Source organism: Silurus meridionalis, chromosome 7 (assembly GCF_014805685.1).
Source record: "Silurus meridionalis isolate SWU-2019-XX chromosome 7, ASM1480568v1, whole genome shotgun sequence".
Lineage (NCBI taxonomy): Eukaryota > Metazoa > Chordata > Actinopteri > Siluriformes > Siluridae > Silurus > Silurus meridionalis.
Window position 1 is genome coordinate 17,567,616 of NC_060890.1, and position 266,826 is coordinate 17,834,441.

A 266,826-nucleotide genomic window follows, 5' to 3' on the forward strand; every position below is an offset into this window, starting at 1 on the left:
GCACTATAGTAGTACCGTAATTTCCGGACTATTAAGCGCACCCACATATAAGCCGTACCCACTGGATTTGACAAAGATTTTTACCTGTCTATAAGGTGTCTACACTTAAACTAATGAACTTTACACAGACTTTAACGAAAGAGAGTGTCTGTTACACGGTGTAACAAGTAAAATATGTTGTGGCTCCTCCAAAGAGCAGAGCGGTATTTTGGGAATAGCATGCCGCCGCATTTTCCCGGTATTACTGCATGTGTGCAAGACCAAAGAATATGTCCTTATTATTTTCTGATGCTCATTTCTTAGTTTCTTTGACTAAACCGTAACGCTGTTGCCAAGAAAAATGAAGAAGCACGAGTTTTGGAAACCTGTCTGTGCTTATATGATTTCTGTTGCAACTGGAGTTAGTGAGCTCTCCCTTCACCCAGACTAAACACGTTACAACGGCTTGTATCTAAACAGTAGCCTACCAAGCCTACCACAACAATTTCTCTGGAGAGTTTTTCTTTTGGCATCGTCGTGCGTTTAAAAATCACCCGATGCCGTGCAGCTCAGAACACAGGTGAGGTGCGTTTTTTGTTTCCGTTCGGAAATTTCATTGGTCTAATGTTATGTCGCTCAGTTTTTTGGCTTGAAGTTTGTGAAACCGGGAAAAAACCCAGGAAAAAATCCATAAATTAGCGGCTTCGTTGTTTAAGCCGCGCGGTTCAAAACGTGGGAAAAAAGTAACGGCTTATAGTCCAAAAAATACGGTATTTACTTAGTTTGCCCATTTATTGTAGATTCTATTGCCTCTGTGAAACTTCAAAAAATAAGGATGATGGGACTTTACAAAACAGTTAATTTTAAGCTCTGCATCCATTCAGGTTATAATTTCTGCCTGTTTATTTTTATTTAAAAATACAAATTGCTCTATTTTGAGCTTGCCTGCTTGTGTTTGGATCCTTGTCTGGACCTCGGCTATGATTTCTGCCATGTCCTGCCTTCTTCTACTTCAAGTGACACAGTGTTTTAAGAGTAAATACATCTTTGCCAGATAACGAATTAATGATGGTCTGGATAAATAACTCTAAATTTGCCAACCCACTGGAGGGGAATGTTATAGTTTTAATCTTATTTCAAAACAAAGGTTTTCAAATATATCTCTAACACTTGTTTAACAAGACTCTTCTAATTAAAGTAAATAACTCTTATCTTGACCTAGAAAGATCTACTGTGGCTATGCTATTTAGCTGATTCAGAAAATACAGGGATTTTTTTCCAAAATAGTATCACTTTCCCTGAACCTTAATGCAGTTAAATATTATTCACCTAAGGGGGATATTTATTGCTGTCTTTATCTTTGTTCAGGTAGTTGCTCAAGCAGCATTCACTCTTTTTGTGTATTATTTGTTCTTGTCGTTGTTTTATGCACAGGGAATAACAAAACATGTCTGGATTCTTCCACAGCAGTAAATCCCAGGTTGAATTCATGTTAAGCTGTTACTCACTCTTTAAACTGACTCTGATGGACTTTTCTGTCAGTGTTTTATAGCTCCACTCGTTGCTGTCAAAGCTTAATTACCCCCACCCTCCCACCCCTGCATCTCTAACGGGGATTTAAATCATTTCTGCAGACGGCCAGGAGAACAGGATGTGTGTTCCTGGAAGCACATTCTGTTTTTTTACAGCCGTTCTAGGAGAGCACACAGATTGATCAGAGGGGGGTATTCATCCAAAGTTCAAAGTTTGGAATACTGCTCCATGTCCTGTGATGGACATAAAATCAGAGAATCTAGAGAATACAAACAGACTTATCATTAATATTCAAGTGGGCATGCTGTATGTGCTTGAATGCGGATGCAGTGGTTCGACCGCATATTTGGCTGCATGCTAGAATGTCTTGATGTCTGAGAAAGCAAAAATTTGCCAAATTACAAAGAAATTACACTCAGAGTTCTGGTTTTAATAGTTAAAATGAGGATTGGCTCAGCTTGTGGCTGAGCACATTGTGCCTCCTTTACTCGGCATTAAGGAATCGTATTCTGGGAATGTCCTGAGGGTCCTTTGTGAAGAAGCATGATGAATGAAAATGAATCTTTCATGAGATTCGGTGCAGTTGACTGAACCATATATTTTGTTGTGATTTTCAATAACAAAGGAGCAAAATGACATTTTCTTGCCTCAGAGTGAAATTGCACAGCTATTTATATTGTGATTAAAATAGGTGTATGGATTATTTTTCTTTCACCAGCATGGTGTAAAGATCAAAGGTCTTATATTAAAGCGCAGGCCAAGAAAAAAAAAATTGCATTGGAGGATCAAAATATCATTAACCTTTCAGACCCATCGCTGTCTTTTAAGAGGTCTGTGTTCCTTCTGCTCACAGACTTACAAAGCAGTATCACAAAGACAAATAGAAAAGGGGGGAAATGAGATGTAATTTGTAAAATGTGTCATAAGATGAATTTTTTACCAACACGATGCATAATGCACACTGCGAGTCCAGAGACTATAACACATGAGTCTCCTTCTATCTTCTTTTTCAGTGCAGGAAACAAAATCCAGTAATGTTCTTCCTAAGAAGTTTGATGTAATAAGCTACACTGTCCACACCTTTAAGTCAGATGCAGACTCACTTGTCTGCTTGAAAGGGATCAAACAAAAACAAAACAAGAACCAAAAAAAGTATGAACTGTTTTGTTTGATGCCTCCTTCAACAGCCACTGCTGAACATGAAGGCAATTTAATCTGTGTTTTCTGTTAATGTGTCCTCTTTATAATACATCATTCAGTTAATTCAGAGAGCCACTGAGGCACGTAAAAGCCATTTCCACATTAATCCCGCATTGGAAAAAGCCCTGAGCTGATAAGAGCTGACCTGCAGGCTGTAAATCCCCTTTTTGCTCTTGCAACCCTTCATGTTTGGGCTAATTGCACTGTATTATCACCTCCCTGCTTTTGGCCAACCGGCCAAACACCCTGACTTAGAATGTTTTCCCGCTTCTTTCAGAATAAGAAGAGAAGTGTGAGAGTTTATTTTGGGGTTTTTTATGTTGCTGGTGGGATTGCTCTTTGCTGACTCTTAAAAATGCTCTGCTTTGTGGTGGTGGTGGTAGAAAATTGCTGCTGCCACTCTACACTTAACTGGTGCTGGCAACCAATTGTATTCTCAGGGCTGGTGATAAATCCATCAGTCCTGCTTTTGCATGAATTTTCCACTCTGCAAAAGCATTTTGCCACACAATGTCTGTTAAATGTTTCATTTTTATATCACTTTGTTGTTAATACTTGGACTGTTCAGAAGGTTTCACTTCATTTCTGATATCAGCAAGTCCAGTGCTTGTAATTTACTTTCCAAAGTAATAAGTCATTCAAAGAGTTTTCACTTGTATGGTAGATGCTCTATATGTCCTTAGGCTAAAAGTAAACAACTCTGGCATTATAGTGTTTATTTCTTTCTGGTCTCTCTGTAACACGACACACTTTTATTTGTCTTTTTAAAGTAAAGAAAGAGTACAAAGTCATTTTTTTGTGAACATTTCTTTATAGTTGTTCTCAGCTAAGTGCTAACAGAAACTACCTCATAATCACAACAGTAAGTATAAATGGTTACAAAGGCATTTGTCATTAATAAATGTAATAATTGTTAGCTCAGTGTGGTAGAATAAAAGACTCTTGAAATACTGTTCAGGAAAAGAATTCATTCTAAGGTCCAAAGACCTGAATTTAGTATGGCATTATATATTATAAACTTTCTTTCGGCTTCTCCCGTTAGGGGTCGCCACAGCGGATCATCCGCATGTTTGATTTGGCACATGTTTTTACGCTGGATGCCCTTCCTAATGCAACCCTCCCCATTTATCCGTGCTTGGGACCGGCACTAAGAGTGGCTGGGGTTGGTTCCCTGACCAGGGATCGAACCCAGGCCGCAGCAGTGAGAGCGCCGCATCCTAACCACTAGACCACCAGGGAATGGCATGATATAATAAATATAAATATGACATATTTCTAAATTGTCTGCACATTATAAATATATTCTATAATGAAATCCACATATACTCCTAAATAAACGCATATAGATATATATCATGAATGTGAATAAAAATAAATATATTAGCATTTATAAGGTTCCCAGCACTATTTAATAGGGATGCACCGAATATTTGGCCATCGAAAATGACTTTGATCACCAAAAAAACATCGCCGAAAGACTTTGATCACCAAAAAAACACGGCCAAAACAGTTTGTTGTGATGACGCAGACCGAAACCGCGTCCTGCACGTGCTTTTCTAAAACAACATGTCTGCGGTGTGGACGTATTTTAGTATATCTGAGAAAGACCCACGGATAGCGATTTGCAAAACATGTAATGCCGAAATTTCGTCTGCAAAGACTTTCTCCACGTCGGGTTTAATTTATCACCTGAAATCCAAACATTCCGATCGCTATGCTGAATATGAGAGGAACGCGGCACAGAAAAGCAAAACCCCTCCGAGCATGCGCACTCCGTTTTTAAAAGGCAGGAAGTTTCCCAGTGATAGTGTTGAATTGTATCTTTAAGCAGTTGCACTTGTTCTGAATGCACTTTGTTTTTATGAAAGAACATATTTAATTGTACAACCTTTCAGCAGGCCAGAGGGCTATTATTATTATTTAATGTACACAAGTGCATTTAAGTTAAACATTTAAGTTTGAATTTTAATTTATTTTATCCTGTGCATTGTTGCAATGTGCTATAAATAAATATTTTCATAATTTGTAATTGATTTATTCTTTGATATTGAACTTTAATATTAATTTATGCAATTGAAATGCCTTGATTTTAGTAAGGTTAGTACACAGTCATAGACATAAATGCAATGGTAATAATAATTGGCATAATTTCTTTCGGTGTTTCGGTTTTCGGTTTTCAGCCTTGCTTTCCTCTTTTTCGGTTTCGGCCCAGAATTTTCATTTCGGTGCATCCCTACTATTTAACCTTTAGCGTTTACCTGGAAGAAGCGACTATAGTAAAGAAGCCATTTTGTCTCATCAGGACCGATGAGCATTTCCTCATCCTGGCCAGAAGTGGCAGCAGCAAACCTTGCTCTGCGCGTTATTCCTTTGAGACTCGTTGCTAAATGCTCTGTGATGTCTTTCAGTGTCTGTTTACACCGATGCTATTAGTAAACGGTAGAGAGATGGAGTGACACCGATCACAGTGGTAGAAAAAAAAGAAAAAAAAGTAAGGATATCATCAGGGTTCGGGAAAGTGCCGAGGACATGATACAATTTCTCTGCTCCCTCTGACTCTGTGCAAGATTAATTACCACTGAGCATCATGTGCTCTCCGAGTCAAACCAGGCAATTAGAAACCTCCCAGTCTAATGATAGCTGTCCAGGCGAATACTCAGAGAATTATGCTCGCATTCTCCAGATCGCATTATGACTAGAAGGGTGAAAGCTTTTGGGGTGGTGCATGTTTGTGTGTTACTGCTCGTCTGATATATACGTTTTGTTTGTTTTTGGTTTTGTTTTTTGTTTTTTTTTGGGGGTTGGGGGGCATTGTGCCTGTCCTACACAAGGAGATCATTAGGCATCTTTTCAAAGCTGACCAATGTTATTGGGACAAGGGGCAGGAAGTACATCAAAGTGCAACCAGATATTCAAGTAATATATTGTTTGAGTTCATTATACAATAAAGTGGTTAGGTAGCCTGATAGAAATTCTTGATTAAAAGCAGACTTTTTTGGGGGTTTCATGACTATATGTTAAAGTAGCAGTAGATGACTGCCTCAGGACACAAGCACAGCCAGCTGGCATTGCTCAAATATAAATCCATGGTGACATGCAGTCCAAGCAATACCTAGCCTAGTGGTACAACTTTGCTTTTTTGTCTCTATGTGCGAATAAAAAAAGCTTGCATTAACGCAGCAATGATTATGAAACTTTCTTTAATTTCGGATAGGGTTGCAAACCACTATCTATCTATCTATCTATCTATCTATCTATCTATCTATCTATCTATCTATCTATCTATCTATCTATCTATCTCTCTCTCTCTCTCTCTCTCTCTCTCTCTCTCTCTCTCTCTCTCTCTCTCTCTCTCTCTCCTCCTAAGACCTGAGCTTTGGTTTGGCTTGCATTTTAGATTTCTTCCAGTTATTTGGGGTTAGGAAGAACCAATAATTATAATAACCATATATTTTCTTTGAACATGAAGCTCTTTGTGCACAATGTCCACGTATGTGGACACCCAGGTCGTAGGAGGTTAAATATATATATATATATATATATATATATATATATATATATATATATATATATATATATATATATATATTTTTTTTTTTTTTTTTTTTTGAGGATGTACCCCAATCATCTGTTCCATGACACTTAGAATTTAGAATACTTCACGTAATCATCAGTGACGGCTTGAGCAGGGCGTGTGACATATTGACGAGTAAATCTTGTAAAAAAACTTAACACCTTTAACTGAGCCACCCGTCTCCCTTACATCACACTTCTCGTTAAATCATTTGTCTAATTTACAGCATGATTAACTTTGCCCCAAACATTAACATTTTAGTAGAAAACAAAATATTCAATGGGTCATTGGAAGTAGCATGTGGCACAGGAGCACTAGGAAGAGCTGCTGCCTCAAGTACATGGTCGTTTAGGCTTGAAATCTGGTGCTTGCCTGTGTTGAGTTTCACATTGTTTTCCAGGTACTTTTGTTTCATCCCATTGTCTAAAATATATGCTGATTGATACATTCTCTAAATTGCCCCTAGCTTTAGATGAAAGTATAAATATTTGTATGTGTTTGAAAGAGAGAGAGAGAGAGAGAGAGAGAGAGAGAGAGAGAGAGAGAGAGAGAAAGAGGCAAACCCAGACTAGTATCCCAGTCCTATGAACAAAGGCAATGAATACTATTATGTTATGTCTAAATGTGTGTGTAAATAAACCTGCAAAAGCATCATTATATTGTATAAGCTGTTCAGCAATAAGGCCTAGCATGAATCAAATAATGTAGACATATTCTCTATATGCTATATTAGATTATAAGTAGATATGTCATATCTGAGCAGGTGAATCATTAAAATTATTATTATTTGCTTCACTATTCTTCACTCAGCACTGGTTATGGAAGGCATGCCAATATATTTTGTGACTTCTTTTCCTAAATCTATACTTTATATATATATATATATATATATATATATATATATATATATATATATATATATATATATATATATATATATATATATAAAGCTATACACTTTAAAATGGTTTTTAAAGTTATAGCTTTAAAGTACAAATCAAGAACTAATCCTAGTGACATGTGGCATGCCCCTAGCCACTCCTCCCTCTGTACTGGCTATTGCCAACCACCAGCACCTGTTCTGCTCACCTGCTCCACATATCCCAGTTACTTCACTATATATAGTCCGTGTTGTCACACTTTGTAAAGTCTTTTGAAGTTCACGTGCAGTCTGATCATTGCCTATTTCCATTTCGCCTTTCTTCTTCTGACCTTGTTTATCTGACAAAAAACTTCAGTGTTTTCTGATATTCTTACTATGGCCTGTAGGCTCCTTTAAGCATTAGACTTGTTCTAGAAGATTAAAACCGCCATACAAGTTAATTGCATGCCCGGTCATTACATCAAGCTCCAAAACTGCACTCATAAAAACATGGAAGCCATGACCTGCATGGTCCTGTTTTAATGCTGTTTTTTCAGGATACTTGAATTATGCAAGCTGTGATCCATGCCACTGTTGACTCATGATACAAGAGAGATATAAATTTTGTATATAGTTGTTCGCAGGAATACAACCCTGTGCCTGATACATGCTCTCAGTGCATATCTGGTTTGTGTCATTCATTTAAAGTAGCCATTCATGAAAGAATTCAGCGACAAAAGGAACACTGTGCTAAGAGGTCATGCAAACCTTTCTCAAAATTGATGTCTTTATATCGCAGCGTTCTTTGAAACATTCAGAATTATACTGGTCTAATAGAAAAGTGACAAAATTGGAGGCATGTATTCTGTTCTGCTCTGTGTTCATAGCTCTGATTTACCTGACTCAATAAAAAAACCATTTATTTCTAAAGTGCTGAACTCCACCATGAATTCAATCGTTTTGTCCATTCTATCTAAAACAATTTGAAGGGCTTTATTGGAAAACTTTAAGTAAGAATTCTCTGAGTCTCTTTAGAGGTCTTTAGGTCAGGGACACGTTGTGAATTTTAGCCTGAATTTTCTGGCTTTGCGGAAGAATAGTTAGTTGTTGAGGAAGAAAAAAGTAGGGAAGGATAGGAAGACTGCGACTCTGTGCTGCCTGAAGATAGCAAAACTGTTTGAGAGCTCACAGCCATGGTCAGTAATCAAAGTGCTCTCATCAAAGACAAATAGAAAGGGGAGAGTGAAATAAGAAAACCACAAAGAAAAAAAAGCAAATCTGCTGGACACAGAACAAATAATCCCATTGTACGCTTAGCTAGCTCACCATAGGATTACTTTGTGATTTTCTTCTTTCTGTTTTCATTTAATCTCATTTTTTTTATTAATATAAATAAATAAACATTAGATATCAGTGCTTGTGTAGAGATCACATAATTTTGCCAGTGGGGAAGGATTTTTGCACACCTTGGTAAGCCTAAATCAAAAACCATCTTATTAAATCTGGTATGCTTTGGTGAAGTGTTAGGTGTAGATCTGGAAGAACAACTCTTGTGTTAAAAAAAAGTGATTTTTATCTGAGGGAACATTTGGAAGCTGATTTTGCTTGGTTATGAATGCTTTATTACCACATTCAACTGCCCTCGTTCTTGGCTTGGCTGAACATTTTGTCTATTCGTGCTCTACTATTTACCATTTCACAAATTTCCTACCATTTCAGCAAGTTCATGGTTGCTTGCATGCACTAAATGTTTTAAAAAATTCACATTAAGGGGGAGAAATGGGATCCCCATGCTAACACAGAGTATCCTGAAAAAACTCCAGAATACTGTTTGATATCTTCCTATGCTGTTTTTGATACTGACCCACATGATGCACTAAACCCTGAGGCTCTTGTACAAAATTGTTTTGTTGGACATTTGGTATGGACCACTATTACCAGAACTCAGATGGTTAGTTAGTTCTTCATGCCTCACTATGTGCAGCAAGGCCATTCACTGGGTACAGCATTAAGCAAATTTCTGCTTTAATGACCTGAATTTATTCTTGTGACTCCAGGGCAGAGATAGTGGATGAGTGTAATGCTATTTTAAGGACAATTGAGTTCCACCAATACAACTACTTCCCCATGGTCCCTGACACAGGCCCTATTGGTTCCAGGCTAGTGGCAGGCCCATCTGTCTACCCTGAGATCAGCCAGGTCACACAGCCAGATTTTATTCCTCAAACATGGAAGTTGGACACTTTTCAAGTGCATGGATAGAAGGGGGTTTGGGCTGAGTCAGGAACTTGGGGTATTGAGAGACTAACAATCCCTGAGAGCCTGCCCCTAAAAAGTAATTCTGTGGGCTTCAGTTTTGTATTCATTTGCTATATGTTATCAGGATATGGACATTTGTATTTAAATAATATTGTAAAGGAAAGATTTTAGGTCTATGGGCATCAAATGGTTAATAGCTCCAGTATTTTCTTATGTAAGGGACATACATCTTGATGTTTGATTATTTTCCCAAATCACTTCAGAGTATCCAAAGATCTCAATCTTTGTGATTGTCCAAAAAAGATGCCATAATAGATTACCACAAATGACGGAGTTGATTTTGCTCAGTTGGTTCGGCCTCATTTTTAAACACTTGAGAGAGTATCTATAATGTTAGTCTAGCATGTCCTAGTGTGAGTATTCACATTTATCCTCCTGGAACTGGCAAACAATTAATCAGATAATGTGTGTGGTTGCTGATGATGTATCTTTGTTTATAGGGACATACCCAATAACTAATCAAAAGTGGCAGTGTTTATACCAATGCATTGTTTTGGTTTTATGTCATCTTAAAGCGTTTTCATTTGGGCCATTACTAGAGAACCCTCATCTGACTGTTAATGTCTTGCAGGTGGAAAAAAAAATGATGGATACCTCCTCAACAGGAAATACTACATAATTTCCTACTTAGTCTTTGAGGATTGCAGCTTACAGTGATATTTTTATGCTTCTCCAAGACATAAGTACTTTGGGTGCACAGGGTGCCCTGTGAAGTAATGATACACTGATTAAGGTTAGCAGCTTTGTATTGGAGTGGCTATATTTGAGTTCCATAGTGAGTGGTTAATACAGAAACAAATCACTTTAGTATTCACACATCAGGCAGGTTTGCTAAGAGGATAGCATTTTTAAGATTTCTGCTGTTGAACATGTAATAGGATGTGCTGAATTTATATATTTTTTTATTATATATATATAGCCAATAAAAAAAATTCTTTGATTTTTCTGGTATCAGTTTCTGGTATCACTTCACTTTATTTCATTTTTTACTTTCACTCATAACATTTATTACACAAATATCTGTACTTTCTACTTCCTACATTTTAAAACCAGGCTCATTACTTTAGTTTTAATCTATTTAGTGACATGATCAATATATTTTCTTATCATTGTGTGCTGTTTTCAACCCATCGATTTATTTCCTGTCATTGCGTGGCTTTTCCAATCTCACACTGGTGTATCATTTCCTGGCTCTCATGCACTACAGATGTAGGCTAGTTTATGAAGCTAATAATGAGTTAGTCAAAAGGCAGCTAGAAGTACGGGGTTGACATGTATGAGACAGAGGGAGTCAGCGATGTAAACATTTCCGATCACCTGATCATCATCATCTTTGCTCTGCTTGTGTTCTATATGGTGGTTGTTTAGCCTGGATACATTTATTTGGTAACAAAATTGAAATTTTATTTATAATAAATAATAAATAATAAATTTATATATTTCATTAATATATAAATATGATGTGAGGTCCAGTTACCAGCGTGAAACAACAGTTGAAGGCTACTTTTTACTTAAATACATGTAAGATCCCATATTCTTTACTTTAACTTGAGTGAAAAATTGTGTGGTCAGTACTTTAACTTTTACCAGAGTCTTTCTTTTACATTTACATCTACATTTGTGGCATTTAGCAGACGCCCTTATCCAGAGCGACGTACAACAACAGAGTGACGTACTTTCAAAACATGAGTGTCTGTACTTCTGCTTGAGTGAAGGATGTGTGTACTTTTGCCATCTCATTCACTTCACTTTTTAATTTTAGTCCATATTTTTCATCCCCTATTTTCTATTTTTTTTTTTTACATTTTAGCCTCATGGGTAATTGCATATGTTTAGTGATCTGAAGGCTAATGAAAAACCCTGCAGAAAAATTGGGCAACTGTCAATCCACACCTACAGTATGCATGTTGAAGCATTTTCACTTTTATTTTGATGTAAAATCTAAACCTAAAATAACCAATTGATTGTGGGCCATACATTTCATTTAAGTTTATTAATTTCATTTCATTTTCATTTGAATCAGGCTTATTAAAAAATGTTTGTGCATTATCACTTTTCTTACTTTGCTTGTGTTGTTTATTTATTTATTTGTTTGTTTGTTTTGTTTGTTTGTTTGTTTTTAAATGAGATTTCTATGCTGTAGGCTTTTGGTTACTCCCAGCTGAAAGTGACCTCTAATAAAGATCTGGATATTTTGCATGCAACCCAGAAACAGTCAAGGTGAAGAAAGTGCAGTCTCTTAGGACTGTGGATTTGTGTAAGGATGAACATTGTTAGAAGGTGGTCGGCTGATGAAAGTAATGTATCCATATCCATTATGCTTTATATATCTAAAATAAAAATTTAAAAAACTATATATATATATATATATATATATATATATATATATATATATATATATATATATATATATATATATATTAGAGATGCACCGAATATTAGGCCACCGAAAATTTTCGGCCGAAAATGTCCCAAAAGTGCATTTTCGGTTTTCGGCCGAAAGACTTTGATCACCGAAAAAACACGGCGAAACAGAAACAGTTTGTTGTGGTGACGCAAACAGAAACCGCTGCCTGCACGTGCTTGTCTGAAACAACATGTCTGCGGTGTGGATGTATTTCAGTATATCTGAGAAAGACCCACGGATAGCGATTTGCAAAACATGTAATGCCGAAATTTCAAAAGGGGGTACGTCTGCAAAGACTTTCTCCACGTCGGGTTTAATTTATCACCTGAAATCCAAACATTCTGATCGCTATGCTGAATATGAGAGGAACACGGCACAGAAAAGCAAAACCCCTCCGAGCACGTGCACTCCGTCTGTGGCGGACGTTTTTGAAAATGCAGGAAGTTTCCCAGTGATAGTGTTGTATTGTTGTATCTTTAAGCAGTTGCACTTGTTCTGAATGGACTTTGTTTTTATGAAAGAACATATTTAATTGTACAACCTTTCAGCAGGCCAGAGGGCCTGTACATTATTATTTAATGTACACATGAGTGCATTTAAGTTAAACATTAAAGTTTTAATTTTAATTTATTTTTTAATTTATTTATTATTGTAATGTGCTATAAATAAATATTTTCATAATTTGTAATTGATTTATTGTTTGAAACTTTAATATTAATTTATGCAATTGAAATGCCTTGATTTTAGTAAGGTTAGTACACAGTCATAGCCATAAATGCAATGGTAATAATAATTGAGAAGAAAGAATTGTTTCGGTTTTCGGTTTTCGGCCTTGCTTTCCTCTTTTTCGGTTTTCGGTTTCAAGCTTTAATTTATGGCTAAATAAAAGGCTGTGTAAGTTAGACTATGTGTATGCAAACACATTATTTGAATTGATTGGGTAATGAGTTGTAATTAATATAAATATTATGTGCAGTCTCTTTTTGAAAGTTTTTTAGAGCCTGGTATTCTATGAAAAAGACAAAAGATGACATGAGCAGGAGAGTTTATTTTCATACTATATATATATATATATATATATATATATATATATATATATATATATATATATATATATATATATATATATATATATATAAAATTTAATTTAATTTGTAGGGCACATCCTGTGTAAAAGTTGGTGGACCTAAAAACGGTCTTCCCATAAACTCATGCAAGAAATGGAATGAAATTGAATGGAAATAGCACTGTATAAAAGCTTTATAGATTTACAAAGCTTTATAGCTTTATACATTCTAATAATCTCTCCAGCTAACTTTTCTACTTTTTCTGGAATGCAACAAACCTTAAAATTAAAGTAATAGCTTTTATAACTTGGGAACGACATTGCTGTCTTGATTGATAGGTATCTGGCTTGCTCAGTCACATTAGCTTGCCAGAAAGGACTACAGGGAGTGCGGTTGAGGTCAGTGATAAACTCGAAGGATGTTTCTGAGAAACACGAAATTAAAAGTCCTTTATAATAAAGATGAACCTATTATAAATGGCATGCACAAATCTTTTCCATGAACTTGATTTGCCTTTTCTCCCAAATTACTTATGCATGTTTATTCAAGCGCCTATGGCCAAACATTGACTAGCTTCCTGTTTTCCGCATAAATACAACTTATGTAAAAGAAAGAAAAGAAGAAAAGCCACTTGGAAAGAAGGCTATTGAAGTTGCATTTGCTAAAAGACATTCCCTCATCTTGAAAATTAATTCTATATGCCAGTAGCATGTTTTTATTCATTTTTATCCATTCATCAGTGTTAAAACGAACTGCACCGGTATACACAGAGAAAAAATAAATTGACGGCTATTCGGATAATAGGCAGCATGCACGATCAAATAGGGTTCTTTATTTACTGTTTACATATTTATAAACAATTAAACCTGCTAGACGGCACTGCAACATGGGAATACATCTAATTTATCTGTGCTTACTGATGTATAAATTCACTGCCATCTGAACGGCTTCATTAAAATGTCAAAGATGTTATGTGCTGACTTGGAAGAGGCAGCCATGGATATAAAATTTATTTACCAATGCTATGATTTGCAATGCTGTTCATCTTTTAATCAAACAGCTTTCATATTTTCATAAAAAACACACGCAATAATCCATAACAAGTTATCGAAATGAAAGTCTGACCACAGTAGCTTTATAACCCTGTGTGTCACTATGAATGTTTAACAGTACCATTTTGCAGTCCTATAAATGCTCTTATACGATCACCTTGTAAACACAGATGCTTTTATTTTTGGATAATAATATCGCAATGCAGTGGCTGTTTTCAACCCTCCTTAGATTGATGGAGAGCAACAATTGCTTCTGCAAGATTATTGCTGATGTCTTTCCGCCTTGGCATTTTGTTGACATACATGAATGTTCCATCCCAGCAAACTGCAAAAATTTCTGCTTTTATAAAAGGGGTCAAACCAACTGGTGATCAATTAATCAAGCACATTTGGTACTTAGCATTTTAATTCCTATTGAAGCTGTAAGGTTGTACATAGTTTTTTTACACATGGTGTGTATGCATATATATATATATATATATATATATATATATATATATATATATATATATATATATATATGATTGACAGAGGGATGGATTGATAAAATGAATGTTTGTTGGTAAGTTTAAGTAAAAAAAAAACAAAGGAGGGTGGGAACGCAGTGTCTCTACAATGGTTGACCTTAAAAATATTGTATGGTAGCTTGAAAGGACATCTTTTTTCTGTCGTTTCTATTACATTCACCCAGTGTGTACAGAGGAATCATCCTTCTTTTGCTGTCTAATGCTGACAAGACTATAAAGTGTGGGCCGTTGGCTGTCATGGGACACTATCTGTCACTCAAATGTGTTAGTAGTCATTTCCTCTCTCCATGCCTTGCCAGTCTATGGAGTATTTGATAACTTCATTAGACTGAGACATGCTTTTTCAGTCAGAATACCATATGCACATCATGGGATGTGTTTTTTTTTTTTTTTTTTTTTTTTTTTTATATAATCCTGTTCTGTTAATTTCTCTATCTTTAAGCACATTGTTCATGTGTATGAGATTTAATGCAGGACACCTGTTAACTCTCCTCGTCTCCACCTGTACAGACCTTGTGCGAGCAGTGCACCTCCCCACCCTTCCCCGGCCTCAGGTCTTTGCCGGGCCTCCTTTGATTGCGGTGTTTAATGAGAGGCAGCCACTGCAGAAAGCGCAAGACAGGAAATCTATAACCCAGAGAACAGTAAACCCTACCAGCCATTAATCACTGACAGCAGTGCTCCTTCATGGCCTTCACCACTGACAAAAGCATGCCTTTTTATCATGGTTGGCAATGCACACCACGCCAAAACACAGCACACGGCAGACTTGGTGCACTTGCCTGCTAAATACCCCAAGAAACTTTGCCTATCTTCGCTCTTACACATATGCATATCCCTAAATTAGCCAATTACACATGCTGCCTGAGGGGACATGCTCCATGTCGAGTCAGCTTTCAACAAGATACAACCTGAAAAAAATTCACTCAGCTGTCTTCCAGTGCAAAATGGTATGTTATCAGAATAGTATGTTAATAGTACATTAGCATTCAGCTACACTCTACTTGTGGATTAAATGGGTTTTATGGCACAAGTGGAATGTTAATGTACTAAGGGTAGCAATTCTTTAAATAATATAGGGTGGAAGCTCATGTTATATTCTAATCAGAGTCTAAGTAGCAATCGTATGTTCTATTATATCTATCCATTTTCTATACCACTTTCCTACACAGGGTCACAAAGATCCTGCACCCTGTTCCAAAGAACTTGGTAGCTGAAGGCTGGGGGACACCTTTGATAGGATATAAACTCATTACAGGTCAAAAAATCTTTTCATACACTCACACACTGGCACACTGCAGACAATTGGTGAATGCCAGTGAGCCTACAATGTGTGTCTTTTGACATGGGGATGAAACCTGAAGGAACGAATGGGGGAAATATGAACACTTTTGCCCTACAGGGCATTGATGTGATTGGAACAACTCTAAATATTACTACTACTACTACTCTTCCAAATTTTCTTGAAAACAAATTGATGGACATAAACCATTATTTTTCTGGGTCACATGGGTACTATCAGAAAAAATAAATCAGGCCATATTTAAGTACATTAGTTTGTACTTTGACCAGATCACATTTGAGAGTAGGTGACTTGGGGTACAATACAATATAGGGATGAAAATATATTTTGCCATTTGACTGTGAAACAGCTTTAAAATAAGCACTCACATGAATCACAAAATCTTTATCACAGTCCAATGCATGGTGCTTGGACTCTTGAATTGCTCCTGAGAGCTATTATGAGCTATTATGCTGCTGAGAGCTGTTATGCTGGCATTTCTATTTGTTACTCGTGACATATTTGTTTTTGCAGTTGCTGTTGGTGTCGTCTAATGAGTTGTCAAATATATAATAATTGCTTTTACACCTAGGAGTATTAGATTTGGATATCAATGAGATTTAAGTAAGCAGTTGCTGCTCAAATTAATTTTTTCATTTGTAGTTCCACATCGATAGAATTTAAAATATAGTACACTAAGTGATTGTGACATATAGAGAAACTCCCAAAGTGTTCTGTCCATGTAAATATTATAGATCAGGAGTGGATTTCCCACAAGCACTACAGCGCTAAGATCACACAGTGAGTCACTTTGAGACTTTCAGTCTTCTATATTTCTCAGCTTCCACTTTGATCTTTTATCACAGAAACATGCTTTAAAACGCCCCTTAGTGTAGAATGTTTTGATCTGTCCAAATTTTTTTCTTAAAAAAAAAAGGAGGCAGCAGAATGATAGTGAGAAGGAATTGCGTTGTGTTGAAGAAATGATACATCTCCTACACTGCAGCTGCTGAGAGATGTCTGCCAAATCTGATTACTGCATTCACCTGATGTCAGGCTGCCACCTTTTTTTTCTGGAAGTAAACAATGTTAGTGGCAGATAAGGTCCTACTCAACACTTTGAATGCTTTTCAAGACAATTCTGCAATAATGTAAATGTGTCCTTCCGCCTCCAGTACCCTATAATACAAGCCTGGTAGACAATGGAAAATAGCAGGGGAGATTTCAGTACTGCTTATCTGATGAGAGGAAGACAAAGGTCCACATAACAATCAAGCTCTAATGCACCGTACGGCGTAGACAACATCCCCACAGGACTTGTGGTCATATTCCATTGTCTCAGCTGCATTGCATAAATTGGTGGCTGAAATGATACAGTAGTTTAGTCTTTGTGGATTTTTCTATTACTGGACTGTCCAAGCTTTTTACTTTTCAATTTGTTTTATTGCTGGTTCCTAAAGGCTCAATTCAAGAGTGCTCGCTGACTATGGTTCCTGGAGCATGATCAAATTCTTCTACCAATATACCCTGTAATAATGTTTATTCCTCTAAACCCTCTTTTCAAGTGAAAATCCTGGTTAAAGCCTCTGAGTCTGGAACTGATTATTGGAATTGAGATGTGTAGTAGTGAGAAATTCATTCATCGTCAGGATCCAGCTCATTCTGTTCACACATGTGGGGAAACACTGGGCATGGGGTGGGATCTTTAGGATTAGAGACATGTATTCACATTTAGCTTTTAACTAATTTAACATGCAATTTGCCCATCCATCTATTTACATATTTTCAAGAAATTCTCACAGAGACTAACCAGAAATACTTGGTGTGTTTAAAGTAAAGATATTTAAAAAATAATATATAGGCAAAAAACAATCCCAAATCTGGTTCTACTTTTAATCTAAAGCATTTGTAATCTGTCTTCCATTAAGCATCGTGATTTTGTTGCAAATCCAGAAACAAATGATTAGTGCAATTATATTTGCACAAGACAAGGCATGAGTTGCAAACAAAGAGGGCATGTTTTGGAATGAAACATTGTTTCAGAGATAATTAAACAGCAGGGATATGCCAGAGCTGTCTGCAGAGATGTTTGTCTAGGCGTCATGCTTTTATAATTATCAAACCTTTTAAGGATTCTCTCTCATGTATGTTGTGATGCTCAGATCCAGAAACACTGCAAAGCACTGGCAGCATAACAGAAGAAAGACAACTTGCCATGTTCAAACTAGACTTCTATTATAAGGTAATAATATTTTCAGAAAGTTTTTTTTTTTTACTGGTTAAAGTTTAGGCAACAAAATGCCATTGCAAAAATATTGACTGGACAAATATGTACTAGTAAGCCTGGTTTCTTATTCTTCCTGGTCTTCTTATTCTTTTCTTCCTCCCTTCTATATTCTCTGGGTCTCATGGCTAGAATCAGAACAATGGCAACTAATAGCAAAACCAGCAAATTGGAACCCGCAGGCACATTTAAACAGCTGAGTAAACCAACTGACTCTGATAATACAGCCTGCTGTTTCTACAGGACATGAGAGACATATTTTTTTCTTTGAAGACAAAGCTATGTAACTAAGCTTGTTTGACCAAGTGGATTATATTTACAAATTTGAAACAGTTGATTTCATTAACTATTCTTCTTCTATACATCAATGCATTTCAACCAGTCAGATTACACTTTATTTCCCATGTGTACTGTCACAGACTCTTGGCACAAAATTTTATTAGAATCGATAATGGTTGTCAAATTACATAAGAAAAAAATGATCAAGATTTACTATTACTATACTATTGTATTTATTCGACATGCATGTATTATTTTAAAAACCAGAATAATTTCTGAAAACATAAAATGTTATTATGTTTTACTCTTACAGCCTTTTTAACATGAAAGTTGGTTTTGTCTTTATAGAAATAACAAATTCCTAAAGCAAAGCAAAAGTAACCAGGACATGAGTCCTGAGTTTATAAGTTATTTTCTTCCTTACTTTTTCCAGAGATACCATTTGACCCTGAACCCTGAACTCTTCTGCTCTTTGGACCTGCTATATCAATCCTGTTGCCCCATTCCAGAATGGAGTTCTCATTACTTGGAAACCACTTGTTGACCCTACATGGGTAGGTAAAGGTAAATAAGATGTGGGTGGTGCCAAGGAAATTGATCTGATAGCTAAAGATAGCTTTAGAACTGCAAAAAAATAAATACAAACTGTCACTAATGTCTCCATCAGTAAACAGTGGATAACTCCAATAAAACAAACATCATAAAAATATAATGAACTTCTTGGTTACACAAATGCACATTTCCTCCATATAGTGCACAGCTATACAGTATAATTATTCATATCAGCACTATTCTGGATCACTCATGAAAATGGGTTCCATTTTTTATTCTGGTTCCTTTTACGGTTTCTCCATCATAGCATCCCAGGGAGTTTTTTCTTTCCACAGTTGTTCTGTGCTTGTTTGTTAGAGAAAACATTATAGGGATACATTTATAAATGTATCCTGACAACTTCTTTGTAACAATGTCCATATGTAAGATAAAAAAATATAATTTTATTGAATTGATGCACCATAAAGCATGTATTAATATGTAAAAAAAGGGAGATGAATAGTTGCTCCAGTGACAGTCAGGTCTACCCTGCGTAATGACCTCAATTGATTGTACTAAATCATTTTTAATGCTTTACTATGCCGACATTTAGTTGCATATCATGACAGCTCCTGTACAGACCCCCTAATTACACTCAACATGCCTTGTATTGTTCACTACTTTATTCAAGTATTATCGTTTTGTTTTGTTCTCTCTCTCTACACACCGATTCATTGTATTGGTTCTGCAAAATAAATAAATAAATAAATATATTAATAAATAAATAAATAAATAAATAAATAAATAAATCGCAGTGATGAAGCACTGGACACGCCTGAGCTGGTAGACAATGTTCTCGGTGCTGCCGCTTTCCATGGTGCTGCAGCAACCACGCCCCTCCCAGCTCTCCGACCCCGCCCACCTCCATCAGAACGCTAATGGAGCAGATCACGTGACTGCATGTCTCCGGGTGCTGACGGTCCTGGCGAAGCTCGGCTGAGAAAACACCTCGACCGCAAAACACACCGAGAGCGCGTTTCTCTTTTCCTTACATCCATGCGAAGCGTACATACATTTTTTGGTACAATTCGGGCTGGTGGAATGAATTGTTCTGGACTCGAATTCAATGCGGTATTATTGGCTCTAAATTTCTGAATCCGTCTGCACTTTTAGGGGGATCCGCATACACATATTGTGCCTCTCTGATTTCTTTCGTTCGTTTCTGTTGCTGTGGTTTTTTTCTGGCAAGTAAAAAAAAAAAATATATATATATATATATATATATATATATATATATATATATATATATATATATATATATATATGCAAATTAAAAAAAAATCTGAATTGATGCGGAAATCATCACTGTTCGTCGGTGAAGCTGGTCGATCAGAGGAACACAGGATGGACTCTGTCACAAGGTAAAGCGCACTCGTGTTGGATTTGGGTTCAGCTTGTGTGCAGTTGTTTTTGTGTAGCACTGTGAAGAAATCCCGTCATCCAGCACAATGCATGACTGATCCGTGTGCAGGGCTGTGTTTCATTAGCTGCTATAGATTGGAGTCGAATCTTTACTTTACAATTGTTTTTTTTTACAGCCGACATGTGTAATTCTGCGCATTAATTGACGAAGCCATATATCTTCTGTGGGCTCCATAATTTATTCGCCTATCTAAAGTACAGCATCAGCTCACAGACAGTGGCAGGCTGAGAGAGTCAGGGTCTCTCTCTCTCTCTCTCTCTCTCTCTCTCTCTCTCTCTCTCCTTTCTCTTTCATTAGAGATGTAGATGTGACTAATGCACAGGGGCAGGAATCTAAATCAAACCATTTCACTTTCGGAATCAGAATCTTCTTCGAGGCAAATGTGATATATATATATATATATATATATATATATATATATATATATATATATATATATATATATATACATGTGTGTGTGTGTGTGTGTGTGTAGGTGCTACATAATGTAAGCATGACGCAATTCGGCATTTTTATTTATTTTTTAAAAAAGATCACGTGCATTTCCGTTTTGAGTAATCTAATCGGATATATTGTAGCCTACACATGGTGCCAGTGCATGGAGCATTACTGTTATTTTCAACAGAGTTAAAGCGTCTCGTGCATGAATACTGTATGTTTGATGAAGTCTATCGGAAAGACTGCCCTCTGATCTCGCTAAACAGCCGCGGTGTAAAACCTCACACGGGAATTAAAGTGTGGACTGATTGGCCGGAAGGCGATGATGGACAGCCCGAGGGCAGGACAGCATGCGGTGCCGTTATGCGGGACTTAAACCGGGAGACACACGCGCATGCACGCGCTCGCGCGCACACGTGTGTTACGTCCAAAAGGTCGATAGCTTTCACCGTAGTCTCCGTCCACCAGGCCAACAGTCCAAAATGAAAAGTGATTAAAAGCAGCTCGTGTAATCAGGAACTCTATTCCACACTAAATAGCAGGCAATACAGTGCACCACTAGAGGTTACCATAGTTACCAGAGGTGGCGTACTGTTTTCTAACCTACTACTTAGACAATATGTTTTTTCCCAGCTTTGAGTTATGTGAAAACGTTTTCTTACAATAAAAAGTGTGAGGGGGGAGTGTGTAAAAAGTGTGAGGGGGGAAGTGAGACTAAGGTAAAGGTGATCCAGCAACCTAAGCAACCTGTAACACAAAGCCCCTGGAGTTTACCAGCCTTTCTTCTGAGAGAGAGAGAGAGAGATGTTGAGAAAGAAAGAGAGACAGACAAATAGAAAAAAGAGAGAAAGAATAGAGAGAGAAAAAGCACGAGAGAGCGAGAGCAAGAGTAAGAGAATACGTAGCAGTGACGCATTCGGAATCTCTCATTTTGTGGCAAAAAGGAAATTGCATGACAAGCTGACACATCTGTCCCCATTTTTTTTAACCTTTTGCAGTATTCACATTTACAAACCATTTAAAGGTCAAACAGAGTAAACACATTTGATAGGCGATGTCGATATGGCCTAAATTCAATAATGTTGATTATGATTATCTTATGTTTATCTATTTCATGTAGAAAAATGCACATATTTTGCATACATACAGAAAATCCTGTTAATTGTCTAGAAAATGTTCACTGTAAAAATAAAATTCATAAATTTAATTAACATCCTTTAAAATCAAGTCTGAAAAACAATTCAGATTAAAAAAAAATGGACTAAACAGTTATGTGTAAGTTGTAAAAAACAAACAAAACAAAAAAAAACAGAAACAATAATAATAATAATTGCAGTGCATAGGTTTTGTAAAAAAGTCATTGTTAAATTGAACTTTTTGGATTTTTTATCTTTTTTTTTACTACACAATGTACAAATATATATATACTATATATATAGAACACCTCTTGAGTAAACAGCATTGTTATTTTTACATTTTAACCACAAAGTAGAAATTTGAGAAGATGAATCAGTCCAAATACCAAATGAATAACCAAATGTGCTAGACTATATAATACTCAAATGCATCCTGTACACTATATGGTTTATATTGGGGCAGAATGGGGCAAACACTGCATTAGAAATGCTTTCATAAATAATTGTACTGTCAGATACATAACAGAATATGGTAAACAAAAATGTTGTCTTATGCAGTTTTCAAAAAAAACAGTATAATACTGTATAACCCGAGGATGTAGAGTGTAGACTGTAGGATATTGACTGTAGGATAAAGACTTTGGGATGTTAAATGTGAGACATAGACAATGTTGTATAGACTATAGGTTATAGATTGTAGAGTATGGACATGGCAATATATACCAGGGGGTGTAGAATTTGGAATAGGCTATGAGTGTATATTGTTATTTAGAGACTGTGAGATATACACTGTGGAACATAAGACAATGGGAAATAGGTGAGCAGGTGTAGATCTTGTAATATAAACTGTTATTCAGACTATGGAGTGTAGATTATGGAGTATAAATTCTTGAGTATAGGTTTTGGAGAGTATGGACTAAAGGAAGAAGAGTTTTGGGCAGAATATACTATTAAAAGGTGGAATGTGTTTTTAGATTGGGGGTATAGATTGTGATATGAAGATAGTGTAGATAATGTAGTAAATAATATAGGGTATAGACTATAGTATATGTACAGTTTGGGACATAAACCCAGCAGCCTTAGTTGCCACTATACTTTAACGGGTTAACATTTCTTTAGCTATCGATACACATTCAAATTATTTATAGCACAATCTTTTGTTTATAATATAAATGATTTTTGCTCATTATTTAATCACTGTTAGACATGTCATTGTTTGATTGCAAGTACTGTATTGTAGTTCCATCATATATGTGTTATAAACATTCTTTGCTTTATATTTAAGAATTAATTTTAAGAAGATTGTTTCTGATTCTTTTCAGATTGCGGATCAGTATGACATACTGGATGTGATTAGAGCGATTGTGAGCACTGAAGGCCCTACAGGGGCCTGCATATTAACCTCAATTTGAGAAATTTCTATTTTCTTGTCTACATGACACTTGGCCAACACAATGACTATTAATTAATCTGTTCATGTGACCCATGGTGGCCTAAGTTACTCGAAGGCATCCTGTATATATGTGACTTCATGTGATGGATACCTTGACAAATTCCTTGAATGTCCCACTACAAAACGTTTATATTCCACTGGAAAAAAATTAAATCTGCCTTTATTGTAGTAGACTTATTTAGGATTACTAGTTAAATATTCATTGAATTGAATACATTGACTAATACAGAAGCTATACACTGTCTACAGTAATTACAATTAGGCCATAACCCAGGCCTTCTCTTGTTTTAAGAACAATGAGTAAAGGAGAATTAGCCCGGATTTATAGCTGTCACAGAGAACCCATTTCTGTTTTAAAACTGTAAAGCTAAAATTAATTATATACCATTTTAGATTAGTCTTATCACTTTTTTGAATTCACCATGAGCTTCTCTATGCGCAGCGGTGTGCACATAATTTGGATAGGCCTACTGGTTTGTTGCTTGGTTGACATAGGGGCTAGTATGGAGTTCACTGGTGCCGAAGGTCAGTGGGCGAGGTTTCCAATGTGGAATGCTTGCTGTGAAAGCGAGATGAGTTTCAACATGAAAACAAAAAGCTCACATGGACTTTTAGTATACTTTGACGACGAGGGATTCTGTGACTTCTTGGAACTTCTGCTCCATAACGGTAGACTCAGTCTTCGTTTCTCGATCTTCTGTGCCGAGCCTGCCACTGTACTGTCCGATACTGTGGTCAATGACAGCCGTTGGCATGCAGTTACGGTGCGCAGGAATTTCAAAAACACCACATTAATTGTGGATGAAGAAATCAAGTGGGTGGAAGTGAAGTCAAAACGAAGGGACATGACTGTTTTCAGTCATTTATTCCTAGGGGGGATACCTCCCGAACTGCGATCGGTAGCCCTGCGGCTCACATCTGCGTCCATCAAAGACCAGGTTCCGTACAAAGGATGGATAACCAATTTGAAGGTGAACGCCTCGGAGCCGACGATGATTGGTAGTGAGGGGATCAACAGCGACATTTGTGAAGCAGACCATGTTTGCCTGAATGGCGGAGTCTGCAGCATCGTCAACGACGAACCCATCTGTGACTGCTCTGAAACAGGATTCCAGGGGAAAGACTGCAGTGAAGGTAAGAGCCATTGTTTTATTGTAGATATGTCTTTTGTCCTCCCTCTCCCAACATGGCCTTTTTTCTTGATTTTTTATTTTGAATACATTTGCACTAGTACCTCTGACAGAAGTGCATGCTACATCATGTTTGTTTCAGGCCTCCACTGTGGCTATTGTTCATGTTACATCACATGTTTAGATTAGCACTAAAGGCCATTGTTAAGAGTAACAAGCATTTCCATTGCAGAGTGTTCATACTTCTTAATAGTATATAATTTATATATTGAATGAATGCAGCATAATGTGTGGACTTAAAAACGCACAATATCTGACAGATGCCATCAAATTAATAGTGAGTTGTTTTGTGTAGGAAATATGAAGTTACACTGGGTTTACTCCCTCAGGATCACACACAACAGTGAGCATTTGTTACTTGTAATGTACATAAATCCCAGGAAGTGTGTATGCAGTAAAATGATTGAAGTAGTGTATATGGAATTGTTGAGAAGATTGGGATTAATATTGTGGTTAATGTTTTTGTAGACATTCAATTGTTTTTAAGATGTTCTGGATTGCGTGCAGCTATCGTCCCTCTTTGACATCTGATTACACTGTTCTCGTTTTGATTTTGGGCAATCTGCTCTTTTGATGGTTTCCATGTCTGTTGTGTCTCAGCCTTACATGTCATGTTGCCAAGGAAACTACATGACCACAGAGTAAATTTTGGCCTAGTAAACTAGAATGTTTAATTTATTTTTTTACATCCAATTCGATAAGGACCGTTCTGTGAAAATTAAAGTACAATTTGGTGTTGCTGAAAAAGGCTATTTTGAGCTCTCAACATGGTGTTGGATCTTCATCAGCATAATAAAAAGAGCATGTGCTGGTGTTAGAGAAATCTTGAGTACCACACTGTGACACACAATGTGGGATGACACATAAGCATTTTGTAGACCTAACAGTAGCTACCTCAAGGCTGACAGTATAGTCGAATTTCATGATTCACAAAATAATTCACTGTTCCGTCTCGGTTATTGAGACACAGCATTCCGGCTTTGCGTAATGCAAAGAGAAATCAATATGGCTGACAATAGTATGGCTGCTTTTAGTCCTGAATGAGTAAGTATGACTGAATCACCATTAGAGGAGGGTGATAATTTCATTTAAGAGATATTTCACTGTTATTAAGCTATGTTTGAAAGCTTCAAATTGAAATGCAAATGCCTTTAGTAAATGGCACACCCAGAGCTCTCAGAATATTAGTGTCATACCTCATTAGAGATTGAAAGATTGGCTTGGATGATGCCAAAGATGTACAATAATAGTATCAACTTTTCTTTCATCCTGCGCAAGGATGAATAGGAATGAACCTCGCTATTGATAGCATACTTTTAAGGCTATAAAAAAAAGAACCGAAATACATTATGTCTAGTGACAAATATGCGGGAGTAAATCATTCATTAAATGACTTCATGTCTTTTAACGCATCTCTAGTCTTATTCTGTCCTTCCTCTGGTTTTAAATTATTGATGCATAGGCTTTGAGCTGAGGGAGAAGCAGGAAAGAGCCTCCGTTTCCTCCACCTCGTATGGAGTAATGATGGTTTTCACCCTTATGGTCAAAGGCATCTGTCAGAGGTCACCAGCAGGATTGGACGTTTTTGTAAACTGTTGTAAAATAGGTGGTGTGTAGATTTAATGTTTTTTATTCTCAATGTACAAATGCTCAGTCATTCTCTCGACAGGCAGTTGTGGTAATGATATTCTTTAGCGAGGCAAGTGTTGGGCTCTCAGTGGGAGAGACGGCCCACACTGCAGAGAATAACAGTACTACACTTAATAAGATATTTCTGGCGCTGCTGGGAACGCTGGGAACACAGGGTTTATTAGGACATTTATTTATCATTAAGGACTATTATTTATTCATTCATTTACATTTTCTAATTTTTCCAAAAGCAATAGCCATAATTATATGCATTATAAGAGCCTACCCATGTATTCAAGTGTGTTTAATAAGACTGTTATAAAAGTGGAGTTCACCAGAGATTAGTTATACAGGCAGCAGTTTGATAATCCTGTTCTTGTCTGCTTTGTTAAACATCTTGATAGTTTTACAGATTGAAAGTGTTCAGAGAGGCAATATGGTACATTTCAGGGCTAGAGGAGGTCTGTTATTTATACTTGTTTTAGAACTGGAGCAGTTGTGCACTTGTGCAATGAGACCAGCACAATTTAAGGGTTATTTCACTCTGCATATCAAAACGATTTGAGGTATCTCTTGCCAAGATTTTTGACATCTCTCAAGTAAAGAGAGGTCAAGTGCACAAGCACTGAATGTATTCCCTGACTTAATCATAGTGGTTAGATTTATTTATTTGCCTAACATTTATATCCAACTCCAAATCAGCTGAGAATTTAGGGGTTAAAAGCCTTGCTCTCAGACCCAACTGTGAGCCAAATGGTGGTGCTGGAATTTGAACTCACAACCTTTTCAAAGTCCAAAGCCTTCACCATGAATCTGCTCAGTGTGCAGTGGAATAAACATTGCCGAATAAACATTTATATACTCAGATCCTCTTTACTTGAGTATCGGGGTATCGGAGTATATACATGTTTATTCGAGCAATGTTTATACGAAAAGGTTGTGAGGTCAAATTCCAGCACCACCATGTGGCTCACAGTTGCTCAGTGAGCAGTGGAGTAAACACTGCCGAACAAACATTTATATACTCAGATCCTCCTTGCACTCAAGTAAAGATAGTACACATCAACATCTGGTTTGCTCTACATAAAGGCACCTGCGAAATGCTGTAAATGTAATTTTAGAGTTGAATTCAATAGTAATTGAATTTAATTACTTATTATTATTATTATTATTATTATTATTATTATTAGTAGTAGTAGTAGTAGTAGTAGTATTATTATTGCAATAAACCCAATCAAAAGATGTTAGATTAACTTTTATCTGCTGACTACAGCGATTTACTGTGCACCTTTATTTATATATTTATGGCTAACCTTCAGCCCTCAAGATTTTTTAAAGTCATCCCTCCATAATCTTTGGTGATAAGTTCTACAGGCAGATATATTTAGCAGATAGAGATTTCTCTAAAGTTGGTATCTATAGCACACAGACTAAGCCCTCTAATCTCTTGGTGATTCTGAATAAGGGTATTAAAGAACATGTTGTGTACCACTTAACATGAAGGATACATAGCATTGGATTAGTTGATAGATGAAAATAGCTATCAACAAAGTATAAGAAAGGCTTCACATTTAGCATATTTTTAGATAAGTAGTTGTCATAGATGTATTGTAGTTTTTGATACTATGGTATATGAATATACTTTTTTATGGTTGTCATTACTTGAAGTAGTTGCATTAGCTTAAATGATTATATATTTACATTTATTCACTGGGCTTCCACTTTTGCTCAAAGTGACTAATAATTTAGCTAAGATTATGAGGGTTATGAGTTTAGCTAAAGGATCCAACAGCTTGGTGAAAAGTTTCAAACCTACAAAATTCTGTTCAGCAGTTTAGAGCCGTGTCCACTGATCCAACAATTGAAGTATAGTAACAGTTATTACAGTAACAGAATGTTTTGCCTTTAGGGGGCTACATACTGTTGGTGTGCACTATTTGCTTGAGAATAACAAACTCTGACAGGCTGAAGACACACACATATTCAAGAAGCTGTAATTGTGCTATTCCTCCATGCGTCACATAGCGTTTGCAACATTCCTGCTCAAACCCACACTGGAGCCACTGTATATGTTTGTGCTCGCTGTGTGTAAATCATGTCCTTCACCTTAAAGTCACAACACTTTGCATGGACAGGACTCAAAACAGGCTGTCAGATGGATGAGAGACAAGTCTCTAGCTCTGTTTGCTTTACTAGAGTAAAGCTACATAATTCTTACATGCTAGTCAAGCCAGCATAGATCTCAGAGAAAGTCTCAGAGAGGAACCACAGGCTTCTTTCATAGTGAAAATACAATTAGCAGAATTAGCAACATACTATGCACTATAGACTTATACTGTAATAGAGATAATGGCCCCATTTACGTAGTAGTGCTCAAGGAAGAGGGTGGATGTGAACATAAAATCAATACTGCACACTGTAAAGGATGGTTTAAGGTTGATAGTTTTAGATGATTTTTTTTTTTTTTTTACAGAAATTTGAATGCAAAAAAAAAAGATTACGATATTGCTGGTGAATAAAGATACAGTATTTCTATTATTCAAAATAATTTGTCAAAAGAGAACACAGTAGGAGTAGGTCTGCAAAAACATATTGCCATCCTGCACTGCAGCACTTAAACAACTTTGTTTTCCTTTTGTCATTATTTATGCCATGGCACCTTTTCCGTTCTTGATTATTCATTCATCCATCAGCGTTTTTGTTCTAGTGGCAGTTGTGGTGCATGCAATTTGTATTTGGTCGAGCGGAGCAGACTGCGGCGGTAAGTCTTGGGTCATTGTTCCCCGTCAAGATGCAAAACAACAGAGGTAGGCCTGGATGCTTTCAAAACACTATGAGATAGACGTGGCATTTTAGGGAGACTTGGATCACAGGGGCTGCCCAGAAACAGGCTGACCCAAGGAAAGAGTGGTTTGTGTTGAATGAAAGCATGACTGTCTCTATTCTCAAGGTAATGTATTTTTCTTTAGAGAAAAAAAATGCAGTAAAATGTAGTTAGAAAACATAGTCATTAATGCTTGTGACTATATGGAATAATCCATCACAGTACAGGTACTGTACATTTTATTCTTACTGACCTGACTGAGCGATTTTGTTTTCTCTCGGTAGGCGTATGCTGCATCACCTGATTTCTTTAACCGTTGCATGGCTTTATACTAAGCGAATTCATCGGCAGGAATCACTTCGAAATATATTGCTTTTAAAATGACAGATTTGCCTTTAAACTTTATTTATTTCTTTTCTTATTTATATTGAATATTAATTATGATTTACTTCATATAAGTTGATTTCATGTGCTAAAGTACCAATTAGAATGTCAGAGTACAACTTTTTGAACGAATTCTGAAATATTACGAGTTAATCATCACACATTGATCATTCTCATTATGCTTCAAGGTTTTTAACTTCTTGCATGTTTGTGCATGCTCTCCGAAATACTGCAGATGCAATTCATGTTTAATTGGCATTAGAAAACTCTCATTCAATACGATTTTCTAGTAAAATTCTTTCAACCAGGAAGACTTAAGATTAGGCACGAGCTTGTTTTACATTCGATTGGATTTTTAGATTTTTATTAAAACATAGAACTTCATTTGGGTGAAAGCAGGACATATTCTGTTATTATGCACACATGGTGCAAAGAAAACGGAGCACAGTCCCTATCACTAATGGGGCCCAGCTGCTGAGGGGAGGAAGTATGGGAATAGAAAAAAGGACACACCAGGAAGAAGCAAGAGTCTTTCAACAGACAAACTCTAATTGGGCATGCAATAAAAAAATACAAAAAAGTTTCCCTGGTTGAATGTTTATCAAGTTCAATACACTAATGACAGTTAAGAGCCTGGATCTTATTCAAAGCTAGAAACGGATGTTGGAAACTTTAGGGAAATGAAATCCTGTGATTTATTCTACATTGCAGCATTTGTTTTGGCTTAGGCATTTGCGCAGGATGATAAGACGCATGTAGCTTTTGGTAGTCCTCAAGGTTGGACCACCTTTTAGCCTGCATGCCTCTTAATCAATGTCTTCCTCTTTCTCTCCACGCCTCGGCCGTTCCTCCAGAAGAGGTCTACGTTGGAGGTGGGTACACTTACACAATCCTTCTTTTTTCATTCTCAAGTCCCCTTTGCCATAAACTTCTCTCTATTTCCATATTTCAAACTGTTCTTCATGACATATGCTAAATATAATTGTTTTATCAAAATGGGGGCTCAAGACTGGTAAGTAAATACAGCGTTTACCTGTTGGGTACTGGAACCATCTCTGAGGTTACTTAGAAGGTAAAAGGTATAAACATTTTCTTTCATCTTTAGCTTTATGTCCATTGCCCATTGTTTAAAAGCGTTGGTCAGAATGCCCAGGGATCAACCTCTGTCCTGTGCCGTGTAACATTTGATGGGGAAAATGAGAGAAAAAGAGTTGTGCTTGGGTATTCCAGCAAACTTCAAAGCGTCCTGCCTCTGTCTTCAGAGGTTCATTTTTTTTCTGGTAGCTCTTAAACAGATTTGCACCTCTTAATGCATGCAATTGAAAATGTACACAGAATTTCACAGTTAGCGAAATGCTGTCAGTTTTCCTAAAAGTGTATCATGTGCTTCTGGGACAGAGGGTAAGTACTAGGGACAAATCATATTTATATTCCTAGCTAGTGGTTCAAATACACCGTTTAGAATGTAGACAGGTAAAATATGTGCTCTATTGTAATTCATTTTTCGGAAGGTATTGAATCTTTTATGTATGTAGGAAAGGGCACGATTTACAGGTGATATTTTGTCAAAGATGAAATGGGAACTGCTGGTTTTCAATTCAGACGTAGATATTTTTCGACCGAGAGATTCATGTTTTTCAATCCTGCTGAAATAAAAGATCATTTTACTACTATGTTGAACACGTCATAGGAATGTTTAGGTCCTATTTAAATATGTATGAATATCTCCAGTTGTCTAGGCATGATAATATTGCTATTTGTCAAAATTGATATAATCAAATTTTCTGGGAAGGGTTGACTAGCTGGAGGGAATGTTTGATATATGAGAACAATAAAAATGATCATTTTATTGATTTGTCCCTTTCAAATGTGACAGATAAAGCATCACAACCGTTGGGTTGAGAAAATGCTTTTTCTTTTTTTTTTTACCTTTCCCAACACACCCACTCTCCTCCTCACCTCCTTCCTCTCTCTTTCTCTCTCTCTCTCCTTGAAATTGTAACACACCCCGGGCCTTGCAGCACAGGCATCCTGCTTTCACAAGATGCCTGCATGTCAATGTGACAGAAAGCTTCCACATGATCCCGTTCTCTGTGCTGACTGTGCTCTTGTCTTCCCTTAAGGTCTTGCGCACCTGATGATGGGCGACCAAGGTATGAGTTTTATTTCTTTGTCCCCCCTTTTTGCTGCCATTACCCACCCTTTCCTCCATCCTTCCTCTGCCTTTCTCTCTCTCTCGCTCTTTCTGCTGATTCCTCCTCACATTGCGTCACTGCTGGTAGGGATTTACCGGGCCTGCTTTCTTTCCGGCTTGGCACTGACTCAATGGATGGTTTGGTCTTTTCACTTTATTTATTAATTTAATTCCTTTTTAATCCTCTTCTGTGGTATTTCTTTTTGTTTATTTATTTATATATGGTTTTTTTTTTTCCACTTTAAGTCATCTGCAACTGATTGCTATTCCATTGTCGCTTGCCAACCTCATTTTCTTAAAGTGAGAAAAATAATGCTTTGAACGCGTTGGTTGAGCTGGAGATTGAAGAGCATCTCTCGAGGGTTTGTTTGTTCTTTATAAATGTGCTGGCATGTATTCTCAAGATGTGAAGCAGGAAAGCATTAGCTCTCTGCTCAATATTCATGCTTTCCCTCCATCCCTCGCGCCATCATGTCTCGGCATGCTCCTCATCTGGAAGCTTCCGTCTCTTCTGCCTGCCTGTGCCCCTTAATGCATGGAGCAAGGTCAAATGTTACCCTTTCATATCCTTTCTCTGAATCGTACATAAGTTCGTGACTCTTACAGTTGCTTCTTTCCTCTCCTTTGTATCGCCCCTGAATCTCTCTGGAATAACTCTTCACGGAACCATTATGTCAATATCCTAGGTAAAAGTAAAGGTACATTATGTTTTTATTCCTATAATATATTTCAGAGTATGATTAGCTGTTCATGTATATTCCTGTATCTGTGGCTTTATACATGCATCTACACTTTTTGTGTGTGTTTTTTATTTCTTTTTTTTTTTAATGGGTATTCTGAGTTGCTCTGATTTATTGTGTGATGTCGTGACAGTATGCTCAGTGGGCTGGAAGGTAGGTGTGTACTGCTGTGGAAATATTTCTGCCTGGATGCACAGGAAAATGCAAAAATGGGTATTCACTTATCTTCAGTTTAGGGTGAGATCTGTCTCATTGAATAAAGATTATTGTAATAAACAATGACATACTATTAAGAGAAGCAAGTTTAAGTAGGGAAAAAATCTAATATATGCCAAATAGCAGCTTATATAGCTATTGTACTAAAACAGTTTCGAAATTATATTATATATATTCAAAATTTGTATCTTTACCGATTTACTGAATGTCACCAAGTAATTAAAATGGTGATATACAGTATATGGTTTATAACAATATAATGCATGCATTATAGTTTAGCATGCATGCTTATTAAAAAGATGTTTTCTACATAAAACAGTATAATAATAATAAAAATTATAATGATAATAATACAATTTAGTGCAAATAAAATTTGTAAGGAGGAGACTGAAACACATACTGCATCACTGTTTGTTTTCACTTCGTATGACCAGGTAAGAGCTTTACACTATTGGAAGATTTCACAGTAATCTCTCTGATTTCTATAGAACCCTTTTCTTTTCAAAATTGATTTAAAATGCACAGTTTATTTAGTGGTGCTATTTTTATCATGTGATAATGAGCTGCCATTTTGAAGAGCGTGCTCCTGCTGAGGTAAGTCACCACGTTACTGACCCTGCCGCTCACACTTTTTCACTGTGGATGCCCTCGTCTGAGCCACTGCATGCTAGACCTCACTGCCTTTTACTCAGCACTAGGGCACAACACACACTCTCACACATGGCTAAATCTCAACTATGTCATTTATATGGATGTGAGAGAGTAAAATGCCGTGCCTGGTGGAGCAGGTAGGTGCACTTTATGTCTTTTATTTGAGCTTCACTGCTCCTGCCTTTGGCTGGCTAATACAGAGTTCATGCTCTTTTAGACTTTATGTTCAGGCTACCAGTCTGTCTTCAGTGTGATACTGCCCATGGGTGATGTAGGGGCCAAAATATTAAGCTTCCCATAAAGCATCTTTGTGCAATTGCGTTGGCCTTTGAAATTTTGCTCCTTCTGTTTTTTTTTTTTTTTTCTACAAGATTGATTTACATTTGAGTGTAAAATGGAATGGAATGCTGTGTAAAAGTTGACCTGCTTGATAGTGTAGTTTGTTTCTTAATGGATTTGGATTTGATTGTATTTGTTATTGTTTTATTTTACTTAATTGAATTTAATTTAATTTTTTCCCTTTTTGTATTATTTTTCTCTTTTCAATTGTTTATTTCTGGAGTAGCATTCCTTCAATTCTATACATTTTATCCTGTGTCCCTGTGAAAATCCGATGAAACTTCAGCAAACATATCAATAATAAATAACTAGTCATAATAAACAATTCTAGCCTTAACCTTCAGCTAAGCTGTACATGAATGATTAGGAAGTGATTCAAATGGTCAGAGCATCAGACAATATCAGCTTTATAACTTATGCCTGCGATAAACGTCTTCAAAACTACATAGTAGTTACTATTAATGGTATAGAGGAGATGGTTTTATTTAGAAGTTTAAGAAAACCTTTTCTCATCGGATAAATTCTCCTGCATTTGTAATGAACATCTTGCCTGACTTAAGCTTGATTTCACAAAGAAAAGAATGTTGAGAAATATATTTAAAACTCTTTTTGCACAAATGTTTCCAACACAGAATGTCCATTTGAATTTTTTTTGGTACACACCCTTATCCACTTAGATAACAAACACAAATCACTGACAAACACAATTAATAATGTGCTTAATATAAATTAAAGTTAATACAAATACAACTGAGGTAATTTTTGCAGTGTACATTTTATCTATGATTTGCTGCTGTTGCACTTCAGAGCCAGATCTGAGTGACTCAGAGGTATGCTCTAACAGGCTTAAGAGGGTCATCTTTTAGTGTCCTTGCTTCAAGCCAGAGAAATGATCTCCCAGTTTGTGCAAGCAGGTCACCTTCAATAATCAGCTTAAGTGTCTGCCCTCTGCCCCTGAATTCATAAAACTTCAGATTTATGCATCATTAGGTGAATACACTACAAATTTCCATTAAAATATGCAGAAAGCAGCATAGGTGACGTGTGTGTCTGACAGATTGAGCTTGTCTGCTCACTGCAGCTTGTATTTCCATCGTTCTTATGTTAACTTGCTCAGGGGTAGATGAAAGATGTGTCGTGAGTTGGATGGCATGTAGAGGGTTGGAGCCTCTAATTGCTGCCATTGCAGACGAAGTGGCTCTGAAGCTGTAACTCCGCTCAAGGCACTGTACGGTTCACAGACGCAAGTTCACTGTCTTTACTGCAGAATTCTTTAAGCATAATTGACAATAGCAGAGTAAGAAATGACAACATATTGGTAGCAGATCCTCAGGATTGTACCTGTTATGCTTGCCTAAATGAGACGTGCTACTAAAAAGGTTTCTGAAAAGTTCTACCACGGCCTTATAGAAATCATTGCTTTTTCCAAATGACGAATGATACATTTGTGCATTGTGAATCTATATTCTGTGGAATAGCTTGCCAGATGTGGCCCTGCCCCAGGTGACCCTGATTAGAAAAGGGAGGAAAAGAAACCCGGTGTGACGTGTTGATCAATACGTATTTAAAATCCCATTATGTCCGCCATTGCACCATGGACGCCTCGTTAATGTAATTACAAAGGCAAAATGGCCTCTTAAATTACTGCAACACCAAGCTCTTGCTGACTTTCCAATGTCGGATCCATTCACATGTGACTGATGGCATCAAGATGTGTTGAAATGCTTTTAAATAAAAGTGTCCTTGATTTTATTTAATTGATACAAAATCAAATAGTTTTATTTTTGTACCAGTTATGAAATAAAATGTGAAGAGAACTGTACCAGGTCCCTGGCTGTTGATGTAAAAGCAGACTTGCATACCTAAAGAGCATGACCTTAGCCAGATCTGTAATGGAAACCTTTACATAGAGTGTAGAAAAGTGCTGATTGAGCAGCTTTTTTGTTTAAATTGTAGTACACATTTCACAAGGTCACAAATTCTAGTCAAGAAAGCACTTTTTTGCATTGTATTGCAGGATACGGCTATTCATCAATCACATATCCAGTACCTTGTCCTACCTTCATTATTCACTGCTCATTCACAGGAAAGCAAAAAAAGGGGAAAAAACTATAAAGATGTTGTGCTAGATCTGGTTTGACTGTGTCCTCGTAAAACACTTTTTCAACACAATTGAAAATGTTTTTTTTTACATATCAACTTATTAACTTTAGTGCCATTAAACTGTATGAGTGCAGCATAGTGCAAATCTTTTTCATGGCTCTCAGCATTGAAAACTACACAGCAGTATAGCATAAGAGAAAGAACGGTGCAAATGCATCTGTACTTCTTTTGTATCAAACAATCCGAGACACACTGCAGTAGAGGAAATAAGGCAGAAGAAAAAATGCAAAAAGACATTATAACATACTGTAACATTTGTAATAGTGGTATACCTCACAGTGTATGTAGCACCGGATAGAAGATTATTTTTTACAAATTATGAAGGAATCCTTCATTGTGTCGTTTATTGCAAGTTCTGGTAGTTTGTTCTCCTTATCATAGCTTATTCTACCTTTTGCGATGGGTTCTTTGTAATGGATGATATTTCACTTAAGAAATACAAGATGAAAACTATTGTGATGTTTGAGAGGGGGAGGAGTACTTTCTTCTGACTCAATATTTACTGGGAGCAGATAAGGAGCTGTTTATGTGTCTAAGAGGTTCTTTAGTATCTTGACTGTCAGTGAGTCACTTATTTGGTATGTTTTTTGTAAATTCCCCTCTACACTTGGGAAAACAAGAGTTACTCATAGTTTGAACATACACACACATAGATACTGTGTACAGGACTGGTACAGATACAGATATTTGTAATTTTTAAAGCAATGGTTAATGTTGTAGAGACCTTCAATTCATTCTTTTTTGACCCCATTAAGGCAGAAGCCAGACAGACTTCCAAGAACCAGGCAGCAGATGGAAGAAAATAGTTTCACTATTACCCTTTATCTTGCTTTGATCATTGTTAATGAAAAGATGTTCTCATTAAATTCCCATAATTAAATTAAAAAGTAATCAGCTGATGTCATTCAGAGCTTTTTTGGATCAGGGTTCTCATTTGGATAGATGTAATGATTTTCTAATAGGTCAGACTGGCCGCCGTGAGGTACTTTGGATCTTAAATGCTATTATGCCAGTCCTATTATTAATGTATTAACAGAATTTAAATTCAGCACTGACATTGTGGTGATGGTCTCTGAGGGAAAATGTGATACCACTGCATTTTTTTTTTAATATATATATTTATTAATATATAATATATTAATATATATAATATATATATATATATATATATATATATTTTTTTTTTTTTCTGTCTTTCTTAGCAAGATAAATATGTGCTGCCTGTTTTACAAATGATTTATCATACAGTAGTTTTAAGTGTAAAAAAAAAAAGCAAGGTGCTTTAAACTGTAGCACGCTTCTTATATCTTTGGTCTGTAATGAACATTTTCACAACACATGGTTGGCCTGGAAATGAGAAACAACTCCTACTGCCACTTCAGCTCAAAGTAGTTATATCTTTTGTCTCCAGAGAGAGAGAGAGAGAATGAGAGAGAGAGAGCGAGAGAATGAGAGAGAGAGGAGGGACTGGGATGCTGTAATAGTGAGGCAGAAGTGAAGCACATCTTGAGATTTTGAAAGGTTTCCTCTGCTCCTTTTGTTCAAGATAACCTCTGTCTGCATCCAAGGAGGCTCAGCTGAACTGAAAGGCTGTGAAAACTTAAGGAAAAATTCTTCAAAGCCCCTTAACTTATCACCTCTACCACATGAGTTTTTTTCCCCCACACCCATTGAACGGAGCACATAACCAGTGAAGAAATTGGTGGTTTGATGGAAAATGCATTTTCTGGTGGAGGTATTTTAAGATTGATCTGACATGCACAATCAGTTCTTGCAGAAAATGTGAACTTCCTCTCATATCCTGAAAATAGTAATAAACAAATGTGGGAAACATTGCAGTGAAATTAACTAGCTGAAAAATGCAGAATTGATTCCCTCCTGGATGCGGAATATATGTGTACAGTACTCAGAAGTTGTTCTTTAGTGAAGCATATAAATTCCCCTAGTTGAAGCATCAGATACTGTATAATAAATATTCTACAATGGCTGCAGAAGGCAGACTCCACTATATGTTAGCGTGTCACCAACCAGCAGGCCAAAGCAGTCACTGAGATTTCAAAAATGAAGAAAGTAAGACCTTCTAAAAGGTTGTGGTATTTGATATGGATTTTGTGTGTGGATGGTCGGCTTTATATAGACACTGGATCAACAAATAAATGTTCAAAGCAAAAACCAGGGTTGAAATAGTAAAGAAAGACTATTGTGACATTACATTTGTAAACAATAGGAGACCAAAAAGAAGATGGATATATTGAGTGATAGCGATGCTCCCATGGTTCTTGTGTCCAGTGTGGATGGTCCCTGGTGAATAAAATGTGGATGGACATTTTTGTTGTGAATTCTCGACTGATCATGAGTAGATAAAGATTTAAAAATGAGGGAGGAGTCAGTTTATTTTTACAGTTTGCCTTCCTATTACCTCTGGTACTACTGTGAAATGACATGTCGACTCCTTTTCCTGTTGAGTCGCACATAAAAGAAGTTTAGCTAAAGGCTGGTAGTACCTAGAGTACAAGATTGGTTTGATCTCTGACTCTTCCCATCTATAGCTTGCAGCTTCTACCTATGATTGTGTAATTTGTTGAACTTTTGCACTGAGTAGCTATTGTTAGCTTGAATCTTCTACCCAGAATCGATTCACTTCTGCTCGCAGACAGACCTAATGCATGTTTCTTATCCAAATATCCTACATCAGTAGTTATTTGATCTCAGGTCCCTTTCGGAAACGCTTCCACGTTGTTCACGCTCTGAATCACGTGTTTAATAAGTCTAATGGAAATGCGCAGTGTCATCAGCGGAGTGATGTCACGACGTTAGGAAGTGCTCTATGTGTGTTTGTCTAATACTAAAAGACTACGCTAACTTAGTAGGGCTGAAAGAGCACGACTATGGGACGATGCCTCGGGTTGAAGAGACGCTCGCTGGTTACCTCTCCTTGGGAGTGGCATCGTTGCTCAGGTCCTGCCCCAGCGCCCTGCCCCAGCGCCCTCTAAACTTCTGCCTGAAACCCTATGCCGAGGCCACTGGAGCAGCACTAGGGCATATGCCTTGCAAGCTCAAGGAGCACCAGATGTCAGTCTCGAGAGAACGACGTCCCAGGGCGGTTAAATGTGGGAGCAGACCCACATGTGAGGAGTAAATATTGAGAAGTTCACAGAGCGTAAGTGGATCTGTTTGCGACTCAAAAGATACCACACCTGTCCCCTCTGGTCCTACCTTTATTGCCCAGCCTGTGGAGAACTGGGTGCCATGGTGAAGGCATGGCATGGGTGGGTGCACAGCTTCTAGACTCTAGTTTCTTCTCTGTCATGTTAGAGACCATTCTCCAGGCCAGAGCTCCCTCTATAGGGAGGCCGTATACCGTGAAATTGCATCTGTTTACTGGATGTTAGACCCAGTTAACATCGCCTTCTCTCCTGGAGTTATCTTTGAGGCCTTGTCCTCTGGAGCTCTGCTCCATGACAACTGCAATGCAGTGGGCTGTCTGACCTTCGTCAGGTTTTGGCCTTGACCTTAGTGTCACTCTTGGCCCCTCGGTCCTTTGACGTAGCTGTGCACTTCCACACTGGGCAGGGATTAGTCAGTCTGGCGGACACATGTTGCCAAAGCGCTGTGACACAGCTCGAGTTCCTGAAGTGGAATGTCTCTAGGTCATGTATGTAATCCTGGTTCCCAGAGGAAAACAAGACGCTGTATCTCTAAGCCACACTGCCTGCATCCCTCAAGAAGCTAGCACTGGCTCCATCGTATGTGCTTTTTATAGCTTCCTGGTTGTGACGTCACCGGCCTTTCCATTGGACTGATTACACACGTGATTTAGAGTGAGGACCACACAGAAGCGTTCCCAAAGCCTTGTGACGCAGCGTCTCGTTCCCTCGAGGGAGCAGGGTTACATACGTAACCTAGAAACACTACGATACGCAATTGAGATGTTAATTTACCTGTATGTTAAAAAGTCTGATTACACTTGAAAGAAAAAAAAGAAAAGAAAATCACTGGCAATTTTATGATCAATACAAAGCAGACACAGCCACGACCCAAGAAAGATAGACAGAGAATTGAACGCTGAATCGATGCATTGCAGTAGCTGTGATTGAGAACTGTATCTTAGGCAGCCAAATGATGCTGGCCCTCGAGACAGAGGGAGTGGACCAGCATCTAAACAACACCTGACTTTAGCTTACGTGTCTGTTTCAATTTCAGCATGAGTAAGTCTGACCTTGGTAATTCTATATCAGCATAAATAAATCTCTCTTGAGTAGAGCAGGCAATATCACATTGCCTTGTCATTTGTCTTCCTAGAATAAAGCTTGTTATCAGCTAAATTTGAGGGATTATTTTCACATTATTTATTGTTTTTCGAACAAGAAACAATGTGATACCGCAATTCATTATTGTTTCCGGTAGTAAACCTTTAGAGTTTTTATTGACTGCTTTATAAATTAACTCAATATAGTAAACTACATTCACAATTCTGACCTTTAAACACTTTAAACACATAGATAAATAGCTCATCCACAGAAACATGTAAATACAATTCAGTTAAAGGCTATTTTAATGCACTCAGTAGTGATAATAATGATGGATGTCCATTAATTTGTAAACATGCACAAGAAAGGTTGCTGTGTATTTTCCACATCATGATTAATAGATTGTGAGAGTCATAAAGCTTATGTATATATAAATGTTCTTTTGACTGCCTGATATAAACTTGAAATGATAAGAAAGTGTTTTCTTTGACTTTCTCAACTAGCCATTGCGCATAAAGGCTTTGTGATGAAATCGGGGGGAAAAAAAACATTTTAGAGAGTGTGATTGGCAGACCATGCACTAGTCAATATGACAAATTTGCATTCTGCATAAAGAAAAACATTAATTCAGCAATCTCTGGGTGTTTCTTTGCAACATTGTTGAAAAGTACAGTATTCATATTGAAATCATTCTTTTAGCTACTTTTGATAAAGGTGACATTTGTCTTGCAGTGTGGATGAAGGAGTGTCCCTATAGGGTACTGAACTCTGCCAATTCTCCATTCTTCATGACCTGCCAAATATATAGCGGTCAGCTCAGCTCAGTACCCCAGGGGCACTTTGGTACTCATTAATCTCCAGCTTGCAGTCCCAAAGGGAAGCGAGAAATTGTTTAATAGAAGACATGGCGAGATTATTATTCTCTCAATTTGACATTTATAGGGCCATTTTTGTCTTTTGACCTTTATACATATATTTATATAGACCTTATTCTCATAATCCAGACATTTTTATAGATATTTGTTAAACTATATTCAGTAGCTTGACTTTCAGTTACTTTCTCTTAATGGTGCTATTCACTCCATAACCACTGTGTTTGTTTTCCACATGATGGGAGAAATGGTGAGAAATTATGGTAAGCTAGTTTCAATGTAAAAAAACTACTGGGATGCATGTGTTTATCTGTTTCTGTAAAGGAAAACTAAAGAAAAAAAACAAAGTGAATCCTCTTCACCTTTGCTGTTTTTTTTCCACCCGTCAATATTTGCATAATTGGTTTGCTAATTACACTCTAATAATATAATTGTTGCCACTCCAGATGTCAACTCTGGAAATAAACTGCCATTTAGATTTCTGGCAGCCTAATAAACGTATGCATTGCCTAATGCATATCTACATGTAATTGATTTTAGGACAAGGACTGGCTGTTGTTAACCCCTGATTAAAATGGAAAGCTGTTTGTCATTAAATCCCTGGCATGGCAATTAAGCTTGTGCTCTCGCAGTGTGGCTGACACTTGGAGCTTTTTGGTAGTTGTTCTACACTATATCTGGACTGTTGCAAGCCCACTACTTGTTCAGCCCAGTGCCTGCTAGACTAATAGATCATTTAAGTCAACAAATTAATTCTGTCAGAGTCACTTAAACAAAATCTGGAAGTGCCCCAGTCTCTGACAGCAAAGCGGAAAAGGTATTTAGCAAACAAAGAAACTTAAAGGCTAGGCAAAATAAACTAAATAAAAAAATAGAATCGGACCTAATTCTGCTATTGTGATATATTAAGTAGCATGCATGTTTGCATAAATTTGTTGCTGGGTATCTGGCAAGACTTCTCACAATATATAGCCAATCATGTCTTTATTATGAAGTAGTGGATTGGCAGGCTGCCATTCTGGCTATAGGTCTGATCATATGTCTAGTTTGGATAGGGTCAGTAAATCATGTTGACTAGTGCTCAGACACCTTAGACAGGGATAATTTGTGCTCATTTTGTTCACAAGACACTGTGCCAGAGACCATTAGCTTTAAATCACCAGTAAAGGCTGGTGTATAGTGAGTAAATAGCAAGAATAGCTAATTTTAGATCCACACTGTTGTATGTGATTCGAGATGGAAAGTCAGTTTCTTTTTCTTTTTTAATTACTTTGCTGGCAATTTCCCCAGAAAAATAAACAAAAGGTTAATTCATGTGAATGGTTTTGAATAATTTTATGTTTTTATACTCTCATCTATTTACTCCATTAGAAGTTATGGAATAGTTTTTTTTATTATTTAAATTGGTTTTCATATGTTGTTTATAAATGTATGAGAAGTAATCATCTACAGTGTATAGCGTTGAACACGTGAGAGCATGATAGGGTTTTTTGTTTTTTTTTGCAGCTGAAATATAAGGCCTGAAAATTATGTTTTTCTTGTACAGAGCTCTCTCTCTCTCTCTCTCTCTCTCTCTCTCTCTCTCTCTCTCTCTCTCTCTCTCACCCTCGCGCTTACTCCCTGTCCTTCAGTGTTCACCTTGATCTTTCTACTCTCTCCCGAATGCCAGATGTTGCCGTTCTGTCCTTTTGCACTTTAGGCCAAAAAATGTGCTAACAACGCATATATAACATATTAGATACAGATACATTTTGCTTCTGAGATCATTCATCTGATCATTACGACAAAGTAAAATATATGAATTTCTGGTGGAGGTAAAAAATAACCTCATTAAGCTTTCATCAGCACTGTTTTATTACATTTTGTTTAGATAATCTTTCAAAGTAGTTGAGCTTGTTCTGGAACTGCATGAAAAGTGATGTCTGCACACTCAGTGGCATTTCAGGCTTAAACATTTCCAAGGCAAACTCTTTTTGTTTCAAGGAGCATAGCTGTCATGAATATTGCCATTTCATAATAATATACATTGTTATAAAAGAACATCTGATTTGCAAAGCTTAGATTATATTTATGCATAGGTTATGTGGTATAATCTACCTTACTGATATTATTTCTAACAGCTTTGAATCACTCTTTCCTCCCCTTGGATGTATACCACAGTCTCAGATTAGTTGATTGAAGCCATTTTCTTTCATGTGGTTTCCAGGAAATCCATATTCATATCCCTGGTATATATTAATGAACTGGAGAAATGAAATTACCTCTTCAAGTTGGGTGAAAATTACTCTCTCTCTTTCTCTCTCTCTCTCTCTCTCTCTCTCTCTCTCTCTCTCTCTCTCTCTCTCTCTCTCTCTCCTTTCCTCTTCATGATAAGTGTAAAGCAATGTGCTCAAGTGGAGAAAAGGCTCTGGAATACATTTATATTTCTACAACCTGTCAAATTGGAAATATGGAAATTGGACAGTTTATTGAATCCTGAGCAGTTTAATAATAGGGATGATATTTGATGGATTTAACTTGTTTGTTGACAGGAATAATTCAGTTTATTATGGTTCTAAGCTTAAAAAGCAAGCCTTTTTTTATAGCAGTCTGGACTACAAATGTGCACTGACTTTAGAAAATAACCAAAACAAGAATATGGTCACTGTTAGGCCTGAATCCAATTCATCTATGATTGATACGTTTTATTATAAAATATATATATATTTTTACTCAGTTTCACACAAATATTTTTTGTTTTATTTGTAATTCCTACCCACCAGCCATCACTTATTTTTTTAGATTATTGTGATTTCTCAAACTCTGACAAAAATCTTAAAAAAAAAAAATGTTAGCCTTCTCTCACCTTTTTTTGCTGTAATCTCTATGTGTGATTGAAATCACGTACCATATTTTTCGGACTATAAGACGCTACTTTTTTCCCACGTTTTAAACCCCGCGGCTTAAACAACGAAGCGGCTTATTTATGAATTTTTCCTGGGTTTTTCCCGGTTTCACAAACTTCAAGCCAAAAAACTGAACCCCATAACATTAGACCAATGACATTTTCGAACGAAAACGAAAAACTGCACCTCACCTGTGTTCTGAGCTGCACGGCATCGGGAGAAAAAACCTTTTTTTTTAAACGCACAACGATGCCAAAAGATAAACTCCTGAGAGAAATAGTTGTGAAAGGAAGGAGGAAGACAGTGAACAATGACTTTCTTGGTAGGCTACTGTTTAGATACAAGCCGTTGTAACGCGTTGAGTCTGGGTGAAGGGAGAGCTCACTAACTCCAGTTGTAACAGAAATCAAATAAGCACAGACAGGTTTCCAAAACTCATGCTTTTTTATTTTTCTTGGCAACAGCGTTACGGGTTAGTCAAAGAAAATTAGAAATGAGCATCAGAAAATAATAAGGACATATTCCTCGGCCTTGCACACATGCAGTAATACCGGAAAAATGCTGTGCCAGGCTATTCCCAAAATACCGCTATGCTCCTAAAGGAAGCACAACATATTTCACCCGTTACACCGTGTGTAACGTGTCTTTCTTTAAAGCCTGTGTAAAGTACATTAGTTTCAGTGTAGACTGCGGCTTATAGGTGCGGCTTATTTATGTTCAAAATAAAAATATTTGTAAAATTCTGTGGGTGCGCTTTATAGTCCGGAAATTACGGTAGTTACACAGTTAACACTTTGTAATTGAACATGACTTATTGAACAGTGATGCATCAGAATTATTTTTTCTTTTTTATGTAGGATTAATATTTTTGGTCTTTTGGAATCAATACATACTTTTCAGTGGTCCAGGGTGTTATTATTAAGTTTTAGTTTGGTGGCTAGACTTTGACAAATTTCATCCTGTGACAGTATTAGGTGTCTGAATAAACCAGGCAGATAAGTCAGACAGGGGACCATATAACCGAGACATAAAAACTGCTCTACTCTGCAGTCTGGGTTGAAGGGTTGTGAGAGCAGACCTTCCCTTCTTAACGTGGCAGCTGTAACAATGACAAGATTCTCTGCTCTGTTATTTTTTCTTTCTTTATCTATTAAAATGAATAAAAAAAATTCAACAAAACATTTTGGAAACCTGATCTCTCCCACTGAGGGCTCTTTTATCAAGTCACTGCAAGTAGAGGAAACTATAAACATCTGTCAAAACTGCAATGCTTGTCAAATCTTTTATCTCTCAAATGGTTGCAGACTGTCATGATCCTGCACTCTACTCATTAATGCAATTATAGAAGTCAGCAATTGTGAGTGGAGCTTGTACTGAATGTAGAACAGCAAAAAACAGATTCTTCAAGGTTGTCAAAGAGGGCTGCGCCTTCTCTGCTGAACCAGCAGAATTGTAAATGTGTTGTACCTTCTGTTTCACTGCAAATGGTACTTTAATCCTGCTCTTTTCACTCATCTGAATAAATGCTCATACTGCTCCAACATTACCCGTGTAGAATACTCTGTAGGGGTGGGGGTGGAAGGTTGAGGAGGTTTAATTTGTCTCCTGAAATGGATTTGGTTCAATTTGGATTTAGCTAAATTTAAAGTGGAAAGCGATGGCAGGGTTGTGAAGGGGAAGAGGCCAAGAGAAGAAGAGGGAATCTGTTAAGGTGCCACTGTTAGACTGCTGACATACTCTTGCTGTGGAACTGGGATATTGCAGTCATTTCTCACTGCCACAGCAGTTGCACGAGCCAAAGGATGGAGAGCAGAGATGCCAGCGTTCTGGGCCATTAGGGACTTGGGCAACCGCTGAGCCTAAGGGAAGGAACACTACACCCAGACACAGCCAGCAGCCAAAACAGTGAGTGGATATATATGTATGTGTGCTTGCATGGATATGTACCTTTCAAGATGACTGTCAACTATAGTGATTATGTACATAAGTGATAAATAAATAATGGTTATGTAATTGGCTTACCTTCACCTTGGGACAGTAGATGCATCAGAATGGTTGAATGGAGGAGCACCGACCTCTTCATTGCTTTTCTTTAACAGCCACAGATGTAATCCAAGGCTTTTGGCTGTTTTCTTGCCTTGCCGCCTTTGCTGGCTTTGTTGTATTAGTGTAGAGCTGGAAGCTCATTTCCAGGCTCAAATGGCTTTTGTGAGTGGCAGGGTTGCAAGAGGCAGGACCTGACTGAAAGGCCTGTCAGCCGCATTAATAATGGAGGACGAAGGCTGCTCAAATGAAGCTGCTGAAAAAAAAAAAATCAATGAGGAAAAGGATTGCTGAAAGCTGCCCTGTATGATGCAGGGGTTCAGTCTCTATTTTATCCAACCATGCTATTTTGGTTGATAGTGGTACTATGGGGGCTCTAGTAAAATATAGGCACAGCTCTTAAGAAGGGTTAGTAAATAATTCACCTTGGACTTTTACCAGTGATTGTAGTCATCATCTTCACAAGACACCTTGCCATGATGATACAAATCTAGAGGAAATGTCAGTAGATGTAAACCACAGGTAGAGCACATCCAGGGCAGCCACTAGCAGATAAACAAAGGCTTTGAATTCTCCTGAAGCCCAAAAAGCTCAGCGTTTGCATCTTTTTTTCCCCTCATTCCCCAGGTGCATTATTTGATTTTCTTCTCTTATTGCCAAGCAGTAAAAACCCTGAGTCACCAACTTCTCCTTGGTCAAGAACCTCAGCATCTTTTTCACTCTGAAGGTGAATCATAAGTTTTGTGCAGTGATGCATGAAGACATGTTTGTGTTATTTTTCATGAATTGACTGCTCGTGTCAGCAGGAGGGATAGTGCTTCATGTTTCTGTGCACATGAAAATGGAATTCGCCAGAAGTCCCTAGCCTTTGTTTCCCAGACAATAGTGCCTGACAAGGAATTTTTTGCATGAAAATGATGACGGCCATGATAAATTCTCTCAAAATGGCCGCCTCTTCACGATCCTACTTCAGACTATTTTCTCATTTTATGCAGCTAGTGTTCTGGTAGAGAAAAAAAACACAGTTCATCAAAAATGATTAGGAAATGGTGATGGGAGGGGTGGAAAAAAAGCATAGGTTTTGTTATCAAATTGATCATTATAAGCTTTATCTCACTTGCAGTGTGGCGGGGAAAACAAACGGTGCTGTCAGCCATCGCACATCACCCATAACTCCTTGTCCTTTTCGCTCCATAAACAGTTGTTCTACCCACACCGACCTTGGCGAGAGAGATAAATAAGTGGAATTAATTTGTTGCTAGGGAGACAGGAAGGCGTAGCGAAGAGCGTTACTTGTTATTAATGCGCAGCTGCCTGTAGCTAAACCCCGAGGAACGCAGGCACTCTGAGAGGAGGTCAAGAGAGAGAAAGATGGGTTGGTGCCTTGGGCAGCCTGCTAGGGAGACTTCCTCTTCAGCAGGAACCTGAGTGAAGGACAAATGATCTGCAGGGTATATGCAAAATTGTCATGAAGCAGGTAGATTGTGCCAGGTCCAGACAGTGGTGGTATGCAGTCAAACAGCAGTCTATTTCACAAATGTTTCCAATTACAGCTAAATTTTTGCTTTTTATAAAAATAATAAAAAATAATAATTTTTTGGGATACACAGTTGTGTTCTTGCAATGAGCAATAAAGAAAAGATCTCTATAAACACAGGAAAGGAGTTGCACAGTGTTGTGTAAATGGTGGCTGACCTCCATAAATATAACCTTTAGAAATATGTCATGCTGTGATGAGGATGGCCTCTGCTGATACTTTTCAATGCCAGCCAGCTTACAGACCTGGTAATTAGCTTTAATTACCTGCTTTTATAGCTTGTCATTAAAATTAAGCCTCCTACTAGCCCGTTTACTTTTTCCCCCCTAAGAAACAGTAGATGTTCTTTCCCAAAGAACCTACTTAAGTAGGAATTTGAATTTTATTAGGTTTTCATCATTTCAATCAGGTGGAGTATAATGAGTAGGGCAAAAAAGGTTTGCATCTACATAACAGAACAGTCCATCACACTTTACAATGTGAAATGGAGCTCGTCAATGAGACTAATTAGTGCAGCTATGATGCCAGTGTCTGTGTGTATACCGCACAGTGACCACATTGCCAAACAGTGGAGAGGATGAGTGGAGACAGCAATTATATCATCAGAACCCTCTTTTCCCTGGAGGACGTAGAAAAAAATCTCCACATATGGTCAGAAGCAGTATTGTTTTGCACATTCATTTCAATGAATCACTTAATGCAGTAATTTGAGAAGAAAGAGTCTGCTTTAGAATTGTGGCAGGCAGAGCGATGATTAATTGCCTTCCTTGTCGAAATGTGGAGGAGGCAGCATCTTGTCTGTGCTCATATCTGGACCTTACATCCAGTCTGAGGACAAAGCTTAAAAAGAAATTTAAGAGGATTGCTTAATTATGTATTTATTTGTAAAGTGCATAGGGAAAAACTAATGTGTAAACAGTAAGGTATGCAGTAAATTGTTTTGACTCTCAAACTAATCAAGAGGTGATCTGATTTGTAGATGTCAGTTGTTAAAAAAAATGGTAAGGTTAATAATTAACCATTGCAAGAGCATGTCCTTCTCAAAGAGAAACCACTAAAAGAGAGATTCCCTGCATATCAAGCATTTTATTTTATTGTTCTTTTTTTAAGTCTAAACTCACCTCTTTCCACACAATGTTTTTTCTTGTAAATAAGAGCAAAAACTACATATAAAAATGTTATTGTGGTCCAGCAAACCACATGATCCCCCTTTTTCCCCCCTTCATTTCACCTGTGGAGTTTCTGTGAAACTGGATTGGTTCCCAATGTGCTTTTAATGTGATCCACCCACATTAACTTTTTGTATGTTGAGTATTATGAGATGCTTTTTGGCTCATCACTGTTGTAGAGTGGAAGTGTGGTTACTGTATTTGGGTTACTGTTTTTTTCCTTCTCACCATTCTGTATACTTTAAAGCTCTAAAGACTGCTGTGCAGGAAAATCCCAAGAGATAATTTTTTTTCTGGAATACTAAAACCTGCGTTTCAGGCATCAATCACCAAGTCGCTGAAATCGTGTTTTTCCCAGATTGTGATGTTTGAAGTGAACATTAACTTTTGCTCTAGTCTTATACAGTATTTGTATCATTTCATGCAGGATGTGTTTGCTACACAATTGGCCGATTGGATAATTGGAGGAATGAGCAAGAGTGCAGATTTCTAATGATCAGTGACTAAACATATCAATTATATAATACCTTCTCAGGATATGATACATTATGAAATTATATGAACTAAAAATTATTGAGCGGCACCTATTCTTAACTACTGCTGCAAATGTATCATTCACATGACTTTTTTTTTTATTATTCAGGCTGGCGGATACTAACATTTTAAATGCAGCTTTAATGTGTAATAAAATCTAGAGTTTGAAGCTATTTTAGGCATCAAGGGTCCTAAGCTCATTTTTTTAAGGAGAGGAAGATTCATATTTAAGAGAGCAAGTGCATTATTCTAGTTTGGTTTTTCCATTTTTTTTCCAATTGGGAGATTTCTGAAGGCTTTGCTGCACAGTGTAGCTGGTCTACAGAGGCATTAATTATCATAGTGTTTAACTTTTTTCCTTTTTACTGATTACTCTGAATAAGAAGGGAATGCAGCTGTAATGGTCTACATGCTCTGTATGCATTAGTTCCTTTGCTATTGTTTGCACATCTGTTTCTTTTGTGAACATTAACACTTATATAATACCTCTTGTGTCACTGTGGACCAATTCCAAACATGCTTCATTTATTTCACAGCAAAGCGCTAAAATGATTTTTACATCATCCAACTTCACTCATGTATAGTTTTACCTAATTTAGGAGGAAACTGAAATAAAGTCAAAACGGAGAAGAAGCTGGGGATAATTTGAATATGGCCATAAGTGGTTATAATGATGGTTTTTTTCCACCTGTACATATCTGCATCCATTTATTTTAATATGTATATGACTTGTGATGTGAGAAAACACATAGAATTTAACATAGACAGGAAGTAATTTTCATTGTTTAGTGAAGTGCTGGGGGTGAAAAAATACATAATATTAACAGGAGCAAGATTTTTTTTCTATACGTTTTACTTCTTTATTGACTTCTTTATATTCTTTACCTAAATTTTCTGGCCTTATGTTCTTCTTGATCAAACTGGTACCAATATGTTGGAGACAAACAATTTCATAGGATTTTTTTTAATGTGGCAACGTTAAATTTTTTAACTTGAACAATAGATCTAAACTGTTCCAGTATGACAATACCCCTGTGCTGCACAGAGCAAGCTCCATAAAGATATGATTTAAATGGGTTGGAGTGGAAGATCTTAAGTAGCCTGCTATAGATCTTTGTCCTCAACCCTACCTTTGGGATGAATTGGAACAGTGACTACACCCCAGGCCTCCCACCCTATATCAGTAGTTGACTTTACTAATGCCCTTGTGGCTGAATGAGTGCAAATCTCCACAACCACACTCTAACGTTTAGTGGAACATTAGAGTTACAGAGTGGAAGTTATTGTAGCAGCAAAAATGTGGAATGGGATTATTAAAAAGCACATATAAATCTTATACTAAGGTGTCAACAAACCTGTGTTCATTTAGTGTATATACACTCATGTTAAGGCTACAATTATTTAGATTATTGAACCACAAGTTAAAACCACGGCTTGACTTAAATGTAATAATTCTGTAGGTGGAAATATAAGCATAATTATTATTATAAGTAGCAATGAAGAGAAGAGTTGCAGTTATTTGAGGTTTGAAAATTAAACTAGAGCTGTTTAATAAAAAAAAAGTAAAGATTCAGTTAGAGATCATATTTTAAGGAACTGAAATAAAGAGAGAAAATTATCATACTGTACCATTCAGGTATACTGTATGTTTAACAGATTATAAAATGGTAAGGCATTAACAACCTTCTAACCACAAACTTAAGAAACTACAACACAGGAAACAATACAATACTTCCTCAAATGGACAAAAACTAAACTAGAGTATGTCTATAGTAGTCTTGAAATTTTACTCAGTAAATCCATTATGTTAAATAGTTTTACTATTTTTTAAGAATTTTGCACTGACTATAAAACTTCAGGGACTACTACTACTGAAATACAATAAGTGGTACATTAATGCTACGTGCACAACAAAGCAATGTATATATTGATTTTTTCTTTTTTTTGGCAGACTGAATGGAAGGTGGGGCCTCTTATATTACTGAGCAGCTTATTGTTCAAGACCGGAAAATCTAAAAAAAAAAAAAGTCAATCAAAAAAAAAAAAAATCAATATACATTTAAATACATGTTACTATTAAATCGTTCTTTTAACATTGTCTTGAAATACATTCAGTGATTAATATGTCCTCAGGAAGCATCTTATCCTGGTCAGTATCGCATTGGATCGGAGCCTATCCCAGGATGAGTGAACAGAGAGCAGGAATGATACATGCTGGATTTAACGTCTAAAAATACAGGATGCAGGATGCACTTAATCACACCCAGGGCAGTTTAACATTGCCAGTCTGCCTACTGGCAGGTTTTGGAAAGGGGCTTGGTGGGACAACTTGGGGAACCTGGAGAAAATAAAGTTCAGAAAAAAATAATATAGTTCCCTTTTAGTAACTCAAGCTGCGTCGAAATGCTTTAGAGACAAAGCGTTTCGTTCCCTTTAGGGAACTAGGGTTACATACGTAGCCTAGAGACGATATTCATGCTGTATATACTGCAAGCAAGTATGCTTAAAAAACAACCAAAGTGCAAAATACCCCTGTAGCAGCATGGAAGGTAGAGAGGAGGCGTAATGCTGGAAGGCAAGATGGATGTTTGGAAACATAGGCAAATCAATGAGCGCATGCATTGATGCGTGCAGAGCAGTGTGTGGAGGATGTCAAGATGGATGCTGGTCATACTGTGCAAGTGACTAAATGTGGGACGGAGTAGGAGAAAGGGTATGATGCACTGGGTTGCTCGTGTCAGTGAGGGTGCAAATGAATCAGTAAGCGTGTGAATTAATTACAGTAGGATCGGGATGAAGTGCAAGGATGCTGCTCTGGAGGATGTTAAGATGGATGCTGGTGAGTGAGTGAGTGAGTGAGTAACTGACACCATGATGGAATAAAGGATCTCAGTGTGGTGAAGCCCTCTGAGCTTTGTGTGTGTGAGAGAATGAGGGATGAGAATGAAGCACAGGGTGGTGGACTATGCTAAGATTCAGGATGCTTGCAGTGTTTTGCGGTCACATCGCCCTCTATTGCCTTTAGAAGGGGTCCCAGGCAGTCCCTGTCGCCTGGCAACCCACTGAAATAGCCCAGGACATGTCACAGGGGGGAGAGGATTACGCTGTAATCAGGTTGCAAGGTCAGAATGAAAGAGCAAGAGAGAGAGAGAACGAGAGAGTGGTAGAGGAGAAGAGGAAAGAGGGAAATTCACCACAGCAGAATATAGTGTTTCACGCTCCTGGCCTGACTTCATTCATCAAGGTGTCTATTGAATGGGCGAGTGGCCATGAGCAGGAAGAGGAAGGAATGGATAGAGTGAAGAGGGCAGAGGGGCATGGAGGAGAGAGGCTCTCAGTAGTAATTGAATGGGGAAAAGGATGCTCAGAGTTGAAATGAGGGTGTAGGGAAATTTTTCACTGATCTATACCTACCTATCTTTTGTAACAACGCACACAGTGGGGTATGTGTGGAGGGGGGAAGGGTGAAAGACAGACAGATACAAGTCATTTAGGGGGGGAATTTAATTAAAAACTTCAATCAACTCCATCTTCAGTTCGAAATAACTGTTGCATTGAAGCTAATGTCATTTTTCTTTTTTTCCCCCTTCTCAAGCTAACATTTTTCACTTCCCCTGATGAGATTGGTGTTCTGTAATTAAGATAAATTAGACCGAAATGTGGAGGAGAGAAACAGACTATTCCCATCCTATTTGTTCATTTGTTTAGCTATTATTTTGACTTCGGTCTGTGAATGGGACTAATGAGCTATTGAAATGCAGTCGAGGTGGGGCTGTGGGAGGCAGTCAGGATCTGGGAGGAAATGTGAAAGCAAAAACGAAGGTTTAAATAATGACAAATCACTGTAGCTGATAGAGCCATAAGATTGCATTTAGTGATGGTGGAGAGAAGAAATAACAGCCTGCTCTTTGGGGAATTGAAAGGGTATAAATAAATCATATTACAAGTGAGGGAGGGAAGACGTCAGTGCAGGCGAATGGCTGAGAAATTGAGAACGAGAGGACGAGATGTGGAGTGATATAGAGATGGGTGGTGATAGGAATGGATAAGAGGAAAAATGAGAGAGAGAATAGAAAAGAAGTGAAGTGACAGATGAACACTTGCTTGATTGAGTAGTTACATGGGTATGCAGATAATGAAGAATACATGCAGACAGGCTGATTAACTGATTAATACTTCATCTGTCATCCACATATGTATCCCGTCCTTTATCACAGATACTCGCCACTTTATCTATATCATTACTTATCACTGCACATCATATATAATGTCTACAATGTACCACTTCACCACACAAAACATTTGTTAGTGTATCGGCCCTATGTGCATGTGCATTTTCGAAGATGTTCTGTACAAATTCAATGCTTAAATGTTGTTTAAAGTGGAAAAAATATACTCTTTAAAAACAAAGCTACATTATTTAAACTCTATTTAGGCTACACTAGTCTAAAGAAATAAACACTATGTGGTTCCTGCTCAGTTTACATATACGAGGACATTATTAGTATACAGTAAAACCCCGTTGGACGAGCATAATTCGTTCTTGAAAATTGCTCGTAGGTCCATTTGCTCGTACGTTCAAACAAATTTTCCCCATAAGAATGAATGTAAAAGCGATTTAATCCGTTCCGAGACCTCATTCGATCGCTTATTTCTGCACTTAAAAAGTATTTGTAGCCTATTTTAACAAACAAATACACCGCAAATTACTGTAATGTAAACATAATTTAACACTTACTCGTGGTAGTGGTTGATTGCGAGTGTGAGACGAGCACCACGGTCGTAACCTTCTTGGTTTCAATGGTAATTCTATTTACTTTTGTTTTCTCAGCACCATCACTGATTTTCTTGGGAGACATTTTTCAAGATTTCTAGTGAAATAAAAGTATAACACTAAAAAAAGTTACGTTTTTGCTGCACTGAACAACAAGAACGACTAAGCGACACGTCATCAACTAAGCGACTGATGCTACCCTCCGCTGAAAACGGGGATTTGCACGTGCCTTCGAAATTTGCTTGTGAAACAGGGTAAAATTTTGCGAGCAAGGTCGCTCGTATCTCCGTGTGCTCGTACTATTAGTTGCTAATACAACAGGGTTTTCCTGTAACACTTTCCTTCTGGAAATGCAGTGAATACTGCTTTTCCAATAGGATCAGCAGGCCAGCAAATACTGAGTTCGAGCTCATTAAAAAAATATACCAAGCAAAGGTCTAGATATGACAAGACTTTCACATAGATTTCACATGAATAAAAAATATAGAATAGCTAGTCACACTAACCAAATCTAACCCAAAGCAATCTCTAATCCTAGTCTAGCCGTAATTCTGTACAAGATTTAACCCTAGCCCAACTTTCATTTTAGAAAAACTTTAACCACTTTGTCTGTTAAGTAAAATCCTTACTCAAGCATAATTCCAAAAAAGTCTTTAACACTATTCCACTTATAATACTAGACACACTTTAACCCTCTTACAGTCTTAACAATAAATATCTCAGCAATACAACCCAACAATAATCAAATTCAGACCTTAAAACTAGGCCAACCTCAACAATACCCTTGAGCTCAAACTAAGCTTGAGAAGAGTCACATTAGACACACCTAAATTAGCCCCCAAACCAGACCATACACTAGCTGTAACCCCCATAATTTGCACTAGTTTGTGCAGTTTTAAACATGTATAAACCTCAGAACTTAATTGTATATAGTTACAGTATTTTAAAATGTGTTTTGCAGGCATATCCTGAATCAGGAAACAGGTTTTGAATGGACAAATCAATTGGAATGGCAGATTCTGGCAGAGCATTGCTGTGTGATACCGTATGAGCCTCCTCTTTCAGATAATAATTGGAAAGTACAATTGAGTGGTAGCGTTATCTAAATCTCTTGGAAATGTTTTTGTTGCTTGTTTCTGTAGTGCAATGATTTGCCTTCTTGTTTTGTACAGGAAATGCTGTACCTGCCTGTGTCAGATTTCTTAAGTAGGCTGCCGGAGGAAGAGACTAAAATAAGCTGAGATATGAGAAATGCAATGGGGGCGGAAATGAATTCCAATATAAAAAAAAAACGTGTGAGTGTCTGTGCATTGTGTGTGTGTGTGTGTGTGTGTGTGTGTGTGTGTGTGTGTTTGTGTGTGAGTGTGTTTATGTGTTTGCATAAAGCAGTCCACATGATAATGAGTATGCCACGACCAAAGTAGTTTTTTTCCTCATTCGGTTTGAAACAAAGTGGGCATGTGAAGACGTCAACAGCCATTCCTTTTTTCTACTTTTCCTCACCCCAGCTCTCTTTATCTCTCTCTTCCACTCCTTTACATCTTCTTATACTCTTTCACCACCTCTTTTATCACATCCCCTTCACTCTGTATCTATTTTACGCCTCACACACACTCTCACTCCCTTCCGTACTCAATCGATTTTGCTTCTTGACAGACAGACAGCAGTTGCTTTTAATCCTAATCCTGTTGTCTGTTTATACTGTGTCCTCCACATCGCAGTCAATAAGATTTCAGTGCATTACTGTCACACAGATGCTGACAGATCTGTGTGTTTGTGTGTCTGTCACTACCCACATGTGTGTGTTTTTTAGAGATATTGCTTGATACTCATTTAGTGTATTTATATGAATGATTGTTGAGTTGGGAATATAAACACTTATATACACTCTACACTATATATATATATATATATATATATATATATATATATATATATATATATATATATATATAATTTGCATAAAATATTAGTCAGGTAAAGAAAAGTTTTCGGGTTTTTCATTTTTTTCAACATGCTGAACTGAAATATTATGAGGCATGAAGGCTATGCTCACATTACCAGGCTGAAATGACACAAATCTGATTTGCTGCCTTAATGTGACACATATCTAATTCTCTTTCAGGACTGTGCGGACATAAAAATCCAATCTTTTCAAATTAGACCTGGCCCATTTTCATAGGTGGTCCTAGATTGAAAACATATCCGATATATGGCCATGTGACATGAATGAGATGAGTCAGATTGGAATTCATGTGGCTCCGCCCCCACCCTATCCCCCTCCTCCCGCACATGTCCATTTTGGCAGCATAGCAAGCAACAATTTGAGCCAAAAACAGTGGCACCTGTGTTAGGAGGAAGGATTGGGAAATAGTTATTTATGATTCCCCATACTCAGAGGTGGGAAGTAACAAGTACACATACTTTGTTATTGTACTTAAGTAGACAAAACAGTTTTTAATTTTGTTACCTAATAAATTTATCCAGGCTAGACATCCACCATATAAAAACAAGCAGAGAAAAGATGATGATGATCAGGTGATCAGGAATGTCTCTGTTCATGTATACATCAGTGACTCTCTCTGTCGCATCCATGTTAACCCCATACTTCTTTTTGCCTTCTCTCTGCTTATTGTGAGCTTAATAAACTAGTATACGTTTGTGGTGTGTGAGAGCCAGGAAATGATACACCAGTGTAGATTGAAAAAGCTACGCAATGACAGGAAATAGGCTGATGGTCTGAAAACGGCGCGCAATGAGAACGAAAAAATTGACATTTCACCAAATAGATTAAAACTTAAGTTTAAAAACGTAAAAAGTGGCAAGTACAGATATTTGTGTAAAAGTAAAAAGTTGTCCGAAAAATAAATAGTGAAGTACTGATACAAGAAAAATCTACTTGAGTACAGTAACAAATATTTGTAGTTCGTTGCTTTCCACCTCTGCTCACAGACATACTAAATATATGTATAGAAAGCTCGAAATGCCTACTTTTAAATAAACCAATTCACATCAAATACAAATATTCTCTGATTATGTTGTCCGTATGAAAGTTATGGGGTACAGTTTCTCTGGTATCACCTCATTACCTGTCCGTGTGGAAACATAGCAAAGATTCTGTTTGGTGTCCTGATATTCATGTAATTAAAAACACCATAATTACTTTAAAACATTTACAAGAATATTTTGTCTTCATGCTCTATGTTGGGTTTGGTTTCACGAATAACAAACATACATTTGCATAAAGCATTAATATTTTCCATGCACATGTTGATTAAAGTATTAAAAATTGGAAAGTATTAATTTAAGGTACAGTTAGAACAGATAAAAAGGTGCGATTAAGTTGCGATTCATTGTGAGTTAACACATGACAATCATACGAATTAAATATTTAAATCGCTTGACAGCCCTAATATTAATATGATGTGAGGTCCAGTTACCAGTGTGACACTAAAACAGGTAGCAGTAATGGCTACTTTTTACTTAAGTACATGTTAGAGCCCAAACTTCTTTACTTAAATTAAGTAAAAAAGGATAATTATGACTTCAACTTTTACCAAAGTATTTTAAAACATGACTATCTGTACTTCTACTTAAGTAAAGGATGTATGTACTTTTGCCACCTCGCCTATATTGTTATGTAAAATCCAAAACTGGAAAGAATTTCCTGAAACAAAGTAGTGTTTGAATCACTTGTCCATAAAATTATTTTTGTGTGCATGAAGGCTGTTTTATAAGACAGGTGCTTTAACATTAAAATACAGTTATGGGTCTGTTGCAGCTATGGTCAAGATAAACAGCTCTTATTGTGCAAAAATCTGAATTGCATAATAGCTGCAACTTATATGTCCATGCCTCAAAAAAAATATTATCACTAGTTAGCATTTTTCAAAATGTCTTATTCATCTACAGTGAAAACTTGACGACATTAATAGATTGCTCCACACTACTGCCCCTGACTGGTCCTCTTTGTACCTTCACCAATTCCAAAACAGTAACTAAATTTAGCACAGGCACTTATTTATGCTGTGGGTCACCTGGCAGTTGAAATAATGAGAATATGTGGGATCGCAGAATGGTTTCCATGCTGTATTGTACTGCATTATTATTTCTCACAGCCTAATCTGTGTTGCTTTGCCTCAGTAGACTGATACAACTGCAGTAAGGTGATTCATTCCAGCCTGCTGTTTTGTCCAACACTGCTGACACGTCTCAATGGATAGAACACAATTGGTTCTGTGGAGCAGCCTTTGGTTTTAAAACAATGTTCTGTTGCTTTGCTCAAATGCTTGCCAGCTAAAAGATCTCATGCTACATCCATCAAATGCAGTTAATCTTTGATTGCTACACAACTAAAGCCAGGGGAGACAGGTACATCAGTGTGTTGTGCATTCAAAAGAACACTCACAATGGCCATTGAATAAAGTGTTCCTTGAAAACATTCCTCCATATAGCTGTGTACTAAAGAGCTCAGAATATCTCTTTCTCTCTCTCTCTCTCTCTCTCTCTCTCTCTCTCTCTCTCTCTCTCTCTCTCTCTCTCTCTCTCTCTCTCTCTCTCTCGCTCTCTTTCGCTCTCTCTCATTTCTCTTTACCAAATGTCTTTGTTTTGCTGCTTCTTTGTCTTTCCCTTCCTAACTTTTCTCTTGTATGCTCTGTCTCTTCTGCTATCTGTCTATCTCTCCCCGGTTCATGTCTGTCTGTAGTGGGACTATCACTAAATGATGTATTGCTGAGTCTGGCCAGGATGAGTGCCAGATTCTGCAGATAAAGCCGTGCACTTAATTTCCATCGTCCTCCATTTTGACTCAGTAGAGCTGTCTTTAGAGATTTGCGCTCAGACACGCACACTGCTTTCCTGTCCACGCATACACACTGGAATGTGCAATTAGAACTGCCTTGAATTAGAAGGTAGAGATAACAGTATAAATGCCTATACAGTATATTCACACATGCACATAGACAAATTTCTTAGTATAAATCCATCAAGACTGTTGACGACACATGCAGACCAAAATTTGCAATGCTCACAAGCCAATCTATATTGATGTAAATGTATCATGTACGTGGAAGAAGGCAATTCACATTTTTCTCAGTGTGTTCATCTGCCGTATGACGTAGCATGAAAAGATACAATGTCTAACTTCACGTGACTCGAGGGAAGCATGTGAGCCTGTGCTTGTTGTTGCTTGATAGGGGAGAGTTAGCTTGTGAGTGGAAACAGTGAACAAATTGTGAAAATGGGGGTTAAAAAAAAAGCTGGTTGCTATAGAAACTCCGTTGCTTTCAAAGATGGCCCAAATTACTTTTGTAGCAGCCAAGTGTGGACAGTTTTTCCAGCGTTTCAGAGTGAGAAAAACAATGGAAAGACGCAAGAAGAGAAAGTTTGCAAATAAAAAAAAGGAGACAGTAAAAATTAAAGGAGCTTTAATTGGAAACCAATGCAAAAGCAGAATCCAGTGAATTGTTGACAGAAAAGAAAGAAGAAATCTTTAAAATGGTTGTGATTTTAGTGCTAACATATGCATAAGAGCAGAAATTTGACTATTTTAATGCTTATGCCACCTTCAGAAGCATCAATAGAGCCTTATAAACTGAACCTGCAGATCTCAGAAGATTCATTATGTCCATCAATGCCACCTGCTAAGAAAATGCAGAGTATTCAGCGAAGAGTACACACAAACTCACACACATTTTTCATCTCCAGTGCCTCCTTGAGCCTCAAATGGCTGCTTGAAGCTCATTCAAACATCCCTGCCAAGAAAGGATCTGTGCAAGTGACACGTAAATCCAGCTGCCAACAGATCCTAAAGGAGTTTGTCTGCTTTTATGAGGTATTCTTTATTAGCAGAAAGCATGTACTCTTATTGATTTTGGTATTCATTGACAAACACATCCCAAGAATCAGTCACAGGCATTGATTTAAAGAATGTCAACTAAATCTGGCTGAAGGAAATCAAATAAAACAGTTAACATGCAAGGATTTCTTTTCTTACTCAAAGCCATTTCTTCAGTTTGAGGAGGTAAAGGATGTTGCTGTGCAACCAAGGCATAATTAAGTGCTGGGTTTATTTCTGACACATCTGATGACTGGTCTCTTCCCTTGCATTCATCTGCTCCTGTACATACACAGTTGGCTCACAGTTTATTGCCCATTTTGCTGCAGTTAATGAAATCTTTGTGGCTAATACAAACAGATACAGATGATAATCTTCTCTTTCTATTGGCTCACCCATGTCTCTGACCAGATTGTGCCGCACCCAGTGGAGTCGATTAAGTAAAGGCGAACGTGTGTGTGTGTGGAAAGAAAAAAAAAGACAGATGCTTCTGCTCACAAGAGGATGGTGAGCTAACAGAGATAAAAGCCTCACCGCTCGGTGCGCTCGAATGTGACCTGAACGTGACGAGACAGGAAAGTGTGCGTATTCCACCGGAACTCTCTGCATGTGTTAAACTCTTTATCTGGCAAAAGCAATGCACTGCCATGCTTTGATATATGTGTTTATATCTGCAACCACATTGAATAAATGCATGCAAGTTCACACAGTGGAAGATATTCTAATTCACCGACGGATAACTTTGCTGGGGTACAGGGAGATTTGTGTTGCAGTGAAAATGGGGCTGATTTCTTTCATTAATGGCACAACATGCACAAATCCACCTCAGCGAACACACACGGAGATTTCAAAACATGCTTTCATTTCGAAAAGAGAAAGAAAAATCCAGATAGACCAGATTAACATGTATGAAGCAAAGCCTGTGATCTTTTTTTCCTGGTGCTGTGCACTGTTTACTGATTTTTAAAACTCTCATTAGATTCAAACACTTTCCCTTGAAGATGGTTAACCCAAGGAAATGCTTTCTAATTAGTTTATGTTGCCCACTGGCGACTGCTGTCGCTGTTGTGTTTTCATCGCCTGTCTAGCGACAAAGTGTCATTATCACTCACATTGCTCCTTTTTAAAAGACCTTGTAGCTGTAAGGTGCTTTTACATATGCAGTGTTTATCTATTTCAATCCACTGTGGTGCACGTTCTATTTTTGGTGTAGGTGAAAACACAGCAGTTGCATTTGGACAAATCTTCCAAGCATCTTGCCCAAGCAAGGCAATCTCAGGTCTGATTTTAACTATTTCTTCCATTATGCAAGATGCAATGACAAACCAAACTATAACACAATAAGTGTTTGTTAGAACAGCAGCTTAATTGCATATTATTTCACTTGGAAAGAAAGCAAGGGGATGGGCAGTTACAGAACACCCAGGGGCTTTTATAACAAACTGGGAGCAGAGCTTATTTATATACGTCATCAGCTTTGAAAAGCCGAATCGTGTATTCTTCCTCTATGGCGCTAACCACTTTATTATCTAGCGATTATTTAGAGCATAGAGCCTCAGAGCAAGGCTTCAATTTGTATGAACTTTTTTGTTGTTGTGGGTTTGTTATCTTCAATATTCAAGTCTCTGGACAGCATAGGGTATTTAGCACAGTTTCTATCTATCCTGCATGTGAATTGTTCCAGGCTTTCAGTGGCATAGCTCCTTACCTCATTATGCTCCATGGCAACTGAGCAGGAGACATCACACACTCACTATCATCACACTTTCCTGATGCAAGGTGAGCAATGACTCAGCCACTGTGTAGAAACACAGCCTGGCCTCAGAAATGTGTTTATGTTTTTCAAGGGTCAACTATTACTTCGATGACAAGAACACTACAGTGGATTTGAAGAGCCAAATCTGTATTCAGAGCTAACCTGAAGATTGATCTTGTTTATGCAAGTTGAACTAAAGTTATTTTTTTCATGTAAGCAATGTTTGAAGAAAAATGAGTTATTTTCAGTCCAAGAAGTATAGCAACAGTAGTTGACTGAGATTGGTGTCCCTGCGGCATTCACTTGCCTTTCTTGACGCATAGCATGGCCTGACACGCCAGTCACAATGGACGTCCAGCCGTGCTCTCAAGCAGCATGTGTGTAGTGGGATTCATTCGTGTGTGAGTGGTGGAGAGGGTTCTGAATGACCTTTGAGGCAGCTCTGCTGCAGAAGAGCACTGACAGCTGGACAGCATACTGGAGAGAGCTGTGTGGATGTTGGGTTCAGTTCTGCATGCTGAGTAGGCCCTGTGACCTTGGCCATGTCCAGAGAGATCACCATGGAGAGAAGCAATGGCCTGCCATATTAAAAACACAGAGATCAATGTTTTCTAATATACTTCGTAGCCTTATTTATGCAGACAATTTAATCTAAATCAGTTGCCCCCATGTTAAGTACTGGTCATATTGGATTATAAAAACAACTCGACTACTATACCAAGGTGGAAATTTTAGTTGGCATCACTGCCAAATTACAGATTGGCGTTTTTCCAAATAAAATTTAATCCTTGAAGATGGATAATAATAACCATGAGCAGTGATGATTTGGGTCCAAGCACCATAATGTTTATAAGATTTTGCATTCCATTTTTGGCTATTTATATTAAATGATAAATTAATTTTTCATGGTGTGAGCCCAGAAACACAAAACATTCTTATGGTAAGTTTTAAACTTCAGGAAGCAAAGAACTTAAAACTTTGGACTGTATTGCCACCATCAGGAGGATTTTCTTTACTTTCCTAAGTAAATGTGAGGACTGAGCACCTTTCTGCCAAATTTGTCATTTCCAGGACTTGTGGTTTTTTAATTTACACTTTTCAGTAGAGAGCAGAAAAGTGCTGTGCATTATTATATCTGGTTAGAATTGAAAGCAAGAGACATCCACATCAAAAAGTGTTTAATATCTGTTATGCTGTGAAAGAATGTAGGTCTGAAAATGTGAGAAAAATCAGTAAAATTCAATGTTTTTTACATTTCTTACATGATTTTGTGTGTTTAACTGTTGGAAGGAATTAAACATTTAAGTGCTGAAGCAGAGGACAATAATGTATGCTAATATATCAAGTTATAGTAAGTAATGAGACACATGCAGATGGTCTAATAGTTACAAAATATACAAGGTGAAAGTCTGGTGTTACTTAATAATTAGCTGTTCCTCCATTTATTTTCCCAGGGAAAAAAAGCAACACAAGTCAGACACTGGTTTTCTATTTAATCAAGCTTGAAATTTGTAAAGTTTGTAAATGAACACGATGTAGTATGATGGAATGCTGCTACTGGAAGCAAATATTTTGCCTCCTAAATCTTTTCCTATTAAAATGGATTTGTAGTTCTGTAGTCAATTTACTCTAATGGTTCATACATACTGCTGCTGCTTTATCCCTCATCAAAGTCAGGCCTAGGTTTTTCGCTTTGCTCTTCCTTTCCTCTGTTTCATCTCGCTCCATTCTTGCTGGTCCAGATCAGGGATAGGATTTATCCTCAATAGGCTCAGTGTCAACCTTTGCCTTTCTCCAAAGAGCTCCTGTTTACCTTTCAGTGTGAGTTAATACTCTGTCAACACTATTAATCCCCAGCATAATAGGGAGCCTCCGCAAGCGTCCGCAGTGTTTATCAGGCTGGCGACAGCTTGGTGAGATTGATTCAGTGATGCTTTATGTCCGGCAGTCTCATCTAATGACGTGCCTGTAAATTACTAGCATGAAGGCATGCAGGAGGGATGGGTGGTACTCGCTCTGCTTTGCCGCCCTTGGCCCATCCTCTTGTCTACTTTCTGGATCGCAGACATATAAAAAACATAAATTATGTTTTACAGGCTGCTAATGCATGTCCATCTTTTTGTTGCTTTCTCCTTTACACATTCTGCTTCATTTGTTCAAAAGCCCGAAGTCTTTTATAACGTGTGTGTGCTCAATTACCTGTGCATATTACATCGGCGTATTGACGTGATGAGACAGAAGAGTGTTTGAATTCTCATAAACTGTCTCCTTGCTCAGAGATGAGTTCTTCACTAGACGGCTAAAATATAATCTCTTTTCCATTCCTCCATGAGAATGGCTCAGCACTCCTGTCTCATCCCTTTCAAAGAGAGTGCCAATTTGGGCCGTGGGGCCGGGTGACTCACACTCACTCGAGCCGAGCTGTGGATCGGTGCCTGCAGAGCTCGATAATGGAGGAAGTGTGTCAGTCACATCACAGTCTGTGGGCCTGCTGTGTGGCCATCATTACCTTCTTCTTCCTCATCAAGTGTTCACACCTTCACTGTTTTTTTTCCCTCCATCTTTCCTCATCTTTTTCCTACTATTCTTTTTATCATAGGCATCAGATTGCTCTTCTAGGGCTGCTAAATAGAGCTGTTTATTGCTGTTTTTCCTAAAAGTCTGTACATAGTTCAGGTCATTGCAAGTAAAAGAATATTTTATATATAACAGTGTTGCAAATATTAAGCATAACCACAAATAATGCACCTGTGATTTCACCTTTATACAGACTTATACGAACTGGCATTTCAGGCAGATCAACTGTTGACAGAAATACATCAAAAAAGCCACACTGATTTTATATATTTTATAGCACTTTGACTAATTGGCTAGCTAGCTAACATTATGTACACTTTTTATATTTTTTATACATTTTTATGTGGGGAAAACCATAGAGTTGGAACCATAGTGAAAACTTCTACTTAAATACAGTATAAGCACCACTGAAATCAAATTAGTGGACTAGAACTATCTGTACTGATAAATATAATGTTTTGTGGAAAAAGATTTTGTTGACTTGCTTACCTTTTTACAAACACAATCAGGGCTTGATTTAAGGGCAAATCAAAGGGTTTCGTCTTGGTTTATTATTACAAATATTAAAAATTATTATGACATGAATCTACACAAAATAACAAATAATACCTGGCTGGGTAAAATATATATTTTGCAAAATTGTGTGTTCATTATATTTAAATTACTTCTGGGAAAACATTTGCTTTAAGCCATAAGTCATTGTTCACCTGTGGACAATTGAAGTGCCACAGGATCTCAGTATAAATACGTGTGTGAAAGATTTGGTAGAAGAAACTAAGCTGTCAGGACAAAATTCATTTTTTAGAAGATATAAGAAAAATTTAAATAAAAAGATTATTGTTTTTTTTTAATCTTTTCAGAACTCTAAATATTGTTATTATGAAGTAGAAATATGTCTTGGCATAAACATGATTCTGCCACTTAAAGAGAGTTTTAGTCAGAGAAGCAATGAAAGGCCAAGTGTAACTCATAGGTAAAAAATAAAGATCCACAGCTCGAAGGGAAGAAGCCAGTTCATTAGACAGCCACATTGCTGACTCTTAGGAAAAGTAAACTTAATGGAATAGTAATACCTTTATTAAAAATGCCATACAAAACCCCAAAATGCATGTTGGAGAAACCTGTGGACATGTGGACTGGTGGCATATTGGCAAAAAGCACTACATTTAACAGACACTCAGTGTTTTTTTTGCTCAGCAATATTTGCTGAGTTGTTAAAACTGCAGATTTGTCTGTATAATCTTGTGGATAGTGTTGAAATGTAATACACCCCAACCCCTTTGTCTGTTTGAACCCACAATCCTCTGCATATACAGCAGCTCTGCTAGTGAAGAGCTCTTAGATTTGACAGATGACTCTGGAATCCATTGACAGATCTAATGACGGATACTTTGCTCTGTCATTTTTGGAGGACATCTAGATGACATTTATGTATAGATATTACAATTGTAAAACTTTTCTGTTGTGAAAAACAAACAAAAAAGCCCTGACAAAATAAACTAGATACATTTGCTCTTTCGTTGATGGATGGCACAAGACAAATAACAATAAACGGCTGAACAGAACAGCACAAAGACATCTTGGGGCTTGGGAAGGGAAGAAGTTGTTTCTAATGCTACTTCTCATTTGTTGCTGTGTGTCACATTTTTACTGTAATTGATGATGCTGTATGCTGAAAGGTGGTCCAGTATCTGTATTTATATTGCTGTTTGTGAGTGATATTTGACTGAAAAGCTGACACAGTGTCAGGCTAAACAGTTGACATGGCTGTGATTACTGCTGCTGAGGGAATGACATCTGTTGAGATTTCCATTGCGAGTGTTACTCATGGTGGATGTCATTAAAAATGGCCTTTCTCACTGTGTGTGTGTGTGTGTGTGTGTGTGTGTGGCAAAGACTTGCCTTGCGGCTTGAATCAAGATAATGGCTTTTCCATTACAAATACACCAATATTTGAGAGAACAATTCTGCCGTGCACCCGCGAAGGGTGAATTACATTTACTCTGTTATTTGATACTGTTCAAGCTGCGCTTTGAGAAATAACTTTTATTTCCCTTTCCCCTTGACATCAGAAAACCAGTCTCTGTGCAGCGACGAGTAGAATTTCGAAGCAAGATGAATGTCAGACTAAGACTTCATTCAGCAACTCGCACCGATCGCATCTCTCTCCAATCACGAGCGCTGATGTTTTCTGGGACAATTTTCTTTTTAAATGCGTGGCTCAGGAGTTGACTTGGGTTTTGTGTGAAAGGTGATATGGAGCTTCGGCGGAGTGAGAGTGAAGTGTTTTGTTGGCGAAGCGGCCATGCAAGGAAAGATAAGTGACAGCGCTATAGTCGTGTGTGTGTGTAAGGTACTCAGTGGAGCGTGTGTTGTCAGAGTCAGCAGTCACCTCTGAAACCTGTGTGTGTAGGTGTGTAGGTGGTGGGTACTGTAAACAGGGCACACATAGCAGAGCCATGTTTTGCCATGAGAATTTCATTCAGATTGCATAAATAAGAGATAAAGGTAATGAAGGAGGATAGCGGGAATGACGGCGAAGCGAATGAACGAGATAGAGAAGCGTCAGCCTCTCTACGTTAACTTTTGCGAGAAGTAAGTAAACAGCTGAGGCATGAAAGGAATGACGTGATATTTGAAAGACACAGAATTATGTAGATTAATTGCAGAAGAAGGCGGTGGGGCTTATCAGTGAGCGGCAGCACTTTTCCCTCAGCTCATTTTGGTGTGTGTGTGTTTTAATGGATCATGGGGTTAAAGCCCTACCTGAGGTTGTTTGTGTGTGTCTAAGAGACTAGGTGGAGGAGGCTGAGGCAAGCATAAGGATCTTCTCCATCTGGGGACAGGATTGCTTTCACTGCATCGTCCTTTTTGTCCTTTCGCCTACCCACACACTCCCATTTCCATTCCAATAGACCTTTTTTTTTTCTTGCTCATTTTCTCTCTATCTTTTTTTTCCTCTGGAGTTCTCTTATTAAGGGGTCATGATGGAGTGTGTCGGCGTTGGAGAAAAAGGATTCAGACCTGCCAGCATTGTTGTGCATCTCAGATGGTGTTTTTGTGGTGTGAAAGCAAGCTAAAGCATAAACAAGGTGTCATGGCAAAGTGGTTCTGCTTCAGTATAATACACAGGAGTGCTTTGATGAGCTTCGCTCGGGTTGCGATTCGTGTTCACGTTTTGTGCGGCTCGGCGGAGCTGTCCTCCTCTTCCCGTGTCCTGCTGCAGCATGCTCTCTAGGCACGCTGTTAAATTCTCTTCTTTGATCCGAGGGGAAGAGACGGGCACAAAACAGACTCCTGGGAAATGAGCAGTTGCATCTTCCTCCCTGCCGTTTCAACCCACTCTTGTTTTCTTACATAGTGACAATTAACATTTCTGCTTGCCAACATTCTCCATCCTTTCTCCCTCGTTGATGTTTATAGCAAGGGATTCACAAACTTGGGGATGGGATATTGTGTGTACATTGACATGTTAATCACATGGTGGTATAGAGGACTGTGGCATTTATGGAGAAAAGGCACACTTGTTGAATTTGTTCAATTAGGAGATTTTCAAATACATAAGAGACAAAAAAAACAATGTATTTGCATTCAGTTGTTACAGCAATGAAAAACTGTTGCACAAATGGCTGTGGATTAAGCCTCAGTTTATGATATGGTGCCAATAATTTCTTTACTTCTGCACCATGCTTGGCTTTTGTGCTTTAAATTGGCACCTATCATAATTAATAGGTGCACACCAGGCACAGTTGCACAGTAAATCCAGAGCTTGTACACATTATTTATTTTTTTTTTTACTTCCCTGGTTTGCAATTGATCCAAATTTATGTAAAAAAAAAAAAAGTCAAATTTTTGAGCCCACTATTGACTCAGCGCACAGCAAGCACTGATTTTAAGCTCATGACCTGTGAAGAAGTAACACCTTCATATAGTGGAATAAGGATAATAGCTGTTTTTATTATTTGACTCGTCACTATAAATATATATTTAGGGAAATGTACTTTCAGTATTCTTTTATTGCAGTATACATGAAATAACTAAATTATTTATGAGGCTACAGTAGCATGTATCTTCTACTGAATTTGTGGTATACATCATAATATGTAAATTACTAGATGTGAGTTAAGCAGTGGCGGGCCATGCATTTGGTCCCTGGGATAGATGGCAGATGCATATTTATAATTTGCAGCACTCCTCAGAGGCTGTAAGCCAGTGGTACCACTCATATTCACTGGTCTGGAAGTGGAGAACAAACCATTACCCGGGCTGAGACAAGCTAGCTAGCTTCGGGGTTGGCCGACCTGTCCTCACAATGTCTAGCTTTTCTTCAAAATGTATTTTTAAATATGTCCGCGACCAAATTTATTTCTCTTCCTCCGTAGGCTAACTCAGATGTATTAATGCAGCGCACCACACACGTGTTTTGCCAGTCGAACCAACCAATCAGAGGATGGAAAAATGCTGACGCTACTCTGGGCCAGCTAGCTGGCTCTGTGAGGTGAATATGAAATCTGATTGGTTAAAAAAACATAGCTATTTGTTAAGGAGACTATGGTAAAAAGAGCCAGCAGTACAGACTTTGAAGGCCCTAGGCAGATTAGATTGACATGGCAGCACATAGAGGCTGAAATCTCATTGGACAAAAAATGTAACATCCACATACACGTACTGGAAGCAGTGCAGCCAAGAGAAACACTACAAAATGAAAAGAATAAACTGCTGGGAATAAATTAATAAAATTTCATGGAACAAATATTAAATGTAGGTCAGTGCCTCTGATAGTGTTTAGGCCAGCAGAGAAGGCTTTGCTGGCCCTGACCGCCCGCCACTGGAGTTAACTGAGGTGAATAGAAAAGAGTTTGACATGAAAGTGAAGAAAAATAAATACTGGATGCACGTGATCATGGACATTAAGCATCTCTAATAGGGAAACTGCTACATCCTATTCAAGGTTAATGTGTAAAAGAAAGATTTCACACACAGTACATAAGTACCTAAGCCCTTGTTGAAAAAACAGGTGGGTGTGTGTTATGAGAAGTCAAGCAGGAAACTATGGGGTAAATGACACATTAAAGCGTGACATGCAGTGTCAGATGCAGGTTTACTTTCCTTATCAGACACTTAGTGTTGGCTATAATGAAGTGTTGCACAACATTATAAAAACGAGTCCATTTACTTTCAGGATTGTTTCATTGCAGTTTACGTGACTGTGTATTTATTTAAAAAAATCATTTATATGAGATTATTTATGAGGCTATAGTAGCAGGTATCTTATTTTATTTTATTAATTTCAATATGCACTGTATTTGGGGAAATAATTTGCTATTGCTATTTTTGGAATACATTTACCTAAACCTCTTCTGGCTATTTTTGTGTGGCTTTTTCTGAGTGATACCTCTTGCTGAAATGTAGCATTTACCTTCCTGTGTGCCATATTGGGTTATAAAATGGCTGCCAGTGTGTAGCTGTAGCAAGTGAGTCAGTCGACGGCCTGAGGAAGCGAGAGCAGGGCAGGATACAGAATCTTATTAGAAGGTAAAGAGAGAGAGGGGGCGTGAGAGAGAGAAAGGAAAAAGGGGAGGGGTAGAGGGAAAGAGAAATGGGGGATAGTGGTGGTGAATGTGTTAAGATGCTGACAGGTTCTCATTGTGGCTGCTGGGATATTGCTGTGCGAGGGCAAATCTCTTCTCTTTCGGTGGTGCTCTGCATGAGAACGGAAGCACATTGATCCTGCCTTTACTGGACTGTAGACTGGAAAGTGATGAATATTGACATACAGTAGCATTCAGCCATTCCATAAGCAGCCACCAGACTTGGCGCTATCTCTAATGCAGAGTAATCAGGGGACTATAGCGGTGTGAAGATAATGGTTTTATAAACTGTTTGCTGAATGATGGAAGAGACATGCAAATATATTTGAACACACAAACACACATGCACACAAAACTGCAACTTTGCAACTTTTATACATTTGTTCTAATGTATCATATCAATTCTTGACAATATATGAATGCACATGCAGTTTAAAAAGAACTGGTTCCCCAGATCTCTGCAATATCTAAAATACCGCTCTAGTTATCTGCCTGGAAAGTTACATACTACTAAACCGTCAATTTTTCAATATTACTATTAATATTATTAGAGCAAGTTCATATTAGGAAATTCAAACAGCAGCAGCACTACAGGCTTGTTAAACTGAACTGAAAAATGTTAACATCTAATCATCATAATAATAATTGTTTTTACACTCAGTGATTACCTTCATATACAAATTAGGATTTTTATCCCAAAATATTTGGCTAAATGCCTATTTCAATTAACTAGACTGTCAATGCAATGTGTCCTGATATTTTTGTATAGCTTACTATATAGAACAGAAAAGTTTAACAGACAACACCTTATACATTCCTAGAGTATTTTCCTATACACTCCACTAGAAACATATTTATTATTTATAGACTGCATTCTATGAGCTGACTCATACTAATGCAGTACTTCCTGTGTGGCTTGGGTCCATTTGCCCAAACTTATTCTGTAAATAATGGGCCTCATTCTAAGTAAAGTTGTGCTTAAATGCGTGCCTAAGCCAAACCAAACAGTTCCAATTTAAATGTAATAAACGGTTGTCCTACTTGTATGTACAGTATATATGTATGTTGATAAAAAAAGCAATCATCTATAAATTACCACAGGTGATTTACATTTGGCAAACCCCATAAAACCCCTTTAAAGGCAAAGGTTAAAGTGCAAAAAAATTACTTCTTCAGAGGAAGTCTAAAATTTTGCCAATAAAAAGAAAAGCTAAATGAATAGATGTGAGTTAAGTGAGGTGAAAAGGAAAGGATTTGACATGAAAGTGAAGAAAAATAAAGATGATCATGGACACTAAGCATCTCTAACAGGGAAACTGCTACATTCTATATAGGGTTAATGTATGAAAGAAAAATCTCACACACCAATACACTCTCTGTAAGCCTATGTTAAAAAACAGGAGGGTGTGTGTAAAACGGGAATTTATGGGGTAAATGACTCATTGAAGCTTGACATACAGTGACAGATCGGTTTACTTATCAGACACTTAGTGTTGGCTATAATGAAGTGTTGCACAACATTATAAAACGATGCTTCGGCAAACTGTGTCAATTTATAGGCTGAGTCATTGTTGCTCACTTATAAAGCAGTATTCTTAATGGAATGACAGGACTTTTTTAAACGTAATTCCTAGATTTGTGGAATTGGTTTGCGTTCTTTACAAATTTTCTTTTCATAATTAATATTTATTAATATATTCCATTAATATTAAATGACTGTGATTTACATTGTGTGTGTGTGTGTGTGTGTGTGTGTGTCTGTGTGTGTGTGTCACTAAAATCCAAGAAACTTAACATAAAATGAGATACATAAAATATACTTGCCAGTGTTATCCCTATATAAAGGTCAATGAAATAGTATATAGTGAATAGTTATACGATTTGAGCGTTTAAATTATGTTTGTTAATTAGTTAATTGTTTTTTTTTCTAAATGTATGCACACTGAGGCGCATGAGTGGGACACAATGTTTTCAGCCTTTACAGGGTTTCCTGAAATACCCTATTTCTTGTGTAAGTGCTTACACACACACACACACACACAATTCTTGAATAGATCCGTTTGTATCCAGCTGTTTAAATGAGGCCTGTTGCTTTGGTGTGATCACTTATAGATGATCAGACTAACACTGACTCCTGGCATATTGTACACATGCTTCAACAGTGTGTTTCTGCTGTGAAGGGCAGAGATGTTCAGCTTTTCATGTCTCTTGTTATTCCATATCAATACTGAGCATCATATCCACATTCACAGCCAGACCATTACATCAAATTACATTCAGGCAGCACCAAGCTCTCACAGAGCGCGTAGAGCTCTTCTTTCGCTACCGGTCTCTGTCTTTTCTCATTCATTTCTCTCTTTCTTTCCTTTCATCATCTTTCTCAGCTTGTCTTGATCTATCTCACTCACATGCTCTGTGGGTTTGGGTATGCAGGCAGGAAAAGAGTTGGCAGTACACTGAACCCTGGGACATATGGCAAGGCCTGGGTGTGAGGAAGAGATGCTGGTATGATGCTTTAGAGAGGGAGCTAACTGTGACAGCCGGGGACATTTTAAATAAGGAACAGCGAAGGTTCTGAACGAAGCGGAAGTGCGTTGGAATAAATAACAACAGCAAATGACAGCATCACCTTAACCGGATGTCAGAGGAACACAATGAATAAAACCTTCACAGACCCTATAGATCTTTCTGCATTACTCCTACCACATTTAGCTGTTGCTTTTCTTTTTTTGTTTTCTCATGTGGGGAAAAAATAAGTATTTAAATGCTGGGACTACACATTTTAAAGTGAGCTCAGTAGGCAGAGAGATAGAGGTGCCTGCGGTAAAGCATATAGTAGGTTTTACTGTGTGTGTGTGTGTGTGTGTGTGTGTGTGTGTGTGTGTGTATCTGTGTGTGCGCTAACACACTACTTTGCATAAAAAAGCCTGTAATGAAGGAGTGTGGAGGTAGATGGAAATATTTGAATCGGCAGCGTGTTCCTCATCATACTGATTCAATGCTGCACTTCTGTGATACAGGAAGTGTGTGTTTATAGCTTTTAGCTAATTTTCCAGGGTTACATGAGTGGATATGAATGCATTTCATAGACGTTTGTGTTCAACGAAACCATGGATCTATAACCACAAACAAAATAGCTTTTTAATGACTTAAAAAAAAACCCAAACACATTATTTGTAGGTCTTAAGGGTGAGCTAATGCAATAAATAAATGCTGTAGATGTCCAAAGACAAGTATCAGAATTGGAATTTAATGAAGACAGTGGTAAGGGATGAGCCCATTATTTTTTGGCAGGCACTGTTCAAAAGGTCAGCAGTTTGGCACCAGAAAGCTCTTAGACGTGACCACAGTTACCATGCAGTCACTTTCAGTACTGCCTCCGGTTTTTCTTTTTTTGTTTTTGTTTTTTATAAAAAGAAGATAACACGTCAACACTTAGCACTTATCACTAAAGGTGGCCTTTCAGTTAAACTCACAAATTGCTGAGGTTTTTACTTTTACCCTGCCCTGTATTCATTTGAGATGGTGTGGGTGGATTCTTGGATACCCTTTAATTCCACACACCACACTGGGAAGATTTGTTTTATGTAAGACTTCAGCGATTTTTTTTTTCAACAGTACTTTCCTTTATTGCTCAGCAGATTTTCTACTTACTATTATGAAGACCCATAGACAAGATTTTGTGCATTCATGAACATAAACCACACCAGCAAATAAAGCAGATGTAATTAAGATAAAATGTCATGATTTTTTACAAAATATTGCAGTGGGTGGTGTATGTGTATGTATATACTGTCTATATACAGTTATACAGTATATTTAAAAAAAAAAAGTGTTTTTGTGTGTGTGTGTGTGTGTGTGTGTGTGTGTGTGTGTGTGTTTTACTTATTTGGTGCAAAAGTATTTAGTAATTATTTAAGACATTTGCAATTCTGTCTGCAAATAAAGTGCATCTTTGAGCATCATGAAAACCAAGGACCTTGGGAAAAAGATTTTTTGAAAAAGTATCAAGCGGGGTTTGGGTATTAAAAAAAAACCTCTGAACATCCTGCATCCATTATTAATAAATGTGAAGAATATGGCACAGCCACGACTCTGCCTAGGGGAGGCCATTTACCAAAAGTCAGAGAGTATTAGTCAGAGAAGCAACCAAGATGCTTTTAGGCAAAACAGAGTGCTAATAAAAAATTACAATTTACTTTTGCCTTCAAACAGTTCATTTTTCTTTTGACATGAAGGCGAGCACATAATGCACATGAAATTGACTGTTCAAGTGGTTCAACTTATGAGAACATGAGATCTAGGCAAATGGATATAAAGACGTTGAGCATAATTGTGGGTAAGAATTTAGCAAACTTTTCTTAATATAGACAATGATAAAATGACCGTGAAAACATGACAAAAACATCAGTAATATCAATATTTTCAATAAAGAGAAGGCTACTTATGAATAAAAGTACTCTATAATTGCACTTATCATAAAGCACCACCATTTAGCTTTGCAAAATCATATACTCTGAGCTTTCAGGAAATATTTACATCTTAACTAGTGAATAGTGCAAGAGTGGATTATTCATATGAACTGCTTTTTTTAGGCTCAATGAAACTGAATTCATTTTACTTTAAATGTGTTCACTATTATAGAGAATGAATGTATTCCAGTCGATCAATATGTTTCTTGTGGTCAAGGTACAAACAGTTCAAGTACAATTATGCTGAAAATCCGTATGTGCATATTTCAGTAGCTAAAGTAGTGAGTGTAAAGTAAATTTTAAGTATTAAATCCTGTAGAATTCTTTGCTATATCGGCCCATCTTTCTGATACGTCCACCCATGTATTTCCCCAGAATCCAATCCATATCTGTAGTTTTGCTAATAGTTTGGGTCAAAAACTAATAACTCTCTGCCTTCCTAATCTTTTTTTTCTTTATGGTCCATGTTTAAATGTCCCCAAATGTTAGGCTGCCTCATGCAACGTATTCAATGGACCTGGAGACGAGCGCTCACAGGCAATTGATATCTCTGTGAGAAAGCTTTTTAAAGGTCTCTCATTGATTTGTTCACATAAAAGGACAGAACTGTGGTGTGCAAGCCTTCAGATCTCGTCTTTTTTCTTTTTTTTTTTGACTCTTGTCATTATCCTGTATAAATAATTAAACAATTCCTGAGGACATGCATTGTGTGAAATCTACAATACCTGCCATACGTTGTCATATTAATTACAATATGTCCGAATGAGCTGATCTGTTGTCAGGATTAATGAGCCAAATGGTGTTTTGTTCCTTTTTGCAACCATCAGTGCTACAGTTTGGTTCAAAGATTGATTTACGGGGAGGAAGGATAATCAATTGACTGATAAATCAATACCCAAAACCATCCAACTCATGAATACTGATGCACTGCAAAGATACAATATACTAATATAATTCCCTTTAATTCTTAAGTTCTGTAAAGCTGCTTTCAGACAATGTCCATTGTGAAAAGCACTATAGAAATAAACTTGAACTTAAAACTTGAACTTGAACTTAATATGTAATGCAGTGTCCTAATATAGAACCAGATGTAAAATTGTCTAAGCAACTAGGAATTAATAATTTCCTGGAATTATTACAGGTAATACAGCATGTGTGTACTTTATAAAACAGTGGACTGTATGTATTAAGTGCTACTTGAGGGTGTTATTAGCAGTTGGGTAAGCTTAGTGTCAGCATAACCAGCTCAGCAGTCCGCTCTGGCTTTAATAGCGTTGTTATTGCTGTCAGTGGTCCATAGCCGCTGGTATATATTTAGCTCGGGTAATTGCAGTGTTATTATCTGCTGTTGTCACTCCTGTTGTTTTTCTTACTGTCGTTAGACTGCTCAAACTCCACAGCAACTCTCATTAACCATTGTACTTTTATCTCCATCTGTAAATGAATGAGCCGGTAGATCAGGCATTGTGCATAATTCTGACCTTTCTGACCTTTCTATACACGCTGACCCCTGATGGTCCACACACCATATTCAGGACACTTGTACATTCTCCACCAGAATAGGATTAAATTTATATATGTGGAGGCGAGGTGACTGAGCACAATTAACACACACACACACATTCACAAACATGCACACATTCTTGCTGAGTGAAAATTGTTCAGGGATCTATGCCGGCTAAAGGTGTTGGGGATAGAGGTGTGAAGACCAGAGATATGATGATGATGATGATACATTCTGTAGAGGGGGGGACGTGTTATGGTGGAGAGAGGTGCAAACAAGGACTCGTGTAACAACAGCTTACTAATTGCAATTCTTCTTTGTGTCATTCTATATGCATTACTGTGTTAGTGTTCCAAACTGTAGCCATCTGTGGTTACTAGAATAACAGGATCCAATTTTGGATGTTTTGGATGGGGGTGTTTAAATAAAAAAAAAACCCTTGTGAAAGTATGGATTTATCAAGTTATCAAGAAGCATGGACATGTATCAAGGATTTAAATCTGAGGAAAAGACTTTTCTCAGCACTCATCATTTTAGGAAGGTCAGAATGGGTATTTTTTATAAATCCAAACCTCAGGCAAGGAAGTGTCTAACAGCAGGAGAATCCCTTTTTGAACAGAGTGCTCTATGTGCATATACAAATCCCTCCCAGGACTCTGTCCTAGACAGAGATTTACACACGGTGAGTCACTGTGTATTTCTCCCTTCATCCACTTATTCATTCATGCATTTGTTTCTTTCAGTATGAGATGGCGATTGCGCACATAGACTGTGCCATTAAACAGATAGACAATAGGAGGTGAGCCAGATTGTAATGGTTTTACTTGCACTAGCAGGGATGAAATAGGAGGTGCTGCTGAGCTGTTGTTTGAATAGGTTGGTAAATGATTGTGTCCTGTGGAGAAGCTGGGGTAGTGCAGTCTCCCTCAAGATTTAACCGGCTTCTGTGCTGTAGCCTAGCTAGTCATTTATCTCACCTTTCTTAAATTACTTTGCTGTCAGAGTAGTGATCATCAGCCAGGGACAGGACGTGGATAGGGCAATGTCCCTGTCAAATGCATTGCCAAGTAACATCTATGCTTTTGATTTTGACATTTTAATCGCATCAGTCCAATCAAGGTATGCACCAAACTCTCTTTTAATATGATGTGATGTCATGCAATTTTGATATAATACCCATATTTTGATATAATACCCATATGTTGTGCTTAAACTTAAAGATGTCATTAAAAACAAGTTGCAGCCTGTGCTGATATGCAACATCTTTGATGTCATTAGACAAAATGGCTCAAACTGAGGTGAAAAAGTCAAATCCGATCTAATTATGGTTGAGTGTTGCAATACTCACAATTATATTGATACATATCCCATAAATACCTCAATTGTAGGCTTTCTTAACCATTATTTGAAACAGCTTTGTTCCTAAAGGAATTGGTCAGGAATAGCACAGTGAGCCGTGTCGTTAAAGTCAAATAATCCATAACAATGTGGTGTGATACACTATATGAACAAAGGTTTGTGGACACCTGACCATAAGTTTTTTTATCTGGTCTTTGCAAATCCCATTCCACATTTAGTCCCATTTCTTGTTACAATATTCTCCACTATTCTGGGTAGATGTTCCCTTAGATCTTGGAGTGTGCTTGTGAAGATTTGTGCTTATTCAGTAACAAGGGTTTAGTAAAGTCAGGTACTGATGTAGGGTGAGGAGGCCTGGGGTGTAGTCAGTGTTCGAAATGATGCCAAAGGTGGTCAATAGGGTTGAGACCAGAGCTTTATAGCGGGCTACTCAAGATCTTTCATGGAGCTTACTGTATGCACAGAGGCATAAAGTTAGGTTCATGTTGGAACAGGTTTGGTTCTACTAGTTCAAGTGAAGGAAAATGTTTATGCTAATGCATCCAAAGGCATTCTATACAACTGTGTACCTTCAAATTTGTGGCAATAGTTTAGAGAAAAAGAACATATTGCTGAGAAGGTCAGGTGTCCCAATACTTTTGTCTTAATAGTTTACCAACCCGTTGTAAATTTGTATTTTATAAAAGTGCATTTTGTAATGTGTTATTACTTGTACAGATTTGACCATTTTTTATTTATTGCTTAACAATATATTGTGCATTTCAACCATTTATAGTTACATTTAATTTTATGGCACGTCTATATTAAAAGAAGCTAATTTCTGTTATCACTTTTGTTATAGTAGCTTTGAAATAAACCTCTCTTTGCTTTTCTTTTTTATGAAGTTAATAAGACAAAAAAGAGCAGTTCACCTGGATAGGCAACAAATCTGCCTTGGTGAAAAATGTTACACAAATGTATTCTGATAGAAAGCATCACTATATAAAAGAGTATGTGTTTTCTGTGTTAAATAATGACACATTTGTAAAACCCATTTATGATTAGCTTAAATTATGTGTTACAAGTCCTAGTAAATTAGCTGTCATCATAGAAATAATGTATTACCACAAGTGCATTGATATAAACCTATAATTTATGTTACAGCTAGAACTATTGTCAAAGCTGCTATTATAGTACATTAATCCACACCTTTGGGTTCAAGAATTCAAGAATGCTATAGTGAAGTAATTTAACTCCATCGTTCTACCTTTGTTCATATAATACTGTGGGATTGGTCATTCAGAAAAGCTGGGAACGGATACAACCATTAACACTGACTAAGGTGCATGTGCTAATATACAGTAACTGGAACACCATTATCAGTTTCTGTCTCCACCACCCTCATGCTTAATAGCCAGATATTATTTAAACAGCACTCTGGCTTTAGTTGTCATATCGGGATATTGACCTTTCAGCCATTTATCTCTCCTACCAGGAGATATTGACTCAACTCAATTGTGAAAAAAAGCTTTTGTGTCATAAACCCTGTATGTCAATGCAGCCCGAATGAAAACCTCCTATTCAATATGTTCTAGCTACAGTCTGCTGGTCAAATCAAACTAAACCTTAATATTGCAGCCTGATTATAGCACTTTTAAAGTTATTTATAGTATTTGACAATACAATTATTTGTACTACAGAATTTTAAAAGTTCTTATATTGTTTTATATTTATTTTTTTTAATCACATGTACTGTAAATCTGTCTAAATTAATTATAATACTAAAGTTAATAAAGATTGTATTTTTACTAATTATAATTCATACTTGTTTTATTGTTTATTGACTGTAGGTAAATGTCATTATGTATAACTATCATTCTGAGGACATGATCACCAATCAATAACCAATCAATCAAACATCACAAAAGGACATCAGCTTTCAGATCTACTTTTCAAGTTCGTAGCAATTCTGATCTGTGGTATAAAGTCCATAACTAAACACTAGATGTTACCAAAATAAATTTTATTTACAGAGGTGTATAGGGAATAAAGAATGCATTCATTAAAAACTTCCAGCAATTTAAATTTGACAGATCCTGTCATACTGCATCTGCAGCTCACATCAACCTTCACTCAGTTAATGGTGACAGTATCGACTTGACTTTTTAAAAAATGCATAATTAACTTTTCTTTAACCCATCCCTAACATGAGCTATTGACAAGCAGCTGGCATTTCACATTTCTAAGGAACATGCCAAGAAGAGGAAGAGCTTGCATTCACTTCACATCATGCCAGCTGCTAGATGTATGCTCAAAAAAAAACTAAGTTTAAAAAAACAACAACAACAACAGCTTGTCTCCCTATGGAGAGACAGTCCACAACATTGTAACCGCTCCTTGTTCCATGTCCTCAGGGTAAAACTGTCGCCTGTAGCATAAAACCTAAAAGAGAGAGAGAGAGAGAGCAGGAACAAACACTGGAAAGAGCCCATTGTAGCATTTCTGGATTATAATTGAATTTTATTAGCAGTTAATTGCAAAATAAGCGTGTCTTACATTTATATTGCTTTTGCAGGTTCATCGTTCGGCCAGTCACAAAAAAAAAAAATACAATTATGAATAAAATGTGTCACGATAGCAGAATATAATCCCAGCCGAGGGAAAAGGGGCAATTAGAATTTAGTGTTATGTAACAAATGGAGATTGATGTTGTCTTCAACTGTCACTCACTATTATTTATTTGCACTTCACAAAATATCACATAGAAAACATAGCTGTTTGATGAACAGTCTATTGCTAGTGTAATGGTTTAGGTGCTGTGAATTTCACATGAGCAGAAGAATTGGAATTTCTTGCGAGTGTGCAGTGTGGGGTCTTGGTTGTGATGTGGTGTGGTGTGGTGTGGAGAGGAAACTGATTTAGCAAGAAGTGGAGAGATGAGAGATAGGAAAGTGAAGAAAATCACATTAGCAAACATCCAGATGGAACACAGATAAAGCTCTCAGGGTGGCTGAGCCACGCTTGGCATCAAGGTTGGGACGCTGAAGTCTTACAAATTAAATTAACATACTGATGTTGCTTGCATTCTGCCTGCATGTGCAGGATGGTACAACTGTAAAACTGTGTGCGAGTGTGTGTCCATGCATAAATACCGGCGTGCCGGTGCGACTCTGTGGGCAGCTTCCTGCACTGTGTCATACTCAGGCTGAGTCAGCGTAATGAAAGGAGATGGAGGAGAGCCAGATTCAGATCCACCCTTTATCCCTGAGCCCTCACTACCTCCTGCACAGCGCAGAGACACTGCTGATACCCTTCAGCATTTCCCACTGGAAAATATTCTGGATAATCCTGTTGTAAATTAGCCTGTACACTGACCTAATTGTGTTGTAAATTCCAAGATTCATGGTAATTCGGTTCAGTCCTGTTGTGAATTGGCCATTAAAGAGATAGCCTGTCTCATTAGAATTCTTGACATGAAGGAGGAGGCACTGAGTGCACTAAATCTGAGTCATTGTGTTATCTGTCTTCAGTCGGTAGAGGAATTATAGATTCACACTCACATTTATAAAAGTTGAATACTAAGTTCATATTAAGTGGTCAAAATAACCCCAAAGCTATAGAATGGTTTAAATAATAAAGTGTATGTGTGTGTTGTTGTGTGGAGCGCTTACAGTAATGGGTCTCAGAATTTGATATGGTAATGACAGCACAGAGTGTGTAGCTGGTTTATTTATGATCCTCGGCTCTCATTTATGACCAGAAGGTTCTGACCTCTGTCTCAGAGGTGAGTGTGTGCATGTTGTTAATAACTGGTTAGCATTCATGAGAGACAAAAGGTAAGTTGTTCTGCAACATATTTACTCCACTCATTAATGGGGAAAAAATGGTGGCAGTAAGTCATACAAGTCGTGCTGCTGATAGATAGACAACATGGGTTTAATCGAGTACAGGTACATGTTCTTTATGCTAGATATTTATTCATTCTACAGATATTTACCAGCCATTGTTGGCAATTTATCAAGGAAACCTGTGATACAGTAGGTGCTCTATAGGTCTACAGTTACTGACTGTTTCCCAGATGGTGCTTTGCACAATTTCTCTTCTCCAAACCATCTGTTAGTGGAAAGTTAAATTACAGTTAAATTAAACACAAAAAATCCTCTGTGCTAACTGTACATCTACTGTACAACACAAGGTGAATTCAGGGTAAACTGATGTGTTGAAGATGATGCCCCACTCAAGTAATATTGGTTTATTGTTGATAATTGAAGGCTGGGCAGAGGAGGAATGACGAATTGTGCAAAAAATGATTAAGATTCCTACAACGTCAGCAATATGCTAAGCTTATGAAATTAACTCTTACAAACTGGCAGTTTGAACCCCAAAAGGCACAACAGAATGTATTTGTCTTACTACCAGAATATTGTGAGTCTGATGAGTCCAAAAGGACATAACTAGCAATGTTTTCTTAGTGGGTAGGCTGGCTTTACTCTCTCACACTAGCCAAATGTGAGCATTTGTGTGGTCATTTTGGAGGGAATATAATGCATATGCTATTTGTGAAATTGTCTTGTGATTTCCAATGAATCTTGGCATTCAATAATGTAGCATAATCTTCCCCTTCTTTCCCAACCCGCTGTCTTTTTCAGTGAGAGAGGAATATGTGGCGACCTTCAAGGGCTCGGAGTACTTCTGTTACGACCTCTCTCCAAACCCCATCCAGAGCAGCAGCGATGAGATCACGCTGTCCTTCAAGACCCTGCAGCGCAACGGCTTGATGCTCCACACCGGCAAATCGGCTGACTACGTCAACCTGGCGCTGAAGAACGGTGCCGTCTCTCTGGTCATCAACCTGGGCTCTGGGGCCTTCGAGGCCCTGGTTGAGCCCGTCAATGGAAAATTTAATGACAATGCCTGGCATGATGTGAAGGTTACCAGGAACCTCCGTCAGGTAACCGCGCACAAAAGGCGGTGGTCGAGATTGGATAAAAATTATTTTTATCTATTTAAGCTTTAAACAGGACGCTTTCTCTTGCTATAGGTTTAGGAGTAGATGCACTGTTAAGTATTTGTTGCGTTAAGTTGCACTAAAAATAGAAGTCATAAATCTGCAATGGTTGCTTGGCCAGGAGTTGAAATGTTAATATCCATAATGTCCTGACATAAGAGCTTCTAACTCAGATTAATGATGTTAATGTGTAATAAAACCACAGGCAGGATAATAGACACCTTGTATTATTGCATCTAATAAGTAAGTAATCTTATAAAATAAGTAATTTAGTAGCACTATGTATAGAATGCATCTGTTGTGAAGCCTTTTAAGATATAGGCAAGTTGCTGTGCTTCAATCCCATGAAAAGAATCTTAGGCTTGTGCACTACATTTGTATGCTAGAGCACAGTATAAATAGAGTGAGGGGGGGATATCAATACTTTCCTAGAAGAGCATTACTCATCACATTATATCAAAATGCCAAGACAAGACATAAAGACCCGTCTAGTCTTTGGAGTTTCAAGATTTACAAGACATTTAATAATGACATGTATTGTGACAGTGAATGTAAAAATCCAGTTGTCAAATTATGGCAATGTTAGGCTTTGAGCTCGAGCAGTGTGTAAAACAGTGTGGGATCTATGGCAGGCTGGCTGAATTCCTGATAAAACAGCACTGGGAGCACTTTGGTGCAAAAACTCTAGTCTGCTTCTCCTCTCCTTCTCTTCCTTTGCTCTTTTCTAAATGTTACTAACCTGCTTTTTTGGGAAAAAGAAACTAACCTCTCATCCATGGAATGTGTCATTTACTAACCAATTACCTCTTACTAACGTGCAACGCTGATGTACTAACCTTGGCAACAGACCATCTTTTTTGACTGAGGAATGGTGTTCTGTTTTTTAATTTCCTTTCTCCCCCCTTTTCCACAAAGCACTCAGGCATTGGACACGCTATGGTAAACAAACTACATTGTTCGGTAGATATCATTCTAATTGTTTCTTAGTTTGGGTTTGCCGTGTGTCTATTTTCCTTTCTTTGAACCGTAGACATCAATACTTAACAAAAAAAGGGGAAACTGCGGTTGGTACTCTTTTACGCTTACTTCCCCCTCCCTGCCCAAATCCCTTTTTTACTTTATCTAAACATCTGTTTGATTTATCCCATTTTTTGTCCCGTCCATGTTTTAGAGTTACATTACCTCCTTACTGTTTTTTCTTTTTCTTTTTTGTGAAATGTTGCTCACCGGCTGGACTCAATTAGCTGGCTCAGTGTGTGTGTCATTGCTGCAGCAGCACCATGGGCCTTTACTTCGCATGGCGTTGATATTCGTCACCCCTTTACCTAACATCTCTGTATTGCATCACGCCATCTGAAACTAACAGGGGTGACTGCTTGGTGTTATTTTTCCTTTATTGTATCTTGATTTTGCTTTCATATTCTAAGTGAGCAAGCTGCATGTACACTTACACACAAACACACACATATACGCTCTCTCCTGTGATTGGTCTCATTAGCTGTGCTCACTGTCTGTGGTCCTCTCTCTCTCTTTCTCTCTCTCCCTTGCTCTCCTTTTTTTCCTGTCAAATTTAAATCCCAGAAAATAATTGTTCTTTTCTCTTTTGTTTTTTATGCATGCAGGGAGGGAGAGATCATGAAGCCTGCTTCCCATTCAGTCAGAGCTGTGTGAAATGTGTGCGGCTCTAATTGCCTGTGCTTTCATTCCTAACCCCTGTGGCATGCTGTGTCCTTTGTTTTACATTATATGGAAAGAAAAGACATGAAACGTAGTCAACATGCACTGTACATTAGCAGTACTAACTTTTAGCACAAACATGCTACTAACACCATTTTTGTGTCTGCTGATTTATCTTTGTTTTCCAGTACTGGCAATACTAACACCGAGTGTGGGCCTCTGTGCCACTCACTCCCTCAACTAAGCTAACCTAACTCAACCTAACCTGATCTAACCCATACTGTGGGTCTGGCAGACTAGAACTGAACACCAAAATGGAACTATTTAAAGACAATTAAGTGCAATCTCTCCTTGCTGAAACAGACATGAAAATGGGTTTATTCTAAATCGACAGCTAAATATTGAACAAAGCATCAGAAGCGAAAAGCAAAAGAACTAATTTATCCAAATCCTTACGAGGGGGACTAAAGCCCTATGTCAGCATTCAAGTTATGTGTGAGTATAGCGTGTCCTTTCCCTGTGCTTTGTTGTCTAGGTTACAATATCCGTGGATGGGATTCTCACCACCACTGGATATACACAAGAGGACTACACCATGCTAGGCTCTGATGACTTTTTCTATGTCGGGGGCAGCCCCAGCACTGCCGATTTGCCTGGATCTCCTGTTAGCAACAACTTTATGGGCTGCCTCAAAGAGGTAAGCGCAAAAACCACAAACACACAAACATACAAACATACACTCGATGTTTAAACTTAGATATGTTATGCTGTATTATGACAATATTAGCCTTAATGCCAGTTTCACCAACACCACAAATCTACTAGTAATAAACTTCATATCAAATAATGCTTGCACACAGTTTTTTTTTTATATTTGCATATTTATTAAGATTCTGTTTCATGTATATTTTGGATATTTATATAATGATATTTATAAAAAATAAAGGGATTCTGTTTTTTAACTGGAGATTAGCCCTATAAAACAATTCTGATCGTCCAGGTCTCAGATATCCTATCCTATCATGTTAACTGGTTAGTATTTTGCAACATAGATGATGATGATGATGATGATGATGATGATGATGATGATGATGATGATGACCCAAGAAAGTGTTACAAAAGTGTCATCTTAAATTACTATACTGGCTAGTAGGCTAGTAAAAGAGGTGCAGTATAATAGCATCTAAAATCATTAGAACAAGTTTTGCTTTACTTGTGAGGGAAACATAACAAGTAAACGAGCATCAATGGCATGGTAAAAAAGCTTGTTAGTTGGCTATTATTTATATTCAAGATAATGATCATTAGGAATTTCATCTAAGAAATTATTGTAAAAAATCTGTCAAGGTTGCATTCTAGTTAGCGTTAGTAATAATTATTTATTTTTTTTTTTTAATTAATAAATAAATATGACTAAAATAAATCTCTGTCTTGTTTGTTAACTGGCAGGACTAAGCAATGAATTGGAATCAAGTTTGCTTATATTAGCCAGTTGGCTAACAGAATCTGTGGAAATACAAATTGTATTTGCTAATGTTAATACTTTATTCCTCCATACATGGATTCAAAACATGTTCACAATCATCTCTAGTTTACGTAGGTAACCCTGGCTTCCTAAGGGAAACAAGGCGCTTCATGAACAACGCTTTGGGGAATGCCTCCGCGTGTTCAAGCTCTGAATCACGTGTGAAATCTGTCCAATGGAAAGGCACGTTGTCACCGGCGGGGTGAGGTCACAACCAGGAAGCTATAAACGCACATGCGGTCTAGCATCTGAAGTGGAAGGAAAAGCTGCAGGGATGCAGCGAATTTGGCTTTAAAACACAACATCTCTTTCCCTTAGGGAACCAGGGTTACATACGTAAACAAGAGACGTTTCCTTTAAGGAACTCAAGCTGCATTAACAATTCTTTGGGAATGAGAGTCCAATTCTGCCAGACTGACCAGTCTCTGCCTAGTGTGGATGGGCACAGCTTGGCTGGAGGACAGAGGAGCCATGAGTGGCCCTGAGGTTAAGGCTATAGAACCTGACAAAGGTCAGCAGGGTGGACCAGCCCGCAGCGTTACAAAGGTCTTGGAGGCAACCACACTCCGAGTGGAGTGTGCTCTGACCCCGAAAGGTGCAGGGAGACCAGAGGACTCATAAGAGGATGATATAGCATCCACAATCCAGCTGCATAGGGTCTGCAGTTCTGTTCTGTGGACGTATAATGCTGGTTAAGCTTTTCATGGTCCGGGGCCTGAAAGGGAGAAGGATAGAATGCCTGCAGCACGACGGGTTGTGGGGAAACTACGAGCACCTTAAGAACATACCCCGATCTGGGGTAGAGAAAAGGCACTGGCAAGGTCCCGGACCCTCTTTAGGAAGGAGATAGCTAGAAGAAAAACAGTCTTGACTGTCAGAAACTTTAAAGGAACCTCGGGCAAGGGCTCAAAGTTAGGCTTAGACAGAGCCTCTAGAACAGGGGGTCTAGAACCAGTCAGAAACTGAGAGCCACATTTTTTACTGTGTTACCGCAAAGAGCCACATCATACACATGGGCACACATTAACATTACCCCCTTCCTCTTACACACACACACACACACACACACACACACACACACACACACACACACACACACACCTCTGCTCAGCCAGATTTATTGTAAATGTCACACACCAACATAATGACAGAAATTGATTCCTACAGTTCTAAGACCACAGGACAGTCATTTTCAACAATGAACACTGCACTGCCTCACACACAAACTCCAAGTCTAGAAACAAAAATATAATAATTTACAATAGTGTTTTTCTTTTACTATGCATGTTACCTAGTGGGACTTTTGACATTCCTTGCTTTGAACTATCCCCTTCAAATCTGGCTCGTATTCCGTTGTTGCCATTCGAAGCAATTCTTTTACATGGGTGTCAGTCAGAACAGATTGATGCTTTGATTTCACGTGTTTCAGGGTAGAAAACAAGGATTTTGTTTGTGTTTTTTTTATGTGCGTGTTCACTTCGCTTGAGTTCAATACGGTATTTTCGTCAAATGCGCATGTGCCTGAGATGAATATACCGCAGCGGTGGGCAATTAATTTTTACAAGGGGCCACATGAGAAACCTGAATTGTGTCAGAGGGCCACACCAACGATAATATTTTAGGGATGCACCAAAATGAAAATTCAATTCAAAAGTCAATGAAATCCATAATTTTTTGTGTTATGCCTTTTGCCTCGGCACCATCACTGGAAAACTTTCCTGCCTTTTCAAAAACGTCTCATATTTAGAATGGCAGTTGGGATGTTTGGATTTCAGGTGATAAATTAAACCCGACGAGGAGAAACTCTTTGCAGATACAGCCCCTCTTGAAATTTCAGCATTGCATGTTTTGCAAATCACTATCCGCACACCGCAGACATGTTGGCTCTTATCCAGATAACCATGTGCTGGCTGTGCTTTTTTATTGCGTCATTACAATTGTGTTTCGTCTGATATACCGCAAAGTTTCCCAGTAGGGGCAAGCTCATTTAACAAACAAACACAAACTTCGATATGAACGTAAGAGCCGTATGAAACCAGCCAAAGAGCCGCATGCGGCTCGTGAGCCGCGGGTTGGACACCCCTGCTCTAGAACAACGGCCAGGTCCCACACAGGCACTCTACGTTGCATCCGAGGCCTCAGCCTTTGGGTGCCTAGGGGAAAACGTGTCAATAAAGGGTGCCCAGAGACTGAACCGACCAGGAGTTAACTGGGTCCAACTGGTGGAGCTCGCAATAGCCAACATATACTTACGATAGCCAACACATAAACTTTCAGGGTGGAAGGAGGCAACCTTGTAGAGAACTGTCCCTGAAGAAACTCAAGCACTGAACCGACCAGGCAGTTAACTGGGTCCAACTGGTGGTGTTCGCACCACACAGCGAACAGGCACCATTTCACAGTGTACAACCTCCTCATGGAGGGAGCCCTGGATTGGAGAATGTTTTCCACTACCTCAGCAGAGAGACCAATAACTAAGAGCAGTGCCACAGCCACAGCGTCCATAACTCTGGGCAGGGGTGAACCAATGTGCCCCCTGCCTAGGAGGGAAGATCCCTCATGGGAGGAATCTTTTAAGAAGGTTGCTTAAGAAGGGCTACCTGGTCCACAAACCATGGTCTGCCCAGCCACTGTGGGGCCACAAGGATGAGACAGACTCCATCCCTGCAAACTCTCTCCAGAACTTCCGGTAGCAGCGCAACAGGTGGAAAGGCATACAGGTGCTGCCTCGGCCATGCCAGTACCAGGGTGTCCAGCCCAGAAGGGGCTGGGTGAGTAAGGGGACCACACAGGGAACAGTGTGATGTATCTTAAGTCACAAACAAGTTCACTTGTGCTCTGTAAAACTTTCTCCATATCTGCTTGACCACGTCTGGTGGAGCCTCAATTCCCCAGGCCTCTGCCCTTGCCTTGACAGGGCGTCTGCTCCATGGATGAAGCACCCTGGTATATATGCTACTCTTATAGCAGTTTCCCTTAGGCCCACAGGACGATCTGATGTGCCAGCCTGTAAAAGGGACGAGAATGCAGACCCCCCTGATTGTTGATGTAGGAGATGTGTTGTCTGTATGGATCAACATGAGGTGGTCCCTCAGGTCTGGGAGACAGTGCTTCAGAGCTAGAAGCATGGTTTCACAGACCTTGGGCAGAGCGGCCACTCATGACCGCCCTCATCCTGTGTGGGAGGCATCTGTCATTAGCATCACATGATGACAAGGAGCTCCCAACACTGGGCCCTGAGACAGGAACCCCGGTTCTCTCCACATGTCTAATGCCCGTAAGGCTCACAACGTGACCTTCATTGTGCAGAGTGGGTTGCCCTTCTGGGAGAATTCCCTGTGCAAAGGAAGGATAGAAATGTGGGAGTAAGCTTCCTTCAGATCTCTCTTGACAAACAAGTCCTTAGATCTGATTTGAGTTGTTGACACAGCTCGAGTTCCTGAAAGGGAACACAGGTCTGATTTTTAAGCCACACTCACCCAGAGCTTCTCTTACTTGTATTTCCATTTATGGATTAAAATGCACCTTCTGTAGTGCATGCATGCGCATTTCCTTTGCAATTGACACACACACATGCACACACACACGCACACCTTTACACATTATGGTTGCATAATTTTTCTCTGCCCTGTAAAACACCATCCATATGCATCAACAACTGAGAGAATTATTTATCAGTCTGTGCTGCTGTTTTAGTGCAGGGCCCATAAGCTCCCTCCGACACACACCCAGCACAGCTGAAATGCATTCACTAATTAATATTACTGATGAGGTTGCCTCACATCTGAACACTGCTAATTTGAAAATAGGTCACAGATCGTCAACAGCAGCAGTAATAAACAAAATAAACAAGAGCATGACAAACAGGATAAATAACCTTTCAGACTAAGAGGAAGCTAAAGGTTTGACTAATAGGGTAAATAAGCTTTCTATTAGTGGAAAAGCTTCCTCTGTGGGATGCTCAGTGACAGAAAAGAAACATGAATGGGAAAATTGTGCTAGTATAGATGGGCATCCATCTGGTGTTCCAGTTGCAGAAATATATTTCAGTTATTCAGAAATCTGGTCTGTTGAGCTGCATTCAATGCTGTTATAAAAAGCCTTGATAGGGACCCATCTGTGACCACATTAGTTATGAATGTACAAAGTTTTAAACCAGCACACATATACATACTGACAGCCACCGTCCTGGCTATAGAATACTGTATGGTTTGTCCAATGTGTTGCTTCGTAACTAGCACTTCCTGATAACATACATGCATGGTGGAAGAACTGTTCTTTTAAAATAATTATATTAATAATAATAATAATAATACTAATAATAATAATAATAATAATAATTTGAATCACCTCAAAGGTCTGAGTTTGTCATAGTTAAGGAGTTAAGAGGTACATAGGTACCTGAAATCACCTTTACCTTGGATAAATTCACTGTTATTTACACTTATTTTGATATTGCTTAATTTCGTGATGATGTGCTGTGAGTCATTCTGTTCTATCTCAATTTGGATCATAGTTTTAAAAATTCTTTAAATAGAATGTTGAATAGAATGTTTTCTGCTTTTAATTCAACTCAGCCATATTTGTATAGATCTTTTTAACAATGGATATTGTTTTCTATAGTTAACAATGACGATTAGTACAACATAAAAAGAATTTTATCTTCTGCTTAAATCCTTATAGGCCGCCCCTTATAAGCATGATAGGCCACATGTATGTAATTGAAAGGTCCCTAAATAGGAGAGCAATTTGGATATAGCTGCAGTTTCTGTCTAGTTTTTGTTTAATTAATTATTTGTTCCAATTCTCTGAAAAATGGCTTTAGCTTGACTGAGAATCTTTTGGAGAGGAAAAAGCCTAGCTTTCACCACATCAAATAAAGTAGACAGAAAAGAAATACCATTCCCATTTCTCACTAATTACAGCCCAAAATCCTTCTACTGTCTTCTGCCTTGAACTGAAATAAAAAAAATCCATGATCCCAGTCATTTTGTTGTTTTGTGGCTTTCTCAGAAATTAGTTCATTAAGAGTCAACTTTCTTTGTAAACTAAATCCAATTGGATCAAATGAAATAAACTGAATTGAATTGATCCCCAAAGAACAGTTGTTAGTTCGGTATATTGAGCATAATTTTTTATATCAATGGTAAATACATACAAACTGTACATAAATCAAATAAATAATCATGCAGACATGGCAGTAGCATCAAGGAATTATGTTTTTTTCCCCTTATTATTTAACATTTTGAAACAGTTTGAACTCATTCTAAGACCAAACAAGACAAAAAGAAACACCTCAGGCATGCTGATTAAAGATTTGGGTTGTTAATGACACAGATATGTTGATTAGGTCATTGCTAAGATCAGACAAGTAGCTTTAGGTACAACTCAACTGTGTATCATCATATTGACACACATGACCAAATGAGATGCATGTTTTAGGCTCAGCAAAGGCTCTTTAAAGCTAAAGCCTTCATCTCACAAGCAGCACACAAGAAATCAATGAGTGTGTTTGTCAGGGCGTGAAGATCAGGATGCAGCAGAAGTCTGGACTGGTACCATCGGTAGCGCTCTGTCCTCTCGTTCACATGTAATCCCTTTGTTGGGCCATGTTGAATGATATCATTTTTCCAGATTAGAGGGGCTATGCAAGGTCTTAAACCTGTCAACACAAACATGATAATCCTTCATACCCTGCCAATATACCACAGCAAGAAGATTTTAGACTTTTAGATCTTCATTTCTACTCATTCACACTAATCATTATTTTATATGTTCACAAACACAACAGTGGTATTTTCTAATTATTTAATTGTTTGTGAATGTATTACAGGTTTTTTTTAACCATAGTTGTATCTGTATCTCGGTGGTTGTATCTGTATAGAATTTATTGTATCCATAAATCAATGGTTTTATCTTACTTTGGCTATCCTCAAAAGTTCACATAATACTGATACACATGGAGTCCTGTTCTTATTCCTGCTGCAACCCTCTCTGATTCAATCCCCTTTAAAGACACAGTATTTTAATAGATTTAGGTTGTAGTTTTCTCAGAGTTTATGAAGCGCACAAAGTGGACAGGTCACTAAAGGAAGTAAAGTAAAGAAAAAACGTGTGGTTTGTTAATTGCAAGAATGGCTTTAGTGCCTGGCTTTGTGATCGACATTTCTGAAGCATCATCAGTGTCCCTTTATTGTAGTCACATTCCATTATCTCTTTTTCTTTAGCTCGAGTGAAATTGAAATGGAATTCAAAAGGGGGTGGGGTATTGAGCGCTTCACAGATTGGGTCAAAAATCATAGCATTTTAGCCATGTGGAGAAAAAAAAAAGCATTTAGACAAAAATAAAATCTCAACCAACTGGAGCCTTTTTAAAAAGCAAATGGATATTATGTCAAATTACACTAGTGCAATCTCACACACCACATTGTTTTATCACTTATTAATACAGATCCAAATACAGATACAAAAGGCTTTTGTTTTTTTTTAGATTTTCTATTATGTAATTCATGTCTGGTTTCATACACAACAAAGAATTTTTTTTACTCATTCGGCTAACAGATTAATGTAATGTGTTGTCACTGTATGAAGTTTGTATTCGGTGAAACTTTTTACTTATTACATTTAAATTTATATTGTCAGGGTCATACTCTATAATTTTTAATAATACATACACTATATGGACAAAAATACTGGGACATCTGACATTTTTAGCTATGTGTGGTTCTTCTAAAAACTTATACCACAAAGTTGCGAAAACACAATTGTATAGGATGTCTTTAAATGCAGTAGCATTAAATTTGGAGCACCAAGTATGACAATGCCTCTGTGCACAATGCCAGCATCATTTAGATATTGCTTAAATGGATTAAAGTAGAAGATCTTGATAGGCCTGCTATAGAGTTCTGACTTTAAACCTACTGAACAAATTTTAGATTAATTGGAGTACTGACTTCACCCTAGGCCTCCTCACCCTACCTGACTTTACTAGAACCCTTGTGGCTGAATGAGCACAAATCTTTACAACCACACTCCAAAAGCTAGTGAAACATCTTCCAAGGAGAGTGGAGCTTATTATAACCACAATGGGGAGTTTAAAAAGCACATATAAATCTTAATGTCAGGTGTCCATATACTGTATTTCAATACATTTAGGTGTGGACACAATACCAATACTTTCAATTCAGTATAATTGTATAGTATCTTTAACTTAAAAAACATTTACAAGCTGTATAATTATTAAAGGCCGTATAATTTTTTACACAAAACACAATATTTTTTCACTTAAACCGTAAAACTAAAACACTTAAGCAAATACTGTATCTATACCCTTTAACAGTTTCACTGTGGTACTGAATAGTTTTAAAAGATAAACAACTGAATAATAAACTGGAGTTTGAGGAGTTAAATAGTGGTGACAATAAACACATGGCAGTTAACATTTGCGTATTTATTGTTTTTTTTTTTGTTTGTCTTTTTGTATTTAAAGTGGATCAGTCTGTTATTTGGCTTTCATGTTCTCATCAATTTTTCTTAAATTAGTCTTGTGCCTTCTGTTTCTTGTTTCGCATGTAAAGGTTGTGTACAAAAACAATGATGTGAGGTTGGAGCTGTCTCGTCTGGCCAAACAAGGTGACGCCAAAATGAAGGTTAGTGGCATGGTGGCGTTTAAGTGCGAGAACGTGGCCACACTGGACCCTGTGACCTTCGAGACCCCTGAATCCTATATCATGCTCAGCAAGTGGACTGCAAAGAAAGCTGGTTCCATCTCCTTTGATTTTCGCACCACCGAGCCTAATGGACTGCTGCTGTTTAGCCATGGCAAGCCCAAGCAGCAGCAGCAGAAAGACCCCAAGGGCCCCAAAATTATGAAAGTGGACTTTTTTGCCATTGAGATGCTCGATGGTCACCTTTACCTTCTACTAGACATGGGCTCGGGCACAACAAAGACCAGGGCCGTCAACAAAAAGGTCAACGATGGCGAATGGTACCATGTGGACTTCCAGAGGGATGGCAGATCAGGTAAAAATATTTGTATTCTAATTTCATGCATATGTGGCAATGTTTTACTAAAGAAAAAAAAACAAAAAAATGTAAGAACTGTCCATCTAAAGGTATTTTACAAACTCTCAAATTCCAGTGAGCTTTCAAAAAAACGAATAAAAAAAAAAACTAAACAATAAATTGTCTCATTTCCATAGATAATTCTATTTATTGTACCCTTGAGTGTAAATGTAGTGATGCAGTAAATAGATTCCTGTTGGCATTTAATGTGCTGCCTTAAATATGAATGGGCATGAAAGCCTGAAGATGCTCCCTTAGTTTGGGATTTAAATATGAACAGCCCCATCCTTACAGTCCTCCTCTTTCTCGCTTCCACTGTTTTCTCTGCACAAGTTGCCATGGAAACCAGAAGTCGGTTTCCCACAGGAGGGAGAGTGTTAGCGATTGGCACTGCCCAGTAAAGACAGTTCATCCCTCATTCTTCCCCTCCTCCATCAGCCACACGCTAGCCTAAAGTCCGAAGAAGGGCCTTTAATGGTCCTTTGTCCTTCCAGGCACCAAACTTCGCCTTATTGATCGGATGCTTTTTCCTTGTTGAAAAATGCTTGTCTTCCTCTGCTCTCCCGAGATAGATATGCAGGTCACCTACATTAATTCTGACATGCCGAGCGAGTGAGAATTATGTGGAGAAAATTAAATGGCGCATGGAGCAATTATGAAATCAGATTTCTAAAGCAAGAGTGGTATTTTAGTTTCACGGTAATGCAGTATTCAATTGGGATTTAATAGGGCTCAGCTAAAGCAAAGAGAGAGAGAAAGAGAGAGAGAGAGAGAGAGAGAGAGAGAGAGAGAGAGAGAGAGAGAGAGAGAGAGAGAGAAGAGACATTTTCTCTGTGGTTTTAAATTGTATTTTTCTTCCAGGCATACTCCATAGACACCATCCGTGAAGCTCAATTCCATCACGTTTTTAAAAAGAGATTAGCATAAGCCCCCTAATACAGTGTTGCATTGTTGCCATGGTGAGTTTGGTCACATTTTGATAGCATGAAAAAAAAGAAGGGAAAAAAAAGCAGTAAGATTGGCAAGCTTTGGGAATCTGAAACGGGACTGACAGATGGGACCTTCACTATGCGCCAAACAGAATGAGCTGTGCTGTGTCACTCTGCAGCCTGTATGAATTGGCTGCCCACACACACACAAATGCTAAAGAAGATCATACATGCCTAGGATGTGTATGTAGATATGTATGTCTTTGGGCTTATGTGTGTGTGTGTGTGTGTGTGTGTGTGTGTGTGTGTGTGTGTGTGTGTGTGTGTGTGTGTATATAGACAGTATACTGTATAAAAGGATGTTTACATGCATGTTTTGAAATGGATGTGTTACAGGACGAGGTACATTCACATGTGTGCCTGTGTGTGCGTGAATGAGGAAGTATAAAGACAGGCCCACCATACGGTAGTGCCGTGCTGAGTAATCTGTGAGCACTGAGAAACAGAGGCTGGATGATGGAGCATGCTCATTACTGATGACCTGAGAGAGATGTTTGGCTGCTATTTAGGGCAATTATTGCCAAGTTCAGTGCAGTGGACAAGATGGTGTGCACTTGTCTATGTGGTGTGTGTGTGTGTGTGTGTGTGTGTGTGTGTGTGTGTGTGTGTGTGTGTGTGTGTGTGATTCAGGGAGATTAAACAATAGAAAGATGTTATGTGACAAATTTAATTAGGAGTAGCAATACTCGTCAACTTGTAAAACCTACAACAAGGTTACCCAACACAAATATTTTCCACTTTTATATGAAGAATCTGACCGTAATTTGGCTACCGATGTATGGATGGTGGGTTAAAAACCAATTAGAAGTGTGTTAACTTTTAATTAAAATAGCATTATGTCTACTGAGTAATTACACATAATTTTCAATGATTATAATACCTCTATGCTGTCCATTCATTTTAGCATATAAAAACATTTATATAGTTTCAACAAGATTCAACAAGAAATCCCAGGTACCCTAGTGATGTACCATGTTATTTGAACACTGGCCAAAAACAAAACAAAAAATGTATTGTAAAAATTGTAAAACGAGTATAAAATTACACTCACAATCTTACATGACCCAAGATGTAAAGTCACACTGTATAAGACAAAAATGCATGTGTATTAATATTGAATATGTACCGCTGTAATTCATCTGTAACAGTGCATAGATAGATAGATAGATAGATAGATAGATAGATAGATAGATAGATAGATAGATAGATAGATAGATAGATAGATAGATAGATAATATTTTTTATTCAAATACTTAATACCATAAAGCATAACCAAGAAAACTCATTACTCCTTTCTTAATTGTTTTTAATAAGCTGGTCTAACTTAAAGGTCTAACTTAAAAATTTATAATTATTGTCAGACTGTTTCTCTTCTCTTTTACTCCCACTGCCTGTAGCTCATTTACTTCAATATCGCTCATATCTTAAATAATAATGGTTTTCTATTTAACTCATCTTAGAGATCTTGCCGAGTTCTATTTAAATAAACAGGGCCCAGCTACATTTGAATGCATCCCTGTCTAGAAAGGCGTTCTGTTCACATAATGTCTTAACTTTTGCAACTGCCTTCAAGGCATGAAAAATAGCAGCAGGAAAATGAAGGCAAATGACGGGCTGGTAAGGTAGGGTGGGGGGTTTAGGGGGCTGGCTGACACAGAATTGCATTGTGGATTTAAATGTTGTTATTGAACTGTCTCCAAGAAAACAGTGAGGCTGATTTAGAGTCCATGAAAGAGTTTAATATCATCATTGCGAGATGCTGCCTTGAAGGCAGATTGTTATCAGTTATATTAACCCTTGTTTCAGTCAAGCTATAATTTAAGGTATGAACTGTAGATGGCATTGGAGTCAATCCTTCGGAATAAAAGCATTGTTCAATGTACTCACAAGAAAAAGTTGCACACATAGTTGCACACTTGCAGTTTTGTATCTTTTTGCATGACTTATGTAGCATACAAAAATACTTTTAATGACTTAATTTGATTTAAATTGTCAAACACATTGTCATGATTTTAAAATCCAAACACATTGTCATAATGTTTCAAAATTTCACATGAGATCAGGTTGAGTTAATACTAAAAGTAGCTCCTAAATGTTCAAATGTACAGACACACAGCATATTATTATGTCTATAAAACCAAATCACAAGATGGCTGTGCTTGTGATCCACTTCAGATCAAGTTCATGTGTTTTAATTACCACGGGGAAAAAAACAGGGTGTTGCAATGACTGTGCAGTCAGTCAGGAGTTCAGGAATTTAGACTCCTTTGGCTAACTATAAATTATTACTAACCAAAAAAAAAAAAAAACTGTGGTTACACTAGGGTACAGTCTGCTAATTAAAAGTGCTGTTTAAATTGATACAGTAGTGAATTGTAAGTATAAGTGAAATTAAATAGCAAGTCATTTAAATCCTGCCCATTTACACACAATTTGCATTTTAATAACCATTTAAGTTTTTGCGCTTTGATTTTTCTTTTATTATTTTAATATAGAAATGTGAAGTGGGATTTCATCTGTAAATGTTTCATATATCAATCCTGCTTAAGTACTGTTATGATTTCTCATTAAAATGCTCACATGAATATATATTTTTTAATAATTTATTAATAAGAAGAAGAAGAAGAAAAACCTCAGCTATAGCTATTTTATTATTTTTATATTGGCCCAAATGGCTTAAATGTACAGTATTTTGATTCCATATCAGTTTACTGTACAACACTCCATTACCATTTTTTCTACTGTGCAAAGCATTGTGATGCTATACCTACCAAAATCCTATGTCATGCATGTCATGATTTCCATCTCACAAGTCCAAAAACTGTGACTTTATTAGTGTCAGTCATCCAGGGAAAAGTGCCAGGCAAGTTCTTACCAAATTGCTTGGACTAATAGACAGTTGGCTTGGATGACTGAAACACTTCATAGACTATTTAATGGATGGTATACAAACCAAAGTTACACACTTAATGTACTCCAAATTGGTTTTTAATCCTAATGGCCACTATTTTGAGTGGTATAAGATTTTATTTAAAAAGCTATTAAATATTATCCCATTTCAGTCAGTGAACCAAAACAAATAGAGTTCGTATCATCCCTGAAAAAAAAACAGGCTAGTATTTTTTAGTTACTAACAGAGCAGTTTGTAACAATTGCAGCTATCTGCTGCCAGCCAAGATAAACCGCAATTGCCATGAAAAAGGTGACAAACCTTTCTCTTCCCCTGAGCCACACCTCTCTATGCCTCATGAGTTGTCTTAAGGAAAAGAGACAGCTGAGCAGCACTCTGGTTCATAGGGGTGGAGCTCATTTCTAGGTTGTACAAACCTATTATCCATTCTACAGGTACATACTGAATCACATTTTATAAAGATAGCTTTAAATTTATGATATAGTTAACATAAGGTATAGAAAAACATAAGACATGAAATTTGCACATAGATACACAAAATCTATGGGATCTCTGGTTCAATTCTTAGCTTGGGTTAGTGTCTGTGTCGCTGTGCGTTTCCTAATCAAAATATTCTAGTCGATTCTCAGTTCTAAATTTCCATAAGGTGTGAATGTGTACGATGCCCCATGATTCAGGAAACTGAGGAAGAATGAGCTGAAATGTACTCTTTTATTTCAGGTACCATCTCTGTCAACTCAGTACGTACCCCTTATAATGCTCCTGGTGAGAGTGAGATCCTGGATCTGGATGACACTCTGTACTTGGGTGGTTTGCCGGAAGACCGTGCTGGACTGGTGTTTCCCACTGAAGTGTGGACAGCACTGCTCAACTATGGTTATGTGGGCTGCGTGCGTGACTTGTTCATGGACGGACAAAGCAAAGACATCCGGCGCATCGCAGAGGCCCAGAGAGCTGTGGGTGTCAAACCTTCCTGCTCAAAAGAACCTCCAAAGCAGTGCCTGAGCAACCCATGCCTGAACAGCGGCTCATGCAGGGAGGGCTGGAACCGCTATGTGTGCGACTGCTCAGGGACTGGCTACCTTGGTCGCTCCTGTGAGAGAGGTGAGTGATGCTTTTTACTATTCGCTTTTGTAGATTTGTGAGTGTTGTGGGCAAGAGTCATTGCTATTTTTCAAGGTGTTCAATACAATTTATTCATTTAGAAACTGCAATTTAATCATCATCATGAAGGACAATGTGACTAAGGAGTTCATCTTTTCTTGAGCTAAAATGAGTTGCACTGCAAATGTCAGGCAGTTCTCTGGGCTGATACTGCATTGCGCTATATAATTTACATGGTGTAATAGGCCAAACCTGCAAAGTTTTAGATGGTTGTGGGTTGAACAGGATCTCCACCCACTCTCTGCCTCTCCACTGTCAGCTCGGCCTTGAAAGAATGTGAGGCAGCCAGCACAGCTGACATTACTGTTACTGTGGTAATTGGGTTTCTTTCCAATCCATGTCACCTTCATAGAGAAACACTCATGCGTGCATTATGTTTTTTTTTTCTTTCTTTTTTTTTTTTAGATTTCCATTCCTGGCAGAATTTCAATGCTGTTGTTTTTCCAGATGAATGCTCCCAGCCAGAGTTACCCCTACCGTGCACCATGCAAAACAGGGCAAAGACAGAGAGACAGAGAGTCAATAAATTCCATTTCCTCTCTGCATGTATTGAGCTAAATATCATTGTCCACCAGTGCTGCCAATCAGAGCTATCTCTGTGAAGTGTTCGGACTCCAGCCAGATGATTAATGGGAGTGTTTTGTCTTTAAGAATGTGCCAGTTGTCTGGGCAGAGTAATCCCTCCAGCACCAATCATCCCAGCTGCTTCAACCAAAGACATTCAGTTATGTTTGCATTGTTAAAACTGCATGCAGGAATTATAGTATTATGATCTGACCAAATAGTAAAATAGAGATTAGTGACAATGCTACATTATCAAGCTTCAGAAACACTGTGAGCTTAAGAGATGGTGAAGTGCTGCTATACTGAGTGCTGCCAAATTCATCCACATACCCCACAACTGTTAAAACCGGCAAATTGGAACAGTTTGTTAGTGGAGGAATAGAGGAAGGGAATGAGGATGTGCGGAGGAGGATGTGAAAGGGATTTAACAAAAAAACACCAAATGTGGCAGCTGTGGAGGAAGTAATGAATGTTTGCTTGAGCTGAAATAGTCATCCTCTCACAGAAACTATCTAGCTGCTTAATTTATTTTTTTTTAATATGGAAACGACTTATACAGGGACACGTGTTGTGTACCCTTTTCTTTTTCTGTTTTTTTTGCACAAATTGTATAATTATACATGGTCAATTTGAAGATTGTAGAAATGTTTACATTTGTATTATACGAATACTTCGGGGCACTATGGCATTGGAAACTAATCAACTTTGAGGAACTGTTGGAATCACACTCCGTTTCTGATTCTAGTGATGGTACATATCATAGTTTACATTGTAACATGTTAAACGGCTCTCCTCGGTGTCACATTGACTATAAAATCTTGTACGTGGAATAAACTATGATGGCAATATTTTACCTAGAGCAAAAACTGCATTTTTAAAGTCTAATTTGCAAATGTTTGTATACAGATCAGTTTAAAACCAATGTATAACTGTTTGGACTTTAAGCAGAGAGACATTTGTGAGTTAACCAAGGAATGGTTATAGGAAAGGGCCACAGTGGATATTCTGGGCAATAGGCAGGTCAACATCTCAGTATGTGAAACCATATGATTCAGTAAATTGCTGTAACATGATTCCCAATTCCGGCCATACAATACAGCAGTAATCTCATTTGTGCGTGACCTCTATAGAAGGATTAAACTTTAAGAAGGAACGAGGTAAGTAAGTCAGGGCAAACCTTCAGACGTACGTGACTGAAAATTGCATTTCGCTTTACCTCCCACCTTATGCTGCTTAATTATTCAATATGAAGAGGTGGAAAGCTTCTGAAGAATATATATATATATATATTCCCCTTCTTTATTTTTTCCTCATCCGTTAGAATCTTTCCACCTCTTTATATTGATTGATAGATAACTACACACAACCTTCCTTATACTCCTCTGGTAATATACCAAAAATCTATAACCCTGTAGAATTTGTGATCAGATTTGAGTTTGAGTTCCCTCTTCCCTCAAATGTACCTTTAAAAAATATATATAAAAGAAATTGTCCAGGCTCAATAAAACAATTATTTACGCAATCCTGCAATGTACTGACTTGCCTTTTTTTCTAAGATGTGTATCAGTACTGGTGTGTAGCACATCAGTTTCAGTGATCACACTGATAGGATATCAGACAGAGAGATTCAGAGAGCCAGTAATCGAATCCTCTTCTATTTCCTTTGGCTATATACCTGGTAGACTGCAATGTTGGCAAGTTCTAAATGTTAATTCACAGATCCGTGCTTGTTGTACTTTCTGCCTGCTATTTCGAATTGTGAGACTTTGTATTACATGTAAAAAAAAAAGGAATTAACAAATTATCCATTGAAATGCAGGTTCCATGCATGATCATAGCTGAATTATGTATGATGCCTCAGAGCCAAATCTTCCTGTTTATCATGAGTGTTGAACATACATTTCCGTAATCCCCGTAGCGTGTAGAGCTCCTGAGAGCTCCAACATGCTGATGAATTGTACTGGGCTCGGCAGGGAGGAATAACACGACCATGTGACTCCTGACTCCCACCCCACACATATCTCACACAAATGGTGTGTCTTCCCCCTTTACAGCTATGCCAAGTGTCATGAAAACCTTTAGAAAGTGCCTTCTTCAAATATAGCCGTGTAAGGTGTTTGTGTATGTGAGAGTGAGAAATAGGGAAAAAAAAGATTAGGAGGAAGGCACAAGAAGGGTGTGTGTGAGATTGTGTGTTCATACATTAGGTGTTAGGTTGTTAGGGTGCTTTTCAGAGGCGGAGTCTTGGACAGGAGCGAGTGGTTAATGAAAGTAGGAACAGATGGAGGTGCAGATGGAGAGAGTGATTTGATCCATGTACACTCCTTTCTACCTGCAGTCCAACATATCTGACTGGGTTAGAAAGTAGGACATTGCCTTTTTCCAGATACTTTATACACACAGACACACACACACACACACACACACACACACACACACACACACACACACAAAATACACTATGAGTGTGTGGACACCCGACCACAAAACCATATGTGGACTTTCCGCCATAAATTTGCAAGCTCACAATTGTCCAAGGTTGGAGTGGAAGTGTTATTATTAATAAAATGTTAATTAAGTGTTATTTAATAATAAATTATTATTATCATTATTATTATTATTAATATTATTATTATAGTTGTTTCGATACAATTTTATGTACAGACACAAATTCAATCCATTTCAGATCAAGAATTAAACCCGAGAAATGTTTAGTTTTTCTTTTACATATATAAACTTGCAATTCTCACATTGACACACACACACAAACACACACACACACACACACACACACACACACACACACACACACTCACACATTGACGACATTTCTGTCAGTTTGAATTCCAACTGCCATTTGTTGATGTCACAGTCGATAGCAGATGCATCAGCAACTCTGGTTTACACACACAGGGCCCATTTCTTTCTCTCTCTCACATTGCCTTATTACATTCTTCTCGCTTTTCTTTTACTTGTTCCCTGTACCTCTATCATTTTCTCATTTTCTCTACACCTACTTATCTCTTCTTTCTTTCTTTCTTTTTCTTTCTTTCTTTCTTTCTTTCTTTCTTTCTTTCTTTCTTTCTTTCTTTCTTTCTTTTTCTTTCTTTCTCTTCTTCCACAATTTCTAAAATTCTAAATTATTCACCTCGTTGCATTAAATTTTTTGGTTTCAATTTATAATTGTGATGTTCCCACTCCCCCATATTCCACCTCCTTCACCTACCGTATCTCTCTCCTCCTCCCCAACCACCAGCCTTCACGTTTCAGTTTCCGTGCTCAGTTTTCCAAGCATGTCATCTTATTTGCGACCTCTGCAGCCTTTTTCATAGTGCACACTGCTGCTGCTCCATCATGCCCTGATTGGATGTAATGCGTTGCTTGTCAGGCAGCTCAGGAGCCGCAGCGCTAGGTTCTTCTGTCGCATGAATACACACCACTGCAGGAGGGCAGGAATGAAAGTCTTTTCGAACCACTGGCGAACCGGCTCCTTTCATTATCCCCTCTCCTGGAGTGAGACTACTCTTCTAAAGATGCGGCGATGGCTCGTTTGTCAAGCTGTCTGTGAGCCGGGGTTGCCAGTCCTACACCAAAGAACAGTATACAGTATAAAGAATGGGTAGGAGGGGGGTTAAAGGTCACAGCAGGAGCTCTGCTCAAGGGAGAGGAGCTTTCAGTGTCCTGTGACTCCCTCTATCATGGAATCTCAAGTGTGTCTAGGAACAAGGGAGCTCTAACAAACCAGCTGATATATATGGTAAATAGTAAAGCAAATGAACTGTATCCAGTTCTGTCTGACTCTAGGTCACATTCTTGTAAAAAACAACTAAATATTTGCAGCTTCTGTCTGTCAGTATGATCAAGGCAGATAAATAAATACATTTTAGTGCAGTCTTGAGTTTAGCTAGAATAAGAGAACAATAATATATATTTTTTTAACTTAGCGAAATTAGTTTTATACCCAACTGACATTGATTTTACCTTGTATGCCAACCGTACAGGTCAATCCATTGCTAGCAGCTAGCTTATTCACTAATAGTAAAGAATAAAGTATAGTTATACAATTAAATACATCCTCAAGGCATTTTTCGAGAATGATCTAACCATGTCATGAAATAGTATGTCAATCCCATTAATTAGCTTCCTACCTTTTACATGTTTTTTACTCAAATATGACAGGCTGCTTGGCAGGGCAGTGCCCAAACTATTATCGCAGTGAACACAAAACATTTATAATGTTTGAATTACTGTTATAGTCAGACAAAAGGTTTTGTGTGAAATATGGATCACATCTATTACTTATTTATCTATAAATTATCCAATGAATAGGTAGATTAAATGTTACTGCCAAACTGGACCCATTTTTGTTGTTAATTAAACTATTTGTAATGAAATAAGCTTATTTAATTGTGATTACTTTTACTTGTTTTTTTTTTTTTTTTTACTTGATTACTTATTTCAGTTTAATAACTCATTCTCATTATTTTTTACATAAAATCTTTCTATTTTGCTTAAAATATACCCTGTAATCTAATACAACCAATTTGTTAAAATATTATAATATATAATTGATTCCATATTGTCATATAAAGAAGCAGGAAGAGGATGCAAATGGAAAAAAACTTTAATAAACACACAAACACTATGAACTGAAGCCAAACACAAAACAGTAGACAAAGTAATGTACGTGGAACAAAGGAAACAGCAAAAACCATAAAAGACAACATCAAATGAAAGAAAAAGAGTGCAATGAGCTGTGAGTATACATATACATGTGCTAATTACTGTGAACAGGAATCAGGTGCACAAACAAGCACATGATATGATGCTTAGAGATGCAATGGTCTGTGGGAAGTGTATCCCTTGTCCACAATCCTGACACAAATGTTATATACCAGATGTTGCTTTAGTAAAATTTAGTTGGACACCTAATGATTGGCTGTTCACATGAATGTAGGTAAGGTGAAGGTTTTGACTACTAAAACATCATTTCCAGACTGTGTAAACTGTAATAGTAATGGAGTCATTCTGACTGGTTTTGTTAGGTAGCTTTTACATTTACGGCATTTGGTAGACGCCCTTATTCAGAGCAACTTACATCTCAGTTATACACTTACATCTCAGTTATACAGCTGAGAAAGTGAGGGTTAAGGGCCTTCCTCAAGGGCCCAGCAGTGGCAGTTTGGTGTTGCTGGGATTTGAACCCATGACCTTCCGATCATCGAACATCTTATCCACTGAGTTAACACTTCTAAGGTATATTGCTATTTCAACCATATAGAATTGGAACAGTACACATTGAAATCCTGGTATCCTCCAGGACCAAAGTACTACATTAAAACCATTTTTGTGCTTATTTGTACAATAGCAAACCTGTCAGAAAACTGAGACCAAGAACATTCAGAATGACCTTCTTCAATAAACGAGGCCTTGTCAAACAAGTCAATATGTAGTAAGAGCATGAACTAGTACATCACTGCAGCCTCAGGTGAGGACCCACACAAACATACATAGGCAGATGCATGCGCGCACACGTAGGTGATTCTCCTCAGGGGCTGAATGCTCTCTTTTGTGCTCATTAGTATGCACACTGCCATGCTTGTACTTCTGTCTTTTGCTTGTTTTCCTTTAGCTCATACCCCCCCCCACACTCACTCTCAGGCTTGGCTACGTGCTAATGGAAACAGGAGATGGCGAGAAGAGACAGTCAGTGAAAATTACAGTAGCTGAGTAACTTGTGTGTGTGTGTGTGTGTGTAAAAAAGGAGGGCAGTCTAATTGGTGCCAGCCTGCAGCCATTGAGGTCTCTGGAGCTCTTTCACTGAAGACAGATGTATTCAAAGTAGTTTTGCCAAGTGTTGAGAAATGTACCTATATTACTGGCCAGTTTTCACACTGGGACAGATGAGATTGAATAAAACCTTCGAGTTAATTAGATTTGTGGATCGTAAAGATTTTTTGGAAATTTAAACTAATACCATGCAGACATTTTCTTTCTAGGTTTTAGCTGTCTGGATGTATTTCCTTGTCCTTCGTCTAGTAAAATGGCTGCTGTTTTGGAGTGCTCTGCTATCTTTTATAAGAAATGCAGTGGCTTAGGATCTAGCCACCTAATTGAATTGGCCAATAAAGTGATTGCTGCACGTATAAACAGATTAGAGGCTTGGAGACAGGCTGTGGCAGTAAAAATGCAGCTCTAAAGCCCTGCCACACAGCAGTATGAATACATTACCAGCGATTGAGTTAATAAATTATGCTTCGTATGGAAATGAACTAATGAAGCCCAGGATGTAAGGTCGATATTTATGAGCTTCATGTCCTGGGTTTCTGTGTGCAGTGAAGGTGAGTGCTGTTGTGTGGCTGTCTGGTGCAGCATGCAGCCATAGTGTCCAGTTGTAAAAGACTGTAGTAACCTGTCACTCAACTGTCTCTATGAACCTTGGTGTTTATGGTCTGCAGCATAGTCCTGACTTCATGGCATTCATTCTTCCTTCAGCTTTAACTCCTCATTCTCAATGCTTTATAGCGGCATCTAATTTTACTCTCGCTCTCATTCTTTCTCGCTTTTTTTTTTTTTTTTCTCAGATGCCACTATCCTCAGTTATGATGGCAGTAAGTTTATGAAGATCAAGCTGCCATTGGTGATGCACACAGAGGCAGAGGATGTGTCGCTGCGCTTCCGTTCCCAGCGAGCTTACGGTGTCCTGATGGCCACAACCTCCCGCAACTCTGCAGACACACTTCGTCTCGAGCTGGATGGAGGGCGGGTCCGACTCACGGTCAATCTAGGTACCTCACCCAATCAGAGCGTTTGCCTCTTCACCTCTGCATATACAGTACAAACAACTTAAAGTCAAACATGTGACAATGTAAAAAGAGTTTTATTTTTATAGGTACACAATATGAAATCATATCTTCCATCAAGAATTCACAATTCAGTAAAACATACTAAAAGCTTTCCTTCTAGACTTTTGCAACAACAGAATATTTAGCAAATCTTACACTCCTGAACATACATTAGGCACTGCATATGCTTTTTTATTGTCTCTGTGTGCTGAAGAGAGAATGGGACGGTGTACATCCTTCAAAGGCCAGGTCTCTGCGGCCCAGCGCACACTCCCAGATGAGCATGTTTTAGCCCCTCCCACCATGGAGTGCACTTTCAATTTAGTATACTTTCACATCCTACCTGATTATCGTGACCAGTCAAGTAAAGCTTTAATTATGTTTGTCTGTGTCTGGATTTTGCTATTTCAACTCTAGTGGAACCTTGTAATCTTCTAATCCTCAATAAACAGGTAAAAATCCATGTGTTCAGCCATCTAGATCAGTAGTACAATCCAGTGATGAAAGCAAGACACAATTACGAGTTATTATGCAATGTGAAGAAGGTACCAGGCAAATCTACTATTGTCCAGTTTAAATAGTTGCAATTATATTCTATTCTATTCTATTCTATTATATTATATTATATTATATTATATTATATTATATTATATTATATTATATTATATTATATTATATTATATTGTATTAACCAATAACAGTTTCTACAAATCCAGCATTCATAACATTCTAATTGAATTTCTATGTTTTTCATTATACCTAATAAGATATAATGGCTGACATAGTCTGTATTAAAGCATATAAGTTGTAACAGTAAATACAGTAAACCATTTATTCGACTTTATAATTTCAGGTCACTATATTATGTATACTAGAAGTTATAATGTCTTATATGTACTGATGAGACATAGTGCTCTATGTGCTGTTATTAATAATGCTATGCTATAATGTATTATTATTTGCCTTGTAATTATTGATGCCAAATCTGATCAATCAGATTTTTCTACAGACAATTCAACAGTGCTATTGTGTGAAAAGCATTTTATATGGCATATATTGCATTACAAATGCATTTATAATGCATTATCAATGTGGAATGAATAGGTATGTATAAAACAAGTAGATGGATTTACATGTAGATTTGAATATTTATATTAAATATTTAATGTATGGTTATTTATAAAAATAAATTAAAATAAAGCATTGATCCTATGCTGCTGTGGAAGCTGTTCCCATTAATGTCTTTAGTAAGTCAGGATGACAGACTAGTGTTTGACCCGAAAACAAAATGTCCCCAGACCAAGGAGTGTGTCCTCAATAATGTCACTCAATGCCATCAGGCTTCACAGAAAAGCACAATGACATTTAGCCTGTTCACTTTGAAATAGCATGTCTAGGCTTGCCCTTAATCCACACACACTATGTCAGCCTTCACGTTTTCCCAACAAACACATAAACACACACACACAGAGACACACACATAGACACAGACAAACACCTCATTGCTTTCTACCCCAAAAGCGATTGCACTCCCTGTTCGGACGGGCATACGTTGCTCTCTGGCTGTTTGCGACCACATTTTTGCTGTGGTTGACGACACACAAATGGGTTACAGCCTCATGGGAGAGAATGGAGCTGGATTTGTGTTTTGCTCTGGATTTCTTACAGCCCTCCACTCTATCAGAACATGCTCGGTTTCCGAAGATGGTGCACAGAAAAAATATCGATCCAGCAATGCATAGGTAGAGTTTTAGTAGAGGAAAAAAAAAGAAAAGAAGATGGTGATAAAAGAAGCTTCTGCATTGCAGCAGAGACAAAAATAAAGAAGTATTATTTATTACAGTAGCCACAGAATAGAAAGTTATTTTGCTTCAACATTAAAGAGCATTTCAAATGTAGTCTTTGTATTGCTTGTAGCGAAAGGGATTTAGAACAGTGTCGAAATAATATACAAGACAGTGGCATCTGTGTTGTAAATGAGAATAGCCACTTGTTTGATTAATTTTTGAGTGCCATTTGTAATATTTCTTATATGAAACTATAAGTCATACGATTTCTAAAATAATGATTTGCCACAGACACACAGAAAAAGGCTCCGCCTCTATACAGCATTTTACACTAGAAGTAATTAAGACATGCTAAGTAGAATAGGGACAACCATTTTTATTACAGTTGATTTTGCAGACAGCAGAGGGCTCTAAAATGCATACAGTACGTAATAATTACAACTTTTTCATTATTTACTGCTCTGAGCTAATGTCTTAATATAAATATAAATCCTATCTCTAATAAAAAGCCTACATATTCGCTCATTAGCATGACGCACTCTTCACATGTGCGATGAGTAGCAGACTTTTTTTTTTTTTTGTAATACAAGAGTTTACAAGTCCGTTGTTTTTTTTTTTTTGTTTGTTTTTTTTATTTATTTATTTTTGCCCAGAAAAGCATTCAGAATTCAGCTCCACTCCCAGGAGGCTTAGCTTGACAGTGGACATGCTCCAGTGCTTTGCTGCAGTGTGCCTGGACAAGCACAAGACTCCCCTCTCTGTCCTATTTATCAGCTTCTTTTCTACATTAAATTTGTCTCCTTTTGCTCATTAAAGGGAAATGTGTTTTTAACATATGTGCATACTGGAGCAGCAAAGCACCGGTGGTGAAGTCATGCTGTTACGCCTACCAGAGTCTTCCTTCCTCTCTCTCTTTCTTGCTTCTGCCTCGGCCATTTTCTGAGCTAAGAAATTGAATTAGCGCACTCTGAATATTCAGGAGCACTAAACTCGTATGGAATCTGGAAATTCTAATCACATTTCTTTAACATTGCCAAATATGCCTGATTCTAAATATATTACAGATCAGTGAGGATATGAATATGTATGAGTGTCTGATATGGCATGTGAAAATGTGTTCCCTCTCCACCTGGAGTTCATTACCTTCGACAGGGAAGGCAGAAAGTAGAGGGAGAGAAAGAGAGAGAGAGAGATAAAGAGAGAATATACACGTTTGATCAGTGCGACAGATGCTCTCTGGTCCACTCCGTTTGTGTGTCTGTCCCCAGTTTGTGGACAGTGTGTTGTAATGGATGTCTGCAGTCATAACCTTGAAGGCTGAATTTACATCTTGTCTGTTCTTCCCCATCTAGACTGTATCAGGATTAACTGTACTACCAGTAAGTTACTCTCTTCCTTAACCCTCTGTCCTCTAGCTCTGCTTCTGTAATGCTGAATGAAATAAGATGAAATGCGTGGAATATGAATGAATGAATGAATGAATGAATGAATGAATGAATTTATTAATTTATGAATTTATGTTATTAAGGTGTGTAAGTGTTTGTATGGTACATTAGCTGTCATGTCCACCAGGGTTCAGTGGCCTAGAGCTTGAGCTAGATTTCTGTCAGGTAGTGTTTTTTCTGTGTATGTGTATGTGTGTGTGTGTGTGTGTGTGTGTGTGTGTGTGTGTGTGTGTGTGTGTGTGTGTGTGTGTGTGTGTGTGAGTGTGTATACCCTGCAGCTCTCTGGCAGCCATTTTAAAGCAGTGGGAGAAATGAAGCTAGCTGTGGCTATGAAGAGCCATGATTAAGCGTCTCCTTCACAGATCGCACTCCAGCTTGCAGCAGTTCCCACACCTTCACGCAGATCATTTCCACTGAGAACCTCTTCTCAAATCCCCGTTCACTCTGCCTCCAGCTTTCAGTCATTCTCCCCCCTTTTTTTCCCTTTCTCTCCTTTTTTTTTATCTCTTCTTCTCCCTTGCTCCCACTGCACTTAAAGATATGAGCATTTTTTTGCCTCTCATTTCAGAGAAGAGCAGGAGAAGCTGAGCTGTGCTGAGGTGTTTTTGTATTCTCATTAACCTCACAGCAGAGCAGGACACGGCCAGTGGATAGATTGCAAAGCACAAAAAAAAAAAAAAAGAATGCAAGGTGATAGACAAGCATTGGTGGTTTGCTGTCTTCCGAATTTCCATTTTTCATTTAGTTTCTTGCTGAGATTCTCAGCTTGGCTTGATGTCTGTTCTCTTAAGGGCTCTGGGTAATTAGCAGGTGTGTCACGAGTCTTACAAAAAAGAGTGCGTGTGTGCGTGTGTGTGTGTGTGTGTGTGTGTGTGTGTGTGTGTGTGTTTGTTTGTTTCTCCACATTTCAATGTTTGAGTGACTCATTTTGGCATGGTGCATTCATATTGGAAGTAAAGGTAATAATCAGCCTCCACCTTTTGCTAAGAGCAGTGATGCAGTAGTCAAACATGGCCTTCAAAAATATCCCTTTTTTGTGTTGCATAGTAACAACAGCATTCACATTTATTATTTATTTTCCCATCACAGCCTTCATAGACTTGACCTTTTAAAACATTGGAGGTGGATAAATGAACTAGAGAAAACAATCTTACCTGATATTGCATTGTGTGTGTTTTTATTTTTTATTTTTTTTTATTCTAATGTTCATATGACCTGTCATGTTTATAAGGCAGAGCTCTTTTTGAATAGGAAAAATACCTTTTTTCACAGGTTGAGGTGGAAGAAAGAAAGATTGATATGGATTTAACTGTTTTTTATGACACAGTGTAGCACAGAGAGGTGTGCGGTGGGTGGTGCTTCACTTCAGTGGTTCTGACCTCACATTGACTCTACATCGGTTAATGTAACAATAATTCAGTGATCCGCATTAACCTGACGAGAACGCCCATGACTAGGACACAGCTGAGCTTTCTCAGGGGGCTGACTATGTCCTACTCTTCCCTCTCTCTGTGCAGGCAGGGGAGCTTGCACACAAACACATACAAACACACACACACACGCACAGACACACACACACTACACACTGAGAGAGACCCAAATGCCTTCACTAGATTCAGCTACACTTCTGTGCAAACAGTCGAAAGTAATGACATGCTCACAATATGTTTGCTCACACTAACAAACTCGCACATCGGTAAACAGATGCACACACACACATACACAGCAGTTTTATTAAAAGCTATAAGCAAGAGGGCATGGTTGTATCCCAATTAAGATGTCCTTACGCATGATGCAAACCCCTTGAGTGGATTTATGCTTTTATAAAATGGTGACAAAAACAATAGATTAAATCTAGTGTTCAATTAATAATTATGAAACAATAATGAAAGCATAATTAATAATATGCCACAATGTACTTCCAGCACACAATGGTTCACTTGTTATGAAATATATATATATATATATATATATATATATATATATATATATATATATATATATATATATATATATATATATTTATTTTTATTTTTTTGACAGCCCTAATATAGATAGATAGATAGATAGATAGATAGATAGATAGATAGATAGATAGATAGATAGATAGATAGATAGATAGATAGATCATTTAACTACTTTAAATATTAGTAAAAGAAAACACAATTGAACACAACAAGCAGTTTTTAAGTGAAGGTTTTTATTATAATCCAAAACTACATGGCCTAAACATGTTTAAACCCAAAAAGGGCTGTGAAAATGAATGCAGCACACATTTCTGTTTGACCATTCTTATTAAAAATCTAAATAAATAAATATGAAATAAGCAAAATCACTAAACATTTGTTTTACATCCGGCAGTTAAAATCATTCGTATGGAAACATAGCAAAGTTCCATTTGGTGTCCAGATGATTTACGTAATTTAACACACTATAATTACTATAAAACATTTTCAAGACTATTTTGTCTTCATGCTCTATGTTGAGTATGGTTTCCGTAATTAACATACATTTGCATGAAGCGTCCATATTCATCCATATTTTGGCCATGTTAATTAGAGTATTACAACTTTATAACTTTTAAAGTATTAATTTAAGGTACATTTAGAACAGATAAAATGTGTGACTAAGTTGCAATTAATCATGACACTGCTCTAACTCTAATTTTTTTTATACCTCTGGCATTGTTGTGTATGTTTTCAAGTTAATTATTATATAATAATTATAATTTATTATTATTTTTCAATAAACAACACAAAAATAATTTTAGTAATTGGCCTACAGTTAGTTACTTTGCACAAGCATTTTGTGCATCATTAAAATTTATAATAAAAGCCACATCTTTGCCACATTTTCTTGCTTTCCTTTCAAAATGTTTGCAAGCTCCTGTAATTATGGAGTCTTCATAAAATAAAAGAAGCGTTGCCACATAACAGAAACTCTTACTGAATAAACTGAAGGCTGCTGATTTAATAGCACCTCATGCTCAGTACTCCTGGAGACACTTTCACGGATGACAAGTGGACGACATTTAGATGTGTTTGGAGCATCCTTCTTCTCAAATGAGGGATTCGTGTGAATTGAGAAGAATCTCATTTTCACTGGAACAACCTCCTCTATAAATATGCAGCAACGTTGCCACTTACTGGAATGGTCACGCTCATAAATATGCAGCAGTGTAGCTTGTGTTTCATTTGTAATGCAAATAGTGCGGTAGACAGAGGAGAGAGCACTGGCACTCACAGGGCTCGCAAGTGACACGCAAGGGAAGCGGTAAACGTGTGTTTTTGCGTGCCGGTGTGTGTGTTGCGTGTTCAAGCGCTTTCTTTTCGCCAACACTTCCACCTCCAATGTGTAGTTGTGTGATTGTTTTCACTTCTCCGAGCATATCCTTGGAGAAAAGTATTAAAAAGCTATTTCACTGGAAGCATTTCAGAAGCTCCTGCTCTCTGAGTGATAGAACAGATGGTCATATAATTATGTCCCCTCACCAGGATGCTGCTCCATCACTGTGGCATTAACCCAATTTGTCTCTGCGATGCTCAGTTCTGGGCAGAGGCAATAACTTTGTTCGTGTAGCAGTTGCCTGGGCGCTGATCTCAAAACCTCCTGTCGTAGTGACTGACACTTTAATCTGTTGCCATCCACTGGCGTAACAGTTTGTCCCTTAAACTGAGCTATCCGGTATTCAAATTCTGCATCTGAAATGGGATATTTAGCATGTTTATTCAGGGGGCTGTTGCACTAGTAGGTTAAAAAAAGTTACCAAAAAATTAACCCTAATATCTAGATCATAGATATTTCAAAATTATATTTAGTTATTATTTCCAAAGCCCTCCATGGTTCTTCTTGCTGATCTTCAACTCATAGCATTAGGTCGGGCAATATATTACTGTAACTGTAAAACAATCTCTTTATATTACAGAGAAATTATACAAAATAAACACGGAAATAAATTCAACAAAATAGGTACATTGAATTTGTTAGGTGGAATACACCAACCAAAGTAACACCCAGGAACATTTATTTGCAGACTGGAAGTCTAGCAATAATAGTTGATAAGAAGCCAGTGTTAATGAGAGAAACATCCAGCTGTTCTCTCAGCTGGCATACCAATAATATTATTACCTATCCCATATAATTAATTTATTAATTTTTTTTTACCAGCATGCAGTGTAGCTGAGTTTTTCCTGTCACACAACACCAAGTTTGTAGCGTGACGTGTGAACAGACGAAGCCATTTGAGATCCTGCAAAACAGTTAAAGTGCAACTGTTTAATTGTGCATACTGTATATGAACTCACCGAAATCACATTTTTATTAACTTTGAATTCGCATAAGGCCAGATGTTTTATTGTTCCATGGTTTGCAAGCCATTAATAATTGTTGCTATATAATTATCTTGTCAAATACTGTTCATTTTTTATAAAATAAATGCTTAAAATTAGAAAAATGATCTGGAATTAGAACAGGATTACAATAAATTTGAAATGAGCGAGAAATTCTAGAAACAGGTTTAAAAAACTTATCTTAATATTATATTATTTTCTATTAATAAACATATATCTTATATCCAAGATGTTTCCATTTTTAAGACATTTTTTGCGGTGCTGATATATAAAATATATAAACTCAATGAATGTTCAATTATCGGTGTAACATTTAAAGGAAAACATGGCGAGATCTTGTGAGCAAGTGAAATGGGAGAAAATTCTTGAAGGCTTCATTCATTCATCGTCAGCAACTAGTTTATGCTGGTCCTGGTTTATATGAGAAACACATGTCAGGAATACAGCCTAGGTAGGATGCCAGTACTTTGTTAAAATCATGAAGAAATATGTCAAAATTCAGATTTATAACAAAATTATCATTTAGATTAATTAAATTATGATTTATGTGTTATATACTGTGTATTTAACCTGCCATGAATGAATAAAGATCGTGTCTCATCTTTTTTCGTTTATAGTGATACTGTTAAAGAAAATAATGTATGGTTAAATAATTAAAATGTATGGTTTCAGTGGTTAAAACATTGGACTACCGATCAGACTGTGGAGATCCCAGTAAATTAGAAAATCACAGTAAAACGAAAAATGAGAAAATCCCAGTAAAACCCAGCTGACATTGCTGGTCCCTCAACCTCCTACTGAGCAAGGTCCTCAACCATGGAGTTTCTCAGGACAAGGCTAAATGGCGTAATTGTCTACAAACCAGTGATTTGTAAATATAATGCGACACACTGCTATGATAAACTAGTCAATATTTAGCTTCTCCAAGGTTCATATTTGACTCCTAGTAGCAGTAAATCTTGTTGCAGCAAAAAATTTCCATTTTTCCTCTATATGTACGACATATTATATTCTGAAGAATACGCTGAAGGCTGTATGAATGTCATGAAGATTTCTTGGACTTTTCACCACCCTGGACTAATGTTTTTCCAAAGATTTTAACTGACTACTTCTTCAGAGAGCTTTCTTTAACGACCTAAGATTTCCCAGAAGGCTCAATGGAATGACAAACTTGAGGGAATGTTAGATATGAGGCACTGTGGTTTAGAGTTCTTAGCCCCAGTGCAGAGCTGAGAATTGAGAAGTCTTAGGGCATCAGTTCCTTAGTGGAGCATCCCAACTCTGGTTTATGGGAAAGCTGTCAGGGTGCTCCACGTCTCCCTCGTCCACAGATGCCCACCCATGCAGCACAGTACCTTGGGAGATAATTACACAGAAATGTGCTGAAGTGCAGTGTGAGGGAAGAGAGTGCAGAGTTGAGGAGGAAGGGCTGACAGAGCGAGGCATCCAGACTTTTTTTTTAAGGAAAACTGCAGGGAACACAGGCGAGAGATAGAGATGCAACTAGACTACGTCTGAGGCCTCTGTGTAATAAATACATCAGTGATGGAAAACGCTCTCGCGACTCCTCCCCTGCTGACACTTTATCTTTTATCTTAAGAAAGAGGTTGACACTAATGTGCGCTTGGTGAGTTCGATTTGAAAGTCGCGCAGGAAGCAAATCTGCTGAAATGATGTTGGGATATGAGGCAATTTGTTGCTGTTTTTATTCCTAAAAAAAAAAAAAAAAGGAAAAAAAATGAAACATTATCCTCACCCTTATAAAATTGTCCACAAGATCAGCAGCCATTTTGCTTTTTGTTTTGAATTAAATAATCAATGAGTGTACCTATTGAACCTATGAGTGAACCTACTGACTTATTAGGATTAAAATATACTCTATAAAACATAAAGACAGGAAAATAATCAATGACCAGATGGGGGGATGCAGTCGAATGTGATGCAGATTGATGATTTTCCAAGAAAAGCGTCTCCCAAATGGCCTCATTCGTTTGCTTATACTTTTTAACCAGCTGTAGTTACATTTAATGTGGAAAATGCAAAACAAGTTAATGCATTAAAGCAGAGGCTCTCTCATCAGCATTCCTTTTTCTCTCTCAGTTAATGTAAAAGGACAAAAAGAAGTTGTATTACACAGAAACGTCTTGAAGACTGTCTTGAAGACTTGAAGTTTCAGATGTGCCACATGAATGGACTAAAAACGATGTTTTCTGTATGGACATCATTCTGTCACATCAGTGTTTTGCATATTATATCTGCTAAAAAAGCAATAATACAAAGCAATGATATTGGACATTTCTTCAAAAAATAATATTGAAAATGTCCATATAGAAATCATGCATACATGATTTTTAATTCATTATGCCCATTTATTTTCATCTATCATAGAAGGTCCTATGCAGTCGTTTACTGTAGAAATAATGATGTATAAGAAGGGGTGCAGGAATATATTCCTGTGATTTGTCTTGCTGTTACTACTACTAATTCATCTCCAAACAGCTATTTAAAAAATCAACACTTTTCTTAATAAAAACCAACTCCTTAAGATTAGGCTTAAAAGGATGACACTTCATTTTGTAAAATGAACAACTAAACTCTCTAAGCTTCAATATCTGCGAAAGAATAGGCACATAGTTCAATGTTTAATATACTCAGGAAGAAAAAAAAAGGTTTTAAGTCATTTTACACCCTGCGGTTGTGCAGACTTTTATGTTTGTATTCTCATGAATTTTCTCTAGTAGTGCATAAGTATGAACATGTGTTTATGATGCTGTTCTTCTACAAAAAAATGGAAAGATGATGCCAATTATGAGCTGTAACTGCCCTCAGGGTGACAGGGTGCTGCACAACACTGCCACATCAGCTCATAGGTTATTAATGTGTACTGAGTGACAGCATGATGAAAGTTATTTATTTAGAAACACTCGGGTCAGTGAGCGTTCTCAGCCGAACCAGGCTATATTTTGACTTGTTGGAGCCTCATATCTAGTGGTGTGGCACAATGACATTTACAACAAACCCTGAAAAATGGTGGGTCGTCCTGGTTTCATAGCTTTTTAGTTCATCTCTATAAAATCCCGCTTTTACAGGAATAAATGAAATGCTGAGGTTTATTGGTATGAACCGGTAGTTTTTTTATGTTTACGTTATTTATCGCTGTAAACTTCCTCAGTTCGTAGCGCGTGCTAAAAATTTTCGACTCCCTGTAAATCAGGGATGTAATCCTTTTTTAATGAAGCAAATCTCTCCACCTCTTTTTGATTCTCTCGTAAATAGAATTCAGCTAATTATGTCCTGCTGAGCGGGGTCATTGAACTCTTTGTGGCAGATTGTTGAATGTAGTCAAAATAGTTGTTTATACCTGCTTCAGTTTGGGTTTTCTTTTAAAAAATATTCTGCTTTTATTTAAAACAAAAGTGAAACTGCCAAAAGGCTTCATTTGGGTCACTGAGGTTAAGGTTAGAGATACATTTGGTGGCAGGGATATAATTAATTAGTTTCATTAATAACTATGCCAGTGCGCTGCAAGACTCTTATAAGAGTAATAATATCCTGAATAAGGTCATCTATTATTTCCTGTTAGATTCTTCTGCTTATTGGCAGATTACTTTTTCTAATGTTATGCATTTGTTTCTATAAAGCAAAATGAGGGGGCAATATTATGACAAGTCATAACTTAAAATGTTTATCAGCAAAACAAGTCTTATAATAAAAAAAAAATTTACCTGACCATATATGAGATATTTTCAGAATTTCATCAAGTTTTTATAAGACGGTATAAAAGTAAATGTGTGTGTGTGTGTGTGTGTGTGTGTGTGTGTGTGTGTGTGTGTGTGTGTGTGTGTGTCCACTCTCCCACTGGTCCTGGCCTATCAAAATGTTCTAACCAGCATGAGGTCCACTATCTTATTTAACACTGCCCTTAACGCTGACCGGACACACGGTCACCTGTCCTACTTCCATGGCAATGAGGTGCTTCATCAAGCTGAAAAATAATTCTGCGTTTTTCATACTCGTTGGATATTAATTGTTAACGGCAGCATGGCTGAAGTATCTAATGTAGTCCCAACTGTTCTTACGTAAAGTTAAATAGACAGTGTTACTTGTGGGACAATGATACTTTTAGGTATGTTGTTAGATCCTTGTCTATAAGATGTAAAGTCCAGAAGTTCCTTTAGAGGGAGCTCTGGGACACCCCCAAAACCCTACCTCCACCCGGGAATGATTCATGGCCACATGATCTGGATTCACAGTAATTGAGAGCAGGGAGGGATAGGAAATCGATAGTGAGCCTGGCAGTTCTTTAATGGCGCCTCTTTTTTACCTGTTATCGAATGAGACGTGCTTCAGGCAGCTCTGACAATGACATCCTGCCCTCATAGCTCCCAGCCAAATGATGAGCAGAGACAACAGCCACTGGAAGCCCGGACGTCGAGTGCTTTTGCTCTGCATCATGAGCGCACAGGTTAAGGTTGGATCTGGATAAATGAGAAATTGCCTTCCTGAATGAAGTTTACACTCTGTGGGTTGTGCGGCCTTAAACACTTGGGAATTGCAGGGATGTGAGATGAATATGCAGCAGGCCATCTTTCGCCTAGAGCTGACGTTGGACAGGTTTCTGTGGGAGAGAGCAGGCAAGACGTGTTGTGTGTCTCCCTCTAGTGGTCAAACGGTGATGCGTTGCTCTGGTGGACGTCAGTATAGGTCATGCTGTCTGGTAACTATAGTGGTATTTGCTGTCTTTTTGTTTTCTCGGATTTCAAAACATTTGGAATAATAATAGGCCAGAAATTGGTTGTGCATGAAAAAAGTTTTCTGTATCACTGCAGTTTTGAAGGATGAGTGTGTGAATGTGGTGTAAGAGAGCTCAAGAGTCATTTGTTTGCGATGTTTAACTCTGCGCTGTTCTTATCTCTTTACTTTTTCTTACTCTACTTTCTTTTCTCAAACTCTGTCTTCTTTTTATCTTGCTGTCTCGCTCTCTTTTACTCCTCATTATTTATAGCTCTTTTGCTTTCATTACCCCATCCCTCCGTCTTCTCTTCTCTGCACGCTGGTAATGGATGTATGGGACTATGTTGTAGGTAAAGGCCCAGAGACCATCTTTGCGGGTCAGAACCTGAATGATAATGAATGGCACACAGTCCGTGTGGTCAGAAGGGGGAAAAGTCTGAAGCTTACAGTGGATGACCTGCAGCCCTCAGAAGGTACACATCATCCCCTCATCCCACACACTCTCACACTCACATAAATGTATGATTACCATACGAAGACAGGTTTTTTTTTTTAATAGCTGATGCAATGTAATACTTTTTTCTTGTTCTGTAATTGCACTGGCTTGTATATAATGCCCTCTGGGTATAAATCTCTTCAACATTTGATGCAATTGGTGTCTGAAACTCAGAGAATACATTAAATTCACATAACCTCCCTGATTTAAGAGCGAGAGCAGTCCCTCCTGGCGGGCTTTAAAAGATATTTATAAAATATTAAAGTGCTTTCTTCCCTCCCACTAGATCTTACTAACTCGAATTGACTTTTTTTCACTTTCTTCACATCGACTCACTTTTTTCCCTCTGTCCTTCTCTAAATCTCTCATCTGATTGGTCCGCTTCTGAAGGCCAAATTACGGGCGACCACACGCAGCTAGAGTTCCATAACATCGAGACAGGCATCGTTACTGAAAAGCTCTACATGCCTGCCGTTCCATCAAACTTCATCGGGCACCTGCAGGGTCTGTCTTTCAATGGCATGTCCTATATTGACCTGTGCAAGAATGGGGACATCGACTACTGCGAGCTAAATGCCATGATTGGCTACAAGAGCATCGTGGCAGACCCAGTAACCTTCAAGTCTCGCACCAGTTATGTGACCCTCCCAACTCTGCAGGCGTACTACTCTATGCACCTCTTTCTCCAGTTCAAGACCACTTCTCCTGACGGGCTGATCCTCTACAACCGAGGAGACGGCAATGACTTCATTGTGGTAGAACTGGTTAAAGGGTAAGTGCTGCTTTCCTCAATACTCCCTCCTGTTATATTCTTTAAATACAGTAGAGCAATGATAAACAGTCGCACAACTTTTACAGTAAAATCAGAAATCAAACGCATTTAGCTATAACACTAGAATAGAACAATAGTATTTCTGGTATTAAACATAAAATCAATATATACAATTATTGTATTTGTGTAAAACCAAACACCATGTCCTCTAATAAAAATCAATCATGCATTGGTGTTGCTAGGTGTTATTTTATTTCAATTGCTGTAACTTGAACTTTGCGCGTTTCTTTTTTCTCTCTGTACTGAACAGTTATCTGCATTATGTTTCTGACTTGGGAAACGGTGCTCATCTCATCAAAGGCAATTCAAACACACCTCTCAATGACAATCACTGGCATAACGTGATGATCTCCCGTGACACCAACAACCTCCACACAGTCAAGATCGACACCAAGATCACCACACAAACCACTATGGGGGCTAAGAACTTGGATCTGAAAGGTAACCCTTCAAATTAAATAAATATTTTTGCATCTCTTATCATTTAGATTTCCTTTTTTTTAAGGGGGTGGGGGGTTGATTGGATTAAGATAAGATAAGATAAGGGACCATGAGTAAGTAATTACGCTATAAATTGAAATGATGGTTCAAATGATGGTTGATTCAGATGATGGATTCACATAATGGTTGATTTAATTTGTATAGAAATACATTTTACCTTCAGCCAACAGAGGGCACCACTTTGATAGTTTTAATGACTAATAAGATTCAAACATTTCATGAATTTAAGCGTTTTTTTTTACTGTACTACAGTAAGTCAATAAACTCATGTCCTTCACTCTTTAGGTGACCTGTTTGTTGGAGGAGTGTCTAAAGATTTATATAAGGACCTACCGAAGCTGGTGCACTCTAAAGAGGGATTTCAGGGTTGCTTGGCATCTGTGGACTTAAACGGCCGCTTGCCAGACCTGCTGTCAGACGCACTGAGCACTACAGGACAGGTGGAGCGGGGCTGTGAAGGTATGCAAAGGAGGATATGAAGGGGCGATTACTGATTCTGGTTATTTATCCTCAAAATACCATGTGCTCCAAAATCACTCATTCATTCATTCAGCTACTCTGTTTCTCAATCTATTATTATCTATTAACATTATGGCATTATTTAACATTGACAAGCCCTAATAAGCATTTATACACATTCAGCATTTAACCTTTGGTCCGGATTTATTGGATAATCCATAAAATAATAGTTAATAATAATTTGTTAATATTTTCAAAACATTTCTCTGCTTGCTGAAGTGTAGGAAATATATAAAAAATTTTCTTAAATAATTAAAAATCACACTGGAGCAAGAGAAGTAATACTAATAATCCACTTAAAATAATATTTTCCTTATGGAGCAATTTTAAATATTTAGGTTTAGTTTAGATTGCAATCAAAAGAAAATGCCCTGTAATATTTTCAATTCTTGCCTAATATTGTTATTTCGTTTATAGTCATTTTTGTAGACGTTTGATGGCATTGATATAATAAATATTGCCCATTGCTGATTATTTACTATATCTGTTAATAATAGTAAAAAATAGTTATTACAGTTATACACTGATTGCATCTCAGTGTATGGCATTACCTCTTGTTCTTCTTCTCATTTTTCTCATTTTTGTGTTTATCACCAACCTGGCGATCTTTTCCTTTTTCCGTATGTTAACTGTAGCTGTGCAATTTCTCTCGTCTCCTTTTTTCTTGCATCTTCCTGTTTCCACTTTTCCCACTTTTCTGCTTCTCATATTTTTTACCTATTCATTTTTTATAATCACAACCATCTTTGTGCCTTTACTAACATCTTATGTATTTTGCTTTTCTTTATTTGTTTTGGCTGACAAAAGTTGCATTGATGAAAGCTGACCTGCAAGGTAGATAGATATGTTTAAACCAAGTCTATGTCTAAACCAAGTGCCTCCCTGAACCCCTCCTCCAGTTTGCCAGTGTAATGTCGTTGCTCATTTCTACCAACATGACATCGGAGTAGAATCATTCTTGTAAATACAAGCACTGAAAAAAAGCACACACATCTTGTATTTACATCCCCCCAGAGTCTTAAAGTGTCCTGTGTCAGTCTCCTTCACTTATGTGTCATGGCTGTTTTTTCTTTATTAGCGCTCACATGTTTGTACTGTTGTTTAAAGAAGGCATGTGATTGGCTTTAATGCTGTCCTTCCTAATTCTGATCCCTTTTACCTATTGCATGTAGTCTGGACCCCTTTAGTTGAAATAGTTTAACTAAATAGATAGAAATAGAGAGAAATAGTCTACAAATAAGTTGAGATTCCCCATGTAGTTAAATATTGGTTTCTTATAATAGAACTGCAATAGAAGGACTTTTCCTGCCTAAATGAGGCACCACTTAGGAGATGGTGCATGCTGTGTGACTCACTGGCCCTTCTACATTGTTCCTGCACTTTGAATGAGATTTAGTCACACACATAAGGGGAGACAGAAGAAACCGAGCTCATCCAGATTTCATTACCTGTAGTCTCAGAGTCTCATCTGTCCCGTCAACCACCTCTGCATGGGTGATTGGCCAAATGGCTGGATGATGGAGACAAGAGGGGCCTGATGGCTGAGTGACCTGCTTTACATGCCTACTAGAGTGCTGAGGGTAATGGGAACAGAACTGTTGCTGCCGGCTAAAATATGCCTGGCTCGTTGCCCTGCTGCTTCACCACTAGACACTGAGCACAAAATGACCCTTTCCAGATGGCCCCCGTTTATCTTTGGGCTTCATTTCCCCCTGGCATTTTTTTTTTTTTTTTTTTCATCCAGTTCAACAATATCAGCCACGGACTTCATTATCACAAAGGAGACCTGTTATCATTACCGCAGCCACTGAAGGAAGATGTCAGCGAGCTGAAAATTGCTCTTGAGGCTGACTGCAACAAAAAATGCAGCCATCCATACAAGTCATTATTATACAGTGCAAAAACAGTGCAGCGATTCATTTCTTCTCTGTGTTAACAAAAACAATACATGCCTTGAACAGGAAATAGGAGATTGCCTTCAAAGGATTTCATCAATATCAATAATTAGCTTTAAATAAAGGATATTGGTCACCTACAATACTCACATGCGTTTGTAACTAAATATTTACAGATTTTATCAAATATGTTTTGTGAATTTAAATTATAATAAATAATACTACAGCTACTATTTATAATATGTTATATGTTTTATTCCTGTCTCTTCCATCCTTTACTGCTTATGATATGGACTACATGTACTATCAGTCAGGATCAGCACATAGTTTCATTAGTACTAGACGGGTGTGAAACATGAAAAGATTCCGTAATCTATCAAGCTGTTGTCATATTGATATTTATTTTGCCGGACCGTTTTCTGATTATTGTTCAGTGCCCATTAATTTTATTCGACTCTCTCAAACTTCTGTCATCTCTCTGTGCAGGTCCCAGCACTACCTGTCAGGAAGACTCGTGCTCCAACCAGGGTGTGTGTCTACAGCAGTGGGAAGGCTTTACTTGTGACTGCAGCATGACGTCATTCGGAGGGCCTCTCTGCAATGATGGTGAGCGAATATTTATGCCTCCTTACTTCATAAGCCTGAACAGATTGTGAAATATAAGACTAGTGGGAGCCATACCTTATGCAGATTGTCAGGCTGATTGCTGGAAATGACTGTGCAAATGATGTAACAGATGTGGAGTGTCTCTCATGGACAGTGATTCAGCTAGTCTTTAAAAAAATGTCCAGACCCAATCCAAGTCTATGCCTAGTCTTGGATTGAGTAATAACGGCAAATAGTGCGATGCAGAGACCAAACAAATGCTATGAGACATTCAGCACAATTTAGCTGATTTATCTAATATTTTAGACTCTTATGAGAGATACACATTTATTTGGTTACTTAATTGCATTGTCTAATTATATAATCAGGGTAAATATTTGGTTGTTTAGTAATCCTGGATTTAAAACTTTGCACCAAAGGTCAAACAAAATATTATAAAATATAAAAATAAAAAATATCATCCAGAAAGTAAATGCAATTATATTTTTTCCTATTCATAAGGCCAAAATTAAACAGACTCAAATATATTTGTAGACGATGCTTCAGGAGAAATGACATAAAAACAAAGAAATGGTAATACTTGCACAATTAATTATGAATAATAAACAAACAAACACATAATTAATGCGTGATTAATTTAGAGCCTTATTAGCCAAACTAAAATGAGCAGCCATGTGAAAAATCATCCAACATGTTACAAAACAAAATATATTACATCCATCTTGCAGCTCAATGCACAAAGCACACAGCTTCTGTTTTCTGTATGCTGCATCCCAAAATATTCATCCTCTGTTCTTATATTAGTCGAAATTTCTCACTGGTCCACCACTAGGGGGCATGATAGGACCACCTGAGCCAGAAGCTTGAAAGACCTTAATAGTTTATGCACTCACATGTCCACTGCAGCACAGACTGGCTAAATAGTAAAATGTTTTCTCATTGGTATGAGTTATAGTGTTTAATTCTAAGGTGGTAAGAATGTGTCTGTTGTGTATAAACCTGTTGCACTGTCTTTACAAAACAAAATGAATCGCCTGCAAATTGACCCTAGAGCTTCTGATATCTCACACCCCCCAAAGTAGCGAAATCCAGAAAGCCGGACGAAGGAGAGAGTCCTTGAATTGTTTTAGGAAGGCAAATGTGCTTCCACGGTGTGAACCTGCTAGCTGATAAGAGTCTGCTTTTGCTCTGGAAGCCCATGCACACAGTTCACCTTGCATCCTTCATGTCCCTCTCCCTGGAATAGAGATGAGAAAATGTCTCTCAGAGACCTTCAGATAAGCTGAACTTTCTAAAACTTTCTTCATTTCCAATCACATTTTTAAACCCGTTCTTGCACATGGTCAGCGCAAAGGACTCTCATTAAATAGATTGGAGAAGAATGTGCAATCCTTCATGTTTAATACGTACCACTGAGTCACGGACACCTACATGTTCACATTTCCAGTTAACTGCCAAATAATTTTTGTTTCTTCTCACACCTACTGCCACATTCACAAATTCGAAAGGACAACATATTCAGCAGCCATTCATACCCACATGCTTAAGGATTGGTCACTAAATCACAGGGGAGTGTATGACTCAGTCCGTGTCTCCTACTCTGCTGCTGGCTGGAGATTGTGCTGTATTTCACTCTTTGTAGGAACCAAATCTCCCTGGAACAATATGAACAGACTGCAGTTTTGACCTTGCTGGTTGGATAATGGGCTTGTTTCCAAAAATAAAAGTGCTTTCTCCAGAAGAAAAATAGTTATAGTTTACAAACCAAAAGAACTAAAACAAACTGAGATTAAAATTAGGGTTAGTTGTTTCACATATCATCCATTAGTACAAAAATCACTAATGAGAACCTCTGCACGAAGTGAACTGTGAGGACTGAATGAGATAGCGTCTTTACAGCGATGTACAGGTGTACTATATGTATGTATAGCAGACTCCGGCACACCAAGCTGAGAAAGAAATGGTGCCAGTGAAAGCTGTCTGATGTTCACACAGTGATCTTGCCTTATGTGACTTTGACAGTTGGTAGTGCCAAGATTTTCTAGAGTTTACACAAAATAGAGCAAAAAAAAAAACTAAATACATCCAATAAGTGGCAGTTCTACAGGCAGTTATTACTTGATGCTTAGGGGGGTCAGAGGAGAAGGACAGACTGGCTGGAGCTTACAGAAAGGTTACAATAGCTCAAACATACATGCTTTACTGCTGAGCAGAAAGGCATCTCAGAATTCACAAGTGCAACAGCAGAAAATTAAATTGCTTTGAGGGAACAGTTTGTACAGGTTTACAAAAAATGAACAGCCAAATGAACCTTAGCCTTTGCCCTATTGTCTATCTATCTATCTATCTATCTATCTATCTATCTATCTATCTATCTATCTATCTATCTATCTATCTATCTATCTTCATCTATCTATCTATCTATCTATCTATCTATCTATCTATCTATCTATCTATCTATCTATCTATCTATCTATCTATCTATCTATCTATCTATCTATCTATCTATCTAGACAGGCAGGCAGGCAGGCAGGCAGGCAGGCAGGCAGGCAGGCAGATCAATCTTTATCCCAGAGCAAATCCCTTTTTTATATTTCATTTAAGCTATATAATTTGACTGTAGACACTGTACTAGTTTAACTGGATTTGGATGAAAGCACAGAGCTTAAAAAGACATATTATTAAGCACTGCAGCACAGTAACAAGCCAAAGTAAAGTTCCTTCTGAGATTGCAGTAGCTATCTAGCCACATATATAGACTATTGTAAATAATTTTGAACAGAACACTCTGCTTGGTCATTTTGATACAGAAAATAAAGCTAGCTATAGCAGAGGTTGAGCACATTAGCAGCATATTTCTTTTGATTTTTTCTCCCGGTTCGGTCGCTGCCGATCTCCACCCACTAGTCCTTTCTTGTCACACAACATTTTGCTTATAGCCAACAAGTGCAGTAAAAAAAACACAAATACTATGTCAGACAGTAAGTATCAAATGTCAGACAGCTGTTATACTGAACTGACGTCCTCACTCACATAACATCACATAACTGCTTTCTATCTCAAGACAGAAGATTTGTCATGAGCTTATTCAAAGTTATCTTGAATCATATTATATCAAAGTTAGAATGAATCACACACACACACACACACACACACACACACACACACACACAGAGACGCACCTCCAACCCAGCACCCGAACTGTTCACCAATTGCTGTGTGAATATCCCAAATGTGTAATTATGTCAATCTGGTACTTATCACTTTCATCACACTCACTCTTGTTCGCACACCCTCACAGCAAGTTTGTCAAGCAAAGCAGCACTTTGATTTCTGTCAGTTATCATGGGACACTGTTGAATGTTGTTATTAAAAAGGGGAAGGTGATGAGAACAGGCCATGCCGCAGACTGCACACTGATTAGCTCTGCATAAGTACGCTTAAGCACACTGATAAGGGATGATATGGTGTGCCAGGATAAAATCAAATAAATATACTGACATGGTGGAGGTAAGGACAGCTCTGCTTTGAATAATTAAATCTGATACATTTGGGTTCTTTACTGCCAAGTACTACACCCTTGTCCCCTTGGAATATCTTTTCTATAACTTAATGCATGATTTTTAATTACATGCTGCTATCAAGTTGATCTCCACATTTAATAAAAAGTCAATATTCCAAAAAGTTAGATTGGTCATGGTGGTTGGAGTAAACCTTTTTAACACAATGATTTATATCATTAGAGAGAGAAGTGTGGAGTGCAGTTAAGAAAAGAAGTCAAACTAATAATAATGCTTATAGGTCTTACTCAGAAGTACAATGAATTGCAATTTGAAACAGATTATTATTAAATGGTTAATCATTAGAAAGAAAAATTGTAAGTAAAATTCTCTTTTAAAAAATGTCAATGTCCCATTTTGTTTTGACAAAGTGCTCATGTAAAAGATTTTCTTTCAACAAGCTATAAAGTCTTAAAGTATTTAAGCATTGTATTTAATATTATAAAGTGAAATATGCGCTGCTACAGGGCAGCCTTCTACCACTAGGTGGCGACCTGGTAAGCAGTACAGCTTCAGTCTATTTTTGTTTTTATTTTTTTGCCCAAAATAGCAATTATAAATTCATTTTAAATATCTCATATTACACCAGAATGTTAATATGTAATTTTAATACCATTAATGCCAGTGCCGGTGTCATTTGCTTAGCCTTCAGAATGACTTAATGTGGTCTTCCTAGAAGCATTAAATGCTTTTTGAGACCCCAGTGAGGTGCCTCTAACAGCTCGACTTGCTCAGCTATAATTATGCAGCGCTAACAATCCTAACTTCAAGAATGAGACCGCCACACATGGGAGGCTATGACATGAGCCACACTTTCGGCTTTCCCGAGTTCACAGCCCAAACACAGTCGGTGTTGGGATACATACAGAACAGTAACAGCAGCCTTTATTATACTTTATTTAAAAAAAAAAAAAAACACACATACAAACACACACGTACACCACATTGTTTACAAAGGTGTGATCATTTGCTATCAAGGGGTTTGACACTGATTATTTCAGGTGGTGGTAAGGCGGGTGTAAATGTGATTTCTTGTCATGCTGGTTTAGAATCTCACTTTTTTCTTTTGGTGATAGATTTTTCAGTATTTCTGTCTTTCATCACAAATAATGAAGCACTTTTAAAAAAAAATGTGGGTCTTGGTTTAATGCTTCCTGAAGCATTGCTCCCTAAGGCAACGGTTTCCAAGTCAATGGCTTGTCGCTGTCCATGGTGCTGAAGTTTATACATGCTGGATTTGTGGCGTACAGGATCTGAGAATGTTAGGCACAAAAATTTCAAGGACTGCCTGTAATCAGAACTAAATGCATTTATCCCACTAAATTTGGGACAAAGTGTGAGTATAGAACTTGTACAGGGTATAATTGTGTTATAAGCCCAACCAGACATTTCCCTCTTTCTCTCTCTCTCTCTCTCTCTCTCTCTCTCTCTCTCTCTCTCTCTCTCTCTCTCTCCTTTGTCTTTCGCTTCCTCTCTCACGTGCTCTTTTTCTCTCACTGTGTGTGAATCCCAGCTGAGCTGCACCTGCCCACTGAACCGCCCCCCTCTTGTACCTCTTTTCTCCTAACAGAGAGAAGGATAGAATAAGACAGAGAGGAGGCTGGATAAACAAGAAAAGAGTGCAGCCTTGCACAGCCTTGCAATCTTTAACAATAAAGGGGAGGGATAGCGAAAAGTAAAACAGAGAGAACAAGGGAGTGAGAAAGAGGAGGGGGAGGGAAAACCAACCGGGGCTCCACTCTTCTCTTTCTCTCTTTTTCTCGCTCTCCTACACTTATTTGCCAGGTCTGACTGGCACAAAAAGAGGCTGCGGTCCTTTACAGAACCTGGATGAGAGAGTATCATGAAGAGGAAATTGTGAAGAGTAAGGAAAGGAAGGATTTTGGCTTCTTTCTTTGTCTCATTACTTCCTGCGCTTCTTGTGACTTGGTTTTTGTGCACATGCTTTAAATACAGACGACTTTTCTGAGGAGCTCTATTTTTCCTCCACACCTTTCATGTACCACTGCTTTTTTTGTGCAGTTTCACCTCATGCTTCCTCCGAGAGGTGCTGTAATCACAACCAGTAGCAGCCAGCGTGTGTGTGTAACTGTGTGGGAGTGTGTGTGTCGTTTGGGGAGGGGGAGAAGCTCTGTGGATGGAGTTAAACGCTGCAGCAATGATCTCTTCGTGTGTGTGCCACTAGCCACTCCGATCGTCTCTTTCCCCTGGGCTTGAGGGATGCAGCCCCCGCTCTTTGGCTTGCAGACTAAGGCTTTAGAGTATGCAAGTAAACTCCAGGAGCACTGGGAGAGCGCAGATGAAGACTTTTCTTACAGCTCTTCCTGCAGATCTACTGGAATATTGCCCTGGATTCTCATGTTTGCCAAATTCTTTTTCCTGAAGGAGTTCCACTTTTGTGCAGAATGTAGAGCTGCTTGTTCTGCTTAAATGTGTCGTTATGACAGGGCAACATATTTGAAGAAGTCTTCAAACAGGCTGGATTTTATATTGTGTTGTTTTCTTGGTGGACTGTCGCTGATGTTGTCCCATTGCACGGTAAGAGTGAAAGGCATGAGAGAGGACATGAGTTGCCAAGTGTGTTGAGTGTTTCCCCTTCGCTTGTGCTCAGTAATTGGACTGAGGAAGCATGTGTGGACAAGCAGCATGCATGGGGTCCGGTGTGGCTCCCCTTCGCCTGAGCTCTACTCTCCTCCCGCTAACATTATGCCTGGTCCTCTGGGAGCCTGTTCCAGCCTTCAGCTCAGCCAGCGCTCTGTCCGAGGTTCAGGGGAACCATTATCAAGCTCAGGACATGCCTCATGAGAGATCCCACGCCTTCCTGCGCTCAGGCCACAGTGCGTAGAGCTTCTCTTCATACTCATACGCTTGTCTGATTACTCATCATCCAATTCAAGGGAAAATGATTGCATGATTATAAGTGGGATGCAAAGAAATTGCAGAAATATTAGCGAACATGACGTTTGCTCTAAATTAATAATCAGAATTCTGTTAAATGTTTTAAAACCCCTTGCCATTACTTTATATATATATTTAAATATGTGTGTGTGGGGGTTTTTATTTATAGGTTTTTTATCCATGCTTGGTGCCTGGAACCATGAAATTATTGTCTGGTCATATAGTGAGGTTGTGCAGTGAGTATATTTGTGTGTGATCCAGCGCACGGGCCAAATTGAATGTCCTAGGTTCATAAGGGGAAGAGACAGGCTTTTAAGAGACCATTAGACCCAAGGGCTTGGGACTCATTTGTACACTATGCCTGTTATTTTCCTCTCCTTACAGCATATTGCTATAATATCTCATTTGCTTGCCATCTCAGGGGCTGTGCGCACAGTAAAATGGACACCTCCTGCACAATCCCTCCAGCCTTTTTGCCTCCCGGTCTGTTGTCAAGCGTCTCATTGCGACTCACAGTTTAAAACTATCAGGCCGATTTACACGCTGTGTGCAGAGGAGCCCGGGTTGTCAGGCTGAGATACTCTAAGCTTATATAACAGGACCTGGCTGCCTCTCACTATTATTCTAACAGATTGAACCCTGATAAGAGAAAAAAAAAAAACTGAAAATAATTGAACCCAGGCAGGAACGTGTGAGAAAGTGAAAGCTTGTGATGTGAAAGGAGTCATTCATCATGTTTTCACTGAGATAATATCTCTTGTTTTTTTGTTAATGTTCTTCACGTTTTTGCCTCCTCTATCTCTTTCTCTCTCTATCTCTTGGTCTTCTCCTTGTTTTCAAAAATGTGTGTGACACAGCTGGCATCTGTAATGGCTGGGCGTGCTCAGATCACTGAGCCACTTTGCACATGTGTGTCACCCCAGGCAGCGAGGCAGCACATGAAGATCTAATGCTTCTTCTGCCTCTTCACTCCCACAAACATCCCCCACACACACACATACACACACATTTAAACTCAAGAGACTCTTATATCCACACTCAAAATATGCATGGAGGAGCCACACATCTTCCTGATGACAGAAATCCCACACATACCCAGGAAGTCCCGTTCTTCCTACTTTTCCAGTTTTAAAACACACACATTGACACACACCTCCTACAATTACTAAATTTACACTTTTTCTAACAGTAAAAACCACGACGCTTTATGTTCAGTATGTAAATACAAATATAAAACCTTCAGTTCAACACTTACATGCTCGCAACAATAAGCGTAATATGCAATTCATTCAAACAGGAAATGCTCACATTAATTCCTCACACCAAAATAAATTATTTTCCACAACTGATCTGTACAAGTTCTTCAACTGCTTTTGAACTCTTCGCTCCACTGCTTCATACAATGAAACGAGCAGAGTAAGTGCAGTAAGCGACTTATAATAACCGTTTCAAAGCTACCATTTAAAAGCTATTACTCGTTTACTATGTTGTGCATAGCATTGAACCGTGTACAGCGTGTGTGTTTGTGCGTGTTCGCGTGAGTTCTCTTGCTTCCTCATGATGTGATTTAGATGCAAAGTGAATATAAAAGCAGAAAGCGAGACAAATTATGGGACGTAACTCTGAGCTCTTACGAAGTGTTGATGTGTGATGTCAAAGCCTATTCTTATTTTTTTTACTTTTCTTCATCCTCTTGTTCCCTTTTGATTAGTTTCTCTTACCTTTAATTAGTCTCTCTATCCATCTACAGTACTGTAACTTCAATTCTATGAAACAAAAGAATCAGTTTAGAAGATAATATGGATGGATTGGTTGGCTGATTGGTTGATTGTTTGATTGGTTGATTGGTTGATTGATTGATTGATTGATTAGAAAGAGTGTATGAATTGTAAGGGTATAATTCTCATAACGATTTGACTCATAAGGCAGCATCTTAATATATTAAAATATCACTTAATCTATTATGACTATTCATGAGGCAAAGATTTTGACTATTACTAAATCTAGTATAACATGATACAATATAAATTTGATGATGAAGTGATTCAATGTTTTATGATGCCCCTGAGTCTCATTATATGATACAATAAGGTTTATAATTCATTTGGAAATAATTCAAAATTGGTTGATTGTAGTGAATCTGCTGCAGTTTGATATATTTTCAATTTATAAGGTAAAAAGTTGATATTTAACAATACCACTGACTCTGCTAAGATGCAAGACAATCCAATTATTTTTATTCATATATGATAGTTTTAATATTTCAGTAAATGTAAAAACCAAAAGTATTTAAAAAATACCACTTAGTCTGCTATACAGTATGATATGATATGATATGATATGATATGATATGATATGATATGATATGATATGATATATAATATCTGATCTGTTTTTCAATTCATAAGGCATCAAGTCAATATTTGATTATATCTCAAAAACTGCTGTAATACAAATAATATATTTTTTTATTTATAAGGTTACAATCTGATATTTGGCTCAGTATTCAACAACACTAATTAGTCTGCTATATGATGTGTTTTTCTATTCATTAATCAAAAAGTCAATAGTTGATAATATCTCAGAATCTGCTATACAAAATAGACATTTTTGATTTACAAAATCTACTGTTGACATTACTAAATATGGTGTTGTGCGATAAATTGTGTTTTTTCTTTTTAAGGCAACAATTTGAATTAATTTAGTTTAATACTGAATCCACTATGATATGAATTTATAAACTGGTTTGATATTTGACTTTTTGATATTTGATTATGACTAAAACTGCTACAATACAGTACACAATAGTCCCCAACCAACCCATGCCCAACGTCAGTCTGAATCTGTAGTAGGTTTATATTACATTGCCAGCGGTTTATTGACATCTGACGTTTATATTTAGTTCTTTAACAGTTAATGCTGTAGCAGTACTAAACAAGACACAGTTATAAGACTAATCATAAGACTAATCAATTATGTGACAAACCTCAATATTGCGTTGTGCTTTCAAATGAACACAATCATAGATCATAATCACAGATTCACTGAGGTGTGTGGGTGAAAATTAACACAATATGAATCTACAGTATATTTTCCTTTTTATCCACAATTATAGTTTCACATTGTAATCATTAGCCAAACTAAAAAAACATATGAGATTATTAGCTACCATGGTTGAGTACTACTCAACCTACTAACTTTATTATTAATTATTTATATTTGTCAACACATTTTAAATACTTTTATTTGAACATATTTATTATTTGTACTCAGTGTGTATGTGTGTGTCGTATGAGTGTGTATATGTGAGTTTTAAATGAGTGTGAATGTGGGTGTACATCTAGCATGTGGGATACATGATTTAGTCACATGACATGCTGACTCTCAAACACTGTCCCACTCTCCCAGAAGGAGCGAAGGAGTGGAAGCATTGGGGAAAAAAGTATGTGAGAGAGAATGTGTGTGTGTGTGTGTGTGTGTGTGTGTGTGTGTGTGTGTGTGTGTGTGTAAAGAGAGAGAGAGAGAGAGAGAGAGAGAGAGAGAGAGAGAGAGAGGGAGAGAGGGAGGAAGGGAGAGAGAGAGTGATGGCTAAGATCCTCAGCTGTGAGGAGTTGTGGTGTGTAATCTAAACTCAGTGAGGCTGAAACCCCGGAGAGATTTCTCATCCTGTCACTGTAACTCACACTAGCTGAGCTTAGAAAAGCTCAAAGCATGAGATAATCACACACACACACACACACACACACACACACACACACACACACACATATATATATATATTTTTTTTTTTATTTAATTTGGGAACTGGGAATGTCTTTTTCTTCTTTTTCTCCCCTTCCCTTCTTTTTTCTTTTCATTCGTTACTCTGTTTCTTTGTCTAATTTACTTCCTTCTTTTTATTACTTGCTGTCTTTTTCCCTCTTTCCTTCTGCCCTTCCATACTTTCCTTCTTCCTTCTATGCTTTTCATTCCTTTCTTTCTTTGTTCTGTCTTTGTTTTGTCTTTCATTTAGTCTTATCATTTCTTTCTTTCTTTCTTTTCCTTCTTTCTTTCTTTCTTTCTTTCTTTCTTTCTTTCTTTCTTTCTTTCTTTCTTTTTTTCTTTCTTTCTTTCTTTCTTTCTTTCTTTTGCTTGCTCGCTCGCTTTCCTGTGTTTGAATTTTTTACAGTTCTGTGTTTTCTTTGGGCCTGAGCCAGGCTCATTAAAGAGAAAAAAATTCCATAGCCAAGCAAAACAGCAGTTGTTATAAAGTGTCACATCTGGCAGCCCAGAATAACAGTAATGGCCTAATTAGCCCCTAAAAGGTCAGCAGGGTAGAGGGAGAATAGCACTGCTCTTGACCACAAACTCCTCTGCTGCTTTCACTGCTGAAGAGCAGAGGTGAAAAGCTGTCTTTATCACATGGGGAGATCTGAGCTCGCTCTGGCCGGGCCGATTTATCATCCTGCTGTCCAAGTGTGTGTCTAAAGAAACCGCACATCTGATTCCGCTGAGATTGTATGTGTCCTGACCAGTATAACAATTCCTTCCTTCTTTCCATCCTTCATTTTGTCCTTCCTTCCTTCTTTCATTCCTTCCTTCTTTCCATTGTATTTATCTTTGTTCCTTTATTCATTTGATCCTTCCTTCCTTTCATTTAAATTTTCTTTCTGTCTTGTGTTCATCCATGTAAAGTTTTTGGAACTACAGCTAGGCTAATTAATGAAAAAACATAAGCAAGAAAATCATCAGTTGCTATAAAGTGTAATAACCCAGAATAACAGTCATGGCCTAATTGGCCCCCTGAAAGGTCAGCAGGGTAGAGGGAGAGTAACACTGCTCTTGACCACAAACCCCTCTGCTGCTTTCTCTGCTGAAGAGATGCTAGATGAAAAGCTATCTTTATCACATGGGGAGATCTGAGCTCGCTCTGGTCGGCTGAGTTATCATCTTGCTGTCCAAATGTTTGTCTAAAGAAACCGCACATCTGGGTCCACTGAGGCTGCATGTGTCCTGAGCAGAGTAACAAGATACTATAGAATATATGTTTACAAAATGAGGTTCAGAACCATAACTGGTAGAACATTCACTGGAAAACAGTAGATAATCTACAACTTACACAGATTCACCATAAAATTTAAATCACTGACCGGTGAAGTGAATAACATTGATTTACTCTGTTAATGGAACCTGTCAAGTGCAAAATTCAGCTCTCCAAATTGATGTGATTTTGTCATAAGCCAAATTGTGATGGCTAAACAAAAAGTTCAGAGTATCTCCAAAACCTCCGGTCTCCGGTTAGTGTTCCTGGTATGACAGTTATCACCTACCAAAATTGATCCAAGAAAGGAGAGCTGGTAAACGGACAAGAGCTCATTGATGTGCATAGGAAACCAAGTTTAGCCCATGTGGTCTGCTCCCACAGAAAAGCTACTCTAGAACAGATGATTGAAAAAGTAAATGCTGGCTATGATAGAAATGTGTCAGAACACACAGTGCATCACAGCTTGCTGTGTTTGAGGCTCCATTGCTGCAAAATATTCAATGTTGCTAACTTCTGTCCACTTCTGATAGTGCCTACAATGAGAACATGAGCAGCAGAACTGGAAAATGGAGCAATAGAAGAAGGTTACTTGGACTGATGAGTAACATTTTATTGTTTGTTAAAATCTGGTGGATGGCTAGATGGTACCAGGATGCACTATGGGAAGATGGCAAGCTGGCAGAGGCAGTGTAATTCTCTGGGAAATGTTTTGCTTGGAAACCTTGGATACTGGCATTCATGTGGACATTTAACACCCACTTAAACATTATTGCAGACCTTCATGGTAATAGTAATCCTAATGCCTTTTTGTGGCCTTTTTAATAGGATAATGTACCATGCCACAAGCCAAAATTGTTGAGGAACGGTTTGAAGAACATGACAAAGAGTTCAAGGTCCTGTCTTGGACGCCAAATTTTCAAGAACATTTGTGGGAAAGGTTGGACAAACAACCGCCATAACTCAAAACCTACAGGACTTAACAGATATGCTTCTAGTGTCGTAGTGCTAGATATCAAAATTATAGCTGGTTACCCCTAGAAGAACCCTCTCATATTACAGACTGAACTGATTTTGCATCATCTATCCAACAACTTGGTCAGTGTGTTTATTTATGTGGCTTCTTTTCTAATATAATCATCATGATCCTTTTACCTGACAAAACATTTCTTGTTCATCTATTAGCTCCAGTTCAGCCAGAATCACATGCAAAGAAAAAAAAAAAACAGACTACATTACTCTAGTTCTGAGTCAGCGTCCAAAACTCTTGAAGTCTAGCTGATTTTAGGAGGCTGAAGTCAGCAAACCTTCCCTCCAGTGTGTGTAAGTGTGCGAGTGTGTTGGCAGGATTATTGCACAGAGGAAAAAACCCATCACGCTCTATGCCTGCAGGTCGTAAACACGACGGTTCATTTTAAACCTTCACCTCAAGTCGATGCCCAGCCAGGCAGAGAGAGACAGGAGTCAGATTTATGAGTGTCCAACAAACACTTTATGCTGATGATAATAGTCAGCAAAGCACACACACACACACACACACACACACACACACATACACACACACACACACAGAGTCATGCTTATACACACATACCTCGGGTGGCCAGTGTTTTGCTCATGCTGCTGTCTGTAATTACCCAGTTGGTTTGGATTTCTCTGGTGTCAGTCTGGTAATTGGAGTTGCAGTAATTCCCTTTTTAATGGCCTGTTTATTATTACAGAAGCCTCAGTTTTGTGTGTTGTGCATTGAAAGTTTAATAAACAAAATAATTAGGCACAGTAATGTTTGATATATTCCCCAATTTTACACGCCGACCACATTTACAGGCGTACACCATTAAACACACTATTTGTACTGCTGTATGTGTGGTGTAGCTTTTTAATGCATGGATTAACTTGACTAAATAACACAATGTGAATGCTCAAGACTAACCAGACCCTTAGCATTCAAAATCATTCTGTTTGTTCAGTTTTTCAAACACTATCTGACCTTAGGGGCCATTTTCTTGATCGAGACCAGCAAAATGTCCCTATAAGATTATATTTGTCATGTAATCGTCTCATAATGGGCACTCCGGTCCTTACAAAGGCCTAGAGTGGACAGAAAATTGTCTGTCCGCAGGATTTGCTAAAAAACGCAAGAAAAATTATCTGTTTTATGGTGTTTTCCTTCTGCCTTGCTTTCATCAGACAGACTTCTCCCTATTGAGTACATTGGATTTTACACTAACACGGAATAGTACATGAGAAAATGTTGCACATAAATTGGTCTGCTTTTATATTTATTCCATCCACATGTAGAGAATAATCATTTGTCTATAAAGATTCTAGTCACCCGATATAGAATCTACGTTATAGAGTTTGATATTAGCTTGCACGAGCCTCTGGGCCTCTAGCAACAGAAGAATAAGGTTTCTTAATTTAATTTTTCAGCACATAAAACATATTATGATGGGATTCCAGAGGGGAAGGTAATATCTGTCTCATTAGAGTATTGCTCCAAGGCTCTCGCACACTGTCCTCATTTCTCTCCCTCACACTTTCACCCATTTCTGGTTATCACGTCTACTTCTGGTGTAATTCTGATTGACCTTCAAGTGTTGTTGAACAGTTTCTCCACAAGCAAGGGTCTTTGATAAGCTCTGGTCTGTGTAGCTGGCCAAGATGGTGCAACGTATTTAAGAGGCTAATGGTTAGGTTTGCACAGAGTCCATGCTTCATTTAACATCTTCAGAAAATTGACTTCAGAAAAGAGCGTTAACCCTATTAGACTTCAATAGTCATCAATGGGCTTCCTAACCAACTCTGGCACAAGGGTGAAAATGAAGCCGAGAATTATATAGAGAAAGCGAGAGGAGGGATAATATGGGGGAACTGCTGTGGAGCAGATCCATCAAAAGAAAAGACTAAATTGGACTTGTATTTTGGTTCAGTCTATTTCTGCTTTCCCCACAGGAATGGCACAAATCTAGTGTTCAAAATGGCACGATGCAATTGTATACTGTATGATATACAACAGTGTACTATATGCTATATAATATTTCTTGCAGAATGTAGATCTCAAACTGCTTTATTTTTATCTTAATATGTGTTAAGTTTTGATAGTTTAATCTAAGAATGATGCAATAAGACTGATGCAAATAAACCCCATTCCATCCTTTAATTGAACCACATTCAATTAGAACTGGAGTAAAAGTGAAAACTGAAAGCAAGCAAAGTATGTACTACAAGAGTATATGTTGCTAAAAGTTATAGTTAAGCATTTGCAGCTTCACATAGACAACTTTCCAAGTACATGAACTGTGCTACTGCTCCTGTGTAACACATTCAACTGAAAATGTTATTTGTCGCACACATGGCATGGCACGCTTTATTGATTTGCCTGTGACACAAAATGTAAACCAAAAAAAAATTATATAGAAAGGATTAGAGTTTAAAAAAAAAGTAAAAAAAAAAAAACAAAAATAATCCAAGTATCTTTGGCATATTTTTGGCAGTAGGCCAATTGTTTATATAAGATTTTATACTGGCAGATATCAAAATGTGCAGAAATATTATACATGCAGGACTAAAAAAGAAGTTAACAAACACCACAGTGACCTAATCAATGTAAAATAGAGTACTCAAATATTAAAATACATTTTTTCCCACATATTTAACTGGCTAGCATTACATAGCTATTGCTGCTATGCATTATATGTGATAGTATTCCATACATACAAAGAGGAAGATCTATTTGTCTTATTTAAAGGGAAGATGATATCTGTTTTCACACCCCACTCGAAAATGAGACCGTAATTATTAAATTGTCGATGCTTAAACAGCATGTACTCACATTTATGCCGTGTGTGTACATAAATGGCCATTTTAAATACAGCAGAAAATACATTAATTAAGTGTGTGAGCATATGGATCTGAAACCTGTGCCTTGTTAAGAAGTGAAGCTTCTTTTTTCCCTTTAACATGAAGAGTGCTGCTCCTGGCCTCAGTGAAGAAAATGTGGTTTTGTGTGTGGATGTGCAAAAATATCCTTAGGGTTTTTTTTTTTTTTGTGGTTGGGGATATGGGCTGATTGCTGACACGGTGTGAAAGGGTCTCATTGAAATGCACACAGACTTTCTGAAAAGCAGACCAACAAGACAAAGAGAGAGGGAGCAAATAAAGATGCGTATCAAGAAATATTATCGTCTAAGCCTTCCAATTTGTTACTATCCCTTTACTGCAAGATGTTGGCACTGCGGAGAGCCTCACAGTGCTTGTGGTTCACAAGGAACACATCTAGAGATGGGCTGCACAGCTGTTCCTGCTGCTGCAAAGGAGTCGCTGAGTTGAAATGCAACTCACATCCCACAGCTCCAGCCTAACTAGCGTTTTCTTTTTTTTTTCCCCTTGTGTTTTTGCCCTGAAGCACCTGGCATGCCATGATTTTTATACATGCTTATTACTATGGAAGTCACGGTAAATGAAAAGAGCTGGTGCAGGCACTGATCTAATGAGATCAACTCCATTAACAGTAATATACATCATCAGACTCAAATGCAGCTCGCGCTTTTAATCTCGCTCTCTCAATCACTCTATCTATTTCTCTCGTTCTGTCTCGCCCAAACATGCTCCATTTTTATACTGATTTGCTCTCTGCGAGAATCATTGAGAGAATCGAAGGCTCAGTGGCCTGTCTGCATGTGACACTATAATTAGTTCCATCAGGCCATGGCTTGTGCTGAGCAGAAATAGCTGTCTGATCCAAATCTGTACGTAAATGTGCGTGTGCGCCTGTGTGTGTGTGTGTGTGTGTGTGTGTGTGTGTGTGTGTGTGTGTGTGTGTGTGTGTGCACATTTACTCACATCTCCCAGATTAAATGCATGTTAAAACAGTGCACAGGACCTTTTTATACTTAGTGCGGGTCCAGATTGATTGTCCAGTATGTTGGTAGGCACAGAGGGTAGCTCAAATTAGATTGGTAGATGCTTAATCAGCTCAGTGATTTAGGTGCAGGGGGGGATGTATGTGTGTATGTGTGTGTATGTGTGTTAATGTGTGTATGTGTGCACACACAGCCAGGGCACATCTTGTCAGAGTCATTTGGAACATGCAGGTGTTCCCAAGTGGCATCGGCACTGTGAGGGTCACACAAGGGCTGTAATTATTCCAATCAGGAAACAGCAGGGGCTGTCTGACCCGCTGATGGACTCATCAAGAGACTCCTACACTCCGGGCTGTAAAACTGTAATGTGCTGTAAAATACAAACTCATGCACTAACACTTTGCGCACACACGCACACAAGCAAATAGGCTACACAAATTTTTCGAATAAAACAAAACACACACACACTCTGGCTTTCAAATTCAAAGCTATAATCCGTAATATGTATGTTCAGGTTATATTGGGATGTAAACTTATTATATAAATGACCAGATGTAGATAAAGAATGCTGAAATGAATGCATTCCATTTACTTTAATAGGTTTAAATAGGATACAACAAACAAACAAAAAAAGTAATGTCCCTGTTTGAATACAGTAGCTATGATGAAACTAGAAGGATGGATTATTATTAGAAAAGTAAGGATTGTAAGTCTGAATCCAATAATAGCCCCTGGTACAATAATTTGGGTTTTTTAAATGATTTTGTAAGCTTTTATTTGTGTTGGTTTTAGTCTGTCTAAAAAACAAAGTGAAGGGACTCTATAGTGCTGATTTTGATACAGTACAGGATGTAAGTAGAGGTGGTACATTACTATTTTTTACTGTTTTAAAACATACTTTTTCAAGATTATAGACGGGGACTATGTTTTCCACAAGCGACTGCATCAAGTCATATATTAAACAAAATATATCAACTCTTTTTTCCTCCAATCAACACTCGGGTCTTTTTATATCATTGCTATCTATTAGTGGGATCTATTATTGTGTTTATTAATTTAACCCTCTGGTTTAGGCCAGACAAACTCATGGTGTAGACCTGCTGCTGGTGTTTGTTCTATTTGTGTCTATATAAAATAATAGACTCTAATTATCATAAGGCACACAAATATCCTAAAAGATGAAAATGTAAATCATTTTGTGCATAGTTTTTAAGCTAATTTTTCTTACAAAAGTATAATCTTTCCCTCCACAGCGGGAACTACGTACATATTTGGGCGTGATGGTGGGTTGATTGTGTACACCTGGCCACCCAATGACAGGCCAAGCACGAGGGCAGACCGTCTTGCAGTTGGCTTCAGTACGCAGCAGAAGGATGCAGTGTTGGTCAGAGTGGACAGCTCATCTGGCCTTGGAGACTACTTGCAACTGCAGATAGTGAGTCCTCCATACACACATTTACACATACAACATCAGTTGCCAGATTTTTTGCAACTTTCCTCTTTTTATTTGCCTGATGTGGTGAATTACAGTTACAATAACATGAGCATTAATTGTGTATTAATGTGATAAAAAAATAGTGGGGCTTCAAATTCACAACTTTATTTTAACAAGCCACACACACACACACACACACACACACACACACACACACACACACACACACACATCAGATGATCAATAAGAGTTGGTGCTTATTGTTAGGGTAATGATGTATTAGGTCTCTTCCCACATACAGACACCATCTTTTATACACAAATGCTTCAACACTTTTTGCTTTTCTGGCAATATCCATGGCAGCGTTCAGTGAGTTTTACAGAGGGTACGCTGCTTGGCTTTTCCCGCCTTCACACAGCACTTTGATGGAAGCCTGCGTCTCCCCTGGGACCCTGGGCTGTGCTCGTTTATTGTGCTTCTTCTTTCTGTCTCTGTACCAGATTATGAGGAGCACAGGGATATGAGGGGAGGTAGATCAATCAGCTCCCCCATCCCTCTCTCCCACTATCTCTCTCTTGCTCTCTTTCTTTCTCGCTCTCTCTATCCATCTATCTCTATGGAGTGACATCACACTGCATTTTCTTCAGCTAAGCCCTTGTGATTTCTGGAGAAGGTAGCCGAGTGCTACTGGCTGAATGAGAGCACAGCTTCAAAGCCTCTGCCTTGGTTACTGTGCTCTCACACACACAAAGCTGTTCTGCTAGCCAGCTAGCTCATCTCTGTATCACCAGCCAGGACCAATGGGTTTTAAATATATTTATCCACACACTAAATAATTAAAAAGCCAGCATGCATGCATGTGAAAGAGGTATTCATGCATTCAGAACATATGGCATATATTCTTCACAACTATTCACCGAGCTCATTATATCTTCTTTTGTTACTTCAGCTTATTTACATAAACATATTCAATGTATCTGTTTGGGTCAATTCCAAGCCTGTAATAATGTTAGAATTGTTAAACCGACTGTTTACAAATGTACCTCTTTCTTTTTCTGTCTGTTCTAGAGAAGAAGTATGGGTGAAATTGCACCATTTATTATTTATGTGCATTAATCATCAGAAAAGGACATATGCATGTGTTTAAAGGTCAAAGATAAGACATGGCTTTTTTTTGCATCCAAACACAGTTTAAATTACAGAAAATGATTAATATACACTGTCAGAAACAAGGTACAAAGCTGTACCTCTTCTTGTCGCTGGGGCAGGAGCCTCAAGGTTATATTTGTGGTACCTTTAGTGCGTATCTTTCAACAAGAAATGTGTATGTAGTGGAGCTGCAAATGTTTTATGAAATGTTCAGGACCTATAGGACCACTGTAGATTACAGCTTTAAAAAATACATGCACTTCCCAGCTATAACACTGTATATATACTAACAATAAAGCAAGACACATAGGTGCTGTATATTCTTTATGGATTGTATAGCATTTTATGTGTGTGTGTGTGTGTGTGTGTGTGTGTGTGTGTGTGTGTGTGTGTGTGTGTTATTGTGTCCTTGTAAATACACTGTAAAAATCCAGTAGCTGCTGATTTGCATATGTGTGGAGATGTACTGGAACATAATATTTAAACCTGGTATAGTATTCCTAAGTGTATATACATATTTTTTGACTCTTAACCAAAGCACAAAGACATTTTCCTAAATGAATCACTAAAGCGTAGGAGGGGAAATTTTGCCATACCTGCATCATCATCATCATTAAGTGCACTTCCAGTATTATTGACAACACTGCAAACACCCAGTGTCATTTTTTTATGACAATTAATTGAAAAGTGTTTTTCCCTGCTGTCTCATTAAGTATGTTTAGACACCGGTTAGATTAAGGCTGTCAGTATTGACATTAATGGGCCCTGTGGTAATGTAGCTCTATGCTTTGATAAACCTGCCTGAAGGCACGGAGGATATCATTATCCACTGACCGCGTCTGTGAAAGTGAATTAACCCAGGATCACTGACTGTGTTAACAAGGAGGCTGTGATGTCTCGATTTTTCAAACAGACAGTGTCACCTCCATGTTTAGTGATGTGCATGACCCTCAATGTTTATGATTGAGCTAATTGAATCACTATAAGCAAGGCATTAGCGTTCGTCATCCTTCACTTCCCGATAAACTTTTTTCCACTTGCTCTTGTAATGAAAGAGAGAAAATATGAGAGACACAGGGAAGAAGAAAATATTGGAGAACAAATTAGATGGGAGGAAAATAGGGACTTTAGGAAACTACAGTCACTGAGCGAAAAATCGATCTCTGTGGTGTCACTTAGGTGTTCCAAATTGTCATTTAAAAACACAAAGGAGAATTACTTTTTACGCTTTAGAAAATGTAGAACATTGGGTTAATGTTCTCTTATGTTTAAGAAGCATTTGTATAAATGGGTATCTGTAGTGATGACGTCAGACGTATGTGGAAATATTGGTGGTAAAATTAGAAAAAGCACATATGAACATTGGATGAACAAGGTTCTCAATAAATAAGCTTTGTTGTGTTAACCCTGCGAGTGTGACCGTCAATTAAACAGGAGATAATCTAATTTTTGTCTGGTGTCTAACATATCTTAATAAACGGATTAAATTAGAAATGCGTCACCAAAATGCAGAATGGTGTTTTTATATAGTGTACATATACTATATGGACCAGAATTTTTGAACACCGGACCATAAGATTTGTATGTGCTTTTGAACATCCCATTCCACATTTAGTCGACATTTACCTACACTCCTTTGAAAGATGTTCCAGTAGATTTTGGAGTGTACTTGTGGAGATTTGTGTTCAATCAGCATCGAGGATGTTAATAAAAACAGTTACTGATGCTGGGCAAGGAGGCCTGTGGTGCAGTCAGTGTTTCAAATTAACCCAAAAGTGTGAAAGGGGTTGAGGTCAGAGCTCTATAGCAGGCTACTCAAGATCTTCCATTCCAACCCATGTAAACCTTATGTTAAAAGTAAAGAGAATACAAAGATACAAAGACATCCTAAATACCATGTACAAAGACATCCTAAACAATTTTGTACTTTGCAGAAGTTTGGTGAAGAACCACAAATGCCTGGAAAAGCCAGGTGTCCTAAAACTTTTGTCAATGTAGTTTACTTACCTCCAATTCAACAAATTGAAATTAATGCGCATAAATGTCACGTTTGTTACTGCAACTAAGTGACAAAAAGTTACATTTACAAATGTATATTGCAGCTTGTTTTTTCTCCAGGCTGCATTACATTGCTGATTGTTCTCATTTGCACTGTGTTTGTACAAATAGATGTTTGCACAAACGCTTTCTATGTAGTCCTGGGTGTAGGTTATGTCCCAGTTAGTTCTGGGTTGTCCAGTGTAGCCTTATTTAATTCAGTTCAATTAGATTTTATTTGTATAATGCTTTTAAACATAGAAATCGTCCCAAAGCAGTTTTTAAAGAAATAAATAGGTTATAAAAGGTGAATTTATGTTAGTGTCTAAAAGTTTAACCTTTATAAGTTTATCCCTAATGAGCAAGTCAGTGTTGACCATAGCGTGAAAAAAAACTCCCTGGTATGAGGAACATACCATGAAAGGAACTAGACTCAAAAGGGAACCAAGCCTCATCTGGAGGTTACTGACCGTCAATTTATGTAATGTTCCTAATGTTCCAGCAGTACATGGTTGGCACACATTTGTTGTATTTTGTGTTTGATAGTGAGGTTAATGGCACATCAACTGCAGCTATTCTGAAAGCTAAAATTTTCCACATGGTCTCTGTAGTGCGTCCATTCAGTGAAAAGCTTCAAAACAGTAGGAACACTGAGGTGACACATAAAACACATAAAGAGAATTAAAAAGGCACATTTCCAAGCCTAGTTGTTTAAAATGCCAAGCTGGCACACTCTATGATGCAAATGTGGTGTGTGTGTGTGTGTGTGTGTGTGTGTGTGTGTGTGTGTGTGTGTGTGTGTGTGTGTGTGTGCGCAGCTAATGAACCTATAGGTATACTTGAAGATTGTTGGCACACAAAGGCTATTTCAGCAGAAGGACACACTAGTTCTAAAAAATTCTGAAACACAGACCATTTGAAGAAGCGAGTAGAAATAGGGAGAGGCAGATGATAAATGATAAATCATGGCACAGTGGTCAAGATTTCTTCAGCTAGTGATGAACCTGAGAGCTGAGTAGATTAACATCTGACAAGGCTGTGGGTTGCAGACCTACGCTACACTAAGATCAAAGGTTTAGGGAGAATTGCCATATCACGAGTCTTACAGTACATTATATTTGTCAGGGGAAACATCTAAGGTTCTGGGTAGAACTGGACAGCAGGCTTTTTTTTTTTTTTTTTTTTGGAAGGGGGGGAAGATCCTTAATTCTAATTAATTTTATATAACTGCAGCTCCACAGTTAATATTAATGTGCATAATGCAATATGTAATAATGCATTGGGTGATATGATGAATGTCTCTGCTATCTTTATGAAGTTTTTTTCTGGAAGTGTTAACACAGAGGTAGAGATGGAGAGAAGATGGAGGGATTTTCTGAATTAGGAATGTTTTCAGGTTTTCAGTGTTTTGGGCAATGCTGCATTTCTTTAAAATATATAGAAAAAAGAGGATGGTGAGGGAACAACTGCTTATTACTGCTATAAAATAGCTTTAAATAAAAAAGTATGAGGAACATTACATTAATTGCAAATTGTTGTGAAACAGTATAACACTTGAGTGTGAGGTTATTGTTTGTGTACTTTATAGATGTGAGAATAGAACAGCTTTGCATCAGATCTCGTCATACCACATGCAACTGTAAACACTTTTCCTGTAACAGAAAAGTGATATTCCTTACTTTTTTCTTTGCATGGGCAACAACTGGAACCATGTCAACCAGACACATTGTACCTTGTTGGTGGTTATACCAATTATCTGTGTTCAAATTAAATTCTATTAATACCCTGTTTTATATAGGAAGGAAATGAAACCACTGCTTTTTCCAGTCTCAGACTTAAATGAGTAGGAGTTTCAGACTCAAATGAATATTACCACAAAGGTTTTAATCATAAGGATCATCCGAGGATGATTTTAACTTCTATCCATGGACAGAAATCCAGCTTGAATTTACATTTTGCAATTCTTTCTATTGCGTTATTTAGCTGAGGGATAAAAACAGTGAAATTGAAAAAAAAAAAAAATAGACTGCAAATATGCTTGTAACAAAACAGTCATTTATTTTAACTGTTGCTTATGAAAAGCTAAAAGAGTGTGCAATATTTTCCCTGGGAAAAAAGTATTGCTCACTGTATTATTTAACAAGATGTCAGTTTCGAGCTGAACATTCTCCCAGATCCGACTATTAAATTCTAATGACATGCGGATGGGGAAAATGATAACAAATAGCAGGCTGCTAGAATATCCGTCTGGGTGCAGATTTGTGGAAGAGACTGATAGGTAAGTACTTTAAAAGATCTTATCTCTATTCAGACTGCTGCTTGGCTCTCGGGGAATGGGGAGATGAGCTCTTGAGGGACAGGCAATGAGAACACGTCTGGATAGCTTCCGGATTTTTTGTCGGGTTTGGGGAGTTAAGAGAGGAAGTGGATCCGAATGCTACTCTCAGAGGATCCAGAACAGAAAGCTTTACTTGTATGGTCTCGATCAAGTTCTCATAAGGACAGAGAAATGTGGTCTGTGTGTGTGTGTGTGTGGTTGTGCTGTGGATGGTTTTACTTAGCACATATTCTGCACACACAGCACAGCAGTGGGTTCTAGTCACATCCCCAGACGTGCAGAGCCAGTACATTATGGCGCATTCATTATGGAGAGTGTCGTATATGATTGTGTTATTTTGATATCGCCCACTGTTTATTTATGAAAGCACGTATCGCTTGTCTTTGTGTTTGCTCCAATTAAACACTCTCCCCAGGCATTAGCCCGAGGCATTACCCTGAGTGTTGCAGAGAGCCTCTTCATGTAAAATGGCTGAGGTTTCACAGTTGCTCTGGCTCATTTGGGCTGAATGCCATGGCTCCTCAGCTGTGCACAGACACACACACACACACACACACACACACTGTGTCACATTCCAGCAGCAACTGCCTGCACCATTCGCTAAATGAGACACATCATTAGTGGCTCCTGAAGCCACACTATATCAGTCCTTCAGGATTTGGCAGATGTGTATTTTTGTGTGTTATTGGACATGTTTGTGTGTGTGTGTGTGTGTGTGTGTGTGTGTGTGTGTGTGTGTGTGTGTGTGTCCTTACACATCAGTGGTTACTATCACTGCAGAAAATGCTAATAATAATAATGAAAAATAATAATGAACTAATTATTGTTTTGCATCTACTGTCTGACTAACACCAATTATTCCAAAACAATTCTATCGCAAATGTATTATTCTGCCTTGAGCGTGGTTATTCGGCTGCATAATGACACAAATGTTGAATGAATGCTGCAGTTTTGCAAAGAATCGTGTAATCAGAACCGTCTTACATTCAAATCTTTCAGACTCATAATCTCCGCTGTCACATGTTGAGAACAATTGTTTCATTTTTGTTTAGTTTTTTGGGTTTTTTTTTTTTTGGGTAGTTTTTTTGGCAAGAGAAAATTGTCATTCATGTTGAGTTAAAATGCTCCATCAGTCAGGCTGGCACTGTGGCTAGCGCTTAATTGCCTGCAAAAAAATAAGACAACTCTGGAGGCTGCATTGTGAACTAAATTCATGATACAAATATGGTATATGTGTATTCGTGTGTGTCTGTTTGCAAGAAATTTGTACTGGAGTTAACAACAGAAAAACACACACAATTCACCATTTAGTCACACACAATAAACAAGACACGGGAACAATATACATTGATTTAGATGATGGTCATTCACAGTAAACATGAGCGGTTATTAAATATAAATATAGTGCAGTAGGATGAGCGATTAAGCCATGTTTAGTTGAAATCTGAATTTTCACCAACACTCATCACTACTAGACCTGAAGACTTAAAAAAAACAAAACATCAAACACTTTTTAAAAAACAGAGCACGATTGCAGCAGTTTGAGAGATGAATAATTACAGAATCAGATACGTGAGTTTCTGTGCACAAGTCAACAATAAAAACTTTATGGGTGGTAATTTTGGCTGCAAAATCATACTTTACCAAGAAATCCTTCAGTGTTTACACAGAGCACATAGATGTGGTCATGGGGCTGCAATATAAAACCGGCTTATTTGATCAAAATATTTGATAATAGCAAAGGTTTGTGATACAAGGACAGGATATATTCAAGACAGTGAATATAAAAGAAAAGTAGAAGGTGCGAAAGCATTAAAATGCAACCCGTACTTCATGAAAAGACCTGGAGGTTGCTCAAGGTAATGTCATTTTATGCTAGCAAACATGTTAAATAAATGAATAATTAAATAAGTAAATAAATCAATCAGCCTGAACCAACACCAGGTCCTTACAGATGACATAAGGGTCACTGGTATGAAGACTAACTTTATTAGAGTTACATTATTATTTATTTTCTGCTTCATTTACATGATAGCACATAGTGAATAGTGCAAACCAAATCATTTATTGTTTCATAGTAATTTGGGCTTTGGTGTCATGGCTGATTTACCTGATCCTCTCTTGCCTCTTTTGTCTCAAAGGCATTGATCTAAGAGCTTTATAAGTAGTGTGTGTCTAATCTGGGACACTATTCCACATGGGACAGAATGTAGGACAGAGACTTTACCCAAGTGATACATATATCTCTTAAACTATGGCCTTGTATGCACATTCTGTGATTAAGCCCACTTTGAAGTCAAAAAGGGTAAAAGTCATTGCTCCTGTCCACACTCTGTTGCAGCCCATTACTCTTATTTGCTTCTTCCAAAGAGTACAGAGAGAGACAGTGGAGTTGTAGACAGCAGCAAAGTAATGTTTCGAACTGGCCTTTGTTCGCTTGATCGTTTCTATCATTGCTGTCAAATTCACTCTAGTGTTATTTCCTTTTTATTTTTTAAAACTTTTTCAATTTTTCTTTCTATAAGTCCTTCCCTTCCTGCCAGAACAATGTCGAGCGGCCTTTACAGCTTGGATGCTGGGTTGAGGTCATCTTCTTGTTCAGAGTGGACGGTGAAAGGGAGGTCAGTCTCCCATTTAGCACGGAGCAATGCATGTCACGGCTCATCAGAGCACAACCTTTTTTCTCCCACATCACTTCACAGGCCAAAAAAATGTGTACAGACGGAAAGAAATTGGCTAGGGAGGAATGTTATTAGAGTGAGAGGACGAGGTGTTGGGGTGAAGTGCAGGCATCGTCTTATTGACACTGGTCATGAGGAAAGGCTCCAGTTAACAGGCAGTGTAGCCTCATTATGGGCTGTGAGGTGCTAGAGGAACATAATGTTTCTGGCCAGGCAGTGGTAAGGATGATGAGCATCTCTTCTTAGACCGAGGGTTGCTGAGTATAGAGCACAAGACAGTCAGAAGAGTCATGTCTCTCTTGGGGAAGGTGATGAATGAACTCTGGTGTCAGGCTTTTCCCTGTTAGAAAGGTGTGAATGAATCACATTCACAAATGGATTTCCTCTCATCCCCTTAACTCATATTTCATCCCCTTCATTATTTACACCTGACACAGATTTCAGGGAGCTGTGGATAATATTCTGTAGCCTTTAGTATGTTCTTGCTCGCTTTCTCATCAACATCTGCCTAATTCCCTCTCACAAAACTGGAGCAAACACTGTTTATAGAATGCTAGTTGTAGTGACAGATTCAACAAAAGCAAAACCGTGTACGTGTTAGGGGTCTGAGTGGGGTCGGATAAAAATGCTTTGTGACACTTCGTTTACAAAAACAAACAGCGTGCAGTGTGCATGCAAATAGAGCAATTATGGGAAGAAGGCAGCTTTGTATACATGAACATTGTCATGCATGATTGCATCTGCGTTGAGCTGTGATGACAGTGGGCCTTCCGTTACATGTTCAGTGAATTAATTAGATATGTCTTCTTTTTTTTATTCTCATCTCGTTTGGTTCTGTATCTGTATCTCTGTTTGACCAAACAGTAATTAACATTTGAGGCCATCTAGTGGTGTAGATGTGTATCACACCGCCTGTTGCACGTTAATAGTCACTGAAAAAGAATCCAAAAGTAAAAAGTGGCCAATTTCCATACTGACACTGTTTCATACCAGTGAGCCATGGAGAGGTCTGTGAGACCAAGCCAGGGTTTTATAGGTTTTAAAGGAAGGGTCATATTAAGTGTACCTTTTTTTTTTCTTTTACACCTTAAATCTTGAATAAAAGTTGCATCTTAGTATTATTCAGTTTGTTTATGTCGTAGTGCAATTCACAGTAATAAACTTGATGCATAATGCTAATAAACAACACCCTCATTGGTGGTCCTGTCACGCATCAGTGCTTCTATCTTTCATGCGTTGCATGCACGCAACCTTAAATTTAAAAACAGCAAGCTAAACCGAGCAGAAAATCAAGAACTAATTCCTTCAGCGTCCTCATTTGACCTTCTCATTAACATATGACCATCTCATTAACTCCGGTGAGACAGGAGTTTCAGAATTAAGCAGGGTTTTTACACATGCAGTGCGTCAATTCACGAAGCATTCTTATTTTCTGAATACAATACTCCATTAGGAAATAGGATGCACGAATGCAAGTCGGAAAATACGTCTTAATTTCTCTATTGTCATGCGTTTCCTTCGTGTAATAGCCTAATTAAAATAGAAACCGAAGAGATTAACTTGTGAAATATTAATGCTGCTATTCGAGAGTCCATTATAGTGTCAGTAAATCTTTTTGATGCATTGTGCTGCCAAATAAATTACGCATGGACCAATAAAATATGGTTTTGTTTTTGTTTTTAGTAAATGAGTTTAGTTACAGGGTTGTGTTTTTTTTATTTTTATTAAATCACTTTTTTTAAACTAATCTTTACAGGGTTTGTTCGTGATCATTTTGGGTGCATTTTTAGTGTGTGCTAAAATAAGCAACTGAATAATGAACAAATTATATTCTCTGGAGAATAGACAGAAATGGTGCAGAATATAATTTTTGTATTTTATAATTTAATTTATAAGTTTCATTTTTACTGTTTTCTCTCTGTGTGTCATTTTGTACAGGACAAAGGCAATATCAGAGTGGTGTTCAATGTGGGCACAGATGACATAAATATTGAAGAAACCTCAAAGTTTGTAAATGATGGAAAGTACCACATAGTTCGCTTTACAAGAAGTGGTGGTAATGCCACTTTGCAGGTGGACGATCTGCCAGTCATTGAGCGATATCCAACAGGTAAGCCCCTCCCACATCATCTTACATGTACACACTGAAACACATGCACTCCCTCACGTAGACATTCACCATATCAATAATAAAAGGCTGTCAGAGCTTTGGACCAGACTTTCAATTGCAGGGTTAAGGACAAAATTCCTTTTTGTCTGTGGTTGTTCTTTCCCTTGGGTCTAAAAAGGTAACCTTGCTATCCTTTTTTAAATGTCAGCAGTGATGATGGCTGGAGGGACGGGAAGCTGGGAAGGAGGGGTTATAAGGCAGAAAATGTCAAAGAACAGGTTATCCAATTCAGTAGCCTCACAGACGCCTGGAAATAAAGCATTGACAAAAGCTTAACTAGAGATCAGAGATGAGGAACAATCCTATTGCTCTCCTTTGTCAATCACAATGAAAAAGAGAACTGTTTGTTTTCAGTGAATGTCAAGCTTTTTTCATAGATATCACTTCCATTATGCAGATGATTTTGAATGCAGACTTCAAGCACATCCTCAATTATGCTTGTCTTTGGCGAGTACAGGCAGAGAGGAGAAAACTGACAAAATCAGATTCAGTTTGCGCTGAATCGGTGTGACGGCAAGCCTGTCTTTCTCATTTCTCCAATTACATTTTTTTCTCTTCACTTCCAAGCATGTTTGAACATTTGACTTGCAAAATCATTAATAAATCTTGTATCTGAGTCTATCATTAAAGTTTATCATTATACCCTGAGGTAAAAAAAAATCATGCCATCATTAAGGCCTTAGATGTGGGTTTCCTAGCCAAATTAGATTCGGCATTCATATGAAAAGAAACTAGCAGGATTACTCTAATCCAGGGTCAGACATTTTGTGTTTCAAGCACTTCAGGCAGGCCAACTATAAAGTATCAGGCTTTCTCACGTTTACATCATCCAGCATGTAGTGGCACAGGGTTGCTATTGTGAAGCACTGTGCTTGTCAGTCACATGCACACAGAATAAGGTGCATGAGGTACAATGAACAAGGAGGAGACGAAGAAGCGAAGGTGAAACAGCTCAAAATGAGAAAGAGGGCATGAGTGGGGATGTATTACTGTTTATTATCCTTTATTGTGAAATATAACTAATCTAAACGAAGAGCTGTCAGTCAGTGAAACAGACCATCAGAGATCATGTTCATGTGGATCTGTAACAAAATGTTCTGATATTTTGGTGAATTTCGAAAGCAAAAAATAAACCCCATGAATCAGTGTATGAATGCTAATTAACACAGCGTCGGAGACGGCAGGAGCGAAACTTTTCCCCGACCCAAAAAAACCCCCATGATGATTTCATTTAATCAGAGCTTGATTGACGTTGCTTTGCAGGAAAGGGCTGATAAACCAACCCGAATTTGAATTAACTACAAGAACGATAATGACAATGTGTTTCGCCTCAATCAGCTATTAGGACTTTTTTTTTTACTAAAACAGTGTTCGTGTTCTCTCATTTATTCTGACATGCACCACACTTATCGTGAATTTTAAGTTAGAGGAGGATATTATTAGCTTAGTCTGCTGTGGATATGAGGTGGAATATAGCAAACCACTTGTATACTCTTCATTTGCTTTACCTAGCTTTGATTATTCACTAATGATTTAAACAAACATCCTGATTGCTACATATATCTAAGGGTAGTGTTCTTAGGGCTATGTGATACCCACATAAGCCTTTTATTATGTTTATCTGCACAGATATTATGTAAAACATGGTCATTTTTGCCTTTTATAGCCTTACAAGGGCCTTAAGGCCAACTAGAGGGTCAACATTTAGGAGCCAGTACTCACTGATGTTTCACCACTTCAATCCTGGGTTATGGGCAGGGACCAGTGGTTAGGAACTGTTTGCCATTCCCTTTCACTGGGACCAAGGCAAATGTTACCTGTTGTTGTTCCCCCTTCCCTGCAGCCTTGGTAGACATTTATGCAACAGCTCCTCTACAAACCAAAGTGTACTCAATTGGTCACTGGGCTCTTTTCCATTACCTCAACGTGTTCTCTTTCTCCCGATATACGGTAAATCAGCCTAATCATGTAAAAAGGCTTACTTTAAAAGATTTCCATGTCAAGACAACATAACACCAGTCATGTAATAGTTTTTGGTTGACATTAGTTTCAGTGCTGACCTACTTCAGAATGTCATGACTGATTTTTAGATTATGTAACAGTACAATACTGTTTCAATACATATTTCTGTTCCTTAACCACAGTGGCAAATTAGTGACATAATGGCGGAATTATGTCTATTTTCTAGTTTTTAGATATATTAAATAATAACTGAAATACCGGAAGTATACATAGTATTCCAAATTAAGTAGAAAGTGTCAACCAATATTTGTTACTTGACTTAACATGATCTAAAACAAAATAAGCAGTCTTTATGATAACAAATGATCTTATACATACCACAAAAGGCTTATGTAAGTATTCCATAGGCATTTGAAGCTTACCCTATTACTGTTGACTCCTCTCATAGGCCACATATTCATAGCATAATACCCTAGTCTTGTAACAGTCCTACCTATACTGCATTTATGGCTTGCTCATCTTGACTGGGGTCTATTTATCTCAAGTGCTACATTGACTTTTTAAAAATAAGTGTATTACATAATTATGGCGATTACTTTCTACTTTCTTTTTATAGCGATAACATTCACTGAAATATATTTTGGTTGCCCCTGACATACAGAACTCTAAATCAATAACTCAACATGATCTCTATTTTTTTTTAGCCCAATTTTTTTTACTATTAAAATTGTTTCTTTTTCTTTCCGGTTTACCGGAACCTTTTTTTTTAATTTTTTTTTATATCTCACCTTCCACCAGAATTAAATCGCATCACAAATGCAGTCTCATGCCGTCTTACCAGATTTATGCTGTGTCTAAGAAGCAAATCATGCCTTTCAAGCTGAATATAGAAATCTGAACACTGCGTGAAATGAGATAAAGGATATTGTTAGAAATTGGAAGGTTTAGCTGTTGCCTATTCTCACATTTCGGACCATGAGGGAGTTTTAAACGCAGATGTATGTGGGAAAATTGGAAGAGACGGACTGATGTTTAACCTCCAGACACCTGAATAGCTCCATAACTGGATATTGAGTTGGAAGTGTTTTTCATATTGTGCAATTATATAATAATGAAGGGGGAAAAAAAGGAAGACTTTCTGTTGATTGGCAAATAACAAGTTAATGACTCTGGGGGGTGTACCTAAAAAAATAAAAATAAATTGTACATTGTAATTATACTTTTCCAGGAATCACAACTCGACCGTTTTCCTTTCAGAGATGGAACATAGAAGTAGCAATTACATGCAGGCTGTAATGGAAGTGGAGTAAATGTTTTCGAGAGCTGAATCTCAGAGAGCAATAAGTAGCTGACACATTGTTGTGTGTATAAAAGCAAAACCTGTCAATCTTGCAACCTGGTGTGGTATACAGATATGTGAGAGCAGCTCATTCCCAGGTGACAACACAGCTTTGTCTGTTTTTGTTAAAGGATTTGGGATTAAAAATAAAGAAAGAGAAAATAGATGTACTCCTGTGATGAATCTCTGAGGACAAAGCTTTTGTTGATGCCAATTCTCCAGTTCACAAATATGTTCTGCTGAAAACTGACTGATAACATTTTCATTGTTTTAACTATGATTATTTTTCTGCTGCCTACATTCTGGAGTGTTTTTGCTGATATTTAATTGCTGTCTTTTTTTTGCTGTCTAAATGTGTTGTTTTTATTTTAATTAGAGAGAGTGAGATTTTAGTGTAACGTAAATGAATGATTTTTTTTTTCTTTTAGATAGAAGTTGTGTAAATAAAATCTAATTGGCTTTTCAAAAGTTTGAATGTACTGCAATGACAATGTCTAGGTTAAAATGAGCAGTGTATAACTAGATGAAAAATCTGCTTTAAAAAAAAGAAGAAGAAAAAGAAAAAAGATTTAAAAGGATTATCATTTTGTAAATGTATTTTGTAAATGAGTGACATTGTATTTAAACGTTTGCTTTTGCTTGTTTTGCTCATAACCTTAAGAGAGTAGGTGAATATTTAACATACATTGCATTATTTGATCATAATATAGGGATAATTTGTTGGCCTAATTAATAATAAGTTAATTGACTGATTGAAAAGCTTTATCAGTGTTATGTATGTAATCTTGATGTACCAAATTTTTTAAACCAAAAATTAGATTAGTCTAGGCAGTTTGTTCACGGTTTTAATCTTTCACCTTTCAGATTTTAACAATGAAATGTCTCTTTAAACTTTAAAGGCAACATTGATAACGAACGCCTGGCGATTGCTAGACAGCGAATCCCATATCGGCTCGGTCGAGTAGTTGACGAATGGCTACTCGACAAAGGTAAAAACATTGATTAAAACTTTAAATAAAAGATAATTTCATCATAAGCAAGTGATTATACTGCACAAATAATAAACCATCTAAAACATAAATCCCCTGTATAACAAATTAAACTTTAAACCAATGTAGTCTGTAATATTTGCATTGTACAGTAGAATAATGTGTGTTTATAGACTGCATATGTAATCAGTTTTACCTGGCAATTACAGGTTAAAGGGACTGGTAATATACTGATAATAAAGTTAGTTCAATTATTTAAATTATATCTTTATCGAGATCATTAAAATACTTAAATAATGTTTCCAAATGTAAACACATAAATCAGCAGTTAAAGTACTTTTTGTTGCATTTCCAATTTATAGTGATGACAATGATGTTTAATTCATTTATGTACATTATGTCATGCTAAACATATTGCTTTTGGAAACTGCTAAAGTGCAGAGTTAAAAAAAAAAAAAATCAAAGCAAATGCATCTTAAATAGCTTCAATGATTATTGGCATCAGATATGAAGTCCCTTTAACAAGCAAATTAAACCCATAAGAAAGGAAAAGCCTTCTGAGTGCATGCTGTAATGTCTGTAATAAATTGAAATGTTCAGAGTGATTGATTTTGAACTTTGCTTGTTTCTTTGTTTTTCTGTTTTAATGAAGTTATTATCTTGATGAATGGTTTATGTGTCATATAGTTTTTAAACCCATCCCACATGCGCCTTATTTCAGTCTAATTAATTTCAATTTCCACTGCCCTTGCTGAAAGGCAATCTCATCAACGAAGCGAAGTTTGGCTCACGAACTGTGAAAACAAATCATTTCCATCTGTATTTTCCTGCTTCTGCCTTTTACTTTCACAATATAGAGGGTGAATATTTTACCACCCTAACAGCATTTGATTGTCCTTTTAGCAAAGCTTCATTGATTACTCGGAAGCCAATTTCTTCATCGTCTCCATTTGTTTGCATTGTCTACAGCAGCCCATTAAATCAAAGTCGATAAATTACTGGTGTTGCTGTTAGCATTAGAGTAATTTATTGCTTCCATGCTTCCTCAGGAAGAATAAGGACACTTTTGTTGTGTGTTTCACTGTCAGCTGCCATCACTCCTCAGTGTGCATGTGTGTGTGTTGTGAGAGAGAGACGTAGAATGTGTGTATGTTTGTATGCACTAATGGCATGAGCAGGCTGTTGAACACTTCTATATTTGTGTAACATTGTCCATTGGCAGGTCGGCAGCTCACCATCTTCAACAGCCAGACTACCATAAAGATCGGTGGTGGTGAACGGGGCAGTCGGCCATTTCAAGGCCAGTTGTCTGGCCTGTACTACAATGGCCTTAAAGTGCTCAACATGGCCGCTGAGGGTGAACCCAACGTGCGCGTGGAGGGCAGCGCCCGTCTGGTTGGTGACTTGCCCTCCTCGTCCATCACACCCCAGTCCAGTGCCTCTGCCTCAGGCAACCGCTCTGAAGCTTCGCCCTCTTTGACGGACATCACCACCACCACTGCCTCCAACCGACAGGGGAAGCAGACCACAACACCACAGGTCAGTCAGCTTTCTGTGTCTCATTGTGCTGATGGCTGTTTAAAAGTATTCGTACCTTTTCTTCAAAATATGAAAAAAAATTTCTACATATACAGTAAAATATGAATGTAGAATAACATACAAAAATATATATATACTACAAGTATTGCACAAGTAACAGTGCTGCCGCTTTGGTTCGAGCCTAAACTTAGATTACTGTCTGTGTGGAATTTCACAGGTTCTTTCGCATGGAAATTGTCCAGGCTTTTGGGTTTCCTCCCACTGTCCAAAAATATACAGGTTGATTGGTACATTAGCGAATCTCCCCTAGATTTGAATGTTAGGTGACCTGAAATCGATTGGCAACCCATTCAGGGTAACTTATCTTGCCTTGCACCAAGGGTTCCTGAGATGGACTTTTGATCTATAATGAGTGGCTTTTCTTTTTATCCTAGCATTCAAAATATGGGATAATTCAAAACAATTGAGTGTAACTGTGTATTTAGGCATATTAAGAGCAATAAGAGTTCCTGTAGACTAAAATACAGTATGCTTTGTGATGCCTATACACATGGCACCAAGGTTGATGAGGAGAAACAATACTGTTCATTTATTACAAGGGGGATCTTTATTAGGTAAATAACGAAAGTAAGCAGTTTCTTTAATTGTTTTAATGGAAATAAAATATGATGTTTATTTTATTCAAACAGTTTGGCCCATTCTCTTGAAAGAATGCCAAAAATTGTGGAGTTTACTGTATTACTGTATGTGTAGGAATGATGGATGGGTTGATGGACAGCTCCAGTTTTAACTGAGATCAGTGTCCTACCATGCTGAGGAAATCTGTCGGATTGAATGGAGCACCTGTAGGAGGATTATAGGTTGTGGATGAAATGAATTGTTTAGGCTTCACCAAAGCTTTTATCTCTAAAGTGATTCATGGTCTCCCACACAGCTGGCAGGGAGAAAGACCGAGAGGTCAGTGGTAGATTGGACAGTGAATATATGCAGTAAAGTCACATAAAGAGAATTGGGGGAGCAATTGTTCAGAGGTGTGAACAGCTTTTCTCTTTTATTGGTCATAGAGTTCTGCCCTTTCAATATCTCTCTTTATATGTCTCCTGATTGCACTGCACCTCCCTCTCCCTCTCCCTCGCTCTCTCTCTCTCTCTCTCAATCTCTGTCTCTCTTTCTCTCTGTGTCTCTCTCTCTGGTGCAGTGGGTGGTGTATGAGGCATCACTCAGGCGTTGACAGTAAACCCTAATTGCCATTCTGTAATTACATATCAGTGCTGGAGGGCTGAGCAGTCTGATTGACAGGCCTGCCGAGGCCAGGCCAAGCTGATGGGCTTGTCTCCTCATGCGTGATGCCATGTACCGTGATTCAGCCTCTATGACAATGAAATCATAATTTGCTGTGGTTAAAACTAATTCCAGGGCTTATGTATTAAATTACCTCTTGGCTCAAAGGCACCCCAGGCATGTTGTGTGAAATTGTTGGTTATACAATGGCGGATATTGTTTGACCTGTCACGACTAAGATTGTAACGCCAGCTTATCGCAGCCTGATCTGAGCAGATCCTGATACAAAATGGTGGGCATATTGCCATCCACACAGGAGAATGTAATGTGGTTGCCATGGCGATGCACAACTCCACTTCTCTTAATGCTACAGTCTCTACATTCTCTATTCTACCTCTGCCCCCCTTCCCTTTTAAAGCAACCACTTCATTTAGAAAAATATCTAATGCAGTAATTAGGCTTAAATGCTTAATCAGTGACGAGAGCTATAGAAAGACAAGATTGCATGTGAGCTGTGTTCTCAGACAGATGCTGATTACAGATGTGTATAGTTTCCATTTAAATACAAGAGCTCTTTGTAATCACTACTAATAAATCGTCCTGTCTCCACTGTCCTATTTTGTCCGCACATGTCCACGTAGATGGAGATTCTCATCAGACAGAATTCTTAAATCAGAGAATGAAGAGATCTGGAGGATTTTTTTTTATCCTTATGAAATGTGTAGAAATGGATATGCATTAAAAGGGACAGAAATAGTGAGCATTAAAATGTCTATGTGCTTTATTACTTTTACCACATTTTATTTATTTTACCACACTTTTACCACACTTTAGATGATCAGTCACAAACTAAATCATATTTAAATATTAATCTCTATAAGCAAACACATTTGTCACAATTATCACCTAGTTAAAAAAAAAAATCTAAATCATGTTTACACCATGATGTGTAGGGTTCTTAGAATGTTGTGCAACAAAAAAAAATTATGGTACTCGCTTCATCATCTCACCTGCAGTGCTGCTTGGAGGTCAGGCATCTGGAAATCTGGAACAGCTCTCTAGAGTAAAACATATGTTTACAGTCATTCCAGGAGTGCTTTCAATTCCTCTGCTTGCTCATGATATTTTGGAACTAATAAACCCCTGTACATTAGATATAATTACTAATAGACATATAATACAGTATAAATCAAATGTAATTTGACTTCTATTTATCTATCTATAAAACACAGACTGCAAAGACACACACACACACACACACACACACACACACACACACACACACACACACACACACATATATATATATATATATATATATATATATATATATATATATATATATATATATATATGTATGTATTTATTATTTATTTATAAATTAGGCCTGTCAATTAATCACATGTTTGTCTTATACAGCAGCTAAATATATATATAGTATATATATATATATATATATATATATATATATATATATATATATATATATATATATATATATACTGTATATATATATATATATATATATATATATATATATATATATATATATATATATATATATATAAAACAATAAAAGCTATAAAGGTAATTTACTCTTTTAATTCTTTATCTTGAACTTAATAATAATAAAAAAAATTAAAAAAGGAATAAGCTAGTAGAAAACTGAGACTAGAGATATACTGCAAACCTACTGACCTTTACAACATGCTGGCACTGGAGTCTTCATCCACAAATGCCAAGTAAACATCTTCATATAGAAACATTCATCTCAGCAACCTTTAAATATATATATAGACCTTATGCTAAATAGCACATTTATAATCAGTTTATTATTAGGTCTGTGAAAAGTGCTGTAAATAAGCTGTTGCTCTAGAAACAATGTACTACAGCAAGTGCATTAATATAAACCTACAATCTGAATTACTGCCAGGACTACTGTCAGAGCTGCTGTTATAGAACATTAACTCATCGCATCCTTCTGAGCAGTTCTGAGAATTTGACATTGCTGAGGTGTAAATGATGTAATTTAGGAAAACCCTCATGTGAAACTTTTTATTTTCTCTTTGCTGTCTGCAAACTTTTTAATCATTTAAATTGGAGTGGATTATTAGTCATAAATAGTTTTTAATTTCAAAAAGGTATTTTGCTTTTTTTATGAGACTTTATGTATAAAAAACATAAATATGTAAGCAAAAATAAGCAATTGTTCCCAATGAAAGAAAATAGAAAGAAAACACACACACACACACACACACACACACACACACATATCTCTACTATTTGCATCTGCTTAGTAGATGATATGTTTTAATATTTTTGTCAGAAGATGACTCTTTTTTGGCGAGTTGAGCTCAAGAAGACTGAGTTCTGGATATGCAGCTCGGTTTGATCACAGTTCCTTTTATATTTCTTTCTTGTTATCACTGTCTAGATTCCTTTTATACCACCTTATCTCTTTTCTCTCACCAGGCAATTCTCAGATGGAACTCTTTTTATGCCTTTGGCACATTATCTTCCAGCAAATCTCTCTATATATATGTATGTGGATGTGCATTTTAGCTCAGCAGGTCTTATCTGAAGAAATGTGTTTATTATAACAGGATAGTGTATAATACTTGCTAAGCTTGAAATAATGAAGGAGGCATACAGTAATACATGTCATTAAACACACCAGGATATTTCTGAATTATCCAAAGATCCAAGACACAAGGATCCATTATTCTTTTATCAGTGTGATTATAATCTATTCACTCTTACAGAAGGTTTTCTCTGTATGAGGAGGTTCTATGTGGAATCGTTCAGAAGGCGAAGAATATTGAACCATCCAAAGAACCCTAGAGGAATTGATTATTCTTAGATTGTGTGATAGGATATGGCAAAAAGCTGCTGTTATCAGTGGTAATGCTTACAACAATATTTTAGATTTTTTTTTTTTTTTTTTTACAGTAAATCTTTTAGAGCTTAGAAAAAATTCTGTGTGACTAAGTGGGATCCAAATTTAACAGTTTAGTGTCACAAGTCTGTCACCTACCTTCTCAAGAATGTGCTAAACAGTTTCCTGCTATTGCATCATTTTAAAAAAAAGGAAAGGAAAAACTCAACCCTGTGTATTAACCATCCAGGCTAAATGAACTGCACCCCTAAGGTCTTGTGTATATAATGGTACTAACACCCACACACATGAACACACACACACACACACACACACACACACACTTAACTACAATGCACTTTTGTCCCATGGCTTCATTTTCACTTAAGTCAGCCAGTCAATAGTAGTGTTTGAGCTTGCTGTAAGTGGGTTAGTGAAATGAGAGCCCCTCCTCTCTCTCTCTCTCTCTCTCTCTCTCTCTCTCTCTCTCTCTCTCTCTCTCTCTCTATCCATCGTCTTCTTTCTTAATAGCTTTTTTAACAAAACATTTTAATCACTCTTCATATAATGACTGCACATCCTGGTACCTTTAATTATTTATTTATGTTGGGTATTGATGAATTAATTCTGCCAAAAATATAATTCCAAAATACTATTTTCATTAGCATTTTTAATCTTTGGAAACACACCAACTGCCAAACCTTTATTCCTGATGCAAGAGCATTTTTATTTTTATTTTTTATTTTTTTATTTTTATGAATTCATGAAATCACATTTATAATTTACACCTGCATGCAATCGTCTCATGTGCGCTCCACAGTCGCAAACCAACCAAATCCCATGAGGCAGATGGTGGTGCAAAGAAAGCAGATAAATACAAGAGTAGAGCTTCTATTGTGTGTATGTGTGACAGTGTTAACATTCCCTGGATTCATTGTAAAATCTGTAAGTAAAGGCTGCATATTCTGTTTTATGAGGCTTAATATTGCTTGGAATAATGATAGTCCCAGCTGGAGAGACCCTCCTTTAGATAAAGCAATAAGGAGAGAGAGAGTGTGTATGAGGTAGCTTGTACTGCAGTGAGCATCATCTCATGGTTGGTACTACGTGTGTTGTGTAACACATGTTGCAAAACATTGCTAGCGATCTCTTGCCTTTGCTGTGGAAGCCTATTTTGGGGTATGTTATGTTTGATAGATTGTGGGTTGTGCCACTGTGGCATTTGACAACATGGGAACCAATACTCACATAAAAAAAAAAAAAAGCAAGGAATACATTTTAGTAACCAACCCTTAGTTATCTCTGGCTCAGCGAGGTTCCTGATTGGCCAAAGTTAGTCAGGTGATCCAGACAGACTCTCACACTCTTACCATCTTTTTCCGTCTCTCTTGCTCTCTCGCCCCCCTCTCGCTGTGTGTATATATCACTCTTTCTCATTTTCTCTCTACCACTGCTGCTCCACTTGCCTTTCTCTCTCTCTCTCTCTCTCTCTCTCTCTCTCTCTCTCTCTCTCTCTCTCTTGTACTCTGTAGAAGGCACTGATAGGCTCTCCTGATGCGCAGACAATTTATCTTCCTCATCTCCCTACCAGAGTAGGACTTCTTCTGGCATCACTATTGATCTCACAGAGCGGACTGAATTTACTCGTGTTGCTTTAGGAGCGAGAGACAACAGGAAGCGAGAAAAAGGGAAAGAGAAAAAAAAAGCCAAGACACACTCTTACTTAAAAGAGAGAAAACAAAGGCATCAGCTGTGTAAAGGAAGCAGGCAGAGTAGCCAGGCTGCTATGGATGCGAGATGGCATTGTTCCTCATCCCAGGTAGTTTCTCTTTCTCACGGTTGCTCACCCATCTAGCCATCTTCGCATGTAGAGGCTTTTTTCATATTCATGCAGTGGGAAGAGGCATGCACATTTTGTCTGCACTGTGCTGGGAGATACACGAAAAGGGAAAGAGGATATCAAGAAAAGTTGTAAAGCTTTGGGAGGAAACTATCGCTGATGATCATTTCTTTAATCCAAATGCATCAGCATTGGTTTCTCTTTTCAAGGCAGCAGTTGCTTTATGTACACATGTTGCCTGCTTACATTCTTTATCCAGCTTCCTCCACTGCATCTCCAGTTGATCCACCACTCCCTTCTTCCTATCCAGCTTTTCTATTCCCATTTCACTCCAGACAGCTGTTCAGAGACTAATATTATATAAAGTAAAAGCCTGCTTGTTCACTATAAGATCATAAGATCATCTAAAGTATCTACCGTTGCCCATAGCAACAGAAGATTGTCCCATAAGACTGCAGTACAAAACTGAGCTCATAAAGTCCATTATCCCTCCAGCTGTAGCTCACTTTAGTTTGCCAGAGCTGGATTTGAGGAGAGAGCCGACTTGAGCTCTGAGGATCTGGAGCTCCTACAGCCATATGGTTGATGCCACCAGTACACATAAATTGTTACCGCCATTCTGCTTATGCACATAAAAATAATAAAAGTAAACGTTTTTTCTTTGCATTCATCCAGAATTTTATTTAATAATATATCAGTGTGTCAGTGTGAGTTTTAGGAGAGCAAAATAGTTCAGCATTGCTTATTATTGTGTACATGCACAGATGTTCTCATTATCAGGCAGCCATGTTGATTTTCACCCTGTGAAACTCCAGTCTCTCACAATATTACTGTATTTTAAAATCCTAACGAAGGAGAAGAAAAGCAAAACAAGCACAGAGGTCAGCACTTCCTCGTTATTTACTTTGGTTTTAATAATATCTATTGCTAGATGGTCTCCATATTAAACAATTCGAGTGGATTGGTGTCCCCAGGCCTTTCTTTTGCATCTACACTCCTGATCTGTTTCCTGATCTCGCAGAAGATTTTTTTAATAGAATCCTTTATATCGCTTTATAAGAATCCAGTTATGTGAAGAGAGAAAGGAACTCTGCAGTGCCCCCAAACACAATTCTTATTCCATGTGTGTGAGATTTCAATTATATTAAAACTCACCGCTTTCAGAGGTGTGAGCTGAGAGCAGAACCGAACTCTATTTAGTACCAGGACCGTTGCATGAATATTCATGTCTCATTAGCAAAGAGCTAAGCAAAGCCAAGGCACTTTGATGTTATTACTCTTTCGCACAGACTTTCTCCCACTCTCACCCAAGAAGCAGAGAAACAAATCAATGCTTGGCTTGGCTTTGCTTTGCAAGTCCCAGCTGAGCCACAGAGTTTTTTTTTTTGTTTTTTTTTCCTTTCCTGCCATTTGTAACAGTCTGCATCTCCATGGCAACAGGAACAGACGGTCGTGCGTGTTGAAGGTAGCATGAATAGAACTGAATGCTCGCACCATCTACCAAGGAGAGAAAGAGAGTTAGTCAAGGATGAGATGGGAACAAGAGCTACAGAAGATGGCACTCCAACAGCAGGCTGTGAAATATAGATTGGGATTTTAGAGTGGAGGATTATTATAGCACTGAAACAAGAGCTATAAAAAGGGAGACAAGGGCGTGATGTCTATTAGTGGCAAATAGATGGAGCTGATTTGCAGTAACGCTCTTCTTGACTGGCTGGCTTGGCAGCAGGTGTTAAAATTAGTGCCTGGAGGTTGCAGAATAGTGCTTAGGACTCAGGAAAAGAGACGGAGAGGTTGTTGAGCCTATGTCAGCTCTTTTCACTTCGGCTCTTTCTTTTTGAACTGTGTCTCTCTCTGGCAGTCTAGGGATAATTGGAGAGAGTGAACAGGGGTGGTGCTTTCTAATTAGAGCACAGCCGGTTCTTAGTATGTCTGTAGGTGAGCTGAGCTTTTTTTTTTTACTTTCTCTGTGTCTCTCCCAACTCTGACCCACTTGCCTTCTCCACCCATTTGGCAGCATGTCAGGCTTTTCATTGTACTTTGTGGATGCACAGTAATTAAATACAAAGAGAAACAGAGGAAACACAGAAAGAGAATCCTCTGCTGAGATGCTCTGACAAGCTACCCTTATAAGTTAGAGCAAGCAATCTTCTCTTCTTTACTTTAACCCATTTTCCACCTCCTTCTCCCCATGTTCCCATGTCCAACTCAGCACAGCTGTTGAGTAGGCAGAGGAGGATGGTAAAGCGCAGCAGATGGAGGCTGAGAGTTCAGTCTTAGTCATATTTGACTTTTATGAAGCCTCATGCTCACTGTTTGTGTAATACCACATCTGAGGAGTCTGATTTTAGTCCTTACACTTTGCTTAGACCTTTCACTTCTTTAAGGGGAGAGCAATAAAAAAGAAAGTGAGAGAACCTAGGGCATGCAGATGAGATGCGAGAGTGTGGATAAGTTCACTGAGTGCATTTAATTTCTTCCAACGATGCTCGAACTCCAACAGTAATTATATTGATATAAATACTTGAACTTAAATAGCGTGTCAGATTTCCAGATGTCCTTAAAAATACCAAGATACAAAAGGTTAGACACATTTCTTTAAATGTAAAATGATATTGCAAATATTTTGTGATGCTGTTTACTGCTTTAGTCATTTAGCATTACTGTGTGGTTAATTTTTCGCACATACAGATAATCCTCGAGTTACGATTTTGACGATATATTAACGATATGACAAAATTGCAAAAATATTTTTCTGTTCAAACAGTTTCAAACAGCAATTTTAGTTATAAAAGCATGTCTTCCAAGCACCCTAGTAGGTCTTTTGCTTGTAAGGAAAAAAAGAGAAGAGGAAAGCCATCAGTTTAGAGCAGAAAATATCAATTATAAATCAGCATCAAGCAGGAAAGACTGTCTCAGTCACCATCTTCGACTTACGATATTTTTTACTTCTTATTCATCTTGCAACTACTGCATAGAAAATATTTTGGTTTATAATTCTATACAATAATTCTCTCCAAATCTTTCCACATATGTAAATTTCTTTCCATGTACTTTTATGACATTTGGCAAACACTATTATCCAGGGCACTTTTTAGTTATCTCATTTATGTAACTATGTAACTATATGTGCAATTGAGTGTTAAAGGCCAATGACCAATGCCCAATGGCTTACCCACTAAGCTGTCTTATAATTACTGAAACTACAGTATATAGGAATTAATTCAGTTTAACATATTGCAGCATGTGGTTTACATGGCACAATTTATTTTGCATAATAATCCATTTAACAAATGGTGGTTAAGGCGCTGGGTTACCGGTTATCAGAAGATAAGTGGTTCAAGCCCTGGTATCGGCAAGCTGACACTTTTGGACCCCTAACCCTTCGCGTTCCAGGGGTGCTGTATCATTGCTGACCCTGCGCCCTGACCCCAGCTTCCAAACAAGCTGGGATATACGAAGAAAATATTTTCACTGTGCTGTAATGAATACGTGACAAATAAAGTCTATTCTGTTCTTAACGAAGCCACTTTACAGAGATGCACATGTGGTTCTGAATCACTAATGATTAGGCAGTGATGGTGACAAGACAAATTCCATAAAACAACATGAAGGAAAGTAATTTAGATAGAAATCAAACATTGAACTTCAACTTTGAAATAATATTGTAGCACAAATGTTATGTAGAGTCTCATTAACAGTTAATTCATTTGTAATTTTTCTCAGATTTCTTTAGACTTAACATTATACTCATTGCATTAGTAACCCAAGCTTAATATCAGTGTCTGTGATAATGTGCTCTGCCAGTAATGCAAGCTAAGATGCATTAAATTGCCTGAGTGGAGCTATAGTCTTTCTCTCTCTTTCCCGTCTGCTATCTGCCCAGTGCCCCAGCATCAGAGATCTAAATTATTTACCCACTCTGACCTACTTGCAGCGCGTTTGAGAGTTGGGAGTTGAAGAGATATTGCTGTGAGCAAAAAAAAAGCTGCCATGTGTTTATGGCAACTACACTGATATAACTGTGCAGGGGGCACTCCCACTCCCACCATCTCACACTCTTTCTCTCTCCCACCATTGTTTGTGTGGGGTGGAAGTCTGTGATGCCGATGAGACGTCCTGACTGGAGTGGGCACTGCCCTGATGCCCGTGGGTAGTGTGTGTGTGAATGCAAGAGAGAGAGCGAGAGAGAGTACATAGAGGCAGATCGATGTTACATCCATCTCTGCCTTTCTGTCGACTCACACACAGACAGGCATGCGCCAGCTGGCGTCAAATCCACACAGGGCTAATCAGAGAGGTGTGAATGCTGGTGCTGAATGAATGCCACCACTTCACGTCGTCAGATTCTTGCTGGAGAACGGAGCAGAATGTAGCACCAACATTCTCCACACAGCGCAGATCGGCTTTGCAGTCACGGACGATCTTCTAAGTTGATTTCTGGGCTGATCGTCTGCGCTAGAATTCCATCGACAGAAAGATTGCAACGATGGCTTTCTTTCCTTTCGGGACTATTACTGGAACAGAGGCAAGATTTCGCTATTTGGTGTTTGTTAGTTCATGCATTCGTGTGGATATGGCCTTGTTCCAATTGATTTCGGTTACCAAGGAGGAATGGGATTAGTGTTCTTTGTTTGCATTCTGAACAAAAAAATGAAAAGTGTATACTGTTATCATTTCTGTGTATATATTTTGGATAAATGTGTGTGTGTGTGTGTGTGTGTGTGTGTGTGTGTGTGTGTGTGTGTGTGTGTGTGTGTGTGTGCATGTATATATGTTCTGGATAGAAACATCTTTCTAATCAGGTTTGATGAAAAATAGGATTGTGATATGTATTACTATGGTTATAAAATCTGTTAATCATAATTACTATTGTTTTTTTGCCTTTAAGAGTGTGTAAATGATAGGCCTGTGGATATAAACAGGGATGGTAGAGCATCATATCTCTTTTATTTGGATATCTTGGATCTTTTCAAACAGAGACAAAGACAAAGACTGCTGGTGCAAACCCACACAGGCTTGAAAGAGACAACGAAAAATACAAACACTTTTTGTAATGTTTGAAAGGAATATTTTTCATCATTCCCTTCTCTCTCTTTGTCTCTCTCTTTCTTTCAACTCCAGGACGATCTGTTAGTAGCGTCAGCCGAATGTCCCACTGATGATGAAGACATTGACCCATGTGACCCAACCTCAGGTGGGTTAGGTTAGTCATCTTTCTTTTTTATTATTGCTGTCCATGTGTCTTTCTTTTGCTGCCGCTCATTTTCAACCATTTTAAAAAGTGTATGGTGGTTAATCATGAGTTTATTCTAAACCCTCTTCTTTTGATGAAATCAAACGATTTGTCATTCGACTAATTGGACCTGAAAATGATATGAAAATCAGCGTTGGAGCAGAAAAGCATACTATTTAACCCCGACTCCTTCTTTACAAAGGAGTAATCATTTATTCAAGTATTTAGTATACAATATTTGATTTATGCAATTCTTGTTAGGGCAAGACACAAATTGTTTGGACTTTTGATTATTGAGCATAGATTGAGGACACTAATGTAAAACTTATGGAAAACAAATTATCTACTGTAGTGAAAGGAACTACCTAGATCTGTTTGCATTATGTTATATGGACAAGTTTGTACACTCCACTTAGTTGCAAAGTCTTTTTAAGGTTTTATGTAACCTACCACTGAGAGTTCAATTAGAAACTCTTTTGGAATCTAAGAACCATTTACGGTACATGTAGCTCATGAGAAACCCCATAAGTTTAGAGTGTTAATCACAGTCTGGCTTTGTTTGATGCTCTTTTTCCATTTTAAAATTCATCTATTCACCGCTTCACATTTTTTATTTAATTTCTTCTTAAAACCAACACAGGTTCTCTCATATTTTTGCGGTGTTAATGTGGTGTTTGAAGTTTGATGTGGAGAACAGAGATTAGGGAAAAGGCCACCGAGCATGGTGAAATACCTTTTTTTGAAATCTCTCAGCAACTTGGCTTCATGCTAATGCTGTCAACTGGTTTTGACAAAAAATTAAAAAGAATAAAGGTTAACAGAAAGAGTTTTCTTCAGCAGCCCAATGCAAGCTGCAAGTGACCTATGCGTTTGTTTAATTTACAGAACCGTTGTAAGCATGTCAGAAAAATAATGAAAAATCCCTCCTAAGGCAAGAATTTGAGCAGATGCAGGCTAGTGTAGTGAATATAATGAATGAGGCTACTATAGTTAGAACTGAGATAAAGCTGAATAATAATGTTAGCAGCAATGCAATTTCTGTTCTTTTCCCGCATTGTGATCACTCTATTACGCAAAAGCACAGGCCACAAACCTGATTTGTTCTTCAGACACATTTATCATCATATTTTTCCACACCTGCAGGCTGCAGTTGACTCAGTGACAGTAAGAGGACTTGTTTGTTTTAGGTGTCATTTTACTCCAGCGTTTTTAAGTCCCGCCTGCAGCCAGGCAGATACCGTATGAGTCGCCTTTTTCAATGTGGCTTAAAGCAAATCATGGCATAAATCACAAAAAACGGATCACCATCTCACTGCTTTGAAATAAAAAGCACGTAAATAAAGCTCGCTCGCTGGTTGCCAGAGATAAAAAATGTCTTGCACATCCAATTTAATCACTGTGTGTTAGTGCATCAGCTAATAACAAGGTGCACTTTATGGCTTGCCAGAGTCAGTGTGATGAGTAGATTGCATTAAAGCCGTAAGATGAATGCAGGCGACAGGCCAACGCCTTGAAGATGCACATATCAATGCTATTATGGATTTTATTTTTTTTATGTATACTGTACACACTACAAAGCGGTTATCAGTCAATCCGGTTGAGCAAAAACCATTAAATTCATTTTGTAAGAAATTGATTTCTTTCATGTCTAGCCTTTTTTATCATCCTTTCAGCATTTCCTAATAAAGCTCTCTTGCTTAAAGCCAAGGGCTTATCACTAACTGTACTACTCTATGCGCTGTATTTGCGTAGAGTAAATATTTGGCTTGATTACCCATTTGTGCTTGGCTAATCAATGATAAAAGGCTGCTGTTAGAAAGTGGACCAATCAATGCTTTTTAATGAACAGTCTTGCCCTTTCTGTCTCTGCCGTGTATACAGCACACCCTCCCCTGCCGGAAGCAAAGGGTTACCCGAGCCCAGAGGTGATACGCGAGTCCAGCAGCACCACAGGCATGGTGGTGGGCATCGTAGCAGCCGCCGCCCTCTGCATCCTTATCCTCCTCTACGCCATGTACAAATACCGCAACCGCGATGAGGGCTCGTACCACGTTGACGAGAGCCGCAACTACATCAGTAACTCGGCCACGCAGCCCAACGGAGCAGCGGTCAAAGAAAAACCCATCGGCGTGGCCAAGATCTCCAGCAAGAACAAAAAGAACAAAGACAAAGAGTACTACGTCTGATCCCACAGACTCCCCTCCCAACTCTCCCGGTGTTCCTGTGTTCAGAAGCACACAGGCGAAAGGGAGGAGACACCAACCCTGTGTATAGTAATTAAGCTGAAAAAAAGCACAGTCTTAGTTTTAACTGAGACACAGATATACTGTTACTAACAATAAGAACATATACTTTATACTCAAGCACACAAGAACTATCCAAACCTATGCGTGTGTACAAAAAGGAATTGAGTAAGAATGAAAAGGATCCTTGAAAATGAAAATCACTCTTCTGGACAGGGACAAGCCAGTACAACCCTGTATGTTAGGGTGAATCTTTTAAAGACATGGCCACTGGTCAGAACTGAGGTCTTACTGTCTTTCATATTATGTTGCCTGTGTATGTGTTACTGGGACATGCCCTCTACATGCAGAAAACCCATAAACATCTGGAAAATTGAAATAAAAAAAGAAAAAAGACATTCACTTAATCAGAGGAAAAAGAGACTTATTACACTGAGAAGCTACCTACTGTATGATCGTTCAATCAGCCAAAGTATTTGCGCCCCTCCCTCCCCCTTTCTAACGGCAGTGTTGGCCATATGGAGACCGAGTCAAACTGAAGATAACGAAAAAGGATCCAAACATAAGTCAGTATCAAGGATGAATACCTTGGGTTCAAAGAGGACTTGGAGGCCTTATTATGAAGCAAAGTGTAAAAAACGATCGTTGTTTCTTTTGTTTGTATGTTTGTCATGACAATGACAGCAGCGATGAGGTGGCGATGCTGACGATTAAGGTGAAGAACGTTGGGGTCATTTGGCGATAGTTTGAGAAATACTCCATGCACGTGAAGTATCTTATTACATATGTTTATATACGGTGCAAAGACTATCTATGTGTGCTCTCTGGACTGTGGCTGAAGTGGTGTTTTATAGCCTGTTATATAGATGATGCCAACTACAGTATACCTGCTCTTCAAACATTTTCTAGTAAAAGCAACTGGGAAAATGATTAAAAACAGAAAAAAAACTAAATGTTAATGTGTTGCTATAGAGATAGAACCGTTTCTGCCATTAGCTATGAACATTTGGGCTCCTGTATATTTTTTTTTCTCCTTTATGCTCACATTCAATGCCAGTATTTTTTTCTGCCATTACATTTTATTTTTGCAACTACTCCTTTTGTGTCAGCATACAAAAGACACAAACACTTTGGGTTTTTGGGGAAAAAAATCAAAACCATCACGAAGTAAAACGATTGGAATTGTTAAAGCAATATCACTTTGCTCTTCTGACATGGGATGACATCTTGGTGTTAAAAAAAAAAAAAAAAAAAAAGACAGTGAACTGAATCCCAAAATATACAATATGTATTGAAATATTTCAGCCAGAAGACACAAATCTCAATGAGAACTAAGAATTTATTGTTTGTGAACACTCTTTGCTATATTGTACTACACTGAAAGCACAAGAGGCACAAAATACATACAATTTCAGAATAAATGTTAGATTTTTTTGTTTTTTGTTTTTTTGTGTGTTTTTAATTTGTGTACAATTTTTCTATGATACCTTCTTTTGTTTTTATTGTGACAATTCTTTAACGACCTCAAAGTGAAGATTTATTATGAAAAAAATAGTTTTGAAAAATCGAACAAATAAATAAAATATTAAGACTTAAAGCTATTTGCCTCTCATTATTCCTGCTAACACCACAACAAATTACATCAAAGTCGATGTAAAAATGTTCGTTTTGTTTTTCTATTTGTATTTTATTTCTTAATTCTTTTATTTACATATTTCCATATACAATATGTGTTTTTCTGTTTGTGTAGCTGATATCATTAGAGTTAGACACCAGGAAAAGATATGCACGTATAAACAAGCAAAAAAATGCTGCTGTAAGTTATTAAACTGAACAAAAGATTAGTTCTCTGAGGTTGTGTGTCAGAAAAAAACAGCAAGGGGTGAGATGTAAAAGAAGAATGAAATGCATTAAAAAGCAAAGACAGGTCTTCATTCACATTTTGCCTTCTGTCAGAAATGCCACCCTAACCCCAAATCTCTGCAAGGTGCATTATGGGCTTTCTGTACAACAGGGTACAACAGTTGGAAATGAAACTATTTTAATGCCTTGTTAAATTTTAGTGCACCGGATATTCCCTTCTCTGTGGTTGAATAAATGTGCAAAATAAGTGGAGAATGGAAAAAGTACCTATTGTTCTATGGTGAATTTAATGTGAGTTTGACATATGGGTTATCTAGGGCATGCAGAATAGTCATCATGCACTTTGAAAGTTAGGGGTATGAGGCTCTTTTAATTGGATGGCATACTTGTTTGACATGAGACATGCCTTTCGGTTTATCTGCAATTTTGTTCTGTCTTATGAATTAATGCAAAGTGAGTAGGACAACATTTTAGTAACTGTAAAAAAATAATAATAATAATAATTCACTGGTTTTCACTTTCTTGTTGTTTTTTTAGCATTTGATATCAAATACATGATTGAAGTCTGGCAAGAAAAAACAAGTATTGAGCAAAATGAGTTTTTTCTGCCAATAACATAGGCTCACCAAATCGCAATGGGAATGTTTTACTGTAATTAATCTGCCCAGACATTCTTTCTGAAAAGTCATGGATAAGGATCCAGTTAAACAAACACACTAATGAAGCAGTTAGTCTTAACAAGGTACATTAAACCTTGCATTCTAGACAAAAGGCTGTTTTTCTATATATGGTATACATATACATGCTGAATATAAATGAGTATGTTATTCAAAGCACAAAATGCTCTAGACCCTTGCACTAAAACACTTTCCTGGTCATCTCACAGAGCCTCATACTGGGTCTTCAACCTGCAGGAGGTCATTGATCCAGTATGATAATGAACATCACTTATACACCATGCGTGGCTGAACAAGAACGGCGCTGTGCCCTCAGAGAGCTGGATGCTGTGGGCATGCGGTCACAACGCTGGACCTGCAGGCTGGAACCGCTTTTTCATTTTCTGCACAGGAGGAGGCGAGGGAACAACTTGCATGAAATAACCACTACTATAGGGAAGCATCCTCGCCAATTTATGGTTCATGAATTATTCTCTGCAGCCGTAGACCGTTTGTCATTTCGACTTTGCTGAGGGAGGGAGAGCTGAGCAGGTGGGAAGGGTAACAAGGGTCTGAAGATGGTCCTATGGAAAATTTACTTACAGAAGGAGGTTCACACTCAGGTCACGAAGTGTTACAGCTACACAGAGATTTGTGTTTTCCTCTCCTAGCATATCATCTAGAGCCCTCAAAGCTCTTGTAAATTAGTCAGTGATTTAAATCAGGTGTTAAATGAGGTAGAACAGTAAACTCAGCAGTGCTGTGACCTTCCAGGACATGATTCTGACACTCTTGACTGATCGCTTTAACTCAATCAGTAGGTCCAGATTTCAGTTCTTCACTCCACTAACTGCTTGCATTTCTTATCAATGTATTAAACAATATGCAATTTGAACAACCGGGGCTTATTAAGTGAAAGTATTGTATATTAACCAGTATAATTAAATTTTTTTTTTTTTTACGAAATTATTTTATGGTAGTTTAATTATACCTATTGTAAGGTTTTCTTACCAAAATCAACGTACAGTACAGACCAAAAGTTTGGACACACCTTCTCATTCAAAGAGTTTTCTTTTTTCCATGACTATGAAAATTGTAGATTCACACTGAAGGCATCAAAACTATGAATTAACACATGTGGAATTATATATAAAGTGTGAAACAACTGAAAAATGTCATATTCTAGGTTCTTCAAAGTAGCCACCTTTTGCTTTGATTACTGCTTTGCACACTCTTGGCATTCTCTTGATGAGCTTCAAGAGGTAGTCACCTGAAATGGTCTTTCAACAGTCTTGAAGGAGTTCCCCGAGAGATGCTTGGCACTTGTTGGCCCTTTTGCCTTCACTCTGCGGTCCAGCTCACCCCTAAACCATCTCGATTGGGTTCAGGTCCGGTGACTGTGGAGGCCAGGTCATCTGGCGCAGCACCCCATCACTCTCCTTCTTGGTCAAATAGCCCTTGATGCCTTCAGTGTGACTACAATTTTCATAGTCATGAAAATAAAGAAAACTCTTTGAATGAGAAGGTGTGTCCAAACTTTTGGTCTGTACTGTAAATGGTTGAGAAACGCATTTTAAAGCATTTGGTGTTCAAGGCTGGAGCTTCTAATGCATAAAAGGTGCAAACTACACTAAAAAAACAAATACCAGAGATGTACCAATCCTTACTCCTACTCATACAAAATGCTCGGATATCAACATCTGATACCATGTAATATGCCACACTAATGAACAGACAACAGGAAATGACAGCAATCTGGATGCATTTCACAATTAAGGATGGCAATCAAAGCCAAACAGATTGTAACCTGTGTTCTATACAAATATCCAGAGGAGTTACTTCAGCATTTTCCTACAATACAAGAAACCTGATAAAAAATGTTACAAAATTCACTTCAGTGACCAACATTGAAGCAAATTCAGACTAGGCAAGAAATAAATGGCTACAATCATCACTTGGTGAAATGAACAGCCCTTAGTCAAGCCATTGTTACTGACAATCAGCTGCTGTTGATCAATGACGAGCTTCCTGCATTCAACAAATAAAGATAAAACTGAATCTTACTTTTAGCTGTAGCACAGACAAACCCCCTCTGTCTATGCAACCCTATTAGAGTCAAGGTAACTAATTTAGCCATATAGTGTACTTTAAAATTGATTTGCCATAAAGAACAAATCTAGTACGCAAAGTGCATAAAGTGCAGAGCTATATATTTGGTCTGAAAAAGATAGTGGTGATGCATCCACAAGAAATCTAAATTACCATGTGAAACTCAATATGCTCTGCTATTTAATGCAGTGTAAAAGTAATATAAGCTATTTTGTGCACTCTGTAAGTATTCATCCTCCTGGAACTTTCCACATTTTGTAGTGTTACATACCTAATATCTTTATTGTCTTACATTCAATGTCTTACAAAATACTTTTATTAACAAAAAAATAACAAACAATAACAATCAGAAATGTATTGTAAAAGTATTCACATTCTGGGCCAGTGTGTAGTAAACTACTGTTGCTTTGGTTATAATTACAGCTGCAAGTCACAGATTTGTCTCTATCAGCTTTGCAGCTCTTGATTCTATTTGGTTTCTGGCCAAATAGTATTTGCTATGCAGATGTGCCCTAAGCTACATCAAATGAATAACCCATGCCCAAGGTTCTATAAAAAAAAGTTGTTTCATTCTACGTTTCTAAAAAAAAAAAAAAAAAAAAGACTTAAAACTAAACAAACAATAACCCAGAGGAACCCCTTATTACAGATGTGCATGTACAGTGCACTTTATTTTCCCCAGTCGTTTCCCTGGAGGCCTAATCTACTCAAGACCGCTAATAATCATCTGTCTTTTTTGGTACAATCCACTAGTTACATTTTCTTGATGAGATGTGGCTGTCCATCAGACTGAATGGTCTTTAATAGCTTTTCTCCATTGTACCGTGGGGTCTTTTTCAGCCTTGTGCAGGCGGCAACGACAATGATTATGCCCAGAAATCTATTAACATCAGCAGCTCTACTGTGTTCCACAGGACAACTAAATCTTCTCATTGTGTAACTGAGTCGTAGTCATTAACTGGATTCTGTAACATGGCTGTGCCAATAATTTTACATCAGATTAGACGTGTTTGGGCCAGAAGAAGATTTGAGTTGTGAAAAAGCAATAACGTATAAAAATATTGTTTTAAGACACAATGAAATTCAAGAGCGAGTCAACACGCTTCATGAGCTCAGTATTAAAGGGCAAAACGAGAAAAAAAAAAATCATTCCCAGAGGCACAGGCAAAGATCTGCATTGCAGAATGCACACATTTAACAGAGCAGATCATTGCCTAATATGCTTTTTTTTTTTTTATTTCTCAATATTTTGGGGTATTGAAAGAGTAACAATGGCATTTAATTTGTTCAATATAACAGAAAAAAAAATTGCATTAAATTGAATTAAAATGGTAAAATGAGGAAAGTCACATGTGGTGCTTTAAAATGAATCACTACACACATCTATAAAATGTTCAATATAAATTATATATCTCATATGATGCAAAACTACTTTACAGGATCATGGAAATTTATCTACCATTTTAAATTATGTAAATCTCCAACACTGGTGAGAAATAGACTGAAGGTCGTGCAGCAAACTTGTGACAAAAATGCCAATTACATCACGATGCTGTGAAACTGAAAACTTGGGATCTCTGTAGATGCAGCTTCAGATCTTTGCTACAGTCCAAATCCACCCACATTGCTGGCATCATCGTAGTTAACATACATGCATCAATGTGTCTCTCTGCTACCAGCGCCACAAATTAAGCAGAATTTTTTGCTTCTTATTTGACAAAATTCTCTCTGTCACCTGTCAGTCACAACCAATCGAAGGTGTCTGTTAACCCATGTGGAGCAAAGAGGGTAGCTAGTGCTAGGTAGGTAGTGTGTGTGTTTAGAGGTGGGAAGTAATGCAGTACAAATACTTTGCTACTGAACTTAAGTAGATTTAGCTGGTATCAGTACTTTACTTCACTATTTATTTTTTACTTTTACTTATTAAATTTTTACACAAATATCTCTACTTTCCACTTCTTACATTTTCAAAACAGACTTGTTACTTTAGCTTTAATCTATTAATTTGGTAAAATTTAATTTTTTTGTTTTTTTACTGCACGCCATTTTCAGCCCATCAGCCTATTTCCTTTCATTGCACGGCTTTTTCAATCTACCACTTGTGTATCATTTCCTGGCTCTCAAACACAACAGATGTAGACTACTTTACGAAGCTAACAATGAGCAGGCAGAAGGCAACAAGAAATAGTGAGTTAATGTGGATAAGACGGAGGGAGTCAGCAGTGTAAACATGACTGAAAACAGAGACATTCCTTTCTTTCCTATTACTTCATTTCTTTGCTTGTGTTCTATATGGTGGATGTTCAACCTGGACACATTCATTAGGTAACAAAATTTTAATTAGTTTTGTATTAATATATATATATATATATATATATATATATATATATATATATATATATATATATATATATATATATATATATACACACACCTTCTCATTCAAAGAGTTTTCTTTTTTCATGACTATGAAAATTGTAGAGTCACACTGAAGGCATCAAGGGCTATTTGACCAAGAAGGAGAGTGATGGGGTGCTGCGCCAGATGACCTGGCCTCCACAGTCACCGGACCTGAACCCAATCGAGATGGTTTAGGGGTGAGCTGGACCGCAGAGTGAAGGCAAAAGGGCCAACAAGTGCCAAGCATCTCTCGGGAACTCCTTCAAGACTGTTGGAAGACCATTTCAGGTGACTACCTCTTGAAGCTCATCAAGAGAATGCCAAGAGTGTGCAAAGCAGTAATCAAAGCAAAAGGTGGCTACTTTGAAGAACCTAGAATATGACATTTTCAGTTGTTTCACACTTTTTGTTATAAAATTCCATATATAATTCCACATGTGTTAATTCATAGTTTGATGCCTTCAGTGTGAATCTACAATTTTCATAGTCATGAAAATAAAGAAAACTCTTTGAATGAGAAGGTGTGTCCAAACTTTTGGTCTGTACTGTATATATATATATATATATATATATATATATATATATATATATATATATATATATATATATATATATATATATGTACATAAGGGCTTGTTAAAATTCATACACAAATTCCTTTTTAACGTCACTACATTTTTATTAACGTTTTTATTAAAATATAGATACAGGTAGTCGTCGACTTAGGACCATTCGACTTTACGACAACAAGCCGCGGCGTACGACAGTGCGTACCAGCTTCCGGCAGCACTATCATCTCCGCGATTTTGAAAGATAAAGAAAGAATTCGTGAATCAAAATGATGTAGAGATGATACAAATGGCATAAAATGAACAAATACTACCTAAAGATTTTTATAATTATCATTTATAATTTATCATTTCAAAGTACTGTACATATAGCCTACTCTACTTTCGACCAAATCGTGTTACGACCGGAACCAAAGCCGGAACCAATCATGGTCGTAAGTCGATGACTACCTGTATATAAATAAATAACTAAATATAAAAGAGGCGATATTAATATCTTTATTCACAACATCCTTTGTTTACTCAGATATAACATTAATAAATAAACTCCACCAAAAAATACTTTTAAACAGTAAACAAAAACAAAACAGTTTCTCAAATCAAACACCAAAATCCGCAATTATTCACACAATTAACCCTCTGGGGGCGACAAACGCGCCTCTGCGTTTTTTTGTTTTTTTATTACAGTCTTTTCTGATCGTGCAGATAAGAGCAATACATCATTCGAATCTATTTGTGTACACTCATAATAACAAAATACTTTTGTAAAATGAAGTGAACAGACAGGGTACGCATCTCCCTTCACAAACACAAATAAAAAAACCTGAAACTCCTCACCTTAACAGACATAATAAATATTTCTATAAAAGACTCAAAATATCTTTTACATAAACCAGTTCATATCGAAAACAAATATTCTCTGATTATGTAATCGATATGAAAGTTAGAAGAGGTAAAGTTGCTCCGGTATCACCTAATTAACTGTCCATGTGGAAACATAGCAAAGGTTCCTTTTGGTGTCCTGATGATTTACATAATTTAAACCACCATAATTACTTAAAAATATTTACAAAATGTTGTTGTCTTCATGCTCTATGTTGCGTTTGGTTTCACAAATAATAAACATACATTTGCATAAAGCATCCATATTTCTCCATGTCCATGTTGCTTAGAGTTTTAAAAACATGAAGTATTAATATATGGTACATTTAGAACAGATAGAAATGTGTGATTAAGTTGTGATTAAATACTTGAATCGATTGACAGCCCTAATATTAATATGACGTGAGGTCCAGTTACCAGCGTGACACTAAAACAGGTTACCTTTTACATAAGTACATGTCAGAACCCAAACTTCTTTACTTTAACTTTATACTTAGTATAATCAGTACTTAAAATTTTACCTGAGTATTTTAAAACATGATTTTCTGTACTTCTACTTAAGTGAGGGATGTGTTTACTTTTGCCACCTCTCTGTGTGTGTTACACTATCCTTTGGCGCCATGAGAAGGTGTCTATGAAGAAGTACGTTTTAACATTCCTGGGTGCTATATGTGGAAATAATAGAAAAGCCACCTCCACTTCACTTCACAAAAGAGAGTATCATGTCTAGAGATGAAAGGTTTTGATTTTTGAACGAATCCACAAATACATTGATGCTTCTAAAGTCTAAAATCTAACACTGTCATATGATCGCATGGGGTTTATGCTGCCTTCTTCCAAGCCTAACATCTGCCTTTTTCAGGTGTTACTGTAGCCAAGTTTGAATTTATGCAGGAAAACAATGATCAAAAGGTTAAACAACTTTTATTAGAGGCTCTGTCTCAGTTTTGCTCGTCTAGCCTTTAAATGGTAAGCATGAAAGTAAATTATTTATCGAAAAATAAATCCCAAATATAACTGGAAATGAGATTTCATATCTGAAAATGTCACGAATAGTGTAATTGAGTTAAGACAATGGGGGGCTGCCGAGAATATAGCAGATGGCCCAAAATAAATATCATGCATCAGTAGACACTTTAAATAACAACAAACCAGGGTCATCTAGAGGTTGTATTTCATTCAGAAGGAAGTCACCTTATTTTAATATGTATCCAGCTGTTCACCTAGCAGTTGTACTGACGATTTCTCTTTGTTCTCATCAGATTATGTGACAGCAACTGACAGAATCCTGCTGTTACTGAGTACTAAACAGTCCTATCATATGAATATAAAGTAGGCCAGACTGTGATTCTTTATGCTCTGCTAGAAATAAAGTCATCTCTTTAAAGGGGAAAAAAATGATCTAAATATTTATATCATAACTGTCAAGAGATTTTTTTTTTAACCAGCTTCTTGTTGGCTTAATCATACTTTTCTGTAAAAAAAAAAAAGTATGTGGGATAAGCATTGTTTTGGAAATGACAGTGGTTTCATCGTTTTGATCATTTTGATGAGCTCTATGGTGAACTTACATGTTTATTAAAACCTGCATCTGCTATATTATATGTCTGTTAGAGTTTCACCATCAACAACTGTTTCAAATTTTCTAAATAGTTGGAATTTGGGAATCAGATGTAAAAATAGATATTAATTTGTATTTCTTCATTAAAATAAATCTTTTTCTTTTCTTTAAATTTCGCATTGGTACAACTTAGCCATAGTCATGGTCACATAAAGTGTTTAATAAAATAATTGAATAATGTACAAACCCGATTCCAAAAATAGTTGGGACACTGTACAAATTTTAAATAAAAAATGAATGCAATAATTTACAAATCTCATAAATTTATATTTTATACACAATAGAATATAGATAACATATCAAATGTTGAAAGTGAGACATTTTGAAATGTCATGCCAAATATTGGCTCATTTTGGATTTCATGAGAGCTACACATTTCAAAAAAAGTTGGGACAGGTAGCAATAAGAGGGCTGACAAGTTAAATGTACATATAAGGAACAGCTGGAAAACCAATTTGCAACTTATTAGGTCAAATGGGTATAAAAAGAGCCTCTCAGAGTGGCAGTGTCTCTCAGAAGTCAACATGGGTAGAGGTTTACCAATTCCCCCAATGCTGCGGTAAAAAATAGTGGAGCAATATCAGAAAGGAGTTTCTCAGAAAAAGAGCATCTGATTTTATATAAAGAGTTTTAATTGGTTCACCTGAACCCGTTCGGCAATTTCATTGGTCTAATTTTATGGGGCTCAGTTTTTTGGCTTGAATCTTGTGAAACCGGGAAAAACCCAGGAAAAATCCATAAATTAGCCGCTTCGTTGTTTAAGCCACGAGGTTCAAAGCGTGAGAAAAAAGTAGCAGCTTATAGTCCGGAAAATACGGTACTTACAGAAAACATTGTCGGTGAACACAATCCACCGTGCCATTCACCGTTGCCAGCTAAAACTCTATAGGTAAAAAAAAAAAGCCATATATAAAGATGCACAGGCGTTTACTCTGGGCCAAGGCTCATTTAAAATGGACTGTCACAAAGTGGAAACTTTTCTGTGGTCAGACAAATCAAAATTTGAAGTTCTTTTTGGAAAACTGGGACGCCATGTCATCAAGAAAACCCAAGTTGTTATCAGCGCTTAGTCCAGAAGCCTGCATCTCTGATGGTTTGGGGTTGCATGAGTGCGTGTGGCATGGGCAGCTTACACATCTGGAAAGGCACCATCAATGCTGAAAGGTATCTCCAAGTTCTAGAACAACATATGTTCCCATCCAGACGTTGTCTCTTTCAGGGAAGACCGTGCATTTTCCAACATGACAATGCCAGACCACATACTGCATCAATTACAACATCATGGCTGCGTAGAAGAAGGATCGGGGTACTGAAATGGCCAGGCTGCAGTCAAGATCTTTCACCTATAGAAAACATTTGGCGCGTCATATAGAGGAAGATGCGACTAAAAAGACCTAAGACAGTTGTGCAAATAGAAGCCTGTATTAGACAAGAATAGGACAACATCCCTATTCCTAAACTTGAGCAACTTGTCTCCTCAGTCCCCAGACTGCAGACTGTTATAAAAATAAGAGGGGATGCCACGAAGTGGTAAACATGAAACTTTCAAATCATTGCATTCTGTTTTTATTCACAATTTGTACAGTGTCCCAACCTTTTTGGAATTGGGTTTGTAGTATATTGTACAGTGTTAGTAGAACTGATATCAGTGACCTAACCTGGTTTTGAAACAAATAAAAAAAAAAAATTTAACTTAATTTAATTTGATTCTGTTTCTTTTGTGTAGGGATTTTAAAAGTAGACATTAGAATACAGCACTATTAGAGAAATCTGGGTCTAGACTGCAATCTGTAATGAGGAAGAAGTAGAAGGATTAAAGATTGATATCTTCTTCACTGGGCAATTAATCAAACCATATCTTCATTGGTGTGACTGTTTATAGTAAGATTAGGATCATTAACTGTACAAGTCCATGTTTCTGTGTGAAATATATGTAGAATGTGAGAAGTGAGTGTATGCTAAATAGACAGCAGAAGACAGGTTTTAGCTGGACTGAAATAACTTGGAATCACAGCGGCAGACACAGTTGCCAAGGCAACTCAGATGTCTAATGAAGTTTCACATTGTATCCAGATCATCGTATCAATGCACAAAACATTTCATTAATTACCAGTCATGTAATAATCGTTTTGAAATCCAAAGTGACCATGTTGCTGGCCTCTACCCGCTATTCTCCATGATGCCCAGCAGATTAACACTTGGGACTTGTGTTCATTTAGAGTTTTACATCTTTCAAACAACAAACGCCTTTAACATCAGCCATCATTGTTAAAAACCCTCCAGTATATCCTCCACATGCTGCGTGGGCAAAGGTTGTCATGGATATTATGCCTACTTTTGAACCAAGTAATGGTAGCAAACAGTGATCAATTATTACATGAAATAGTTGTGTTTTTTTACCATCATCTATAACAAATAAAAGAAAAAATGCAGTTTTTGAAACCACTGTTGTTAAAGAAAAAGTTTAAACAACTCCTTCAGACCATTTTCTCTTCATGACTTCTACAATCAACTTCTGGTGCATTCTTAACACTAGTGTCTGTATGTTGAGTTATTTTTAGAGGACAGTAAATCTGTACTGGTATGCAAGCTGCACATTGACTACTCTAAAATATATCCAAGTTTCATTTCTATAGTATTGTCCCTTAAGAAGATACACTAAATTGGTTGCTGTCTCTTGACATTGAAAGAATATGCATTTGCTATGGCACTTGATAAAGAAATATTAATTTGAAAAAGTTATTTTCATGTAGGTAGGAGGGTGGGTTGGTGGTTAGGTAGGTAGATAGGTGGGTGGATGGCTTGGTAGGTAGGTAGGTAGGTAGGTAGGTAGGTAGGTAGGTGGGTAGGTAGGTAGGTGGGTAGGTGGGTAGGTGGGTGGGTGGGTGGGTGGGTAGGTAGGTGGGTAGGTAGGTAGGTGGGTGAGAGGCTGGGTGGGTGGGTGGGTAGGTGGGTGGGTGGTGGGTGGGTGGCAGGTGGGTGGGTGGGTAGGTGGGTGGGTGGGTGGGTGGGTGGGTAGGTGGGTAGGTGGGTGGATGGGTGGGTAGATAGATAGATAGATAGATAGATAGATAGATAGATAGATAGATAGATAGATAGATAGATAGATAGATAGATAGATAGATAGATAGATAGATAGATAGATAGATAGATAGATAGATAGATAGATAGATAGATAGATAGTATTCCCATAGTCCCCCTGAGACTGTGCATTAGTAATATCTGTTTTTAATTTTGTTTTATATGAGGACCTTTATAATATCTAACTTTCCTTTGTGGGATCAAAAATTTAAGACCTGTATACATTGTCTTTCTACTTTAATATGGTATCCATGTATATACATCTCTGGCTCATGGTGTACAGACTGTAGAAGGCAGAAGTGTGTCTTTTTTAATCATTTGGTTCCCATTATTGTTGACCACACAGATTTTCTTCATGCATAGTTGAAGTATAACGATGATCAAAGATAAGCAACAAAGGCCGCACAATATATTAGAGCCTGTCACATTTGCAATACTGTTTATTTTAAAACCAAACAAGTTTCCCTGAGCATGTTCTTTATTAGCAAATGCATCACACACATCATATTCCTATCTAACAAAGTGATCTATTAAGCTCCTACCCTGTCTAAAGCCGAATGTATTTAATTGTCAGTTCCAAGCTTCCGGACAAGCCAATCATTAACAATCCTATCAATTGTTTCACGATGACAACTAGTCAGGGCTAAAATACAGTGATTTTGGGGGTCATTATCATCCTTGCCTGCTTTATGTATGTATTATTACTGCTTCTAGCCAGGATAGTGGTGTGTCCTGATGTCCCAGCTATATTTAAGATTAAGAAGCAAAGAAGGAACACTATGGGGGAGGTGCTTTAGAAAACTGATAAAGCTCTTCTGCTTTGACAGCAGTATCATTGTGCATGTATTGCAAGGAATTTTGAAAAGCAATTTTGTCTTAAGTGGTTATTTTTAAATGTCTTTGCTTGTTTGCGTTTTCAATAATGCAGTTAATAATAAAATTATTATTATTATTATTATTATTAGTAGTAGTAGTAGTACTAGTAGTAGTAGTAATGCAGAAATGCGAGCTGTATATTTTAACTAACAAATAATACATTGTTCTGAAATATGTACAAGTAATAAATATTCCAAAAGGTTTAATAATTAAAGTTTGTAAAATAGACATCATATGAGGACATTGTATTTGCTGGTAACATATATATGGGTACCATATATTTAGTACATTTATTTGTTTCCAAAGTAAAGGTACTAATCACTTAATAATAGTAAGAAAACAAGTCACACAATGTTTTACTTTATGTCTCTAGGGAAAAAAAAAAAAAGAAAGAAAGGGGGGGTTGGCGACGGCTGAGCGAGGTTTGGGTTTTAGGCACAGAATCCTGAATGTACCCTTTCAGCTTATTTCCTGCAAGTCCCTGCACAAACATTTCGCATCTGTCACAGCTGCTATAGGAAGGAGAATGAATTGCACTGGCAGAAATGCTGATGCAGTGAATATCTGGGCATCTACATTAAGAGTATTAGATATAAGCAATGCCTCTAATTAACTGCTCAAACTCCTGTTTCCATAATTATGGTCTTTGGTTGGCCATCTGTTCAGGGGCATGCAGACAAGCTTGTCTTATCATTCTTTTCCAGAACTAAGCACAAAATACTTTTACTCTACCTCAATTACTGCAAATAGCAGGTTGTGTCGTGATACGAGGCACCGTTTTATTGAAGTCGTCAGAAGCCTGAGCAGATTGCAAGGAGAGAGACAAAACAATTGACTTTGCTCTGCCTCTCCCTGTCAAAATGAGAAAAAAAATGAGAAGTTCACGTTCATTCTGCCTCTATCTCATTCCCCTCTGCCTGATGACAGCTCTATAAATCATTATGAAATAATTGTGTACTTTTAATTAAATGGGAGGTGGTGTGCTATCTGCAGTTGTGTGTAGTCAAGGAGCTGTGAATATAAGTGTGAAGCTCATCTGAGCTGCAGTACTCTGGGTTGAGGGCCATAACTCAACCCAGGGGGGAACAGATATAGGCAGACTGGTGTATATACGACACCCCTGCCCCCCTCCCGGAGAAAGACCTTGGCAAAGGCAGGGTTGTAATTGAATGCTCTGTGTGTTGTGTTATTACGGGCTGCAGAGTCATATTTCAGGAGTGGCAGTGGTGCGCCAGAGTAAGGTTGACATCCTTATCTGAGCTTTGATTGTGGGTCTTGTGGAAGGAGGACATAAAGAGTTTCGCCGTTCTTATAGGACTAGCATGTCAGCTACGACCACTTCTCCTACAGCCTGTTTCTCCTCCAGTTAACAGATCTCTCTAAATGCTCCCGGTGCTTCAGCCTCTCCAATCTAGAGAGCCATACTAATGCATTTTGTGTTTGGACTTGCCTGTAGTCTGGGCATCGCCCAGGGCCTTTTTTCAAGTTTGTTCTCATACAATAATAATGGCATGAATTGTGTTACGCTGTAAAATCTAAACCTTGTTGCTTTTATGTCCGTGAATAGAAGTGTAACAGGAACCAGAGAAAGCTGAAAAAGAGTAGGACTCTCTCTCAATGTAGCTTCAAGTGTAATGGAAAGTGGGTAGTCTATTTGCAAACTCCTCTGCTCAATAGTTGAGGAATAGCTGCAGAAATTGGTCATCAGGTCCAGCTCTTTAAAATCTACCTTCAAGAATCCGACACTGTAGAAAAGAAGCCAGATTATAACGACCCTCAGCAGCACAGCAGAAAGATAATGTATGCACCTGAGAGGCATTTTTGTAAGCAGATTTTTTCAGTTATCTGTTTTTTGAAACCCATAAGAAGCTAATAAACTGTATTTGTTTTGAAATAAGATAAAGGTGACCATAGATTTTAATAAGGCAAGACAACTTTAATAATGATAATGCCTCAAACTAAATTAAGTCACAAGGCTATTACACAGGACTTATTATATAGGCTTTCATCTAGGAAATTGATTTTAGGCAGCTAAGACTCAACATTATACAGTACCTTGATCCACGCTGAAGTGTAGCATCTCGCTTTGAGAAGTTTTAGATGCACATTTGTTCAATTGTGTTCAAAGCAGAAGGGTTGTTCCACACAAGGTGCACACTTCATCGACCAGGGCTGACAGGTTTCAGCAGTTTCCGGCAAACTACATCTAAAAAAATAAAATAAAAAGCCAAAACATTTGACATTGGAGAACAGAGTCATATTTTTCTTCTATTTTCAAGCTCTGTGCAAAACAAGGTCACTGTGGTACACAAGCATTTCTGATATACAGGCATTATCTACCCTGTAATCCCATTTTCCCTTCTTCCAATCTTTGCAACATATAATCTTATAGAAATGGTTCTGGCACATCATAGACACACTGTCTGCTCACTGTTTGCCTTTGTTGGCAGAAGCGTATCAAATTCAATTCCCGTTATTTGCTCTAAACATAATATTGGCCGGGCCCTGCATAGAAAACATCACTTTGTCACCCCTATCATTAACTGTCTGATCAGCTGCTTATCTGTCACTCAAAATCTTCATAGTACAAGCATGGGGCAGAGTATATCCTGTGTCTATGAGCTTCCATTAGCACTTGTGGTTCCCATTTTGGACCACTTTTAGTAATAATAACTCTACGGAAGCTCAATATGGCAATAAGTGACACTGACCTATTAATGTGTTAACATTTAGAAAGGTGAGAAAATCAATAGAACACTTGCTTGTGTGTTCAACAGCACATTTGTAAATCATTGTTTACAAAAGGATAATAGGTATTACAGAGGATGTAAATATGTATGGAGTTTTTTTGAAGATAAATATTTGTTGAATATATATGGATGGGCCACCATTATTGATGTGACTGGTGTGTTTAAAACTGACAGATATGTCCATTTGTGAATTTGGTGTGTTCTGACCTAGCATTATTTTACATATCATAAGCAGTTAAAACGATCGCTAGATTAAAATGTGCAGACGCGAATTAGTCTAAAGTCAAGTCTCTTAATGGTGAAAAGCCATCATTACAGTCATCATTATACCATTAGCCCAGAACTATCAGCAAGTCTAGACTTACTTCATTTTCTCTATTTGATTCTCATCAGCTATTAGAATAATATACTGAATAAAATGCTTTTAGGATATGAAGTGAATAATAAACCAGGACTGTAAGGAGTTAACACTACAAAATGTCTTACATTGAAAATAATAATTAAAATATTTAATGAATTTGTTGCATTAACTGTGTAATATCCACATTGCTGTGTGGGTATAACTAGAGTGGACTTTCCTTTTGTGCTTTTTAATGTCAGAATGCCACAAAGATTAAGTATGTACCTTGCACAGTGCTGCACTGTGGTTGTGTTTGTGTGCGTGTATGCCAATGTGTAAGATTCTGGAACGATCGGGTAACCTACAGAAAAGGTTTTAACTCAAATCCCAGTGTCTTTGTGTTTGCCTGTGTCTGGGTGTGTGTGTGTGTGTGTGTGTGTGTGTGTGTGTGTGTGTGTGTGTGTGTGTGTGTGTGTGTGTGTCAATATGCCAATTTGTAAGATTCTGGCTCGATTTGCTAACTTGCAGAGGAGTGTTTTGTTGTTTTTGTGTGTGTGTGTGTGTGTGTGTGTGTGTGTGTGTGTGTGTGTGTGTGTGTGTGTGTGTGTGTGTGTTTGTGTGTGTGTATATACAGTTTGGGTCAATATGCCAATTTGTAAGATTCTGGCTCAATTTTCCATCTTACAGAGAAGTGTTTAACTCCATTAGCTCTTGGTTTATTGTGTGTGTTTGTTTGAATATATCAGCTAATTTCCAGTGTAACATCTTCCATACCAATAGATTGCCTATACCCTAGTCAGTTTCCCTATCCACACATTCCCCATTTTCACTTTCAGGGGGTGTTTACACAATACAATGGTTGTGATATGTACAGCTTTTAATAGCCAAACTCTTGCATAAATAGAGTCATTCATCACAGTTGAGATATTGCTTTGTCCACTTAGATCCTAGAAGCCATTTTCTTCATGCACTGTAGACAACATAAGAATTGTTGTTGTTCTTCACACTTTCAAAAACATAGTTAGGACACACTTTGAGACATTTTGAAAAATGACCAAGCACTCTTCAAAAGATTAGATTGCCCTTTATTTAGCTGTGTCTCCCATCAGTGTTTCAGACTCTCTTATTGTCTCAATTCCTCTCTTTCTTCCTCTGTCCATCTTTTTGTAAAGGGTTCAATTTCTCCTATACTGCTTAAAACTTTCTGAATGGGCATGAGATAAAGGGAACACTTTTAGTGTTCTTTTTGTTAAACAATATTACAAACACATTATGGACAAAAGTATCAGTATCAACAACTGATTTTCCCAGCCATGGAAAGTGTGGTTCTTTCCTTCCACAAAGTTAGAGGCACACAATTGTATAATGTGTCTAGTAGAATTCAATTTTTCTTTCGCTGAAAAGCCAGCTTCATATAGATTTGCTTTACATGGAATGGAATAGAATATTTAGCCTGCTATAGAGCTCTGATCTCAACCCTACTGAACACATTTGGGATAAATTGGAACATAGACTGCACCCCAGGCCTCCTCACCCTACATCAGTATCTGAATTTACTAACACCCAAGTGGCAGAATGGGCACAAATCTCCACACCACACTTAAAAATCTAGTGGAACTTCTTTTCAGATGAGTGGGGGTTATTGCAGCAAAAGGGGACTAAATGTGGAATGGGATTTTGATAAAGCACATACAAATCATATGGTATAACTTTTGTAGCATATTATTTGATATTATAAATATATAAAGTAGAAGATATTCCCATTTCAAAACTCACCAATCTCACTTACGCTTTATGTTTGTAGTGTCAACGAAACTCTGTGGGATGCCTATAGCTTTCTTCATCTTACTCCCCATCTGTAAAGAAGGGTGAGATAAAGCCATCATGCTTACATACCAAATAAATGTAATCACTACATACTAGATGATCATTTCCCAGCAGGAGAGCCATATGGTTTGATTACACTGATGTCACCCATTATAAGCCATTCTGAGCTGAAAGCAGACACAAATCATTTTCTTTATGTTTAGATAAATGATAAGCTAAATAATATTATTTAATTGTAATATTTATATAATTGTGAAAAAAGTGATTAGGGTTTCCAGAAGTGAAGAGTTTGTGGTTGGAGTGTATCATAGAGCAATTTCTCTTCCAGGATGGTTTTATACTGTTATATTACCAAAACAAGTTGAAATGAAAGCATTTAGACAATTGTTTTGCAAGATAAAATGAAGGAATTGCACATGTGGATATGTATAATTTAACAATAAATCTTCATTCCATTCCGCACCATCACAGTAATGCTCCAGCAGAGCTGCTGTGTCGTTACATGCCTCTAATTACAAACTGAAATCTCAGAGGTGTGTGCATCTTAAAAAAAGACAAAGAAAATCTGGTCTGCGGGTAAGAAAAAAAAAATAAAAAAAAAAAAATATATATATATATATATATATATATATATATATATATATATATATATATATATATATATATATATATATATATATATATATATACACATACATACATCTCATTTAATTGCATAAAATCGGCTGGACTAAAACATCAGGACTTGTTCTTATTGCCTGCCTCTTCCATCCTCGTTTCCTTTTTGTCTTTTTTATCTAATAATCTCTTTTTTATCTCCTCATTTCTTTTCCTGTCTCAATAAAGAAACTTACAGCTTAGGCCTTTTGTAACTCACTGCAAGTTGTGAATGTTTAAATATGTGGTTTTTCTGGTGAATCTAATCAATGTCAAATAATCTGCATAGTCTAGAACATGATAATTTTATGATTAAAAAAAAAAATCGATGACATATTGGAGTCCATCTTTACAGCAACATTAACATTTTATGAATACACAGCTGTGCAGAAAATGTACAGTGCCCTCCACAATTATTGGCACCCCTGTTTAAGATGTGGTCGTGGACTTCAAAAAATTCTCTTTTTTTTTAAAACAACATAGAACCCAAATGCAAAAAAAAAGAAAAATCCAACCTTTTATTTAAGTACATTACTTTGGTGGTAAAAAAATCACACATTTAGAAAGAAAAAAAAAACTTGAAATCATGTGTGCCACAATTATTGGCACCCCTGATGTTAATACTTTGTACAACCTCCTTTTGCCAACAAGACAGCACTTAATCTCCTCCTATAACATTTCACAAGATTGGAGAACACAGAGAGAGGGATTTTTGACCATTCTTCTTTGCACAATCTTTCTAGATCATCCAGTGTCCTGGGTCCTCTCTTATGCACTCTTCTCTTTAGATCGCCCCACAGGTTTTCGATTGGGTTGAGGTCTGGGGACTGGGATGGCCATGGGAGGACCTTGAGTTTGTGACTGCTGACCACTTTTGTGTAGATTTTGCCACATGTTTTGGATCATTATCCTGCTGAAAGACCCAATGACGACCCATCTTCAGCTTTCTGGCAGAGGCCATCAGGTTTTTATTTAAAATATCCTGGTACTTCAAAGCGTTCATAATGCCATGCACCCTAACAAGGTTCCCAGGGCCTTTAGAAGAGAAACAGGCCCACAGCATCACAGATCCTCCACCATACTTCACGGTGGGCATGAGGTGCTTTTCGGCATACTCATCTTTTGTTTTACGCCAGACCCACTTAGAGTGTTTGTTGCCAAAAAGCTGAATCTTAGTCTCATCTGACCAAAGCACACGATCCCAGTTGAAGTCCCAGTACCGCTTAGCAAACTCCAGACGTTTACGTTTGTGAGTGTTAGTGAGAAAAGGCTTTTTCCTTGCATGCCTCCCAAACAGCTTGTTGGCATGTAGAGGCGTCTGATGGTTGTTTTGGAGAATCTGTGACCCCAAGATGCCACTCTTTGATGCAATTCTGTGACGGTGAGCTTGGGAAATTTTTTTACTTCTCTTACCATCCTCCTCACTGTGCGTTGTGGCAAGATAAACTTGGGACCTCTTCCAGCCTTGTTTGTCACTGTTCCAGTTGTTTTAAACTTCTTAATGATTCCTCTGACTTTAGATACCGGCAAGTTAAGGCGAGTGGCTATTTTCTTGTAGCCATTGCCTGACTTATGAAGGTCGACACACATCTGCCTTACTTGAATGGTGTGTTCTCTTGTCTTTGCCATGTTGACTAATGGGTAAGAGAATTAGGCCTCTGTGTCACGTCATATTTATACCCCAGGGAAACAGGAAATCATGAATTACTAATTAAAAGTCCCTAGATACCCTGACCAACCTTAGCAACTACAGAAAAATATATAAAAAGAAAAAACTATTAAATTTTTCAGAGGAATTGTTAGGGGTGCCAATAATTGTGGGACACATGATTTCAAGTTTTTTTTTTTTTCTAAATGTATGATTTTTTTTTACCACCAAAGTTATGTACTTAAATGAAAGGTTGGATTTTTCTCTTTTTTTGCATTTGAGTTCTATGTTGTTTTAAAAAAAAGGAGAATTTTTTGAAGTCCACGACCACATCTTAAACAGGGGTGCCAATAATTGTGGAGGGCACTGTAAGTGGAATAAATCTAGAATATCAGTGGCCCAGTGGGTAGAAATAATAACTCTAGAGTACCAAATTCTAAGCTCTCTGTGTGGAGTTTCACATTGATTTTCTCTGGGTTATAGAACCTGTGGTTGGATTGTCTACGCTAAAGGCATAAACTATGCACAGCAATGGTCTATTGAGTATCTAGGCAGGGGTATCAAATCTGTTCCATAAAGGGCCCATGTGGGTGCAGATTTTCATTCCAACCAAGCAAGTCCACACTGAATTCTACCCGTTTCAATCTAATGATTTTTATTTTATCAGGTGTAGCCCTTGTTTGTTGGAATAAAAACCTGTACCCGCACTTTGCGGAAAAGATTGGACCCCCCTGATCTAAGGTGTTCCACAGCTTTAGATCCATTGGGATAATAACCAGGATAAACTGATTACTGAATAGGAATTAATGATAAAAGAAGCATAATTACAAATGTTTTAATTCAATTAGGTTCTATTTTTATAATGCTTTTAACAAAGCACATCATCACCCAGAAGTTTTACAGAAATGTGTTTATTAAAAAGATTAAATAAATACATTTTAAGTTAATAAATTTGCCCCAATATTTGTCCCTAATGAGCAAACCAAAGGTGATGGTGGAATGGAAAAATGTTAAGAGACAATATGAGGAAGAAATCTTGAGAGGAACAAGACTCATCTGGGTGACCCTGGTATAAACATAATGTGGTCGCACTAGACACATTATATAATATTCTACCTCACTGCTCCAATCTTAGTTACCAATTTTTTTTCATTAGCACTAATTAGACTCACATACTGCACACTCAGTCGCTTTCAATCATTCTGTGCAGCGATGTTTTGACATTTGTTTTGAAGGCCAAACCATTTACTTCTGCATTTGTGTAAAGAAAGCTGAAGCTATGGTTAGCCATTTTAAATAGTCCATGGTGCTGAAAGAATTTCAAGTATCTTGGATTTTACATTGCTTATATGTTTACATTTGCAGATCCCTGACCTCAGACTGTTGTAGGCTGTGTTTTGGTTTCTGAACACTAGTGATTTTGTAAATAACACTACTGAATTGGTGAATTGGAACTTTAAGCTCAGTTTACACTATAATTCTGGAACAATTTACACCTTTTTTTTTCTGTCACCAGCATCACACTTATTTTTAAATGTGACTTAATCATGTGTAAACAACATTCCGTGACACAGTCAACTTCTGATGATAGTTTATAAAAGCGAGTAGTTTATAGAATATAAAAGCAATAAAAACAAGGATAAAATCTCCTGATTAAATGTTAAGTAATAGTGCTTAAAGATAAAAAATAATAACTCTAACAAATGAGAAAAACAACAACACAGTGTCTGTGGTACCCAGAGGCAGAAAGATAAAATGTGGCAGAGACACCAAAAATACTTATTGAAATACATTGCATGGAAAGTCATGCTTAGTGGCACAAAAAAGAAGGAAATTTGTGTCCATGAATACAAATCAATAGCTTCCATTTTATGACTATATACCAAAAACCATGAGACTGGGCTCCTGTGAATCATACAGTGAGTGGGTAAATATATCTATATGTTTTCAATCAGTTTAAAAGAGTTCATTTTTAAATGCATTCTGACAGATGTTACAGTAATTTAACCAAGTGTCATGAGCAGACATTCATATCAGAAGCCTAGTTAGCACCTTCAGCTAAAGTCTATCCCTAACCTTGCCATCTCATCAGCAGTGTTGAGGTTGCTTAGTAACAATATACATGAACTGTAGGCTGCATGTAGCTTGGATTACAGTTTAAAATCCAAAAATTTCCGGACTATTAAGCGCACCCAAATATAAGCCGCACCCTCTAAATTTTACAAAGATTTTTATTTTGAACATAAATAAGCCGCACATGTCTATAAGCTGCAGGTGTCTACACTGAAACTAATCTACTATCTAAACAGTAGCCTACCAAGAAAGTCATTGTTCACTTCCTCCTTCCTTTCACAACAATCTCTCTCTGGACTTTTTCTTTTGGCATCGTTGTGCGTTTAAAAATCACCATCAGTGAAGCTTTTCTCCCGATGCCGTGCAGCTCAGAACACAGGTGAAGTGTGTTTTTTCATGCCCGGTTGTTTTCAGCGTGACGAATGATTCGCATTTCCTGTAGACAGTCCGAGTGAGCGGCAGGTCAAACGTCAGAGGAACATCATCTCTATTTATGATGTGGTGCGGCCCGATTCAGTGAGAGCGCATCTGATTTAATATAAAGAGTTTTATTGGTTCACCTGAACCCGTTCGGCAATTTCATTGGTCTAATGTTATGGGGCTCAGTTTTTTATCTTGAAGCTTGTGAAACCGGGAAAAACCCCGGTAAAATCCACATATTAGCCGCTTCGTTGTTTAAGCCACGGGGTTCAAAGCGTTGGAAAAAAGTAGCGGCTTATAGTCCAGAAAATATGGTAAGCAAGTAAAAAAAAAAAAAAGAAAAGATGTCATGGAAGTGGCGGTAATTGAACAGTGGCAACATCATTTATGCATAAAAAGTGCAAACTGCTTTACAAACCTGCCTTTTTTAAATATTTTTAGAATGAGGCTAGAATTAACTAGTGGCATCATGGTATTTAACATTGGAGGTATACAGTATGCAGTGTGAGGCACCAAACAGGGTGAGCACAATTTTCACTGTTTAGTGGCTTTAGTTTGGCTTAAATAACTAAAGAAAAGAATCCTCAGCAACCTGTTGATTCAGCATTATTACTGGTTACTATAAGTCAACAGGTAGCAGGTATCAACAAGTTCCCAAATATTGCTACATATGCAAAAGGGGTTCATTACTGTGTACACTCCTTGTATAGAAATACGTATGAAAAAAATAAATATAATACACAAAATGTGGTATTATATGATATTAAAAAGCAATATGCCCCAAATCTTTGGGGAACAAATGCATGAGTTTTAAATAAAATCAGGACTTTAAGACCTGTTTAAAACCTCACGACAACATTTATCTCATGTATCCTTCCCTTTTGTTTTTTAAACATTCGATATTTTTACTAGTTGCTTTGTGTTGTGTTTTGCACATACTTTTAATTGTAGTTTAAATTTGTAAGGTGTGGGAGGTTGTTATTGAAAATGACAGGTTTTTTTATTGATCACTTTCCTGAACTTCATCAAGGTTCTCCACAGGTCAGAATAAGACCGTGTCTATTTCCAGCTTTACAGCCCACCTGGGGGCCACCTGTCTACCTCAACAGGACACTTCTGCACTGTGACATTTCCTTGGATGGAATGTAAATGGCAGGGTCTTGAGAAGCTGCCATGTCTGATAATACCTGCAGACCTGTGTGCTGATAACAGAGCGGAGAGTCAAAGTGGAAGTGAAATTGGAAATCGGATATCAAAAGGAAATTTGAAATCTGTTAAGAAATGGAAATGTATGAGAGGGAAATTAAGGCATGGGAAGTGGGACCCTGTCGGACAAAGAGGACTTGTGGCGATTTGATGGTATTCAGCATGTGCATTATTCTCCAGATGTCTGGGAACTCTTCCAGGTGAAGTGGCAGATTTGAATATCAGAGGCAGCCATCATGTCCTTTGAGCAGCACAATGAAATGTGCAACTCTGTGCTACATTTGAATAAATCTGAGGGTATAAATTCAAACAGCCAAGAAGCTCTTCTGATTCAGAGAGCACACCTGTCAGTCTGATAGAACTCTGCTGCTGACGATGATTGAGTGAAGAACTAGACTGATATTTTGAAAGGAGCTTGACAGATGAGACACGGATGGTGTTTTTTCACCTGGGATAAATTGGCCTGCCAGTTGGCAGCAACTTATGAACTGCTTGTGCCTCTGTCCATGAAAGTATTAACTATAACCATCTCATAATCAATGGAAAACAGGTGCAAAATATGTACAATTTATTTAAATAAATTACCAGTATTTTATTTTAACTGTATCAAGCACATTCACAAAATGAGGTATCAAACTGTCAAAAACATTAAATGCTTTAAAGATCACAGTGCTGGTTGTAAAAAAAAATAAAAATAGGAAAAAAATAAGAAAGGCCGGAAGCACACTGTTTATAGTGGCATTGAGGCACTGAGGCTATATGTGAGTGGCTTTCCCTATCATTCTGTCTCATGCGGTTGGGCCCTGGGAGAGATGTCAGAAAGACTGTCATTTATATTTTTTGGTCTGCCATAATCGCTTCCTGACTACATGTTTCTCCCACTGTGTCACTCCAACTTACCATGATCATTTGTCAGGAAGCCAATCATGCATCATCCCAGTACATCCATCTCTGCAGTCTCTCCCACTTTATACTGGACAGTCACTTTAATTCCCAATGGACAGACACTATCATACCATATCACAACAGCAGTGACAGGATTTGTATTTGTTTGTGTATCTTTAGCTCTCTGTATTGCAGCACTGAGATAAATGTGCTAGCTACCGGTATAAATGTAACAAATTTTAAATTACAGATTTCCTTAATCATATTTTATATTATACATTATATATATATATATATATATAGTTTTAGATCAGCAAACTAAATTAAATATTAGTAAAAGATAAGTTAACACAACATGCAGTTTTTAAATGAAGGGTTAGGGTTATTATTGAGGGAAAACAAAATCCAAAACTACATAGCCCAGTGTGAAAAAGTGTTTGCCCCCATGTTAAAACTGTGGTTTAACACACCTGAGTTCAATTTCTTTAGCCACACCCAGGACTGATTAATGCCACACCTGTTCACAATCAAGAAATCTCCTAAATAGGACCTGCCTGATAGAGTGAAATAGACCAAAAGATCCTCAAAAGCTAGACATCATGCTAAGATAAAAAAATAAATTCAGAAACAAATGCAAAAGAAAGTAATTGAGATCTATCAGTCTGGAAAAGGTTATAAAGACATTTTCTAAAGCTTCGGGACTGCAGCAAACCACAGTGAGAGCCAATTATTCACAAATGGCAAAAACATGGAACAGTGGAGAACCTTCCCAGGAGTGGCCGGCCGACCAAAATTACCCCAAGAGCACAGCAACAACTCATCCAAGAGGTCACAAAACACCCCACATTCACACATTCAATGAACTGCAGGCCTCACTTGCCTCAGTGAAAGTCAGTGTTCATGACTTCACCATAAGATAGAGACTGAGCAAAAATGGTCTGCAAGACAAAAACTGCTGCTGAGCAAAAATAACATAAAGGCTCGTCTCAGTTTTACCAGAAAACATCTTGATGATCCCCAAGACTTTTGGGAAAATACTCTGTGGACTGACGAGACAAAAGTTGAACTTTTTGAACAATGTGTCCCCCATTACGTCTGGCGTAAAAGTAACACCCCATTTCAAAATACCAACAGTAAAATGTGGTGGTGGTAGTGTGATGGTCTGGGGCTGTTTTGCTACTTCAGGACCTGGAAGATTTGCTGTGATAAATGGAAAAATCAATTCTGCTGTTAACAAAAAAATCCTGAAAGAGAATGTCCGGCCATCTGTTCCTGACCTTAAGCTGAAGCAAACTTGGGTTCTGCAGCAGGACAATGATCTAAAACACACCAGCAAGTCTACCTCTGAGTGACTGAAGAAAAACAAAATGAAGACTTTGGAGTGGCCTAATTAAAGTCCTGACCTGAATCCAATTGAGATGCTCTGGCATGACCTTAAAAAGGTGGTTCATGCTCGAAAACCCTCCAATGAGGCTGCACTCTGCATAGATGAGTGGACCAAAATTCCTCCACAGCGCACATGCAAACATGCGAAAAAATAAGAAATCATGTGTTTATATATATATATATATATATATATATATATATATATATATATATATCTTATATAATGGGGTTTATTAATTTCAGCCCACATTTATAACACATCAGCAACAATGAAAAATACAGTAGTAGGTTCAATAATCATTATATTGCTGGATTATTTCCTATTTTCTTATTTCAAATCTTTTGGTAAGAGAAGCTAAATAGACCAAAAATTCATTGTCCCGTTGAATTACAGGGACAAACAACAAAACCATAAGTTTTATGTGTTTGTGTAAACTATTTTGTAAAAAGCAATTTCTCTTTAATATGATATTTATTTGAAAAACGCACTGCCTATGTCTAAGTCGTCCAAGTCCTTTGAATATACATAGGGTAGTTTCACACCTACAGTGAGACCGCCTGTTATTGTGCTTAACCATAACGGCATAGCGATAGTAACTAAGACAAGAATTCTACTATTTGGAATCCAGACAGCTTAGATTTATATTTGTCTCCTTTAAATTAGTAGCAATAAATCAGCACATCTAAAGTAACAGGCATCAAATGGTGGTGTAACAAATGGTGAATAATTTTCTGTGTTCATTCTAAACGATTTTATCTGCCATCTAATCTATTTCTGCAATTCTCTATGAACAGATATCATTGAGATTTGTCATCTTGAGGAGGTGGGCCATTCAATGTGTTATACCGCTCATCACTGATCCCATTCAGACTGTACTAACCACCTCCAGTAGATGATTCATAAAAGTAGAATGAAGTATTTTGAGAGGTCAGTTATATACCTGACAAAGCTGAAATTTGAGGTGTCAGCCTGCTCGTGGTTTATAAAAGCTAGAAATGACAAAAATGCCTCAGCTGCTGCTATGCAACTGTATTATCAGGTATCGGTCATAACTGTGAGAAACATGCTACTGTAAATTCTCATAACTTAAAAACACATTTGTAGGTATCTATGCTCATATACTGTATGCATGAGTATTTCATGCATGGAGGACTCATTTATATCTCTCTATCCATACATAATCCAAGAAGTGTTTTTGAAAATATAGGAGGTGAATCCTGTTGATATTTAATATACGGATGGGTTATAAATCTAAAGCAAAAAACAGCTGTGTACATTAGCAAGATGATGATCCACCAGGAGCAGCCAGTTACATCAGAGATTCTTAAATTCTTAAAAAAAATATTACTCGAACAGGTGGTGTGACTGGTGAAGAGCAGTGTCTAACACATCAGTCCAAAATGTCCCACACATCGGCAGCTAGTTTGAGATGCGCTGAGGCAATCTGTGTCCTCCTCAAACCATTTCCACTGGGGTGGGGGGTTTGGGGTCAATCTGGAAGAAAACATTTCCATCAGAATAGAAATAGAATAATGGGATTAGTCATTGCAGTGATTTGCAGTTTCCAGTCTAAACAGACAAGTTTCTGTATAGACAATTCAATGTTTTAAAGAACAGAAAAGTTCCTCTGAAAGTATCCTCACTTTCTTGTTGCCATGTGAACAAACGACAACGCTAACGGAAATGTTATGTTAATGCTGTGTCTTGGCACTGAAAAGAAACGCTCAGCCAGTCTCTCAATTTCCCAGATGTATATCCAATTCAATCCAGTCTCATGCAGTGCATCAAATTTTCAGATCCTCATTTCAAAATGTATGCCACACATCTAAAGGTAATCTATGTTTTAGACAAGGTCTTTTATTTTAATCATTCATCATTAAAATAATGTTTCTAATAATTTGTATTTAATGTTTCAAAGCAAAGAACACAGTAGACCACAGGCTTAGTAGAGAAATTTCATATTGATTGAAATAAAACAATAGTACTAACATGTTAAATCTGTTAGTTAATGTTTTAGACCTCCAGGAAGCTATACAATGTGTGATTAGTTTGAGTTCAACAAAACGTTATACAAGAAGCACAAAATATGCATAACAAGGATGTTTTTTTCATTGCTCCATCATTTTATAAGAGCTGGAAAGTGTAACAATTTGTAACCTTACTATTTTAGGTTCTGGATAAAAACTGACTGGTAAATAGATCCTTAGATAGAAGAGCACGGTTTGTTCCTGACACGCATCAATTCTAAAAGAAAAAGAGCTGCCAGATGAGCCACAGATAGCACTATATCTGCATTTTAAAAGCTCCCTGAAGAAAGGCCGGGTTTCTGAATCCATGTTTAAATAAGACATACGATCTCGGAAGACCATAAAGGCTATAGTCTAAAAGAAATACGAGAGACAGAGGACTTGATGCTGGGTATGAGAGGAAGAGAGGTTGGAGAAAGCAGAGATTGGTGTGAGAGAATGAATTAACACCTGTTATGTGTGATGAATTTGAGATTCGCCTGCTGCTGTGATCCTGGACACTTGTCAGGGGAGCATTAGTCCTTATCATACATCACACAATACCACACAGACTCACACACACTCACACAGACACACTGTTAAAGCTAAAGGGAAGACTCGGCGACAGAAGCTCTTATTTGTACTGTGCTGCAGGCTTTAACCTGTTGTATTGATTTTTTTCTTCCCGTATATGGCCTGATTTTCACCAACATGCTATTGTCTCTTCACTATTACATTCATTGTTCTGCAAAGCTTTTTAGAAATCAGACACTGAGCATTCAGGTAAGGCTGGTTTGTAGCAATTTAATCAAGCCTTCAGCTCTATAGTCATTGTTTATTCTAACATCACATGATGGGAAACTGTGTTTTCTTATCTCTGAGCCATTATCTGGGCCAATTTTTGTGGTAACATGGTCATTTCAAAGAACAAATGAATACTTCTACAGACAACCGGACTAACCTGAGCAAACCCAATAGGGATTGAAGCAAAAGCAAAAGGTTAAATCAAAAGGCTTTCCTGAAACAACTGCCTTTTATTTTTAAAGGTGATTGTTGTGTCAAAAATGACACCCTACAGAAAATTGAGGTAACATCTATATATAAAGCAAATAAAAAAAATATTATATTATATATATATATATATATATATATATATATATATATATATATATATATATATATATACACACACTGGCGATCAAAATTAGAGAACAATTTATAAACAATCGAACAATTCTGAAATAATGTCATCTTCACTGCTCAACAGTTGAAGAAGTTTTTGTCCTGTCTATACCATACTACCAGAACACCTTTTCCACAAAATAACTAAGGCATTTAAAAAAAAAAAAAAAAAAATGTTTTTTTTTTAATGCCTTAGTTAATTTGTGAAAAAGGTGTGTGTATATAATATATATATTCTTATTCTTATTCTACTTTCGGCTGCTCCCTTTAGGGGTCGCCAAAGCGTGTCACCAGCTCCACTTCCTGTCTTTTGCTCAATGCCACTCTCTCTAAACCAAACAACATCTCAGGTCTCACCACAGTCCTATAAACTTTCCCTTTCACTCTTTCAGATACCCTTCTATCACAAATCACTCCTGTCACTCTTCTCCACACACTCCACCCTGCCTGCACTCTTTTCTTTACTTCTCTAACACACTCTCCATTACTTTGCACTTTTGACCCCAGTTACTTAAACTCCTCCACCTTCTCCACCTCTTCTCCCTGCAACCGCACCACTCCACTGCCCTCTCTCTCATTCATACACATGTATTCTTTCTTACCCCTACTGACTTTCATTACCCTTCTCTCCAGCATGTACCTCCACCTCTCCAGACTCTTCTCAACCTGCTCCCTACTCTCACCAATCACAGTATCATCCGCAAACATCATAGTCCATGGAGACACCTGTCTGACCTCGCTCGTCATCCTTTCCATCATCACTACAAACAGGAAAGGGCTCACAGACAATTCTTGATGCAGTCCAACCTCCACCTTGAACCAGTCTGTCGTTCCTACTGCACACACAGCTGTCACACTGTCCTCATACATGTCCTGCACCACCCTCAAATACTTCTTTGACACACCTGACTTCCTCTTACAATACCACAACTTCTCCATCAACATTCTCAAAGCAAATAAGGCATCTGTGGTGCTCTTCCATGGCATGAAACCATACTGTTGCTCACAGATGATCACCACTTCTCTCAGCCTGGCTTCAACGACTCTTTCCCATAACTTCATGGTGTGACTGAACAACTTTATTCCCCTGTAGTTACTGCAGGTCTGCACATCTCCCTTATTCTTAAAGATCAGTACTGGCACACTCCTTCTCCATTTCTCAGGCATCCTCTCACTTCCCGAATTTTGTTGAACAACCTGGTTAAAAACTCTACTGCCATCTCTCCTAAACATCTCCACGCTTCCACCGGTCATCTGGTTAAACCGACTTTGCAGTCTTCATCCTCTTAATCGCTGCTCTCACTTTCTCCTTACTAATCTTATCCACTTCCTGCTTCACCATCTCCACACCAGCCAACCTTCTCTCTCTCTCGCTCTCTCTCTCTCTCTCGCTCTCTCTCTCTCTCTCTCTCTCATTTTCCTCATTTATCAGCTGCTCAAAATACTCCCTCCATCCCCTCAACACACTCTCCTCACTACTCAACACATTTCCATCTCCATCCTTTATTGCTCTAACTTGCAGCACATCCTTCCCAGCTCGGTCCCTCTGCCTGGCCAATCGGTATAAATCCTTTTCTCCTTTTTTAGTGTCCAACTTCTCATACAGCTCCTCATATGCCTTTTCCTTGGCTTTCACCACATTCTTCTTTATCTGCTGCTGCATCTCCTTGTACTCCTGCCTACTTTTCTCATCACTCTGTCTATCCTAATTCTGTTTTGCCAACCTCTTTCCCCTTATGCTCTCCTAAACCTTATGCTCTCCTCTACCACCTCATTTCTTTGTCTTCCTTTCTATTTCCAGATGTCACACTTCTACCATTATCCTTTATCACTTCTGCAGTAGTTGCCCAATCATCCAGCACCTCTTCACCACCACCGAGCCTCTGTCTGACCTCTTCCCTGAATCTCACACTACAGTCTTCCTCCTTCAGTTTTCACCATCTTATTCTTCTTTCAGTCCTTACTCTTCTTTTCTTCTTCTTCACCTCCAAAACCATCCTACAGACCACCATCCGATGCTGTCTAGCTACAATGTCCCCTGCCAACACCTTACAGTCTCCAATCTCCTTCAGGTTGCATCTCCTACATAGAACATAGTCTACCTGTGTGCACCTTCCTCCACTCTTATATATCACTCTTTGATCCTCCTTCTTCTTAAAATTAGTGTTCACCACTTCCATTTGCATTTTTTTTAGTTAAATCTTTTACCATCTGCCCTTCCACATTCCTTTCCTTAAGGCCATACCTAATCATCACCTCCTCATCACCTCTGTCCCCTTCACCTACATTAGAAGTGTGCCCCAATCACCAATCTTTTATTCCTAGGTACACGCTTCACCACTTCATTTAATTCACTCCATAATTTTTCCTTCTCCTCCATCTCCAGCTTCAAGTTCATCAGAAACTCTCGTCACCTCCACTACACTCTTACTGTATTCTTCCTTCAGAATCACCCCTACACAATTTCTCTTTTCATCCACACCATGATAGAACAGTTTAAGGCCACCTCCAATGTTCCTGGTCTTACTCCCTTTCCACTTGGTCTCCTGAACACACAACATATCTACCTTTCTCCTCTCCAGCATATCAGCTAACTCTCTCCCTGTACCAGTCATAGTACCAACATTCCAAGTACCAACTCTAACCTCCACTCTCCTCCACTCCTCCTTTTCCTGCTGTCCCTGTAGACGTCTTCCTCGTCTCCTTCTCCTCCTTCGGCCAACAGTAGCCCAATTTCCACCGCTACCCTGTTGGCTATCAATACCTGTGGCTGTCGTTGGTAACTTGGGCCTCGATTGATCTGGTATGAAGTTCTGACTCTTGAGCCGCATATTTGATTTGCCATGTTTTATGCTGGATGCCCTTCCTAACGAAACCCTCCCTATTTATCCAGGCTTGGGACTGGCACTAAGAATGCACTGACTTGTGCAACCCTCATGGCTGGGTTATACTATGTTATTTTATATTATCTAATGATTTATTTATTTAAAAACACATGTAGTAGAGCATATAGTTTTACATTTATGGGGCATTAAATATGGGGCCTACAGATATTCACAGACTGTCTAGAATCTGATCTTTTAAATTTGCAATGAGAACCTGAAACATTTAAATTAAGTGTAAAGTTTTGAATGTATGGATTTCTTCATGAAAATGTAGTTCGGTAGATGTACATGTATTCATTGTTGCAAAATACATAAATAGTTGTTCATAATTAAAGCACTGTTCTCTTAGTGTTTTAATCATGGTTTGCACAGAAAACAACAACTTGGGGGTTCTCTCTATGACAGAGCAGCATTGTCAGGGTTCTACTTCTAGTCTAAATGTTAAGAAAATAGATCTAAAATCCTATTTTTTCTTAAGAGCATACCTCTGATGGCCTGTAATGTAGAAATTGACCTCCTGAAAAAACAATTTCATACCCAGGTTCACAAAACACATGGATTCCAATAAAAAAATAAAATAAATAAGTATTTAAAAAAAAGACATTTATAGCATTACGAAAGAAGAAAACAAAAACAGCTAAGAATTGTACTGGTAAAATATTCCATCATAAATATTAAGCTCTTTATGTTTGGAATGGCCCTGACCCTATTTGACCTTCGTCACTTATTTATGTAGATGCATGTACACAGATTAGATGATGATTCAATCTGGAGCTGCTGCTTAACCCTTTCACAGAGGGAATGTGTCTGAGCATTAGTCTTTCCTGTTCACTTACTTAAAGACTTTTCCATTGATTAGCATTCAAGGCCTTTGTTCCAGCTACACATGAGGCTTTCACCTTCACTCATTGATCCTGAAAGAGAGAACTTAAATCATTTTAAAATATTGCTCTTCAAGTAATTCATTCCATTATAAATACAAAACCATAACATCAAACAAACTGACATTGACAATAAACGGCTATTTAAATATGCTCATCTTTCCCCACACATCTTTCCCCAAGCGAAACTGTTGTTTCTAAATAACTGACCCTTTATCTGAAACATTCTTTGTGTTACTGGAAAGAGGTAAATATAGATTCATTTCAAGAAAACACATTAAACAACCTGTTCCAACCTTTCAACCCAATGTGTCACTTTTTTGAGTCATGCTTACAGGTTTACAAGCATTCAAACTTACACTGATCAAAAAGATTGGTCTAAAGTTTAGTCTAAGGGGCATACAGTTTGTCTGACAGTCAGAAGATCAAGAGAGAAACTAAAAAACAACAGTTTTCCAACAGCCAGTATGGCACAGTATGGTAAATAATCCAACTTCCATTTGTTTCCTGTTTGATTTGAATCACAGACTACCTTGCAGTACCATAGATGGGCAATTGCAGGGGGTGGAGTATTATTAGCACCCTGAAACTGCTCAATTAGCAATTATTCAGCTCTCCCAGCTGGTAGCTAATCAAAGCTAATTAGTTGTGAAGTATTCCTTTAAGTAAGCTTGGAACAGCAGCAGCTGTAGCAGAAGCCTCTCTTTCTTCAGTCTCTGTGGAACAAATCAAGGAAATTTACCTGTGGAGTCCTTTAAAAACAATGAAACAATTAAATCAAGTCTCTCCTATCATTTCTTTACACTTGCAGAGACTTGCATTAACCTGGAAAACATGCCCAAACAAATCTATTATATCAAATCTCAATCTTCTACATGTATCAGAACCTTCTGCTATCTGCCATCCCTCTTCCACTGGTTCTTCAGTTAGGAGAAACTGTAAAATCATGTCCCTGTCTTTATTACTGTGCTCTCATCCCTACCACAAGTAGTTTATTTTGACAACACTACTTTCTACCTTCTTACCTTAAAGTCAGCTAGACCTGCTCCCTCCAGCAATATTCTGTCTAATGTTGACCATTCTGAAAGGACAATGCTTTGCACTGCTAAAAGAAAATGGGATCATGCTACATATCAGGTTACACTTGTTCAACTGACTGTTTTTGATAAGCCTTTCCCCAACCTCAGATTTCTATTGTCGGCTGACAGTAGCAGAGCTCAATGCTTTTTAATACTTTTGTAATTCAACTGCCTTAGGGTTTGGTGTGTTGTGTTTTCTGATATGCTTTTCTGCGCACTGTTGGTTGCAAAGAGCTGTGGTGGAAGAAGTGAAGGTAGAGATACATGAGGTAAAATATTACTTCAGTGAAAGTAAAAGTGCTCCCCTTTAAATTTTACTTAAATAAAAGTTCCAAAATTATTTTACTTTAATTGTATGAAAGTATCCAAAGTACTATGATTTATTATGGCTGTAATGTTCCTATTATCTTCTGCAGAAAAGAAGACTCTTTGCTTAATCAACTTAATTTATTTGAACAGACTCTATTGTTACTCTTAGCACACAGATCTATTAATTAAATTATATTAATGAGTCAAACACTGATTTATATCTATTCAAATTATCATGAGCCCAAAACTTTCTTTTCAACTACTTTAAAAAGTTAGAGTCAGGAGATTCTTCCATCATTTATTACTCTCAAAATGTTCTGCTTGCTGTTGAACTGATACTAAACTGTACTGTACATTCATGATAAGTAGATACCACCAAGCACCAATCAAAACAAGTTTAAAACAGCACCTGCCCTACCCTGATTGGTGGCTTGCTGTGTGCTTGACCAGTTAAACTTTTATCCACTCATAAATAAAAAGGAATGACTGATTTCACAAAATGTAGTTAAGTAAAAAGTATGATATTTAACAGTAAAATGTAGGGAAGATAAAGTAAAAGTCTCCCCAAATAGTAATTCTTAGTAAAGCACAGATACACGAAAAAGCCCAAGGGAAAGAGGGATTAATGTAATTATTGCAGATTTCCTTTCATCCTGATATTTTTTCATCATTAAGCAGATGCTTCTGTCTTTTGGAAGCATTGTGTATAAACTGTATAAAGATTATGATTCTCCGAAATATATATATATAAACCAGCTTTTCTGACCCCAACAATCATGCCATGGTTAGAGTTGCTGAGATCACATTTTTACTTATCTCTGGCTTTCTTTTTGAAGCTCTTGACCAGAATCTGCATGATTGTACGCATTGTGTTGCTGCCACATGATTGGTTGATTAGATAATTGCATGAATAATCAGGAGTACACAAACATTTTCTACACATTATGTTATAAATTAATAATTATTTGTTTCACTTCTGATTAGTATAACCCATGTATTTCTTTATGCAGGCTCAAGGCCTGCATAAAGTCTTTAGTCTTTCTTGAGCATTGAACCAAGAGTCTCTGAAACATACACACTACTGAGCTAGTAATACTGACAAAAAACATGGTTTGTGTTTAGCATATTTATCATCCTAAAGCAGACGTAATCTTTAATAAACAGACACCCAAGGGGAAAAAGGCACAATGCCAGATCATGTTTTAGCCCATGAAGCCACCAAACTTTACATGTGTTAGCCTATTTTAAAACAGTTTATCCTGAATAACAACCGCTCAAGACAGAAACCTACAATCTCCTTTCATCCAGTGCTTGTTCAGGATTTGACCCAGTACATGATTCATACCTCCTGCACTCTGCACTGTTGACTCAAGAGACAGGTAAGCATGGTTATACACTGACAATCATGGTCCAAGGTTTGGATCAAAAGAGCTTTCAGCAACTAAAAGTCAAGATTCTGCTTCATAAACATACATCTTTGTTTGTAGGATAAAAGCACTTTGAGTAAACTCCTTCTTCCAATAATCTGTGGACAATCTGACCTATAGGCAACATAGGATCAAGACCATGTGCAGGTAAGATCACATCAATACCTTAGGTTTTTTTGTTTATTTATTTTTCATTTTGGACTTTTTAAATTCACAACACCTAACTCAAAACCTCTCACTAATTGCTATGCCACTACAGGTCAGATTTCACCTTCTAATATTCTGATATCACATTAGCTAACATTTCAATACAGTTCACTTTTATTTGTGTAACACCTTTAACAATGTCACAAAGCAGCTTTACAGAAATAAATAAATTCAGAATTTAAATAGTGGCAAGAAATGGTGGCAAGGACAACCTTCTATCATGAATCATCTGGGTAACACCAGATAGTGCAAGTATACATAATTCCCTCAATAACTGTTTCCTTTATGGTCACAAAGCACAAATATATATAATCAGTTAACCTATAATAGGTTTAACCTTAAATATTTTTGAATATCAACTCTTTTCTGAAAGAGATGAGGCACAAGATGTAAATTGTAGTGCTAAAACACTGTAGTAATCTTTTTATTACATGCATGCATCATATATCTTCAGGCTTTTTTGGAACCATCTTCAGAAACAGTGGTTTTCAGGTGATGAGGCTAGACTCAGAAGATTTTAGGATCACTTGTATCTTGTGGATAGTATGTGTTGTTTGACAGATAATGCAAAGCATCCATTTGAAACATCCATGAAAGCTATAAGTCTGCTCCTTTACCATCCTTAAGTCTTGACTATATAAATACATTGTATGGACAAAAAAATTGGACATCTGTATTTTTCAACCATAAGTGGTTCATCCCCAAACTGTCACTTTAAAGCTGTGGGTATACAATTCTAAAGGATGCATTTGGATGCAGTAGCATTAAATTTTACATGAAAATTCACTTAAACTAAGGGACCCAAACCTGTTAGAGCCTGTTATTACCCCGTGCACAAAGAATGCTCCATGAAGATATAGTTTACATAGGTACGAGTGGGAAATCTTGAGTTGCCCGCTATAGAGTTCTACTAAACATTTACATTTACATTTGCGGCATTTAGCAGATGCCCTTATCCAGAGCAACGTACAAAAGTGCTTTGAGTCTCTAGCAATGAATAAATCTACACTGGTTTGCAAGATTACAAACGTAATATAAATATAACTCAAATTTTACAAAGCAAACTTGGAAAGTGCTCATTTAAGTGTTTCAGGAAGAGGTAGGTCTTCAACCGTCGCCTGAAGATAGCCAGGGACTCCGCTGTATGGACATCTAGGGGAAGTTCATTCCACCACCTCAGGTGCCAGAACAGAGAAGAGCCTGAACACCTTTGAGATCAATTGAAATGCTGACTGCACCCCAGGCATTCTCACATCACCTATATCAATACCTGACTTTACTAACACCCTTATGGCAGAATGAGCACAAATCTCCATAAGCACATTCCAAAATCTGTTAGAATATCCAGAAAAGTGGAGGGTATTATTACAGCAAATAGGGACTAAACGTGTTATGGGATGTTCAAAAACACACATCCTATGGTCAGGTGTCCACATATTTCGACAAAGTATATGTTTTAAGCATAGATTTTAAGATTCTCACATTTAAACTCATATTGTTCTGCTAATGCATGTTTCACCAGCACTGAGAGCAGGGGCGTAGATTACGCGGGGGACATGTCCCCCACACTTTTTATATAAAGTTAATTCATCCCCCTCACTTTTTTAGTGGAGGGAAAAAAAACAGGTAACACTACACATTTCGTCCCCCCCACTTTTGAAATGATGGCTACGCCCCTGACTGAGAGTTAAGTATGGCCATCATGATGCTTAGGAATATAGCACTGCTAACAAGAAAATCCTAACAGGTAGAAAGAGAAAAAATGTATTTTTTTACCACAACAATCTTAGAGATATCAGTAAACAAGATAACTCCATGCTGACAGAATTCTGTTCACTTTCAATGGATTGTTTGTTTTTGCAGAATGGATTTTTTTTTTTTTTGCATGATTTGTCTGAAGACTGAACAGTTTAACACCATGGCAAGGTGTGTTTCATTTACAAATGCTATGGATAAATCACACATGTTAGATCATTGAAACATGTGATAATGCCTGCTCAGGCTACATGAAAGATGTATTTTAAATCACTTTTGCATCCAGTGGCAAACTGATTCAAGGCAGAGACCAGAGATTATATTTCATCAACATCTAGATCCAAGCACATGATACATTTGTCTGTAACAAATTCAGTGCTTAGTTATGAAGTAGGTCACCCAGTAATATAATTTGTAATAATTTATCTAAGGATCTGCAAGTGCAAGAGTCTTTCTCTTTTAACCACCTTTCTCATCTCTACTTCTCTTCTGTCTTCACTTTTCTCAACGGATGATTTGCCTCTGCTCATGCTGAGTTCATGAGTGTGATGTCTTTGATTGGAATGGTGTTGTAAAAGAAAATGAAGTAGAAGACTGATGGAGCGTAAATGGGAATATCTCTTGTCAAAATGTACAGCATTTTTTGTTCATAGCAGAATAATAGTCATGGTGAGTACTGGTTGTTTAACTAAAGTGTCCACAGAACAGAAAAATCTTTTGCCACCGATTGCTACAAGTGGTGAAATATAGTGGATGAGCTTCCACCAGTTCTACACTACAGCTTTATTATCAACAGATAAGATATATCCATTATTTCAATAGTATTAAATCAAATCAAATCTACTTTTATTTGTCACATACTTACAGAGTACGACATGCAGTTAAATGCTTTAAACAACATTTAGAAATATTTAAAAAGCAGAAAAAAGACTTCTCACAAAAAATAATTAAATGATTATTTGATAGCATTATTTTTAAATATTAAGAAGAGTATAAACCAATTAGTGAATTGAAGAATCAGTAAACCAATTATTCAACTTTCTCAAACCTTCATAGTGAAAATGTTGTTATTATACTACAAATATATAATCTTGTAGTTTTTAAACAACTCAAATAGTAGGCTAATTATTTAAATGTGTGAAATAATTTTCTAGGTATTTTATTACAACTCTTCATCAAAAGAACACATTTAGGCCAAATTAATGTTATTTAATAAGATATAATAAGTTAATGTTATTTAATATAATGAATAAGGCAACTTTCGTAGTGAATATTAAGATTCATGTGACCAGTCAAACGGGTTAATAATGATAAAAACTAAATAATATTTGTATTCCTATAATTTATATATACCTTTTTAATATATCTTTATAGCCTGTCATACAATACAATACAATGTTAGCCAAAGTAATATATTACAGACCTGAGGGGCAAAAACAACTTCTGCTAAACGGTGCCCTCATTATTAGCACTTAGCAAGGCAAGCATGGCCAATTCCAGTCTACTGATGCCCAAACAAATGGTAAACCCGCTCACTGTGATGCGGTTGGACACTGAATTAGCACAAACTTTTTCCAGACAAATAATGCAATTCTTAATAACATAAACTGTTTTGCTGCTTGGATCAATGACTGCAGCCACAACTCAAGTTAGTCAGTCAGTATTTTGTGTTGATGTCTAACCATGCAATGCGTTTATGCTAGCTAGCCAAACTGGCTAACAGAGCTGAACTGATCAGAGTCACTGAAATCAACACTGCCCTTTTTCTTTTGTTATTGCAAAAGATTGATATTGATTTGATCTGCAAATCAATATGTTATTCGGTATGATATTAATAGTTCTTGTGTTTAAAGCTTTTCTGTTGTTGTTGTTGTTTTTAACTGGCCAACTGTTGTAGAAACAGTAACTAGCCAGCTAACAAATCAATGGGGCTTTGTGTATTTGGGCCTGGATGGGGTCACAGTTGAAAAATTAAACAAACCATTCTTCTGCTAGAGCCTAAATACAACCCAAGGTGTTAAGGAAAATTAAATGCAAATTACTGTGCATGTTTATAGTAAAGAGAGAGAGAGAGAGAGAGAGAGAGAGAGAGAGAGAGAGAGAGAGAGAGAGAGCGCAATAAAAAAAAAAGCTATGCCAGTTTTTCTGAAAAACCCCTCAGTAGTGTTCAGAAATGCGTAAAGAACTTATAAAACCCCTTTATTATCCCACCGCCTCAGACACCTGAGCCCTCTGTGATTTTTGATCTTGCGAGGGAGAACGTGTGAAAAGAATGAGGTAGCTGTCAGAGTGAATCTCAGCATGCATCTTACCACTGACACGCTCCATCTCTCTGCTGATTCCTATCTTTCTAGAAAGATTATTCACTTTTAGACAGATTTCTTGTCACAGAGTGCAGATGATTCCAAGAATAAACAAATAGAAATAGTGGGGGGAAAAGCCGTAATCGCTTATACAATCAATCACACATAGACTTGCTGCTTTTTTTTATTCATCCCTAAATAAATATCTGTCTTTCTGCATGTGAGCATTTTAATCATGTGTGCAGGGGATTTTGTCTCTTTTTTACAGACTAAATCCTCAAACACCTATGTTGGGATAACCATATGTAGAATCATAGCAAAGAATCTAAAGGCCATTAAATGTGCACTGAACATGCTGACCAGTGCTCTATGTCTCACAGCTCTGCATAGCACAAGGAACATGATCAGCAAAAATTCTAGCAGTGCACAGTAAATATACTAATCACATGCATCTTCAGACTCTTGCATATGCAACACCCACATACAGTATGGCATACATATAAGGGTGAAAAATAATTCTTTTGTGTGTATGTGTGTGTGGGGGATAGAGTTAGGGACAGCTAAACAGATGAGTGTCTGTCGATCTCTCTTACTCTCGTCTAACACTGCTCCCTGGTGGTGAAGCTGAAATTGTGCTCTGATGGTGTTTTATTGCCCTCTGGTGGAGAATAATGAATAAATACATTGAACAAAATTATAAACGCAACACTTTTGTTTTTGCCCCCAATTTTTATGAGCTGAACTCAAAGATAAGATTTTTTTTTTATGAACACAAAAGCCTATTTCTTTTTAATATTGTTCACAAATCTGTCTAAATGTGTGTTAGTGAGCACTTCTCCTTTGCTGAAAGAATCCATCCACCTCACAGGTCTGTCATATCAAGATGCTGATTAGACAGCATGATTATTGCACAGGTGTGCCTTAGGCTGGCCACAATAAAGGCAAAGGCCACTCTAAAATGTGCAGTTTTACTGTATTGGGGGTCCAAAAAGCAGTCAGTATCTGGTGTGACCACAATTTGCCTCACGCAGTGTGTTGAATTTCACTCAACACATCTCCTTCACATAGAGTTAATCAGGTTGTTGATTGTAGCCTGTGGAATGTTGGTCCACCCCTCTTCAATGGCTGTGTGAAGTTGCTGGATTTGGCAGGAACTGAAATACGCTGTTGTATACCCTGATGAGGACGATAAGCATGCTGATGAGCATCCCTGAGACGCTTTCTGACAGTTTGAGCAGAAACTCTTTGGTTATGCAATCTGATTGTTACAGAAGCTGCCTGGGTGGCTGGTCTCAGGCAATCTTGGAGGTGAAGATGCTGGATGTGGAGGTCCTAGGCTGGTGTGGCTACACGTGGTCTGCGGTTGTAAGGCCGGTTGGATGTACTGCCAAATTCTCTGAAACGCCTTTGGAGACGGTTTAAAGTAGAGAAATGAACAACAAAAAAAATGCTAAAATAAAACTACACTGCCCGTCCCAAAAAAATACCACCTGGATTTAATAAGCAAATAGGTAAGAGCCTGTTTTAGCTGCCACCAAGTTATTTAACCCTAACTGATACAATGAGTTGCTTCTCATTTCTTTAACAACCATGTAGAAAAACACATTCTGTGGTCGTGGTAAAGATATTATTCTGCTTCAGAAGGGTCATATTATTGGCACGCATCGAGCAAAGAAAACATCTAAGGAAACTACTAAAATTGAGTTAAGAACTGTCCAACGCATTATTAAAATCTGCAAGGATTATAAGGAACCATCATCTTCGAGGAAACGTAAACATTTGGTGAAATCAAATCGTCAAAAAACAACAGTAGAAATCATGGCTATGTTTAGTAGTGAAAGTAAAAACATTTCCACACGCACAATGCGAAGGGAATTCAACTGATTGAGACTAAACAGCTGTGTAGCCTTAAGAAAACCACTTATCAGTAAAACTAATCAGAAAAAATGCTTCGATTTGCTAGGGACCATAAAAATTGGACTCTGGAGCGATGAAAGAAGGTCATGTGGTCTGATGAGTCCAGATTTACCCTGTTCCAGAGTGATGGGCACATCAGGGTAAGAAGAGAGGAAGATGAACTGATGCACCCGTCATGCCTAGTGCCTACCACCGTACAAGCCTGTGGGGGCAGTGCTATGATCTGGGGTTGCTGCAGTTGGTCAGGTCTCGGTTTAGCAACGTTATGTGCCCAAAGACCACCTGAATATACTGAATGACCAGGTTATTCAATCAATGGATTTTTTCTTCCCTGATGGCACAGGCATATTTCAAGATGACAATGACAGGATTCATCTGGCTCAAACTGTGAAAGAGTCGTTCAGGGAGCATGAGAGATCATTTTTACGCATGTTTTACACCACACTAGAGTCCAGACATTAATCGCATTGAGAATCTTTGGGATGTACTGGAGAAGACTTGGCATAGCACTCCGATTCTCCCATCATCAATACAAGATCTTGGTGGAAAATTACTGCAACTCTGGACGAGAACAAATGTAATGACATTGCAGAAGCTTATTGAAACAATGCCACGACGAATGCGGGCAATAATCAAAGGTGGTCCAATAAAATATTTAAAGTGTGTGACTTTGTTTTTTGTTGGACGGGCAGTGTATTACAGTGTATGACTACTATTGAAGCCAGACTTTATTTGTGTAAAGTGTATAGGTATTTAAATCCATGATATCCATATACTGTATGCTGTATGATTATTACAGCCCCATGTCCTTTTTTATGTACTATTCTAGATTTTGTTCCATTTTACTGTTGTAGTGTATAACACTTATTCCATCATGTTTTCCAGTTTTACAAAGCAGAAACGTGTGACCTGACCAGGAACATTTCAAATAACAGTAACAGTATACTTCTCTTTTGTAATTTTTTTTATTATTATTATTATTATTATTATTATTATTAAAATGTAATTAAAAATTATACTTTTTACAACAAATATACATTCCAAAGCATATTATCATTAATAAGTTGGCTCTATAGGTGAGCAGAAGAACCATGCCCTAAGTATATCATTAGAATATAATACTATAAATACAAGTCCCATCATCCTAGGTTTCATGAAACATGCTCTCGTGTCATTCATACTTGTATGATTTACAGGAAGTGGTAACTAAGTGGTTAAGACATTGGACTTCTGATCTAAAGGTTTTGAGTTTAAACCCCAGAACCACTAAGCTGCCACTCCAGGGCCTTGAGCATTAAAGTTGTAAATCTAATTGTAAATGTAATCTAATGTAAACCATTATGACTTTAATAAAAGGTAGACAAGGAAAGACTGGGATCCAGTAGAAATGCTATCACTACCAGAATATATGTATTCAAATAATAATAAATGGAAAGTCATTACTAGTTATTCAAAAGTATGAATTTTGTGGATGTGAAGTATGAGGATGTGTGTATTTGTGTGAATTATTCTTTGATGGACTGGTGTATCAGAATAAAGTGTTGAGAAATGAATTATGTGTTATAATCTACCTATAGGTTTTCAGGTTACTTTATATGGCTTAGCTGTATAAAAAAAGAAGTAATCGGAGCTCTCTCAAATTATTCACTTTTTCATTTATGCACTCACTCTATTAGTCAGCATGTGTCTATTCATCAGCTAGCTGGGTTTTTTTAATCATTTTTTCAATCAGCCAGAGTCCAGCATGCCCTGCACTCATGCCAAATTCAACAAAACACAACAGATGTGGTGGCCTTATAGACATAATGAGATGGGGAAAGATGATTTACATAGCTTCAGTCACTCAGCTACAAGTACTGCATATTACTAATAACTTTGGCAAATCCTCAAATCAATAACAATTTATACACTTAATTTAATCGGCCTTGTAAATCTAAAAAATAAAATAAAAATAAAAAATAAACTCTGGTATAGTTTGCATCAGTAAGTAAGATCCTTACAGTACCTCCTCTCTCTTTTCCCCTGGTTAAAAGCATCAGTGCCAGGATGAGGAATATAGTAGAAGCAGCTCTGAGTTTCTTTACCAAACACTGAACATCTACAGCAGACAAAACAAACTCGCTGTCTGAGCCATTTTCTTTTCTTTAGTTTTTAGCACTTCAACAAAACACTTAATTAAAGAAGACATGCATGCAATACAACAGTAAATGAAACAAGGAATAAACAAAAGTTTATTATTAGAGAAATTCCTATTATTAGAGGAATTTTTTGTTGTTTCCAACTCCCCACAGCATTTTATCTTTTCTTTTTAAAATGTATGCGCACTTACTCATAAATGATAGAGACAACTGATTTGCTTTACATTGCAGTTACACCTAATTATTTTCAATGAGATGAATGTCTGCTTTGTGTGTTACAGTATACATCTGAAACTCCTGCTGTGTTGCACAAATCCACAAATGATTTGGATTTCTGTTTAACCAAAGAAAGAAAAGAAGCAAAGAGAACGTACAGTACATACAGTATTTTTGTAGAATTCTATTTAAAACTAGCAAATTATAAAGTCAGGCGTTCTTAAAATACCTAATTTGAAATATATGCACTCTATATAATCACTGAAGTTTAACTCCAGAGGAAGGCACTCGATGACCAGTTTAGACATAAATACCATTGTTAACATCCACCTCGTGTTTTTGAGAAACTATGAGAGCATAGATTGTTGATAGTGGCATGTAGTCATTACAAAGAATGTATACAAATAAATTATTTTTCATATTTTTTTTCAGTATCTTCATGTTAATCCAGTTAATCCTTTACACCCAAATCTGCTGCTTGTGGTTTCTATGTTAAGTCAATAACCATGATGAAGCTGCACTGTAAGATATGAGTGACCCTCAGACACTGTCAGTGGGTCTAAAACATGTAGTTTTAAGAGACTGCATAATTAAAACAAGTGGATTTAATCGAAACTCTCAATGTCAAGAACCAGTGTCTAAACGAAGACAGTTCCTTTAACATGACACTTTCTCAAAATTGTTTACTTTTAACTGTGGCTAAAAAATATTCATTATATCATTGGATGAACCGACAATAACCAATGACATGAGAAAGGAAATAGTTGTTATTTGATAACAATGTTATCTCCCTGGACTTTAGCACTGCTTTAATTAATCAGGCTAAACCAATTACAACAACTGCAATGCCAAGGATTGCTTTTTGCTCCCTTTTTGGATTTAATATTATCTCATTAACGAACACTGAATAATCTAGCCTCTTTATGTGTACTTTGTTCTTTGTCAGTTGGGATGACGGTTTGTTTTATGATGTTTATGATATTTGATTGATGTGCTATGAAGCACTAATGAAAATGTAAAGTCTGTAATCTAAAAACTGCACATTTGATGATTGATCTTTAAAATGCAAATTGAGGTTTTGTTTGATTGTTTGCTGTTTTCTGCTGAATTCTACTTAGAATCTTTAATACACTTCGTATGGCTCTATGGAGAACTCATTCCCCAACTGAAGAATGCTTGAGGTTCAAAAGAGACTTAAAGGAATTTTCATATTATCTCATCTCTAATAATGTTTGTTTACTAACCAGATTCATTTAATTGCTATATTTCACTAGTTTTAAAAACAATTTCCAAGAAACATAAGGAAAAATTAAATAGGCAGTGAACAATAATATAGAGCTCAATCTCCAATCAATTACATGTTCCTGTTTGTACGTTCATATAAAACCTGCACGTTAGGTTTTTTTTTATAGTGAATGCAAATACACGCACCACATCACAGCATGTGTAAATCCTGACAGCTTCAAAAAAAATTATAAGTGTTCTGACTGACTGAATTACTGTATTCTAATAATCTTGTATTCTAATAATCTGTGCAGTCACTTGTCCCACTGTGACACTGTGATACTTTCTCATCATCATTATTTACTCATTTATAGCAAACGCACATTTATTCACTAGGCCAAAAGAAAGGGTGGCAAAGTCAAGGACAAGTAAGAGTTAGTGAGATAAAAGTGTTTTGCTGGAAAATACTAAACCGTTTGGTTACTTGCAATTGCCGCAAGGGGCCTCTTGATGCCAGACAGGGGTCACGCTGTGATCAGCAGGCTGTGCTGTGGCATAAATTAAGCATGACTGTATTAGTACTGACATTCTACAAAAAAAGAGGTGAGCAGAGACTAATTATGTCTTTGCAGATTTTAGAAAATCTATGTCAAAGTTTGCCTAATTATTTTATTTTTTTTGCAACCCATGCCCAATAAAAGCAATATAAAAAAAAGATTTTACATGGCACTCTATTCCTGCACAACAATCATTTTGTAGAAATCATGTTCAAGTCAATTTATTTTTGCAGTGAAACAATGCTACAAAATGTTAACCTAAAATACCATAGTTACTACCCATAATTTATATTGGATCACATGAATGAGCAAATATTTACATAAATAAACTCACTCTATACAGTAGATATTAATGAGCCTGTATGAACTAATAAAAATGACCCCAGACGTTTGCTATCGTTTGACGTTTGCGTTTGCTATCAAAAGTGAACTACTTCAAATTCAAACCAAGCCTCAGACATTACAAACCTGATTTACCTCACAGAATAATGTGGTTTTGAGTTTTGAGTTACCCTAGTCTTCTTGTGAATTTAGAACTTACTCTGACCTCTCTCATCAACAACAGTGTGGCCAATAGAAGAGCTGATCATTGTAAGTTCTTTTGTTCTGTAAACTCTTGAAACCCTATCAGATCAGCATGTTCTACAATACTCAAACCAGGATTGCACCAACAACCATGCTATGGACAAAGTAACTGAGATCACATGTTGTCCTTCCTGCCAGATGATTTGGGCACAATGACATACAATTGGATGTTAAAGAAATAGTGGTGCAAATTTGTATGCCTAATAAAGTGAGCAGAAAGTGGGTTTATAGATAGGTAAAGAAAAGAAAGATGCTTTTTTACTTGTCACAAATACATTATAGCACAGTGAAATTCTTTCATTGCATATCCCAGCTTGTTAGGAAGCTGGGAGTCAGGGAACAGGGTTAGACATGAAGAAGAGAGGGTTAAGGGCCTCGTTCAAGGAACCTATAGTGGCTAGGATTTTAACCCCCACAATTCAAACCAGTAACAGAGCCTTAACTGTTGAGCCACCGCTTCCCTAAAGACATGGTGTGTATAAAGACAAGTAAAGTGCTAAGAAAATCAACACGAAGTTGCCAAAAGTATCAGTCATTTCTTTTGATGTGTCAGAAAGTGGAAAAGAAAAGAAGAACGGCATGATTAAATACCCCAGTTCCCATTATGCCATCTTCTGAACAACAGAAGGTGGTGTAAGTTCACTGGGGTGAAATAAAGTTCAAATTATAAAAAAGTTAAATAGAAGTACAAAATATTGGACAATAAAATGACATTTAAAGATAAAAATATAATGTTCACATAGCAAAAAAAACTAAACATTATTTACTAAATATAAATACTAAACAAGTAAATCATAATCAGTAAATAAATAGTAAATCAGTGAAGTCGGTGTTGTATGAATACTTTTATAAAATGTATAGACTTCACAAAAAGAACACAGTCATGTATTCTATTGTGATATTTTATTATATTTTTATATATTGTGCACTTGTGTTTAAAGTCAAAACTTTTTTGACAGGAAGTTACTGATGAGAGAAGAACACACTGTTCACTACTATCGGATGTTCTTTTGACACACAAAAACGAAAATTTGTAAGACTAAACAGTGCAGGTCAACATAGAACCTCAAATGCCCCATTAATGGAAGAGCTGTTGTAAACGTAAAAATGTTATAAGAAATCCTTATATTTGCTTAACATTCTCATTTTTACAACTATGGACGAGTCAGTGTAATATGTGAAATATCTCCTCTAGACACATTACAGATTTGTTCTACCACAATGCAACAGAGATGAATGCTAGCATGCTGGACTTGTCCAAGTTTGTGTGTAAGGATCTTGGAAAGAAATGGGAGGAAGGATTGTGGAGAGAAATAAGATTGGAGTAAAGGAGGAAAAGTAGGAGGACAAGACGGCTGGGAATAGAACTGATCATTACTTACGCCTGTTATCAGAGGTCGTCTCTCCCAAGGTCTTCAATGGCTTTGCTGTAGTACTCTCAGCCAACCACGCTGCTTAACAAGAATTGCCCTTCCCACAACTCCAGCCACAATACTCCGAACATGTAGCATCCCAGCACACCATATCCATGTAAACAGTCCTGACTCCTACCTGCAGTGAGGAGAGGATCACAGCAGTGACTGAGGGCCATGCTCAGGCTTTAGCAGAATAAAAAAAAAACTAAATATCGCTCCACCACACAGGACTGAGAGAAAATATACTGGGAGTTCATTTTGTCAATCACAATGAAGAAGCTGGTCTGGACGACCATGCTGCGCTATATCCTCTGTTGGCTCATAATGCACAGTGGGGACCTGGTTTTGGGATCGTATGGTTGCTTGGCCAATGGCACCACTCGCTCCTTCTTGTGTCTCGGAAGCAAAGTGCATCAGATGCCATGCCACATACCAAAAAATACCACATACGTGTGAGTATAGGAATTTTCTACATAGTACACATGCTTTATGCATTTACTTATATTGTTGCGTGCAACGGTGTAACTGTATTAGATGCTAGCTAATGCGTTTCCAAACAAATAGGGAAATTGAAAAGAACTGTAAAAAAATATGCAATAACTAAGAAAACTAAAAAGGGTAATAAATTCCAAATGTTGTTGTTAATCAGCATCAGTTCTCCGAGGTACAGTTTCTTAAGGACATATTTTTTCTCACTTACTTATGTTATCTTTAAAGGTCATTATATACAGTATTTTAAAACACTGTAAATATTTTGATGTTTTTTTTATTTAGTAGTTTTGTATATTGAGAAAAAAAAAATTTATCAATAATGTGCTTTTTTTTCCTACTGACAGACAACTGCACAAGGCTTAACATATATAGTATATATATGCTTTTTCTACTTATATATGTATCGATATATAATATATATAATAAAAGATACCTATTATGGCTTTGCACAGTATTGTATACAAGAAATACACAATGAAGCAATCAGAGAAATAACATTCTTACTATTCAGTACTATTCTATTTTTTTAACTGACAACAAAATTATGCTGCTGTTGTGATTCCTGAACATATATTTTGCACTCTCAAGGCTATTGGACTCCACATGCACACAGTTCAGCCTTGGATTAAAGGGGTGGGTGGTAATAAATAGACTGTTTTTAACATACAACTATACTTTTTTTTTTCAAAGCAAAAGAAACTGCTTTCATTCAGCATGTTTGACTGACTGAAAGAGAGCAAAAAGGAATGAAGAACACATGCTCAGCTTGTAGTCTCATTAAGCCTGGGAGGTTTGTTTTAGGTTCTATTTTTATGAGCAGTTCATGCTTATTTCCATTGACACCACTCTCAGAAGATACCTTCCTTTGTAACAGTCAGCTTTAAGCCGTTTCATCCCTCACACTACCCAAACTACAGAGTGCTGCATTCCTGCCTGCCTTTGCATAATCCTTCATCCTGGCTACTTTTTATTTCATCCATTTCTGGGTGAGCACAGGGCTGAATACAGGAGAACTGCAGTATGGGTCTGAGCTCAATTTGCTACTTAGCTAGAACATACAGTTCTCTATTTGATAGGCGCTGATAGAGAAGACACAGAGCTGCAGATGGCTCGCTTCATTCTGAATAATATCCTAACCGCAGACAATCCAGACACATTCCTATGCTGACCAACCATGTGAACCTCTGTTACAATATCCCTAAGATACAGAGACACTATCACCTGTTTGTTTCTGATTTTCAGGTTTTCTTCTCATTTTTTGGTCCTTGTAAAAAAAGTAAATAAAAAAATAAAAAGAGGACGTAGCTATATATATATATATATATATATATATATATATATATATATATATATATATATATATATATATATAATAACAATGTCATAATTCATTGCATGAACATGAACATGATCAAGAAAAGTCCAAAAACACAGTTTCAAAACACAGATAAAGACACGAGAAATAAAACAAAAACAAAACAACAATGCACTGGGAACTTGTAGAACTTTAACTGGAGAAATGTATCCAATCAAAAGAAATAAAAAGAATAATTAAATAAATATTTATATATGTATATGCATACACACACAGTATATAAACAAAAGTATTGGGACACCTGACTTATCCAGCTATAGGTGGTTCTTCCCCACACCTTTACTCCAAAATGTTTTTTGGATGCAGTCAATTTTCCGTTCACTTGAACTCAGAGACCCAACCTGCTCCAGCATGACAATGCTCCTTTACACACATACCACATACCTCCATGGAGATATGGTTTACATGGGTTCTGACCTCAACCTGACTGGACACTTATTAAACATTTAATGGAAGAATTTATATAATGATATAATATTATACGTTTAAAAGTTTTATAAATGTTTAAAGAATTTATGCGCTGTTGTTCACACGGGCAAAACAATGGTCAAAATATTAATTGCAAAATATTAAGCTGCTAATGGTCTTAACAACAAATTAGGAAATCAGTGTTTAGGAAACTAACAAGATTTAAACAATCACTCCCTGCTCAATCCTGCTTCTATTTATGAGCTTCTTATCAGGCCCCTAAAGGGATTATTTGGTTATCTGTTTGACAGTCTAATGTTAAAAGTAAAAAGTCCCAGAAGATACTTTAGGTAGATTTTGTGCTAGTTTTAGTGTGCTGAGATCTACATCAAACATTTTAATCATCATCATTATTTTACCTTTGCGTAAAAGAAGGCTGTGCATTTCTGAAGTTCTACAGTTCACTGTTGCAAAAAAAAAAATGCAAATCAAGTGAATCAAGAGTGCGTTTATTTATTTTGTACTCATTACTATACTTATTATTTATTTTCTGACCAATGACTTGTTTTTAAGATAATTAAAAGTGTAAGAATCTGGCGTTTGGAGATTGTTGGTCTTTTGTTTTTGTTTTTATTCTGCAAGGAGCATGAATGTTTGTGTAATGTTTGTTCTCTGATGAGTGTATGGATTATTACATGTATTATGACTCAAACTTTGTAGATCACACACCTAATATATACAGAATATCTCATAAAATGTGTTCTTTCATGAAATTATTGTTAGACCTATGGCAGCATCATAAAGGATTTGTTCATGTGCAGAGGAGGGACATGGGGTATATCAGTAGGAGAATGCTGAGGATGGAGTGGCCAGGCAGGAGGAAAAGAGGAAAGCCAAAGAGGAGGTTTATGAATAAGGTGAGGAAAGACATGCAGGTGGTAATTGTAAAAGAGTCAGATGTAGAGGACAGGGTGGTATGGAGATAAATGATCCATTGTGGAGACTCATCCTAAAGAAAGCAGCCGAAAGAAGAAGACAATGACAATAACGAAGCTTACTGAGTAATGAAATCTTTATAACTTACCACTCAACATGACATTTCTCCTGAGCTTCTCATGGCATGGTTATGTCAGTCTTGTAAAACTTGGTTCAAGCTGGGTTACAAAATTTTTTCTGTTCTTCGTTTCCTGTTCCTGTTTTTTTTTTTTTTTTATACACACACACACACACACACACACACACACACACACACACACACACACACACATATATATGCAAAGATTTTCATGAGTTACCTCGTGATTGATCACAACCTAATATATATATATATATATATATATATATATATATATATATATATATATATATATATATATATATATATATATATATAGTAAAGAAAGGACTTCTTATTCTTCTTTCAGCTTCTCCCATTAGAGGTCGCAAAAGCGGATCAACCGTCTCATTACACCCCTGTCCTCTACATCTGCCTCTTTCAAACCAACTACTTGCATGTCTTCCCTCACCAAATCCATAAACCTCCTCTTTGGCCTTCCTCTTTTCCTTCTGCCTGGTGGCTCCATCCTCAGCATTCTTCTACCGATATACCCCATGTCCCTCCTCTGCATATGTCCAAACCATCTCAATCTCGCCTCCATCACCTTCTCTCTAAAACGTCCTATATGTGCTGTCCCTCTAATAAACCCATTTCTAATCCTGTCCATCCTTGTCACTCCCAGAGAAAACCTCAGCATCAGCATTTAGTTCTGCTACCTCCAACTCCACCTCCTGTCTTTTACTTAATGCAACTGTCTCTAAACCATACAACATCGCAGGTCTCACCACAGTTTCACTCTTGCAGATACCCTTCTATCACAAATCACTCCTGCTATCACTCTTCTCCACCCACTCCACCCTGCCTGCACTCTTTTCTTCACTTCACTTCTCTTCTTCACATCATAAACTATGGGGACTCCTGTCTGACCTCATCCGTCATCCTTTCCATCATTACTGCAAACCGGAAAGGGTTTAGAGACAATTCTTGATGCAGTCCAACCCCCACCTTGAATCAGTCTGTCGTTCGTACTGCACACTTCACTGCTGTCACACTGTCCTCATACATGTCCTGCACCACCCATACATACTTCTCTGACACACCTGACTTCCTCATATAATACCACAACTCCTCTCTCGGCACCCTGTCGTATGCTTTCTCCAAATCCACAAACACACAATGCAACTCCTTCTGACCCTCTCTATACTTCTCCATCTACATTCTTAAAGCAAATATTCCAGAACCTGGTTAAACAATCTGGTTAAAAACTTCACTGCCATCTCTTCTAAACATCTGCATGCTTCTACCGGTATGTCATGTGGTCCAACCGTCCACTCTTCATCCTCTTAATCGCTGATCTTACATCCTCCTTACTAATCCTATCCACTTCCTGCTTCACCATCTCCACCTCATCCAACCTTCTCTCTCTTTTATTTTCCTTATTCATCAGCTGCTCAAAATACTCCCTCCATCTTCTCAACACACTCTCCTCACTAGTCAACACATTTCCATCTCCATCCTTTATTGCTCTAACTTGCAGCACATCCTTCCCATCTCCATCCTCTGCCTGGCCAATCAGTATAAATCCTTTTCTCCTTCCTTAGTGTCCAACTTCTTCCATCGCCACAGCCCTCTTTACCTGCTGCCGCATCTTCTTGTACTCCTGTCTACTTTTCTCATCTCTCTGTTGATCCCAATTCTGTTTCGCCAACCTCTTTTTCCTTATGCTCTCCTGCACTTCCTCATTCCACCACCACGTCTCTTTGGCTTACTTTCTCTTTTCAGGTGTCACACCAAGTACCTTCCTAGCAGTCTCCTTTATCACTTCTGCAGTAGTTGCCCAATCATCCATCACCTCTTCACCACCACCGAGCCTCTGTCTGACCTCTTCCATGAATCTCACACTACAGTCTTCCTCCTTCAGTTTTCACTATCTTATTCTTTTTTCAGTCTTCACTCTCCCCCTGTTCTTCTTAACCTCCAATGCTATCCTACAGACGGCCATGCAACGCTGTCTAGCCACACTGTCTCCTGCCAATATCTTACATACTCCAATCTCTTGCAGGTTGCATCTCCTGCATAGCATATAGTCCACCTGTGTGCACCTTCCTTCACTCTTATACGTCACCCTATGCTCCTATTCCATTGTGAATAAATGTGTGTTGTGTTGAAGGTTTTAATTTCGCCTCTTTTATGTTTATTCATTTATATTTTTTAGAAAACTGTTCAAACAGAAATGCAAGCTGCATTAATCGTGCATTAATAAAATTAGTGCCATTAAAATTATATTAATACCATTTATTCTATTATACATAATGCCATTTATTTCTAAATACAGTGTTAAATACAGGGTTGCACATGGTTAATGTATTTAACACTGAAAATCGTTTGTTAATAAGCATTCTGTTTATGGTCAGGGAGATCAAGCTGACTCAGATCATCTTGTTTCCAAGTAGAGCAATGTCATCACTTCATGACCTCAAGCGAATGTGAGTAAAAAATATTAGAAAGCACTTTATTTTGTATGTTTAAAATTGTTTCATGTAAATATTCTGTATTTAGTCTGAATTAAAGATGTTTAGTCTTCACTACAGAGAAGGGACAAAACACATGAGATATGATTTGCAGAAATGCAGCAGCCATAATATGATGAACATAAAGTGTAAATTAGACTCAAGCTTTGGTTTAGAACTAATGTGACCTTAAAAGTAAAAAAAGAATAAGTGCAATGAAATGTGGGTTAATACTGTAAGAACTATTTCCTCAGGAAGATCATTAAGTAAGTAAACATCTTGCAGATATGTGAACTGTCCTCCAACTAAATTAGGCCTTTAGCACTTTAGTTTTATAATTGTTTGTGCTGCTGTTATCAGTGTTAAATGATCATTATGGCTGTTATCACTCTCTCAGAATGGTGTCGGAGAACGGAGCCCTCCAGCGTATTGAAGCTTATGCATTTGCAAACCTGACTAAACTGGAAGAGATGTATGTTTTAGCTGGACCCAGTGAAGCCATTCTATTGTTTTCATTTTTGACATTATATTTCCTCCCATGAGGAATTACATGCTGCTTAAAAAAATTACAAATAAGTATCAGACAACAAATACAACAAAGCATTTGAATATTATAATCTGTAAGCTCTTAATTATAACAGTATTCAAATCTTTCATATGCTTTTCTCCATTACAGTACTATTACTAAATCAAAAAGTCTTGTCAGTATGGACAGAGACACATTTTGGGGACTTCCAAAGCTGAGATATCTGTGAGTATTACTTTTCTTCATACTTCTATAGCAAATGGAATGCATTCCCACTGGAAGTTCTGTCTAAACTTAGTGGTAAAAGTGCTGTAAAATCTCAGCAAAAGGCAAGAATGTTCCAAACACAGCCCAGTATTCTATCAAAAACATCTGACAAGAAACAAAACCTAAAAAATATAGTGATTTGTTGGTTTAATTGTTGAACAAGTTTTATTAAATCTATATCAGTGTGTTTGTGTACATTTCAGAACTATTTCAAACACAGGTCTGACAGTCCTACCTGATTTCTCCAAAGTCCAGTCTGCAGCTTTTGAATTTCTGTTGTATGTATATATTTTTTTGATTGTATGTATGTATTTATGTTAAATAAATAGATAGATAGATAGATAGATAGATAGATAGATAGATAGATAGATAGATAGATAGATAGATAGATAGATAGATAGATAGATAGATAGATAGATAGATAGATAGATAGATTGATTTTGTGTACAGGGGCATTGTCATGCTGGAACAGTTTTGGCTCTCACAGTCCAAGTAAATTACTGCATCCAAAGGCAATTCTCTACAATTGTGTGCATCCAACCGTATGGTTTGGCAAAGAATTATGGTTGGAAAATTCAGATGTCCCAATAATAATTTTCATATAGTGTTTGTAAAGTGTACATTAAGACATGAAAACATCACTGTAAATTTGCTTTCTTTGAAATTTTGTTTTGTTTTTTAGTGACCTAGAAGAGAACATGCATATTGAAGTGATACCCAGCAACGCTTTTGAAGGACTTACCAGTGGCACAATAACTACACTGTAAGTAGGTTCTGGGGATGGATCATTCTTTCTTTCATTATCTGTGATATAATAAGCAACACTGTGGTGTCACTTTGATTACTGCTCTCACATCTTAAAGGAGACTGACAAAGAACGGGATCACTGAAGTGGACAAAAATGCCTTCAATGGCACCAAAATAGAAAAACTGTAAGCGCCCTAAAAAATTTTTTGTTTGGTTATAAATACATATATAAAAACTTCTCTATAAAAAGTTAATCTCTGACACAACCTCTGCTCTCCCCCAGGTTTCTCATGGGAAACCAACAGCTGAAACTTATCCACAACTACGCCTTCCTCGGTGCTGAAGGCCCCCTCGTTCTGTAAGCATGAGCAGCTCTCACAGTCAACAACAATTCAACCAGCCAGCTGCATCACACAATCCAGCAAGAGCTTTTACACCACGGCCTACACAGCTTCCCTTTATGTAGTTATTATACAAGGTTTCTCCACTGTTTAACACAAGCATTGAAATATCTGCATTTCACATGAGCAATCAAAAGTTAATTAATGAAATACTTACCTACGTCTGTAGAATTCTGATCCCCTAAACTGAGAAAGAAATTGAAAACACAAACCCCAATTCCAAAAAAGTCGGGACACTGTGTAAAATGTAAATCAGAACAGAATGCAATGATTTGCAAATCTCATAAACCCATATTTTAGTCACAGTAGAAGACATAAAATGTTTAAACTGAGGAAATGTAACATTTGAAGGTAAAAAGGCACATCTCTGATGGTATAGGAGTGCATTAGTGCCTGTGGAAGGGCCAGCTTGCCCATTTGGAAATGCTCCATCAATAAAATCATTGCATTCTGTTTTTATTTACATTTTGCACAGTATCACAACTGTTTTAGACTTGGGGTTGTATAAGCATTTCCTGAATTGCCAATAAATGCAAATATAAAATACACAGATACTGTAGAAACTGCAATGGTTAAACTAACAGGAGAGGTCCAAGGATGCAAAGGTCTTACTACACAAGTTGTTTAATTTGACTTTCCGACACTAAAGTAATACAGTAAAAAGCAGCTCTAGTTATTTATACTTCACCAAATGTTTAATGATATCCAAGCATCATTAAATTTACATTGGTAATGCAAACCCAGGTAATGTACCCTCTAGAAGAAAGGGTAAATGATAGAGAACTCTTTACAAAGACGTAATAAAAAATGTATGAATTTATTCTGCACACGTCTTTCATTAAAAAAAATATTTTATAGTCTACACCCAGACTAAGATTTCTATTGTGAGTTTTCCAATCTTTCTTAAGACAGGAACACTTATTGTCTGTGGTAAATTGTTCATCTATATAAGCAGTGAATTGATATTGAGTTTATTTTGAAAAAAAGACTGAAGTACCCTGTTTATCATCACATGTATAATCATCAGCTGCAACTCCAAGCTACAGGAATAATTAGTTGCTAGTATTTTTCTTTACCTGAGGCAGATGTGCTTGTTTATACAGGGACATCTCTCGCACTGCAATCAGTTCCTTGCCAGAGAACATGCTGAGGAGATTGAAGCTGCTGATTGCTACCTCAGTCTACTCTCTGAGATGGTTACCCAACCTGGAGATATTCGCAGAGCTCGCCCAGGCCAACCTTACTTACCCCAGCCACTGCTGTGCCTTCAAAAACTTCAAAAAAAGCAAGCAAGTACAGTAGAGTCATGGTGCACCCATGCTACATTCTAATTTATTTATTTAGGAGATGTTTTTAATCAAAGGGACTTAAACGTGACACAAAGTCAAGGTAATACAGTCGAAGTGAACAGTGGGTTTTGGGCAACAAGCTTTTGGTGTAATTTCAAACATACAGAAGAACTAAAGTTATATATATATTATATTAGGCGTGTAACTTACAAAAATTCATGGTTCAGTACGTACCCTGCTTTTTAAGTCACAGTTCGGTTCAATTTCAGATTTCGTTATGGTTATAGAGAAGAAATGCTACACATAATATTTCTTGTCATTTTTTATTAATGCAGTTTATTATATTGAAATTTGAACAGTTTACGTTTTTAAAACAATATCAAATAAAATGCCTGCTTGGTTGAATAATATGTAAAATAATATTAGATAAAAATAGATCAAATTAAACCAATACACTTTTTACTCAATTTAGTCAATATAATTATAATAATAATAATAATAATTCAATTGATTAAATACAATTAAATAAATGAAAAAATTGTGTATATATATATATATATATATATATATATATATATATATATATATATATATATATATATAGATATAGATTTAGATATAGATATAGATATATAATGTTGACGTCCTATTCATTTCTGTCTTCTGTTTGCTACCCACAATGTCTACCATTTTTTTATGACTAAACTTTTTGTGAAAAAAAGACAATGTCCTTGACATTGCATGCAAATACATGACATAGAGGATAGTTGTCAAAATTGTATAAACTTATGGGTTCTGCTTTGCACTAGACTAGATAAGGGTGCTGAGTAAAGATAGAGAGAGGGTATTTTATATTAAGTTAACCAGGAAGGATGTAAACCTTTAGGATTCGTGCAAAGTTTCCCTGTTCAAAGCAATTACAAAAATGATACGAGTTAAATCCAACCTAATACACAAGCAGGCCTACAAATGGTCTTAATTTGGACCAAATTTGTTTTGTCAGTGGAAAATTAGAGTGACCATATTCTCAGATATCATTTTGTACATAAATTTTAAATGATCAAATATCCCAAATGCTGCACCATATATAGTGAATTTGCCACATTCAGAACTGTGAGTCATAATATATTTAATATGGAATTTACTAGGATGGAGGTGAGAACTTTCTTAATATAAAAGGCCACACTTGCACCCCATTTGATAAAACCCCACCTCTAGAAGCCTGTAGAGCAATACGGTAAAACACATGACTCCATGAATCTGACTTTATAAAAAAATGACCCACTATCTAAATTGTGACTCTGTGAATCCTAATCTTTATTGTGACAATCGTAAAGGTGCATTTTGGATTTTCATTATAAATAGAAAGGTATAAATATAATATAAAGGTATAAATTAAGGCAATATAAAGGTATACATTTGTTGTGCATTGTGGGCACTATGGGATTGTAGTGATCCCCCTGTAATCTTTAAAGCATAGTCATGGGTTCAATTATTTATTTGTTTGTTTGATTGGTCACTTCCATCGAGTTTAAATTAAACAGCAATTTATTACTTTGCATAAGCCCTATAAATAGTAGGGCGACATTTTGGAAATGTCTTTGTAATCATATGCATAGTTATAGTTCATCATTTTGCATATGATTACAAACAAATGTCCAAAATATACAGAGAAATGGTCACAGTAATACTGTCCCAGACATATTGTCAACATTCCTCAATACATCGAGTCTACATAAAGTGTATATAATATACATAAAGTGTATTATGTGTACATACAGGTCAGAGAAGAACCATTTGTGTAACGATTCCACCATCCGCAACCAGGAGCCATACTTCTTTGAGGAGCACTGTAAGGATGTGATAGAGGTGCGCTGCTACCCTGAGCCAGATGCCTTCAACCCGTGCGAGGATATCATGGGCTTCACCTACCTGCGTGTCCTTATCTGGTTCATCAGTGTGTTGGCCGTCTTGGGAAACTTCACAGTTCTGTTAGTGCTCCTCAGCAGCCGCACAAAGCTGACAGTGCCCAGGTTCCTGATGTGCAATTTGGCATTTGCTGATTTATGCATGGGCCTCTACTTACTGATAATCGCTTCTGTGGATGTAAGAACAAGATCACATTACTACAACTACGGCATCGAGTGGCAAATGGGTGCTGGGTGTGGCACTGCCGGCTTCCTCACGGTTTTTGCAAGCGAACTTTCTGTATACACGCTAACAGCCATCACACTGGAGCGCTGGCACACCATTACCTATGCCATGCGCCTGGAGCGCCAACTGCGGTTACACCACGCGTTTGGTGTCATGGCTTTTGGTTGGCTCTTTTCAGTGCTCGCTGCTCTAATGCCAGTGATGGGTGTGAGCAGCTACATGAAGACCAGCATCTGCCTACCCATGGATGTAGAAACGGTGTCATCGCAGGTATACATCATGCTACTGCTCTTTCTGAATGTGCTCGCCTTCATGGCTGTATGTGCCTGCTATGTGCGGATATACGTCACAGTGCGCCATCCTGCCTCTGTGCCCGATAGTGCAGATGCCCGTGTGGCCAAACGCATGGCCGTTCTAGTCTTTACTGACTTCCTGTGCATGGCGCCCATCTCATTCTTCGCCATCTCGGCAGCTCTCAGGCTACCACTCATCACTGTGTCACATGCCAAGGTGGTGCTTGTCCTCTTCTACCCTATCAATTCATGCGCCAATCCTTTCCTGTACGCATTCTTCACCAAGAGCTTCAAGCAGGACTTCTTCGTTCTCACAAGCCGCTTGGGCTGCTTCAAATCACGTGCCCGTATCTATCGAACAGAAACATCTTCTCTGCATAATGGCCGCCTCAGCTCACCCAAGAATAGTGATGGGACTCTATACTCACTGGGGCATGTTACTCACCCCCACTGACCCACAAAACTTTCCAATGTCATACACTATAAGCTGCTCTTATCTACATACGATCTGTTCCATGCTGCTTGGACTTCAGAACAGACAAAAAGGAAATTAATACAGCTGTAGAAAATTCTAAACACTCAATTCACTGAGGTTTCTTGCTTTTTCTTAGCTTTTATCTAAACTCTTTCTTTATTTAGCACATGCAGTATGTTCAGTGTCACAGTAACCTTGCAGTCCAGATGTTATAACAGAAGGGACTTGACTCAGTAGGCCTCCTAAACATTTAATCTTTGATTTACATACACGTCCTTGACTACACCAGTATGAAACATGAAGGCAGTCATACTGACCAGGCTAGTGGTCATTCAGTGCAGATTCTAAGGCACCTTATCTATGCACCTGCACTCATGTTGGGCAACAAGACCCAGAAAAGTTGATCATCTTCCTCCTTGAAATTTCAGTTTGAGAGAATAGGTGGGAGATGGGAGACGTGTGGCAGCTGGACTCTCTTGAATGAAGACACACAGTAAGAGGAATTTGATACGATGATATGCCTCACGTATCAAGGCCTGGGGTTCAAGGCTACGGGTCAAGGGCTTTGTGGACAGAAAAACCACACACAGCGAACATCCAAAAATATTCAGCACTAAATAATACTGCATGTATAAATGTATGTATATGGTCTATTTTGTCCAATAGCTTACTATTTGCGGTAAACAAATTTAATTTAAAAAGCATTAATATAGCTGTCAATATGCTTTTGTTGTGATTTGTAGTCATGTATAAACAAAGTAGTTTTTTTTCTTTTAGAAGGAAATAAATAAACGATCACTCCTGTATCTCTTCTAGTCTATTTCAGCTGTTTGTTCAATACGCCATATAAAGGAGATCATGGGTTTATACATCATGCTTCAATCAGCAACGAGCTATAGTGATGACACTAAATCTGCACATGCACAGTAACATCCTGCAAAAGCCTGAAAAACACCAACTTAAGCACACACATCAGATTTTGTGTTTTGACAGTCATTTTTATCATCATTAGGAATTTTTTTTAAGCAAACACATTTTAGCTGAGAAATGTTTGATACAAAATGTAGGAGATTCCACTTACTTAAAAAAAAAAATGCCTTCCTTTCCACATGAATGAATCACCCATTAAGACTGTTTTAGCAAAGACAATGTTTTATCTATTGTGAGCATTATAACATTAGATCTTTATAAAATAGCAGAATATAATATAATTATCTGTCACAGACATAAAGGACTGAGAGCTGACTGTGACGTTTCAATTTAGATCCGCTGATACTTGTGTTTATTTCTTAGAAATAGTTAATAAACAAAAGGACTGTCAAAATACCATAAAAAGCTATATGGTATTTTTACTCATAAGATTTACCAAAAGAAATGTCACAACTGTCCTCACTCTCATCTACATGCTCAATTATTCAAAAGCAATTGATTATCTTTTACCAGTTTGAAACACCAGGTGGCCTCACTGCTCAATGTAGCAAATATAAACCTTTTTTCCTTACAAAAATCAGAAACAGGCAGAGATAAAAGAAACCCTTTTTTATTTTAATACCATATATAATGCAACAATTGCATATCTTTGGCAAAAATAAACTTTATAAACATTTTTATTAACAGAGGTTAGCTTACAAAACCAAAAGATGGAAGTCTGTCAGACAGACATGGCAGACAAAATGCAAGCAAACTGATTGGCAGCTCTAAATTAGTGGAGCATAATAATAATAATAATAATTATAATAATTATAATAATAATAATAATAAAACAATTATCACTATGCTGTATCACAGAGAGAGAGGTCAGATATTCAGAAGTCAATATTCCTGTTTTGGGAGAAGCAAGTGGCTGCTTGTACAAACCTTTAAATCTAACACTACAGCTCTGTCGCTCTCCTCGAAACCTCCTCTAGTAATACTTGCATCCTGTGTTATCACTATGTACAAATTTAAGGGGGAAATTGGCAGCAAAAAGTGTTTGGGCAGAAACTTTACAATGGCAACAGTTAAAGCGATGCAATTAAATAGGGAAGAGTTAAAAGATCGCATCGAGACATTTTGCTGAGTAGCTTCACAGGTACCACAGGACTAGTGAGCTCGCACACACAGGACACAGGACATAGGAGATGTCCTTATAGATTTTAGTAGCACCATGGCTTAAACAGGCTCAGTTAATTGCTGTAGAAGATACCTGCCTGTGCGGTGCAATCGTTCCTGATCAGAGCTTAATTTAGCCATCACTTGAAAGAGATGAGTGGTATTTCACTGACTTAGGCAGTTAAAACTTGAACTCAAACTGAAACAACAAGCAAAACGAAAAAAATAAAGATGAGGGTTGCAAAGATAGCGGTGGTACCCCTGACGATTTCATGAAAACGAGACCAAAGTGTAAGTTTAGACAGAGAGTCAGAAAAGTCCAGCACTCGTGCCAAACCAAGTCCTGGTAGTAGCAGGTTCTGAGGATATCAGTTTCCTGTCTCATCAGTTTGGCTTCCTGTAGGTCCGTTCCCATGACTTCCTCATTTGCAGAGCTGCAGAAAGGCAAGTGTTTTGTTTTGTTTTTTTCCCCCTTTCTTCCCACAGCCGCTTTTCTTCCAGAATCCACATTGTCTCCAGTTTCCTCTGGAGCCAGAACAACTCTCTCGAGGTCATTTGTGCAGCAGAGTGCTACATCCAAGCCTGAAGCACAAGCCCCGTGCATACAGCTCCTACTAAAGTCCACTGAGATTTATTAAAAAAAAAAAAAAAAAAAAAAAAAAAAACCTGCCCTCTGACTTCTCTCAGCACTCGTATCAATTCAATCAGACATCTAGGAGTCATGACATGGATAACAGTGATGCTTAAAGAAATGGGCTACTTAAAAGAGAAAGGAGTTCTTGGTGAAATCCGCCGCACTACACTGTGTCCTATAGTGGCATTAAATGCTAAATGTGACACACGTAAACGCATGTGGGAATTAATTCTGGATATGTAATGGCACGGGAATACACTTTCTACAGAGTTAATCACCGGATAAATACTGAAGTGAACTCAAAGAGCCACAGATCCACTTTCATGCTGTTCCCTCCACTAGAATGATACTGCTCAGGGAAGGGTGGGGTCCAATCAGGATGAAGAGGAAAGTCACATGGATTTGACATCATAGCTACGAGTGCACGGTGCTCCAGGGGACACGTCATCTTTACCAGACGGAATACAAAAAACGGCAGTACAAAAATAAAATAACTACAAGTATTTAGGTCAACTAATTATTGCATTTATCTTTGTATCATATTTCTTAACTGAAGTCTTATGATCCAAAATCAATGGCACTTTTATATCTTTTTCTTTTTTTCTTATCTAGCTTTTCGTTGTTATAATGAAGCCCAAGCCACTTGTGAAAGTCATGCATTCATTCTCAAGATATATACATTTGTTGTTTTTTTTTTTGTTGTTTTTTTTAAGAGGTGGAAGCATGCAAATCTCCTCTGAGTTTTTCCCCCTGCCCCAAAGTTCTCTTTTTTCTCCCCTCAAACCCTTTTTGTTGTGAACGCAGGTTGGTGGATGAGTCGATTTTTTTTTTTCTCCTAATCTTTTCTGTACAACAAAACGAAAGCATCAGTATGGCTTTTCTCTCCTGTGTTTGTGTTAGTATTGCCTGTTGGATGAGATGATTGGAATATTTTGAGAAAAGAAAAGAAAAAGAAAAAAAAGATTAATTTTAAACAAATTAACTTCAACCAGAGGAGAGAGGCCAGAACAGGCCACAGGAACGAGTCACATAGTGAGGGGTGTAAAGGGAAATAAAGGGTGAGCAAGTTAAAGAGCCAGGCTTCATTTCCTGTCCAGCTTTCTGCTCTTGCGTCTTGATGCACCAAGGCTGGTGCAAATACCTGCTAAGTGCAGGAGCGAGCCAGCTGCCTCCTTTAACTCATCATCCACCTCCGGCTTTGGATCATGTCTGGCCCTTTTTAATGAAGGGTGGCTACCATTTGCTTTTTCTTGTTGCCCGTGTGTTGCAGTGCTGGAACCCGTCGTTTGCCGAGGAGAGGGAGGTATAGGGACGCTGCTGTAGTTGTGGTCCTGTTTTGGATCCCGGCTTACCACCACCAGATCCCTCCGGGAAAGATCAATCGGCCCCTCTTGCTCATCTGAGACAGAGAGATGATCAGAACGACTAATGAAAATCTCGTCTAAACCTCAAAAAGGGATATGTACACATACGTCTAGACACGTCTAGACACAACAACAGATGGAAGACAAAACGAGAGGAGAGGAAATGACAAAGATGGATGAAATCTGTATAATGGCGCTTTCTTACATGGGTCAATGTTCTGCTCTGAGGCAGACTTTAACAGCATCATGGCAGTGGCAGCATCAAAATCACATTCTGAAACGAGAAAAAAAAAAAAGAATCGAATGGACACAGGTCTGACTGTCAGTGCACGGTCTTGGTTTGTGTGTATGTGTGTGTGCGTGAATGAATGAGCCACTTTCAGCCAGAGTGATCCTTCATTACAAAAGCACCAGTGCCTTGGTTGTCAAGGTTACAAAATACAGGCAAGAGATGGCATTTGCACTCGGTGTGGCCCAGCAGAGGATGAGCGGAACAAAAGGAGCCGAGATGAGTGATCTGCTTAAATGTGTAATGATAGATTTGCTAATGGTGTGTGAAGGATATGACCCACTTAAAGTCCTTCAGAAGAGAACGGATGCTCGGAGGCACTGTAGTTAAGTCCACTTACCCTTTAGAGAGTAGCCTTGCTCCAAGGAGAACAGGTGACAAGGAGGAGACGAGGCACTGTGGAGAACAGAGAGACATTCATTACCCACAGTGCAGCCACTGTAGCTTTAGGGCTACACAAAACAGACAAAAATAGCAGGTCGTGATTATATCGTTAAGCATATTGCTTGCAAATGATCTGGCTTGCAACAGCTTCGTATGTTGGGGTCCATTTCTGTGCAAACTAGCAATCATCGCTGAACCAACTTCACCTTGAACTACCCTGCTTTTATACCATAACTACATACCTTTTTAAAAAACATACCATCTTCGAACAACAACAACAGATTGTTTTAAAATGAGGCTGTACTGAATGTGAACTACAACCAGCAGAATCACTTGGAATTAAACAGCCAGTTATAAAGCCTGATTTCGAGTCAGTGTCACAATGTGGTCAGGGAAAGCCCAAAAAAACGCAATTACAACATTTGAAGACTTCCTGTTGGGTTGTTTTGGCACTATCTGAAAGCTTGTTGCGTAGTTCTCCATAGAATCTTCGTGGGTTCTCACCAAAAGAAAATTCATAGACACAACTTCATGGTCAGAGCTTAGACCTTTGGTGTTTGAAAATAAGTTGTTTAAACCATTGCAGTCTTTACATGAAAGTAATTAAAAGTAATACATTTCTAAATTAGTAACTTAAAGATTGTTTTTGCTTGTTTTAATTGTATTTATATTTATTAATAAAAATAATATATAAAAAATAATATAATAATATTAATATATAATAAATAATATAAATATTAGTAATTAATTAATTAATTTATTTATTTATTAAATTTCAAGCCCCCTAAATTGTGCTCATACGAGTTTGTAATATCAAAATCCAAATACTGGACACACACACACACACACACACACACACACACACACACACACACACTATAATATATATATATATATATATATATATATATATATATATATATATATATATATATATATATATATATATATATATATATATATATATATATATATATATATATATATATATATATATATACACATACATATATATATATATATATATATATATATATATATATATATATATATATATACACACACACACACACACACACACACACACACACACACACACACACATTCATATATATTACAAGAGTCTATATATTGTTACAAATATGTTCTAAATATGGACTATTATTCAGCTCAAATAGACAACTGAACAGCTCAAATGAATGGCTACTAAGCCCTGATTTTGAAGCACACTGCTAAAGATGGTCACCTGGGAGGAGAGGCAGGTGGCGTGCAGAAAGCCTGCGCGCTTGGAAAGTGCTGTTTCTTCAGGGCTTGCATCAGCGAGGGCCGGAACTCAGGGTGAACACACCACAGTGAGCCCTTCCCATTTGCCTGAATCAAAAAGAGGGAAGGAGCACAATGCCAAGAAATGAGCATGACTTCAGCAAGCTGTTTTCAGGAAGCACACTTCATTATGTGTTTACTCACACACAGGCACACAGTCACACACACACACACACACACACACACACACACACACACACACAACACAATACAGGAATATACCTATAGTCTTTGTGAAGACTTCAGTGATACATAACAGCTTATTTCTGCAAGCTTATTTTCCTCAAGCAACCAGGTGGAACGGTTCAGAACTGTACCATGTTTGCGTGTGCGCATGTTTACTTGTTTGTCTAAATGCATGTGTGTGTGTATATGCTGGATTGTGTACAGAAAACCGGACTCATCACCTCTTTGTCTGAGGTGTGGCCCTGCAGGGTTAATATGACCTTGACTCAAATCATCAGCCGGGCTCATAAACAGGAAAGAGGAAACATCGCCATGGCAACAGACACCAGGCTGCGCCACGTGAAACCCACAGATTCACTCAGACACACACATTAACGTAACACATCACATCATCAAGCCATCTCACTTTCCGCAGGTCTCGCTGAAAAGAAATGGACTCGCCTGTGAACCTGCGCAATCAGCTATGTGGCCTGCTCTCGCAAATTAAAATCAACCCTCTTTTCTTTCAGACTTAGTATAAATGTGGTGATCGGTGTCTTCTCAATAGGAACCTCTATATGTTCATCTACTGTGCATGTAGATGAGATTTAAAGCAACTGCATTTACACTTGCAGTCAAACTTGTCTCTGGGTAGCCGAACTGAAATACGGTTGAAACACGTTTGGTGTGTCAGGTGAAACATGCAAATAAGCACAACAGCCAACTTCCTGTGTTTTCATTGTTTTTCACAAACGACAGTTGTTGCATCAAAAAGCAATTTTCAAATGTAATAGTCACAGTTTTTTCCTAATCCTCCCAAACTTTTTAATAGCTGTTTAATATTACAGAGAATTCACTAACCATCTACATTTCAACTAAGTACATTGAGTTTGCTCTTATAGAATAAATAAATGAGTGCTGAGTGCTGTTGGAAAATAATCAGCATCGGGTCAGTGTTTCATTTCTTTTCTACCAGGGTAGTTTCCCGAGTAACAAAATTATATTCAATAGCAAATGGTCCTGTATATCCATTTAGTGTTAAGTTGAATGGTGTAGAACATCTGCGAAAACAAACTAGTTCCTGTTACCACCCATGTTCTAGCGATCAGTTGTTTACCACAGTGGAAAAAAATGCAGTTTGTCATGTTACAGAGAAACCACTAAATTATCACAGCTTTCCCAGCACTGTCACAAAGCACCGACACTGGAGACTCCTTCCAAAAATGGCAAATAAACATCTGCTCACAGAAAGAAAATCTGGTTATGCGAAAAAGTCTGAACAAGTCCATGCAAGTTGTTAAAGAAACCACTAAGTGTGTGCTTAAATATGACACCTTGCCGAATTGAACCTCTGGGCTGCTGTGGTAAAAAATTACCCAAGGCCTCTGGACCAATCATAAGAGAGAGTTTTCAAGCAGCATTGTAGTATTAGGTAAAGTATTGCTAAAGAATGTGGTTGTCTAATGTGCCTCGGTGAGACGAATGTACCTCGAACCTCCTGATGTGGTTTGAGTGACCAGATTTAAATTAGTGCTCTTTAACCTACATTCCTACCCTTACAATGAGTCTTTGATAGAGCTCAGATAAATAACTACCAGGTGTTCATACAGTCACAGATCGATAAACACATCACAGATAAATCTAGATCGGTCTCTGAAACAGCAGCGTTAAGTTGTTCTCACCTTCCCAAGACCACGCTCCACCTTGCGGAAGCACTTGTTCAGAGACAGGTTGTGCCGCACCGAGTTCTTCCAGCCAGTGGGGGCGCTAGAGAAGTATGGAAAGTGTTCCAGGATCCAGCCATAGATGTCCTTCACAGGAAGAGATTTGCTCGGAGACTGTTCAATAGCCATGTAGATCAAAAGAGAGAAAGAAAAAGGCGGTTTGGACTTGTGGGGGTCCCGTTCACTGCCTGGACTCCCCGATGAGACAGAAGAAGAGGAGGACGAAGATAGACTGTGTCCACGTGGAGAGCCCAGACTGCCTTCAATGTCAAACAAAGGGCCGCTGCAAGACTGCGCATCTCCCAGGGTGAAGTTCTGCAGCAGGTTCTCGTGGAGCCAGTTCAGGTTGGTCAGCTCATCGTCCTCAGGTTCGAGTCCAGACCTGCTCACAGCCCCGGAAGGACCGATCCTGTCCAGACTAGTGGCTAAAGGACTCGAGGCGCTTTCTGCCTCTGGGAGAGTTCCTGCTCCGCACATACCCTGAGATCCTGGAGACTCGGCTTTCTTATCTGGAGACATCCCGATTATAGGACCCATCAAACTTGGAGGGTCTGTGGAGAGAAAAGAGGAAAAGAAGAATGTTTTATTATTATGATTAAATTTTACAGGTAAAAAAACAGGTCTGCTATGGTGTGTATATTAAGCATATATATATATATATATATATATATATATATATATATATATATATATATATATATATATATATATATATATATATATATATATATATATATATTTCTTCAAATAGCACACAGATCTATAACCACAGATCACATAGCGGAAGGGTGAACATCACATTGGTCTGTATTTAAAAACAAAACCCTTCTATGATTAATAAAAGCCTTTAACGTTTTGCATTGCCGCATCACAAATCCACAGTCTCCCAGTTTGATCCTGGAGCTTGGGGTACTACCTGTGTGGTCTTCTCACATGTACTTCTTGTATCTATGTGGGTTTACAGGTTTCTACTCATATCCCAAAAACAGACCGGTAGATGGTTTCAGTATACTAAAATCCCCCTGGGTGTGAATGTGTATACATGAAACGTTGTGATGACCTCCATACAAGTTCACAGAGATGCACCATGGCGGGACAAAGCAGTAACCGAACAGGAGAATGACAAAATGTCGGTTGTTCTTGCGAAGGCTGACCAATGATGTGAGGAACTGCACAGTGATTTGTCATGCAAATCTTAGGGATTTGATGCGAGACATTGCAAGTCATGAACGTGGTAGAAGTCAAGTACAAGTACATGGTCCATAGTCTAGAACGAACAGGACATTCTGCATTGAAATATTTATTAAGGGATAAGTTCACCACCGTCAAACGATTTTATAATTATTAAAGGTAATATTCATATTTTTATAATATTTTAAAGCATCATTTGTTTTCTCGCAGAGCAAGTGAGAAAAGCAGTCGTGTTGATAAGCACACATGCTGAGTATTTTTCTACATTTAGGTTACGTTAAACAAATACACGGTTTAAGCCTTGGCCAGTGTACTGATTGAAGCAAATATGCTTTATGTTTTTGATTTGTATTGTACTATTAGAATCAATAGGCATAAAGGCGTAGCTACGGCAGCCGTCAGTTATCCATCTGATCCTCTACTTTCCCTTGCTTCTTCTTTTCCCACTCCTATCGTAAGTGAATTGAAAGGCTCTTGAAAGAATCCTTGGCACAATGTTAAGGGCCTCTAAGGACTCCACTCAAATGTCTGAAAGGACCCTGATCGTCACCATCAGCTTAAAAATCGTCATGGAACGGCGACGGCCAATCTACCCGCCAAAGAAACACAGCGCGAGCCACTGCTCCTGGACGTGGCACTCAGTAATGCTGTCTGTGAACAGAAGTGACAGAGAAGGACAAAGAGACGCAAGAGACAGACGGCTTGGAGGAACAGGAAGCCCCGAGAGTCCTGGCGACCAATCAGAGCGGTGCCTAGATGCAGGCTAAATGGCTTCCACTGATGGACGGCCACGGAAATCACGCCGAATACACTGATGAATAAATAATCAGCTCAAGCGAATGGGATCTGGCTGGCAGTCTGGGGGAGAGTGACTGCTCCGCTCTCTTGCTACTACCACTCAAATGAGGCACTGCCATGGAAACCATACAGCTCGTCGATAAATAAATAATCACCTAAAGTGCTGCTCTGAATCACACGCACTCCTACCTATCTCCATGCCTCTTTCTCTCTCTTTCAGGAAAGTGGTTGTTGGGGGGGTGATCGCTTGTTCCTCTTTCATGACTTTTTGTCCTTCGCACTATAGGAGCAAGTCAAAAACCCTCTTCCTGTTTGCCTGAGGAACTTTTTTCTCTTGTTGACAAAATCATCGGTTTGGTTTCAATAGAATACAGGAAAACTGTTTACTGCAACCTGAAACCGAGCTGTTTGGAATCTCGGCTCTGGGGGAAGTGGACACTACAACTTGTTCTTCCCTACAAAACGCCTGTACCAGCAGTTTATCCGGATCAGGTTTGGAACAGCCCGTGTCAGTTTGGTCTGCTGGCTCTGCTCTCATCCCTGCAGCGCACACACTCTTATTAACCTCCATTAGCAAGACAAAGCCAACCTGCTCCGGCAAGCTCATCAGCACATCGACGAGCTCATCATCCTCGAAAAGAAACAATGCTAATGACGCTGTTTCAACGGCTCTCAGCCACTTCAAACACAAACAATGTCTATGGGTGGAGCAGCTGCAAAACACACACACACGCACACACACACACACACAGGCACACCTTCATTTGAATAGCCAATGTATGGGCAGGGAATTTTCCAACAAACACAGTCCCAGTCACACAAAGCTGTCTGCGCAATTAGCACGACTTTTTCTTTGCTATTTCTCTTGAGGCTATAAATAAGAAATGTTGTGAAAGACAGTCGCTTATTTTCTTCCTGCCTCACAATAATGAAAGCAGAGTCCTTGTAAATCAGACGTATCACTTCCCTAAAGAGAAAGCAACACACCTTTTAACAGAGATGAATTCTCTAAAAATAAACCACCCTTTCCCTTATCGTCATCCAGCTCTGGCGGCCTAATTTCCATCAGCGTTTAAGGGATTCATTCAGCGCTGCACTGCCACGGCGCTGTGAAAAGTTATTCACGGGAAAGCAAGCACTTTTTTGGGGGTTGTGAACGCACGGTGTAAAGGAAGGACTGATTGTCTGATAAGAATCTGTACGTATACGTGTGTAGTCAGGCGTTATGTAAAGGGTGAAGATGGAAATCTAATTAATATTTCAAACGCCAATTCATGCAGTTAGAACCAAGAAGCAGAACCTGACACATGTAAGGGGACGGAAACTCAGTGAGATGTTAAACTTAAAGACTTTTCAATGCGGCGTTGATTCGGAACACCTACTAATTCTGAGTGGGGGAAAAAAAACTGTGGGGAAATCAGCCCTCTTCGACTCATACATCACTGTCAAAATTTCTCCCAGGGATGATTTTCCATCTTGCACTTATAATTTTCTTATGGCAGTCAGATCAGGAGTGAGTCAGCAGCCTCTGGAGTTTCTGGGGTGTTTTGGAAGACTTGATCTGACTCAGCAGGATGGTCACCTAGCCTCATTACACAGCAGCCGGAGACTAATAACTACCACTGATACGAAGAAGACATCCGAACTGAAAAAGAAAAAAAAAAAAAAAAACATCATGGATTGAGATATTTTTACTTACAGTAATCTTGGCCGCTGTAAGAAAGCGAACTCAAACTGGCAGAAGGTTTTCTGTTGATACTTTAAACTGTTACTGACCCTAAAACTCCTTAATGGTGTTAGAAACTCATTGCCTCACGTAGCATGAAGTCTCAGTCGCTAATTTGTTTAGCAACCCATTTTGAGTGCCGTGTGGTCATGTTCCAAAGCCTATGCCTCTTCGACTCAGACATAAAGTGTTATGGAATCTGCAGAGCTGTAATCCTAAACCTCGTAGACGTTGCATCAATGTGGCTCAGGTTTCTATTCTAAGCAAACCGAAAAAAAAAATTACAAAAAATTAATTTATTCTAAACCTAAACCAAAACTCTATTATGAAGCTTGGAGATTGTTTTTTAGAAAAATGTGCTGAAAAAAAGGTGGAACTTTAAAACAGAAAGGACTTGCAAGAAATTTATGAATTTTCTTACTGCTGTAAATTTTCTGCCTATTTTAGTTATATCTATGTATACTTTATATTATATTATATTATACACACACACACACACACACACACACACACACACACACACATACAATGTAGAAATATATTTGTAATTAATATGCACATTATACCATAAATACCAACAAGATATGATGTAAAATAAATAAAACTAAACAAATACAATCCAGCAGATGGGTTGCACTTCAAAGACACTGTTGTTGGCTAGCAACTATCATCGACTTATCAATTAGACACTGAGCAAACTATTTCGCTAGATGCTTTGACTTGTGCGCGTGTGTGCGTGCGTGTGTGTGTGTACACATGGTCCACATGGTCCTGGTGCATTCTGTCGCCTCAGCACACCGCCTGCTCCTCTTCCCGTGTCACCCTCACACCCTGCCATCTCAATTAAACACACCCAGTTCATTCAGGCAGGAGTGACCCACACAAAGGAGGCCATTGTGAGCAGGGTGACACGAGGGACTGCAACTCTTCGCTTCAAGGCAGCGCTCGACATTAGCATGGCTATCAATAGGGAGAGAGGCCCTGGGTTCAGAGGCAAAATCTAAATCTTTCAGAGGGAGAGTACGAAGGCAGAGAAAGCGAGCATGGCTGAAGATGAAGGACTCGAGGCTGGCTTGAGGCAGGATGGGAGTGGGGGCTGGGAGCGCACTTTGGCCGTGGGTCGCATTTGCAAATGAAATCCAGAGCAGTGCCTCCATTTGATTACCACGCCCCGGTGTCATGGCGCAACCATGGCAACCCAAGCGTCCCAGCCTCCCGGGGACGCCAGACTGCATCTCTCGGCCCATCGCTGAGGGCACAGCGAACAAAAAGAGGCGAACTGCACATGAGATATATGTGCAGATGGGCAATAACAAGAAGATAGGAGAAGGAGGAGGAGGAGGAGGAGGAGGAAGGGGGAAACGGCAAACAAAGGCATGGTGGTTAGTTGAAAGCAGGGACACAAGTCGGGCCTGCTTGCTCAGTGGTACTGTTTGGAAATCTGGTCCACCAAGTTAGACACCATGCTAGGGTCTTAAAAAGACACTCGCTTTGGGATTTGACAGCCGAACAAGTCAAAGCTAAAGTTTTTTTTTTTCCACCGTTACCAAATGGCTTTATTTGACCAAAGAGTGTCAACTAAACGAACAGTGTATTTAGTGTAACAATACTCACAGAGAACATTTAAGCCAGTCTTCCAGAAAACACTAAAGACTACCAAAACAAGCGTCTGCATTTTCTTACTCTGTAAAAAGCAAGTCTGTGCGAGGAAAAGCCGGAACATATCCGTCTTTGTGCAAGTCATAATGAGGCTAATTAATTTCCCAGGCTAGTGTCAGGAGAGCGCCAATAAGCAAGGGATCATTTGCTGTGCCCTACAAGAGCCCTCCAGAGAGCGACACTAAAGAGACAACCATCGCACCATTCAGTAATCCAGCGTGGCAGTCGAGCCTTGAGAAAACACTGTGGATGTATCCCATTCTGAAAGCAAGAGCTAACATGACCTGAATCACAAAATATAACCCGCTAACTGGAGGCTGCTCAGTATTATCCAAGAGTTGGTCAGAAGTAAAAGGCGACTTCTGCCATTTCGAGCGAACAAAAACCTGTGTCCGATTTGAGCGAGACAATCCACTGGATCAAAAAATAAATAAAAGAGAGAGAGAAAAACAACTCACCAAAATTACCTGCCTAAATCATTTAGTCACTTTGGAGTATAACTTTTAGATCAAACCAGTACAACACAAATATTAGACTTTGCTATTTAAGGTTCATGTGCAGGTTTGTTTCCTTTATTTTTTAAACCATGGATCAATGGATATTCTTTCGTTCAACCACCAAGTACAACCCCAGCACTGACAAAAGACTTGTTCAGCACTGGGATGACACACAATCACGTCAGCTACACTTCTCCCAACACAGGACTATTATCTACAAGCTGTGCATGACTGTTGTGTGTTTACAGTGTGAGGCGTTGAAGTGGATACTCTTTCAGCCATGAAACCAGAACTAAACGACATGATCATGTGACAGAAGCTGCTCGTCCCTGGTCCCTCCCTTTTCTCTTGTTTCTGTGCACTCTCTCTATCTATCTATCTATCTCAGACCACGTGTCAGTGTCACTTACTCACTCACAGGCAGAATGCAGTCTGGGCCGGAAATGCCGCCTGAGCGACAGTGGCGTCGAGTGCACAGTGTGTTAATATAGACCTGATCAGACATATCTTTGGGTTGAACTGCCACGTACGTTTACACACACGTCAAATAACACCAAACACAGGAAGAAAGAACACGACCAGCATTATGTTCTCCCTGATTATACACACACACTTTATTACCATAAAAACACACCAATAACCTTTGGTTACACATAAGCACCTTTTATTTCAAAGCAGGAAGTTTCATACTTTAAGTTGTAAAAGTTTCAACCCCGAGCTACTCCATTACCCCACGGTGCGTTCAATAACCCAAAGGTTTCCGAGTGTTGCTCGAATAATCACAGCCACGGGTTTCGACCAAAACTCAGCTAGGCTAGCTAACATACTAACGTAGCACTCAAGCTAATGCGCCTCTCCGGAGTCGAAGCTGACTCGCTTCCAAACCCGCTTTTATTCCCCTGAAACTATGGACTGGCGCCTAATTATGTGTCGTGATTAATAACACGGAGTAATTCAAAATAATAAGGCTGTCAAACGCAACGAAACGCGGCAGAGACGGAGCACTTAAACGCGCCGTAGGAGCCAGAATATGCGTGCGTTCCTCTGAATCAACTTAGTTAGCTATAGCCCGGATGGATCACATGGTCCGGAACAATTCGTCAAGACTGAGGACCGACCTCATGGCGAAACCAAACAAGTCCCAAATTAAACAGGATAGACAAACCCTCGAAAGTACGTCGAGTAAACATTCGGTCTATTATAAAGAAGTACATTAGCGCCAGGACATCGAGTGTGTATGTGTATATATATGTGTGTTTCTCTTGCGCCGGAATTTTACACGTTACACCACCATTCTCCAGACCCGGTTATGTAAAATTTTGTATTCATTTCCGCCCTTTTCCCCTCACGAAAACCTTTTTCGAGGAATGAAAACGGTAACGACTCACATTCGTGCATACTAAGGTCGTTTCGGACTCCGCGGCTCCGCTGTGCTTCATGCAGGCAGGCAGTCGCGGTTCCTGTGTTCGGAGCTCCGCTGTGTCAAAAGATCAGCAGCTGCTTCCTCCATCCGCGCGCACACAGATCACGCCGCACAGCAACGCTACCGTACCCCCCCTGCCGTCGCCATGGCAACACGGCTCGCCTCAGCCAATCAGAGCGGAGTTCTCCGATATCCCCTGACAACTGCCGCAGCGCGCTGGAGCTCTTTTTTTCTCTCTCTCTCTCTCTCTTTTTCTCTTCTTCTTTTTTTTTTCTTTGCAAACCTAAGCGATTGCGCTGTTCGCGGTTCATCCCTATATTTACACCACGTGCTGCATCTGAGTTGCGTTTTCCTCTCGCTGCTAACACACACACATAGATAAAAACACACATCTACATAATTCATAAATTCTCCAGCGCTCATAGGAAACACGCGTTCTCTATTAACGCAATTAAATCTTATTGTAAATAGCCCGCTCTGACGTCACGTCCTCTGAATCCCCCCGCCCCCCCCCACCCGGGTGTGTGTGTGTGTGTGTGTGTGTGTGTGTGTGTGTGTGTGTGTGTGTGTGTTCAAAAATTCAAAAGCTCTCATGGAACGTTAAGATAAAACGAGGTCAGAGAAGCGTGACGTCATTTTGGCGGGGGAAGTCCTGGAGGCGGATCCTTGCGAAAGGATTGTCGCCCGGTGAAGTAAGTAAAGTACGACTGCTGTTTACCCCGATCACATACACGGAAGTGTGGAGTCTCATGCTGATGGGCCTGGCTGCAAAGTAAAGAGAACATGACACACCAGTAATTATCTTCAGCCCTGGGATTTACAGTACAGTTCAATATCAGTAACAATTTCACTTTGGGGTTAATAAAGTATTCTATCTGTCTGTCTGTCTGTCTGTCTGTCGCAGTCAACATGAACCCATATGCCACCAGGTCATGCTTCATAAGAAGTGTTTTCACTGTAAACACCAACAGAACCAGTAGTCGAGTTGTCCTTTCTCCAGCTTTATAACAACACACTGGCTATTTTTCAGGTCACCCTTTGTTGTATACGATTTAGCTGAAATAACCAAAAAGCCCACTTGAACGCCCAACTTAATTAACTGTTTTCCCATGGATTTTGCAAATTGTTGACCAGAGGTGCCCAAAGTATGAAGCCAGGCCACCCTATGATACTACCTGATGGTCTCCATCTTATTATTAGTAGTATAAGTAATAGTAGTACTAATAGTCAGTGTATTTACCAGTATCAAACAATGCAAAAATAAAAAACAGACCCCTAGGATCTCTAGGAAATTCTATCCCTGCTTCCACTGACTATATTATATTATATAGTATACTCTATTTGTTTCAGTGTCTTAGTAACTACAGTACAGGTAGCTAACGAGAGTGAATTTGACATCAAAACTTTAGCATATTTTATGAGATGTAACCTAATGTCACTATTTACTAGATCACAAACAAATGTAGCTATGGAGTCTGTCTTCTATGCCCGATTGAAAAAAAAATCAGGTCATACACAGATAAAGATATTATGAAGGTGGATGAGTATTTCTCACCCTAATGAAGTCATTGAATTCAACTTGGCTTTTTTAAGTGTAAAATCTCTGGTCATAGAGGCCAATTTATTCCAAAGCACAGTGTTTTACACTCTCTTTACCCTTCTACTTTGTCCATAGGTCCATCGCTAACCAGCTTATATTTGGCACAGCAGTGACACTGACATGGTATCTGGGTGTTAGTGTTGTACTGGTATGTATGTATCAGGCGCTCCAGCATTGCTGGGATTTTAAACACCTTACTATCACTACTCGGCTGAGAAACAGTACACCAGCTGAACACTATCCAGCCAACAGTTGTGCTTTTGTCAAAAACGAACCCCCCATGATAACTTAACACAGAGACGGTATGGAAAAACTGTGTACCCACAAGATGAGGTTTAATATTTTGCACTGTAAATTATTCAGTGAAATCTACAGCACTTTCTGTTTTTTATTATCTAATGGATAGGGTTGAGGAAGGCTGCTAAATTGTGCAACAAATGAGTTCTATGTGGTATGTTTACCTGATAACATGGTTAATGGTTACAGCTAATATGATGGGATTTACTGTGACCAGTGACCACTGTTCCTGCCCTTCTCCTCTCCTCGGATCTGCCCACTTCGTCCCAGCCTGCTTCTGGATGGTGTTCTCTTTGACTGGAGGCCACTCTGGCCACACTGACTTTAGGACTATAGTTTGCATCTGATCACAATCACTGCACAACATAATTGATCTGTAATAAATGGACACTCGATGCCATGCAGAAGAGGATTCGGTTCCCTCGAGTCTGGTTTCTCTCAAGGTTTCTTCCTTATCCCTTCTCGGGAAGTTTTTTACCTTGCCACAGTCACCACCAGCTTGCTCATCAGGGACAAACTTCCACATAAAGAACATATTATTCATTCTTTATCACCACATTATCTGTGTAAAGCTGCTGAGACAATGTTTATTATTAAAAGTGCTACACAAAATAAAAATGAATTGAATTTACTTGTCTAAGAACTAAAATTCTAGATTTTAGTCACATAAAAACTATTTACTCAGTTAATAATTTATAGTCTAATTTGTACTCAAATTACGATGGTTTAACTCACTAAATATTTGATGTGTGTTAATATTATATAGATAAATATATCTAATTTTGTCCTATAAAACTGTCTAAACAGCAGACAGACTCGGACGTCTGTTATGCAAATGTTCTGAGTCTCGCTTCTTTCAAACACACTAACTAGTTTAATATCCAAACCACTGTGCCACTAGAGCACACATTCACAGATAAGCAGCTGAAGGCCAAGAGTATGTGCAAACATGTTTTCATTAAATCAGAAGCTCATGCCTTGGCTGTTAGTAACATACATCTAATCGAATGCCACAACGTGAAATGTTGCTGCAGGTCTTTAAACGCCAACTGTGACAGGATTGAATACACTTCTCACAAGCTGATTAAGAAATATCCAGTGACAACGGTGTCCTTGTCCTCCTATTTTGCTTATCTATTTATGAACTTGTGTGAGCCTTTTAATGTAGAGATTAAATGATTGAACAAATCTGATGTGGGAAAAGTGCTCTCCAGAAGTGGTGCTAACAAGTCCAAGTCATGTCCTGTTCTGTCCTTGTTAAAAAGATTTAGGTCACACAGCATGGACTGTGATGGACCAAAAACTGGGTTTCCATCTATCATTCAGGCATACTACAACTTTATACACAAGTAAGAGAAAACCTGAAGTGTAGCGCTTTATTCATGTTTATTAATAGCACAATTAGGTTAATTAACCACTAATTTGTTTAATAATCCCTAAAGTAGGCCTAGGGTGAAAAAGTAGTCAGCTAAGGCAAATCTAATGTGAGCTCAGACCAGGCTAAATTGTACTTTTGTATGAAGTGTGTGTGTGTCCTACAGTTGACTACCACACCACAGTCAAGCTGGTCTCAGTCAACACAGCCTCTGTTGTAGAATTTGAAGGGCCCTTGTTTAGCTTGTTTGCCCAGACAACACCCATATTTACCTGGGTATTGAGAAAACCCTACGCTTTATGAATTGAGTCAATAGTGACCTAGATGTCTTATCAGTGGCAGGATAAAAACCTCTCTGAACCAAGCTGCAGTAAAATTCTCCAATAGTGTGGAGCATTGCAGATTTAAGGACTTTGCTCTCACAATATTTGCTTGAAGTACAAAGACAGCTCAGCATATTGGCTACTCACAGCCAGCCCACACCTGCAACCATCATGGTACTACCTTTTACAGTATCGAACAATGAGCCATGTTTATTATGCTCTTAAATGCAGTGCAGTAATTTTTTTTTTATGTTTACAACTGTAGTGATAGCTATACTATACATGCACAAAAGAATAGCAGTAAGGAAGCAATAAGCCAAAGGTTGATTAAAAAAAAAAAAAAAAAAAGAAAACATGACTGAGATCTGGATGTTTGCAGACAAATGAAAAAAATATTTGACAACCTTAAAAGCACAGTCAAATTTGTGAATGAATTCTGACCCCTAATGTGTACATTTCCACACGAAAGAAAGCGATGAGCCTTGATCTAATAAAGTTTATTTTCTTAAAAATGACCAGTTTCCTCTTTCTTTTGTTTTCTAGGAAATTAAACCCTTTTTGAATTCACACTAGCATCTACATAATGGTTATTGAATACTTCACAATATATTAAGTCTAGATGTTATGGTACATGCATACAATTGCGGCGGCATGAGAAGCCACAGTCACCACATTACACAGAGATGGGGATGAAGAGAGGGGCAAAAAGACAACGAGGCCGTAGAGACTTGTGTTTCAGCTTTGAAGAGGCCAGGGCCTTAAAACATGGCAAACTCCAGCAATGCTTTTCAATTATATTCATCACTCAATATCAGGCAAATAAATTGGCCAAGGGCAAAAATAACATTTTATGGACTAAAATAAACGGGGTGATATACGAATCACTGTCCATAAAATGTATTACTATGGACCAGAATAAAAGCATAAGTGAAGCAGGACTTCACATAAAGATTAATAAATGTTCCAGTGTTCACAAACACTTCCATTTAATTTGGGACCTCGTTAGGACTTTAAAGTCTGGATAGACTTTTCCAAATGTTTAAACAGACATTTATAATAAAAGAAAAAAGAAAAAAAAGGGAAATTTCCCTTTTGTGTAAATGGCAGTGAATGGTGAAGCAAACAGAGCTGTGGGACAACACACAGGCTTTACCAGGGTGACAACCTGATATAAAAACAATCACAAAATAGCAATAATAAAAATAAAATAAAATATATAAAAAAAAAAGGGGGGGGGGGGGGGCGCACACACACACACACCAACCACACATTAACTGGTTCACATCTTGCCTATCGAAAACCATGGCTGGAGGACATTGTAGTGTTTTCCAAATCTTTTTTTCACTATTCCTCTTTCACAGAAAGAATTTATATGCTGAGACACAGTATGATTACAAGCCTAACATGCGCTAACGAAAATATTAATAACAATAATAATTATAATATATAATAAAATAAAAGACATTCAAATACTGTAAGATTTTTGCTTGAAGATACAAAACTACATGAGAAAGCATTAAAATCATATTTGTTGATCAGAATAACATTTAAAAAAAAAAAAAAAAAAAAAAAAAAAAGAACAAGTGCTAATCACATTTTTTTTTTTTCCAAATTTTTTTTATACCATACATAGAACCAGCAAATCTGTTACCTAGAAACCGTTGCCAAGGAAGCCATGTCATCATGGCTCTCCCTCTTATCCAGGCAGAGTCTCTTTTGGGGGTGGGTGGGGGGGTGGGGCCTGGCCACTGTTACATCTGTACAAAACTGCAAAAGAACTTCACCTGAACCTGCACACATCAGAGACTGCACAGGCTTATCGGTTATGGGCATTTCCATCGTTCTTCTGCTGAAAGTTGATGCCATGGTTGTCTCTCCTCTTAATCTCCAGAATCCTGAGTCAACATATTGCTTCTCTGTGCAGCTCTTAACTCTTAACTCCAAAGCTTTAGTCAACTATGAACTCTTTGCAGATTGAGAGCCAACGGAAAATGAACGGGGAATCTCTCGCGTCTGCTTGTATCAGAACCTTTTTAGCAATATAGAGACATCTCTATCCAGCAAACAGGTAGAGATCTGCAGGGGTCCCATGTTTCCACTCCAAATGGTTTCCTTTACCATACAACAATTTATTCAAGTCTAAAAAGTTTGTTGTCCTGTCGCTTTGTATGCAGAGTCTTTCTAAGAACAAAGTTATAGAAGCTCTTGCTTTGAAGACAGGATAAATTAAAGACCAGGGTGCTGAGATGGAGAACAAGTTGAGGCTTAGTTGTGTTGTAATGTGTTAGACTCTATAGGAGGTGCCGAGTCATACAGAGTGTCCGTGTCATGTGTCGGCTCTCCAGCTAATGTGCAAGGGTTCGACAGCGTTCCCGCACCACAGTCACAGAAAAACCTACATGGGTTAGATTAAGCAGACACAGATAAGGCATTATTCAATCAAAATAAATAAATTATCAAATCATATAGCTTCTAGTATAGTGTTAGGTACAGCAGTGCAATAAGAACCTAGAACAGTATGAACAATAAACGCACAGGACTCACCTATCATGTCGTATAAACTCGACATCATGCCCTTGGTGGCACTTCTTAATACAGTTCACACAGATTGCATTTCTGTCTGTTGTGTTACAGGTGTGACATCTGAATCCGCAAAAAAAACAGAAAAAAATTGTGTTAATATACAGAACTTTTACAGAAAATACAAAACTAAAACTTAAAATTCCTGTTTTTTTAATGAGGTGATCACCACACCAGTTACTGTACCTGTAAAAATCGTGCATGGGATAGCTGGTGTAACTGGAAATCTTGTACAGGCACTGACCTCTGCTCACAGCTTTCTCTATGGCATCTTGATTGTTCATGATTTTGTTGTCTGAAGGATTAAGACGGAACGACTGCATTAGAGGTCATCCAGCAAGAACAGGGTAACAGAAGATGTAGCTGTCAATAACAATAATTACCTTTCATTGTAACATTGACACCAGAGGCAAGAAACAGCCCTCCAAATCTGTTATTGAATATTTGATTGCCTTCTAAAGTCGCCGTTGCATGGTTTGTTATCTCAATACCTAGAGAGAAGAAACGATAAATAACCGCTGCATTTGTACCAAAGCGCCCCCCCCCCTCTGTAAAACATACAACAGCCAACTGACCTGCGGCAAAGCCATCAAATATTCGGTTCTTTCTCAACACTGGGTGGCTGTTGGTGCTAATTAACACACCAGCCTGGGCATTTCTGAAGATATCATTTTCCTCCAACAATCCTGAATGCAGAAGCATTTATATCAGTGTCCAAACCCAAAATTACAGATATGACGTGTTGCTGTTAATTTGCATTTGTATAACCCTCTTTAGACTTACCCCTTCCGCCATTGAATATGCAGATCCCACCATCTCGGCCATCATGGATCTTGTTCCTGCGTAGGGTGGGGTTGCTGTCAGTCTTGATCCATACTCCTGCCATGGCATTGTCAAATATCTCATTGTCCTCAATGAAGCCCAAACCTAAAGGGGTGGAGACATGAATGTTGAATACCGGTTTTCAGTATTAGCAGATACATAATCCAAAAATATTTGTTTCTGCTGCATTGACATGGCTCGAATACATCGAAAAGGTGAGAAAAAAAAAACCCTAACAAATATGGATTCAAGCTCATCACTCTAATAAGCATGGAATGGAGGAGGGAGTTGCCAGATAATTAACTTACCAGAGTTGTAAACAAGAATGCCTCCATTCTGCCCTCCCCAGATTTTGTTTCGTCTAATCTTAGGGTTGCTTCCAGTTCTGTGTCAACAGTGAAAAAAAAAAATGCTGTATGCAATTCACATAAATATTTAAACCTATAAATACAAAAAAAAAAAAAAATCAGTGGTCCCTACCTGATTTGTACACCAGAGTACATGTGGTTGTAGATATCGTTATCTTCTAATACTCCATGACCATTATCATAGAAATACACTCCAACCTATAAACGGAAATCAGCTCAGAATGAAAGAGATAAGGGACAAATAAAGACATGAGATAGAAAAAAAGTGAAGGATCTCCCGACCTGTTTGCCACTGTGTATCCTGTTCCGCCTGAGCACAGGTGTGCTCCCTGTGGTCACCCACACTCCTGCCAAAGTGTTGCTATATACTTCATTCTCCTCAATAACGCCCTGGCCCTTTTCGTGCTACAAATACATGCGAGTATTACACACATTAAACAAGCGCCCAAAAACATTGTAAATATATTTATAGCCATTTACTTTTACAATTTCATCTAAAAACATACCGGCACCTGCCTAATTATATGAAGCCGTACTCACCACATAGATTCCGCCATGTTGTCCATCATGTATCTTGTTGTGTCTGACTATAGGGCAGCTGTTGGTTCGAATCTGAATGCCAGCCAGGGCGTTTCCATAAATATCATTGCCCTCTATGAGCCCTCTGCCATCACCAAATATGTAAACACCACCCTGGTTTCCATTGAAGATGGCATTACCCCTAAAAGGAAAAAATACAACAGACAACTGAGCAACTTGATATTTGCTAAGACAAAAAGAAAGCGTCTATAGTCTACAATGTATATTTAATACATACATCAGAAAACCAAACAGTTTTGGGCATGTACATAAGCATACGAGAGAACATCTAAAGTTTTACACATTATGGATAAGTAAGGAACACTGACCTAATCGTGGGGTCACTGTTTGATGTGATCCACACACCAGCAAAGTTATTAGCGTAGATCTTATTCTCTATAAACTGGCCCCGACCCTTCTCATGGACATAGATGCCTCCTGTTTGGCCATGGTGAATTTCACAGCGTACCACTGTGGGGTTGGCATACGCTTTTACCTCAAAACCTGCAATTCTGTTTCTGTGGATGTTGCAGCTCTCAAAATAGCCCTGTAGAGGGAGACAAAAATACAAGTCTTCACTTAATGGCTGGTAGCAAGCAATGAGATCAGAAAGTCAAAATGGAGCCTTGATCCTACCATGCCATGGTCAAATGTGAACACGCCAACATCTCTGCCATGATGGATATGGTTCCTCCTGATGATGGGGTTGCCATGGTTTTTCACCCAGATCCCAGCTAATGCATTGTTGGAGATTTCATTATCTTCATAAATGCCCTAGAAATTTCAAACAAACACAATTACAGCATCAGCTCTGTACTGTTGGCCCCAGCTAATATTATATTTTTTACGATATTCACAATTGTAATTAACATTATTTTGCTGATTTATGTAGTCAAATGTCTGGAGTTTAAAAAAAAACTCAGAATTAGTACAAGTAATTGGAAAGCAACGGTTTGAAAAAGGATCACAGTAAAACAACCCACACGTGCACAATTGTGTAACTACACAGCAGTAATTCTGTAATAATGTATGCTACATTGCATGTAATGTCCCTCAGTCTAGTCTAGTTATATTTATACCTATTAAACACTTATTGCTTAAACCTCCTGAGTCCACAAGAGGGCTCCCTTTAATAATAAACAAATAAAGAGTGACTACTGTAGTCATCCACAACTTCAGGAAAAAAATACCACATGACTTATGGCTTCACCACACTAGCCATGTTACATCTGAAATAAAGCAGTTCATTTTCCAAGCTTCAAACTTGTAGGTCATTTTGTGGTAGAGATTGCACATCACAGTGCATTACATAGTGCCACATTAGAGCAGTCCCCGTATAACCATCTAATTTCAGCACAATGGGTATTAAACTATGCGGAGCACAGGTACAAGCATGGAGCTGTACATTAGTTGACTGGTCAGGGTTATTTGTGTATGATAATTTTTTTTTATTTTTAAATTGTAATTAAATTAGGAGTGTTTTAATTTTTACATTTTGTTCACATCCTATGCACTTCCTGTTCAAAACAGAAGCTAATGTTCAGTCTCATATTTCAACCTTCATTGTTTTCTTATGAAACAACTATATATTTCCAATGATCAGTGATAATCAGTTTATCATTGTTCAACTCAAAGTCTGACTCCAAATTCCAGAATGACATGCAGACACACGTTACAGTTGCTGTGTTAATTAGGGAGTGTGATCGGCTAGTTAGTGTTAACTATGTATTTTTTTTTTTTTAGAAGTAATGATAAAGAGTGTACAGACGAGGAGGCTGGTGAACTGGTCTCTTTATAAAAAATAAATAAAATCAAGCAAATTTTAAAGCGCCACTGCCATCTGCATCAGTACCGAGATCCTGCTTGATGTTTTATTCTCAAGTGGGCAGTCAGAAATAAAGATCAAAGAGAATAAGCAAATAAACCAGTGTGACCTCTGCTTATTCCACCGCACAGTTAAAAACACTGGAATGCACGTTGAGTTTAAGTATTTCATTTTAATGAGACAATTATAATTCTTTAACTGCTGATGGGCCTGAAAGAAATAAACAGCTTTTACTCCGGCTCTTACCTGCGCATGATCAGTGATGTAGAGCCCCACATTTTCACAGTCACTGATGTTGCAGTGCTTGATGGTGGGACATGCACCTTGGCCACTTACACATACTGCTGACCCCACTGTAAAACCACATGAAGTGTCACAATGATGAACAGTGAAGACACAAGCAAATTGTAAACGTCTAGGAAAACATCTAGCAGTGACTTATTAGATATATTTAGATATTTACACTAACAAAAGCAGAGTACTAAATGTAATCACATTCTGAGCAAACAAGTTTCAATGTTACCTGTGCAGGTGCTGCGGATAATGCAGTGGTCAATATTCGGGCTGCAATTCACCGTGATCTCAAGGCAGTGGTGTGCATTGTGATGCTGAGCTGATTTATCATCAGGGTTAAACTGCGTGTGAAACAAAATATTTAGTCATCCCATCACCATTGTTAGATTAAAGGGTTTAAAAACAAGGGAAGGATTTGCAGGACTTACCCTAATGGTCATGTAACCTACATACGCATCTTCTGAACCCTCCATAAAAACAAATGTTGAATCTCTAGTGTTTTCAATGACAACTTTATCAGCTACTTTTCCAGGAGCTGTTTAGACGGTGGAAAAAATATTTTAAATGCATTATCTGGCAAATGAATAAAATTTATTTAGGGGGGTTTTCTAAAATTAGACGCACCTGCACCAATCATCGTAATGGGCGACTCGATGTAAATCCATTCATCTGTGTAGATTCCAGAATGAACGAATATCAGCCCATCAAAGTGGGCCTCCTGAACTCCACCCAATGCATCCTCAATGGTGTCATAGTACTGTAAACAAAAAATGAATATTAAGAGGAGTATAAAGGTTGGGAAAGCAATCCTCCTTTTTTAGTAACAAACACCAAAAATTACATACCAGCATATTCTCTCTGCCTTTGTATCTGGCTGGATTGCTGTAAAAATGTTCTGCAAAACCGGGCTTTACATGAGCACCTTTATACTGTGTGTAAAAAAGAAAAAGAAAGATTAAAAAAAGGAGACAAAAATTATTGCATAGTTTCAAAATGATGAAATAAACATTAATTGTTAGACAGATATAAAGCATTTTCCCCTGTAGGAATGTCCAGTAGACATTCTTACCAGTTGCTGAAAACTTTCCTTCCATGGGTTCGGCTGCTCATATTCTTCAGGGTTTATCTGGTAGAATTTCCCCGGCTCTGGATGCATCATGGGCCGTGTGTATTCAAACACCTCCATGTATAATCGCTTCCTGCAATACACAGGGTACAAGATCCAAATGAACAAGGACTTCAAAAATAAATTGAATCGCCTTTACGCAGGACCCCAAAAAGATTTCGTCGAATAATCATACTTCATTACGTGAACATTTTACACAACGTTATTTTTACACGTCTAATTTAAATGAGTACTGTGGAGTATACACAAATCAATATTCCTGTGATCACACTAAATCTCATGATTAAACATCCAGAGACACTCATCTGGAACATCATATTGCAACAGAGAATGTTGTGATTTGTCTGCTGGTGTAAATTCGGATAGCTTTCTGCATAATCGGTACTGAAAAGGGCACCAAACAGCATATTATGTAACAAATTAAATAAAGTGTGCAGGAATGCTTCTTATTTAAAAGCAGCACAACACTGGTTGAAGATCACCTATAAAAACTAAACAGCCTAAAAGTGACTGCTTACCAGAGAATTGGGTCATTAGCTAGCTCACTAAAGCGCTTGCAGACACAAGCAGCCTGGCACAGGTCTTGCTCCAGCAGGTAGGAAAAAATCTTCAGGACAACCTCATCTGGAAGCTTTTCCTGGAGATACTGTTCAGCAGGGGAAGCTGGAGTATAAGACAGGACAGAAATTAAAACCAGAGTGCTGCTGCTGCTGCTGTCCTTTTATTGTCCCACCTTATTTATGCTAATGTAGACCAACTGACATGCCTGCGATCTATGAAATTCAAATAAGACACGCACATGAAACAGAACAGTCCACGGCTTAATGTTGTTAAAAAGAATGAGCTTCAAGCAGTTGATAAAAAAATATTGCAGAGCCCAGCACTTCCCAGGATTCACGAGAAATCTGTACTGATATCCCTGTGTGTGTATTAATGCACGCTTTCAGGAAAAAAAATAAAATCTACCTTGTAGAAGATTTTTGTTATCATTTATAAGCTGTGATTAATATTGTTTATTCCTCTCCTTAGCAGCATACAAACTATATATATTGGTCGTGCATGAAATAGAACACTGACACAAGAAACCATTATGAGCCTACTGATATTAAATTACTAAATCTTTGTTAGAGCACCATAATAATGAAATGTACAGAGGCATTTAACAGACCAAGGACAGTAAAAGAATATAAAGGTAATCTGTATGTAACCTAATAATTTGTTAAGCAAACGTAGTAAATGGCTTTTAATTAAAAGAAGAAAAAAAGTACTTGACATTTCTCTTTCTCCATACCCGATCAAATCCACGTGTTTAATATTTTCAAAGCACTGAGATGTCACCACGTGTTTTCTACACTCACCTGGAAGGTCTTGTGACTTCCCAGACACTCGGGCACGTTTTGCTCTATGACCAAAGGTTTCTGTTGCTGAAGTGGAGGCTCCCTGGAAACAATAAAGGTAATCTGAAATTAATGCAGACACTAATTGTTTTAACCACTTACATTAACATACTGTAACTTTTGCTCAATTTCAATTGTGTTCTGATCTTTACCAAAGCCACCATACACATGGAGTAAAAAATCATTTTAACCAATGACAACACAAACAAATGAAAATCCTTTCAGCTATATCTTAGCTCCAAGATTTAAACTATTAAAAAGAAATTGAGAGAATTTATTTCATTGTGTCTTAATGGTTTTAAAAGAGCACGCATAGCCGCTTTTACCGCTGTACCATTGAGAGCATCCACACTAACTGCATCTCAGTGTGGTACAGTAGCTGCACTGCTTCGGACCGTAAAGCCCTTTAGAGGGCGGTGAAAACTGTCCAACAAATCATCTGCACTCAGCTTCCCACCTTGGAGAAAATTTACAATAAACGCTGCCTGCAAAGGACGAGGGGCATCATCAAAGATACCGCTCACCCCAACCATGAACCATTTGACCTTTCACCATCGGGCTGACGCTACAGGTGCCTCAGAGCCACACAAACAGACTAAAGAAAGGCTTGTTCCTGTGGCTGTTACTGAACTGAACAGCTGATTCAATACTGCATTGTCATTTTTTGTGTATTTTTCACTGCTTATCCACTACACATTTCTTTTTCGCATAACTCACATTTGCACTACTGTACATTCCACCCATATTTACATTCCACCCATATTTAAACTGTATATACTGTATCATACATACTTGAATGTACATAATTATATCATGTCATTGAGTATATTATCTTCTGATATGTCTATCTATGCATAATCTTTGCACAGTATATTGTATATTACTATATACCATATTACCTTCTGCACCTCCTGTACATTAATCACCCTCATTCCTGTATATATGCACCACATACCCTTTTAATCTTACTGTTATTAATTGTAAATAGGCCACTTCTGCATTTCATTGGCTCTGTACATGTACCTTGCACAATGACAAAGTCGAATCTAAAGCAAAAGTCTAAATAAATGTACTGACAAATGTGTCATGTGTGGTGTTTGCTTCCCAAGTTAACCGTTACCTCCATACTGCTTTTTGTAGGACACGCGGTTCTCTTAGGCAACAAGGACTTTCTGCGGAGTTGGTATGGACTGTTTTGAGCTCCTGGACCAGATTCTTCTGCAACCATATCTGCAGGGACGTCCTCATCTGCAAAGAGGAGGGACAAAAGAAGAAAAACCTCAATCAGCTTTGCGTTTCACATTCTACCATAGGACCTCTCAACCTCTGCAATTATGCTGTATAATTATAGCATATTTCCCCCTTTCTGAATGATTTCAGTGGAGAAAGGATGCCTCAGGGTGGGTAACCCCTTTCATAATGCTGTCCTCATGGGGAAAATGTCACAGCCAAACCCACAGTTAATGGAAAGCCCACCAAAATGTAAAAACTAGATTAGCTGTTACAGAGCAAGACAGACGTGTAAAAATAGACACACACTCACAGAAAAATCATCAGAGGCGTGCAAAAAAAAAAAACCAAAAAAAAAAAAAAAAAAAAACGATGATCCAAATGCAAAAAGATAGGAAATCGCATCACTTCATCCAATTCAACTACATCATGGCTGCAAACCCGAAGTTGCAAATAAAATAAATAAGATGAATATCTAACCGATAAACAACCGTCTGCAAATTACGACTATTCATCAAATTCTGTCTTGACCCTGATAAGGCTCTAAATGTGCTGATTTTTCCTTGCACCAAATACTAACCTGCACTGCAGAATCCCTACCTATTCATCGCTGCTGTGTGTATACCTGGTGTACTGATCACCTGAGGTTTACAGTCTGTTCCTCCCTACGGCACATTTGGTACCTGGACACAACATCCAAAATTTAAAGATAAACAATATAAACGATAACCTAGTCCCGTGTACTTCTAATCAATATCCTCAATCCTTTTACAAACATTTGAGATACATCTAATAATCAGCAAACAGTGACGAGATGCCAAAATGCATACTGTTTTCTGTTTAAGGAGGAACCTACATCCTTACATTTCCAATAAAAAGATGGATTTGCAATAATCACCGACAAATCCGAGGTTCCTGGAGTTTAAGCGACGACGTGTGGGCAGATTTCATGTAAATGCAGGCTTTCAGACGGTTTCATGTACAACATGGTGTGGGATATATTTTACTTCAGGTTGTAATCACTTCTTTAGACTTGTTTCTAATTGCATTGGCCAAAATGAATGAATCAGCACCTGTATGTAGATCACAAACAGTAGGACACTATATATAAAGAAATACAGTTTACACCCTTACAGAAAACCGGGCAAGACTTTGCAACTTCTGCCACCAAATTATATAGAAAAAATATATATAATAGTAAAACAAAAGCAATATTATTTACTGCAGTTTTTACCCTGTACTGCACTGAGCTAGTTAATTCCACAGAAACCAACCTGGTGTTTCAGGTCAGACACCCATTGTTGGATCAGTGCATCCTCATTAATAATATGAACCGTGTTTCCAATCATGACATACAAAAACAAACAAAAAAAAAAACACTGCATGCTACAGACATCATGGACGATGATGATTGTGATAATATAATTATTGCAAATAGGAAATGAACGCCACTGATTGATCAGCTCAACCTACCATTTGCAATGAATCAAAAATAGAAATGTCTGACAAACCAAATAGAGCAGCAATGCCTACAAAAGGTGTAATCTTTTTGGTTAGCCGTTTGTAGGACAGCAAAGCCACAAAACACTCACCAGACGACGATCAGTGTTGGTTGAAAGAGGGATAAACCAGAGCTTTAAGATCACCACCTGAAGTAATCTATGGCAGCAAGCAACCCGAGGCCTTGTCGACCGAGATGTTTGGTGAAACCATGGCGTTTCCAGTTAGCTACCTAATGTTGACATGATATTGCGTCTGTAATGTTGACATGGCTTGACCGATCTCTAACAGAAACAAATGCAATCCTGCAATACGGGCGATTTTTTCCCCTCAATCATTCTGAACCCAACTGCGTAGTTTCTGGAGGCTAGTTAGCTTCATGAGTCACCGAGCTAGCAGGATCCCGTGTAATCAGCCTGGGATAAAACAACGGCGAATATCAACAATGCTGCAACCCCAATGGCTTCAATCTGACACGAACACACTGTATACTCCTTTATTTCATCTGACACTTGTTTTTTCTTTTCCCGACAAGCTACACTTATTAAATAGATAGTTGGCAAGCGAACTAGCTAGCTAGCTTCAGCTATTACTACATACACAACCCCCCCTCCCTCCAAAATGGCAGCCCACCGGCTAGCTAGCTAACCAGCTGCGCCACACAGATTTATACTCAAGTTTTTCTTTCGTTGCTTTACACTAACAATAAAAAGCGCACCGGTTTTAGTCAACGAGTCCAAACCTGACCCCGAGTCGTTAGATATTGAATTGCACGACCAACAACCTCCGTAACGGCTCTGTGTTTCATCTCCTTATCCCACAGCTAGCCGAGAAGCTATCGTTTGTAAGCCTGAACAAAGCGCGGCCTGGCCTGGCCTGTACGGCGCGGTCTGAGGGAAGCCTCGACGTTTCCTGGCGATGCGTCTCGCTCTTTTTGGAGGCTTAAAAAAAAAACCATAGCGGCTCTGCGCAAAACCACGGCGGCCGCGTGAAAAGATCGCGAAAACTCCGAAAGCCTCGTCGTTCTGCGCCGGTGGTTTTTTGTTTCGGCGCGTCTCTCACCTCTTTCGCCGTTGTTCCTCTCGGGCTGCACCGGGCGCGGCCTCGATACTCGCCTGGGTCTTCTGTTGGTCGCTCTGACGGAGTTCATTTGGCGAGTTGATTTTTTTTCTCTCTCTCGTTGGTATCTTTCAAAAACTCAAACAACGCTTTATTTTTTTTTCTTCTAACGTTCCTCTTCCGTCGTTAACATGGGGAACGGGGGGAGTCCTCGGGTCTCAATTCAGTCAACTCAAATGCGTAAACACTTGTAATTTCGCTGACGGAGAGCTAGATATTTTTTTTCCCTTTTTTTCGGGGTGTTGGGAGGACAGCTCCCCCTGTGCTGCTCGGTGCTGGAGCTCGGTGTCTCTCTCTCGCGCAGGAGGAGCCATTAACGCGAACGCACTCACAGACAGCGCGCACGGGGAGGAGGAGGGAGCGCACGGGGAGGGAGGGAGGGAGGGAGGGAGCGCGCGGGTGAGGGGGTGTTGTAGAAGGAGGGAGGACATCACAAGGGATCCCTCTATTCACCAATGAAACGCGCACGCACCTATATATATATATATATATATATATATATATATATATATATATATATATATATATATATATATTTATACACGCACACTGCATCCGCTCACGCTCTGGATTCTATTAAAATCCTCTATCCTTCTGTAACCCTTTCAATATACACCCATATATATATATATATATATATATAATCACACAGGGAACTGGCGTCGCGTTATATCAAACACTCCCGGGGCTTTACCGTGAAAACGTGAACGCGCTTGTGATCAAAATCCACCACATCAGATGTGAGCTCCTTTTAAACCAGGGTCCCCATTTACTGGGCCATCAATCTTTTGGTTGCAAACCGCACAGAAATAATAAAACCTAAAAAAAAAAAATATTTCATCTCCTTTTAATTGACTTTTGTACATAAAAAAAGGAATTCACTTTTTTTTATGTAGTGAAAATGATGCTTGACTAGACTTATTCTGTATTATGGTGAGCTGAGTTTCATTGCATATTATATATGCAATGATTAAAATTTCTAAATTAAATATTATATGCATGATAGTAATAAAGTAGCGGAACGTGCATTAGGCCTTCGGTGGTGTCCTACCTGAGTCAATCCACCACTTAATACCATCATCATGGTGCCACGGCTATAAAGCACATCAATATAATACAGAAACCCAGTATAACAGAGTGCTGCATAACAGACAGGTATTTCATCCAGTTGGAATGAATACTAAAGCAAGAAACCCAATGAACACACTTCAAGTTTTGTTTCACTGTAGCCACAGCTGCACCATCTGCATTCATCATCTCTAACAAAAGCATAACTGCATAAAAATTGTGCATAAAAAGAGTTTTTTGTGCATTTTTGTGCATTTTTTCTTCTATGCATTATGGATTTCCTGGGGATTTTAAATGAAGGCAATTTGTGTGTTTTTGTAATACTAAAGAAAAGAAAACACAAAAGTATAAATGGTACATGAAAAGTTTTAATAAATGTTTTTAACTATTTTTGGCTGATAATGTCCAGGTTATTTTTTTTAAGTCCATCTTGTAAATGTTATTGTAAGTATATCTGTGACTAAATCAATTTATTCGCCTCTGTCAGCCATTGTGGAATAAAAAAGCAGATATAAATTTTACATGAACATATATGAGCTTGTGCAGTTTGCAAGCTCTGACACGTGCACTCTGACCATCCAATTAAAAGGATGTGAAAATGCTGACATTGTTGTGTGCCTGCTAGATGGCCCCAGTACCATCGACTCGAAATCTGATTGGTTAAATCAACAGCCTAATTCTCATGTACTTTAAGCTTTTCCCAGCACTGTTCACTCTACAGGCCTGAAGGCAGATTCCTTTGAATTCGGCAACACATGATGTGATGGTTGAAATCTGACTGATAGAAACTCAAATTTAAAATCACACTTGGTTGCACTGCTTAAAGAAGAAAAGCTATTAAATTACGAGAATGGACTGTTGGGAATAATTCAATATATATTTATGGACAAATTTATATTAAAACTTAAGTCAGTGATTCTGAGTTTAGGCCAGCAGAGAAGGCCTTGCTGTCTCTGACAGTTGTGTTTAGTTATGTGCCTTAAAAATGGCCATGATGCAAAAAAGGTTGGGGACCTGCCCTGACCTCACAGAGCTGGGCAATATTATTATATCATTACCGTGTTACCTTTCTAAGCATTATATATATTCTATATTATGTGTTATATATATAGAACATGTAAAACTCTGCACAGCCTGTACCTTGAGTTTAGCATCACACTGAGGAACCTGATGCTGTGAGACAAGGCTTCCCATAGGAGTTTTAATTAGTGGATTATTTTGCTATGAGAACATTAAGTGGTGGTAGCAGTGTCTATTGTGTTTAGTATGTTTTATATGCTTTAGTATGTTTTATTCATCATCTGATTGCCAATAAAGTAAAAATGTAGTCCTTTATTTTATTTTTTGTCCACCCACGCGCATTGGGTGGCAAAGACCTGAGGACTACTTGCCGTTTCCGTAGCAGTTTTGTTACAGGGTTGGGTTGCTCGCCCAATGCTCATCCTCCCTTTGCAGCCGGGCTTAGCACCATCCATGACGGAGTACAAAGTTTGTTTACTTGATAAAATGAACTATATATAAAAATATAAAAATGCAGTAACTACAGAGTGATTATCTGTGAGCAACAGTATGGTTTCATGCTGGGGAAGAGCACTACAGACGCAATATTTGCTTTGAGGTTGTTGATGGAGAAGTATAGAGAAGATCAGAAGGAGTTGCATTGTGTGTTTGTGGATTTAGAGAAAGCGTATGGCAGGGTGCCGAGAGAGGAGTTGTGGTATTGTATGAGGAAGTCAGGTGTGACAGCAGTAAAGTGTGCAGTAGGTACGACAGACTGGTTCAAGGTGGAGGTGAGACTGCATCAAGGATCAGCTCTGAGCCCTTTCCTGTTTGCAGTGGTGATGGAAAGGATGACTGACAAGGTCAGACAGGAGTCTCAGTGGACTATGATGATAGCAGATATTATTTGTGGTAAGAGTAGGAAGCAGGTTGAGAAGAATCCTTGAGAGGTGGAGGTACGTGCTGGAGAGAAGGGGAATGAAAGTCAGTATGAGTAAGACAGAGTACATGTGTGTGAATAAAAGGAAAGGGCAGTGGTGGTGTTGTTCAGGTACCTGGGGTCAACAGTGCAAAGTAATGGAGTGTGTTAGAAAAGTGAATAATAGAGTGCAGGCAGGGTGGAGAAGACTGGCAGGAGTGAATTTTTTTTTATAAAAGGGTATCTGCAAGCATGTAAGGATAAGTTTATAGGACTGCGGTGAGATTTGCGATGTTGTATAGTTTTGAGACAGGAACACTGAATAAAAGACAGGAGGTGGCGCTGGAGGTAGCAGAACTGAATGCTGAGGTTTTTGTTGGGAGTGACGAGGATGGACAGGATTAGAAATGAGTTTATTAAAGGGACAGAACATATAGGACGTTTTGGAGACAAGTTGAGGGAGGTGAGATTGAGATGGTTTTGACATGTGCCGAGGAGGGACATGGGGCATATCGATAAGAGAATGCTGAGGATGGAGCCACCAGGAAGGAGGAAAAGAGAAAGA

At 37.9% G+C, this 266,826-nt stretch overlaps 4 protein-coding genes and 3 long non-coding RNA genes across 33 annotated transcripts; 3 read left to right on the forward strand and 4 right to left on the reverse strand.

Annotated features, from left to right (window-relative positions):
- Positions 1 to 20,230: 20,230 nt before the first annotated feature.
- On the forward strand, positions 20,231 to 171,839 carry nrxn1a (neurexin 1a). Of its 22 annotated transcripts, none has more exons than XM_046853001.1 (24): positions 20,231 to 20,317; positions 23,276 to 24,540; positions 30,288 to 30,305; positions 31,557 to 31,586; positions 32,314 to 32,325; positions 81,524 to 81,825; positions 82,798 to 82,821; positions 84,095 to 84,256; positions 92,662 to 93,106; positions 97,769 to 98,152; positions 105,361 to 105,564; positions 108,761 to 108,787; positions 118,287 to 118,409; positions 118,823 to 119,204; positions 119,515 to 119,705; positions 120,051 to 120,224; positions 121,092 to 121,118; positions 122,666 to 122,785; positions 140,382 to 140,563; positions 150,707 to 150,878; positions 155,139 to 155,228; positions 156,451 to 156,767; positions 167,888 to 167,969; positions 169,881 to 171,839. In XM_046853001.1, the coding sequence occupies exons 2-24, from the start codon at positions 23,829 to 23,831 to the stop codon at positions 170,183 to 170,185; spliced, it is 4,485 nt and encodes a 1,494-aa protein (XP_046708957.1). In that variant the 5' UTR covers positions 20,231 to 20,317; positions 23,276 to 23,828; the 3' UTR covers positions 170,186 to 171,839. The 22 variants fall into 22 exon arrangements, with proteins under 22 accessions (XP_046708957.1, XP_046708959.1, XP_046708958.1 ...); XM_046853003.1 differs by having other exon boundaries at positions 167,888 to 167,960; XM_046853002.1 differs by having other exon boundaries at positions 30,291 to 30,305.
- Positions 171,840 to 185,695: 13,856 nt separating this feature from the next.
- Positions 185,696 to 189,249, reverse strand: LOC124389149. The gene is made up of 3 exons (XR_006926518.1): positions 189,179 to 189,249; positions 186,355 to 186,505; positions 185,696 to 186,044 (listed from the first exon to the last, which is right to left on the reverse strand). It is a non-coding gene; the product is annotated as an uncharacterized LOC124389149 (long non-coding RNA).
- A 9,445-nt stretch (positions 189,250 to 198,694) lies between these two features.
- On the reverse strand, positions 198,695 to 204,967 carry LOC124389147. The gene is made up of 3 exons (XR_006926516.1): positions 204,806 to 204,967; positions 204,402 to 204,479; positions 198,695 to 198,986 (listed from the first exon to the last, which is right to left on the reverse strand). It is a non-coding gene; the product is annotated as an uncharacterized LOC124389147 (long non-coding RNA).
- Positions 204,968 to 219,699: 14,732 nt separating this feature from the next.
- Positions 219,700 to 232,378, forward strand: fshr (follicle stimulating hormone receptor). Of its 4 annotated transcripts, none has more exons than XM_046854448.1 (11): positions 219,893 to 220,030; positions 222,637 to 222,770; positions 225,325 to 225,396; positions 225,818 to 225,892; positions 226,097 to 226,171; positions 226,417 to 226,491; positions 226,896 to 226,976; positions 227,077 to 227,145; positions 227,244 to 227,318; positions 228,465 to 228,650; positions 230,432 to 232,378. In XM_046854448.1, the coding sequence occupies exons 3-11, from the start codon at positions 225,368 to 225,370 to the stop codon at positions 231,549 to 231,551; spliced, it is 1,785 nt and encodes a 594-aa protein (XP_046710404.1). In that variant the 5' UTR covers positions 219,893 to 220,030; positions 222,637 to 222,770; positions 225,325 to 225,367; the 3' UTR covers positions 231,552 to 232,378. The 4 variants fall into 4 exon arrangements, with proteins under 4 accessions (XP_046710401.1, XP_046710402.1, XP_046710404.1 ...); XM_046854447.1 differs by having other exon boundaries at positions 222,675 to 222,770; XM_046854445.1 differs by lacking the exon at positions 222,637 to 222,770 and having other exon boundaries at positions 219,700 to 220,030.
- Positions 232,379 to 233,096: 718 nt separating this feature from the next.
- On the reverse strand, positions 233,097 to 247,284 carry foxn2b (forkhead box N2b). 2 transcript variants are annotated; one of them, XM_046854449.1, is made up of 7 exons: positions 246,806 to 247,284; positions 242,918 to 243,180; positions 239,505 to 240,097; positions 237,581 to 237,705; positions 236,291 to 236,346; positions 235,867 to 235,935; positions 233,097 to 235,696 (listed from the first exon to the last, which is right to left on the reverse strand). In XM_046854449.1, exons 2-7 carry the CDS (start codon positions 242,973 to 242,975, stop codon positions 235,380 to 235,382), a joined length of 1,218 nt encoding a protein of 405 aa, XP_046710405.1. In that variant the 5' UTR covers positions 242,976 to 243,180; positions 246,806 to 247,284; the 3' UTR covers positions 233,097 to 235,379. The 2 variants fall into 2 exon arrangements, with proteins under 2 accessions (XP_046710405.1, XP_046710406.1); XM_046854450.1 differs by lacking the exon at positions 242,918 to 243,180 and having other exon boundaries at positions 246,806 to 247,275.
- Positions 247,285 to 247,372: 88 nt separating this feature from the next.
- Positions 247,373 to 249,249, forward strand: LOC124389148. The gene is made up of 3 exons (XR_006926517.1): positions 247,373 to 247,532; positions 248,516 to 248,588; positions 248,927 to 249,249. It is a non-coding gene; the product is annotated as an uncharacterized LOC124389148 (long non-coding RNA).
- Positions 249,250 to 250,917: 1,668 nt separating this feature from the next.
- On the reverse strand, positions 250,918 to 263,617 carry fbxo11b (F-box protein 11b). 2 transcript variants are annotated; one of them, XM_046854443.1, is made up of 22 exons: positions 263,219 to 263,617; positions 260,547 to 260,674; positions 259,388 to 259,469; positions 258,548 to 258,692; positions 257,973 to 258,102; positions 257,749 to 257,832; positions 257,528 to 257,660; positions 257,332 to 257,438; positions 257,133 to 257,244; positions 256,856 to 256,962; positions 255,421 to 255,558; positions 255,114 to 255,331; positions 254,746 to 254,926; positions 254,488 to 254,610; positions 254,318 to 254,403; positions 254,146 to 254,222; positions 253,799 to 253,942; positions 253,591 to 253,701; positions 253,399 to 253,506; positions 253,202 to 253,310; positions 252,980 to 253,078; positions 250,918 to 252,830 (listed from the first exon to the last, which is right to left on the reverse strand). In XM_046854443.1, exons 1-22 carry the CDS (start codon positions 263,304 to 263,306, stop codon positions 252,701 to 252,703), a joined length of 2,640 nt encoding a protein of 879 aa, XP_046710399.1. In that variant the 5' UTR covers positions 263,307 to 263,617; the 3' UTR covers positions 250,918 to 252,700. The 2 variants fall into 2 exon arrangements, with proteins under 2 accessions (XP_046710399.1, XP_046710400.1); XM_046854444.1 differs by lacking the exon at positions 263,219 to 263,617 and adding an exon at positions 262,249 to 262,747.
- Positions 263,618 to 266,826: the final 3,209 nt, after the last annotated feature.

Excerpts from the sequence above, each read along its gene's own strand:
- nrxn1a (XM_046853001.1), top strand. The coding sequence starts at position 23,829 with ATGAGCTTCTCTATGCGCAGCGGTGTGCACATAATTTGGATAGGCCTA. Across the intron at positions 119,706-120,050 it reads TAAGAACTTGGATCTGAAAG|GTGACCTGTTTGTTGGAGGA; the intron begins GTAACCCTTCAA and ends TTCACTCTTTAG. Across the intron at positions 122,786-140,381 it reads AGGGCCTCTCTGCAATGATG|CGGGAACTACGTACATATTT; the intron begins GTGAGCGAATAT and ends TTCCCTCCACAG.
- fbxo11b (XM_046854443.1), bottom strand. The coding sequence starts at position 263,306 with ATGAACTCCGTCAGAGCGACCAACAGAAGACCCAGGCGAGTATCGAGG. Across the intron at positions 254,927-255,113 it reads AACAGTGACCCCACGATTAG|GGGTAATGCCATCTTCAATG; the intron begins GTCAGTGTTCCT and ends TTTTCCTTTTAG. Across the intron at positions 254,223-254,317 it reads TACTCTGGTGTACAAATCAG|AACTGGAAGCAACCCTAAGA; the intron begins GTAGGGACCACT and ends CTGTTGACACAG.
- foxn2b (XM_046854449.1), bottom strand. The coding sequence starts at position 242,975 with ATGTATGAGTCGAAGAGGGCTGATTTCCCCACAGTTTTTTTTCCCCCA. Across the intron at positions 236,347-237,580 it reads CCACCTGCCTCTCCTCCCAG|TGCCTCGTCTCCTCCTTGTC; the intron begins GTGACCATCTTT and ends TGTTCTCCACAG. Across the intron at positions 235,936-236,290 it reads GCAAGGCTACTCTCTAAAGG|AATGTGATTTTGATGCTGCC; the intron begins GTAAGTGGACTT and ends TTCTCGTTTCAG.
- fshr (XM_046854445.1), top strand. The coding sequence starts at position 219,849 with ATGAAGAAGCTGGTCTGGACGACCATGCTGCGCTATATCCTCTGTTGG. Across the intron at positions 225,397-225,817 it reads CTTCATGACCTCAAGCGAAT|AATGGTGTCGGAGAACGGAG; the intron begins GTGAGTAAAAAA and ends TCACTCTCTCAG. Across the intron at positions 226,977-227,076 it reads AGTGGCACAATAACTACACT|GAGACTGACAAAGAACGGGA; the intron begins GTAAGTAGGTTC and ends CACATCTTAAAG.